The sequence below is a fragment of the Pipistrellus kuhlii genome, unplaced genomic scaffold, assembly GCF_014108245.1.
Source record: "Pipistrellus kuhlii isolate mPipKuh1 unplaced genomic scaffold, mPipKuh1.p scaffold_m20_p_16, whole genome shotgun sequence".
In the NCBI taxonomy this organism is placed as follows: Eukaryota; Metazoa; Chordata; class Mammalia; order Chiroptera; family Vespertilionidae; genus Pipistrellus; species Pipistrellus kuhlii.
The window spans coordinates 3,600,128-3,805,616 of NW_023425471.1; the positions used below are offsets into that span (position 1 = coordinate 3,600,128).

A 205,489-nucleotide genomic window follows, 5' to 3' on the forward strand; every position below is an offset into this window, starting at 1 on the left:
TCCGTAGTTCCTGCTTCAGAGGATGGGGGGAAAAAAGAAAAAGCTGGAGAGGCTCTAGAGCACATGTGTCAAACACAAGGCCCGCGGGCCAAATCCGTCCCGCCAGGCCTTGCAATGTGGCCCGCACCGCGCTGTCATCACTGCAATCCGCTGCGTTTCCATCACAATGACAGTTTATGACTGTGGCCCGCGATTTAGGCTGGATTTTAGATTTTGGCCCCTTCTCTGATTGAGTTCGACACCCCTACTCTAGAGTCTGGGAAGTCAAACTAGAAACACTGCCCCCAGAGGCTAATCCACAAATTGACGCTAGTGTAATAAAAACAAAGCAAAACCTACCTAAAAATCAGGACTGGATCATAACAATAGAGGAAGCAAATGACCTTCATTACTGCAAATTTTATTTAAATTTTTGGGGAGAAAAAATTTTAATTTTTAAATTTTTGTTTTTTATTTTTGTTTTCATTATTTGCAACGTTTACTAAGAAACTATTTTTTTCTTTTTCCTCACTTGATTTTATCTTTATAATTATTACATTGTATATGTAATCAACATTATTACTACTACTAATTTACCTTTTTCAAGTTATTTTCTTTTGTTTATTTTTATTATTTTTACTTCATTTGATTATATATATATATATATATATATATATATTTTTTTTTTTTAACTTCAGGATTACTGTTCTACAGTCTTTATCTATCTTTCCTTCTCCAACGCTTTATTCTATCTCAACCCTACCTTTATGCCTTCACCTTCTTTCCAATCTTTTCCTTTGGTACCCCGTTTATCTTAACCCTTTCCTGCTCTAGATTTTCCCCATTCCTTCTGTCTACCCCCTCCTAAAATTTCACCCTACTTGTATATATCTAATTTCCAACTACCTGCTCCAAACCCATTCACACGTCCCTCGCAATTGTCCTAAAAACAAAACAAAACAAAACAAAAAACAGTCTTTCTCTCTAACTCTTTGAAGTTGTATGTTGAATGTTAACTATACTGAAGTTGTATGCTTTTTGTTATAAGATTGATTTGCCTATGCTTTTTGTTTGATTGTATGTCTTTGTTATTCTGGGTTCTAGTCAAAACAACCACCCTTATTGGTGGTTATTAATATCGCAAACACATTTCTATTCAGTGCCTTGTGTGTTGTACCTGGTTGTGTTGTATTTTGTGCCTTTAAATCAAAGCAGGAGAGAGAGAACTACACAACCAGACATCCTAGATCATGGGGAGACCAAAAAACACCCCACATATGAAAGAAAAGCAGGCTTCACCAGAAAAGGAAGTAAACGAGATAGAGGCAAGCAACCTACCTGAGCAAGAATTCAGAATAATGATCATAAGATGGCTAAAAAGAATGGAAGACAAATTTGACAATATGGGTAAGAACCAAGAGGAAATGAAGAAAAACCAAGAAGAAATGAAAAATGACATTGCTACTGTAAAGAACTCAATAGAAAGCATCAAGAGTAGATTAGAAGAAGCAGAGGACCGCATCAGCGAGCTAGAAGACAAGATGGAAAAAAATACCCAATTAGAACAACTTCTGGAAAAAAAAATTAAAAAACAGGAGGAAAGTCTAAGGGAACTTTGGGAAAATACAAAACAAAACAATATTAGAATAATAGGGGTTCCAGAAGGAAAGGGAATTGAGGAAGACATGGAAAACGTATTTCAAGAAATAATGACAGAAAACTTTCCTGAGATAGAGAAGAAAAAACCCATACAAATCCAAGATGCTTGCAGAGTCCCAAGCAAAATGAACCCCAGAAAACCAACCCCTAGGCACATTATAATTAAGCTGGTAAACACCAACGACAAAAAAAGAATTTTAAAAGCAGCCAGAGAGAGACAGAAAGTTACATATAAAGGAACCCCCATCAGACTAGCAACTGATTTCTCCACAGAAACTTATCAGGCCAGAAGGGAATGGGATGAAATATACAAAGTCATGCAAAGGAAGGGTCTGAATCCAAGAATACTATACCCAGCAAGGCTATCAATCAACCTAAAGTGAAGGTGAAATCAGGAGCTTCACAGACAAAAACAGACTAAGGGAATTTATCTCCACCAAACCAGCAATGCAAGAAATGCTAAAGGGTCTACTGTAAAATTAAAGAAATAGAAAGCAAAGAAGGAACACAGGGGTATAGAATAAAAATGGCGTCAAATAAGTATCCATTAATAATAACTTTAAATGTAAATGGACTAAATGCTCCAATCAAAAGGCATAGGGTATCGGATTGGATAAGAAAACAAGACCCATATATCTGTTGTCTACAAGAAACCCACCTCAGAAAGAAAGATGCACACAGACTGAGGGTGAAGGGATGGAAAAAGGTTTCCCAGGCGAATGGAAATGAAAAAAAAGCTGGGGTAGCAATACTTATATCTGACAAATTAGATCTCAGAGTGAAGGACATAACAAGAGACAATGAAGGCCACTTCATAATACTAAAGGGAGCAATCCAACAAGAAGAAATAACCCTGGTAAATATATATGCACCCAACATGGGAGCACCCCAATATATAAAAAAACTGCTGGAGGACATTAAGGGAGAGATTAATAGCAATACAATTATAGTAGGAGATTTTAATACCCCACTATCACCCTTTTGACAAATCATCTAAACAAAAAATCAGCAAAGAAATATCAATCCTAAATGACTCGCTAGACCAGTTGGAATTAATCGACATCTTCAGAACATTCCACCCCAAAGCCACAGAATATACATTCTTCTCAAATGCACATGGGACATTCTCAAAGATAGACCACATTTTGGGACATAGGCAAAGGCTCTTCAAATTCAAGAAGATAGAAATCATATCAAGCATTTTCTCAGATCATAGTGGCATAAAACTGGAAATTAACTACAATGAAAAAAATCCAAAGAAATCAAACACATGGAGACTAAACAGCATGCTATTAAACAAGGACTGGGTTACCAAAGAAATCAAGGAAGAAATTAAAAACATCCTGGAAACAAATGACAATGAAAACACAACTATCCAAAATCTATGGGACACAGCAAAAGCAGTTTTGAGAGGGAAGTTCATATCCCTACAAGCCTATTGCAAAAAACTAGAAAAAAGTGTAACAAATGATCTAACTCTACAACTCAAAGAGTTAGAAAAAGAGCAACAAGAAAAGCCCAGTGTAAGCAGAAGGAAGGAAATAACAAAAATCAGAGCACAGATAAACGACATAGAGACCAAAAAAACAATACATAAGATAACAAAACCAAGAGCTGGTTCTTTGAAAGGATAAACAAGATAGATGGACCTCTAGCCAGACTAACCAAGAAACAAAGAGAGAGGACCCAAATAAACAAAATCAGAAATGAAAGAGGTGAAATAACAACAGATCCCGCTGAAATACAAAGGATTGTTACAAAATACTACAAACAACTCTATTTCAACAAACAGAACAACCTGGAGGAAATGGACATATTCCTAGAAAAATACAAACTTCCAAAACTCAATCAGGAAGAATCTAAAAATCTCAATAGAGCAGTGACTTGGGAAGAAATTGAAACAGTCATCAAAAAGCTTCCAGCAAACAAAAGCCCAGGGCCAGATGGCTTCACAGGAGAGTTTTACCAAACATTCAAGGAAGAACTAAAAACTATCCTCCTCAGACTATTCCAAAAATCCAAGAGGAAGGAACACTTCCAAACTACTTCTATGAAGCCAGCATCACTCTAATACCAAAACCTGATAAAGACAACTCAATGAAAGAGAATTACAGGCCAATATCCCTCATGAACATAGATGCCAAAATCCTCAACAAAATTCTAGCAAATCGGCTCCAGCAGAGCATCACAAAGATCATACACCATGACCAAGTAGGATTTATTCCAGGAATGCAAGGTTGGTACAATATCTGCAAATCAATAAACGTGATACATCACATAAACAAATTGAAGGATAAAAATCATATAGTCATATCAATTGATGCAGAAAAAGCATTTGATAAAATCCAACACCCTTTCCTGATAAAAACTCTCAACAAGGTGGGAGTACAAGGATCATACCTCAATATAATAAAAGCTATATATGATAAACCCACAGCCAACATCATACTCAATGGGCAAAAACTAAAACCATTCCCTCTAAGAACAGGAACAAGACAGGGATGCCCACTCTCGCCACTCCTGTTTGACATAGTACTGGAAGTACTAGCCATTGCAATCAGACAAGAGGAGGAAATAAAAGGCATCCAAATTGGAAAAGAAGAAGTAAAGTTATCCTTATTTGCAGACGACATGATATTGTATATAAAAAAACCAAAAGACTCCATTAAAAAACTAATTGACTTAATAAATGAATTTGGCAATGTAGCAGGATACAAAATTAACGCCAAGAAATCTATGGCATTTCTATACACCAACAGCAAATTTATAGAAACAGAGACTAAAAAAGCAATTCCATTTACCATCGCACCAAAAAAATTAAGATACCTAGGAATAAACTTAACTAAGGAAGTAAAGGACCTATACGTGGAAAACTACACGACACTGAAAAAAGAGATAGAGGAAGATGTAAACAGATGGAAGAACATACCATGTTCATGGATTGGTAGAATCAACATCATCAAAATGTCCATTCTTCCTAAAGCAATCTATAGGTTTAATGCACTCCCTATTAAAATACCAATGGCATATTTCACTGACCTAGAAAGAACTCTCCAAAAGTTCATTTGGAACAATAAAAGACCCCGAATAGCCACAGCAATCCTGAGAAAGAAGAATAAGGTAGGAGGGATCTCAATACCAGACTTCAAACTGTATTACAAAGCCACTGTTCTCAAAACAGCCTGGTACTGGCACAAAAACAGACATATAGATCAATGGAATTGAATCGAGAACCCAGATATCAATCCAAATCACTATGCTCAATTAATATTTGACAAAGGAGGCACGAATATACAATGGAATCAAGACAGTCTCTTCAATAAATGGTGTTGGGAAAATTGGTCAGACACATGCAAAAGAATGAAACTAGAGCACCAACTTACACTATGCACAAAAATAAACTCAAAATGGATACAGGACTTAAACATCAGACGGGAAACCATAAAAATACTAGAAGCATCCACAGGCAACAAAATCTCAGACGTATGCCAAAAGAACTTCTTCACTAATACTGCCCCTAGGGCAATGGAAGCTAAAGAGAAAATAAACAAATGGGACTACATAAAAATAAAAAGCTTTTTTACAGCAAAAGAAACCATCAACAAAACAACAAGAAAGCCCACAGTGTGATAGAACATATTTGCAAATGTTACCACTGATAAAGGTTTAATCTCCAACATCTACAAACAGCTTATACAACTAAATAAAAGGAAGATGAATGATCCAATTAAAAAATGGGCAATGGATCTAAATAGAATATTTTCAAAAGAAGACAGAAGGAAAGCCAAAAGGCACATGAAAACATGCTCAAGGTCACTAATTATCCGAGAGATGCAAATCAAAACAACAATGTGGTACCATCTCACACCTGTCAGAATGGCCAACATCAACAAATCAACAAACGACAAGTATTGGCGAGGTTGTGGAGAAAAAGGAACCCTCGTGCACTGCTGGTGGGAATGCAGACTGGTGCAACCATTGTGGAGAACAGTGTGGAGTTTCCTCAAAAAACTGAAAATGGAACTCCCATTTGACCCAGTAATCCCACTCCTAGGAATATATCCCAAGAAACTAAAAACACCAATCAGAAAGGATATATGCACCCCTATGTTCATAGCAGCACAATCTACAATAGCTAGAATCTGGAAACAGCCTAGGTGCCCGTCAGCAGATGATTGGATCAAAAAACTATGGTACATCTACACAATGGAATACTATGCTGCCATAAAAAAGAAGGAATTCTCATCATTTGCAGCAACCTGGATAGAACTAGAGAACATTATGCTGAGTGAAATAAGCCAGTCAATAAAAGAGAAATACCACATGGCCTCACTCATTTATGGACATTAAAAAACATTATAAACTGACAAACCAAAAGATAGATATAAAGACAGTAAAGCAACAAGCAGACTGTAAAATTACACCAGGGAGAGTAGGGAGATCTGGGGGAGATAAGAGATCAACCGAAGGACTTGTATACATGCATATAAGTACAACTAATGGACACAAAACTCTGGGGAGGGAGGGTATGTGGGGGGGGGCAATGTTAAAATATGTACACAGATAATAATTTAATAAATAAAAAAATTACAAAAAAAAAACAATTGTCATATACATGAGATTATTGACCAGAATGAGTGTGCATTTTGTAAGTGTTTACTTATATTTCCTATCTGAGCAATCCCACATACTGTGTGCAGCCACACTTCCTACTCCATTCTCTGAACCTGACAGCTACTAAAACCTAAAATTGACAGACCAGGAGATGACATTTGGCTCAGATGGACTAGAAAGTCCCAAACAAGAAAGTGGCCCCAGCCTCATTTCATGGAACAGCCAGCGGTCATCCTATCCAGTTCAATGGGAAGCTACCACACCAATGGCGAGACAGCAGGCCGACAATATCAACTGTGGCTTACAGCTCACAGTCTCAATGGCCAGCACTAATCAGGTTGAAGGACAAAGAACTCCATCTAATCAAACTAGAATACCTACATCCCACCAAGCTCCACCCTTTGCAGTTTTGGCACATAAAAGTCAACCCCAAGGACAGCAGAGGCTGAATCTTAAACTTCCTTGTTTGGCTCCATTCCCCCAATCCCTATAATAAACTTCCCTCCTCCTTGTCGCTGCATCCACCTAATTCCTTGAGCAACTCCAATCTTACAAAGATTATAATATATGCTAGTGGCCCAGTGCACGGAATCGTGCACTTTGAAAGGAAATTAATTAGAAGAAATATTTTAATATCACTATTCAGCCGAAGCCAGTTTGGCTCAGTGGTGGAGCGTCAGCCTGCGGACTGAAAGGTCCCAGGTTCGATTCCGGTCAAGGGCATGTACCTGAGTTGCGGGCACATCCCCGGTAGGGGGTGTGCAAGAGGCAGCTGGTCGATGCTTCTCTCTCATCGATGTTTCTAGCTCTCTATATCTCTCCCTTCCTCTGTAAAAAATCAATAAAATATATTTAAAATATATATATATATATATATATATATATCACTATTCACCCTTTGTCTTGTATAGAAGTATCAACCAAACTCACAATCAACCATGATAGATCAACACATGTGTGCAACTGGTGCCAGCAAGAGCTTTATATGTGTCACGTGTGTGCAAGTCAACATTTATTTTTAAATTGCCAGGGTGTGTCATATGTACCAGATGGTCTGTCTGTCAGATGGTAGTACGGACAGCCAGATGGTTGCTTAGCCTCTTATATATATACATAATACATAATATTTGATACACAATGTTTACTATTTCATATATACCATGTTATATGATAGATAAACTATATCTGTAAGACAGATATTGTTGCTGTCACACTGTCTTTTGGGAGTTTTTGGATCCCACCCAACAGGTGTTTCTAAAGCTTATTATCAACAAGATTGTAAGATTGGAGTTGCTCAAGGAATTAGGTGGATAAAGCAAGCCTTGGGAAGTGACCCTGAAAATAAGTGTTTTTGCTGAATCTTTAGGCATGAAAAATATATGGAAAGCCCTGGTCAGGTAACTCAGTTGATTGGAGTGTCATCCTGATACGCCAAGGTGCTAGATTTAATTCCTGGCCAGGGCACATACAGGAATCAACCAATAAATGCATCGATAAGCAGGACAACAAATCTATGTGGGGTTGTTTTTTTTCTCTCTCTTCCTCCCTCTCTGTTCCAATAAATAATCTATATATATAATACCCCAATATGCAAATAGACCAAACGGCAGAACAACCAAACAACCATTTGCTATGTCATGTACTGACCACCAGGGGGCACACACAGAACATGGCAGGCATCAGCAGCAGGTGGCAAAGCATGGAACCTGGCAGGTATCAACCTCAGTGGGATGGTAGAGCAGGTGAGCAGGGATGCCAAACCAAGGCAAGGCACCGGTTGCTGTCATTGGGGTGAGCCTCTGGTAGTTACTGAAAATTCTTTGCTCCCATGCACCGAGGTCCTGCTGGTATGCTCTCACCTGCTGCTGGCACCAACCACTCTTGCACCTGTTGTCAGTAACTGAGCTGCCACTTGCACCCACTGCCCGCACCCATCACCAGTCCCGATCACTCTATGCCATCTGCATATGTGCCATCAGGGCTGCTCCACCTCCCCCTGCTCCTGAGGGGCAATTGGGAACAACAGCCATCTCTCCCACCCACGGCTGGCTAAAGCCCTGCTCACACCTGCTGCTGGAGCCCAGCACCATCCCTAATCACTCAGCAGGTGTGAGTGGCAGCTGCTGGCCCTGATCACCCCTGAGGGATTCTCCACTTCCCCCTGCTCCTGAGGGGCAATTGAGGCAGCAGCCACAGCTGACACCCACTGCTGGTGCCAGCCCCAATTGCTCTGCACCATCAGCAGGTGTGAGTGGAGCTGACGCCATCAGCACGTGGGAGCCGTGGCAGTGGGAGCAGGGCTGCTGGCAGACAGGAGGCTGAGGGTCATGGTGGGAGCGGCTGATGGGGCATGGAAGATGGGCCGAGACCCACCCCTTTGCCTACCAAAGCCTCACGGCCCACAGTTCCTTTCAAGGTGCACGAATTCATGCACTGGGCCCCTAGTAATAATAATAAAAACATATTTGAAAAGACACTTGTAAGAATATCCACCCTACCTGACTTTCCCTAGATTGTTCCCATATTGCACAGTAATCTGAATCTCTAATATCATTCAGCATGATCTGCCTGAGCATTTATAATTACTTGTAATTATTACACATGCACTTCCACCCCAGGTGAATTAAAATTAGTGATATTTTTCTCTTTCGCCTACAGAGTTAAAGCGGGCTTTCTTACAGACTTGTGTTCCATGGGCCGTTAATAAATCCTAGAAATTGCCACAGCTAGAGAAACAGCATCATGCATGGGCCTGCTTCAATCACACACTCGCTCTGGTTCGAATAGCTTGTGGGTTCAGAGGACACAGCACTGAGCTGGGCTGCTGGCAGTCCTCAGAAATTAAGTGTGTAATCAAGCCTCCTGCATGAAAATCACTTTCGTTTCAGTCAATAAGCCTCTGAAGAAAATAAAATCATTAACCGGAATAGGAAAATCTAAGCAAGCATTTTAATGCATTTACTGTATGCTTTCACCACTAGAAAATTCTTTGATTGAGGAAAAGAAAATCGCTGAGAAGTTACAAAGGCTAAATGATCTTCAGAGCTATTCAACCTTTTATTCTAGTCCTGCTTCCTGGCTCCTCGCATTGTAACCGTCTACATCATTGCTAATTTCTGGAAATCTACTTTAAGCCATCACAAAGGGCTGCTGTGCTTTCGGTGTTGAATGTGGCTTTCGTAATCTAATTGCTTTCAAAAGCAATCTAGCCATGGTGGATTTGTGGTATACTTCTCTCAGCCAGAATGTTTCATTAACCAGGAGACCCCATTTTCACATGTAGTCTAACACAGGTTAGCACATTAAGTCACAGAAAAAGAACTGTTCTGATTCCATCCCTGAGCAGGGGAGATCAGACCTTATTTTTCATCTATCAGAATGTTCCATGTCCCAGCTAATAATTGTAGAGAGGGGGTTTGAACCCAGCCCATCACCTCTGAGCAGGGAGATGAAGTGGGGTTTTTTTCCCTCTCAGAGTGCCCACATCTCAGATAAAGATTCTCAGGATGATTTGACACTGATCGGACTTGCTCTAAAGCCCACATTATCTACACTTCACAATAATACTGTATATTGTGTTTTAAATGTCCCAAGACTGCTTGCTAATTAAAATAAGGCTAGCTTAAATATTTTAATAAGGCAATTAGTGGCCTAATATTCTCTGTTGGTAAAATCCAAAATTAAACACAGTCATATATGACGTAGCAATTCCACTCCTAGATTTATACCCAAAAAGTGAAAACATATGTTCACACCAAAAATTGCAATGTGAGTATACATTGCATTATTATTCACAATAGTCAAACAATGAAAACAATCCAAAAGCCCAACAAGTGTTGCATGGATAAAGAAAATATGGCATTTTCAAGCAATAGAATGTTATTCACCCATAAAAAGCAATGAAAGTCCGATGCATGATACAATATGAACCATGAAAATGCGGACTGAGGCAAAAGTAGGTTTACAGTTTATCCACTCTTGAATACAATAACAAACAAATAAATAATAATACAAGAATGAACTGTGCTTCGCATACTCACAACTATAGACCTAATTGTGAAACACAGAATTTATTCTTTTTTTAAAATTGAATTTATTAGGGTGACATCAGTTAATACAATCACATAGGTTTCAGGTGTACAATCCTATAATACATCACCTGTATGTTGTATTGTGTATTTACCACCCCAAGTAAGTCTCCTTCCATCACCATTTATCCCCCTTTTACCCTCATCTACCTCCCCCACCCTCTTTTCCCCCTAATAATCACCATACTGTTGACTGTGTCTATGGGTGGTTTTGTGTGTTTTTTTTAATCCCTTCACCTTTTTCACCCATGAGAGTTTATTCTTGTATTATTGTTTATTAATTATTGTATTCAAAAGTGTATGCAACTGTAGCCATGGCTGGATGGTTCAGTTGGTTGGAGTGTCATCCCTTAAATCAAAAGGTTCTGATTTTGATTACCGGTCAGGGTACATAGCTAGGTTTTGGGTTCCATCCCCAGTCAGAGTACATATGGGAGACAACCTGTTAATGTTTCTCTCTCACATCGATTTCTTTCTCTCCACCCATTCCTCTCTCTCTAAAATCAATAAACATATTTTTAAAAAGTGGATACAACTGTAAACCTATTTTTGCCCACCTTGATTATGCTAAATGGAAGAAGCTTGATCCAAAAGACCACATACATATGATTATTTGAAATATTCAGAAAATGTAGATATATAGATGTCAAAAGCATATTAGTGGCTATCAGGAGCTGGGGTGGTGAGGGGGGGGAATGGGGAGCGACTGCTAATGGGTATAGACTTTTTTTCTCGGGTGATGAAATCTTCTGGGTTAGACTGTAGTAATGATACCGTGTTTCCCCGAAAATAAGACATCCTCCGAAAATAAGACCTACTTACAGGTTTCCTTCTGAGTGAAATATAAGGCATCCCCCTGAAAATAAGGCCCCCCCCCAAAGCTAAACATGAGAGATTTGGTCCACTGATTCTGAAAGAAATGGAGTCACAGGAAATTCACCATAAAATTTAGGAGTTGAATTGTTATGATGATGTTCCAGAAGATGATGACATGATTGTCATTAAATAAATAAGTAAATTCTTGATACTGTAGGATTCACAGTTTGTCTGGTCTGTGTTGACAACTACCGTACTACCGTACCGTATACAGGTAATAAATTTCCTTTATTTTCATTTAACAATAAATGTGTACCGTATTCTTCTTCATGGAAAAATAAGACATCCCCTGAAAATAAGACCTAGCGCATCTTTGGGAGCAAAAATTAATATAAGACACTGTCTTATTTTCGGGGAAACAGGGTAGTTGCATAACTTTGTGAATATACTGAAAACCAATGAATTGTAAATTATGAAAAAGATTTATTTTATGGTATATGAATTATAACTCAAATTTAATAAGGGAGGGAGGAAGGAATGGAGGGAAGGAAGGAAGGAAGGAAGGAAGGAAGGAAGGAAGGAAGGAAGGAAGGAAGGAAAGAAGGAAGGAAGGAAGGAAAGAAGGAAGGAAAGAAGGGAGAAAGGAAACCCTAGGTCTAAGAGAGAATACCCAAACTTGGAATAAGGTTGGGGGAGAGGGCTCTCCAATGCTGGAATTCAGCTCTCACTGGAGAGGGTGTGGCTACGGGCCATTCATTGACTGAGGAGTTTGCCAGGTTGCCATGGGCCGGACGTGGTCTCTGAAACAAGCCAAAAGGCATGGCCAGGAGCTATGGGCCAGAGTTAGCAAGCTGGGGGCCAGCAAATGATAGGAAGAAACTGTCCATCGAGGGCTATTGATGAAATTGGTCAGAAATCTGCTCTTAGAGGTGCTGTTGAATTTTCTGGGTAGCTGTCAAGGGCCCTGGCCAGTCTCCACAAGGGTGCTTCTGAACTCACGGGGAAGCCAGGGGGGCATCTATAGAGGGTTATCTATGAACCCACCACAGCTGGGGCACCTGCAAAACTTGCCATGAAGCTGCCTGAAGTGGTGCCGGGACACTGGTGGGGTGAGCTCCACTCAGTCTCATAAACAAGTCCAATACCACAGGAGCAAAAAGAAGCAGAACGCACCAAAACCAGGAAGAGAAGCACCTTCCTTCTCCAGTCTCCCCAGCACCCTCCACTGATAAAGCTTAACCTTGTGGCAGCTGGCAATGGAGAGACATTCCAATATCACAACCAGGGCCACAAAGAATGGATTCGAGCTGAGAGACTAGCAGCTCTTTTTCATATAAAAAATGTTGTGTTCAAATAAGTTTGGAAAACACTACTTAACACACCACCTGGATAACACACATTACTGTTTCCGTAGAGCTAAGACATCCTATGCAAAAGAACCCCATTGAGCTCTGCTCAAGTAGCAATCCAAAACCCACTTGATCACAGAGCTCTGTTTCTCCTGATAATTAACACCCCACAGGATACTCTCTGTGGGATGGTGAGGCTCATGAAATAACTGAATAGGAGAGAAGAAATGGTGGTGGGGAGCAATTTGTATGTCTTCACTGAATCCCATGGAGCCCGTCTGCTGTTTCAGAGACTCCTCTGGAAGCAAACGCACACAAATGGAGTCATCTGGCGGGGCTCCTTCGTGGCATTTCCATCACTTTATTTACTGCACACAAACCATAAGCTCTGTAGACACCATGGAAATACAGTTTATTTAGGTAACTAAAAATATCCCCCAAATGGCAGTTGGCCATTGCTGCATTTCCCAATTCCTCCTACTTGCCCAGTCTTTGCTTTAAATTTCTCTTTGATAGTACAATGGAAGGAGGATGGGCCTGGTCGGCGAGTCTCAGTGGTTGAGCATAGACCTATGAACCAGAAGGTCACAGTTCAATTCCTGGTCAGGGCGCATGCTGGGGTTGCAGGCTTGATCCCCAGTGTAGGGTGTGCTGGAGGCAGTCTATCAAAGATTCTCTCTCATCATTGATGTTTCTATCTCTCTCTCCCTCTCCCTCCCTTTATATTATATATAAAATATATTTTATAAAAGAAAGAGGGTGGGACTTAAAAGCTAGAATTTATGGTATTTGGGTCAGGGGCTTTGGAATGCCATAATCCTGTCTGGCCACTCATCCATTTCCTTTTGGGAGTTCCTGAGGAAAGTAGAAGCACAAAAAATAATGGATAAGACTCAAAACAAAAAGAGATAAACCAAAGAACTTATATGCTTATATGCATAGCCTATAGACACGGGCAATAGGGTAGTAAAGATCAGGAGGATTAAGATCTCTAAAATCTATTCTGTTGCAACTATACTGTTTGCATTTACTCCCATATTCATTCAGTCAACATACATTATCAAGCACTTACTATGTACCAGGCAATGTTCTAGATCCTGAAGATATAGCAGCAAGACAGACGAAAACCTCTGCCCTCGTGGGACTTTCGTACTAGTGAAGGAGCAACAAACAGCAATGCATAGAATGTTAGGTACTAATAAGAGCTAAGGAGGTCAAGAAAGCAGTCACTTAGATCAATCAGACTTCACTTCTGGCTCTCAAAACAGCGCTGGTCAGTCTCCTTCCATGTGGTGATTCTGAGATAAGTTCCTTCCATCTCCCGGCTCCACCTTCCCAGGGTGGCAGAGTTCTCTGAGGATGCCCAGCAGATGTGTAGAGTGAGGATGCCCAGCAGATGTGTGAAGACAGCACACCTGCTTCTCAATCACATCCACCCAAAAGTAGCACACATCCTTCCCATTCACAAACAGTGACAATAAAATGTTGCATGGCTCCACCGTGTCGCAAAGCAATCTGGGAAATATAACCCCAACAGTAGCTCTATGCTACAAAGGGGAGCAGAACCTTTGGGAGGCAGCATTTTTTTCTCTCTGCTACAGTCGCACTGATCTATCCCAGCTTTCCGCCTCTCTGCTTCTGGGGCCAGACTTCAGCCCAGGTGCAGTCACTCTAAGGGGGGGAAATGTCTCCCAATCACATCTCAAGAAATTCAATCCTTTATCAAAGCCATTTCCCTATTTCTTAACACCTTGCCAAAAGGGCATTCACCTGCGGTGGTGACATATGGAGTTCTCCCTCAATCCCTAGAGAAGCTTATCAGATTTCCTTTTTCATCCCATGAGACAGAAATACCAGCCTAGCTAGTAACTCTCTGCGTCTTAATCAGAGGAAGGAAAGAAGGCAGGCTTCGCATGTGCCAATAACCATTCACAGCTTTGCTGAGAGTAAGTGCCTGGGTTCTCCATCACAAACCGTAAATTATCCAGGCATCGTCCCAACTGTTTATCCACAGCTCCTCTCCCCAAGTCAAGGGAACACTTTACAAATGCATATTAGATGCACACAGTCCTCCAAGAGAAAAGCACAGCCCCAGTTAACTGCGCGAGCAGTTAATGTCAGGAATAATCACTGAGACGAGAGTGGCTCATTAAAGCAAGTCAGGGAGAAGGGAGTCTATTTAAAAAGCTAAATGGGGTTCTGAAAGGCAGGCCCTGAAAAGAATGATTTCTGGGCTGATTTTCTTTTCATGCAAAGATCTACTCTTTCTTTCCACTCCCCATGATTATTTTCTACAAATTGCATTACATGGGTCCCTTGGGAAACCCAGGTACAAGCTTTATTTTCACTTCCTGTGAAAATGACTTCCAAGGGGCTGAATTATAAATTTTTTTAACATTCTTTAAACATTCATATGTTCTGGAGGCAATAGATGCAAATGCAGAGACACGTTGGGTTGGCTGACAGTTTCAGAGTGTCTGACAGCAACCTGTAACCTTTCATGTTAAAGAAATGTGTTCACCCCGAACCATTTACCAACTTCCCCTTGGAAAGGCAAGTCATCCACCTATGTCCATGAAAGGGAATTAATTTGTTAACCCAGAAGAATGAATAAAAACACCCTAGGTTTTTATTAGCGATTGCATCTGCTCCCATTCTGCCTCTGAAAGCAAACGTGTAAAATGTCATTACGCAGACAGAATGCTACAGCCATTTTAACTCAGGAGACACTAAAATGCATGCTGGTCTTGGCGTGTCTGTCTCTGACATTAAAACCAAACACTGCGTGAGCACAATACTCTCATCCCAACTTCTTGAAGTCATTTGAGGGCTCCTTGTTGGAGACCAGCCTGCAGCTTGGTCAGTGTTATCATTGGCAAAAGCTTCAAGAGAGGGTATCTCTAAACAATGAGGCTGGTTTCTTTAGGTGGCTCTGATAGGGGCAGAAATAGGATATTGGAAAGCAACTGTAAGAAATATTCATCATGCTCTGTTTACCGTGATTGATTTGTTCTGATTAAAGAAGGCACATGAAAATACACACTTGGTGTCAAAACAAGCCAGAGGAAAATCATTGGGGATGGGGGGGGGGGGGGGGGATGAAAAAGGATCCCAAGTCAAATTTCTAGAAAATATCCCTTTATTAACTTTTGGTAGAGAATATGTTTGTATATTTTCAGAAAACAACTCCAAGACCATCTGGATTCCTGTAACAGAGAGGAATAGACAGTAGTGCTCCAGCCATGAAGAGAAACAGTTCAGAGATGGAAGACGCTGAGAACACCTCACCATACCAGCAGACAGCAGCTGCGTGTCACTGAAGGATGCCCAGGACCAAACCAGAGACGGTCGGACATACATCACCACCATTTGTCAACCAACCAGATATGAAATATCATGGCTGTTATGTACACATAAGGAACTGTTTGACATTGAAATTGGGACTCAAAAGAACTGTTGGCCCAGAAAGGAACTCACTACAGACTGATTCATTTGCCTCTCAGCATAACCATTATGGCTTGTCTCAGTTTAGGTGCTTACAAGGATATTTCTTGGATCACATGATCTCACACATCTAGAGGAAATAATGAACAACATAAACTGATGAACAAAAACAGGCCCAGAGAAAGAGAAGCAGCGATCAGACTCTCAAACCTCAGAGGGAAAGTAGGGGAGGGTGGGGGTAAGGGGGAGAGATCAACCAAAGGACTTATGTGCATGTATATGGGCCTAGCCAGTGGCCATGGACAACAGGGAGGTGGGGGCAAATGTGGGAAGGGACTTGGGATGAGAATGGGGGGATGAGGACAATTATGTGATACCACAATCAATAAAATTTAAATAAAGAAAAAGAAAAAAAAGAAAGCAAAAATAAATGAATAAATAAATAAAATAAAAAAATAAAGAAGGCACATGCTAACCTGGCTGGCAGTTACACACACAGGACCTGGGAGCTCACCTGGAAATGCAGCCCATTCTCCCCATTTGGAGCTGCCTAATATCATGGAAAGATGAACCAAAACCAGAATTGCCAGCCCTTTGAAGACCCCAGCCCTTTTGCATGTCACTAAGCCCTTTGAAGATCCTCAGCCCTCTGCTTACCTGGTAACTGCCCATTTGGCATACTCTTTGGCTTCTTCCCCATGTAATCTTCGTCCTTCTGCCCAGCTGACTTATTGTGGGGTGCAGAGCAGATTTTTGTGGATGACCTGCTGCTCTCCAGTACTACTGGCAGTGTTGGAATAAATGCTCATATATGATTCAATCCTGTCTCTGCTTAATTGGCTCAAGTAGTGACAGAAAGTCCGGTTACAGCTCCAGAACCAACTTTGAAAGTGGACTCATTTTCTAGGGCTGCTATAGCTAAGTACCACCAACTTGATGGCTTTAAACAACAAAAAATGTATTCACGTGACAGTGACAGCCAAGAGCAGAAGAGCCACCCAGTTGGCCAGCCCAGTGTGAGCTATAGATTAGATTGTTGTCTAAAACCAAGCTTCGTGCCTGTTTGTCATGCAGCACTCTTGGGGCAAGAGATAGCTGATACAAAGTCCTAGCTTTTGTTTCTGTTCTTATCCGGGGAATATTCAGAAAGCCAAAGACAGCTTCTTCTTGTAGTGTTTTCTCTATATCCCTGAAAGGATTCGAATGTGTGGGTAAACTTCCTTGGCATCTTTCATTATTAGACCACCTGAATCATGAATATATCAAAAGACTGAGGAAAGTGTATGCCTGTTAAAGATATTTCCTGGTAGCATAGCATGGTTTTATTTATGAAAAAAAAAATAATAACAAAATATGCACGAAAAAGAACCTCAAAGGTTACATACTAAAACTCCAAAAAGGTTATTTTTTTCCCCTAAGAAACTATGTGGGATTATAGGTTAATGGTCTTCTTTTGCTAGTCCATATCTGGTTTCCTGAAATGAACATGAATTTGTAATTTTAAAAATAGAGAAGTAGAAACTAAAAAAAAATACTACAAAATATTAAAAGAAAAAAGCAAATACATTTATTTTCAGAGGTTGAGCAGGTTATTTATTATCATTTGTGGTTTAAGTCAATTATGCAAACTATTGGGTAAAATTAATTAACTAAAATTTAAAAAGCAAAGATCAAGGAAATTTTTTTTAAAATAGACAAAATTACTTGCAGATATATAAATAGTTGCCAGATGCACCTAAATTAGTAATGCTAAAAAAAAAAAAAAAAAAAAAAAAAAGGACTGGGTTTGAGCATTTTCTAGTCAATTGTTGCCTAGAGCACAGTCAATGAATGTTTTCTATACAAGGCCTGGTAGTAAATATTTGAGGCTTTTTGAGCCAGACTGTCTATTATCGATACAAATACTCTGCCACTGTAGCACAAAAGTGGCCATAGACTATATATACATGAGTGGGCAGGAGTGTGTTCCAATAAAACTTTATTTATAAAAGCATATAGCAAGCCAGATTTGGCCCATAGTCATAGTTTGCCTACTTCTGATTTAGACAAATTGCTACCATAGCAATAATAGCTAACGGTCATGTTGACAATAACTTATTTATATCAGAGTGATGTACAATTCTCTGCACCAGGCAAGCCATGTCCACTTTGCCTGCTGTTAAATATTTTTTTCTCCTCTACCAGTATGTCTCAGCTTCCTCTTCTAAGGAACCTGAGACTGCTTACCTTAGAAGGACATTCTAATCACCTGTTTACTCATCTTTCTCCTCCATTATGCTAAGAGCAAGATTATCTTTTCATCTTGTGGAGAACCTGATCGTAATAGATGCTCAATAAATAAATGTGAAGTGACTATTCAGCAAAACACAATAATGTAAGAGAATAAGAATACAAGTCATAGACTTGGTGAAAATAGTTGCAAAGATTTATCTGATAAAGGACTGTTATTCTAAATATACAAAAAAAAAAAAAACTCCTTAAAATGATTAACATGCCCAAACCGGTTTGGCTCAGTGGATAGAGCGTCAGTCTGAGAACTGAAGGGTCCCAGGTTCGATTCCGGTCAAGGGCTTGTATATTGATTCTGGGCACATCCCCAGTGGGGGGGGTGTAGGAGGCAGCTGGTCAATGTTTCTCTCTCATCGATGTTTCTAGCTCTCTATCCCTCTCTGTAACAAATTAATAAAAATATTTTTTAAAATAATAATAAAATAAAAAATAAAATGAATAACACTGTGAGAATAAACATGTCATCTTTTCTGTCAAGAACAGTTTAGACAGCTGCCATTTTGGACTGTGTGATTTGGCAGCTGCCATGTGGGCCACATGGCTTGCAGCTCCCCTGGGGACCACCATCTTGAAACAGCAAAGGCCAACCCCTCCCTTTGAATTAGCCAATCACGAAAGACTGTGTGCCTGAGCTCCAATCAAGAGTGAGGACAGGTCATGTGCGTATAAGGGGTTATAAACCTAAGCAGCCCTGCTGCTTGGTGTGCACACGGTTCCAGATCATGTCTGTGCACCCTTCTACTAGAAGTAAATATGTTTGCCTGGCAGTCTGGCTCCTGAGTGTTTTGTATTCTACCAGAACCCCTGACTTGGGGCCTCACCTTATGGCCTTATTTCTAACAACACGATTAAAAATTATGCAAAAAAATCTGAAGAGACACCTTACCAAAGAAGATAAACAGATGGCAAATAAGCATATGAAAAAGATGCTCCGTATCATTTGTGATCAGGAAAATGCAAATTAAAATAACAATGAAGTACCATCACATACTTATTAGAAAGGCCAATTTCCAAAACACCTACAATACCAAATGCTGATGAGGATGTGAAGCAATAGGAACTCTCATTCATTGCTGGTGGGAATGCAAGATGGTACAGTCACTTTGGAAGACAGTTCGGCAGTTTCTTACAAAACTAGACTTAATCTCCATACAATCTGGATGTACCACAGTTTATCATTCACTTACTGAAGGACATCTTAGTTGCTTCTAAGTTTTGGCAACTATGAATAAGACTTCTATAAATATTTGTATGCAGGTTTGTGTGTAGACATAAGTTTTCAAGTACATTAGGTAGATTCCAAGGAGTGCAATTTCTGGATTGTATGGAGAATATACAAAGATGCTCTTGGGAAAAATTGTCAAAAACTTGTAAGGGGACATAGATTACTGAATGTCACCCTGGCCAGTGTGGTTCAACAGGTTGGAGTGTTGTTCCAGTGTACTCAAGTACAGGACCCAAACAATTGATATTCTCTCTCACACTGATGTTTCCTCTCTCTCTCTCTCTCTCTCTCTCTCTCTCTCTCTCTCTCTCTCTCTCTCTCTCTCTCTCTCTCTCTTTCTTTCTACCTTCCCATCAAATCAATGAACTGATCCTTGGGTGAGAGTTAAAAAAAAAAATTTACTGAATGTCTTTCCAGTAGAGTGCTGGGTATTTTCCAATGGAATCTTCCAGGTGTTATGCCCAGATTTTGTGACCCCCGAAGACCACCAGGGAGCCGAGTCCAATGCAAAAACAAAAGAGTCTTTTTATTTCGAGCTAGCCCGAGCTCACCCCCCACATACTGTCACAGCAGCAAAGTGGAGAAAGAGAGCGGGTTTCTCTGGAACAAAGGATTTATAGGGGTGGTGAGGTCACTGCTTTGGCTGACCCTGATTGGTTGGGTGAAGGCTAGGGTCCAGTTACATAGTGACATAGTGATAAAAAATAGAGGACACAGTACAAAATGGAGTCAGGAGTTAACCCTGTCCTACCCTCTCACAGGATTATCTAATTTTATAAGGGTACATGCACCTTTGTCATTTCACCATTAGGCTGTTTTACAACTCTATAAATGTAGCCCGTTAAGTTGTAGAAAACTGTCAGAAGTGCAAATAATTGCTACCAATTGAAATGCAAATTAATTTTACCTGGTAGAAACATAAATTTTTGCCCTGTAGAAAGGATGACCTCAAACATTACATTTTATTGCCATATAGGTCAGCACTGTCATATATACATATATCAAGCCACATATATAATTTTACATTTTCTAATAGCATATTAAAAAAGGCAAAAAGTTTAACAGATTAAATTCATTTTAATAATATATTTTATTTAACTCGATATACCCAAAATATCATATTAATAAGTAACCAATTTTTAAAATTTTACTTTTATTCTTTTTTTGTATACTAAGTTTTCAAAATCTAGTATTTTACATTTGCAACACGTCTCATACTAGCCATATTTCAGGTGCTCAATGACCACAAATGGTTAATGGCTACCATATTAGATGGTGCAGCTATGGTTTTTTTCTCTCTGCACAGGTCTGGATGGTTCCACTATGGTCCCCATGCCACTCTGTGCTAAATCTCTTATGGCATTAACCCTAGATATTTCTTCAGCACCCATTTTGTGCCTGGAGAGGAAGCTTGCTACTTACTAGAGCAGGTATAAAAACTGTGTAATGAACCCTGGTCAGTGTGGCTCAGTTGGTTGGACATCCTTCCATTCACCAAAATGTTGCCAGTTTGATTCCCAGTAAGAGCATATGCCCGGATTGTGGGTTCAATCCCCAGCAGGGGGACTGCAGGAGGCAGCTGATACATGATTTGCTCTCACATTGATGTTTCTTTCTCGCCTTCCTTCCTCTCTCTAAAATAAAAAATAAAAAAATAAAATCAATAAACTATTCTTTAAAATAAATAAATAAATAACGCAGTCATATTTGTAAATAAATAATAAATTAAAATTAAAACTGTGTAATGAATGTCCCTTACCCTCAAACAGTGAGATCAGACATATGATCATTAAAAAATTAAGAAAGAAGACATTGTATAAATGAATTCTTCAACTTAGTAATAACAGAGAAACAAAATAAGTCAATATAGATAGGCATAGTCAAGGAGGAGGATACTTGGTAGGGAAGAAAGGAGTCAAGGATATTCAAGGCTTAATAAACAGGATGAGAAAGGAAAGTGGTAAATTAGCACTTAGACAAATTAGACAAACAGGAAGTTACTCTCCTGATGTTATCAAAGACTATTGGGTTCAAATCATTGTTTTCATAATGTCTGGATGCTCTTTGTTGGAAAATTAAAATGACTTTAGAATGAAAGTAGATCTTATATGTTACACGTTGTATTCTCTCAACTCTATTTTAAAAATGCATTAAAATATAGGAAGGATTATTTTTTTATTGTAGTTAATTTCCAGTTTTATACCACTATGATCTGAGAAGATGCTTGATATGATTTCTATCTTCTTGAATTTGAAGAGACTTTGCTTATGTCCCAAAATGTGGTCTATCTTTGAGAATGTCCCATGTGCACTTGAGAAGAATGTATATTCTGTGGCTTTGGAGTGGAATGTTCTGAAGATGTCAATTAATTCCATCTGGTCTAGCGAGTCATTTAGGATTGATATTTCTTTGCTGATTTTTTGTTTAGATGATTTGTCAAAGGGTGACAGTGGGGTATTAAAATCTCCTACTATGATTGTATTGCTATTAATCTCTCCCTTAATGTCCTCCAGCACAAGCAGACTGTCAAATTACAGCCGGGAGGGTAGGGAGATCTGGGGGAGATAGGAGATCAACCGAAGGACTTGTATACATGCATATAAGTACAACCAATGGACACAAAACTCTGGGGAGGGAAAGTATGTAAGGGAGGGGGGCAATGTTAAAATATGTCCACAGATAATAATTTAATAAAAAATATTATTAAAAAAAAAAGCATCGATGAGCTGCCTCCTGCACACCCCCTACTGCGGATGTGCCCGCAACCAAGGTACATGCCCTTGACAAGAATCGAACCTGGGACCCTTCATTCCGCAGGCAGATGCTCTCTTCATTGAGCCAAACTGGTTAGGGCTCTCTGTAATTTTTTTTTTTAATGGGAGGCAACAATCATGTATTTGAGATCAATAATGGCTATTCTGGAAGAACTGATTCAGACACTAGCCCAAATAATGCTCCTATTAGAAGGCAAAAACAATGGGTGGGTATTTATGATAAAGAAAAAACACACACAACTAAATCAATGGAAGGAAGGCCTTTTTATTGGAACAAATAACATAACATAGTGATGCTAATTCTAAAGACTATTTCATTTTTAGTTTGGTTGCCAGTCCAGTAGTCACAATTCCACTTGCATGTTACCTTTGCAAACACATCTTGTGTGGAGGCTGGGGTGTCCAATGATGCTTTGGGCCAAGTCCAAACGTTGTTACAACTTGTTTTAACATTACAAGGCAGTAATGTTAAGGCAGTTCCTCTGTCATGGCAGCTCTGGTTCCATTTTATTTCATTTTATTTTTATATAAACAGTTCATTTGTTCAAAACAGCAACACAGACAAAACGCCATATAAACACTAAGGAAGTGATGCGAAAACAAGAGGCTGGCTGACTTTGGATCTGAGGCTTATAGCAACACAACCCGGGTTCTGCGGAGAGAAGGACAGAGGCCAAGGGAAGGGGACAGGCTGATGGCCTGTTCTTCCAGCCGCCGGAGGGGAGTGCGGCTCTGACAGGGGAAGCACGCCGCACCTGCGAGCAAAGGGAACTAGCTCCTCAGGGGCTCAGTGAAGTATAACAGTTTATCAGTTTACAGCAGTTGGAATACTGACATTAAATATTAAATATTAAATATTAAAATGAAATAAATATCAATAGTTAAAATACAACATTAAAATAACAGCAAGTTTTACATAACAACATAGAAAAGATGGAAGGAAGAGACCCTGTATGAAACACTGGGCATCAGCAGGTGGAGAAGTTGGAAACTAGTCCTTGCCAAACGATCCCTTCCTTTCGATGTTGCCGCGGGTCGCTGCTTATGAGATTGCAAACTCCTTGGCTTGTGCTCGAACCCTTCTCTCATATTCCGCTCTGTTCTCGTCGTAAAGTATGGAGGCCTCTGCTTGAGCCGGATCTTCAGTGTTTGGTTCATCCAGAAGGAGCTGTATTCCCAGTAAGATCTGCCTGATGCTGATGCCCGGCCGCCAGTCCTGGAGTTCGTTGAGGATGGACAGGCACACGACGCCCGAAAGGTGCACGTTGGGGTGGAAGAGCGGCGGCACAAACTGGCACTGGGGCGGCGAGAACGGGTAGCCCTCCCGGAAGCGCATGCGCAGTTTGTACAGGCCTCCCTCCCAGGGGGTCCCGCTCTTCCCCGGGATGGCGCACTCCCACTCCATGAGGTTCAGCGTACCGTCCGGGTTTTTGGTGGGGACGGCGACAAAACCAAATGGGCGGTTTCTTCTCCAAGCTTTCCTCTCCAGGGCGAGTCTGGTGAGGGCGGCCCGCGACATAGTTCAAGTCCTCGGGCGGCCGCGGCCTGGCGAGCGAGGGTGACCAAGCAACAACGGCGATGGACGCGGCGGTCACTTCTGGTCACTTCCGGTCACTTCCGGTCACTTCCGGCCACTTCCGGCTTCACTTCCTTTGTCTCGGGACTTCCCTCCCGAGCCCGCTCCGGGCAGCCCCAGCGCTCCAAGAGCTCTGGTTCCATTTTAATGTGGCTTTATTCATTTATTATTTACATATACAAGAGAAAACTTATCCCCAGGTTTTTTACTTGAGTGAATAAACTATGTTTACACTTCTATATAATAATCTTATGTAATAAAGAGTTAATATCCAAATATAAAAAAAAAAATACAGGAAGGAAACCCTCAGAAATGGCTCCCAGGTAACTGGATTCATTACAGTGGGGTCATCCTGCTTTTTTGAATTTTGTAAAAAAAACAACAATCATTTAATACATTTATAAGTTAAAAATATACATACTGTTTTTAATACATAAAGAAGTTGGATTTGTCTGATGGCTCCAAGAAATGCTGAAATGAGATTGGACAAATATATATGTCTAACCACTCCAGTATGATCTCTTGATGTTTTAACAACTAGAACAAAAGTCTGGGGCTTTTCACGTATACCAGAACTATGGGCTATTGGACTGGTAAACTATGGAATAAGCTTTCATTCATTTTCCATGAATTTTGTCTTGCAACTATGAGAAGAGGTAAGTATTGCTCGAGTTAATCAGTGGCCACCTAGGGTTGATTTTAATTTTGGGAAAGCAGCTTCTAAAGATGACTGCCTCGTTATTAAATAAAGTTCACAGCTTAAGGTTTTGACAAGTAAAATTAATCAACTGCCCAAGGCGGTTCTTTTGATCACTCATCCTCTGCTGGCCACGCAGCTGTTGGGAACTTGAAACGCAGCTTTCATCTTTGACCTTTGTCTTTATGATTTAGTTCATAGAGCAAACTGTTGTCATATTTTCCAGTTAACTTGACCAAGCAGCCCTTGAGGGAGGATTGGATCCTTTACTTTCGCTTTGACCACCCTACCTCTAGCACAATCATTAAGCATGTCTTATCCTTATTTGCTTTTGATATTTACTAATTACTGTTAACCGTTGCCCTTTGTCTACTTCATCCTCTCATTCTGACTCTTTCCACTTACTCAGCTATTTCTCGTCCTTCCCGCTCATTGTCCTGGTTCAGCCCATTAGTTTCAAGTTTGACTTCTTGCAATAAGCCTGGCATATTTTCAAAATACTAGAACATTCAGAAGACTTTAATGAGATGTCTGTTTAAGTATGATAACTCCTTATCAATCAGTGAAGTTGGCAATTTTTACTGATCAACCACTGTATTTATGAATTTATGAGGCTATAGGGTTTGGTTTGTGTTTTTTTTTTAAGCAAGTGTGGACCTAAAGAAATCCTGAATAGCTTGCTTGTACTCGTGGAGCCAAGCAGTGGGGGAATTGGGGGGTGAGACAAGAAAAATGAGCTGTAGAAAATAATATACAAAGGTATATGAATTCACTATAGTGTCTTTACGCAAGTGAAAACACTGGAAACAACCTAAATATCTAATAGGGGAATGATAGGGGAAATTATATTTATATCTAAGCAGTGAAATATACAACTATTTGAATACTGATTATGATATCATTTGAGCAAAGAGCAGAGATGGTGCCTTGTTTATCTATGTCTGCAAAAATAGTGCCAAGTACTGACTATATGATATGCTCAAAAATTACTTGATATATGAATTACGGTATGGCAAGCCATTGAAAATATAGTTGTAAAGTCAAAGAACTGTGTGTGTGTGTGTGTGTGTGTGTGTGTGTGTGTGTGAGAGAGAGAGGGGGGGGAGAGAGAGAGAGAGAGAGAGAGAGAGAGAGAGAGAGAGAGAGAGAGAAGCCCAAATTTATTTCTATTTTAAAATGCTCAAGAGACTTTAAAAAGGCCCAAAGGCATCCAGGTTTAATTTAAGATCATCCTAAGGTGGTATCTGTTGATTTCTTCTTCTTTTTTCTGGGGTATCAATTTGATCCTTGTTAATGAAACAAACACCCCGACAATTCCAGTTGGATCTTGGCAATTTTCTATGACTCCCAGTATCTTTCATAAATGGCCATGAGGTTATAAAAGATGAAAAACCAGAAATAATCACGAAATGTCTGCAGATTCTACTTGAATATCCTTTCTGCATTATTCTTCACAACCAGGCCCAATGATTATCAATTTGAGTAGTGAAGATCATGATGCATGTACCTGTAAAGACTGGTATTAAATGCAGCTCTTTCAGAACAGAAACCAGCAAACACCCTTCAAGATGAAACACCCTCAAAGAACTTCTGTAGCATCCAGTGATGTTAATGATTGAAGTGATGCCTTGGAGATGTACCATATTGCACCATATGGAGACATTAAGACAAGGTGCCTTAGGACATGCAGTATTTTCTACAAAACTTATCAATGCCATAGAAGTAAAAGGAAAGCCAAATCTGTAGTGCAGTATAATTACTATAGATATAGTCCACAACAGTTTTTGAAATGAACTTTCCCAAGGTTGTTAAGACCAACAATCACTTTCAAGTTTGTAGTGATAAATCAGTTGGTAGCCACATGGCCAATTTGCACATTTCCTTCATGAAAAAAACTTCAGAAATGAAAAAGAGATTTCAGGAGCCATTGGGGGGGGGGTGTTTATATCACTGAGAATTTGTGCCCAAAGCATTGATGTTACTAGATTAATTCGAATATAGGGAGTTATCGGCAGGTTTCCATAGAAACAATGTTTATTTTTCTGTATCCATGGCCTCCTCTTCTTACTGCTGGCCCCACTTAACTCCCATTCAGACACAAGGTCCAGTCATTGTGGCTACAGAATTTATGAAAGGCTCCATGAAAAAGGAAGGGCCTGATTGGGATTTTGAAGAATGGGAAAACCTTTGGTAGGTAGGTATGGAGAAGAGGAAAGCACATTAGTGCTAAGCCATGGGGCTAAAGAGAGTAAGTAAGGTTCCCTGAGGGTCAGAAAACTCTGACCTGGTCACAGTAATGTGTTTACTTAGGTGGCAGTGAGTTACGGTCATATAACATGGTCGACAAACTCATTAATCAACAGGGCCAAATATCAACAGTACGACGATTGAAATTTCTTTTGAGAGTTAAATTTTTTAAACTTACATTTCTTCTAATGCCACTTCTTCAAAATAGACTCACCCAGGACGTCATATTTTGTGGTGGAGCCACACTCAAGGGGCCAAAGAGCTGCATGTGGCTCACGAGCCACAGTTTGCCGACCATGGGTCTAGTTCATGAGTGTTTGAAGCATGAGTTGAAACATTATTCTGTAGTAGCTGGTGGAGAATCCATGGTGCAATCCTCCACAGTAAGGTATGAGGGAAGAGGCAGGGAACAGAATATCAGCATCACACATGGAACACCTCCAAACTACACAGATCTCCCCTACCCCACTTGAAAACCAATGCTGAAAGAAAACAGCACTCGGATAAAACCTTCAAAGGCAGAGAAAAGCTCTTGTCTGGGATTTCATAGCAGCAAAGTGATAACTGTGCTAAGAAACCAACCCTCCTACCCCTGAGCTTTGCAGTCAGTTTTCTGTTCCCTGTACTTTCCCCCAAGGAACCCTTCTCCCTCCACTCTTTATCTGAACAACTCAGAGAAAATCTTTTCCTCTATGTTTCCATGGCAGAGTGGAAACAATGACATTTTCCAAAATTACATTACAAACCATTAAGATAAGAAACCACGGGAAGATAAGAAGAGCACAAAAAGAGTCAATTTTTCCAAGAAAAGATTTGGAGTTCAAACTTTTGTAAGATAGGTAATGCCATGGAAGCACCTAAGAGGAACGCCAGTCCCTGAATAAGGGGCTCCAACTACATAGAACACCCAACTCTTACTAAAGCCCCCTTTCCTCTCCAATTTTTAGGCATACCATCTTTCAATATCTCCGCGCCCCGCTCCCCCGCCCGGCTCTTCTTTCTTTCCTAAACTAAGACCTTTTCTAAAAACTTTTGCAGGCAGGAAAATGCCCAACTCTATGAATGCCTAAATGTCATCATTTCATTCAGAGGCCATTCTTCTCAATTCCTCACCTAAGTTATGTGAGCACCAAGCCCTGCCTGTTCTTTAGGATATCAATGTTTACAAATCCCATCTTATTCTTTTTGTAAATCTCTCTTATTTGCTTGAGACCTATTGCTAAGCCCCAGGTTCCTGATGGAGGTACATACCTAACTTCCCATCCAAAGAAGTATGGAAAAACCTTCGGTAGGTAGGTATGAAGCACCCTTGAACACCCAATGAATGACATAGATCAAATTCCCAAAACTATCTGCCCTGCCACCCTTGAAATAATTGCCTGAACAGATTTCTCCTCCTATTGTCTCAGCACTTCCCCTCCCCCATACTCCTATACATGTAACTGCAGAAGGTGTTCTCATAAATATAAAAATATAACAATGTTTTAACTTTATTAGAATACTAAGATAGATTCTGAAAGAAAGCTGGCAGACACTAAGAAGAAGGAAAAGGATAGAAACTTAGGCAACAACTTATAACAAAGGTCTGTTTTGAGAAAGCCCTAAACATGTTTTTGAGGTTTTTGGATGGCAACTGGCAAGAAGGCAGGGAGGGAGAATAGCTGAGAAACTGAGGGAGCGATAGAGGAGTGTGTGGACCTGTGTGGCGTGTGTGTGTGTGTGTGTGTGTGTGTGTGTGTGTGTGTGTGATATATTCATGCACTGGACCTCTAATATAGAGAGAGAGGCCCAGTGCATGAATTCGTGCATGGGTGGGATCCGGCCAGCCTGACCAGGGGGAGGAGACATGAGCGGTTGGCCAGCCTGCCTGCTGGTCAAACTCCTGGTCAAGGGTACAATTTGCATATTAGCCTTTTATTATATAGGATATACACTGATAATATAGCATTGTAAAATTAAAACACACATGCAATTGGCACCAGCAAGAGCTTTATATGTATTGTGCATGCATGAGTCAATGTTTATTTTTAAATTGCCAGTGTGCATCATATATACCAGCCAGTGGGTCGGTTGGACAGTTGGATGGACCTACAGTCAGTCTCTTAGCCTTATATATATATATATATATATATATATATATATATATATATATATATATATATATATAGATGTTCTCTTATGTTGGAGTCTTGGCCCTGAATTCTTTCCTAGCCAGAACTCAAGTACCGAGGTTGCTTAACCCTGCCTTGGTCTGACCCCACGATCTAACACTTGGTATAGTTAATATAGTTAATGCTTCAACTTTGTCTTTGATTCTAAAGATACTTTGGATTTTATTATTGGCCTAAATTTTAAACTTTACTTTTGAAATGTCCTCTGTATTCATTGTGATATTTCCTTTAATGTGTTTTCCAAGTTTATTCATGCTTTTCAAATGTAAATTAAATTATGTGAGAGTAATGCACGTTCAGACAAGAGCATTCATCAGATGTCACCAGTGAAATGGAAGGATTCTCCAGGGATTCAGCTCTAAGCCTTCTCTCTTCCTTATTCTATAAAATCTGTGTGACTTTATCAATGTCAGTGACTTCAATTAGCATCTGAAAATGATGACTCACAAATCTAGACTTCACATTTGAACTTCTTTCCTGAGATTTATATATGGTTCTTTCATTGTTGATGTTTCTACCTCTCTCTCTCTCTTTCTCCCTTCCTCTCTGAAATCAATAAAAATATTTTTAAATACATATATTTTTTAAATAGAGAAAACACTAAATTGATATACATTCTAGCACAAGTTCTTTTACTCATCACAAAATATGACCGATTATTTATAGAATGGCACCAATCCTGGTGACCCAAGGCCTTTCTCAAAATGACTCCTCTCAGAACTGCCAGGGCCAAGACTAGTTCCAGTCTCAATACTACCACCCTTCACCTCGCCAGCACATAAGGCAATGAAGGCCTTCACATAAACCCCCTGGGCACATTCTTTCTTCTGCAAACAGATAAAAAGCGTGATTTCACTGCCTTGATATAAGCATCCTATTTTTTCCTGAGTCGCCTTCTCTTCACAGTTGCCTCCTCGAGAGGGTTAATACAAGCCTTTGTACTTAATAGATTCTTTTCTTCCTACTCATTTTATGGGGTGGTTATGAGGATTAAATTTTAAAATGTATGTAAAAGGACTTTGTAATCATGTATAGCACAATCATGTAAAGTGTCATTGTGATAATTACCACTTATTCAGAAGCCAACAATAGCAGTGCCCCTTCTTCCTCACTTCTCCTGTTCTTCCCCCCTTTTCCCTTCCCCTCCCTCCATCCTAAGTCATTTCAAGCAAAAAAGCAATAATCCATCGAATCAATAAACAATAGAGACACCACAAGACACCAAATACCAGGAATATAAAAGACCACAGTCTCCTGAGGCAATAAATTGCTCTGTGATTGGCCTGAATTCAGAGCAAAGCCATGACTATGGTTTTGTAAAGATGAGTCTCCATTTTTTGCCCCATTTCTATTTGTGGGCTAAGCTAAGTAATGAAACACAACAAAACAAATGCGATACGCTTAGATATTAATGAAGTATGTTTTGCATTGTTCCACTAAATATCAAAATTTAAATATAATCAAATTAAATAATATTGAATATTAGAAAATAATAAAATACATAGTTTTCTTTTAGAAGACAAATTCAGCCTTTATTTGCACATCTCAGCTTTTGGGGGTTGCAGGAAGATAGGTTCTCCTATTTTTTTATCCTTTTCCAAAGGAGAAATAGGGAGGGCCATAGAAAGAATTAGCCTTTCCTAAGGACAGGGTATGAGGTGCTTTTTCATATGTTGGCTCATTCCTCAACATACACAACAGTCCTAAAAATATATTAACCTCACCTTAGACACTAGCAAAAGTGAGACTCGGAAAAGGAAGTAACTTTCTACAGGCTTCTGATGCCAAATGGTGATAAACAGAGTGAAATGGAAAGACAAATAGGAAGGACCACACAGAACAAAAGTGGGAACAGAAGAGTCAGTGAAGTTTTGAGGTCAGTGTAGAAATCCATTACATGACCAAACCAATGTCAAACAATAGAACTAACAAGCCAGAAGGTCTTCCATGTCAAAGTAGTAGCAGGTGCTGTCTGCACCCAAACAGCATCCCCACTCTTACCATTTCCGTGCACCAATCAGTCTCCAGGTGCCTGTACCTGCCATTATCTGGGGCCAGAGCAGCTATCTTGTGGAAATGCTGGGGGAATAGCATCCCCCAGGGAATAACCCTCCCCAATGACTGACAAGAGTAGGTGAATAAATACCCCAGCTCCTTTACCTCTCAGGAGGGTTGACTCTGAAGTATATGTTCTACTTAGTTTCCCAGGGCTTCCCCAGTGAGATTGCACTCTGGTTGCCCACAGTAGTAACTGGCTTAATAATACACACTTTATTGGCTGCCTTCTTTTTCCATCACATTTCCACTTCCTGCCAGTGATTCTTAGAACTAACTCACCAGTTAACTGTTTGCATAAAATCTTTGTCTCAAGGTCTTCTTGAGGGAGCCCATTCTCAGAAAACAGCCTATTCTATGAAGTTGGCACAGTGGCAAACTTGAATTGCATTCCTAACTCCAATAAATTCAAGAAGTAGTCTGTAAAAGATAAGCTACTACATCTCTCATCCCTGGCTGCAATAGCGAGTGGGTACTCTGCAGAGGGTGAGCCACGCCTCACTCTCTCCTCAGGCTCTCTGAGTTAATTTCAGAAATCCCTGAACATGTTTCACATATGTTGCAAACGAGGCAGTTAGGTTCCTGCGACTTCTGCACCGTGTCCACTGCCCCCAGAGAAGGTCACCATCCCTTCCCTGGGTTTCTCACCACTCGAAGGGGAAAGAGAGTCCTTTTCCCTGCCTTTGTCACTGGTATTGTTTGTGTTCCAGAGTCACATCTACCCCTTGTGGAAAAGCTCCTCTGGTATCTGCTGTCTGCAGTCTCTCCAAACACAGATATCAGCCATGAACTCATGGGGCCATTTTGGAGAGCATCTCCAAGATGGCACCCTGCTGTCTTTACCAAAATCACTTCCCGTAATCATCCCTAAGCTCCCTTGATAGTATTCCTCCCCAAACCCTCTTGCTGAGAGAACTTTGATGCACCATTATTGTCTTTTCCATGAGTATGTGAATTGCAGGACCAATCAGTACACATTATGTGCCAAGAGGGACCCTCGCTTCACCTATTATCAAACGGAGACCATACACATCATCCACACTCCCTATCTTTACTAAATTGACCTCAAAAATCAGAGCTAAAGTGATTTTGGATACAGTGATGAATCGGTCTGATAATTCCTATCATTAAATCAACTCAGTAACTTTCATTTGGTTCTGTCTGAAACCCTATAATCTTCTCTAAAAATCACAATGTACCTCTCCTTTGCCCTGGAAAGTTTGCAGGAGGCATTGGTCCAAAGTCATAAACTTCTGACCTTATTAGACTTGGGTAGCCAATGGGAGAAATCAGAGGTCCAAGAGTTTTGAAGTGTTTCAAGCAGCATATAATTGGAGTATTCAGAAAATAATCAAGATGTAATCAATTGAACGTAGAAGCACAAGAAACCAGAAAGATATATCTCAATGGTTCAAAGGCCACATCCTCTTTAAATCCCATTCTGTTCCCTGTGCATATTCACATACATACACACAGAGTCATGCATGTGCACTGGTGATTACTTACTCATTTGAATAGGCACATAGCACTTAGCTTAACAGGGTAGCATGCCAATTCTAGAACTGGACTCTGGGATTAAACTCCACATCTGCCACTTACTACTTTAGTAACTTGGACAAATTACTTAACCTCTATGTGCCTTGGTTTCCCCATATGAAAATGAAGAGAATAATTAACTCTTTTAAAGTGCTTAAAAGAGACTCACAAAATAAGCACATTATATAATGGTATGTATTTTACCATCTTTTCCCTTTTTTAGTCACCTGTGCGTTTTGTCTTACCCTTTCAATTACATTTTAGACATGAGAAGACAGGGATCCATCTTTATACTGATATTTCTCCTGCAGGGCCTCACATTTGCAAGATGCTTAACAATAAATGCCTACATAGTTTCATGTAATTTAGTATCCATCCAAACTGAGGCCTCATCCAGCCCCACAGGGAATATTTTTACCATGGCATGAAGCCACAAAGATGAAAATAATTCAGTAAAATAAAAGTAGATAAAAAAGGAATTTGAAATAATATGTAAATGTACAACTCAGATGAGGGATCTTCTGAGACTAGACAGAAGTAATGGCAGGGACCACGTCTGATGCCACAAATACCACCCACTATATACCAACAATGCTTGAGGAGATCCTGTTTTCTTATATTTCTCACAAGATCAATTGAAATTGAATACTCATTACAAAAATAAGAATAAAGAATTCTAAAGCATAAGAGACATGTACGTTTTATTTTATTTTATTTTATTTTATTTTATTTTATTTTATTTTATTTTAGTTAGCGGAAGCAAAGTTTATTGAGAGATAGACAGACTCCCAGCAGGAGGCAGGGAGGTGGTCCAAAGTGAGTTGCTCCATGTACATTTCACATGTACCAGGTAGAATATTAATAGACTCATCCACATTTATCAAAAGTTCTATCTCATATACACAACAATGAATAAAATATATTCATTAATTCCTAGTGCTGTACCAGCCCCAATAATAATAGCTACAATTTATTGTGTTCCTCTTCTGGGCCAGATACTTTGAATATATCATGGTACTTTCTAAGTTAAAATGACAGATTAAAAATACATCTGACTTTGTTCCTTCCCCAGCCAAACTACACTAAAACTATCAAGGCAGGGTTTTTAAAGTGGAGAGAAAGGAGAGGAGAAAACAACATAAAAATTGTGGAAGTTGGGGAAAATACTAATCAAGGTACTGAGACACTCTCTGAAAAGAATAGTATTTTTGTTGTTAATCCTCACCGGAGGATATTCTCTCTATTGATTTTTAGAAATAGTGGAAGGGAGGAGGGGGAGAGAGAGAGAGAGAGACAGACAGACAGACAGACAGACATAGATTGAGAGAGATACATCAATTGGTTGTCTCCCCCTTGCACCTGGACCAGGGCTGAGGATTGAACCTGCAACTGAGGCACGTGCCCTTAACCAGATTTGAACCCACGACCCTTTAGTCCACTGAACCAAACCAGCCAGGATGAAAATAATATTATTAATACCATGTTTCCCCGAAAATAAGACATCCTCCGAAAATAAGACCTAGCACATGGAAAGATAAGACATCCCCTGAAAATAAGACCTAGCGCATCTTTGGGAGCAAAAATTAATTTATTGTTAAGCATCGGGGAAACGGGGTAGTGAATTTTAGTGAGTAAGTTAGGTAACCTAATCTTTTACATTTCAGATTTCACTTGTAATGAAATGGTCTGTGGAGTGGAACAGTCTTCAATACCTGAACAGAGAAGTAATATTTGTGTTTTATTAGAAATGTTAATCTAATTATAAATGAAAATAATCAGCATTCGTGTGCCATTCAAAATATCTGCAGACATCTGTGAATTGCGTAAGAAAGGTTCACAGCTTAGGGAACTATTTGTAAAATCTCCTTGGCCAAGGATCTAATCTATTATGGTCAGCAAGTTTAAATGATCATAAAAATTAGAACGAAACCCCTAAATGTATTTACTAATAATAAAATACAATTTTTTAAAGAGCATAACAAATTATATGATCCTTTTAGGTTTAAAACTCACATACAAGATACTATTTATTCAATATATGTGTGTTGTATTAGGACATTTCTGGTTGCAAGTGATCATAAAACCAACTCAAGCTCATTTATATTATTTTTTAATACGGTATATTATTGTATTTTTATTGATGTCAGAGGAAAGGGGGAGGGAGAGAGAGATAGAAACATCAATGATGAGAGAGAATCATTGATTGGCCGCCTCCTGCACCACCCGCACTGAGATCCAGCATTCAACCCAAGTGGGTGCCCTTGACAGGCCCTGGATCCCTCAGTCTGCAGGTCAACACTCTATCCACTGAGCCAAGCCAGCTAGCTCCTCAATTATATTAAAAAGAGAAATTTTCATCTCAGTTAATTGAAAAGTAGAAGTGATAGGGGCAGAAATAGGATATTGGGGACCAACTCTAATTGTAAGAAATATCCATCATGCTCTGTTAACCGTGGTTGTCTTGTTCTGATTAAAGAAGGCACATGCTAACTGGCTGGGAGCTCACCTGGACATGCGGCCCCTCCTCCCCACCAGGGAGCTGCCTGTTACCATGGAAAGATTGACAACCTTGTGGCAGAAACCAGAGCCTCCAGCCCTTTGAAGACCCCGCCCCCAGCCCTTTGCATATCACAGGCCCTTTGAAGACCCCCAGCCTTTGCATACCCACAGGCCTTTGCAAATCTCCAGCCTGCATTACCTGTGAACTGCCCATTTGGCATACCCTTTGCCTACTTCCCCTTGTAACTTTTGTCCTTCTACTCCATATAAGCAGCTGGCTTATGGGGGGGAGAGGAGGGCAGAGCAGATTTTTGTGGATGATCTGCTGCTCCCCCATGCTGCTGGCAGGGTTGGAATAAACACTCATATGATTCAACCCTGTCTCTGTTTAATTGGCTCAAGTAGTGACAGGCAGTATGGACACACTGCTTGTCTGGTTACAGAAGGGAGGAATTCTCCTTTCAGCAACAGTTATATCAAACAGTGGCATCAGGACTCTCTACAGTCCACACCTTGACTTTTTTTTTTTTTAACCCTCAATAAGGGTAAAAAAATAAGGATATTTTTCCATTGATTTTTAAGGAGTGGAATAGCGAGAGAAAGATAGAGAGACACATCGATGTGAGAGAAACACATCAACTGATTGCCTCCTGCATGAACCCCAACCAGATTCTGGGCTGGGGAAGAGCCTGCAACCAATGTATGTGCCCTTGACCAGAATCAAACCTGGGACCTTTTGGCCCACAGGCCTACACTCTATCCACTGAGCAAAACCAGGTAGGGCACCTTGACTTCTTAACATCTATGCATATTTCTTTTCAAACATACTGTTTTAAAAATGTATTCTCCCAACAGTATGCAATTATTCTATGTACCACCAAATTGCATTCACCCGCTTCCAAAAGGATGTGCCCCAATGCCAAGTCTCATCACGTTATTATACTCAAGATCTCTGAGTGATATCGCCCAGACAAGTCTAATGCTGTTGTCTGAAAGTCTATGGGTAGATTATTTAACCACCTCCAACAGACCCAGCACACAAAGCTAGGGGACAGGTGAGTGGAAAACAGGACCACTGTTATTAAAACAACTCTCATTTTGAAAGTAGGGAAAGGAGGGAAAGACCACAAAGATCATGAGCAATAGATCCTAATTGGTTTTGCTCTCTGGGAGAAGCCGACTCATTCTTGTCCTCCATATCTGCATCTGCGATGGGCATTGGTGGAAGAGTCTCCTCTTAGCACTTAATCCCCATTATTGCAAGTTATAGGGAGCCTGGAAATCACAGACCTTTGCTCACTGAACTTAGGGCTTCTCCTGCAATACAACCTTCTTAAAAGCTTGAGACATTTTTGCTTGTATTCATTCAGCTAATTCTCTGAGCTAGGAACTGAAGAAATCTTGTCAAGTCATAGCCCATGAATTTGGACTTGAACCTAAGAATTACCATCTTTCAGTAACAAATCTCAGTGCTCTGCCTAGCCTCCAGCCTTCAGCTTAATGGCCTTCATCTTGACATCTGATTCAGAGAAATGAAAAACAGGAGCAGAAGTAGGGAGGCACAGCTCCTCTGTGTCCTCAGGCTGCATGTTCTAAGACTTTATCAGGAAGGAAGCATGCTGCAGAAGATGCCCAGGAGGGGCAAGAATATGGAGTGTTTCCCAGGCTCCAATTTTATTACCTACTGTTTCCTGCCTTTCTCTCTTTTCACTTTAGCTTCTTACAGAGAATTCACCTTTTCCAATTCTGCCTGGGTCATGATGTTCTTACTCTCAGACATCTTCAATGCTGGCTGCAGGCAGAAAGACCTCGAATAGTCAAGTTGAAATAGCTTCAAGTTGAGATGCTTTTCTCTTTCTTGTAAGAACTATTGGGAACCAAACATAATCATTAACATATCCTAATATCCTGACTTATTTTCCTACCAATTCCTCAAAAATTTCAGCCTCAGTTCATGTGAGTCCCAAGATGCCATGGCAATAATTTAACCAACTTCTTTGCTAGCACAAAATAGAAACTGCCAACTTTCCAGCCAGGGTTAGAGAATCCTCATAGCTCCATACCCATCTTGATAAACCATCTTGATTCCACCTTTTGGTTCTGTCTGGCCCATCTTGCTCAGTCCTAATCTGCTGGACCCCAGCAGCAAGCTCACCTACTGGTCAGAGCGTCTGCCCCTGGTGGTCAGTGCAGATCATAGCAAGTGGTCAACTAGTTGACTGCTTGCCCCCTGGTGACCAGTATACATCATAGTGAGCCGTTGAATGGCTTTAGCATATCATTAGCATACTAAAAGCTCAATGCATAAAGATTCGTGCAAGAATGGGTCTTCCTTTCCCTGACTGCAGGTACCGCCTTTCCACTCTGGCCCCGGAGCTGCCTCTCTCAGCTCTGGCCCCACCTTCCCATGCTGCCCAGAGGCCCCCAGCCACTTGGTGCCTGTGTATGCAAATTAACCTGCCATATATGTTAGGTTAATTTGCATACTCAGTCCTGATTGGCTGGTGGGCATTGTGAAGGTATGATCAATTTGCATCTTTCTCTTTTATTCGTGTAGATTATGCTTTGATTGGTTGGACAGCCAACTGGCCAAACAGACACTTAGCATATTAGGCTTTTATTATATAGGATATAGGATAGCTGCTGTGTGACCAGATCTAATCGACTACTCAGCAAACCCTAAATAGTACTTTCCTTTCTAAGATATGAATAGGTAAAGAGGGGTTAAATATATGTCAAAATAGCAATGATTATCTATGGGTTTCAGGATAAAGATAATTTTTATTTTCTTTTTTCTGATTCCAAATATTTTCTAAATTGTTTAAAATAATTTTGTCTTGTTTTTGTAAAAAAATGAAAAAAGATACAAAAATATTTTTAATTCAGTTAGCACAGGAGATCTTGGAGCCATGGAAATGTTCTATAACTGGATTGTACTGATGGTTCCACAAATCTAAATTTACTGAAAACCATTGAACTATGTACTTAAAGGATGAATTTTATGGCCTATAAATCATACCTCAATAAAGCTGTTAAAAGAAAATTTACATTTCACTAAATTTAAAGGACAGTAATTCCATCAGAATAACCATATAATAACCTTATAAAATGTTAGGAGAAAATAACAGAAGAGGTGAGATGAGAAAATGATGTGGACAATTAAAAGAAGAAAGTCAGAGGGATCCAAGATGGCTGCGCCCAGGTGAACACCTAGCCGCAGCCGCACACAACAATTTCAATAAAATACAACTAAAATATAAAACGGACATTGCCCAGAACTAGAGGAAGGTTGACTGACTGGAAATTCTACAGCGAGAAGCAAGGAGAAAACCAGAAGGAGGTGCGGAGGAGCTGGAAAAGCCCAAGGTACGGAGACGCAGCGCGTGGAGAGGACGGAGCCGGAGAGGAGGGAGGCCAAGTGCCTGGCGGGCGTTCCCTAGCGGAAAGGAGATAAAACTCCGACTGTGCTGGGCCCCCAACTGCTCTGATCCCCAGTTTTAAGCCAGACCCCGGGGACTCAGGCTCAGCCATAGGGAGCCGGGCTGTAAGGCGGAACCCCGGGGAAGTGGTGAAAGGAAGTCCCGGCAATGCGCACACTGCGCACAGAGAAGGGACAGTCGGCTGTGCCGCGGGATTGCCCTGATGGGAAGGAGACTGGGGCTCCAGACTGCTCTGAACGCCACCTCCAACTCCACTTCCAACGGAACTGAACCCCAATACCGAGCTCATTGGGGGAGAGCATAGACTGTTTGGCAGCAGGCGAAAATCGAGGGCACCTTTCTCTCAGAGGCGCCAGCAGGGAGCACTGACGGACCCACATAGGGCGGGGCTGACGGAAGCCAAAGCTGCAGGCTCCACCCTGAAACCCCGTCCCATCTGTAACTGCGAAATGCGACAACAAAATAGATCACAAACGAAAGAAATGGAGGACAAAAAGCGTCTGGATATAGAGTTCAAATCTACGCTTATAAGGTTTTTCAAGAATTTCCTAGAAAAGATGGATAAGGCCTATGAGGATATGAAAAGAGATCAACTAGAATTAATAAGGAGTCATCGAGAAATGATAAGGGATCAACAAGAAATAAAGAATACATTGTCTGAAATAAAAAATATTTTACAGAGTCCTAAAAACAGAAGGGAAGATCACAAGAATCAAGTCAAAGATTTGGAACATAAAGAGCCAGAAGACACTCCTCCACAGAAGCTAGAAGGCAAAAGAATCCAGAAAATTGAAGATAATGTAAGAAACCTCTGGGACAACTTCAAGCGAACCAACATCAGAATTATTGGGGTCCCAGAAGATGAGAGAGAGCAAGATATCAAAAACATACTGAAAGAAATAGTGACAGAAAACTTCCCCCACCTGGTGAAAGAATTAGACTTACAAGTCCAGGAAGCGCATAAAACCCCAAACAAAAGGAATCCAAAGAGGACCACACCGAGACACATCATTATTAAAATTCCAAGAGCAAAAGACAAAGAGAGAATATTAAAAGAAGCAAGAGCAAAGAAGGTAGTAATCTATAAAGGAGCACCTATACGATTGTCAGCTGACTTCTCAACAGAAACCATGCAGGCCAGACGGGAATGGCAAGAAATATTCAAGGTGATGAATAGTAAGAACCTACAGCCAAAGATAATCTATCCAGCAAAGCTATCACTCAGAATCGAAGGTCAGATAAAGAGCTTCACTAATAAAAAAAAGCTAAAGGAGTTCATCACTGCCAAACCAGAATTATATGAATTGCTGAAGGGGGTTCTTTCAGAAGAGAAAGTAAACGAAGATAAAAATTATGAACAACAAATACGTAACTATCAACAAGTGAATCTAAAAACCAAGGAAATTAAAAAAATCTGATGAACAATATTAACTATTGAATATAATAGAATCAGAGGTATGGAAGGGGAGTGAACTGACGATTCTTGGGGAAAAGGGGAGAGAGGGGCGTGGGAAGAGACTGAACATAAACTGTGCACCTATGGATGAGGACAATGGGGAGAGGGGAAAGGGCAGAGGGTGGGGTGGGAACCTGGTGGAGGAGAGCAATGGTGGGGGGGGAAAGGAACATTTGTAATAATATGAACAATAAAAACTTATAAAAAAAAAAGAATATTAACATAAAAAAAAAAAAAAAAAAAGAAGAAAGTCAGGAAGGCAGGAGAGAGAGAGAGAGAGAGAGAGAGAGAGAGAGAGAGAGAGAGAGAGAGAGAGAGAAAGAGAGAGAAGGGAGGCAGAGAGGGATGGAAGGAAGGAAGGAAGGAAGGAAGGAAGGAAGGAAGGAAGGAAGGAAGGAAGGGGAAGAAAGGAGGTGGGAAGGATAAAAGAGCTCAAAAATTAAACAGATGTCCCATAGCATAGTAAAGACTACCTAGCTGTACAGCTCCATCATTTCCACTTTGTCGGATATATGTGGTCCATCAACATATTGGCCTTCCAACACAGCAACAGAAGGCTGGTGCTTTGAAGGTGTTGATATCATTTGGGAAATCTATCACCAATTCTGCCAGGGTGCCCTACCTATATTACTGGAAAGGAGGCCTGGCCCTGAGCAGATCTGCCTAGGACCGCTGCTGGTGTGTAGGTTTTTGACTTTGTGCAGGAAAAATTTCACAACATGAGTCTAGGTGAATTTCAGAGGGCATTTATTAAAGCTGGAGACAGTGAGACAAGGAAGGGCCTAGAAGCAACAGGAGAGAGATTAGGCAGGGAAATGGGCCTAGGCTGGGCTGCTTTAGCTCATTAGAAGTCAGAGAAAAGGGGGTTAGCCCGGGACAAGCTGCTGCAGCCCATTGCTCCCTGGTTGCAAGTCTCTGTGGGGTCCTTTAGCGTTTAGGAGATACATAGCTGTGGACGAAGAAGAGGGGGAAGTGTGTGCTCCTGGAAGGCAGAACAAGTGCTGGGACCTTTGTCTTGATGGTTTTTAAAGGCTGGGAGTTGAGGGGATGTCTTAGGGGAGGATCTCAATAGAATATTCATCAATTTTATGCTGATGTTCCAAAATGAGATTTATTCCCTTAACTTCATCTGTCCTTGCGTGTAGTTGGCAAATTGCACTAATTGGATTTCTGCTCTCTATCTTCCTGAGTAGAGTGATTTAAGCTATTTACCCTCTGGTTGGGGAGAAGTGTAAACCATTTATTCTTAAGTGTCCTTGGTTATAGAAGATAGATTTTACTATTTCCTAGGTGGCTGTAAACTGCTTGGCCATTTAACTATCTGTCTCAGTTCCCCTATCCCCCTTGTCCTGGCTTAGTAACCCTGTGTCACCCCACACATAGCAATTTTGGCATTGTATCTTTGAAAAATTGGACTAGTATACAACAAATAAAATGCTATCATGGTGCCCTAGCTGGTTTGGCTCAGTGGATACAACATTGGCCTGCAGACTGAAGGGCCCTAGGTTTGATTCTGGTCAAGGGCGCATGCCCAGGTTGCAGGCTCAATTCCCTAGTAGGGGGTGTGCAGGAAGCAGCCGAACAATGGTTCTCTCTCATCATTGATGTTTCTATCTCTCTCCCCTCTCCCTTCCTCTATATATATGCTATTGTAGTGTTGGTGTACCAATAGACACAAACAACTCAAAGTATTTGTTTTGCCTAAATGGAGAAATGCTATCTTCATATAATTTAACTTGACATTTGCTGAACATCTGTTGAATACAGTGAATTCCACTTCCTATTTTGAGGGATATAGAGATGAACAAGGTATGTTTCCTGTCCTCTAGGAATTTACAATCAAATCGTATAGGTACATCCTATTTTAGGGGAGCTGCCATACTTTATGAAAGAGGTAAGACTGGAATTTTGCAGAAAATTTGGAAATCGTGAGATAAAGGAGCACCCTTCAGCCTGGGAAACAGCATTGATGAAGGTACAGAGGATGGTAGGTTTAGAGTGTGGTTAGGAAATGGTGAATCATTTGGTATATGTGCTGCTGAAGCAAGCACTGAAACATTTGCTTTGAGTGGTAAGCAAAGTGGTAGAAAAATATGTAATGGGGAATTTGAGCCCTCTGTATGTGTAATGTGAAGTCAGTGAAAATATTCTGATCCCAATTTCTGTGAAGTGTAAGATGGTGTGGTTTGAAGGGTATGTTCACAAATTCTTTGATATGGATTGTGTATGTGAGAGGAAGATAAATTATTTGTGGTCAGAGGACAAATTGTGATGACTTTAGTTTTTTTGTTTTTAGTTTTTGTTAATCTTAATGGATATATTTCCATTGTTTTTTAGAGAGAGTGGAAGGGAGAGGGAGAGACATAGAGAGAGAAACATCGATGTGAGAAAGACACATTGATTACTTGTCACCCACAAGCGCCCCAATCAGGGTACGGGTAGGGGAGGAGCCTGCAACCAACATACATGCCCTTGACCAAAATCAAACCCAGGACCCTTCAGTCCAAGGGCCAATGCTCTACCCAGGGAGACAAGCCTGCTAGGGCAATTGTGGTGACTGTAAAGATACATCCATAATGATATTCCTTTCCTCAGGAGATGGAATTTAATTCTACTCCCTTTGACTGTAGGTCATACTTAGGGACTCTCCTCTAACAAATAAAATGCGGCAGAAGTGATAAATGTCACTTTCAAAGTTAGGTTATGAAAAGAGTTCAATTTCCACTGGGGGACGTTGCTCACACTCTTGGATCACTCTCTATGGGAAAAGCTGCTCTCTAAGGCAGCCTGGTGGAAAGGCTCATGTGGTGAGAAAGTGAGCCCTGCTAAAAATCCTCTGAGTGAGCTTAGAAACAGATCTTTCTCCAACCAAGCCTAACATGACTGCAGCCCAGGATAGCACCTTGATTGCAGCCTCGGGAGAGCTCCTAATGCAGAACCACTGAACTAAGCTGCTTCCTGGCTTCTGATCTGTAGAAATTGGAGTTTGTCATTTTAAGAGGTTAGGTTTTGAGGTAATTTGTCACGCAGCAGTAATAGATAATACCAATGGCTTAGAGAGACTGGAAAAGGCAAAGAGATAAATTAGGAGAGTTGGCAGTAGGCAAGGCAAGAGACAATGAAAATGTAAATCAAAATGGTAATGATGAGTACAGAAGAGGGGATCTGTGCCCAGAGCATGATGGAAATTTGGGGGGTTTTTTTTAATGTATTTTTATTGATTTCAGAGCGGAAGAGAGAGGAAGGGAGAGATAGAAACATCAATGATGAGGGAGAATCATTGATTGGCTGCCTCCTGCATGACCCACACTAGGGATCGAGTCTGAAACCCAGGCATGTGCTCTGACTGGGAATCGAACTGTGACCTGGTTCATAGGTCAATGCTCAACCATTGAGCCACATCAGCTGGGCCATGATGGAAATTTAATTTATAGGCTTAATGGGCTGATTAATTGGGGTGGGAGTGAGGGTAGTACTGAGAGAGAAAGAGATATTATAAGGCTCTATCCATGTCCAATTGAGATGACCAGGGAAATGGTAATGTCATTCATGAAAAATGAAATACAGAAGAGAAACCACATGAAGGAGGCAATGGTGAGTTGAGTGTGTGCTGCCATGTCTGTGTGTGTCTGAGTTTTAAGCATGTTGACTTTCATATACTAGATGATGTCCACACAGAGATACTCAAAAAGCTATTGCAAAATCATACTTGGCACACTAGGACACAGATTGAGACTAGAGATGAGACTCAAAGTTAACAGAGATGGGTAAAATGATCCCTACTTTGAAGACCCAGGCTGTGAAGCACCTTCCAGACTTTCAATTCTGTCATTGTCTGAAAATAAGAGAAGGTTGTTCACCTATATCCTATCTAATAAAAGAATAATATGCAAATTGACTGTCACTCCAACACACAATATGGCTGCCCCCATGTGGACACAATATGGCCACCACAAGATGGCCAGCAGGGGAGGGCAGTTAGGGGTGACCAGAATGACCAGAGACCAGAACACCATGGCCCCTCACTCAGGCTGGCCCCACCTCCCCAGCAGGGACCCCCCCCCACCCCAACTGAGGGCTTGGCTGGCCTGCAAACCACCCATGGCCCCTCACCCCAGCCAGTCCTGGCCCCCAGCAAGGACCTCCCCACGTGGATCTGGGGCCCCCATTAGGGCAAGCCAACTGGCCCCCACCTGTGCACCAGGCCTCTATTTATATTGTAAAAGGCCAGTGGCCATAATGACCAAACAACGGGTCACCAGGAGGTGCATTGATGGGCCTTGTGGAGCAGCAGGTCTGGGTCTCACATGATTTCACGCGCTGGGCCTCTAGTCTATATAATAAAAGCCTAAGTGACTATTACAATGTAATGACCAGTCGGTATGATGCGCACTGACCAACAGGGGGCAGATTGTCAATGCAGGAACTACCCCCTGGTGTTCAGTGCGCTCCCACAGAGGGAGTGCTGCTCAGCCAGAAGCCAGGTTCACATCTGGTGAGCACAGCGGCAGTGGCAGGAGCCTCTCCCGCCTCCACGGCAGCACTAAGGAGCAGTGAGCAAAGCCAGCAGGCAGACTTCCCCCAAGAGGTCCCAGACTGCAAAGAAGGTGCAAGCCGGGCTATGGGAACCCGCCCCCCTCCTCAGTGCATGAATTTCGTGCACCAGGCCTCTAATAGTATAATAAACTTCAGGGAGTCCTGTGGAAGGGGATTTGGAAAGCAAATGATTAAGATGGGTAGAATGAAAGTATAGAAGATCCCTTGTCATTGGGACAATTGAGGCTAGAAAAATTCTTCTTATATACAGTATACATCAACAGGGTTTTTCGTTTTGTTTGTTTGTGACGCAGGGAATCAGGAAAATAAGGGGGGAAATGCATTGGGACATTTAGTCCCACTCCTAACAAAGTAATGGTATAAATAAATGATTTAACATTAACCTAGTCAAGAAGCCAGAATTCAGAAAGTAAATAAGCATGCATGCCCTGGCCAGTGTGCTCAGTAGTTAGAACATCAGCCTGCATACTGAAGGGTCACAGGTTCAATTCCTGGTCAGGGCACATGTGGGAGGCAACCAACTGATGTGTCTCTCCCACATCCATGTTTCTCTCTCTCTCTCTGTCTCTCTCTCTCTCTCTCTCCTCTCTCTCTCTCTCTCTCTCTCTCTCTTCCCCACCTGCCTTCCCTTCCACTCTCTCTAAAAATCCAGGAAAAAATATCCTTGGGTGAGGATTAACCAAAAAAATTAAAATTTAAGTTTAAAAAATGCATGCCTTTTTTATGACACCTGCTATCGTGAGCAGCTTCCTATGGAAGTTTGTTTCACTTGCATGAAAATATGCATTTACATCAAACAGGCTACATTCAGACAACGAATGTATTCGTTTAAATAAAGTAATAACCTGTGACGCTTAAGCCAATATTTGAAAACACATCAAAGATTCAAAGTTAATATAGAGGACTCCGAGGAGAGAATTAAAAGCCTCCAGGAAAATCATGCTGCCAGAACGGGAACGACAATGATCTGAAATTTCATATTTTGTTCTTGCATTAGTTAATATATTTGGGCAGAGATATGGCTCAGAATAAATTTATTTCAGCGCTTCTAGGAGCCTAATGTCTTTCTCAGCCTCTGCCCAAAGCAAAATCACTACTCCCTCAAGTGCCCTCCCTTAGATCAAATAATCCTACACGTTTGCCTTCTCAGCAGGAGGATTTTTATTTCTCTGCTTGCTCTGTCTGCACTCAGGAGTGTGCATACCATCCTGGGAACCTGGTGCATCAGACCACTGCTGCTTCAACAGCCATGAGTCCCTCGGCCAGATGCAGGGAGCTGGGTAATTATGGCTCTTCCCCACGTTCAAGGCTACTGTTCATTGGACAATTTAAATAGGAAACAGGTGTGGATCTCAGCTAGCAAACTTAATTGCGCAAGAAAAGGCCACATTTCTTTGTTGTCTTTAAGTTACCCTACATTGGACTGAGCCTTCGTTTTCCTGGCTAGCAGGAAATCCAGTCTTCATCGTTTGTGCCCACCTCCCTTCCCATCCCCCTGGGCTTTAAAATATGACATCACCCAGTCAGTCATCAACCATTAGTCTGCAATGGTTCCAGCTGAAGAGTCCAGTGATTTGTGAGTTACAATGACCCTACTTTCTGCCTCCTGGATCCATGTATTCATCCATGAGTAACTGCCAGAGAAAACTTCCTCGGCCCCAGAAGCTGACTCAGTGACAGTGCCACATTCTTATTCTAATGCATCTGTTACGTTTCAGACCTCTGCCTGCCTGACTCCACACTTTCTCCTGGGAAAATACCCAGATTCCCAAACCCTTGTAAGCCATGATGAAGAATGTAGAGCCGAAACCGGTTTGGCTCAGTGGATAGAGTATCACCCTGCAGACTGAAAGGTCCCAGGTTTGATTCCGGTCAAGGGCATGTACCTTAGTTGCGGGTACATCCCCACTAGGGGGTGTGCAGGAGGCAGCTGATCAATGATTCTCTCTCATCGATGTTTCTAACTCTGTCCCTCTCTCTTCCTCTCTGTGAAAAATCAATAAAATATGTTTTAAAAAGAATGTAGACAATCCTAGGTTAGGCCCATGGGAGCCAAGGCAAGACCGAGTAGCCGTAAAGGACAGAGTTAAGGAACCAGCTAGACCTATACAAGGCCCTGAAGTTGATAATCAAAGTGTAAGTAGGGGTCTTGGGGTAAATGAACAATCCAGGGGTAGCAGGCAGAGGACTGGGAAGTATCCATTGGATTAAGCAGTTAAAAAGGTCATTTGGTCACTTTGACAATTTCAGAGCAGTCATGGAAAGGCAAATCTGATGGAAATACCCTTAAGAGTTTTTAAGAAGTGGGAAATGGCTACGGCAAGTATGGTCTATTCTTGTGAAAATGTGATACCTAGAGATGGTTTGGAAGGTCTGCCAAGGCTTGCTGTAGTTTTAACATAATAGCAACTTGAATATCTTTAAAAGCTACAGTGAAGGAGTCAGCTTGACCATATAAAACAAAGAAATAGCAGAGGGAGCCATACCTTATTCTAGTGGAGAGGTGAGGGAAGGGACTCAACGGAGATGGGGGGGAAGGGAGATAGAGAAAAGGGGTGTTTTTTTTTGTAAAAAGAGAAAGGAAATGGATGCCTCCTACGAATATAGGGAAGGAGGAGAGGGTGGTGGCTGCATTGGGTAAGTTTGAGGTCATGAGGTCAGGAAGCTGAGAGAGCTCCAAGCTCAGAGCCTCATTTTTCTCTGTGTAGTCTGTGTTAGACAAGGCCAGCTGCCAAGTGATGGTGTTCACAGTGGGATTGAAGCATTAGACAAAGATTTTAGTTTTGTTTACTTTTTATTTTGCAAATATATGCACAGCGATCTCGTTAAATCCACTTATTAATTTGAATAGTTGGAGGATTATTCTATATTTTCTAGATACACAATCATGGAACCTGCCAGTGATGAATTTATTTTTTTCCTTTATAAAACTTGTGCCTCTTATTTCTTTTTAATATATATTTATTTATTTTTTTATTGATCTCAGAGAGGAAGAGAGAGGGAGAGAGAAACGTCAATAATGAGAGAGCATCATTGATTGGCTGCCTCCTGCAGTCCCCATGCTGGGGATCAAGCCTACAACCTGGGCATGCGCCCTGACCAGGAATCGAACCCTGACCAGGCATGCCTCTTATTTCTTTTTCTTGCTTTATAGCATTGGCAACAGCTGGGCTTGCATTAATTCTTTGGCCTAGGATTCCCACACCACACCTTTATGATGCAGGTTTGGGGTTTTAGTTTCTTCAGGAGACTTATTTTTCCTCACCCCAACCACACCTGGAACAAGATTGCTTCTTTCCTAGACCCCATGACAGAGGCTTCTAGTTACCCTTACACAGAGAGGTAGCCTTTCCTGGGGGCAGTTTTAGTCTGGGATTCCAATTTCAGCTCCTCATCTGACATGGAGCCAAGGACACCTCTCTTGGATAGACAGTCCTTGCCTCCCAAAGCCCTCCTATGGTCCTAGCCTAGAATTGTCTACATTCCTTGTGATGACAACAGGGCGTAGGTACCTGGATATTTTTCCAGGCTGCGGATTTGAAACTTTAGCCTCTATAGCTGGGTTTGCATCCAGTCTTTTGGGCCTACGGATCATCAGCTGGGGTACTATGAGTTCTCTCTTTCATTCCTCTTTCTGTCACCTGATGGCCTCCCTTTGTTATTTCCAGTTCAGCCTTGCTACTGGTGCTCTAGTGGTCTTTTCATGGTGTAAATGTGTAGAGTTAACTGTTTGGTTTGTTTGATTTCAGGAGCCCTCAACAATCCAGATAAAAGATGGAGAGAGCAAGGGTTGCATTCATCCTCATCTGAGCTTTGTAGGACAAGCAAGACAAAAGCACAGGATAACTGGCAGGAAAATGTTGAAGTCTACACTGGAGAGGAAAGGAAGTGAGTCCAGAAGGGGCAGGGTAAAGGGATTGGGTCAATGAGATCTGTTCTAGGAATAAAGGAGTGTGAGAACAGGCAAGCCAGGAGAACGTGCTCAGAGGAGGGATAATGGAGCTTAAGCCGTAAAAACAAGATTGTTTTCAAGTGTCAAGAATGGCTTACTGAAGTGGAAAATGGGAAAAGCCTGCTAGAATTTGATCCTGTTAGTGATGCTTCAGCTTTCCCTACCAACCATTCTGTCTTCCAGGCTCAGGTCAGCCATTTCCAACCCTCCTAATCATCGCTGTAAATTCTACTTAAGCTGGTGGTTACCAAAGTGTGGTGTAGGAGCCTCCGGGGGTAATGTTTGGAAGTTAGGAAAATGAGTCAGACTGCCTGAGAGTCCATGCATCCTTTCCTGCGAGGTTTTCCTAGGACAAGTTATTTAGCACCTCTGAACCTGAAATGGGGATATTGAATCAAATCAACAATTTGGAATATGAGGAAGCAGAAAACACCCAATCAAAACAGCAAAATCCAAAACACTGTGGCTACTGTAAGAAGCCTTTGCAACAACTTCAAGCATGCCAACATTCACATCATGGGGGTGCCAGAGGAAGAGAGAGAGCAAGAAAAAAAAATACTTTCAACAATAAAGATAAATGTTTTAAAAAGGAAAATTACTAAAAAGAAATAGATAGATGATAGATAGATAGATAGATAGATAGATAGATAGATAGATAGATAGAAAGAAAGAAAGAATGTGTTTTGGAACAAATAATTCTATATAAAAAAGAAAAGAAAGAAGGAAGGAAGGAAAGAAAGAAGGAAGGAAGGAAGGAAGGAAGGAAGGAAGGAAGAAAGGAAGGAAGGAAGGAAGGAAGGAAGGAAGGAAGGAAGGCAGGCACTTTGAGAGCTCAAATCCAAATTCATTCTATCATATAAATTAACCGATTTCACAGTGTACAATAAGAAATACTATTTGCCATGGGCTGTTGGAGACTAGAAACTAATTTGTGACAGTAATTTTTTGGGGGAGCAAAACATCTTTTACTGAGCACTTATGGGATCATAATCTCATTTTCCAAAGTGCTATCTCTGAAAACATAATCAAAAGGAAATTTATCCCTTTACATAAATTAATGCTGCCGACAATTTTTCATGAACACCTTTATTGAAGGCTACCACTAAATGAGATATACTTATGCTTGCAACCACAATTTATCTTGGTTAGAAGACATTTTTGCTCCCTGGGAAGGAATTTTAATCTTCTCTGAGAGCAAAACCAATTGGAAATGAGGAGGTATGTCAAAATGTCAAAAAAGAAATGAAAAAAAAAAAGAAGAAGAAGAAGCAACAACAACAAAGAAATCAATGTAAACTAATTCAAGGACAGAGGCACTGGGGTGCCTGGCTGGTGTGGCTCAGTGGTTAAGCATTGACTTATGAACCAGGAGGTCACAGTTCAATTCCCAGTTGGGGCACATGCCCAGGTTATTGGCTTGATCCCAGGGTGGGGCATGCAGGAAGCAGCCAATCAATGATTCTCTCTCATCATTGATGTTTCTATCTCTCTTTCCCTCTCCCTTCCCCTCTGAAATCAATAAAAATCTTTTTATTAAAATAAATAAATAAATAACTTTTAAAAACACTAGGTAAATTGCCATATGCAGGAAATTTGGGGAGGGCTGTACCTCGATAATTAACTCTATGTATTGTCCACTGACCTATGATCCCCTTGCCCTCTTATTTATTAATTTATTTGCTCATGTTCTAATTGATATCTTACAGTGATCAGGAATCCCACCAAACATCCAATTTTACTAGAAAAAGCTCAAAACTAGGTTGTTTACATTCAGAAATGCTCCCAAGCTAACTGGTAAATAGCTGCTGCCTTACGCCCCTTGAGTCCTCCCTCCCACACTGATGTAACCACTGGAGGTCTGAAGAGCCCCAAGCAGGTGTTCCTGGGTACATGGTGCCCAGTGGCCTTCCAACTAGCCCACCACAACTCCCATGCACCAGCTTCCACCTTGATACGTCCTCCCAGCCAGAGAAGACTCGGTCTTCAGCTGGGAAGATGTCATTTCAGTGAAAAGTGTTGGCACTCAGTGGACAAATACCCAGTGCCCATATGATTCTCAAGGTTGTGACCCATCATTGCAGACTTGTGCTCCCTTGGAATTGCCCTTACATGGCAACCTGTGGGAACTACATCTTCCTCAAGGTACCAAAAAGTTTATTAGATATTTTGAATACTACCTCTGGTTGAAACCATGCTCATTATTTCATTTATGCCACGATGTTTCCTTTTTATTGAATACAACATCATTCTGTTTTCCTCAAGCAAACATACATCTTCAGTCTCTCATCCCAATATGAAAGTCCACATGAACATTATGCAATAGTGGACTTCACAGAAGAATCTTAAATTCCTTCCAAACTTTCTGAAGTTCTTCCCTGTGCTTGCATTTCAAATAAGATGAACTTGAGCATGTGCCCCTATCAAAGAAGAATAAGGAAGAGGAAGAGGAGGAGGAGGAGGAGGAAGAGGAGGAGGAGGAGGAGGAGGAGGAGGAGGAGGAGGAGGAGGAGGAAGAGGAACGGGAAGAGGAGGAGAGATGCATATTACAATTTTAGTTGTCAATGATACTGCAATAAAGCTGAAAAATATATATACAGTCACAATGAGGGACAAAGGTGTATAAGTAATTTGGTTCTCTGAGTTCTCTTCTTTTTTCCTCCCATCCCCCATTGGCTGCAATGCTGTGAAGAAAAAGTTTATTTTATTAAATATACTTACAGAGGAAAGTGGAATGGTATAAACAATAAGCCATCCAATATTTAATTAAGATCAAGCTAGTATTATTAAAGATAATGTGCCACACATATTTAAGCAATTATATGTTTATGTGATTCTTTTGCCTCTCTCCATAATTCTCTCTCTGGTTGAGTATTATTGGCTATCATAGATTATGGCTAAATGTTATAATCTTTCCCAAACCTTTTCCCCCTTAAGCTACCTTATTTTTAATATCTGGCTTCATTGACTGAAAGTTATTTCAAGAACAGATGTTATATTGTGGCAGAAACACCATTAGTTAGATTGATTTTTAGCCTGTTATTTTGTGCTTTCTATTCCATGCTATTTCTACAGTTTGCTCTTTTTAAATTATTTATTTCTTCTTTTGTCTTGATTAAGGTGTTCTTATTTTCATTTTACTGGTTGGGAAGCTATAAAGTCTATTCTTGTCAGTGATTTTTCCCTTAAAATTTTAAATTACTATCCTGCTTAACAAAGTTAAAATAAATTAAATATCTCTATTCTAGAGCAATACAAGGACCATAGATGGATTCTTTTATGCTCATCTCCACTCTTCCTTTACATTGCTTTGGATCAATATTTTAGTTTTGCCTTGTTTTTTGTAGTTCTTTCACAATATCAATATTTTAGATGTGTCCATCTGTTTATAAAATTTTTAACCATCACTCCTTCTTGCATTTTATTCAATTCTGGATTCAATTTACTTCTTTTTTTTTCATTTATTTTTATTTATTTATTTATTTATTTATTTATTTATTTTAATATATTTTATTGATTTTTTTTTGCCCCCTCCCTCCCTCCCACACATCCCCTCCCTCCCCAGAGTTTTGTGTCCATTGGTTGTACTTATATGCATGTATAAAAGTCCTTCGGTTGATCTATTATCTCCCCCAGATCTTCCTCCCCTCCCCGCTGTAATTTGACAGTCTACTTGTTGATATACTGTCTCTATATCTATCTTTTGGTTCGTCAGTTTATAATGCTCTTTATTATCCACAAATGAGTGAGGTCATGTGGTGTTTCTCTTTCATTGATTGGCTTATTTCACTCAGCATGATGTTCTCCAATTCCATCCAGGTTGCTGCAAATGATGAGAATTCCTTCTTTTTTATAGCAGCATAGTATTCCATTGTGTAGATGTAGCATAGTTTTTGGATCCAATCATCTGCTGACGGGCACCTAGGCTGTTTCCAAATTCTGGCTATTGTAGATTGTGCTGCTATGAACATAGGGGTGCATATATCCTTTCTGATTGGTGTTTCTAGTTTCTTGGGATATATTCCTAGAAGTGGGATTACTGGGTCAAATGGGAGTTCCATTTTCAGTTTTTTGAGGAAACTCCACACTGTTCTCCACAGTGGTTGCACCAGTCTGCATTCCCACCAGCAGTGCACGAGGGTTCCTTTTTCTCCACAACCTCGCCAACACTTGTCCTTTGTTGATTTGTTGATGTTGGCCATTCTGACAGGTGTGAGATGGTACCGCATTGTTGTTTTGATTTGCATCTCTCCGATAATTAGTGACTTTGAGCATGTTTTCATGTGCCTTTTGGCCTTCCTTCTGTCTTCGTTTGAAAATGTTCTATTTAGGTCCATTGCCCATTTTTTAATTAGATTATTTATCTTCCTTTTATTTAGTTGTATAAGCTGTTTGTAGATGTTGGAGATTAAACCTTTATCAGTGGTATCATTTGTAAATATGTTCTCCCACACTGTGGGCTTTCTTGTTGTTTTGTTGATGGTTTCTTTTGCTGTAAAAAAGCTTTTTATTTTGATGTAGTCCCATTTGTTTATTTTCTCTTTAGCTTCCATTGCCCTAGGGAAAGTATCAGTGAAGAAGTTCTTTTGGCATACGTCTGAGATTTTGTTGCCTGTGGATGCTTCTAGTATTTTTATGGTTTCCCGTCTGATGTTTAAGTCCTGTATCCATTTTGAGTTTATTTTTGTGAATGGTGTAAGTTGGTGATCTAGTTTCATTCTTTTGCATGTGTCTGTCCAATTTTCCCAACACCATTTATTGAAGAAACTGTCTTGACTCCATTGTATATTCGTGCCTCCTTTGTCAAATATTAATTGAGCATAGTGATTTGGGTTGATATCTGGGTTCTCGATTCAATTCCATTGATCTATATGTCTGTTCTTGTGCCAGTACCAGGCTGTTTTGAGAACAGTGGCTTTATAATACAGTTTGAAGTCTGGTATTGAGATCCCTCCTACTTTACTCTTCTTTCTCAGGATTGCTGTGGCTATTTGGGGTCTTTTATTGTTCCAAATGAACTTTTGGAGAGTTCTTTCTAGGTCGGTGAAATATGTCGTTGGTATTTTAATGGGGAGTGCATTGAACCTCTAGATTGCTTTAGGAAGTATGGACATTTTGATGATGTTGATCCTACCAATCCATGAACATGGTATGTTCTTCCATCTCCTTACATCTTCCTCTATCTCTTTTTTCAGTGTCGTGTAGTTTTCCGCATATAGGTCCTTTACTTCCTTAGTTAAATTTATTCCTAGGTATCTTAATTTTTTTGGTGCGATGGTAAATGGAATTGCTTTTTTAGTCTCTGTTTCTGCAGTTTCTCTGTTGGTGTATAGAAAAGCCATGGATTTCTTGGCATTAATTTTGTATCCTGCTACATTGCCAAATTCATTTATTAAGTCAATTAGTTTTTTAATGGAGTCTTTTGGGTTTTTTATGTACAATATCATGTCATCTGCAAATAAGGATAACTTTACTTCTTCTTTTCCAATTTGGATGCCTTTTATTTCCTCCTCTTGTCTAATTGCAATGGCTAGTACTTCCAGTACTATGTCAAACAGGAGTGGCGAGAGTGGGCATCCCTGTCTTGTTCCTGTTCTTAGAGGGAATGGTTTTAGTTTTTGCCCATTGAGTATAATGTTGGCTGTGGGTTTATCATATATAGCTTTTATTATGTTGAGGTATGATCCTTGTACTCCCACCTTGTTAAGAGTTTTTATCAGAAAAGGGTGTTGGATTTTATCAAATGCTTTTTCTGCATCAATTGATATGACTATATGATTTTTATCTTTCAATTTGTTTATGTGATGTATCATGTTTATTGATTTGCGGATATTGTACCATCCTTGCATTCCTGGAATAAATCCTACTTGGTCGTGGTGTATGATCTTTGTGATGTTCTTCTGGAGTCGATTTGCTAGAATTTTGTTGAGGATTTTGGCATCTATGTTCATGAGGGATATTGGCCTGTAATTCTCTTTCATTGAGTTGTCTTTATCTGGTTTTGGTATTAGGGTGATGCTGGCTTCATAGAAGGAATTTGGAAGTGTTCCTTCCTCTTGGATTTTTGGAATAGTCTGAGGAGGATAGTTTTTAGTTCTTCCTTGAATGTTTGGTAAAACTCTCCTGTGAAGCCATCTGGCCCTGGGCTTTTGTTTGCTGGAAGCTTTTTGATGACTGTTTCAATTTCTTCCCAAGTCACTGGTTTATTGAGATTTTTAGATTCTTCCTGATTGAGTTTTGGAAGTTTGTATTTTTCTAGGAATATGTCCATTTCCTCCAGGTTGTTCAGTTTGTTGGAGCAGAGTTGTTCATAGTATTTTGTAACAATCCGTTGTATTTTGGTGGGGTCTGTTGTTATTTCACCTCTTTCATTTCTGATTTTGTTTATTTGGGTCCTCTCTCTTTGTTTCTTGGTTAGCCTGGCTAGAGGTCCATCTATCTTGTTTATCCTTTCAAAGAACCAGCTCTTGGTTTTGTTGATCTTATGTATTGTTTCTTTGGTCTCTATGTCGTTTATCTGTGCTCTGATTTTTGTTATTTCCTTCCTTCTACTTACACTGGGCTTTTCTTGTTGCTCTTTTTCTAACTCTTTGAGTTGTAGAGTTAGATCATTTGTTACACTTTTTTCTAGTTTTTTGCAATAGACTTGTAAGGATATGAACTTCCCTCTCAAAACTGCTTTTGCTGTGTCCCATAGATTTTGGATTGTTGTGTTTTCATTGTCATTTGTTTCCAGGATGTTTTTAATTTCTTCCTTGATTTCTCTGGTAACCCAGACCTTGTTTAATAGCATGCTGTTTAGTCTCCATGTGTTTGATTTCTTTGGATTATTTTTATTGTAGTTAATTTCCAGTTTTATGCCATTATGGTCTGAGAAGATGCTTGATATGATTTCTATCTTTTTGAATTTGAAGAGACTTTGCCTATGTCCCAAAATGTGGTCTATCTTTGAGAATGTCCCATGTGCATTTGAGAAGAATGTATATTCTGTGGCTTTGGGTTGGAATGTTCTGAAGATGTCAATTAATTCCATCTGGTCTAGCGAGTCATTTAGGATTGATATTTCTTTGCTGATTTTTTGTTTAGATGATTTGTCAAAGGGTGACAGTGGGGTATTAAAATCTCCTACTATGATTGTATTGCTGTTAATCTCTCCCTTAATGTCCTCCAGCAGTGTTTCTTATGTATTTGGGTGCTCCTGTATTGGGTGCATATATATTTACCAGGGTTATTTCTTCTTGTTTGATTGCTCCCTTTAGTATTATGAAGTGGCCTTCATTGTCTCTTGTTGTGTCCTTCACTCTGAGATCTAATTTGTCAGATATAAGTATTGCTACCCCAGCTTTCTTTTCATTTCCTTTTGCCTGGAAAACCTTTTTCCATCCCTTCACCCTCAGTCTGTGTGCATCTCTTTTTCTGAGGTGGGTTTCTTGTAGACAACAGATGTATGGGTCTTGTTTTCTTATCCAATCTGTTACCCTATGTCTTTTGATTGGAGCATTTAAACCATTTACATTTAATGTTATTAATGATAGGTACTCATTTGATGCCATTTTTATTCTATACCCCTGTGTTCCTTCTTCGCTTCCTATTTCTTTGTTTTTACAGTAGACCCTTTAGCATTTCTTGCATTGCTGGTTTGGTGGAGATAAATTCCTTTAGTCTTTTTTTGTCTGTGAAGCTCCTGATTTCCCCTTCAATTTTCATTGATAGTCTTGCTGGGTACAGTATTCTTGGATTCAGACCCTTTCTTTGCATGACTTTGTATATTTCATCCCATTCCCTTCTGGCCTGATAAGTTTCTGTTGAGAAATCAGTTGTTAGTCTGATGGGGGTTCCTTTATATGTAACTTTCTCTCTCTGGCTGCTTTTAAGATTCTAACTTTGTCATTGGTGTTTGCCAATTTAATTATAATATGTCTTGGCGTTGGTCTTCTGGGATCCATTTTGCTTGGGACTCTGCGAGCATCTTGGATTTGTGTGGGTTTTTCTTCTCTATCTCAGGAAAATTTTCTGTCATTATTTCTTGAAATACGTTTTCCATATCTACCTCGGTTTTCTTTCCTTCCAGAACCCCTATTATTCTAATATTGTTTTGTTTTGCATTGTCCCAAAGCTCCCATAGGCTCTCCTCCTGCTTTTTAATTTTTTTTTTTCTAGAAGCTGCTCTAATTGGGTATTTTTTTCCATCTTGTCTTCTAGCTCACTGATGCGATCCTCTGCTTCTTCTAGTCTGCTCTTGATGCTTTCTATTGAATTCTTCATAGTAGCGATGTCATTTTTCATTTCATCTTGAGTCATCTTCATTTCCTCTTGGGTTTTTTTCATTTCCTCTTGGTTCTTACTCATATTGTCAAATTTGTCTTCCATTCTTTTTAGCCATCTTAAGATCGTTACTCTGAATTCTTGCTCTGGTAGGTTGCTTGCCTCTATATCGTTTACTTCCTTTTCTGGTGAAGCCTGCTTTTCTTTCATATGCTGGCTGTTTTTTGGTCTCCCCATGATCTAGGATGTCTGGTTGTGTAGTTCTCTCTCTCCTGCTTTGATTTAAAGGCACAAAATACAACACAACCAGGTACAACACACAAGGCACTGAATAGAAATGTGTTTGTGATATTAATAACCACCAATAAGGGTGACTAGAACTCAGCTAACAAAAACATGCAATCAAACAAAAAGCATAGGCAAATCAATCTTATAAAAGAAAAGCATACAACTTCAGTAAAGTTAACATTCAACATACAACTTCAAAGAGTTAGAGAGAAAGACTGTTTTGTTTTTTTGTTTTGTTTTGTTTTTAGGACAACTGCGAGGGAGGTATGAATGGGTTTGGAGCAGGTAGTTGGAAATTAGATATATACAAGTTGGGTGAAATTTTAGGAGGGGGTAGACAGAAGGAATGGGGGAAATCTAGAGCAGGAAAGGGTTAAGATAAACAGGGTATCAAAGGAAAAGATTAGAAAGAGGGTGAAGGCATAAAGGTAGGGTTCAGATAGAACAAAGCGTTGGAGAAAGAAGGATAGATAAAGACTGTAGAACAGTAATCCTGAAATTAAATATATATATATATATATATATATATATATATATATTCAAATGAAATAAAAATAATAAGAATAAACAAAAGAAAATAAGATGAAAAAGGTAAATTAGTAGTAGTAATAATGTTGATTACATATACAATGTAATAATTATCAAGATAAAATCAAGTGAGGAAAAAGAAAAAAAAATAGTTTCTTGAGTAAACGTTGCAAATAATGAAAACAAAAATAAAAAACAAAAATTTAAAAATTAAAAAAAATAATAATAAAATTTAAAAAATTTAATTAAAATTTGCATTAATGAAGATCATTCGCTTCCTCTATTGTTATGATCCAGTCCTGATTTTTAGGCAGGTTTTGCTTTGTTTTTATTACACTAAAGTCAATTTGTGAATTAGCCTCTGGGGGCAGTGTTTCTAGGTTGACTTCCAGACTCTAGAGCACATGTGTCAAACACAAGGCCCGCGGGCCAAATCCGTCCCACCAGGCCTTGCAATGTGGCCCGCACCGCGCTGTCATCACTGCACTCCGCTGCGTTTTCATCACAATGATAGTTTATGACTGTTCAGTAAACCATTCGGCCCGCGATTTAGGCTGGATTTTAGATTTTGGCCCCTTCTCTGATTGAGTTCGACACCCCTACTCTAGAGTCTAGACTCTTCAAACTACGACCCGCGGGCCACATGCGGCCTGCAGAGGAGTCTGATCCGGCCCGCCAGGTTTTTTGGGCAGTGAGCGCAGCCGAGGTGTTACAGTAGGAATTAGTAGTTCATATAGTCCGGCCTTCCAGCTCTCTGAGGGACCGTGATCTGGCCCCCACTTTAAAAAGTTTGAGGACCCCTGCTAGAGCCTCTCCAACTTTTTTTTTTTTTTTTCGTCCTCTCTGAAGCTGGAACTACGGAGCGGGGGAGGGGGCAGGTCCGAGCAACCGGAATCTCCCGAAACTCTCCGATATCCCTCCGAGCCGGATCCAAATGTGTTGCTCTTTAGATATCTCCCCTGTTAGGAGCCCCGTCCACTTTCAAGGGTGACAACAGCCCAACAGTGGGGGCTTCTACTTGTAATCACCGCCCTTGTCCTCCAGCTTCCACGAGCGTGCTCTGTGCCCGCAGGCTTTTTGTTTTCGCCTCGAGCGCTCTCCACCCTCTCCCCGAGAAATCTGACCTTTCGCTGAGCAGTGGGGCAATCCTGTGAGGGCAGGTGTTCACGCCGCCTGGGATCCGCGTTCTGGGGGTCACAGATGCTTGGTGGTCACTGCGGCTGTGGATATTCAGGCCTCTGACACGATCCTATCTTCCTCTCAAGATGGCGAGGTTTCCCCATCCAACTCAATTTACTTCTTATTGAATTATATACTTTATAACCTTTTCAGTGAGGATGTGTGAAGAGTAGATTTAACTTGTTTCTCTGAAAGCATCTTTCTTTGACCCTCATTCTTCAGTGATAGCTTAGCTGAGTATAACATTCTGGATTAATCATAGTTTTATTTCAGCATGACAAAGGTTCCACTGTACTCTGGCTTCTTTTGTTGCAGTTAAGACATCTGCTATCAATCTGTTTTTCTTTCATGAGTAATCTGTTTTTTTTCCCTCTCAGATTCCTTTTAAGCTTTTATTTGATTTTCCATTTGATCACTATGTGTTCCTGTGTGGGTTTACTTTTTTAATTATTTTACACAGATTCAATTCTGGAAAATTTTTGGCCTTTATTACTTTGAATAGTCATCTTCCACATTCTCTCTTTCTTATCCATTTCTAGTTCTGGAACTTGTCAAGATATACATTTTAGAAGTCCTCATTTACTTCCTTTCTTTCATATTTTCCATCTCTACCTCTCTGTACTACTTTCTGAGAAATTTATTAAAATCTATATTCTAGTTTACTGTTTCTCTCTTGAGCAGTGTCTAATATGCTGTTAAAGTTGTCCAATAAGACTTTAATTTCAACAAATATATATTTCAATTCTAGAAGTTCTATATCTTTTTCTAAAGCTGCCAAATTATCATATATAGGAATTGATTCTCTCCTTATGTTTTCAATTATTTCTTTATCTCATAGATTATTTTAACAACACTTATTTTACAATGTTTATCTGATAATTCTAGGATTCTAGTTTTGCTATTTGTGGTATCTGCTGAATTTTGCTCTTAATGGATTTCTACAAATTTTTTAAATTTTTAATTATGAGTTCACATTCAGTGGAATTTCATCTGTGAGAATTACATGCTGCTTGAGTTGATATCTCCAGAGAGTTTTTATCAGGAACTCCAAGATATTATCAGCCTAGACAATATTTCTTATCAATTTCTTAAATTGAGGATTCCCTTTTCATATAGGTAATATAAATTCAAGATCCAAGTAACAAGAATGTGCACCCATAGTTACAAGTTCTCAAGAGAATTTGTTTCTCCAAGAAACAAAAACAAGATAGACAAATATTATTTCTTTGTGACAGTTGATAATGACAGATTATTTTTGAGTAAAACTTTCATTGAGTTTATCTAGAGTTTCAGCTTATGATTATCTCAGTTCCATCTCTCTACCTTGAATAGACCCAAGACCTCCTTTCCTGTTCTTACATGGCCTTTAAAACCCAATTTCCATAGTTATTGGGACTGGCAATCCCCCTTTCATCTTCCAGAGACTGTCAGATTTGGGTTGAGGGTGGGTTAGTTTCTCTTTATTTTTACTCGCTAAGAAATTCCTTCACTTTCCTGTGAACACAGCTATATATTTAAAATTAAGTTAGTTATATATTTTCCAGTATTTCATGTATTTTGAACTGGGAGTGTTATGTAATTATTTAGTTTTCCATAATGTCCTTAGTAGGTTTTTATGCTCATAAGTTCATAATTAGGTTTCAATTATAATTGTTTGAAGAATAAAACAAAATTTACTTGCATTGGGTTTGGTCCAAACAATATTTTTCTATCTTCAAAAGAGCTTTGCATCTAAGGGAAAGTCAAGAGTAGATACTAAGTTGTACATTTAGTCAAGTATATGAAAACTAGCAATCTTAAAAATTCATTAAACCATCACATTAATCTGGTACAACTATAACTTCAGGTCTTCTGGTTATTTTAACTCAATATATTACATACTTTATAAATGTAAGTTTTTGACACTCAAATATTATCATAATTATCTTTAAAAAAAAAACACAAATTTTATTGCTGAGGAGTTTTTATATAGTGCAATTCCCAAACTATTATTTCTCCTAGACAATAATTTTACAGTTACTTCTATGTGTTCTTTATCAACAGTTAATAGGTAAAATAGTGTTTCAGAAATGGAGCTACTTGTTGCAATCATTTCCCAAACATTTATTAACTTCCTGACACTGTATTCATACACAGGGTATAAAGATCAAAAAAGCCAAATAGCCTCTGCCTCCAGGAACACTGATAGGTAATAATAACAAAAGCAGAAATATTGATAAGCAAAATAAAAACTTTCTTATACATTGAGCTCCACACTACTTTGTTGCAACATTATTCCTACCCATATATATGTAGAAATGTTCCCCAAATTCTGCTATATATATATATATATATATATATATATATATATATATATTTCAGTTTAAATTAAATATTTATATGTTTATATAAAACATGCAGAATTTGGGGAACATTTTATAGACTGAATAAGATTCGAAGTTTCATGGTTTCCAGGCTCTATGCTCAGACACAACAGTGACAAACTCAAATAATGGTCAAATACTTGGTCAAATACAAAAAACATCAATAATATTTTAATAGCTACCATCTGTTGGGTGTAATGTTAAAGACTTGCCTCATTTAATCCTCACACAATTTTATGCTTAGACTAGTGTCCCGGTGCATGAAATTTGTTCACATTAAAAGGAAATTAGTTAGAGGAAATATTTTAATATTGCTATTTGCCCTTTCTCTGTACTAGAAGTGTCAGAGATGAAAGAAAATTAGTAAAATGGATATGAAAATCTTCCTCCTGTCAGAGTCTCAGGCACACCACAGAAACCAAAGTCAAGTCCCTGCCCACCCACATGCACCTTGAAATTGCATGAGACCCAGACCCTGCCAGCTCCACCCACATTGGGCTAAATCCAGCCCTGGCTGGCCCCACCCCTATCAAGCCCCCCCCCCAAGGTGGGGGCCATGGCCTCAGGTCGCCTTGCCCGACACTGGGGCAAGGGGCACAGCCTGAGGTCCCCCAGCCTGGCACCAGGGCAGGGGGTGCAGCCTGAGGTCCCCTGTCAAGCCCCTCCAGGCAGGGAGTGTGGCCTCGGGTTCCATAGCCCAGCACCAGGGCATGGGGTACAGCCTCAGGTCCCCTGGCCCAGTGCCTGGGCGGAGGGTGCAGCCTGAAGTCCTCCATCAAGCTCTGCCAGGCAGGGGATGCGGCCTGAGGTCTCCTATCAAGCCCCACCAAGTGGGGGGGTGCAGCCTCAGGACCCTTGACCCAGCCCAGCACCATGCAGCCTCAGGTCCCTGCTGATTGCTCATTAAGGCTCATTACAAGAACTCGGCCTCCACTGTGGGAGCAGCCATTTTGTTTTGGCATGATGGTCAATTTGCATATTCCCTCTTTTTTTTGTAGGAAGGTATTCCCTTTACACAGTGAGGAAAGGGGATCAGAAAGGTCAGCTAACTTGTCCAATCACTGTGCTGCTTCAAGTTTGTCTGACTCCTAATTATTCTGCCATGGGGGCTTGTGCCCTGGCCCTGTTCAGACATCTGACACCAATGACAAAAGGAACTAAGATTGAAATTTGACCTTGATGAGGGTACCAGAAAAAAAGATCCAGTCTTGCTCTCAAAAAACAAAAACAAAAACAAAAACAAAAACAAAACAAAACAAAACAAAACAAAAAAAAAATATATATATATATATATATATATATATATATATATATATATATATGGCAAATAAATACTCTCATTCACTCAACAAATATTCATTGAATATTTATTGTGTGCCTGACTTTTTTCTGGGAGCTGGTTATTGACTTAAAACTGAAATGGTTGCTACTGTCGGGATGATGTACTACTTTACTAAGGAAGATAAAAAGAGGGAAAATGTAATTTAGAATTTATATACTCCTGAAGTATAACAAGGAGCTCAGCTTGAATCTAAATTTTATTCACCATAGAAATCAGGTATACTTAGAGACTTGAGAGATAAAATTGGGGATCCTTAAGCATTTATGATAATGTGCCTCTAAAAGAAACTCATTCTAGCCCTAGCTGGTTTGGCTCAGTAGATAGAGTGTCGGCCTGCAGACTGAAGAGTCCCGGGTTTGATTCTGGTCAAGGGCACATGCCAGAGTTGCGGGCTTGATCCACAGTAGGGGGCGTGCAGGAGGCAGCAGGTCAATGATTCTCTCTCATCAATGATGTTTCTATTTCTCTCCCTCTCTCTTCCTCTCTGAAATCAATTAAAATATTTTTTTTTAAAAAAAAAGGAAACTCACTCTAAGGGAAGAGAATCATAAAGAACAACTTGGACATTAGGACAGTGTACAGGATCAAAGAATGAGGTAGGTCCTCAGACCGTCTGAGTTGATGCACTCTCAGAACCAGGGGTGTAAAGTACAGAGAAAGTAAAACTCATAAGAGCTGAGCAACCAGGTGTCTATTCATGGGCAACAGAACCTACTGCCCATGGCTTTTCCATGGCAAAGGGAGACTGTGCCTTTAAGGCAGGCATCAGTGCCCTCCACATGAGACTTGTGCAGTTCTGGCCTCATCTTTGGAAACCACCAACTGTGGCTGCTGTCTTAAGCATTAGCAGTATAAAAAGCTTTTCCCATGGAAGTCTGGAGCAGGAGAAGAGATAAACAGGGGTGCCATAGGATGGCCACGGAAGCTAGCTTCTGGAGCCTTAAGGAGACACCTTCTGGAAGGAATGGGGAGACAAGAGTTCCAACAGAGTGCTGGGAGTGGAGCTGAGCCTGAGAATTTAAGTGTGCTCCTTTTCTGCCAATTTGTATCAAGCAGATTTGTAATGTTTCAGTGGGAGATCTCGCTTTATGTGTGAAATGTCAAATAAATGACAATTTTTTAAATTCAAGAATCTCATCATTCCAAAGTTTCATGGCCAAATAAATTTCTTACTAAATGTCATATTGAGTTGATCCTATTGTCCTATAGCACAGCCACATGAGCTATTAAGCAGAAATAATATTCCTAATATAATAGTTACCTGAATGATGTGGGTTGTGAGTTATACACGATGTATGAGCTTTGTCACTGTGGCTTTGACCTATTCAAACTGTAGGCTGGTGTGGCTGGGGTGTTTGGGTTATATAAACAGCAGAGACAGTTCTAGCCATCCTAATCCATGACAAAAGTGCCTTTTCCTTTTATTCTAATAAATTAACACCTCCTTTCTCACACCATGGCATTTTCTCAGAAGACTAATGAAAATAAGTTAAGTAGGAATTGCATTTTGCAGAGGTTTATCACATAACTATTATACTGAAGTTGCTGTAATATTTTTATTTTTTAATTTATTAGTGATTACATCAATCTATTTTTTATCTCTCTGTGGGCTTAGTTTTGTCCTCCAACTCAGAAATCACCCATGGCTATAAGTAGTTCATGAACCTTTTGTAAAGACAGTCTTCTGAAATAAAGAGACTGTGTATGTTATTTTGGATTTTTGTTTTTATTTTTTATGGTAACGGTAAATGTAATCATGGAGATAAGCAGACTCTTAGAGGAAGTTCTGTTTGTTTGTTTGTTTGTTTGTTTGTTTGTTTGTTTGTTTGTTTTAAAGGTTTGGGGATTATTTTAGTAATCACAAACTATAAAGAGGTCCAGATTTCTCCAGAATATTTCTGAATATTCACGGGGAGAGTGTAAATGTCCTGTTATTATTAAATGAAAGAAATATTATTTTGGTATGAAGACTGCATCTACTCAGACAGTCTGAAGACCTACCTCATTCTTTGATCCTGTACACTGTCCTAATGTCCAAGTTGTTCTTTCTGATTCTCTTCTCTAAGAATGAGTTACCTTTTTAAAAAAAAAATATTTTAATTGATTTCAGAGAGAAAGAGAGAGGGAGAGAAATAGAAACATCATTTATGAGAGAGAATCATGGATCTGCTGCCTCCTGCATGCCCCCTACTCTCACTCTGAACTGACTTTATGAAAAACAATTATTTTTTGGTGTGGAAGAATTTTTTCTGCGCCTAGAAGTACTAACACAACATCCTTTATTTCATTCTGAAAATTTGACTCAACTTCTCATAGGAAAGAAGGACCTATGCATCATGCAAGGACATTCGTAGGTTGGGGAGGCGAGTTCATCCCATATGCCAATACTCTAGAGTTATCTAGATGGGTTTTTTTCACATTCTTCTCTCTGGCTTTTTCATTATAATTTTTGATACCTGGGTAATTGTAGCAGCAGTTGAAAGTGACAAGAATGAAGCCAATGTAATAAGTTGTTAAAATGTTTTAAATAGTAAGTAATTTAAAAAATTATTATTATTTAAAATTATTAAAAATAATAATAATAGCCCTAACTGGTTTGGCTCAGTGGAGAGAGCATTGGCCTGCCAACTGAAGAGTCCCAGGTACAATTCTGGTCAAGGGCATGTACCTTGGTTGAGGGCACTTCCCCAATGGGGGAGGGGGTGCAGGAGGCAGCTGATCGATGTTTCTATCGATGTTTCTAACTCTCTATCCCTCTCCCTTCCTATCTGTAAAAAATCAATAAAATATATTTAAAATAATAATAATAATAATAATAATAAAGGGTAATCAGAAGCATGAGTTTAATCCTGGCTTTATCTGCACATTATTAAGCAAGAACTCATTTGGAGAGGTCTACAAGGCAATAGAAATATCCGTAAGTTCCTGTACCCTATGAATGAACAATTGAATGAATCCCAAAAGGTTTAATGACCTTTGTATTCCAATATAAATTATAATCTTTTTTTAAATATATATTTTATTGATTTTTACAGAGAGGAAGGGAAAGGGATAGAGATTTTAGAAACATTGATGAGAGAAAAACATCAATCAGCTGCCTCCTGCACACTCCCTACCGGGGATATGCCTGCAGCCAATGTACATGCCCTTGAGCGGAATTGAACCGGGACCCTTCAGTCCGCAGACCGATGCTCGATCCACTGAGCCAAACCGGTTTCAGCTAAATTATAATCTTAAGGCTGAAATGAGACCCAAAGACTTTTTTTCCTGAAACAACTAAAATGGTTATGTATGTTTTAGGAAGGAAAGAAGACCCAAAAATGACTTCTTGATATTTCCTTTTGTGGAAATCACTTATAACAGCAGCAGGAATGCATAACTCTACAATCTGAAGGCTGATTATGCTATGTCAGACTTTCTCAAGTTATATTTTGTAAGGCCAAAATATGACTTCAAATAATGACAAATGTGAGGGAACGACATTTTTCTTCACTTGAAAGAAATAGTATTTTGGTATGAAAAGGCCAATTCAGAAGGAAAAAAATAACCCCACGAATTTAACTGGCAGGACACAGGTTTTTGTTCAGCAAGGTAAGTTAAAAAAGATGTTTATTACTTTCTACTGACACATCATTTTGCAATCCCCCGCCAAATCTTGCTGTGATTTTGTTTCACACAATTATTTAAAAATCTGGTTCTTAGACCCTTAGGAACTTCCCCCAAATAGTGTCCTCCATGTTGGCTGCACATTCGAATCACCCCAGACCAACAGAGTACTTTTGCAGTTTGGCCTGAGGCATTAGCATTTTCCACATCACCCCAAGTTGACACCCACTGTCACAAAGGAGCCCCACTCTCCCTGCGTTACTCACATCTAGCTGAGCCAACTCGCATCTCTTATATACTAATATACTGAAAATTGCTTTTCTTCTGTGCAGTTGCGGAGGTCGGGAGGTTTCTGGATGCAGTCCACCAACACCTGGATTTGCAGGCAGAGAGTACACAGCTGGGGCCCATACTGAGCTGGTGATTGTTGTTACAAGCTGTCTGCTTCACCCAGATGGGAATTCGGTTTTCTTTTGTGCATATCAAACCTGAAACCCAGTTATGTCACCTGTCCAGGAATAGAACCAGCAACCTTTTGGTGCCCAGGATGATGCTCAACCAATTGAGCCACTCTGGCTGGGCTATATATTTCTTTATATATCTACTAGAGCCCCTTGCAGGAAGATTCCTACAGTAGGGCTTCCTGCTGAAGTCTCCAATGCCCCGCCTGCTTCCCTTCCTTCTCTGCCGCCCGCTTGCTTGCTTCTCCGCAGCTTCACTCCCTTCTGCAGTGCTTGGCTTCTTTCTACGCTGTCTTCAGTCTTCACTCTGGCCTGGATATGCAAATTGTCCGCCATTTTGATTGGGTTAATTTACATAGTCATCCTGATTGGCTGGTGGGCTTGGCTTGTGGGTGTAGCGAAGGTAAGGTCCATTTGCATGTTTCTCTTTTTTTAGAGGGAGATATATATACAGACAAATGCTTGCAATTTGATCTGAAAGAATCTCAGACAAAGAAATGTGAAATAAGGTGACTTTGCTATATCTAATGGTATGAATATATACAATGTGATAGTGTAGAGTTGTATGTATGTGTATTTATCATTTGGAAAATTAAAAACAACTTGCAGAAAGAAAGGATATAAATACTTAGTTGAAGAAAAGAGCATAGAGAAAAAGATTAAAGGATGGCAGGGCTGTGGAGAAAATATTTTTGTATGATTAAGGCTTTCTGAACAAATAAATCTGGAATCTACATTAACAAGGCTTGGAAATTAAAAGATGACTGGGCTGAAATTTGCTCTCCCCTGGATGTTGCAGGCAGTGAGAATGGCACCAGGTATTAAACTAGTAGGGTCAGACTTGACCTGGGTTGAGCAACCTTGGTACTTGAGTCTAGCTAGGAAAGAATTCAGAGCCAAGACTCAAACCACAAAATTACATTTATTTGGAAAATCACTGAGGTAGAAGTAATTTCTAGAAGAAATGGGCTTAGGAAACAAGTTATAGAGATAAAGGAAGGGCCCTTGGAGCTTGGGAGAGAGGAAGGCAAAGGTGACATATCAGGGAGGATGAGGGTGGGGAGGAGAGAGCCCACTGAGTCCTCAGTCCTAAGGGCTTTAAGGGTGGACATTTTAGGGGAGGTCCCAGGGGAAGATCTCAGTAGAATAGTCGGCAGCTCTCCAGGTGTGTCCTTTCAAGGTCTAATTCTCCACTGATGGATTGGCTGGCACCTTGGCAGGGGGTCATTGTCCAATGCAGCTGGTTCGAAGGGCAGCCTTGACTGTGAAGTTGCGTGTCTGGTTTTGCTACTTTTCTGGGCCTGAAGCTGAAATGAACCTGAGGCCTAGATGTTATCTCTGGGGAGGAAAGGTCAGGGGGTCCAAACTGAATGACTGGCCATATGGTAGGGGAGGGAAGATCACCCTGGGAACAAGGATTCACCTAAGTACCCAGGGCTTTCTGCTCTGGTGACCTTGTGTACCTGGCCCATTGTCCTTGCTCTGCTCATAGCTGTCTGTCTGGCAGAAGTATGTGTTTACATTTTAAAGGAGAATAAAATCTGAAATATAAGAAATTTCCCTGGGTCTGCGAAGCTGGAGGCATTTGGGCTACCCCCTACCCCCAATTCGTTATATTCCAAAGGAAAAGAATATTGAAATTTTCTTTTATTTTTCATTTATAGCTGGTTTAGGAGATTAAGTTTATCTTTCTTTCTCAAGACCAAGGTAAATAAACTCTCATATTCATGTTTCGTGGTTCCTCTTCTGTAATACAAAAACACTTGCAGGTTTGTCATCTGGTTCTTAACAGGGTGCTCGGAAGGAGGGAGGGGAGATGAGGCTAAAGAACAAAGGGAATGCCAAAACCTGTTTGGCTCAGTGGATAGAGTGTTGGCCTGCAGACTGAAAGGTCCCGGGTTTGATTCCAGTCAAGGGCAAGTACCTTGGTTGCAGGCATATCCCCGGTAGGGAGCGTGCAGGAGGCAGCTGATTGATGTTTTTCTCTCATCAATGTTTCTAAAATCTCTATCCCTTTCCCTTCCTCTCTGTAAAAATCAATAAAATATATATATTTTTTAAAATAAACATACCACTGTACCAATGTTCTATTCCATTGGGACTAATAATACTTTTGTGCTGTCAAAGTAAGAAGCACCCAAATCTGTAGAGAATTGTTACAAGTTTATTTGAGCCAAAATGACAATTTCCTGGAAGCAAAATTTCAATGGATTGAGAAGAAATTATATGAAATTCCTCGGAGATAAATTAGGGAGGGTGGGGGACCTATGTTATTGGATAAAAAGGAAAACAGACATACTTCTTTTACGTGGGTGGGTATAGGATAGTTAACATTTGATAACGCAATATAAAAAGTAATGAGATGGTCTGTGGTCGCCAGCTCTGGTGAGAAATTGTGCCCTGAGAGGTCTGGAAAAAGGATTATTGTAGATGCAAAAAGACAATGGACAGGCTGAGTTAAGGTAAAGATTGACATTTGTCAAGAAAAATACCAACCTATGACAGGACTGCCCACCATGACTCACTTTTAGCTAGAAAGTTTTAATTTCAGATCATTCTATATAGTTATTTTAGGTCTCTGAGTTTGTAAGGCTCGCATGCAGGCCTTGCCTGAGCTTGTCAAGTTTAGTATATGGCCTGCTTGTCCACACTTCTTCCTTTTGGGCATAAATCCATCCAAAGGATGCACTGATGACCAGCCTTTTAGTTGGATAATGTGGTGCCATGGTATAAGGCTCATTTCTAGGAAGTTTTACTGTCAGCATTTGTCTTACTGAATGATGAACTATTGCAGATGAGGCAAGATCGTAACCTTGGATGAAAGTCAAGGCTGAATCTTTCTGAAAAGTGAAAATCAAGTAAATGGGAGTCAGTCAGGTCTATGGACCTTCATTAACAAAAACACTCTGGATCATTTCTAATCTATAAGCTATCAGATTCAGGTTTTGCTAACTGTCTCACTTCTCTACATTTTGTGTCTAATATAATATTTGCTTATAGTTTGAGGTCATACCATACACCTCTTCAGTTTTCATAATATGATCATGAAATGAGTTCCCATTTACTATGTCCTATCTACTTCCCACTACAAGCACTCAAGTGCCATTTATTATTAATCTGATTCCCACTATTTATGCAATTGGAAGCTATAAGTGTAATTTTATTCAGAGACATGGCTATAAGAACACAATGCTATAAATTACAATTATCATCTAAAAATTTCAGAGGCCAGGAGGACAGCAAGAGTTTCATAGGTAAATATGCTGTGCCTCAGCAGTAGTTATAGATGCCATAATTTTATAAACACTTCAACTTCCATTTGAATATAGTTAGCAGTCCTTGTTGGGATAAGGGGCAAGCACATTCCCAGGATTGGTTTCTAACATTTATACATAAAATTTCCTTCTCAATATTTATGACCTTCTATAACTTTTTAAATTTTCCTTAGTTTATCTTTTTTTACTCATTCAGAAATAACCAAGATTTAGGACAAACGACTTACTTTTAACTTCTCTTACAAACACACATTTCTTTCCTTCCTTTGCAAAAGCATTTCTTCTAAAGTTCAAAAGCTAAGCCATTAAGAGTATTATTGATAATATAAAAGTATCTTATACTAGAGGCCCAGTGCACAAATTTGTGCACCAGTGGGGTCCCTCAGCCTGGCCTGCGGGATCAGGCTGAAACCAGTTCTCCAACATCCCCAGATTGGAGGGATCCCAGATTGCAAGAGGGCACAGGTCAGGCCAACGGACCCCACCGGTGCATGATCAGGGCTGGGGAGGGATGCAGGAGGTTGGCCAGCCAAAGAAGAACTATGGGAGGACAGGGCATTTCCAGCCCATCTCACTCACTCCTGATCAGCTGGACCACAGAAACAAGCTAACCTAACCTAAGCAGGGAGCGTCTGCCCCCTAGTAATCAGTGCATGTCACAGTTGACTGTCTGTCCCATGATGGTCAGTGCACATCATAGTGAGTGGTTGAACAGCCTTAGCATATCATTAGCATATTGTGCTTTGATTGGTTGAATGGATGACCAGACAACTGGACACTTAGCATATTAAGATTTTATTATATAGGATACCTTCAGCAATTATTAACAGTTGGGCTATATATCTAATGTTTGAGAAAAGCCCAAAGAATAAGTACAATTATTATTATGGCTAAGATTATTAGCAGACAGATAACAAAGTTCAATGTTAATGTACAAATATATAAATTGTAGACTTTGTTGATGTCACTGTAACTCAGAGAAAATTCCCTAATTGGGAATTAAGTTTTCTAAATAACAATTTAGAAAACAACAGAGCATTAAGTCTGTTGCTCTCCTCCAAGGGAATGCCTCAATCCAGTAAAACACATACACACACACACACACACACACACACACACACGCACACATGATACAAATCATAACTAACACATATTTGTATTCTTGAGATGGTGGCATTTAGATAAAATCTAATTGCCATATCTCAAATAGATATAAAGAAAGTGGAAAATGTCCTTGGGACACTTGGGATGATTTTAGGGTTATATTTGTATAAATAGAGCATCTGCTACACACACTTTATGAGCTACAGTAGAAGTTTTCCAGAAATATTGTTTACTCTATGAAATCATTTTTAGGACCCCAATGTATAAGCTCATGTGCATGTTTGGGGTTTTTTTGTGTTTTCTAAATATATTTTGATTTTTTTACAGAGAGGTAGGGAGAGGGATAGAGAATTAGAAACATCGATGAAACATTGATCAGCTCCTCCTGCACACCCCCTGCTAGGGATGTGCCTGCAACCAAGGTACATGCCCTTGACCGGAATAAAACCTGGGACCCTTGGACCAGGGCATCATGTGCATGTTAAAGTATAGGTAATTGAGTCCCTATAGGGAACCATATCTGCTTGTCTGTGTCAAAATTTCTCCCTTTTTGTTGCTATATCCTCTTTTATTCTTATGCAGCCATCCATTGAAACTGTAAGAGAAAGTTTTTATTGATTTAATAGGAAGTATGATGCATTCTAAGGTTTAGATAATTTGGCTGCTTAATGCTGCCTGTCTAGCTATAGCATCAGCTAAATGATTTCCTGTTGCTTTCATTGTGGAAGCTTTAGAATGATCTGGAATTTTGATAATTGCCAGTTGTTTCAATTCTGTATGGCATCTAATAATTCTTCAACCTATTTTCTATTCTTCCCTGAGAAAGTTAAGAAGCCTCACATTTTAGAGTTGTGAGCTACACCAAGGGTATAGCAACTATTAGTGCAAACATTGACTATTTGATCTTTGGCCAATTTACAAGCCCAAGTTAGAACAATTAATTCAGCTTATTGGCCAGACCTTATTAAGGTAAATAAGAGCATTCAATTATGTCTACCATGGAAGCTATTGCATACCCAGCTTAGTAGCATCTCTGTTTGTCGTTCAAAGATCTATGTGTAAACCAAATTAAGTCAGCCTTTTCAATAGGAGTTTCCTGTAAATTATTCTTAGGAACAAGATTATGGTCACTAAGCAAGACACAATCATGGATGTCTTTATTCTGTAAAGAAAGTAGCAAAGTTGCTGGGTTAAGACAGTTACATCAAGTTAGTAGGTGCAAAAATCAAGAGTCAGTTGACTGTTACGTGTGATAAAAATTCAGTGAATATTCAACTGAACAAGTAACAAAGGAGAACCTATAACTATCTTTTTTGTTTATTTGCATAATATATCTATAGCAGAGATGGCTGTCATACAGAGAAGTTTTCTAGCGACTGATTTTAACTGCTGATCATAATGTTTTATAGGTCTGTGACAATCTCACCATTTTTGAGTTCTAAAGTATTCGCTTTATTTCCATGTATAGAAAGTTAGAAAGTTTATAATTAAGGTATCCTAGACAAGTCTTTACAGCTTGTTTCCCTTCTTGGTACCACTGAATTGGATCAGGTCGTTTTTGGTTTTTTTAATATTTCTTATTGATTTTTTACAGATAGGAAGAGAGAGGGATAGAGAGTTAGAAACATCGATGAGAGAGAATCATCGATCAGCTGCCTCTTGCACACCCCCTACTGGGGATGTGCCCGCAACCCAGGTACATGCCCTTGACCGGAATCAAACCCGGGACCTTTCAGTCCGCAGGCAGATGCTCTACCACTGAGCCAAACCGGTTTCGGCAGGTCGTTTTGATTTTAATAAGACAGATAGAGGCTGGGCCACTAATAAAGATGTGTATTCAAGTAAATAAAAGCTAACAGGGCCTGGGCCCAAGTGGAGCCTCTTCATTAGAGAGGTTTCCGACTGGCTCCTCCATGCCTTCTAAATTTATATTTCTTGCCTAATATTACCCATTTGTGTGTCAGCTCCTTCTCCAGACCTTGAACCCTAGCTGCAAATGGATGCAGAGTTCACACACTGATGGGGGTCTCTCGGCCTCACCTGTGCCCTCTCGCAATCTGGGACCCCACAGGGGATGTCATATGCCTGTTTTGGCATGATCCCTGCAGGCCAGGCCAAGGGACCCCACCAGTGCATGAATCCATGCACCAGGTCTCTAGTAAACAAATAAATAGAAACAAATAAATTGTGTACTGACTGACATGACAGCTATGGATTAAGCAAAAAAATAATTTTTAAAATATTTTTTAAAGAGGAGGACTTACACAAAAAGGCCTTTATTATTTTAAAAACCAAAATGACATGGACCTAGCCAGTCTTCCAATGGTGACATCAACACTGGAAATATTCACCAGAGGTATCTAGAGAAATCATGATTCTAAAAAAAGTTTTTTCTGGAAGCTGCCACCTGAACTCAGACCATGTTCTCTGGAATCAACAATGGGTTGGGTTCATGGCCTAAATAGGGTAAATGAAATGCAGATATCCTAAGGGCTCAGGTTACTAATTTCCTCCAACTAATAAGAGAACAAAGTCAGCTTCCCTGAGGACACTAGGATGGTGACTGATGAACACTGTGGGGACTTGCCCATCATTGGTGCAGGTGAAATGAATTCTGTCACAGAATTCTGCACTAAGCCTTGGGCAGGTTAGAAAGTATAGCATAAGTACACATGCTTCCCACATAACTAAAATTATGGAAAATCTCCCTACTGTTGAGGATGGGGTTTATGACATGAAAGTCAGACAACTGAAGCCCGAGTTTCCTCCAGTGTTAACACTAAAATAAGAAACTACATTTTCTACACATCTAAACACTTCTAATGTGTACTCTCATGTGTCCAGAGGTTAGAATTTTCACTAAAAGATTACCCACACTCACAGAACTCAAAAAGCCATTCTCCTTTGTGAATTTTGATGAGTATGAAGATGAGAGCTCTTGATAAAAGATTTTCCACAATCAGTGCACTCTAAGGCTTTTCTCCAGTGTGAACTCTCTGGTGTGAAATGAGGTTGGAACTGTGACTAAAGGATTTCCCACATTCACCACACTCATATGGCTTTTTCCAGTGTGACCTCTCTGGTGTCAAATGAGGTTGGAACTGTGGCTAAAGGATTTCCCACATTCACCACACTCATATGGCTTTTCTCCAGTGTGAACTCTCTGGTGTGTAATGAGGTTGGAACTTCGACTAAAGGATTTCAGATAGTCAGCACACTCATAAGTGAACTTGACAGTGCTGAATAAGGAAGCACTGATATTTAAAAATTTCCCACACTCACTGCACTCATATGGCTTTTCCCCCAATGAGTGAACTTTCTGATAACGAAAGTCAGAGATTCCTTTAAAACATTTTTTAGCTGAAACTGGCTTGGCTCAGTGGATAGAGCATCAGCCTATGGACTGAAAGGTCCCAGGTTCGATTCCAGTCAAGGGCATGTACCTTGGTTGCGGGCACATCCCCAGTGGGGGGGGTGCAGGAGGCAGCTGATCGATGTTTCTAACTCTCTATCCCTCTCTCTTCCTCTCTGTGAAAAATCAATAAAATATATATTTTTAAAAAACATTTTATACTTTCAGGGCCCACAAAACACTGCCTTCCAATATGACAGCTTGGTCTGGAACAAGCGTGTCATTGCAGCCAATGGCTTTTTTACAGTCTTTCTTGGTATAGCAATTTTTTTCTGTTTTGAAATGTCACCCCAGACATCGAGATTTCACTTGGTTTGTCCTTGATATGAGTAGCCTGTTGCTGAAGTTGTCTTGAAGCAATAAGGATGCCGAGACCAACCTTCTGATCTCCAACCTTCTGACCCATAAAAAGCTTCTGGAACACACTGAATTTGCAGCTCTTCACAAGTGAGGCCCTGCCCAAACCTCTTATGAAACACTTTACTCTCATGTGCTGGTCCTGGTGCTGGTGATGCTTTGCACTGAAATAAAATGGTTTTGTACATGCCACACACCCCAACAGTTGTAGGCTGTGCTGTGTTCCCTGCTGCTCAACCAACTGGAAAATGTCCCTCAAGACTGCACCACAACTCTCACGGGGGTGGCTCTTCTGGGAAGACAAAGGTAATTTGTCATTCTCTGCCTGTGATTCTCTTACAGAAACGTTCTGTTCAATGGATGCCTCCAGATCCTGTGTTCCACAGCAGCAACCCAGTGAGGATATAAGAGCAAAATTATTCAGCATCACATCAAGGTACAGGTGTCTCTGAGCCTCATTAAGGAGGTGACATTCTGTTATGGAGAAGTACAGTGACATCCTCAAAGGTCACACCAACATCAGTTGGGCACCTCAGCACAACTGCTGCCATCAGACTCTCTGGGCAGAGTGGGTGGAGGTGGCGGGCAAGGATGGGATCCTGTATGGCACTGAAGAAGGTCACTTGGGGGTCAACAAACTTCATACTGGCGTGGTCTGTGGTGAGGACCAGTAGACTTTGAGCCTTCTCCTCTGGGTATCTCCACCACGAGCCACTGCTCACATTGCTCTGACCCAGTCAGGTGACCATGAGAGAGAAAAAATATTTTTTTTGAAAGGAACTAAGACTGAGACTCAGGAGGAACTTAAGAAATCACAGCATGTGAAATTCCTTAAATAAAAATGTATTAACTTTAAATAATTGTGCCTATGTTACACATAATTTTTATTTTAAAAAAAACAACCATTACACTTTTTGTAGAAAGTCAGCATATATTTTTGGCTTGAAGTTTGTTTAGTTTTTGGGGGAGAGAATAAAAATAAAATTTAGCAGTTTCAGTTGTGCCCTGTCTTTGACATGAAAAATGGGAGGGCACCTGCTCACCTTATGAAATTCTTTTGTCCTTGCTCTGCTTGGGGCATAAGTATCTTCCTTTGCTTTCTCTTCCTTTTGTTGTTTCACTTCAGCTAACTGATTGTATAGTCTGCAAGAAGTTTATATGGAATTAAAGACAAATACTTCAGAAAAAAATATGTATACTGAAGAAAAAAATTATATATATATATACACACATACACACTGCATTTCTTCCCCCAAACATACCACATTTAGACCTTCCCCTCACATCATGCCTATTTCATTTTAGATAAAGGTATCAAGAAAAATAATATCCCAAAGTAGTTCCCTTTCATGGTGTTTTTAGCTTTTGGTTCAGCCCCAGTCTTCTTTAAATAAAATTAGATTTGTCCTTGCCAGGAAAAAGGAGAGGTTAAGACAAAGTAAAGGATCAGCTGATTCTTGACCCAGAACAGAGACAGAGAGAACTCTCTCCTCTACATCCCACAGTCCATCTGCAGACACCCTGTCTCAGGTAAGGGTACAAGCATGTTGGTGTTTCCAGGACCATTTCTGTAGGGAAACCCAAGTAATAAATAAAGGTTGCCCCTTTCATTTTACTCTGCAAGACCAAAACCTCACTAAAACATAAAAGAAAAATAGCTGCTAATGTTGATAACCTCTTTTGATCATTCCCACTCACTGGGGAGTCTTGCTATTGAAAGTAGTCTCTTTCTACAGATGAGGTATTATAGAATTGTATCCCTGAAACCTATAACATTTTATTAACCAATGTTACCCCAATAAATTCAATTCAATTAAATACATAAAATAAAAAGCATCTAAGCATCAAGGTACTGGGTATGGGGAAGTAGAAGATGTTAAAAATGTCCAACAGCTTCATTAATGATTGCTGAGTAGTTCTAGATAAATTTCTAATCCTGATCCACCTAGACATTATGAAGTTAATTTGATATATCTACTAAGTCTGCCTTCTCATGTCTTTGCTACATAAAAAAAAAAAAAATCAAAACCTGTAAGAGACAAAGTTTCGCCCTGGCTGGTAGCTCAGTTGGTTGGAGTGTCTTCTCAATACTCCAATGAATGAATGCATAAATAAGTGAAAGAACAAATCAATGTTTCTCTCTCTAAAATCAATTATTAAAAAAGGCAATGTTGCATAGCAAATTAAAAAGTTATACATGATTGTTATGTAAAATTAATTAAGCTAATTTTAATACTTTTCCTTCTCTCCAACTTAATCATGAATCAAGGTTTTCAGTAGTTCTTAGAACAAGAAGAATCTTCATATTCAAAATCACATGTTCAAAATGTTGGAAATGTTTAGACTATTAAGTGGTTAACTAAATGAGCACTATTTGCCTGTTAAATTACTTAATGTAAAATGAATATTACTTTCAGATATTCAAATAAAATACATAAAACATTGAACATTATTGCAGTCAACTTTTGATTATCTGTACTCATGGAAAAGAAAAGGTGACCTGATTAAATGGAAAGTTAGAACATTTTTCTGGAGGGGAAGACAAATGTCATTTAGAAAAAAAGTAATATAAATATAAATATCATTCCACTCACTATAAAAATGGCACTTTTTAAATGAGTGAAATGATTTAAAAGTACACCTAGAAGAATAAATGTAAGAAAAATAAAGCTAATAAAAATAAAGAAAAATAGTGAGGGTGTTACAGAATTTACCAGGCAACCGAGAAATATGCAGGAGTACCGGAGGCACAGGAAAAACCCATTTATTTTCAGATGTTCCACATGTTACCGGTACAGAACTCAGGGACACAGTTTCTCTCCAAATCCTGAGCAAACCAATATGGAGGAATCTTTCCCTTCATACCCTCTGGCTTCTTTGTACCCCAAATATGGATCATACTCCTGGACTTTTTGCGGACTTGCTGATTACTCTGTCTGGGGGTTGTGTATTGTTCATGGTTTATGGCCTCTCTGAAATGGGAGTAATATTTAGGTAAACAAGTCTTGCAGGACCAGATTGTTAAAGAAGGGGCAGTGACCAGACTATAGGCTAACAAGAATGTGCATTAGGTTACTGGCACAGATTCAGATGGCTAGCCCCCCAAAAATGTCTCATTTTCCCCATCAAGGGGAGTAATTTCTCTTTCTAGATATTAAAACTTACTGTGTAATCTATTGTATAACATTACCCTTTCCTGCAGCTATAGCTATTCTCTCTGGGTTCTCCCTCCTCTTGTCCATCCAAGTCTAGAGTACTTCACTGTACCTAGTCTTCTTTGACCCATACTAGTTTTTCATTTTGAGCATACCACCTGTTCCCCACTGGGCCCCTGACTGATTCTCTTATTTGTGAATATTAGTAGCTATAGTTTACATTTCTAGCATATAATAAATTGTGTGAACTTATTGGTAAAAAGCCTTTTTAAACACAAGGCCATCATGGGCCTGCTGAGTGATTCAGAAGTCCTTTACTGCACAGTTTCTTTCTCTCTCCCAGGCCTTCCTTCCAGTCTAAACTTATAGATGAAACTAAGGGCTGGGGGGATGAGGATAAATATGTACTACCTTAATCAATAAAGAAATTTAAAAAAAGAAAGAAAGAAACTAAGGGCAAAGGGACTAGCAGAAACCTCCAAAGCTAATACTTCAGCAACATTTACTGTCCATGATATCTGGCCTGGGATCTTTGAATTTCAGTCTTTCCTCATCATCTCCTCCGGGACACAGCTAGCCACAGGCAGACAGTCCAACACAACATTTAAAATTCAAATGTGAAACACAGAATAATGAAGCCATCTGGTCCATATTGTGTTATCCAACAATTATAAGTAATGCGAACTATAAATACAATAAGCAAAAGGAAGCAAACAAGAGACCATTAATCAATCCAGACAATTTGCACAAGATGTGATGACTCAAGTGTATTTACACAAATACAGAAAACGCTTTTTCAGAAGAATCTTTAGAAATGATGGACGAAAGCAGATCTGGATTTAAAATATAACCTGGCAGTGCCCTTCAGTCATACTTCTCTGAAGTAATAAAAATCTGTATGGGCTTAGCAGGCATGGCTCAGTGGTTGAGTGTTGACCTGTGAACCAAGAGGTCACAGTTCGATACTGGGTCGGGACACATGCCCTGGTTGCAGGCTCAGTCCTCAGTGTGGGGCATGCAGGAGGCAGCTGATCAATGATTCTCTCTCATCATTGATGTTTCTCTCTCTCTCCCTCTCCCTTCCTCTCTGAAATCAATAAAAATATATACATTTTTTTAAAAAAGAAACTAGTAATACTCATCATTAGCCCCACTCGAAAAACCTGTAGGAGCTTGAGTGGGACATAATCAAAATGATTTGGCTCTGGGTATTTACAGCCAACAGTCTCCTCATCTGTCTGACTATCCCATAATCACCGCAAAGTCAATATATCTGAAATTGAACAAATGCTCCTCCCTTTCCCATCTGTTTCTTTGCTTATATCTCAGGCTTCTAATATGAGCAACTGAAGAGATGATGCAAGTGCAGAGAGAGGAAACATTTAAATTGCTTAGTTATCAGTTCCCTCCCCCGCTCCTTTACCAGGGTTCACTGTAGGCAGAGAATTACTCCCAACCCTCGGTGACTTGGTTTGGCTTACCTCTTTTGCACTTCCACCATTGGCCATGAGAAGAGCATGCCCTGAATAGCCGGCGGTGATACGTGTGGTAGACCAGAAACCTACCTGCAGCCAGAAACCAGGCTCTACAAATCCACAACCACTTGCTTGCTTTTGTAAGCCATTGGGATTTGGAAGGTTAGCTGTGATGTATTGATAGTATCTCCTGTCAGAAATCACAGCACTCTCCTCCACTGGGGCTGGGCATGCCTCTCCTCCCTACAACTCCAGACCCAGGTGGAGGCAGGCCTGAATGGCCCCTCAGGGTCCTTCCCACAGCAGTGGTGCTGCCTCCACAACCGAATATTAGAAGTGAATTTGAGTTGCGCTTTACCTTTAGTTCTGCACTATCCTCCATCTTGCATCTGTCAGCACAAGTGCACTGAACCTCGCTGGGGGTCGCAGCTAAACCCACCCTCCTAGCTCACCTGGCCCCATCCCTCCACCGCCCAGCCTCCACCCCACTCCAGGAGATTGGAGCCCTGCCCTGAGTACATTCAGCTGTGAAACGGTCACATACAATTTAAAGCTGGCACCAAGGGGGAGATTTGACTTACCACCTCCCTAAAGCCCCCCTTAGTGACCCCAGCCAGTGCCTCTAAGGACGACCACAATTACAGGGCCGCTGGCCAGAGCCCGCCCCTCTGAGGCCTGCAGAACCCTCTGCAAAGCTTCCATAGCTACAGTCCCAGGAAACAACCATGCCCTCCGCCCCTAATCAGCACCTGCTACCCGCCAGGGTACCCGTGGTTTTAAAAATAACAATCCCACCCTAACCAGTTTGGCTCAGTGGATAGAGCATCGGCCTGCACACCGAAGGGCCCCAGGTTCGATTCTGGTCAAGGGCATGCACCTTGGTTGCGGGTACATCCCCAGCAGGAGGTGTGCAGGAGGCAACTGATCAATGTTTCTCCCTCATCGATGTTTCTCTCTCTCCCTCTCCCTTCCTCTCTGTAAAAAAAAAAAAAAATCATCACCGACCCATTGGTTGTCCAGTTTCACCACCAGACACTGCCCTGCCGGTCTGGGAAAACATATCCCCACTGTCTTCGTACTGTGTGACAACAGGCACAAATTTGGGTAAAATGTTTACCAGATTCATAACTTTCCATGTGTTCATGTCCCACAGCTGCTCTACCATCCTAAGCAGCCATGCTACTACCATTTGCTGCTTCACTGGATTCCAAGTTCAAGGGTAGCTCCAAAAGAGAAGTCTTCTGTAGCAACAACAAGGAGGAGGCTGGCTTATTTTTTCTTAAGTGCCCTTCCTTCTGGTCCTATTTACATGCATCATTAGCCCAGCAGTGGAAGCACTCTGTTATAAGTGACTTTAGAAATCATAATCATTACAATTAAAAACTTCCATTTAAACCACAATACCCCTTTGTTATGCTAAAGTTGCCCTCTCCGCTTACAGCTCTCTCTCTCTGAGGCCTATTTGGACTTTTAACCTATCTGCAGGCTTTTTATTTTGGAACCTTTTGTGATCTTGAAGTTGTAATTTTCACAAGTGGAGCCCTAAAGCTCTAAGATTTTTATCAGAATTATCATTTCATTTCTGCATGTGTTTCGTAGGTGAGTTTTCCGTAGCATTACAAAACAATGCTGTAACACTTTACAGCATTAAAAGATAAAAGTTGAAAGCCCCCAAAGCACCACAAAGAAATTAACTGCGCAGTGTAAATGTTTAAATCAGTATCAGAAAGCTCAAATGTAGGCAGCAATGAAGTCAGCGCAAGCACACTGAACTGGGAAAATCAAGAAGCATAATGGTTGATGCCAGTGCTTGAGCATGGATCTATGAACTGGGAGGTCAAAGTTTGATTCCCAGTCAAGGTTGGGCACATGCCCGGGTTTTGAGCTCAATCTTCAGAGGGGAAGGGAAGCGTGCAGGCGGCAGCCAATCTCTCTCATCGTTGATATTTCTCTCTCTCTCTTCCTCTCCCTTTCTCTCTGAAATCAATTAAAATATATTCAAGAAGCATAGTGGTTGAGAATGTTGTATAACAGGGCCAGGTCTGGGGGAGGTAAGGGAGGTGCAGAGCTGGATTCTGTCTATATTTTTAAATTCCATATTTTGTTCATCGTGAAATTTTAAAATTAATTTTGATATAAAAAATTGCATTAAAATATAACAGCTGCTTCCTCAAAAAGTTAAACAGAATTACCATATATCCCAGCAATTCCACTCCTTGGTATATACACAGAAGAATTAAAAACAGGTACTCAAATATTTGCACATAAATGTTCTTAAGAGCACTATTCATCACAGCTAAAAGGTGGAAACAACTCAAATGCCCATCAACAGATGAAGACATAAACAAATTGTGGTAGATACAATGGAATTTTATTCGGCTATAAAAAGGAATAAAGCATTGATACACAGGATGAACCTTAAAAAACATGACACTACACTATTACACTACACTATTAAGCGAAATAAGCCAGAAAGAGAAAGACAAGTATCACATGATCTCACGTGAAATCTAATGAAAATTAACTGATGAACAAAATAGATCCAGACACAGAAGCATGGAACAGACTGTGAAATCTCAGAAGGAAGAGGAAGAGGGGAAGAGATCAACCAAAGAGCATGTTTGCATATATGCATACCATAACCCATGGACTCACAATAGGGTGGAGAAAGCCTGGGAGGAGTAGGTGAGAGGGGAGGGGGTCAATGGGAAAAAACAAAGGGAACATCTGTAATATCTTCAACAAAAAAAGATAAATTTTTTTTAAATGATGCTAAATGAAAGACGCTAGATACAAAAAGCTATATATTGTATCATGTCATCTACATGGAATATCCAGAATTGGAAAATCATAGAAATAGAAAGATTAGCGTTGCTAGGGGCTGGGAGGAGGTAGGAATGGGGATTATTCTGGAGTGTTGGAAATGTTTCAGAAGTAGATAACGGTGGTGGCCGCATAACATTGTGAATGTACCAAATGCTACTGCAATGTTCACTTTAAAATGGTTAATTCTATGTTATGTGAATTTCATCTCAATTAAAAAATATACAGGGTGTCCCCAAAAATGTATATACACTTTGAATAAAGCGTTTATTAAAATACGTTTCATTTCTGCCCTTGCTGGTTTTGCTCAGTGGTTGGAGCATCAGCCCTGTGGACTGAAGTGGACTGAAGGTTCCCGGGTTCGATTCCAGTCAAGGGCATGTACCTCTGTTGCAGGCTCAATCCCTGGTCCTACTCAGCGAGTGTGGGAGGCAACCAATCAATGTCTCTCTCTCACATTGATGTTTCTCTCTTTGTGTCTCTCCCCTTCCCTTCCACTCTTTCTAAAATAAACTCAGGTGAGGGTTAATAAACAATACACACACAACCATTTCATTTTCAAAATGTAATAGAATCTTCAGCTATCAGCTGTTAAAGTGCGTATACATTTTGGGGGGACATGGTGTATATGAACTGATCTTGATTCCTGAGATTTTTTAGGACCCCTTCAATTCTGTGCCTGAGCACAGGCCTTACTTGCCACCCCCATCCTTGGACCTATTTAAATTCCCTTTTAACTAGAAATAAAGTGGGCAAGACATTGAAATAAGCTTGGGCTGCACCGAGATTGGTGGTGGAGTTCCAAGTCAAAGAATGGCTCATTTTTCACTCAAAATTCATTTTATTGCATGTGCCCTGCCACCCTTCCCATACAGCCCAGTGAAGGCTCAGGTCCTGTATCGTTGCTCAGCACCTGTCATCACGGTATACCAGACAAGATAAAGACACACTTTCTCCCCCAGTCAGGTTGGTGGGAAATGTTTAATCGGCTAGGGAAATCTGGGAGACCCAAGGGCCGCCTCTGGAGGGAAAAGGAAAGTGCCCCTTTGGTTCTGGTGCGTGAAAGTACATATCATTTGATTCCCTTTGAGGCTTTCGTCCCACGTTGCGTGATTCTTTAAGAATGTGGTGATTTCTTCAGGTAGTTGCTTTATCTTGGCTTCAATTACTTCAGAGCCTTAAAAAAAATAAAAAAAATAAAAGGAATATGTGTATTAGCAACATCAGAACCTGAATAATACAAGTCTTTAAAATACTCCCAGGTAATTTTTGCATCATTTGGTTTGCTCCTAAAGCTCTCCATTGAGGCAAACCTAAATAATACGAATGTGCTTTCCATGGAGAACATGAATATTCAGTCCCTAAGTGAAATACAAAGAGAGCTGACACTGGAGCAATGAACTCTACAAATATCCCCAAGCTGCTGTCCCTGCTAAAGAGAGCAGGTCAACCCAGGCCTCCGAGCTAGGGTATGATCAAGTTAGCCAGGCTGCTGTCACTCTAATAAAGCCTAATAGAGCAGCGTGGAAAATATTATAGGCTGCCCTCAGCAGCCATGCCAGTCTCTGCCATCGCCCTACAAAGAGATAAAATACTGTTATTTTACACACACCCAAGGAAACCTGCTGTCCACAGCGACCTAGACTAGGGGCCAGCAAACTGTTTTCACAAACGGGTTTACTGGGCCGCAGCCCTGCCCATTTAGCTGAGTGTGGTCCCTGGCTGCTTTTCCTCTACAGTGGCAAAGTGGAGTAGCTGTGACAGAGGCCGCATGGCCTGCAAAGCCTAAAGTATTTACTATCTGGCCCTTTACAGAAGAAGGTTGCTGATCCCTGACCTAAACTATTAGAAATCTACCCACTTCGGCCTCCAGGTGTATTGTATATATATGCATCAAATAAATAGATGATAGATATAGATAGATAGATAGATAGATAGATAGATAGATAGAAAAATCTATATCTATCTATCTATCTATCTATCTATCTATCTATCTATTTACTAGAGGCCCAGTGCATGAAATTCATGCAGGGGGTGGGGGAAGACATCTCTCAGCCCAGCCTGTACCCTCTTGAAAACTGGGACCCTTCGGGGGATGTCCAACTGCTGGTTTAGGCCCGATCCTGCAGAAATCCCTGTGGATTGGGCCTAAACTGGCAATTAGACATCCCTCTCACAATCTAGGACCACTAGCCCCTAACCATTTGCCTGCCTGCCTGATCTCCCCTAACTGCCTATGCCTGCCTGATCTCCCCTAACTGCCTATGCCTGCCTGATCTCCCCTAACCACCTCTGCCTGCCTGATTGTCCCTAATCACTCTGCCTGCCTCCCTGATGGCCCCTAACTACTCACCTGCCTGCCTGATCGCCCCTAACCGCCTGCTGTGGGGTGACCAGCCAGAGTGAGGGGCCGTGATCATTCTGGTCTCTGCTCATTCTGGTCATTCCACCATTTCAATCACTGGGCTTTTATGATATAGGATTCCTGGCCTCAAATGCATTCCATTCTCCCCATGCTAACTGCTAGCTTTCTCAGGTACATTCCAGTTTACCAAAGGTGTAGTGGGCTGTGAGGTCTGTCTGTCTACCTCTGCCAGGCAAATAGGATCCTGTAGACAAATCCTATAGTGCTTGCTCCCTTCTACACCAAGACAGCAGCTTGTCTGTAAAACAAACAAGAACTCAGAGATTCCTTCTTACCCTCTCAGGTAGCGCCTGTCATTCCAAGTCATGTATTAGCTTATTTCCAACTCAGCTATCCTTGGCTCTGAAAAGCTGTCATCACTGGCATCGCTGTATCTATCACTAGATCAAAAGAGGAATTAATTTAGCAAGGTATTAAAAAAAACAGACAATGATCCAAAACACTTTCCATAATTAACTCCCACTCAGAGACAATCCTAAGAAATACTCTATTATCACTTCCTCCTCACATACCACAGTCTCCTTTTGTCAGAGGAACTGATCACTTGCTTTCATCTTAAATTGGAAGTAACTTATTCAGAAAATTTATAAAAGCATTTCAATTTAGATTAAATTTATAATCTTATAAAGACCACTAATCATTTCTAAACTTCAAAAAAAGCCTTAAAAGCACACCGCTCCTGACTCTCTTACCTACGGTCTGCTTTCTACTAGAGGTATTATGTAAACAAATTAAGTTAAAATGAAAGCCTGAGCTGATAGACCCATTTATTTCCTATGAATCTACTATTGCCTGAATCGCAGTCCTTTTGAGATTAAGCATCATTCAGTCCTATTCCTGCTGATCTCAATTTGTTCTCAAGTGCAATAAATAGCATAGCATCAAATAGTACTTGAACGCTCACAGATTTTTTTTCATTTTCCACCCTTCTGATGACAACGGTTTCCTTTTTTTTTATTGTTTTTTATACATTTTTTATTAAATTATTATCTGTGTACATATTTTAACATTGCCGCCCCCCTCCACAACTGTTTCCTTTATCAATATGAAAGGACTACAGAACAGCTGTACATCCCTTGATTACATTAGCCAAACACTCTTCATTTTACTCAGTGGTAGGTTGGGCTTTATCTCTGAGCCTGAGGACCACAAGAGCTCCCTAGATAGCTTCAATGTGGAGGAGCCAGTCATCCAGTCAGCAAACTCCATGGGGATATTGATCTTGGTGGTCAATAGAACTAAGACATGCATGTTAACTCAAGACCCATGTCCAGCCAGCAAGACTTAGTGGTTGAGCATCGACCTATGAACCAGGAGGTTAAGGTTCAATTCCCAGTGAGGGCACAAGCCCGGGTTGTGGGATCAATACCCAGTGTGGGGCATGCAGGAGGCAGCCAATCAATGATTCTCTCTCATTGTTGATGTTTCTATCTCTCTCTCCCTCTCCCTTCACCTTTGAAATCAATAAAAATATATTTTTTTTTAAATACCCAGGAAAAACCCAGTAGTGCACATAAAAAACATTCGTACTTGGTAAACTCACCTTGAAATCCTACCTACTTCAGACCCATTTTTGCTATGATTTAGGGGTCAGCAGCATGAAAGTTTCCCAACCCAACAAACATTCTCATAGGTTCAAGGATTTTAGAAGTAATTTTCACAAATACGCTATTTTCAAAATAGAAACTTCATGAGATGCTCCAACTACCTCGAGTCACATGGAATATTAAAAACAGGACCAATTATTGACATAGATATTGCCATGTTTGGGTTCCTGAGAAATACACCTTCTCCATGAGATAGCCCTGCAAGTGTACTTTTGCTCCGAGCTGTGCTCAGTTTAGGGTTCCTCTTGCTCGATTCCAAATAAGTCAGCAGGTTGATCAATTCCACAAGAGTTCTACTGATCTATGGAGATGGCATTGCCAGGAATTGTTTCATGAATTCCATAATAGGTGAAAATCTACTCCTTTTTCTTTTTGTTAAGGGAAGAGAAGGAACAATTAGGAAAATCCTATGCTCATAGATTAGAAAACAAAGATTTCCTCTAAATATATTGAGCACATATCAATAAATACATAAACAAAATCATAAAAGCCAACCTCACTCTCCTCCCTGACTTTTGGACAAAATCACAAAGGGTAAGCATGAGGGGTGGCCTAGAGTATGGAGAGGATACTTATACATTCTTAGAAGAAGATTAAGAATTGCCAGAAAATAAGTGAAATAAGTCAGTCAGAGAAAGGCAAGTATCACATGATCTCACTCATATGTGGAATCTAATGAACAAAATAAACTGATGAATAGAGTGGATCCAGAGACATGGAAGCATGGAAGAGAGTATAGAATCTCTGAGGGAAGAGGGGGGGGGGGGGGGTAATCAACCAAAGACATTATATGCATAACCCATGGACATAGACAATAGGTGGTAAAGGCCTTGGGGGGGGGGGGGGAGCTGGCTGCAGGGGGTCAATGCGTGGGGAGGGGGGGCCATATGTAATACTTTCAACAATAAAGATTTATTTTAAAAAAAAGAATTGGCAGAAAAAACAAAGTATGTTAGATAAACATATAAATCAACATATCCTTAAAAGCATTCAAGTAGAACAGTGGTCAGCAAACTCATTAGTCAACAGAGCCAAATATCAATAATACAATTGAAATTTCTTTGGAGAGCCAAATTTCTTAAACTTAAACTTATAATGACATTTCTTCAAAATATTATAGACTCGCCCAGACTGTGGTATTTTGTGGAAGAGCCACATTCAAGGGGCCAAAAAGCCGCATGTGTCTCGCGAGCCACGGTTTGCTGACCACTGATGAGCAAGACACATCTTATTAGATTTTGGTTCAGGAAAATCAATTCACTATTGCAAAAGAGTTTTCAATAAAGAAAACACAGGAATAACTGAGGAATGTTTTTGTTTTTATTTAAATGGCCTCAAAAGTTGACATGTCCTTTCCCATGTACTCCCACTGCTACACAAATGCCGAATCTCTCCTGATTCTATGCAACATCACCTGTCATAGAACTGGCAAAGAAAGGGGATTTGGAAGTTGTACTCAATACCCTGAGAAGAAATGAAGGTCAAGGGTGTTCAAGTGATTCACTGAGCACAGAGCTCATTTGAGGTGGGGCCAGAATCCCCATCATGCTAACCCAGCCCACAAGCTCAAGTTCACTAGTAAGCTGTGTTGCAGTGGGCCAGCATGGCCTCTCAGGGCATGTTGCCCAATACCACAGGTGAGAAGGCCCAAACCAATCTCCTCAGTTATCAGATTTTTAAATATATATATTTTATTGCTTTTTTACAGAGCGGAAGGGAGAGGGATAGAGAGTTAGAAACATCAGTCAGCTGCCTCCTGCACACCACCCACTGGGGATGTGCCCGAAACCAAGGAACACGCCCCTGACCGGAATCGAACCTGGGGCCTTTCAGTCCGCAAGCCGACACTCTATCCACTGAGCCAAACTAGTCAGGACAGTTATCAATTTTATACCTGCTTCCTTCTCTAATCTCAGGCTGGGGAAGAGTAGGATGGGCCCACACCTTCCTGTCACTCCTTGGTTGTACTGTTTATTGGCCATCATGTATGCACTGGTCACCTAACTCCTGAGAGTCTAGAAATAGTGGAATTAATACCTAAAACCTCATCAAAATGTTATGAGGGCCAAAGGGTATCTATAAGTATGCTCTTGAAAACTATACAAAAATATAAGCTGTCACTATTCATGGGGGCTACATATCCTATATAATAAAGCCCTATTATGCAAATTGACCAAACGGCAGAATGACTGGTTGCTATGACACGCACTGACCACTAGGGCGGCAGATGCTCAATGTAAGAGTTTCCCCCTGGTGGTCAGTGCACTCCCACAGGGGGAGCGCTGCTCATCCAGAAGCCAGGCTCACGGCTGGCGAGCGCAGGAGTGGTGGCTGGTGCCTCTCCTGTCTCCAAGGCAATCGGACATCCCCAGAGGGCGCAGGCAGGGCTGAGGGACCCCCTAAGCCAAGTGCATGAATTTTGTGCACTGGTCCTCTAGTTTGTAATATGGTCTCTCTCAAAAAGTCCTAGAAATATAAAGACGTCATGAAAACTGCCAAGTGCGTGATGTTCAGCATTGTTTCCTGGACCAACAGAATTCCCTACCCATGTTAGCAAGTGAACTTGGGTGGGTGTGTGTCTCACTTAATGGCTCTTATTTCCTGTCTAATGGCTGTCTGCACCACACTGCCCACACCCCAAAATAGCACAGGCTGAGTCTAGCAAAGTGTGGCTCGGTTTGGGTTTACTCATCTCCAAGGTATAATAAATGACAGGGTTCACTAACTTTCTTTCCTATGTGTCAGGGGCCAAGGTAAAACAATCAAGTAAACCACTACACTCAAGAACAGAATTATCAAAAGAGGCATCTAATAAACTTGCTGGTTTTATGGCAATCACGTGTCAGCAAAAAAATCAACTGCTAGAAGTCAAATAGGGATGGATCATCACCCACAAGCAGAATAGCGGGGCTCCTGCACATTCAATCAAATGTGGGTGCTACTCTGAGATGCGTGTGACTTAGGGTTCACTTGTGTTTCACAAAGAACAGAATTAAAGAAGTCCAGCTGAAACTGGTTTTGGCTCAGTGGATAGAGAGTCGGCCTTCGGACTGAAAGGTCCCAGGTTCGATTCCGGTCAAGGGCATGTACAATACTTTGGTTGCAGGCACATCCCCAGTAGGGGGTATGCAAGAGGCAGCTGATCAATGATTCTATCTCATCGATGTTTCTAACTCTCTATCCCTCTTCCTTCCTCGCTGTAAAAACAATCAATAAAAAATATTTTTTTTAGAAGAAGAAGAAGAAGAAGAAGAAGAAGAAGAAGAAGAAGAAGAAGAAGAAGAAGAAGTCGTCCTAAGATATACTTACCTGGGTATATTTTCACTTAATTCAAAACATCTCAGCTCTTTCTGAAGCCTAACCTGTCTTTAAAAATAATATCTGTGTACACACACACACACACACACACACACACACACACACACACTTCTCAGTGGGCAGTGTTATTAGATATTAGGGTCTTTCATGTTAAATTTTATGAAATGCCACAGAATACAAACCCATTCGTGCATGTCTGATGACTTTTAAGGAGGGGATAGTTTTAAACCTACAATGTCCAGTGTGGTAGCCACAAGCCACAGTAGCTATCTAAATTTACATCAAATAACAGTTAAAGTTCCCCTTCTCGAACCCACTGAGCCATATTTAAGAGCTCAGTGGCCACATGTGCCTGGTGACTGTCATACTTGGATGGTGCAGATTATAGAACACTTCTACAATATCATGGCAGACAGTTTTACTGGATAATGCTGATTTAAAAACAAATGAATAATGATCTTAAAAAAAAAAAAAAAAAAGCAAACTATAATCACCATGCAATGGTCCTCCTCTCCCTCAAAAAGGTTTTTGGAAAGGTCTGGCTATCCACGGTTAAGTAAAATCACAGCAAATCTCTCTGAGGCATGCATGTGCCTCCCAAATAATGGAAGCATTCTTTTCAGAAAGCTGTTTCACTGTACCATTTCGTACAAGACAGAATCAAAATCACTAGCTGCAAGGCATGGGAACTGCTCTCCTTACAACCCTGGCTTGATTTACAAGACTTGACAGCATCGGCCTATGCATGGTTCTTGGGCAAACAAAAGGCTGGTCACGGCCAAGTTTGTGTGTGAAAGATTCCTGGTGCCTAATAAACTCCCAATATAAGAATACATATATTCCACGGTGCTAGGGCAAGGATACAGTAACGCCTCATAGAGTCCACCTTTTATGCTATCCCGGGGGCAGCCATTACCCATTTCTTCTTCATCGACAGGAAGAGGTGGTTGGAATTAAAACAGTTCAATGGCATACTTAAGATTCCCAACATGCATGCGTCCCTGCAATACTTCATATCAAAATCCATTTGGTGTGGGAAGAGCATATTTTAAAACAGGTTCCCATGCACACAGTTTTCCCCAAAGCACTATCCTGACTTCCTTCTCAAAGAGCCCCTGGAAGCCATAAAATAGAAGAGGAACGAAATAAAAACTTAGTGTGCTCTGAATGAGTTTTACATTGAATAACAGATGCAGAATGCAAGCCCTGCAGGGAACAAAGGACATAGCAGTGTTTGTTGTTTGTCGCCATGAACTCCCTTCCTGGCTGCCCCCACATCATCAGCCCGCAGTGGCCCACGATCAGGAAAGAGCACCTTAAGCCAACACTTCATCCCCGAGGGAAGGTACGCTTAAATGTGATTGATTAGCAGTTCTTCGACCAGAAAGTCTCCAGGTATGGAGTCGGAGTCAAACAATGACAGAAGGGGAGCTATTGTAAAAGATGTTTAAAAAGACTGTTAAAGAAAGAACGTGAGGAAGAAACATTTCCCGGTTCACTTTTGCTTGAAGTGTAACAAAGGGGGGAAAGCAGTATTTTCATATCCATTTAAAGTTGACAAAGCACCATCACAACGGTTCCTCGCAGCAACCCTACAGGATGAAGATCCTGAGGGGAGATCAGGGGACTGAGGACTGTACTGTATGGATTTGTGTGCATTTTATCCTGTAGTCAAGGAAGCCACTGAGAATTCTTTTTTTTTTTAAATATATTTTATTGATTTTTTACAGAGAGGAAGGGAGAGGGATAGAGAGCTAGAAACATCGATAAGAGAGAAACATCGACCAGCTGCATCCTGCACACCCCCTACCGGGGATGTGCCCGCAACCAAGGTACATGCCCTTGCCCATAATTGAGCCTGGGACCTTTCAGTCCCCAGACCAACGCTCTATCCACTGAGCCAAACCGGTTTTGGCAGCCACTGAGAGTTCTAAGCTCCAAGATATAATGTAGTAAGACCATTCTGCTGGCAGAAGACAGTTTGAGAGGAGGAAAACTGGAGGCATAGACACCAGGTAGACTTTGCAGTAGGCAAGAGATGAAGGAGACCAGAACGAAGGTCATGTTAATAATAAGAGCATCATCATCATCATATTTCCCATTTAATTTCCCACCATAGACCAGGCACTGTGCTGAGTGCTTTACATTTAGTACAAAGCAATTTTCATTAGTCCCGTATCAAGGGTATACTATTACCATCCCCTTTTTTATTTACTTATTTTTATTTTTAGACTAGAGGCCCAGTGCGTGGATTCGTGCACCGGTGGGGTCCCTCAGCCTGACCCTCCCACAATCCAGGACCCCTTGGGGGATGTTGGAGAGCTGGTTTCAGCTCAATCCCTGCAGGCCAGGCCAAGGGACCCCACCAGTGCACAAATCTGTGCACTGGGCCTCTAGTATGCATATAAGATCTTTGGTTAATCTCTTCCCGCCCTATTATGATTGCAACCATTAAAAGAATAATATGTGGATATACAATAAAGACTAGAAATACTAAAAAATGAATACAGCCCTAGCCAGTTTGGCTCAGTGGATAGAACGTCAGCCTGTGGACTGAAGGGTTCCAGGTTTGATTCTGGTCAAGGGCATGTACCTTGGTTGCGGGCACATCCCCAGTAAGGGGTATGCAAGAGGCAGCTGATCGATATTTCTTTCTCATCGATGTTTCTAACTCTCTTTCCCTCTCCCTACCTCTCTGTAAAAAATCAATAAAATATATATATTTTTAAAATAAATACAGTCACTATGTTAAGCTGGTGGGTTTATTAGTCCTTTTTTTATTTTCCAAATTTTCTGTAAGGTTACATCTAGAAGTCAACAAAAAACAAAGTCTTCCCAGGTGGAAGCCAGCATGTCACTTAAAAGGAAAACCCATACAGTCACCAAAGAGGCGCCAGACACAATGGTGAATGACATGGGGGCCTCTCCCCCTGACTGCTGCCAGGATTCAAAGTTAACCCTTTGCACTCCGAACCATTCTGGACATTGGCTACCAGCTACTCAACGCTGCTTTGCGGCGGAAACTCAATTCCACGTAATCACTAATAAACTGCAATCTCCCCTGAGAGCGGACATCTGAATGATATGCTAGAATTCCGATGTCCCCTGAGAGGGGACAGCGGAGTGCAAAGGGTTAAAAGTAGAAAGGGAAGGGTAAGCACTAAGGAGAGAATGAACTTAGACCCTACAAGTACGCAAGAGATCGGGAAATGGAACTAGCTCCACGTATGTACTTCCTTTGAGGACTCTCTGGCTATAAAGTAGTTTCAACTTTTGAGTTTGGTCTGAAATATTTAAGCAAATACAGCGCATCACTAAGTAACCTCCCTCCTCTTGTTTCTGTACCAGCCTGCCTCCTGATTCGCCACAAAAAGATTTCTCTGCACAAGAGAGAGTGTAGGTTAGGTGGAGACATGGAGTCCAAGATCCTAAGATATAGGATAAAATGCTACTCAGATGTCTTAAGATTTCAATTTGATACTTGAAAAACATTTCCCCAAGGAGCTGTGTTTCTGTGAACTGCAGACTGAATCCCATGTAGATTCTTGCTTTCCAACATGGAATGAGTACCATCGAAGCAAGAGAGTTTTACTCAGACCACGCATGGGCATGATAAACGCCAGCATTATAGAACTTGGAAGTTATTCCTAACTTGGTGTGTTGTGATTGTGTGTAAGAGCCTCGCAGCGCAGCCCCAGAGAACACATGTGCTCAAAAACAACCTATGCACTTTAACCTCTGATCCCTCTTCTGTTACTTAAAATGGAATTCTTGACAGAGATTGAGTTCTCATTTCTAGATACTACAAAACGCACAATTATAAGCATCTTTGTATATTACATTGGTGGGGCAAAAGTAAGCTTACCATTGTTCATATGGAAAACAATACAATCTGTAATAATAAAAGGGTAATATGCAAATCAACCAAACGGTGGAATGGCCGGTCACTATGACGTGCACTGACCACCAGAGGGAAGACACTCAATGCAGGAGCTGCCCCCTGGTGTCAGTGTGCTCCCACAGGGGGAGCGCCACTCAGCCAGAAGCCCAGCAAGCACAGCGATGGTGGCAGGAGCTCTCTTGAGGCAGCGCTAAGGAGTAGCGAGCCGAGCCGTAAGAAGCAGCGAGCAGGCGGGCTGTAAGGAGCGAGGGCTCCTGAACTGCAAGAGGGCACAGGCCGGGCTGAGAGACAAACCCCCCCCCAACAAGTGCACAAATTTTCATGCACCAGGCCTCTAGTAATTAATAAATAATACAAGCATAAACTGTTTCACATACAACTGTAAACCTATTTTTGCCATAACCTGTACATTTAATGTCTCCTAAAATTGTTTTCTTTCAATTATATGAAACTAGAGGCCCATTGCACAGGACTGGGGGGGGGGGGGAGCGGTCCCTCATCCCAGCCTGCACCCTCTCCAATCTGGGACCCCTCAAGGGATGTCCGACTGCCGGTTTAGGCCCAATCCCACAGGGAGTTGGACATCCCTCTCACAATCCAAGACTGCTGGCTCCCAACTGCTCGCCTGCCTGCCAGCCTGATCACCCCCTAACCACTCTCATGCCAGCCTGATTGATGTCTAACTGTTCCCCTGCCAGCCTGTTTGCCCCCAACTTCCATCCTCTGGCTGGTCACCCCTAACTGCCCTCCCCTGCCGGCTTAATGATCTCAATTCCCAGTGTGTGGCTTGCAGGATGTAGCCGATCAATGATTCTCTCTTATCATTGATGTTTCTATCTCTCTCTCCCTCTCCCTACCTCTCTGAAATCAATAAAGATATATTAAAAAAAAAAAAAACAATTACATGAAATAGTCTCATTCCAGTACATCATACGCCAGCAAGACCATGAAAACTTGTGGTTATATTTCACACATGGGACAAATTGTTTCAACACCAGGGGAGGGATATCAGCAAAGAATTATAAAGATTTCTTTAATGGACCATAATTTCCCATTAGATTTATTTATTCTAAAAATGGTTTATTAGATTTGTGCAAAGGAGTTAACACAGCAGGCCCGAGGCTGCTGTCTCTAGAAGGGTCTGCCTGCAGGGGAACTTGGAAAATTGTTTTCTCCATTACCAATTAATAAGGTCATTTTACTGGGCCTACGCTGTCTATATAAACAATGTGATTTACGGTAAATATTTGCTTTCCTTTTCAGAGTCTGGAATTTGAGCGGTTGCTAGAAAGACAAAGCCTGTGTAACCAGCCCCCAACAAAAACCCTAAACTCTGAGTCTCAAATGGGCTTCCCTGGGCATACACACCACACACGTTGCTGCCTTTTTATTGCCAGAGGGAGAGGGAGTTCAGTGTGACTTCTCACAGAAGGGAGAGAGCACAGAAAACCTGCAAACAGCCTTAGCCCGTTTGGCTCAGTGGATAGAGCATCGATCTGCGGACTGAAGGATCCCAGGTTCGATTCCAGTCAAGGGCACATACCTCAGTTGCAGGCTCCCAGCTCTGGTGGGGGGGGGGGGGGGCATGCGGGAGGCAACCAATTGATGTCTCTCACATTGGTGTTTCTCTGTCTCTCCCTCTCCCTTCCATTCTCTCTAAAAATTAATGGAAAAAATATCCTCAGGTGAGGATTTAAAAAAAAGAAAAAGAAAAAGAAAAAAAACTACAGATTTCTCCAGACTTCACTTATACTTTTTTCTTTTACTGATCCAACTGTGTATGCTTATTCCGTCACTGTAATAAATTTTAGCTGTGGGTACAACTACCAATATATTCTGATTGCTTCTAGTGAATCATCCAATGTATGGGTGGTCTTGGGGGACCCCGAAAAACAAGACCCTCAGTTTTATTTTTCATATTAAGTTTTGTTTAGCTTTAAAAAGCCTAAAAAATACTATCCTAGAACTGTTGTGCATCTTGAACATACCACTAAAGTCTAAAACAAGGTGGAATAGTCTTCATAATTGCTATCATTCTATCGATAGTGGAGCAACTGAGAATTTAGCTCACCAGCTCTAGATCCCAAAATTATATTCTTTTTTAAATATTGGTTTCAGAGAGGAAGAGAGGGATACTAGTAGAAACATCGATAAGAGAGAATCATTGATCAGCTGCCTCCTGCATGCCCCCTCCCCCACTAGAATCAAGCCCACAACCCGGGCATGCGCCCTTGACCAAAATCAAACGTGGGACCCTTCAGTCTGCAGGCCAACGCTCTATCCATGAGCCAAACCGGCTAGGGCCCAAAATGATATTCTTACTGCAACTTACTAGGCACTAAAAGGTAAATATTCTCTACAAGGCAAAATGCTGGGGTAACAGCTCAGGTGAAATTGCTCAAAACCAAAGGTTTTCTCATTCTGTGTTTGAAAGCTGTGGGCTGCACAGGTGTCATACAGTTAAATATCAGGAGCCAATGTCTGGGAAAGGAAGTCATTATTCTAAGTTCATATTCCTTGTCACATTTGTTTGGGATTGATAACCGACAGCAATCTTGTTTGACAAAAATATAGTCTCAATTCAGCTCACATTAGAACTTGGCCATCAAAGCCATCCTTTGCTTTTCAATGCTCACTCATGCCATGGAGGTGGGCAGAGAGGAGCTGGAGTGCAAGGTTCCTCTGGAATCCTGGCATCTGTCACTGGATTAATTCACCATTCTTAGTTGGAACCTCCCTGCAAGGTGTTAAGATTAGAACAGACTATATCCATTCTCCCTGCTATCACATTTATTAGTTTAATGGGTAATAAAAACAAACAAATCTGTGTGCCAGGGAGCCGGGGAGACAGAGATAAATAAGCTGCTGGCTGTTCTTAAGGAAGCACCAGTGTGTGGCTAATACATAGGAATTCTCTGCCAAGCATGGAAGTCTGTTAGTCTGTTGTAATACCAATATCAGCATCAGAGTTTTGGTAGGAGGATTTTCCTTTTCTCTGAGACGTACTGTGTCTTGCTTAGGAGTCACTAGAAGTAGTCACTTTTTTCAGAAACTACCAGTAAACTTTACCCAGAAACCACCATCCCCATGAGAGAATCAGCGGGCCATCCAGCATACATGTGGGTAGGCCACATACCCAGATACCATTTGCATATTAGTTGATGTTTGCAAACAACCAGATAGTTATGTTGAGTTATGTGTGAGTTCTCCCAGCCATCTAATTTGCTCCACTGTCACCCTCCTTTCATATATGATCACTGAAGTAACCTATTTTGTGTGTGTATATATATATATATAGAAGCCCAATATGCAAATTGTCCCCTCGGGAGTTTGATCAGGAGTTCAGTCACTTGCTATGACATGTGCTGACCACCAGGGGGTGGCACGGAATGAAGGAAAGCCTGGGAAGGGAGACCCTGGCCGGCAGCTGGAAGGTCCCAATCGGCCCTGATTGCCGGCCAGGCCCAGGGACCCTACATGCACCAGGCCTCTAGCGGAGACAATAAAGTAGCTGAGAAGGGTCACAGCACACATCCAACATGGGAACACACTGAAATCTCCAAACTGCTGCATAAGCCATGCAGCCTCAGAACACAGGAAGTTCATCTTTGCGTGAAATCTTATGCGGAACCACGCTACATGAGCCAGATAAAGTGGAGCTGCTTGGCTGGAGCAAGGAAGAGCCTGGAGCCCCTCAGCCTGCTCTTCACAGCTGGCCAGACTCCAGCTCCATAAGGCACAGCGTGAAAATGAGTGCACTGGTTCAAAAACGCAAGGAGTGATCATTAATTCAGTAAGACGCCTGACATAGAAAATATATAAAGCCTGCTCTCATATGAACTCCCAGTTAAAGGGCATGTTATGGAACTGTGAGCATCCCCTAGCACCGTGGTTGGCAAACTGTGGCTCACGAGCCACATGCGGCTCTTTGGCCCCTTGAGTGTGGCTCTTCCACAAAATACTACGGCCTGGGCAAGTCTATTTTGAAGAAGTGGCGTTAGAAGAAGTTTAAGTTTAAAAAATGTTGTTCTCCAAAGAAATTTCAATTGTTGTACTGTTGATATATGGCTCTGTTGACTAATGAGTGTGCCGACCACTGCCCTAGCAGGTAATGTGGCAAATAAGCAGCTTTCATAACACAAGCACACGCTTACACACCATGCACCAATCCCAGCAGTCCTCAATTGCAATATCACAAGGGTTGTTTGCTAGAATGAGGGTCAGCACTGGTAATCTTCTAAATAATACATATCCAATTATTATGGTGCTAATCCTAGGTAGGGTGCTAACTTAGATATAGTCTATAATTGTGGCTAGTTCCTTCCACTTTTAAAGTTATTATATACTAGAGGCCCACTGCACAAAATTCATGCATGATGGTGGGAGGGGGTCCCCTCAGCCCAGCCTGCACTCTCTCCAATCTGGGACCCCTCAGGGGATGTCTGGCTGCTGGTTTAGGCCCGATCCCACAGTCGGACATCCCTCTCAAACTCCGGGACCACTGGCTCCTAACCACTCACCTGCCTGCCTGATCGCCCCTAACCACCTTCACCTACCAACCTGATTGCCCCAACCGCCTTCACCTGCTGTCCTGTTCATCCCCAACTACCCTCCCCTGCCTGCCTGATCTTGCCCCCAACTGTCATCCTTTGCCAGCCTGATACCCCTAATTTCTCCCCTGATGGCCTGATGGTTCCCAACTGCCTCTGCCTCAGCCCCGCCACCATGGCTTTGTCCAGAAGGTCTCCAGAAGATCTCCTGGTCTAATTGGCATATTACTCTTTTATTAATATAGATAATATTCTTGGATGAGAAAATGTAAAATATGAATTCCCACCAAATTAATATTTAAATGTAAAGAAATTTTGATGAAAATCTATAATGGATTACTTTACTCAAACCTAATTTCAAAAATCATTCTACAGTTAATCTGGAAGAGCAGCAAAATACCTTTTTAAAAATGTTAAACAATAATGGGAATAGACTTGATTTACAATAATGCTATGATGAAAAGCGTTGTACGGGTTCAGAAATAAGAGGTAAAATCATTAACAGAACAAAACAAAAATTCCTGAAACAAATTTAAATTACTCAACTTACTAACAATTGAGGTTAGGGGTTTGGAGAGAGCAGATCCCTACCTCACACACTATACCAAATATAAAGTTCATATAAATTAGAGATTTAAGCTTCATTTAAAATAAAAACCATAGAAGTGCTAGTGTAAAAAATAGGATATTATTTATATAATCTTTTGATAAGAAAAGACTTTACACACTTACACAAAAAACATAATTCATAGAAGATTTGACTATATAAATAAGAAATATATGCATAAATAAGAGCTTATTTAAATAAATTCCTTATTTAAAACTCTTTAAGGAAAATATAAAAACTACCATTGACAACTCAGAAGAAAACAAAATCATTTTGAAAAAGTATTTGCAACCTAACAAAGGATTAATGTCCTTTATATATAAAGAGCTTGCCAATCATTAAGAAAAAAGATATAATAGCAAAAGAAAAAGTAGGGGAAAGGATATGAACAGATCGTTTATAAAACAAGAGCCAATAACATACTTATATATATTAATTAATCAGAATCCACAAAAGAAAACCCTATTTTTCACTTATCAAAATGACAAAAATTTCTAAAATAATGCCCCAGAATTAGCATAATTTGGAAAACTGTTAGGTTACTATTGTAGATACGATTAGATCATTTTTATTGAGAAAAAGTCACAATTATTAAGAAGGAAAAAACAATTCTTCACTTTATTTTTTTTTAACGTTTTTATTGATTTTTAAAAGAGAGAGAGGGAGAGAGAGAGAGAAATATCAGTGCTGAGAGAGAATCACTGATCGGCTGCCTCCTGTACATCTCCCACTGGAGATGGAGAATCGAGCCCACCACCCGGGCATGTGCCCTGATCAGAATCGAACCTGCGACATCTTGGTTCCTTCACTTCAAAAAGAAATCAGCCCAGCAGGTGTAAGTTCAGGTGTCAAGCATCGCGACCCATGAACCCAGAGGTCGCCAGTTCAATTCCCAGTCAGGGCACATGCTCACGCTGCAGCTCACTCCCCGTTGGGGGGAGGAGGGGTGCAGGAGACAGCCAATCAATGTATCTCTTTCATGAATGTTTCTCTCTTTCTCTCTCCCTCTCCCTTCCTCTCTTTGAAATCAATAAAAGCATATTTTTTTAAGTTTATGAGAAACCTAGAGTGTTGATAACGGCATCTTGGGTCATTGTTAAGCTGGTTACCTGGAGGACAGTTTGCATCCCTGTTGCAGGTAGGCATTCAGGTTCCCAGTTGCTGCAAGTAATAGTCCCAGGTATGGAGGGGAAGGCTTCATCGGCCTAGAAGAAAACTCGGGATGGAATTGGACACCAACAAAATAGGGGTGATCTGAAATGAGAACAATGATGATGTGATTGAAGCAAACAGGAGAAATACTTTGAAGGTCTTATCTTTGAATCAGAAACTCATTCCACAATGAGATAACTATTTAACTTATCATCATAGCCAGCTATTTTCACAGTCCATCTTCCCAGTAGAATTTCAAATTACAAAACACATCTCCCGCGATAATAATCCAACATTTTATTTGTAGAAGGTGGTATTAGAATAAGCAATGTTAAGCAAAAATTTTTCAGTGGCGAGATAAATTCTGCTTTCCCAAAATCTGCCTGCTTTTTAAAAATATATATAAATGTTTATTGATTTCAGAGAGAGAGAGGGAGAGGGAGAGGAAGAGGGAGAGGAGGGAGAGGGAGAGAAGGGACAGGGAGAGGGAGAGGGAGAAGGAGAGGGAGAGGGAGAGGGAGAGGGAGAGGGAGACCGAGGAGAGGGAGAGGGAGAGGGAGAGACCTCAATGATGAGAGAGAATCATTGATCAATAGCCACACTGGGGATCATCAAGCCTATAACCCAGGCATGTGCCCTGACCGGGAATCAAACCATGACCTTCTGATTGAACCGCTGAGCCACGCCAGCTGGGCATCTGCCTGCTTTGATGGTCCTTCATAGACTTACACTGTGCTCATTTCCATGGTACCCTTCACCCTTTAGGCTAACTGTAGGTAGAACATTCTTTCTCTTAGATGGCTTCAGGCCATTTTCTATAAGATCTCCTTCACCAAGATAAGGGTCCCTTGGGAATGCAGCAAGTACAACTGCTTTTCTAGTTGCAGCTCTGAGTTGGGTATTAATCACAGACAGCACCATGAAACTGAACTCATATTTCATTCTATGCCAACTTATCCCTTGTGATGAATGGTCTTTGAGTGATAAAAGGATGGCCTCTCAAACATGTTAATGGTGGTTATGGCTCAAGGTGACAAAAGTTTAAGATTTTTTTTTTCTTCTTGATACTTTTCTGTATCGTGTGAAGCTTTACAATAAGTATCTATCACTTACATTACCTGGGTAGGAAATGAAGTGATTTTCATATTGAGGATTGTAAGAAGCCCCTAGATGAGCAATTTAAGTTCTCCTAGATGTAGTAAGAATAGAAAAGTAGCTTTCCGCCCACTACTTTCAACAGGAATCCCATTTTTATAATAAGAATTAAACAGGCAACATTTCCAAATCTGGGTAGAAATTTTATAGGATTAAAAATTCCTCTTTCCGCCAAAACTGGTTTGGCTCAGTGGATAGAGCGACGGCCTGCGGACTAAAAGGTCCTGAGTTCGATTCCGGTCAAGGGCATGTACCATGGTTGTGGGCACATCCCCAGTGGGGGGTGTGCAAGAGGCAGCTGATCAATGATTCTCTCTCATCGATGTTTCTAACTATCCCTCTCTCTTCCTCTCTGTAAAAAAATCAATTAAAAAAAATTATATATGTATATAATTCCTCTTTCCAATTGGAACTCTCAAAAAACTATGTTTTTCCCATATTAGGGATAAACTCCTAATTAGAGATTCAGCTACTCTTTAATCCCCTAATTATTATAGTATAGAGCATGGTCAGTGTGCTCTATTCCTTACTTTAAAAATAATTTAAATTGATATTGAGTTACATATCTCTATATATCTATATCTATCTATGATAAAACCAGTTTTATAGGGAAAAGTAAATACAACGTTAAAGCTTTCAGAGAGATGTTTTATCAAATGATCTAAAAGTCAAGTATGTAATTCAAAATCACAAATCCCCATCATTTGCCATTAGAGTCCCAAAGCTACTGTAGAGTAGCGAGGACATGATGATGGATCACAAATGTCCACTCTTCTAAGGTTATTTAAAGCTTTGCTCTACAAAATGGTAGCCTCTAGCCACACACAGCTATTTTAATCTATTCAAATTAATTGAGCATGTTTCAATACTCAATAGCTACATATGGCTACCACACTGAATAGGGCAGAACACTGTATCACTGCAGCAAGTTCTATTGCACAGCTCTGAGTGTACAAAAATCCAGTGAAATCCTCTACATCAAGCATGTCAAACTCACGGCCTGCGGGCCACATGTGGCCCACAACACATATTTTTGCAGCCCAGCCAATATAACGGTACGTAAGAAACGTTTTAATAAAAATTTAGTCAATTTTTACAATATCCTGTTATACATAATTATTAATAACAAACTACATTTGCTGATGACTGATTACTAGAATCGTGCTGCGTTCCTTTCCCTTACACACAAGCACACTATTTCTCTCCACTAATACCAGTAGTATTTTAGCAGCCAATGGCCACGTCATTAGTCTTGGACTGACTTGGTGTGCAGAACAGAAAATATTTTGCTTTCAGAAAACAAGAAAAATAGGTTCATTTGCATTACGCTTATTAATTTGTGCAGTTTTTCAGTGTCTGGTAAGTTACTGTTCAAAAAAAATACTATTTTTATTAAAATGTTCTATTATTTTATGTTAACGATGACATTTCAGACCTTTGTATTCAGCATGACTCTATTGAAATAAACCTACGTTTCTGTGAAAATTGAAGCTTTTGTTTTGTTTTCTTTTCTTTTTTAATATATTTTATTGATTTTTTACAGAGGAAAGGCAAGGGATAGAGAGTTAGAAATATCGATGAGAGAGAAACATTGATTCAGCTGATTCCTGCATAATCCTCACTGGGGATGTGCCTGCAACAAAGGTACATGCTCTTGAAAGGAATCGAACCTGGGACCCTTCAGTCCCCAGGCTGACGCTCTATCCACTGAGCCAAACTGACTAGGGTGAAGCTTTTGTTTTCTTGCTGCTCATGTAAATTTAAACCTTGTTTATTTGGCCCGTGTTAGCCTTTGAGTTTGACATGCTTGCTCTATATCACATCTAAGAAGAAACCTCCTTAAATTAGAGGGACACTCAGGAATGAAAGTTTGGTGAGGGGAATGCCACCTTCTCTCAGGAATGTATCCCCTCGAGAAAAGTAGAAGAGAAATCATCCACACTTAGAAAAGAAACTAAGCAATGTAGCTTTAAATTTAAGATGCGATAAATCTTACAGCACAGCATCCAGTGATATCGTTGAAAGAAGCAGACAGTAATTGTGTTTTTGTACCATTACAGACAGAAGCTGAATAATGGATCATGTCAGAGTCAGGGACAGAATATTTAAATGAATGGATCATTGCTCTGAATCACTTTATCCCAAAAATTCCCTATGCTAATATGAGGAAGGAGACTATAAAATTTTTATTTTGGTGATGTTCTAGCAGTCAAAGTATCTTTTAAATAATTCTCTTAATTGCTTTGAACCAAATTCTGACATTGTACTGATCTCAAGCTTTGTTGTTCCTTTTAGAATTGCTTTAGTAATACAGAGATTCGTGGGTATGCTTCTAAGAGGGAGCCAAGATCCAAATATTCTGGAGAATTCTCCATAATAAAATCAATTCCCTGTGGTCAGCTTTTCAAAGTCGCAAGGTTATACAGCAACTCTCATTCCCCTTACAACCCACAGGAAATTTGCAAGTGTCAATGGAAATCTAAAACTTTGCGGTTGAAAGCGACTTCTAATATTTGCTGAAAATAATGAGAACCAGGAGAATTAACAGAGAATAAATATTTGAACCACGGAAACAAATAGTAATGTTTAAGAATGCCTCTGACCTCTCACACGCACGCCAGCGATCCACGCTATATAAATTCTAAATGACGGGCATTCCCCTTAGGAAGACTATGGGAAATAAATTCTCATATTCTAAATCAAAACGTGGATTGATAATCTTAAATGGAATGTCCAATGAAAACGAAGGAACAATAAAATCCCACAGGAGTGGTGGCAGAAGGAATCAATAACCTGGCCAGCTGCTAGCTGGATGGCCTGGGCAGTTTACTTCACTTCTTTGCATAGAGTCTCCTTCTCTGGGAGGTGGGAATTACATCATCACATCATTAGCCTTGTAATTTGCATAAGGCATTCAGAGTCCTTGGGGGGAGGGGCTAGTGAGAAGCATCTAGGGTGCACACTTAATGTCCATTGCTTTCCTTCTTTCAGGATAAGGCAACATATTATCAAGTACAAAAATGCCTTTTCCAACTTCAACTCTCCCACCTCCTGGGGATTCCTGAAGTACCTTACAGATTACAGACAGAAAAGGAAAGGGACAAAGGAATTTGAAACGAAGGATGGTGACACAGGCTAAGGTAGAAAAAGAAGTAGGAAAGTTAGAAGTGTAAGTAAGTTATCCAGAGCCTAAAGGATATAGGTGAAAAGGGTGATTCTAGACAATTATGCTACTATTTTTTTAGAGTATCCTGTACATACTAAGTACTCAATAAGTGAGAGTGGTTTAGACAACAAACTGGTGTCACATAGATTGCACAGTCAGAGCTCTGTCCTTGCTGGAGTCATCACAACCTAGGACTAGGGTGGTAGGGATGAGAATAAAATGGCAACCAAGAGAGACCTTTCCAGCTGAAACTGGTTTGGCTCAGTGGATAGAGCATCGGCCTGAGGACTGAAAGGTCCTGGGTTGGATTCCGGTCAAGGGCATGTACCTTGGTTGTGGGCACATCCCCAGTAGGGGCATGCAAGAGGCAGCTGATCTATGTTTCTAACTCTCTATCCCTCTCTTCCTCTCTATAAAAAAAAAATCAATAAAATATATTTTTTTAAAAAAGAGAGATCTTTCCAGAGATGGAATCTACAGGACTTGAGAACCGATAACAAGTTGGGGGTATGAAGAGGCAAGGGAGCTAAATAAATCCAATTTCAAACCTGACGATCCAAAACTGGGTTCCCAACCAAGTTTTTTAGTGTCGAAGCTTGGAGGGTGGGGCAGGTAGTGCTACTGGCATCCAGTGGGTAGAGACCAGGGATGCTGTCAAATACCCAGCATCAGCCCCCACCACAAAGAATGATCCTGTTCCACATGTCAGTGGCGGTGAGGGTGAGAAACCCTGGCACTATTGAAAAGTGTAAAAGCCATTCTTAGAGCATGAAACTGAACAAAAAGAGTCAGCAGACTGAATCTGGCCCACCAGCCGAAGTCTGGCCAGCCCTGGGCTAGAAAAGCAAGAGAGAGAGCTGGGACCAGCTGTATGCATGAGCGTACCCTGCCTTTGCAGCTTTGAATGAAAACACTGTCCTCTGTCAATAACACACGTATGCTCTGTGCCTGCGCTGCTGAAGAGTGCCCTTGCCCAGCCACACAACTTCTTCAGTGATCTTCCTCAACAGAAGTCAAATTCCCTTGTGAATGTTTGATCTCACTGAGAAGTCTGAATGCAGTCCTGCCCGAGTAGTTCAGTTGGTTAGAGCATCTTCCCAATATGCCAAAGTTGTGGGTTCGATTCCCCAGTGAGGGCACATACAAGAACCATTTTTAAAAATTAGTCTGAGGCCCTGATAGATGTGGCTCAGTGGATAGAGCATCAGCCTGTGGACTGAAGGGTCCCAGGTTCGATTCCGATCAAGGACATGAACCTTGGTTGCGGGCACATCCCCAGTGGGGTGTGTGCAGGAGGCAGCTGATCAATGTTTCTCTCTCATCGATGTTTCTAACTCTCTATCCCTCTCCCTTCCTCTCTGTAAAAAATCAATAAAATATATATTTTTTTAAATTAGTCTGAGTGCAGCAACTGGCCCACACTTGACCATGGAGCATGAGCAATAGAGAAAGGCAGACACCAGGTGAAATGAGGGGCCAGGTCCCACACACAACAGATGTCAATACCAGTCACCAATAGTGAGACAGCACTGGCCATTCTTCCAAAGTAAAGAAAGTAAAGAAAAATACTACTCAACAATGGGCTGCCTGCCTTTCCCAGGGTGCCTGACCTAGATGCTGAAAACAAGCGAAGGAGGTAAGGATGGTAAGGAAGCATACTGCTGATAGAACGTGTAGGACAATGCATCATTGTATGGCACATTCAGAGTAAAAAGCCCCGAATGATCAGGATTACAAGCGGTCTTTTCTTTTTCTTTTTCTTTTTTTTCACATACTATATGCTTACCTGCATACTTTCTATTTAGTTGCAAATTTATTTCAAAGGAGAGAGGGGGAAAAAAAGACCAAATAACACAGGTACCAAGTTACAGCTTCATATGTCTATGGGCAAAGAAAAAGATCAGCTCAACACAAAAATTCAAAAGTGAAAAGCCCACTTACTTGCCAGTTCAATGATTTCCATCCTCTCCCCATCAACATCCTGTCCTACAAAATGTAAGTCACTCTGCCCAAATTGGTTGACCAAGGAAGGGTTCACCTGGAAAAAAAAAAAAAAAAAGAAATTAAATGTCTTTGGGCAGCAGAGCAATACAGACATATCAGCTTATTAAAAGGGCTTACCTCAACTGGGTGGGTTTTTCCATTTCCGTGATGTTCTAACCAGTAGTTAATTTCTATATTCAACCTATTTTTAAACTCATGGTGAACCTGAGAAGCAGCCTAATCACAGACCTTAACTTTGGGAGGCCCGTGTTCTCTCGCCCAAAGATGAGATTCAGAAAGCAGGACTATGAAACAGACATTTTTTATTGGAGACCTTGAGACCAGCTATTTATAGCCATCCCCGTATTTGCTTCTTGTCATGAATTATGTGCAAATGTAACTCTCTCTCTCCAAATCACAAATCTGCTTGAGGACTGAAACCATCTTATTTACCCTGTGACTAACACCAATGCTTTATTTATATTTAGTTACATAAAAGTTCTAAAAATAAGCTTGGCGCAAGTTTTCTACTAAAATACTGGTTAGAGATGACAGCTTGATGACCTCGTTCACAGCCCCTTCCCTCGCTCATCTCATCAGAGCTTTTCCCCAAGCATTTCAACCTCTCCTTCACAAAAAGCACTTCCTCATCCAAAACCAGAGTGGGGTCCCACCTCTCCTCATCTTAATCACACATGCATTTATTTTGTTTTTTTCACATTGGGCTAGTTCTCAGAATTTGTCAACTTTTCTTCCTTTTTAACTGCTCTATTGAGATATAATTCATATACCTTACAATTCACCCATTAAAAGTGTACAACTTGCCAAAACCGGTTTGGCTCAGTGGATAGAGTGTTGGCCTATGGACTGAAAGGTCCCGGGTTCGATTCCAGTCAAGGGCATGTACCTTGGTTGCAGGGCACATCCCCAGTAGGGGGTGTGCAAGAGGCAGCTGATCAATGTTTCTCTCTCATCAATGTTTCTAACTCTCTATCCCTCTCTTTTCCTCTCTGTAAAAAAATCAATAAATTTTTTTTTTAAGTGTACAACTTGCCCATATGGCATGGCTCAGGAGTTGAGCATCAATAATGAACCAAGAGGTCACAGTTCAATTCCCTGTCAGGGCACATGCCCAAGTTGTGGGCTGGATCCCCAGTGTGGGGTGTGCAAGAGGCAGCTGATCAATGATTCTCTCTCATCAGTGATGTTTCTATTTCTCTCTCCCTCTCCCTTCCTCTCTCAAATCAATAAAATTATATTAAATTTTTAAAAGTGTACAACTCAATGGTATATAGTATATAGGTTTCCACCAACACCACAATCAATCCAAAAATATACCATGCACCCTCTTACCATCACCCCTCAAACCCTCCTCATCACCCTCACCACTCAGCAAATTATTTTCCACTATTGGTAGCCTACTCAGCATCCATTCCCACCAGTCCTCCCTCAAAACAGAGCCACGGGCTTGTTCTGGTATCTCCTCTACCCACACATGCCCATGGACTCCATCTCCCTGATCCTGTTTCAGAGGCCCACTTGTAATCTCTGGGGTTCCCCGCACTAAGCATCTATATTCCACAGTAATTCAGTGTGAAAGCGTACCTCATACCGATGTCTGTGTCTTTCTTCTATAAAAGGAACATCACCATAAAGCTTCCCTGGAACAATACGAAAGTGAAATTAATATTGGAGTCATCAGCTTGGGAGCCACACCCATGGCATAGGTGTGGGGGAAGTCTCTTTAATCTCTATCAGAGGCCTAAAAAAGAACTAGATTTCAGATAGCAATCTAGATGTTCTTCCCTTATAATACAGGACAGCAATCACTTCTTTGAAACCCGGAAGCAATTCTCAAGTAAGCCATCAAACTGCATAAGGGGAAGCCTGCTGCTCCGCCAGTCCCCTGCGGACTCCAGCAGATGCTCCTCCTTTCATGCACTTACCTGCAAGATTGCAAGACCAAGTAACATCCACACGATCGCTTCTGTGCAGATTCATAACGGGGATCATTTCACAAAAGAAGAAAATGAAACCAAAGGAAGAGAAACCAAACCAAAAAACTTGCCCAAAGCTCTCCTTTGCTGGCAGCACAGTGCGGCCTCAACCCCAGGCCTCCTCCCCCTGGCCCAATACTTTCTCACTACACTTTTTCACACAGTACTAGCGACGACAATGCTTTCCATCCCTCCTTAAAAATATGCCTGTCCTGCCGAAACCGTTTTTGGCTCAGTGGATAGAGCGTCAGCCTGCAGACTGAAGGGTCCCAGGTTCGATTCCGGTCAAGGGCATGTACCTTGGTTGCGGGCACATCACCGGTGGGGGCGGGGGGAGGTGTTGCAGGAGGCAGCTGATCGATGATTTTCTCTCATCGATGTTTCTGACTCTCTATCCCTCTCCCTCCCTCTCTGTAAAAAATCAATAAAATATATTTTAAAAAATTGAAAAAAAAATATGCTTGTCCTTTGAGTCTAAAATTTGACCTCTAAGGATTTATCCCAGAAAATAGAAATGAGAACAGAGACTTATCCATGAATATGCTCACTCCTGTTATTTAACAAAGAACAACTGGAAACAAGCTGAGCATCAGGAATAGAGAGGACTGCTGGATTAAACGAGCATGTCTATACCAAAGTGTTGTTTTTTTAAATATGTTTATTGACTTGAGAGAGGAAACGACAGGGAGATAGAAACACCAATGATGAGAGAGAATCATCGATGGGCTGCCTCCTACAAGCTCCCCATTGGGGATGGAGACTGCAACTGGGACATACACCCTGAACAGGAATCGAACTGTGACCTCTTGGTTCATAGGTCAATGCTCAATCACTGTGATCTGGCCAGGCTATATCAAGGTTCTTAATCAGGAGTGTGTGGCTGACAATCACATGTGGAGCTTCTTATTAAACACTAGAGGCCCAGTGCACAAAATTCATGCATGGGGGAGGGGTGTGCCTCAGCCCAGCCTACACCCTCTACAATCTTGGACCCCTCGAGGTTATGTCCGACTGCCCATTTCAGTATATGCTAAATCTGATTCGCACCGGCATCGGGCCTAAATGGGCAGTCGGACATCTTTCTCACAATCCAGGACTGCTGACTCCCAACTGCTAGCCTGCCTGCCTTCCTGATTGCCCCTAACTGCCCTCCCATGCCAGCCTGGTCGCTCCTAACTGCCCTCCCCTGCTGACCTGATCGCCCACAACTGCCATCCCCTTCCGGCCATCTTGTGGTGGCCATCTTGTGTCCACATGGGAGTAGTCAACTTTGAGCACATGGAGGTGACCATCTTGTGTGCTGGAGTGATGGTCAATTTGCATATTACGCTTAGATAGGATGCCACTGTCACTGCAAGTGCTGCAGCCCAGGGCAGCATCTTGGGCACGACCTATTTGGCAATGGGCATGATGATCAGTGGGATGGCCAGTGTCAGGTGGATAGGAGGGGGGTCCATCACCAGACACCTCTCAGTAACAGACCCCACTGGGCAGGCGGAGAAGCAGGATGGCCCAAGCACCAAGTGGGTTATAGTCGGAGGTGCTAACGACGATTCCCTATGTGCCAACCCTCATGATGCAGGCCCCAGGCACACAGCCAAGAGATGCGAGGGCCTGCCAACGGTGCTGGAACGCATCACCAAAGCCCAGCAGACCTGGGAGCAGCGCTCAGTTAAACAGGCAGGGGATCATCACACTCTCCCCGATGTCACGAAGTGTGGCCCAGGAAGTGTGCCATTTCCACTCGGCTGAAGAAAATGCAAATTGGTTGCCTTCTCATCCCACTCCGTCTGATCAGTCACTGTGACTGAACTTCTATTTGCAATTCTATCCATATACACTGAACTCTCTGGTGATGATGTTAATGGCAGTGAGTATTTAGGTATAGATTTTAGAAAGAAAAAAAAAAAACAGGAATAGAGAGGCAGGGAGCTCCTTTGAAAGAACTACAACGTGCCATGGAAAGGGGGAAAGGGTCGTTCAAGATAGAGCCTTGGTCCTTGAACTATCAGTTCATAAAAATTAAAGGAAAACTGGAAAATAATAGCACAGCAATGCCCAGCTGGAAAAATGAAAGCATATCTGCCATTGTGAAGTTACAGGAAAAAGCAGCTGAAAGATTTGAACCTAACTTCTTTTTAATTTTTTAAATATTTTATTGATTCTTTACAGAGAGGAAGAGAGAGGGATAGAGAGTTAGAAACATCGATGAGAGAGAAACATCGATCAGCTGCCTCTTGCACACCCCCTACTGGAGATGTGCCTGCAACCAAGGTACATGCCCTTGACCGGAATCAAACCTGGGACCTTTTAGTCCACAGGCCGACACTCTGTCCACTGAGCCAAACCGGTTTCGGCTTGGACCTAATTTTGAGAGAATTCCTTATGACCTCTGACTTTGTGATTGACCTTTTCCTCCTATCGCTCAAAATCTCTTCCCGGTCTCCTTCATTACAACTTATGACTTAGCAAATTCAATGGCAGAGCCTACCAATCTCAACAGAGACGGGGAAGAATATGGCAAAAATCTACAAATTAAGATACAAGGAATTACACGTCAAGTCATTGGGACCAGGAGGCTATCACGTGGACTTTGAAACTGGCCTACGCCTGCTCCCGGGCGTAAGGGACACTTTGTGTTTGCTAATCTATCTCAGGTAACAGGAAGAGGGAGGTGGGAGGGTGGCTCTGGAGCCAGACTGCCGGGCTTTACATTCCACTACACCGTTTAGTGGCTGTGTGACTTGGCCAAATTGACTTCGCCTCTCTGCCTCAGCTTCCTCAGCTGTAAAATGGGGACTATAATAGTCTCTGATTTACAAGGCCGTAGGAAGGATTAAATAAATCAAAGTATGTGAATTGCTAGGACAGTAAGTGAACCATGAGATTGCTATTGTTATCTCTAGACTATGGAATCAAACAGAAGCTAGACCAGAAGCTTTACAAGATAACAGATGAGATATGAAACATATTTTCAAAACTTTGGAAATGTTACTTTCTGCATTCAAAATCTTTTTTTTTTTTAATATATTTTATTGATTTTTTTTTACAGAGAGGAAGGGAGAGAGATAGAGAGCTAGAAACATCGATGAGAGAAACATCGACCAGCTGCCTCCAACCAACGTACATGCCCCTGACCGGAATCAAACCCGGGACCAACGCTCTACCACTCAGCCAAACCGGTTTTGGCTCAAAATCTATCTTGATCACTTACAAATCTGTGAAGAATGAATTTATAAAATTAATCCATTGCCATATCCACGAAAAAGTTACTCCTTTGATGTGTCAAGTGCATGTCATTTTGCCTCAGTCCCTACCATTCTCTGTTGCCTCTTTCTCTTTTTTAAAAAAATACTTTTATTGATTATTTTTTAGAGAGGGAGATAGAAACATGGATGAGAATCATCCATCAGCTGCCTCCTGCACGCCCCCTACTGGGGATCGAGCCTGCAACCAAGGTACATGCCCTTGTTTGGAATCAAACCCAGGACCCTTCAGTCTGCAGGCCAACGCTCTATCCACTGAGCCGTACCAGTTAGGGCCCTGTTTCCTTTCTAACCCTGAGGCCCACTGCAGCTGCCACTGATTGTTGAGCTTAGGCTGTGGCATTTCTCATACCTGGATGTTGGACACGTTTACATTCCCTACCTGGTCCTACTGGTCCAGCTGCCCAGTACAATGTTGATTCAGTGCTTGTATCTTGCCTCAAGCCAAAAACATGGTTTCAGAATGCCTTTCAGAAGCCAGGGATGGGGTCTTCGCTTTCTGCACCCCGGCTCTCCTCCCACAAGACACTTCTCTTGAAACCTGAGAAACTGTCTCAGGGCTCTCACAAGGAAGCTTTGAGCACTGGAAGCTGTTTGGTCTTTGCCATTTCCCTCTTGGACTAAGGTCCAGCCGCTTGGTATAGAGAAGCGGTCAAGAATGCAGGCTCTGCCGAAACCGGTTTGGCTCAGTGGATAGAGCGTCAGCCTGCGGACTGAAGTGTCCCAGGTTCGATTCCGGTCAAGGGCATGTACATTGGTTGCAGGCACATCCCCTGTAGGGGGTGTGCAAGAGGCAGCTGATCGGTGATTCTCTCTCATTGATGTTTCTAGCTCTTTGTCCCTCTCTCTTCCTCTCTGTAAAAAATCAAATATATATATATATATATATATATATATATATATATATATATATATATATATATATAATGCAGGCTCTGAAATAAGCTCAGGGCTAGCATTCTAGCAAGTGAACTTAACCTTCCTAAGATCCCCTTCTCTCGTGCGAAATGAAGCTAGGTCCTAGGGGCATTGACAGGAACAACTGAAATGATGTAAATAATACCTTAATTCAAAATATATATATATTTCTTATTGATTTCAGAGAGGAAGGGAGAGAGAAAGAGAGATAGGAACATCAATGATGAGAGAGACTCATTGATCAGCTGCCTCCTGCACACCCCACACAGGATCGAGCCCAGGCATGTGCCCTGACCGGGAATGGAACTGTGACCGGCTGATTCATAGGTTGACGCTCAACCACTGAGCCATGCCAGCCAGGCTACCTAATACCTTAATTACTGGTGCTTAGAAAGTGAGTAAGGCCAGCCACAATGTTTCTTCTTCACTTATTACTTTTGGATTTTAGTTTATCATTCCTTTAAATTGTATAAAACATCTCATTTCAAATACCCAAACTCCTCCCCTTTCCCTAATTTTATTTTTCATAACCTGCTCTTCTGTCAGTTTTCTAGTATCAAAATGCTCATTTTCAACTTTAAAAATGCTAGTCCTTGCCTTTAGCTCTACATCGAAAAGTTAGCCTCTTTTTCATTGTTTGCATCTCTTTTTCCCCCTATTTAGTATGGTTATCCCAGTTTTAACATCTCTTTTCTTACATTTTCTCAATTCTTCTGTTACTCCATATGAGCAGGTGGGGAGCAGGGAAAAGGGCTGTCTGCTCCCCCTCTCCTCAGGCTCATCACTTCTCCCTTCCTACGGCCCTAGCGGGACCCCACTTTCAATGCTAGGTCACTAACTGAAGTTTACCCTGAGCTTTGGGACAATCACAGGTCAATACAATAAACCCCTCACATTTATGATCCTAACAGCCACACTTGAATAGTGCTTTTTCTGTGCCAAGCGCTGTTCTAAAGACCCACATATATGACCGATTTAATTCTCATGTGAAACCTACGAGGCAGGTGTTATCCTTTTTTTAAAATATATTTTATTGATTTTTTTTTTTTTTTTTACAGAGAGGAAGGAAGAGGGATAGAGTTAGAAATATCCATCAGCTGCCTCCTGCACACTCCCCACTGGGGATGTGCCCACAACCAAGGTACATGCCCTTGACCGGAATCAAACCTGGGACCCTTCAATCCGCAGGCCGACGCTCTATCCACTGAGCCACACCGGTCAGGGCAAGGCAGGTGTTATTCGTATGTCTGTTTTACAGATATGGAAACTGAGGCGTAGCAGCTAAGGCCTCTGATGGGGCAGTGTGGTCCCAGGGCTAGGCTGCTAACCACTCCACTAACTCCCCTGAGTGAAGTACGCAGGACAGCGTTAGTCCAGTGAGGGGAACATAAATGCTATCTTGTTATGACTAAAGGAGCTATGTCTCAGACCTATGCTCTCCCATATTAACAACCACACATTTGCCCAGCCGGGTGTGGCTCAGCGGTTACAGTTCAATTCCCAGTCAGGGCACAGGCCCGAGTTGTGAGTTCAATCCCCAGTGGGGGGCATGCAGGAGACAGCCAATCCATGTTTCTCTCATCATTGATGTTTCTATCTCTCTCTCCCTCTCCCTTCTTCTCTGAAACCAATAAAAATATATATTTTAAAAAACACCAAATACAGCCGAAACCGGTTTGGCTCAGTGGATAGAGCGTCGGCTTGGGGACTGAAGGGTCCCAGGTTTGATTCCGGTCAAGGGCATGTACCTTGGTTGCAGGCACATCCCCAGTAGGGGGTGTGCAAGAGGCAGCTGATCAATGTTTCTCTCTCATCGATATTTCTAACTCTCTATCCCTCTCTCTTCCTCTCTGTAAAAAAATCAATAAAATATGGGTTTTTTAAATAAATAACTAAATAAATGAAAATAAAAACACCAAATACACACTAGCAAATGGTTTTCCCAGCAAAAGGTAGGACGAGGCCAGGGAAAGAGCCACTCTGCAGTGCGGCCCGTCCACAGGGAAGCAGCAGGCTCGATCCTTTCGAATTTGTGTCTCAGCGAGACAAACTGCCATGGCACAGACCTTCGGCACCCCTGAGTCCCTGGTGACCTCTTTTAAACTGTTTTGTAAATCACCTCATTAACCCAGCCAAGACATTTTGCAAGGTATGTAGTTTTTTCCCCCTTAAGCTTCCCAAGATTCTAATTACACCAGGAACTAGCAACTGGTTTTCTCTATCAATGCTTTGATAAGAGATAAGAAAGCAAAAACGATTTTTCCAGCCCATGAAAATTTGTCTCCCCATATCCCTACTTCTTTCGGTTCTTTCAAATGTGAGATTGAACCACTCGGAATTTCCAATAGCATGAATTTTACCCAGCTCCTTAACACTGGGATGCACTCAGTACCCTCCTAGTTGGCCTCTTTGCCTCTGTGTTCTCAGAACAAAAACCTTGTTCTTTTACAGTAAAGTAGAACCTAGAGTTTAGTCCTCTTCCTTCTTTTTCTAAAATATATTTTGACTAATTTCAGAGAGGAAGGGAGAGGGAGAGAGAGATAGAAACATCAATGATGAGAGAGAATCATCGATCAAATGCCTCCTTCACGCCCCATACTGGAGATCGAGCCTGCAATCCTGGCATCGAACCATGACCTCCTGGTTCATAGGTTGACATTCAATCACTGAATCACACTGGCCGGGCAAGTCCTTCTCTTTCTTGTAAGGAAACTAGAGGCCCGGTGCACGAAATTCGTGCAAGAGTAGGCCTTCCTTCCCCCGGCTTCCCTCTGGCACCTGGGACCTGGGCTTCCCTCTCAGCCCTGGCTTCGTCTGGAAGGTCATCTGGAAGGATGTTCAGGCTAATTAACATATTACGCTTTTATTATTATAGATGCAAGGAAGATCCCCAAAAGGAATGAAGTCTTGTTCTAAAACATTCCATTTCTACCTTCTGAGTCCAGCTGGCTGTGCTGGCCTTCTGCACCCTAGACTTCGGCATCACCCAGAGGAACGCTCCCAGCATCCTCTGACAGGTGGCATCTGCCAGTGCCAAGTCAATTCTCACTGTTCTCGTTGTCACCTGTCCTGAGGATGAGGGTTATTATCTCAGAAGTAGAGGCCTGGTGCACGAAATTCGTGTTGTGTCCGGTGCCTGCAGGGGGCTCCCGGCTCCTTCCAGTATGTCCTGGTGTTATATCCTCCACACGTCTGAGTAACCCTAAAGGGCAAATGGCATCGCTTTTAATGATGCCCCTCCCACCCAGCTCAGCAGAGGGCTCAGGGGCTGGCCCATTCCCTTCTATGCCTCCTCTGCACCCTTCCACCCCTGGCATTCCTCTGTTTCTGAAGGCAAGGGCTCCCTAACCATTTGGAGGGCAGAGTTATACAAATTGCATGTGGAATTCAGACGGCTTTAAACTGAGTTTACTCTAGCCAAGACTGGTTTGGCTCAGTGGTAGAGCGTCTGTCTGCGGACTGAAAGGTCCCGGGTTCGATTCTGGTCAAGGGCATGTACATTGGTTGCGGGCACATCCCCAGTGGGGATTGTGCAGGAGGCGGCTGGTCGATGAGTCTCTCTCATCGATGTTTCTAACTCTCTGTCCCTCTCTCTTCTTCTCTGTAAAAAATCAATAAAATATATATTTTTTAAAAACAAAATAAAACTAAGTTTACTCTAGCATTTCTACCAGCGTACATACATCAGAGTGTGCTGTATTCAAACACGTTACCTGACTCAAATTATCAGGCTGATCCAAAAAAAACATGTTCTTTCTGGTAGATGGCGCTTTGGTTTGAAAACCACACTCGGCACAGATAAAGACTGGCTTCCATTCCAGGGCAAGTTGTGATAACATGTCTGAACTGACCGAAAAAACGTAAGCCTGGTGCCTGTAACACTTAGGATACACATCAAACAAGTTGTCAGCTGTCCCCGGAATGAGCTCTGAACCTTGTCTGAATTGCTTTGTACTCTCTTATCTTCCCATCTCATGCTCAGCTGAGCCACAGGCAAAACGATCAAGTTTACTTTTGGAATCTGAAACCCTCCCATAAAAATGTTCCCCAGTGCCCTCTCTCCCCTCTCACCTGAGCCTGACCCCCTCCAGCTCTAGCCACACCTCATTCTAGATTTCTCACTCTTCAAGGTACCCTTACTTTTTTAAAATGTGTTCTCATTGATTTTACAGAGAGGAAGGGAGAGCGATAGAGTAGAAACATTGATGAGAGAGAAACATCAATCACCCGCCTCCTACACACACCCTACTGGGGATTGTGTTCACATGTCCTTGACCGGAGATCATAGGCCTCACAGCCATATGAACCAAGGACCCTTCAGTCTGAGGGTGGATGCGCTATCCACTGAGCCAAACTGGTTAGGGCTCAAATTACCCCTACTTTTTTTTTTAATATATTTTATTAATTTTTTACAGAGAGGAAGAGAGAGGGACAGAGAGCCAAAAACATCAATGAGAGAGAATCATCAATCAGCTGCCTCCTGCACACCCCCTACTGGGGATGTGCCCGCAACCAAGGCACATGCCCTTGACCGGAATCGAACCTGGGACATTTCTGTCCGCAAGCCGATGCTCTATCCTAGGGGTGTCGAACTCAATCAGAGAAGGAGCCAAAATCTAAAATCCAGCCTAAATCGCGGGCCGAATGGTTTACTGAACAGTCATAAACTGTCATTGTGATGGAAACGCAGCGGAGTGCAGTGATGACAGCGCGGTGCGGGCCACATTGCAAGGCCTGGCGGGACGGATTTGGCCCGCGGGCCTTGAGTTTGACACATGTGCGAGTCTATCCACTGAGCCAAACCGGTTTCGGCTACCCCTACTTTTCAAAAGTCATCTAGTGAGTTAATCAACCAAATAAAGGTGTCACAATAAGGGGATAAGTCCTACCATCTACGTTCGCATTTAAAATATGGGTTGTTTTTATTTTTCAAATTGAAATGTAATTTATGTGCAATAAAATATACATATCTGAAAGTTAAAGCATTGGACAAATTGAGGTGTAATTTACATGCAATATACATATCTGAAAGGTAAAGCATTTAACAATTGTAAAATGTGTGTTTTGAGAGTTCCATTTTAGAGAGTGAACGTAATGGTGGGCTGTGGAGCCAGGGCCGTGTGTTCCAGTAGAGACTAGAAACTATGTGAGAAGGTAGTGAGCAGGCCTGCTCTGAGCACCCATCAACTAACTGTGAGCCCTTCATGGCCCTCCACTCCTCAGCTGAAAAATAAAGGTTGGCTCAAATGACTTCTGAAAGCCCTCTTGGCCTTATTCTGTCACTAAATAGGATATTTAGGCAGCCAGTGGACAAGTGGGAGGTGTCCTTGAACCCTGTGAAAAACAAGGGAAATGGACATTCCTTTTAGGAAAATAATGAGGAGGTTCAGGCCCCCTTGTCCTTCCTCAGAAAGCTTAGGTCTACAGCCCATGGCCCCATCTTCTTTTTTTAATATATTTTATTGATTTTTCACAGAAAGGAAGGGAGAGGGATAGAGAGCTAGAAACATCGATGAGAGAAAAACACGGATCAGCTGCCTCCTACACACCTCTCACTGGGGATGTGCCCGCAACCAAGGTACATGCCCTTGACTGGAATCGAACCTGGGACCTTTCAGTCCGCAGGCTGACGGCTCTATCCACTGAGCCAAACCGGTTTTGGCGGCCCCATCTATGTAAGGTCTGGGTCCTCCCACTGGAACTCTAACAACACTGTAGGCAAGACTCTTCAAGTTTGAGCATCTAGGCTTTCTGAAGATACCGGTGAGGAACAAGAAGTCACATACAACTCATCATCTGATTCTCAGGACTCCCCCCACACACACACAATGCCATCCCCTCAGAAAGACAAGACAGGCTAGTTTGGGAGTGAGCTGATCTCTGGAGTCTCTCCCACAATATCCTCCTTCCCCATTCAGCTCTACACCTCCGTTTCAACAATTCCACCCATGCACATAATGGGGACATTATTGTGTGGCCGGGAGCTCACCAAATCTTTTGCCGAAGACTAGCTAGAGAGGAGCCTTATAACCAAGGACTTACAGAAGTAGCCACATGGAAACTAGATCCATCACGGTGTTGGATCATGAATGGAAGAGAAGAGCATCTTATATTTCCAAAGAGTTTTAAAAAAGAATCAACCAAAGGACTTGTATACATGCATATAAGTACAACCAATGGACATAAAACTCTGGGGAGGGAGGGTATATATGTGAGGGAGGGAGGGGGGCAAAAAAAAATCAATAAAATATATTAAAAAATAAATTAATTAATTAAATTAAAAGATTTCACAGAAAACAAAACAAAACAAAACACAGTTGTCTTGGTTTCCTGTGTTTTCCCAACTGCACCAGTTTGATTCTGAGTGAGAGATCATGAAAAATTAAAACTCCAGAAATTCTCAATTCAGGGGATTAGAAATGTGCCGCAAGCTTATATTGAACACTATCTGTGTGCCAAGGGCTACAAATAAAAATCGCATGGAAACAAATTACATTGGATTATAAATATGAAAGTGGCTCTGTCTTTGGAGGAGCCACTGGGAACTGTCTTTGGCATCAGCACCCCTGTGTCCCAAGCTGTGCACACAGGAGCCTGGGGGGGTCACTCTTCTGATGGATTCCCATGCTCTCCGAGGTAATTGGAGACTTAACCAGGTTGTATGTACATAAATACTAAAAATAGTGAATATTACTACAGGCAAGTGCTTTGCCTGAATTAACTTATTTAATCCTCATGATAGATAAAGCATGATAGATGAAGTTTGGAAAAGACCGTGACTAGGCAATTAATACTTAACAATCATAACAGCATAAGTAGGTCTATTATTTTACTTAATGTTTTATTATTATTTAAAAGCTAACATGTAATATCCTTCAAAAGCCCTCCCTCGTACAATCCCTCATCTATAAGGGATACTTATGCTGTTTGTCAGCTTCTGAGCTGTGTTGTGATTTACTTATGATCCTAAGTAAATATTCACTTTAGCACCTAAAAAAGAGGGGAGGCTGTTTTGTTCTTGCTAATACAGCAAGAAGAAAAACCATAAATATACTAGCAAAAAGAATAAGACTAGAGAAAGCAAGAACATTAGGGTACAGTTCATTATGAACTGGTTCACCTCTTCTTTCAAACCATCCGGCAGAAGTATTAGTCATAAAAGTGTTCATACCCTTTGACCTAACAGTCTGACTCCAAGAAATCTATCCCAAGGAAATAAAAAAATTACATAAACTCTGTGTCAAGATATTCCTTCCCATCAGTGTTTTTCTAACAAAATGCAGAAAACAACCTGAAATTTTTAACAATAGGAAATCAATCAGTAGGTTGCAGTTCCTTAACTCAATTAAAATTTATATGCCCAGGCTAGCCGGCATGGTTCAGTGGTTGAGCGTCAACCTATGAACCTGGAAGACATAGTTCGATTCCCGGTCAGGACACGTGCCCAGGTTGTGGGCTTGATCCCCAGTGTGGGCGTGCAGGAGGCAGCCGATCCATTATTCTCTCTCATCACTGATGTTTCTGTCTCTCTCTTCCTCTCCCTTCCTCTCTGAAATCAATAAAAACATTTTTTTCAAAAAGAAGAAAAATCAAATCTAGAGTTTTCATAACCCTTAAGGAACTAACAGGTGAGCAAGAAGAAAAGAGGAATTGTTCTTCTTGAATATAAAAGTGGAATCACTCTAGTAATCCAGCCATTGTGTCTATAAATATTTATACGCTTTGATCCTATTTTAAAATATTCTCTTTTACTAAAACAACAAAATAAAACAAAACAAAAGGACCTCTTTACTTTCCTGTTTTCCCCTTTAATCCAGAGCATTGCAAGCCTGGCCTATAATCAAATAAAAATAAAGAATGAAGAGCATCAAAATGCTTTTCATCAAAACAATAAGTCATCGTCACAGGCAATGTGGCCAAATGTATTTTGTTCCTACCATCCTTGCAGAAATGTGCTGAGTAGGAAAAAAAAAAAAGTCTACAAAATAAATGAGCTGACTAGAGAAAAACAAATCCTACAAAAGAAATGTGCCAGCTTGTGAAAAATATAAACTCCTACAAAAGAAATATGATGACTAGCAGGGGGGAAAAAACCCACAAAACACTAAGGTTGCTATATATGCTTTTATAGGTTTATGACACTCAGTAGACACAACCTTTTGGGGAGACCTGTGGAAGACCCCACACAGGTGGGAGGGCAAAGCTTTATGCCTGCTGGGGACTCCAGGTTCATATGCTTATGAAGCATAATCTCAATGTTAAGGCAGGCCTGGGAAGGACCAAAATATCAAACAACTGATGAATGAATAAACAGAATGCTGTATGTCCATACAATGGACTATTATTTAGACCTAAAAGGGAATGAAGTACATGCTACAATGTGGATGTACTTTGAAAATATTACACTAGTCCAGCCGGCGTGCCTTAATGGTTGAGTGTCAACCTATGAACCAGGAAGTCACAATTCGATTCCTGGACAGGGCACATGCCCGGATTGCTGGCTCCATATCTAGTGTGGGGCATGCAGGAGGCAGCCAATCAATGGTTCTCTCTCATCACTGAGGTTTCTGTCTCTCTCTCCCTCTCTCTTCCTCTCTGAAATCAATTAAAATATTTTTTAAAAAGAAAATATTGCCGAAACCGGTTTGGCTCAGGGGCTAGAGTGTCAGTCTGCGGACTGAAAGGTCCCAGGTTCGATTCGTCAAGGGCATGTATCTTGGTTGCGGGCACATCCCTGGTAGGGGGGGTGCGGCAGGCAGCTGGTCGATGTTTCTCTCTCATCGACGTTTCTAGCTTTCTATTTCTCTCCTTTCCTCTTTGTAAAAAAATCAATAAAATATATATATATATATTATGCTAAATAAAAGAAGCTCAGCAAAATACCACATGTCCTATGGTTCCATTTATATGAAATGCCCAGAATAGGCAACTATAGAGACAGTTAGTAGACTGATGGCTGCTTAGGACTGGAGGGATGGTGGTGATAGCTAAAAAGAACAAGGTTTTCTTTTTGAGGTGATAAAAATGTTCAAAAATTGACTGTGTTGAGAGCTGTACAACTCTGTGAAATCAATAAAAAACAGTAAATTGTACATTTTTCACAGATGCATTGCATAGTGTGTAAATTAAGTATCAATGAAGCTATTTAAAATATTTTTCCAGGCAGGCAAAAGACATTAAGCAACCGGTTTTGGTGTTGTGTTTAAAATTAATAAAATCATCAACATTATGTAAAGAATAACAAATCCTAAATCAGTCTTATTTCTATCAGGACAGATAAAATATTTAAATATACTGAACAAATGCTCCTTTTAAAAGCTCAATACAATTATCACTGAATCTTTTACAGAGGCAATTTAAAACCATTAAATGTCTAACGATTTTTGGTCACTTAGGCAAACACTTGAACAAAGCAGTGTCAAACGTTTAAAAACATCTGAAAGTCAAAGTTGTTACTAATAGCCACAAAGAGGAAAAATTCTTATATTCTTAAAGAAAAAGTCACTTAGGGAACAATGGTTTCTTATCCAGAGAAAGCAGGGAGAATGTGTACCCTTTAAAACTTTTCCTTTTTCAATTTTATCTTTGCTAAGAAGCTTTCTATGCCTTAGAAGCTAGTTATTATCCTTAAAGAAGAAACATGTTTCTGATCTGATTCTTCTTTGAGTTAAGAAGGCATTTTCCTCAGACATTCTTCAAACTTCACAGGAATGATGCTGGATACCCCAGATACTGGCCTCCCTCCTCTGTAGATAGCCCTGTTAGGACCTTGCATACTATGCCTTTCATCACACTTTCTCCCCTTGTTCTGAGGCCCAGGAGGCCAGGACTGCTATCTGTCCTGGTCCTACCATTATCTGGGGAATCTAGCATGGTATGCAAGTTATTCAAAATATATTAAATTGAATTAAGTGCTTTCGGGGGGTTTTTGACCTTAAGTTATTCTCATAGAAATATGTTCATCTACAGGCATACTTGCACAGACATTAGAGTAATCTTATCAGGAGTGGGAGATTAGCAAATATCAGTAGATCAGCAAACGTGGCATCATATTTTCCTCTCCCCATGCTGGAGCCACTTTGGGAAAGGAGAAAGTGACTGCTGAGGCATAGCTGCTATCATTCTCAAGAAGTTCCTAAATTAGTGGCTCAAGCCAGTTGGACATGAAACAAGTAAACAGGGGGTGGGATCCAACATAATGGAGAGATTCAAAAGAACCGAGTTGGAATCAGGGCTCTCCCAGCAAAAGATCGTGTCCAGGAACATGGGGAAATCACAAACAGCCCGCTGGACAGGGTGTCATGGAGATCAATGGGAAGGGGCATCCACGTGTGTCCCACCAGCCCCTCCAGGGAAAGGAACTAGGGAGCAGGAGTTTAGGGGGAGACAGGTGAGAGGAAGTCTGGAAGGAAAGCGGGGGGGAGATGGAAGGGGCAAGGCGAATGACACCCCATGTCTTAAAGCAAACCATCTGAGAAACTTACTTAATATTGAATTTTCCGTTTTGAAAACAGTTCTTCTTATTCCCAGCCTCATCGTTCCTCCCAAGTTGCCAGGGTTGTGTTCCGGCATGTCAATCACCTTAGAAAACAAAACAAGTCTGGTTTTGGCATCTCATACAAATGTCATTTCCAAATTTCAAGTTTCACTTCTAGAGTCATGATCATTGGGTAAGGATCTTCCCTAAACAGGAAAGTCTGATATACCTTCCAATTCTCTTATTCAAATCCATCCCTACTTTATACAGGCCTTTACAGTATGTTTCCTTCCCGTGTCTGCTTCTCATCTTTCATTCAAATCACTAGTAAAAAAATTTATAAGGGCCATCTTTATGACCTTCCTCCCATCATTACTAGACCTGTCAGCTCTGGGGAATGTTCATACTCCAAGTTCTGGATGTCTGGGGCCTCATAATATGGTATTCACTCCCTCCCATAATAACCTCCGTCTCCCACTGCGCACTCAAGATGTTCCATAAGCAAATCTGTCAATCTTTGTGGAAATGTATACTTAAAGTATTTATTTGTGGAAACCATTAGAAGGAGGTCATTCTGGCACACTGTCTAGGTCAGACACCTAAGTGCCACCCTGGAGGTCTCCCTCTTCCTCATCCCTCATATCCTAGCTGTCCAATCCTTTCAATTTCCCCCTCCAGACTTCCTGCATTCATTCACAGCTCCGACCATCACTCAAACCACTGCCCCTCACCCAAGCTACAGCCAGAGCTGACAGACTGGCTGCCGCATATGCACGTGGTCCTCATCCTCCCTGTACACCGCAGGCAGAGTAGATGTGGTTCTGCTCCTGCTTGAAATCCTTGGCTGCATGGTATCAGCCCAGCCTAGTCCTCCAGCCTCACCTCCAGTGACCTTCCACACACAGCCTGAGCTCTGGTCACTATGGCCTTCTTTCAGGTCCTCCTATTTCCTATGCCCAGAACATCTTCTCCCACTCCTGTACCCTTTTTTCCTAAATCACACCACCCTCAACCTTGAAATGTTAGCTCAGCTAGACAATACTACTGCCCCAATGCACGAATTAGTGCACAGTGAAAGGAAATTAATTAGAAGGTGGCCAGCAGAGCAGGACTGGGCAAGATGGGCCAGACACACCCTGGAACCAACCTCCCATGGTCCCTCCCCGACCAGCCACACCTGTGGTACTGTGGCTCAAAAGTAGTCTGCAGAATGAGTGCGGTCCCTCAGGTAGGTGGGTTCCCTCAGCCTGGCCTTTGGGAATTGGGCCGAAACCGGCACTCGACATCCCCCAAAGGGTCCCGGATTGCGAGAGGGCGATCCTCAGGTGACACAACCCGAAATTGGTCTCTCTCCTCTCTGGTTCAGGGGTGCGTCACCCGAGAACCGCTGCTGCCAAGTCACAGGAGCTCAGCAGCTCCTGCATTGAGCCTCTGCCCCCAGTGGTCAGTGTGCATCATAGCTACCGGTCGGACGGTCGGACAGTCGCTTAGCCTTTTGTGTATATATAGTTGAGCTTCTACAGGCAGTGATATTCCTGGACACCACAGTCTAGTCAGGGTCCTCTCTCTATACCTGCCCTGTCACTACACATCCGTCAGCTGAGGTCTATAGAGCACTCTGTGTGCTTCACTGTAAATCCTTGAGAGTTGCAGCATGCTGCTTTACTTACCATTGTGTTCCTAGACCCTGGTATATACGGAACTGGTATAGGGTATGCACGAAGTGAATGAACGAACAAACTCAAACTAAAGCACTTCAGATGTAGTTTTACGATTACTTCACAGAAATTCAGAAACACATGATTTTTATGACAACCCTGTTCTCATTATCATTGCTGTTTTCTCAGTTCTGTTCACTGCAATCTCATGGTTTTTGTTTCATCCATTTTTTCTACGTTGTTAGATTATAGTTGGGCGAGTTAACTTGTTCTAATGAAATTGTTCAGGCTTGCCGAAGCCGGTTTGGCTCAGTGGTAGAGCGTCGGTCTGCGGACTGAAAGGTCCCAGGTTCGATTCCGGTCAAGGGCATGTGCATTGGTTGCGGGCACATCCCCAGTAGGGGGTGTGCAAGAGGCAGCTGGTTGATGTTTCTCACTCATCGACGTTTCTAGCTCTCTATCTCTCTCCCTTCCTCTCTGTAAAAAATCAATAAAAATATATTTAAAAAAAAAGAAGAAATTGTTCAGGCTTCCCTCTCATAAAAAAACCTTTCTTCCTGGTGTTTTCTCCCCCATACCCTAGCTACCACATACTGCTCTACAGAAAGCACTGGCAACTGGAATTGCTGAGATAAAAAGTTTCCAAGAACTTGTCTGATCTTATCAATGCCCCAGAAGAATTTTCCGAACCCTGTGTCCCAAGTATGCTCTAAAAGTCACAGAGGAGAAGGGGTGGAGAAAAAAACTTGATTACACACACACACACACACACACACACACACACACCCCCTGCTGAATGGAGTGCTCAGCTCTGAAGTGCTCTTGGCCTTGGCATCTCTGTCCTGCCCTCTCTGGTTGATTAATTATGCCTAGATTAAGTATTACTGAAGTGAGGTGACAGAGGGCATGAGCTTCCAGTTTGCAAATGCCTGGCCCCTTGTGTGTTTTCTAGAAAAGGGCAGATAAGACTGCCACACACTTGTAAGAAGTCCTAAACTTATCCACAGTCCCGATTTCCACTCATGTTGGAGACAACATGAACCAGCTAGGAAGACCTCAGCAATAAGCTCCTCCTAGTTTCTTCTTTTGAGTGTACTGTGATTTTCTCAGTTCACTCTTACTTACTGCATTAGGCCCATCTACTCAGAAAGAGTCTTTTGATGTAGTTTGCTCACTTATTGGCACAATTAGCATTCAAGAAATGTTCTGATGTGAACCACTGAGAATAGACTCAAATGACTCAGGAAGCCTGACTTACTTCTTACTCAGGATGAGCTTGACAAGCACCTCAAGACCAGAAACCATTTCCAAAATAAAAGTGGGGGAGGGGAATGCAGTGGGCACCGGGGCTGTCCAAGGATGTTAAATACTCCTCCAACACAGGGGAAAGTCTGGAAATTTCTAACAGCAATATGAGAATATTATTTAGAAACATTGAGGTAGGTATCAAAAGAAACAGCTGGAAAAGTTGAGGGTGGTAGAGAGGAGGTGAGGATTGCTGAATTTTCCATTAAAAGGCCTTTTGGAACTGTTGGCTTTTAATGAAAATACAAATGGAAGGCCCAAATAGTGAAATGTATTATTTAGGCCTCCCACTGGGGTACTAGTTCACATGATCCCTGCTGTTTTCAGAAGCAAGAAATACAAACTTCTCCTGAGATGATAGCACAGAAAGAAATCCTAAGGTGTAACAGCTGCAGAGAGCCTTCGGTTAAAACATGTTAGCATAGGCCAAAACCGGTTTGGCTCAGTGGTAGAGCGTCGGTCTGCGGACTGAAAGGTCCCGGGTTCGATTCCAGTCAAGGGCATGTACATTGGTTGCGGGCACATTCCCGGTAGGGGGTGTGCAGGAGGCAGCTGGTCGATGTTTCTCTCTCATTGACGTTTCTAACTCTCTATCTCTCTCCCTTCCTCTTCTCTGTAAAATATCAATAAAATATATATATTAAAAAAAAAACAAAAAAAACATGTTAGCATAGAATCCAGTGAAAAAGACGAAGACAATGTTAGAGAAATGCCCTAGCAGGTTTGGCTCAGTGGGTAAAGCGCCGGCCTGCAGACTGAGGGGTCCCAGGTTCGATTCCGGTCAAGGGCATGTACCTTGGTTGCAGGCACATACCCATGGGGGGGGGGGGGTGCAGGAGGCAGCTGATCGATGCTTCTATGTCATCTATGTTTCTAACTCTCTATCCCTCTCTCTTCCTCTCTGTAAAAAATCAATAATTAAAAAAAAAAGAAAAGAAAAGAAAAGAAAGAAAATGTTAGAGAAAAGATGGGGAAGTAGCATTCCAACTCTAATGATGCCTTGAATGTCAATGAAAGGAGAGAAGCAGAGCGAAAACTGACAGGAGAGTTGCCCTCTGGCCTGGCTTAGGAGGCCTCGTCCAGGGCAGCCCATCACATAGTCAGTCAAAGAACATCCAAGCACAAGCTGGTGGAATCCAAACCTTCAGGAAAAGTGAAGTTCAAGAAGATAAGAGAACACAGTGCATTTCTGGCCAAGCCTGCCCCAACCAGCCACCCTGCAGAATAAGCAGGCAATCCTGAAAGCTCTGAAGATGATAATATGACGGCCTCGTAGGGTATAAGCAACCTGACTAAACATCAAAATGAAGGAAAACATCTTTGCCCCTTCCACCAAAAGCCTGAAAGACCGGAGATTATCACAGTTTCAAAACACTGTTATCATTCCTGAGGTGGTGAAAAGAACCTCAAACATGCTTTAGGTTTAATCCCAACATTTCCATTATTCCCTAGATCTTGCATCTAAGAAAAAAAAAAAAAAAAAAAGCCTCTTCCATTGATAAAGGAGAGCCTCAGCCTGCCTGAATAAACACAGGCCGTCCTATGATCCCCACCACAGACCTGTGCTTTCTTGGAACCGAGTTATATAGCATAAGAAAAAATAAAAGAGGATCAATAAGTAACGAATATTGGCGGTGATAAAGGAGATGTGAAAGCACCACATAAGGATAAATAAGCACTCATTAACCTTTACCAAAGTTTCTGCAGCCCATAATAAAAGTGTAATGGGTTCAAGACGTCACAAGTCCTTGGCGCCTTAACAGTCTAGGAAAGTTAGGTTCGCTTATCAGAGAAGACATTCCTCCACCGCGGTAGGTGAAGGAGCATAACCCTTCTGACAGAGCCCTGGCGAGGCTGACTGCCCTCATATCCCTTGACATTTCATTTGGGGGCACTGGGGGGAGCCTACCCCCCAAAACCATTTCCAACCTCTTACACAACACATACCGTGATTCTTTCAAAATTTCTAGTATATTCCTTTACAAAGATTCCCCGAATCTTTTTTTTCCCTCTGCACCCCAGGGGAAAATTTGTATTTAAAACTGCTTTTGTGTGTGTGTGAAACTGTAAGTTTACAAGTGAGACCTGCCCAAACCCATGCCTGTGCCTCCCGCCCCTCACCCATCAGTCCCAACGGCCCACAGTCTTGCCGGATCTTTGACGGGAGGGGTTCCCCATGGTGAGAGTCTGTGAAATCCTGATGCTGTTGGAGGGGTTCAGGGCTAAGGATGGGGCAGCGGTGACTTGACTTCCCTCCGTACCTGGCTTTTTGCAGCCTCTCTCCTCTCCCCACCCTCAGGATTTTGGACTGAGAAACAAAGATAACTCGTTCCTGGGAAAATTGAAGGAGATAACATGCACAAGCATCCCAACCCATACTTATTTCACCATCACCCTTCCCCCTTCTTCCCTCCAACCTGCATAGTTTAACAAAAAGACATGTCACAGGGGAAGTGATGGCACCGCCTCCAATGGCTGTGCCCAGCCCTGCCCAAGGGTTGAGAGAGGAGGGAGAACAGGCCAGCTTGTCCCCCTTTCTCTTATCATGACCCCTTCTGCTGTCTCCCCTAATATGGGAAAGCCAGTAACTAAGGTAAAAAAAGAAATCAACATATAAAAGCATCTACTTCCCAAACTCAATTAAAAATTAAGAACCAACACCAACAAAATACAGATGGATCCCAGAGATTTTTTTCTTCCCTAAAAAAAAGGTTCAACCCCCACACCCAGTTAACAATTCCCAGTTCCCTAAAGTAGCAGGAACTCCCCCCTAGGTGGATATCTGAGGCAGACACTCGTTCACCAAGCAACTCTATTGGTTTAAGATGAGCTGCATAGGAGGTAATAAGCCATGGGGGGGGGGGGGGGCGCCAAGGCCAGGTCATCTGCCCAGAAGTTGTGTCCCCATTTTTGGCATCTCTGGTAGGTAGGGAAAGGCTGGCATCTCCACAGATCCCAGAGCAGATGAAGGGTAGGGGAGAATAGGTGAAGAGAGAGAGAGAAGAGAGAGAGAAGAGAGAGAGAAGAGAAGAGAAGAGAAGAGAGAGAGAGAGAGAGAGAGAGAGAGAGAGAGAGAGAGAGAGAAACAATAGTCGTGTATGTGTCTAAGAGAGGGGATCTGAAAGATAGGATTCTGGGTGTGTCTCTGTGTAAGAAATGGAGAGAGAAAAAGATGGAAAAGAAGGGGAGACAGACCTCACTTTCCCCTTAGGGGACCCCCTTCTCCTTGCCATGTTGTCAGCAACCCCAGCACTTAGTCGGCTGGGGTAGAGCAACCCCATTTGCCCTTCTCCGTCTTATGCTTCTCCTATTCTGGGGCTTGTCCTCTCATCAAGAGTCACCTCGTGACCCTCCCCCACCCTGTGGCCTGAGAGGTAAGAACAGTTGGAAGTGTCAGAATGAATGCTCCCTGGTCCCTCTGTTGGGGACGTCACATGTCTGTCACATGTCTCTGGATCCTGAGAGACTGAAAGAGCCACTGGCCAGAGCCTGCGGAGGAAGGGGGTGTCGGGGAGCTGTGGCCCCCCTGGGTGACAGACACAGCGGTCTTGACGGCATAGATGTTTGCCTCCTAAAACTTTGATATTTTTCTTCTTTTTTTTTAATCATTATTATAACTTCATTTCACATGTTCAAGAAGCTAGAGGAAATACTTCACATGTTAAATGGAGACATGGCATATTCAGAAAAAACTCAAGTTGAACTTAAAGAAATAAAAACTCTACTATATGAGATTAAAAAACACTGGATGAGATTAACCACAATCAGACACTGCCGAAGAAAAGATGAGTGAATTTGAAGACATTAGAAACTACCCAGAATAACAGAGGGAAATTACTGGGGGGGGGGGGGACTGAACAACATATTGGGGACTTGTAGGACAAATCCAAGCTGTGTAACAAGAATTCTAAAATAAAAGAGAGAGCAAAAGAGGGACAGAAAATAATGACTAATGTTTGACCAAATTTGATTAATTTAATAAACTCACAAATCCGATACTTTTCTCATAGTGGATCCACTTGTTGCCAAACCAGTTGGAGACCTGAGAGACGGTGATGCCACACTTCTCCCCAACCTTTCTCAGGCCCAGCCACACCTCCTTTTCCCCTCCCCCAGGTTTGTTTGTTTTTTTTCTTAAGGTATCACATTATTTGTCCTCATCCCCCGATCCCCATCCCAAACCCCTCCCCACATATGTGCCGGCCCCCACTCCCTGTTGTCCATGGCCACTGGCTAGGCCCATATGCATGCACACAAGTCCTTTGGTTGATCTCTCCCCCTTATCCCCACCCTCCCCTACCTTCCCTCTGAGGTTTGACAGTCTGATCGAAGCTTCCCTGTCTCCGGTCTGTTCTTGTTCATCAGTTTATGTTCATTATTTCCCCTAGATGAGTGAGATCATGTGATATTAGAAATACACTTATAAGAACCAAAAATGAGACAAGCCATAATGGTTATGCTGAGAGGCAAATGAATCAGTCTGTAGTGAGTTCCATTCTGGGCCAACAGTTCTTTTGAAGCCCAATTTCTATGTCAAACAGTTCCTTATGTGTACATGTCAGCCATGATATTTCAGATCTGGTTGGTGGACAAATGGTGGTGATGCAAGTCCGACCCTCTCTAGCTTGGTCCTGGGCATCCTGCAGCGATGCACAGCTGCTGACTTAGTATGGCGAGGCGTTGTCAGCGTCTTCCGTCTCTGGACTGTTTCTCTTCTGTCTTCATCCCAGCCATACCTTCTGCCAGAAGCATGTTGTCCAAGGGCATAAACTCGGGGTCCACTGGCTCCTCCTCCTAGGAGCTTCAGATGCTGAGGCTGGTCTCCTGGATCTCACCCAGGACGTTAAAGAGCGCTGGCTGCGCTCGGTGGCCGTTTAGGGCGTGTTTCTTGGCCTGGGCCTCGTTCAGGCTCTGGTCCATGATGGTCATTATCTGCTGCAGAATGTTCCCGATGTCTTGCTTCTCTCGGCCTCCCTGGAGCCCCACCATCCCCACCAGGGTCTCTGCCACCAGGAGGCTCGCCAGGGCCCCCAAGTTCCCCACCCAGCATCCTTAGGCCCCCTCAGCCCCCACCTTGAGGAAGAAGCCCCAGCAGTCGCTCATCCATAGTTCGAGGGGGCCCTGAGGCCCCGTCCCTGTTCTACCCCTCCCCTGCCTGGTTACTTCCCCGCAAACTCACTGGGGCCATTGTTCCCTCCACCCCGACCCCCACCCGTCTCCCCATCTCCTGGATCCCCTTGGGGTACCGGCCAGGTCCCCCACAGGAAACCCTGGCCCCACCCCCCACCCCGACAGCGGAGAAAATGGAGCTGGAGAGAGAGGAGATCCATTAGTTTTTCTGTCCATTTTTTACACCTGCTTCTAATTTTGATTCTCTGAGTCACAGTCCAGTTGAGCATAAAGTGTAAACCAATTTTATATCAATGTTATGTTAAGTACCCTGTTTCCCCGAAAATAAGACAGTGTCTTATATTAATTTTTGCTCCCAAAGTTGCGCTAGGTCTTATTTTCAGGGGACGTCTTATCTTTCCATGCGCTAGGTTTTATTTTCGGAGGATGTCTTATTTTTGGGGAAAGACGGTAATACTCTGTTGCATTGCTGCAAATTAAATCGAAACTCTCCAATGGGGCACTCAGATTCCACCTCATTCAGAAACTAGTTCTGCTCTCCTCATACATTCTCTCTCTTTTAAAAAAATTTTTCAATTACACTCAGTATTATTTTGTATTAGTTGCAGGTGTAGAGTATAGTGGTCAGACAATCATATCCTTTATACAGTGTTCCCCCTGATATCTCCAGTGCCCACCTAGTGGTCCCCACCTATTCTAACCTGTGGTGTCTACCTCAGGCAACCAAGGCCATTGCCGATGGCCCCTCTGCTCCCCTCCCCACAACCCCACTACATACATATCACCTCTCCACTACTTTCCCTAAGATGTCTTTTCCCTACCATCGTACAAGGGCTCATGCATCAGGGACACCCTCTAGTTCTTATTGCCCCACAAGTAATACCATTGTTATGCTCACTCTACCAAATAAATAAGCTATAGACTTCATTCATCTGCAATCAGCCGTTCTGGTAGGTTGAATAATGGGCTCCCAAAGATGTCCAACTCCTAGTCCTAAGGACCTGTGAATGTGTTACTTTACGTGGCAAAGGGGACTTTGCAGATATGATTAAACTAAGGCTCTTGAGATGAGGATTACCCTGGATTTTCCGGATGGTCTCAGTGTCACCACAGGGTCTTTATAAGAGTGAGGCAAGAGGGTCAGAGTCGGAAATGAAGATGCGACAATAAAGTAGAGGTGTGTGAGAGATGCAAATCAAAATGACAATGCGGTACCATCTCACACCTGTCAGAATGGCTATCATCAACAAATCAGCAAACGACAAGTGCTGGCAAGGATGCGAAGAAAAAGGAACCCTCGTGCACTGCTGGTGAGAATGCAGACTGGTGCAACCACTGTGGAGAACAGTATGGAGTGTCCTCAAAAAACTGAAAATGGAACTCCCATTTGACCCAGTAATCCCACGTCTAGGAATATATCCCAAGAAACTAGAAACACCCATCACAAAGGATATATTCACCCCTATGTTCATAGCAGCACAATCTACAATAGCTAGGATTTGGAAACAGCCTAGGTGCCTGTCAGCAGATGATTGGATCAAAAAACTATGGTACATCTACACTATGGAATACTATGCTGCCATAAAAAAGGAATTCTTATCATTCGCAGTGACCTGGATGGAATTGGAGAACATTATGCTGAGTGAAATAAGCCAGTCAATGAAAGAGAAACACCACATGATCTCACTCATTTATGGATAATAAGGAACATTATAAACTGATGAACAAAAAGATAGATACAGAGACAGTAAAAGAAACTGACTGTCAAATTACAGCAGGGAGGGTAGGGAGATATCAACCAAAGGACCTGTATGCATGCATATAAGCATAACCAACGGACGCAAAACTCTGGGGAGGGAGGGCATGTAGGGGAGTGGGGGTGGGGTGGGAATTGGTAAGGTATGTACACATATAATACCTTAATAAAAAATGAGAAAAAATAAAAAAATAAAAAAATAAAGTAGAGGTGTGTGTGTGTGTGTGTGTGTGTGTGTGTGTGTGTGAGAGAGAGAGAGAGAGAGAGAGAGAGAGATTGGAAGAGGCCACCCTGCTGGCTTTGAAGATGGAGGAAGGGGCCACAAGCCAAAGAATGCAGGCAGCCTCCAGAAGCTGAAAAAGGCAAAGAAACAGGTTCTCCCCTAGAGCCTCCAGAAGGAACAACTTTATGTTTCTGAGCTCTAGGACTTTAAGAAAATGTGCCTTGTGTTAAGCCACTAAGTTTGTAGTCATTTGTCACAGCAGCGATAGGAAATGGATACAGTCCTTTATATACAACTTTAACCTCCTTCATTCTTTCATTTATGTACCTCCTCTCACTTTATGAGAGGAGGTACATAAGCTATGTCTCCAACAAAGTTCAGCACATAAGCTATGTCTCCAACAAAGTACATAAGCTATGTCTCCAACAAAGTTCAGCACAGTCTCAGATCTGGATCAAGTGCTCCATAAGGAGCTCTCCCTGGATTTTCATCTAAAATGGGGCAACTGAGGCACTGGTCAGTGGGCCTAAGAGCTGCGGAAGGTCTCTGAGACACTGTGCATTATCCCAAGAGGCAGGTGGTCACTTCAGTCCCAGGCACCTCATCCAAGCCCACCGCCCACCTGATGCGGGACGTTACTTCCCTGTCTTCCCAGCCTGCAGCATCGAGGAGCAGCGTGAGGATGGAATCTACAATGGTGAAAGTACGAAGCGAGCTATAAATGTGTATATATTTTACGGCCGTTTAAACTTCCTTTTTCCACCAATAAAAGAAAGGTCTAGTTTACTTCCATCAGGAAGAGAATGTGCTTATAGCTTCAGGTGTGACCATACATGTAAGTTTAAGTCCTACATCTGGGCCTCATGCTAACACTGACCTGCTCTGCTCACAGAAGTCCTCCCCCAGGGAGAGGCAGTTGGAATGGTGGCTGAGGGTGAAGGTCAGGCCTGGACTTGAATCCAAGACCTACCAATCCCCAGTGATGTGACCTTGAAGAGGTCTGTGAATGGCTCCGCAGAGGGGTGCTTTGAGGATTTCTCAAGCTAATAAGTCAGATATTGGAGCAGTACACACTCCATGGTAAAAATCAGACCTCAGCCCCGCCAGTGTGGCTCAGTGGTTGAGTGCCGGCCTATGAACAAAGAGGTCATAGTTCCATTCCCAGCAGGGTGCATGTCTGGGTTGTGGGCTCAATCCCTGGTGGGGGACATACGGGATGCGGCCAATCAAATATTCTCTCTCATTATTGATGTTTCTGTCTCTCTCCCTCTCCCTTCTTCTCTGAAATCAATAACTATATATCTTTAAAAAATCAGACCTCAGTAAGTACGGGCTATGACAGTGGTCGGCGAACTTATTAGTCAACAGAGCCAAATATCAACAGTACAACGATTGAAATTTCTTTGGAGAGCCACATTTTCTAAACTTAAACTCTTCTAACGCCACTTCTTCAACACAGACTCGCCCAAGCCGTGGTATTTTGTGGAAGAGCCACACTTAAGGGGCCAAAGAGCCACATGTGGCTCGCGAGCCGAGGTTTGTTGATCACGGAGCTATGATGAAGAGGCTTCTGAGAGCTCATGCCCCCAAATCATTGAGCCTCACAGCCCAGGCAAAGGCTGGACATGGGAAAGAAGGTAAGCTCTGTCGTGGGGTACAGGGAAGGCAGGCAAAGGGAAGGGTGCTCCCCTTTAGGGACAGCTGCATTTCAGTCAGGGTCTTTCTTAAACCTCCAGATCAAAGACAACACGAACCCACAGACAGCATTTCCCACCCATTAGTTTTGCAGGGCCCAGATACTGACTCTGTACCATCTTCCCAAAGGTGCATCTCCAGGCACTGCCTACTATGGACTTGGAGTTGAATAACATATCTGTGACAGCCAAAAATACTCTATCCAGCAAAGCTATCACTCAGAATGGAAGGCCAGATAAAGAGCTTCACCAATAAAAAAAAAAAGCTAAAGTTCATCACCGCCAAACCAGAATTATATGAATTGCTGAAGGGGGTTCTTTAGGAAGAGGAAGAAGATAAAGATAAAACTTATGAACAACAAATACGTTAACTATCAACAAGTGAATCTAAAAACCAAGGGGAAAAAAAATCTGATGAACAATATTAACTGTTGAATATAATAGAATCAGAGGTATGGAAGGGGAGTGAACTGACGATTCTCAGGGAAAAGGGGAGTGGTGGATGCGGGAAGAGACTGAACATAAACTGTGCACCTATGGATGAGGACAATGGGGAGTGGGGAAAGGGCAGAGGGTGGGGTGGGAACCTGGTGGAGGGGAGCAAAGGTGAGGGGGAAAAAGAGGAACATTTGTAATAATCTGAACAATAAAGATTTATTAAAAAAAAAAAAAAGAATAACATATCTGTGGAGGCCTGTGGTACCAGGAGCTTTTAAAATAAGTTACTCTTGACTTTCCCAGGAAAAACTTAAGTCTGTCCAAAGATCAAGCAGTTGAGCAGTGAGGTGTTAAATAACCTTTGCCTCTCCATTTTTCCATGACCAATCTTGTACCTGTCACTTTTTCCCCTGCTCTGGTTTCAAAATGCCCTCTTTTGAACACACCCTGTGTTTATCGCCCGTCCCCATATATTTTTAGTTAATGTTTCATGACAATATCTAATGGTGGATTTTGTTTCCCAATGCAGATTTACCCTCACACCTGCATCTACAGGGAAAAGGGAAAATAAGAGATGAGAGATGTGACTGGCAGAAGGAAGCAAGTGAAAATTTAAGAAGACTCTTGGATTGTTTTCCAAGTTCTATTAGCATTCACTACAAGCCTAAGTTCTGACAACAAGCAGCCAGAGGCCTGTTTTAATTAGAGGTCTTCCCTTAAAATGAGAGCTTTGTATCCTAAAACACTATTTTTTTAAAAAATATATTTTATTGATTTTTTACAGAGAGAAAAGGAAAGGGATAGAGAGCTAGAAACATCGATGAGAGGGAAACATCGACCAACTGCCTCCTGCACACCCCCCACCAGGGATGTGCCCGCAACCAAGGTACATGCCCTTGACTGGAATCGAACCTGGGACCCTTCAGTCCGCAGACTGACGCTCTATCCACTGAGCCAAACCGGTTTCGGCAAACACTATTACCCAATACTGTTCTAAATGTTTTCTTAGAGTTAATTTCATATGTACACACGACCTCATATAATATGTGCCATGTGTTTTATACATAACATGTTATCAACCATGTAACATATAGTTATTAAAACCATAGTTACATATAATATAGTTATTAAGATCACATATAGTTATTAAAGTCATTTCTTCAATACAGACTCAAGAAATATAACAACTGCCATATTGATTTTAGCTCACAAGTGGTAATTTGAGAGAACAGATCATATAAGATGCTATTTCCACAACTGAGGTATTAAAATATGGACTGTAATAATGGCATTGTGCTTGTGTAGGACAATGCCCTTGTCTTAGAAGATGCTCAGGCATTTCAGTTAGGTTCAAGAAGTGGGGGAGAATATACACAATATACACATTCTGAGGAGGGTCAGAATGTCTGTACGGTAACTAATTCTCAAATGGTTCCAGGTTGGGGGAAATGCGCATCCATAGACAGAAAAAGCAAATGTGGAAATGTTAGTGATTAGTACATCTGGGTGAAAGGTAGGTTGATGTTCATTGACTACTTTTGCAACTTTTCTACAGATTTTAATTTTTGTAAAGGTCTTAGAGCAGTGGTTCTAAACCTTTCTAATGCCGCGACCCTTTAATACAGTTCTTCATGTTGTGGTGACCCCAACCATAAAATTATTTTCGTTGCTACTTCATAACTGTCATTTTGTTTCTGTTATGAATCATAATGTAAATAGCTGTGTTTTCTGATGGTCTCAGGTGACCCTGCTAGCGGTTCCTGTAGCTCGTGACACACAGGTTGATAAGCGCAGCTATAGAGCCTAAGACCATTGGAAAACACAGATATTTACATAACCATTCATAACAGTAAGAAAATTAGTTATGAAGTAGCAACGAAAATAATTTTATGGTTGGGGGTCACCACAACATGAGGAACTGTATAAAGGGCTGAGGCATTAGGAAGGTTGAGAACCACTGTCTTAGAGGAAAAGGATATTTCTTGTTATGATTATTCAACAAAAGCCTACTTCCTCCCAGGTAAGACAAAGCATAAATCTAAAAAACACCAAAAATTCTCTACTATCTTGATTAAAATACATTAACAAAATCAGGATATTTTTGTGTAAAATTTTACAACTAAAAACAAAATGCTGCGAAACCGGTTTGGCTCAGTGGATAGAGTGTAGGCCTGCGGACTCAAGGGTCCCAGGTTCGATTCCGGTCAAGGGCATGTACCTTGGTTGCGGGCACATCTCCAGTAGGGAGTATGCAGGAGGCGGCTGATCGATGTTTCTCTCTCATCGACGTTTCTAACTCTCTATCCCTCTCTCTTCCTCTCTGTAAAAAATCAATAAAACATATATTTTTTAAAAGTTTATTTAAGAAAATGCCTATCTGTAACCAAAGAAGAATATTAATACATGGTCAGTACTATTGCATACCAAAGTCAAATAATCTGTAATGAAAGCAAGAATAACACATACAAGACAGCAAAGGTACATGGAATGGTAAATACACAGGACTGGCAGAAAACTTTTAAGGAACTCAGTAAGATTTCACATTTGTTCTCCAAGGTAAATAAGTTCCTAGAATCTTGGAACTAAAGAGCATCAAGAGAAATGCAGTTCAATAGTTCAAGCCTCAATTCATAGGTAACATAATAAAGGATCAGAGAAAATTACATAAATGTGTAAGTAGTGAGTCAAGTGTTTTCACAAGTTTCTGGAATGATTAACAAAATATGTTTGGTGAGAAAAAAGGTCATAAATAAAAAGCACATATGGGAATAACAAATTAAAAAGTTGAAAAATGACCATGTCACTTGGTAATCTTGCTTTGAAAATAAAACAACCAATTATTGTGTATATTCTCCCCCACTTCTTGAACCTAAAGGCATCAGAGCAGGTGAGCAACTGGCGCCACCAAAGCCCATGGGCTGACTGCGGGCTTCTCCTGGAATTGAGCTTCCGCTTTTTGCATTTTGAAGCTCTCAGTCAAGGCTTTATTCGAAAACTGTTTAAAGTGTCTTTTTTTTTTTTTTTTTTTTTTTGCCTAACTGGTTTGGCTCAGTGGATAGAGCGTCTGTCTGTGGACTGAAAGATCCCAGGTTTGATTCCGGTCAAGGGAATGAACCTTGGATGCAGGCACATCCCCAGTGGGGGGGGATGCAGGAGGCAGCTGATCAATGTTTCTCCCTCATCGATGTTTCTAACTCTCTATCCCTCTCCCTTCCTCTCTGTAAAAAAAATCAATAAAATATTTTTTTAAATAAAGTGTCTTTTTTTAAATATGTTTTTATTTATTTCAGGGAGGAAGGGAAAGGGAGATAGAAACATCAATAATGAGAGTTAATCATGGATCCGCTGCCTCCTGCACGCCCCCTACTGGGGATCAAGCCTGCAACCCAGGCATGTGCCCCTGACCGGAATCGAACCCGGGACCCTTCAGTCCGAAGGCTGATGTTCTATCCACTGAGCCAAACCAGCTAGGGCTTTAAAGCTCGTTTGTCCGCTGTTGTTTGTCTGTGAGTACCCGAGATGGCCGGGCAGTCTGATTTCTCCTTCAGGGTCAGGTTATCTTTGGAGACCAGCTGGCTTGGGTTCAATCTCCTTTGAAACAGGCTATTTCTACTGAAATTAGCTTCTGGCTGAGTATTAGACCAGACTGTCTCATTAAAAAAGTGCCGCTCAGCTTACATATAGCCAGGATCTCCAGAAAGCAGGCTGTTTCCCAGAAGTGCATTTTTAAACTTCAGGCCTGATCCTTCTATGATCAGAATGTTCTAGAGCGAGGCTGGCTGATTTCCACCGTGCAGGGAATTTGAGCTGTTGTAACCTGCTTTGGGACCCTTGCTCTAGAGAAAAGTCTCTGAAAAATGGGGTCTCAGTTATTTAATATTTAAGACGATCCCTCCTGCAGGGACTCGAACACTTTTTATGCACATATTTAACTAATGGACAGATGTGGCCATCGGTAATTCAGAAAATCAGTGGCCACTGTGGGGAATTGCTGAGATTCCCAAACTTCATTTTCTTAAAAGCGAATTGGACAATAGCAGCACTGAAACTGGCAAAGCTAAAGGGAATGCCTATTTTGAATGGTGTGTGGAGACTTCCAAATGAGATCAAGAATCTGAAGTTGCCTCTTTGCAAAATAAAGTGTTCAAATTAACAGAGACAACTGAATTTTGAAAGAGAGAAAAATGGCTTCCCACATGCTCTTCATCTACGTGGCTGCCTTGCCATTCCCCTCGACTCCACTGTCTCAGGATCCACCTCCAGGTACCCTATTTCCTCTTTTATTTTTTAATAAAAATTCTCCAATTTGGTTTTTGTGTGGATATATATATATATTCTTATTGATTTCAGAGAGGAATGAAGAGGGAGAGAGAGATAGAAACATCAATGATGAAAGAGAAACATTGATTGGCTGCCTCCTGCACTGCCCCTACCGGCGATCAAGCCCGAAACCCAGGCATGTGCCCTGACCAGGACTCGAACCCAGGACCCTTCAGTCCACAGGTTTGACGCTCTATCCACTGATATCCACTGACCCGACAGGCTAAGGCCTATGAATATTTTGCCATAGGCTTCTTCTCCAGTATCCTCAAGGTCTTTTTCTCCAAATCCTTATTTCAAGCTCCACCTCTATACCATGCTGCCTTATCCCCAGTTCCCCTCTGGCGCCTTCTTCCCCTGAATTCGCTCCCACTCCTTCCTTCTCAACTCATCAGGACCTTTTTGTTTAAAGTTAAGAGCTCTCGGGATCATAACGAACCTCGTTTCCTATGTTCCCTGGAGAAAAGAATTTCCTAAGGACCCTCACAAGTTTGCTGAGGAATCTGATTAGTATTCAGACCTATCAGTCCGGGTTTTCTGACTTAGACAAGCTAATTTGTGTTCGTTGGGGAAGATCCGGCTCAACATTGAATGGGAATTGCCCAACGGGATCATCCTGAAACAGATTTAGAAAAACAAGTCTCTAATTGTGAGGGAAGAAATTAGAGAACTTGCTAGAGAACTATATGGAGCAATTTCCCAAAGCCTGCTGAACTGCAGCAAAATTCAGACTTGCTCACAGAATCCATTCATGGCTATTATAATCAACAAAAGGTCACTAAAGGAGAATTCCGGCCTTCCTTCAGATGTGCATTTCTTTTTTTGTACTCTTTTTTTTTAATATATAATTTATTAATTTTTTACAAAGAGGAAGGGAGAGGGATAGAGAGTTAGAAACATCGATGAGAGAGAGACAAAGACCAGCTGCCTCCTGCACACCACCGACAGGAGATGTGCCGCAACCCAGGTACATGCCCTTGACTGGAATCGAACCTGGGACCTTTCAGTCTGCAGGCCAATGCTCTATCCACTGAGCCAAACCGGGGTTTCAGCATTGCTTGTACTCTCGATGAGCCACCTAGAAGTAAGACTGCCATGATTTTTCATTTTCAGCCTTGGCAAAGGGAAGCCCCAATGGGAAACCAAAAGCTCCAAGTTTCTGCTCATTTTTGCAAAGAGCCAGGATGTTGGGAAAGGGATTGTCAAAAGTTTAAATGCTGCGGGCACCCTCAGCCTTGTAATTAGCCTTCGAACCGGCCTTCTCAAGGTCCTTCTGCTCCTCAAAGAGGAGTCTCTGAGGAGCTTCAGGGCTTTTTCTAATCCTTAATCGGCTCCGATCAGCTTGGAGAAACTTTTCTTCAAGCTGATAAGGAATCTCTCTTATGATAAAACTTCTGCATGCTTTACTGAAGAATGACTGTCCTGCCAAAACCGGTTTGGCTCAGTGGATAGAGCGTTGGCCTGTGGACTGAAAGGTCCCAGGTTCGATTCAGGTCAAGGGCATGTACCTTGGTTGCGGGCACATCTCCGGTGGGGGGTGTGCAGGAAGCAGCTGGTCAATGTTTCTCTCTCATCGTGTTTCTAGCTCTCTATCCCTCTCCCTTTCTCTCTGTTAAAAAAAAAAAAAATCAATAAAATATTTTTTTTTTTTTTTTTTTAAAGAAGAATGACTGTTCTGACCGGATGGTATGGGGAGAATGGGAGGACACAGCCTTTAAAGACTTAAAGAAGGGTTTAATAAACCCACTGCTCTTGTACATCCCAAAGATCAGATCCCTTTTTCCTTTTTTTTTTTTTTAATCCTCACACGAGGATATTTTCCATTGATTTTTAGAGAGTGGAAGGGAGGGAGGAGGGGGAGAGAGAGAGAGAGAGAAACATCAATGTGAGGAAGACACATTGATTGGTTGCCTCCCACACACACCCTGACCTGGGCCAGGGATCCAGCCTGCAACCGGGGTGCATGCCCTTGACTGGGAATTGAAACTGTGACCCTTTAGTCTATAGGCCGACACTCTAACCACTGAGCAAACCAGCTAGGGCCCCCTTTTCCCTTTTGTATATGAAAAGAAAGGGCATGCCCTTGGCAGGAGAGGGTGGGGGCTAAAGAGCAACCAAAGGACTTGCATGCATGCATATTAGCATGACCAATGGACACAGACACTGGGAAGGTGGGGGCTTGCCCGGGGTGGGAATGGCTAGAGGGGGAAGCGGTCACAAGCCAGGGGGAAAAGGAGACATATGTGAAACTTTAGATAATAAATAAATAAAAATAAAAAATAAAATGTCATTTTTTAAAAAGGGGGGGAATGCACTTGGGATATTCTATTCACCCACAAACCATGGGGACCACGATAGATCCCTGGGATACTACAGTCAGCAACTGGACTCAGCATCCCCTCCCCCTTGCCTTAGAGCCACTGCCCTCTGGATTGAGGCCACTAAGAACAATGTGGCAAGATCCCCTTGAACCATCTCTGTACCCCACTCAGCAGACGCCCTCCTGAATCCTCCTTATACCCAGCGTCTTTCCGTTAGCTGCCTTCTTTCTGATGAAATCCTTCTGCTAATTGCTCCTCACACAACTCTCTGGCATTGCAATAACCTCAACCCAAGGATTCTTCGCCCTTCAAGACCCATAAGGCCCCTCCTGACTGTCTGACACTGACAGACCGCCTCCTGAGACCTCCCCTTGACTTGCCGGAGGCCCCTGTGGGTAAAGCTGTTTTCCCACGCGTTACTGATGGCTCATGTTTTAGAAATGAAAATGGAAAAGTGCCGTGCTGATTATGCAATGGAAGTAATTGAGGCATTTTTACCTGTGGCTCCCTCAGCTCAGCAGGCTGAATTGTATGCTTTTCACTCTGGCTTATGTTTTAGCCCAGGGCAAAACTCCCAGCGTTTATACTGTAGTCCATAAGCCTGTGGAGCAGCTCATGACTTTGTAATGTTACGGAAACAATGTGGCTTCCTCACTTCCAGGGGAAATAAAACTAATGGCCCATATGTTCGGGAATTATTGTTTGCTATACTTTCACCTGATGCGTTAGCTAGTTAGCATTAAGATCCCGGGGCATTCTAAACTTGACTCTCTGGAAGCTCAAGGAAATCACCTCGCTGAACTTCTGCAAGGAATGCAACCCTTCAAGAAATCAGCAGGTGAAACCCCTGTCAGGGTCCAAAGGGATAATTCCCCAGCTGGTAATTTAGAAAAACTGGCTAGAGAAGCCCAACAATTAGCTTTAAAAAAAAAGAAGAAGAAGAAAAAACACCCCACAAGATTAGAAATCTAAAAATTGCTAGTTTGATAAAAGAGAAAGGTCTGGTTCAGACCAAATAACCCAGTCATCCCAGAGACTATGAAGTTTCCACTCTTTACTGTGCATGCATTTGGTCCACAGACAAAATGATAGCATTTATGAATCAATATTGCTGGGGAAATATTAATAAGGCTGTGAAGCCCAGCTGGTGTGGTTCAGTGGTTAAGTGTCAACCTATGAACCAGGAGGTCATGGTGCATTTCCCTGTCAGGGCACATACCCAGGTGGTGGGCTCGATCCCCATGTGGGGTGTGCAGGAAGCAGCTGATCAATGATTCTCTCTCATCATTGATGTTTCTCTCTCTCTCTCTCTCTCTCTCTCTCTCTCTCTCTCTCTCCCTTCCTCTCTGAAATCAGTAAAAATATACTTAAAAAATAAAAGCAAAATAAAATACATAAGGCCTTGAAAAGTGCCTATCTTACTTGTCCTACCTGTCAAAAACACAACCCGGGAAAACCTGTCTGCACTGCCCCTGGACATTTTATTTTATTTTTAAAAATATATTTTATTGATTTTTTACAGAGAGGAAGACAGAGGGATACAGAGTTAGAAACATCGACGATGAGTTAGAAACATCGATGAGGGAGAAACATTGATCAGCTGCCTCTTGCACACAACCAAGGTACATGCCCTTGACCGGAATCGAACCTGGGACCCTTCAGTCCGCAGGCCGATGCTCCATCCACTGAGCCAAACATTTTAAATTGCCTAACGGACCGTTTGAGGTGTGGCACACAGATTTCATACAGCTTCCCCTGCCTCATGGATAGAAATATGTTTTAGTCATGGTCTGTGTTTTCTTACTGGGCTGAAGCTTTCCCTTGTAGCCAGGGTACTGCCTCCTGGTGGCTAAAGTCCTGCCGGAGATGACTGCCCTTACCTGAGAGACTCCTCTTTGAACTGTTCCTCTTGACCTCGATAAACCTAGGAGCCCATTCTACGGGTCAGGTGCTTTAACAAGTCTGTGCCGGTTGGCCAATTTTACAACACCCTTAATTATAAGGTGCATGCAGTCTTAAGATTGGATTTCAAAAACCATTAATAATTACCTCTAAATGGCAAACGAAAGGAAAATTTCATCATCAGGGCGGTGTGTCCGTCTGCACAGGCTATAAAAGCCAGCTGACCTGCTCCTCTCTCCATACTCCCGTCTTTTCTCCTAGCTGCCTTGCTGCTCAGCGACCAGGTGAGTGTGCTTGCTTTTAGTTCTACCTGGAGCTCTTCCTGCCTCCTTTCAGAATGGTGTGAGAGATAATGGTCTGAGGAGAAAGTAGGTTTGTGCTCTAACGAGATTACCAGTCATTTAAAGGCTAGAAGCTGTTTTGGGGTTTCTGCAAGACCCCAGCCTACGGAGGGCAGCCAGGTATGGAAAAAGGGAAGAATGTCATAATTACTAATTAAAGTGTTTGGCTTCAGGGACTATCTCTTAACAGATGTCCTCTAAGGATAGGCGTTTAACAGACTGTCTACAATGATTATTTTTAAAATATGTTTGCAGTCCCCTGGTGCGTTTCCCACAATTTCCCTTCCTCCCCCTGGCCCCTCACTCCGGTCCCCAGCCTTTTCTTTACTGTCCCCCATCTGTGCCAAGGAAATAGCCCGATGGCCAGGAACTCCTGCCGGCGATCATTAGTCTAAAACTCCACATTTGAGCTTTTTGGTAAGTTCGTGTCTTTCCCGATTTACAGGACACCAAGATGAGTGCAAAAATGTCTCCCAACGAACTGAAGAGCATTTTTGAAAAATACGCAGCTAAAGAAGGCGATCCAAATCAGCTGTCGATGGAGGAGCTGAGACAACTGATCCAGACTGAATTCCCCAGTTTGCTAAAAGTAAGTGCCTGAACGGGCCTCTGATGGCGGGAGGGGAGAGAAAGAGAGCCGGGGAGAGGCTGAGGTCTGAGATATGGATCAGAGTTCCACCTGGGGAAGAGGACACAGCAGCAAAACACAGGCATCACAGAGGGAGTGCACGTCACGTGTGGTCTCCTCCGCTGGTAGCAGACCACCATAGCCTTAGCACAGAACTCCCTGGACCAGCCATAGTAATGAAAGCAGTGATGGCACTTCTGCCAAGCTGGAAGATGCACAGGTTGCCACGCAAACACACAAAGACCTTCAGCCTGCATTCAGCCCATCCGTGCCAGGCTTTGGGAAAACAGAAGCCAGTAAATTAGTATTACTTGGCCTTGGACGCGTTTCACCATTATACATAGGATCTCTCAACAAGACCAACGCTTACGGGGCAGTCTGTTAAGAGATTTGATTTCAGAGAGGAAGGGAGAGGGCGAGATAGAAACATCCACAATGAGAGAGGTTTCTTCCCCTGACAAATTATTTTCTGTAGAACCCCATTTATATTTCAAAACGCATTTAAATTGCTGGTCATTTGTGTTAAGCGACTAAATTTGTGTTAGTGAGCCAACTATGCATTTCTCAATGGGAAAGGATGCAATTTCTTTAGCCATAAGAACCATCCCGGAATTGTCTAAATCAAATCGCATCTAGAAGCAAAAAGAGACGGGGAAAGGTGGATTGTCTGTCTGCCTCCCATGTGCTTTCTCCCCTTCGCCACTGAAAGCCAGCTTCCAAACGGAAGGGCTGTAGTTGCTGTATCCCACTTGGTCACTTGTCTGCTGTAACTTCAGAAGAAAGCATTTGCTTCCCAGATTTTAACCAGAGAAGTCCCTCCTGCCAATATGACATAGGAAAAGGTTTTTGGTTTTAGTTGGTGAGAAGGTTTCTATTATTACCACGAAGAATAGTGGCTGAGTTCAGTGACCTGATAAGCCATTATCTTCTCATTTCTTACGGTTAAAATCTGTATTTACTAAGGTTAGAAAGCCCATCTCGTGATTCTGATGCATGTCCAAGAGTGAGAACCACTGATCCAAAGTCATCTTGCCCAGCATGGAGGTGGGCTGTGGCCCAGGGTTTGGAAAAAACTACGGTAGTTGCTGGTTAAGGGTCTGGGGTCTGGAATCAATGTTTGGACTCCAAGGCCCCTACTTACCAGCTGTGGATCCTGGAGTGAGTCAACAGCTGTTTCAGATTCTCCGTTTCCTCATCTGTAAAGATTGCCCCCTCAGGGCGGTTGAGAGGATTGCACAAGCTACCGAAAGCCCTGGACACAGTACCAGCCAGCAATAAGCCATGGGCAATGCCTTGATTATATGCCAGCCCAGCCCTACAGGCAGGCACAAATCAGCTTCCAGGGGGCAGGGGTCCTCAACTATTTGTGGGTGTGGGCCCCTCAGAAGTCCAGTGAAGCACTTGGGCTCCATCTCAAAAAAATGGGTTTTGCCCTAGCTTGTTTGGCTCAGTAGGTAGAACGTCAGCCTGCTGACTGAAGGGTACCGGGTTCAGTTCCGGTCAAGGGCACGTGCCGAGGTTGCAGGCTCGATCCCCAGTGGGGGCTGTGCAGGAGGCAGCCGATCCATGATTCTCTCTCATCATTGATGTTTCTATCTCTCTCCCTCTCCCTTCCTCTCTGAAATCAATTAAAAAAATATTTTTAAATGCTTTTAGAAGCATAAAGGAAAATACTGAAGATTGCATAGAAAACAAATCCTATTAACATACACATTATCAATAGTAAAATAATAAACGTATACTAAAGAAATGAAAAAGGGTGGCCTGTTCTGTGACATAGAGCAATTAGAGCTCAAGTTGGTTTTGCCACCACTATCATGTGACCAAAAGCTCCGCTGCCTTCTTGGAATGCAGGCTAATTTTGGAGAATGTGTAGCAGCACATAACTGATTCATTTTCTCTCCTCTCCTCATCCCTTCCTCTTTGCCTAACACCAGGGTCCAAACTCCCTGGAGGATCTTTTTAAAGAACTGGACAAGAATGGAGATGGAGAAGTTAGCTTCGAAGAGTTCCAGGGGTTAGTGAACAAGTTATCCCAGTGAAGAAACAAGCAAAATGATCCCATCCTGCTCACCACAGGAAGAGCTCCTGGAAAGAGTCATATTCTCCACAGTGTTCCCAATGTCTCTATTAAATTCTTTCCAATTATAATGATCTTGTAGTGATAGCCAATTACTGCCAATAAAGAAATTCTTAAGACATGCCTCACCTTGTCAATTACTGACCTCCATAGTTTAATAAATTTGAAAGTAACCTTAGTCTGATTCATCAATATAATTTTATAGATTTTTTTATTAAAAAAAAAAAAGGTCCAGAATAGTTCCATGGTCTTGACCAAGACTACAGAGGTGGTATCAGAGACATGGAAAGAATCCTGCTATGATCTCACTCATTTGTGGGATATAATGAACAACATAAACTGATGAACAAAAATAGATTCAGAGACAGAGAAGCATCAGACCATCAAACCTCAACGGGAAGGCAGATCAACCAAAGGACTGATATGCATGCGTGTAAGGATAATCAATGGACACGGACAGTAGGGAGGTGAGGGCCTGTGCTGGGGGGGGGGGGGGGAAGGAGCGGGCTGGGAGAGGTCACTGGGGGTAATATTTTCAACAATATAGAATTTAAAAAAAAAAAAAAAAGAATTCTGCTGTGCTAAACCAACTCCCTCACTCCACTCTTCCACCAGTATAACCCTGTTCTTGCTCTTCCCTTCCATCACCAGTGCTCACAGCAGTTCCAATTTCAACTCTAGTCAACAGCCAGTGAGAAACAGACTTCAGAGAACAGACACTTGTCTTTCAAGTCATCTTCCCAGCACTCGCTGTGCTTTTTGAATCACTGACCCTCTCAGAGTCGGAGCACAGGGCCGACTGTCAGTTCTGTTCCATCACCCAAGGGGGTGGCCTTGGTCCTGGTATGTGATGTGTAAAATAAAAGGGACAGGAAGACATAGTCCCTTCCCAGCGCTGGCATGCTGTGCTGCTGGGACACTGCGTACTGAGAAACAGCTCAGGCTGCCCTTGCTGAGTCCAGCGGGAGGGGAGGGGAATTTAACCAAAAAGAAAGAAAACTGACTTCTACCTCTTCCACCTAGAAGCAAAGGAGATTTGTATACATAGCGAGGGGATGTTTAAATACAATTTGGGTCATTCTAATTCAACACACACATTCTCATGGCATAGAAAGTCTTAAACATTTCTAATGACCAATTACAGTCTACTGTAGGGATAGCCCATAATAGTCTTAACTATTTCTCCATTGTGGGGCATTTAGATTATTGCCATTTCTGATTTTTCTAAATAATGTCATAATGAGTAACTGTTTATATCTCCCTGTCAACATATTGAATTTCCTTAGGAGGATTTCTGGGAAGTGCATGTCTGAGTCAGAGGGTATGAATATTTTTATGGTTTGTGAAATAGACCACCTAACTGATTTTCCAAAAGCTTGTATTGATTCTTGTTTTTATACACAGGCAGGAGAGGGACAGCTTCACTCCCCAGACAGCATTAGTCGGTCTCATTTTAACAACTTTATTAGTCACAATAGTGCACATCTTTTATTCATTTCTGGTTTTAATAGCAACCTCCTATTTTCCCATGAGTTTCCTGCTGGATATTTCTTTATAAAAGATAGTCTTTCTCTTATTTGAGTATCCTTTTCCTCCTAGTTCGTTATGAAATTGTGAGCACCCAAGTTTAGATACTATAGACTGCCTATTGAGCATCTGTGGCCATATGAGGGTTCTCCCTTTTTTTTCAAATTTTATTGATTTTTCACAGAGAGGGAGAGGGATAGAGAGCTAGAAACATCGATGAGAGAGAAACATCGACCAGCTGCCTCCTGCACATCCCCCACCGGGGATGTGCCTGCAACCAATGTACATGCCCTTGACCGGAATCGAACCCAGGACCCTTCAGTCCGCAGAACGACACTCTATCCACTGAGCCAAACCAGTTTCGGCGAGGGTTCTCCCTTTTGTTTGATAAATATGATACATTAATCAACTTAACTCCTGAGACAAACTATCCAGTTATGACTGGTTTTAAATTAGACCACTCTAATATTTAATTTAAGATGTTCACAGCTTCATTAATAACCAGCATCAGTCTATTGTTGGGGTTTTTTGTTGCATGTGTTTTGTTGAGTTCTAATATTTAGGTCATGCTAACTTCCCATTTTAGCTGATGTTCTAATCTCAATCAGTCACTCTCAGAGTAATATACATTCTCTTTTTCAATTACAACATATAGAAAGCACCTACATGGCCAAAGCATTATATAAGACCTAGTGCATGGATTCAGGCACCAGTGGCGTCCCTCACAATGGTGCACAACCACAGGAGGGCTCCAGGGCATGTCCAGCCCGTCTTGCCCAGTCCCCAGCAGTCGGAGCGTCTGCCCCTGGTGGTCAGTATGCATCACAGCGACTGGTCAAACAGTCAAACAAACAGTTGGACACTTAGCATATTAGGCTTCTATTATATAGGATTATACTCAGATCCTAAGTCAGTAAGCCTGGGATCAGGCCATGGAAAGACTTAATCGAAGAAATAGTATTTCGCCAAAACCGGGTTGGCTCAATAGATAGAGCGTCGGCTTGGGGACTGAAAGGTCCCGGGTTCGATTCCAGTCAAGGGCATGTACCTTGGTTGCGGGCATATCCCCAGTAAGGGGTGTGCAAGAGGCAGCTGATCAATGACTCTCTCTCATTGATGTTTCTAACTATCTCTCTCCCTTCCTCACCGTACAAAATCAATAAAATATATATATATTTTTAAAAAGAAATAGTATTTCAACTGGGATTTGTAGGAAGAGCCTTGAGGGGACCCTGCAGGGAAGGGGGAGCCTGGGCATTCAAAAGGAGAGAAAACACCCCAAATACGCACATATTCGCACATCATGTTCAAGCACAAGGCAGTTCAGGGAACGTACACACTGCATTTTGGTTGTAAAGCTGGCTCTGATAAATAAAGAGGGCACGCCGGCTTTAGATCATGGAAGTCCTTGGTGCCATGCTAAACGAAGGTCTACTGTGCTGTGCAGTACCCTGGCCACTATAACAGGTGGTTACTGATATTTAAATTAACTAAAATGTAAAATTCCGTTCCTCGGCTACATTTCAAGTGCTCCATAGCCCCATGTGACTGATGACTCCCATATTGGATGACACAGATATAGACCAGCCTACCATGACAGAAGTGTTACTTGACCATGCTGGTAGCATTAATAAGGGCGTATCCACACGCTGCCCATATTTCAGTTATATATTTCACCAGTCTATGTTGTGTGTCAACTGAAAGCAGGGCTGTGGAAACACTTTGTAATACACTATGTTTAGGGCTGCACTTAAGTGGATGAGCTGCAAACGCACAGTGACTCTTTCCTCTTCAATAATCTCTTTCCGCTAGCATCCAGTTATTTTTAGTGCAAAGAAAATCTTTTAAAAGGTTGCAATACCTATTTCTAAGGCATTTCCTATTGAGCTCCAGGTATAAAAAGCTTTAAAATACATTAGGCTTTGAAGTACTCATTTAGTCATTCATTTATTGTTAAAATTATAGACTGCCCTGTGATTCAATAATGGGGCTTATTCCTAGCCGTGCTGTCTCTCTCCAAAAAGTAGACTCAGGCAAGGGGGGAGGTCCAGTGGAAAAGATGCCCTAGTCATTAGACAGCGGCCATCATGCCTGAAAGAATTTTTCTTTCTCCAAATAGAGAGCAGTTACTACGGCCAACAGCCTGATATCAATTCTGAACCTATCATCCACACAGAGACAGAAATAAATGACTATCAGTCTCCCACACTAGTCCATAAAAGGCTATTTTACCCATGGTATAGCTTTCTTCTTGACAGCTGCTTTTATAGGTAAAGTTCCTTAGCCCACACGAAGCTCCAAATGACTTCTCTAGGTCGTTTTGTTAGTTGGGAGATGTTTACTGGTACCACAATGTTCTAAATGCAAAGCAGTCTTCAAGGTAAAAAAAAAAACAAACAAAAAAAAAACACTTCTTAATTTGCTTTCCATGTAAAGCTGATGAAAAAATAACATGGAAAAAGAAAAGATTTCAAATAGGGCTCCAGCTAAAGGTAGGGAAATGTTATGCATTAATTATGCTTAATGAATAACATAAATTACCCTTCACCTGAGTTGACTTTTAATTATTTGTGACTATCTCACAAATCCACTGAGTGAGATGTAAAATTACTTTTGACTCTGAAAATCCCTGGATCAAAAAAGTGTAAAAGAAGTAATATGTATGATAAATAACTAAAGGTGAAATAATATTAAATACCGCAACCTCAAATTTCCATTGACATCTACTGAAAATTCTTCAAATGTATCACTTTTCCTTACCAGTACCACCATCCAAGTGTGCATGTGTGTATTGATGTGTCTGAAGGTAGAACATGGGTTCCATTTTCAGGATATTCTGTTTTAGGTAAATTCAGATCTTTAAAGTTACTGTTTCCAATAAACAAAAAAAAATGCTAAAAATTAAGCATATCCACATACCTAAATATTGGATTGAGATCCTTTTCCTATATATGTCTCAAAAGCCAAAGATATACTCTAATTAATAAAGTCCACAATGCTGTGAACTATCCTCTACCTGAACTGGAGAGGTCTAAAGCCAAATTCAAAGTCAAGCGTGTCAGCAGCAGCAATGTGATTGATACAGTCAGAATGCAAGCTATAGCTGTAAGCATCATCTAGAAGGGAGGGAAAGCTACTTTGAAGCAGGCCAAATATCAGATTTGCTGTAGAACCCTATATGTCCGCAAAAGCTTTCTATTTCACTATGTGGATTAAGCAGAGAAATGGCACAATAAAATGAATTTTACTCACTCTCTCCTACCGTGTTTCCCCGAAAATAAGACATCCTCCAAAAATAAGACCTAGCACATGGAAAGATAAGACATCCCCTGAAAATAAGACCTCGCGCAACTTTGGGAGAAAAAATTAATATAAGGCACTGTCTTATTTTCGGGGAAACAAGGTAGTATTCACAGACTCAGAAAGAGTTTACCCTCATTCTTTTAAAAAAATCTATTCTTTTATGTGTATACTAGAGGCCTGGTGCACGGAATTCGTGAACTCACGGGAGTGGGGGAGGTTTTCTCAGCCTGGATTGCAAGAGAGCACAGGCCAAGCCAAGGGACCCCATCAGTGCACAGTGGGGGCCGGGGAAGGACGCAGGAGGTTGGCAAGCCAAGGATGGACCGAGGGAGGGCTCCAGGGCGTGTCCAGCTCATCTCGCTCGGTTCCAATTGGCCAGACCCCAACAGCAAGCTAACCTACTGGTCAGGACATCTGCCCCCTGGTGGTCAGTGCACATCATTGCAACTGGTCAACCAATCAACTGTCTGCCCCCTGGTGGTCAGTGTATGCCATAGCAAGCGATTAAGCAGCCTTAGCATATCATTAGCATATTACTCTTCGATTGGTTGAACGGACGACCGAACGACCAGACACTTAGCATATTAGGCTTTTATTATGTAGTCTGAGACAACTCCTCTTAGATATCTGTCCTGGATGCCAGTGTCTCTAATGATTTCATAAGCAACCATAAGACTAACCATGCATGCCAAAGGTAGGTCATAATAGCTCATGAAGATCAGAATTTAACACCCCAGAATACGTCTCTTTGATGTTGGGATTCATTTGAGCTGATTATTTTTAAGAAACAGCAGACAGGGAAGCTCTGAAAAATTGAATAAGTTACCCTTTCATAAGGGAATCTCCATAAACCTTCCCATCTGAACCAGAAAGAGGAGGTGATTCTACTAGTAAATCTCTAGAAACTCTGATCAAAGGAGAAGGTGGAGGATTTATATCTGCATAACAACTTTATCCTTGTTTTCATCTTCTCCTGATCACCTCCCATCTTTGGATCCCCTCACAACTGACATCTTCTTTTGTCTCTAGCTGGAGATGGTATTGAAGGTGATAGCTTGGGCCATTTCAGGGAATTATACCATTTTCCTGGGTCTCTCCCATGTACACAGGAGGTACATGTTATTAAACTTTGTGTGTTTTTTCTGTTAATCTGACTTTGATTACAGAGGAGGATTTCAGCCAAGAGCATAAAAGGGTGGCAGAAAAATGATTTTAGTGGCAAAAACACCTACAGGAGGCTCCTGCTTTCCAAATTATTTGCTTTTTTAGCTAGAAGGGCCAGAATGGCCATTACTCATTATAAGTCATTGTTATTTGCTCAAATTTAAGTGATTCCCTCGGCTTCCTAGTGTTTGCTGCCTGATGATTCTATTAGCTTGGTCTTTTTCTTTAATAAGACTTCTCACCATCATCACAAATGCTGGCCCTTAAGGCTATTTTTCTCCAACAAACTGATTGCAGGCCACAAAGATATTCAGTAGCAATTAGGTTTTATTGTTCTCAGCTCACTTATGAGTATATGCTTTCAAAATGTAAAACTCACTTAGCCTCTGATTTAGCAAATTCCCCCTAGGAATTCATCCCATAGAAGTATGTGTGGGTACAAGGACATATGACTATAGATATTAATTTGCAGTATTATTTAAAGTAGCAAAATAATGGACACAATCTAAATATTCATCAGCATGAGACAGGTTAAAGAATGATGCAGACAACAGGGCAAGCATATGGCAGATTCAATGTGTGGATGTGAAGTGATCAGTGCAAAAAGCTAGAGGAAACAGTGTCTCAAGCATACTATCATATGTGTTTGTTAGAAAGGAAACACAGCCCTGAGCGTTGGCCTGGGCACCAGGGGGTCTCAGGTTCAATTCCAGTCAAGGGCACATACCTGCAGGTTTGGTCCTTGCCCCCAGTTGGAGAGTTTGTGGGAGGCACATCTCACATTGATTTTTTTTTTTTCTCTCTCTCTCTCCTATCTCCCTTCCTCCTCCCTTCCACTCTTTCTAAAAATCAATGGAGAAAATATCCTCACTCCTCAGGTGAGGATTAAAAAAAAGGAAACACATACCCATATGTGTGTGGGTACACCTATGTACCCACACACACAACCAGTTAAAGGACAGTCATCCAAGAGCGTTGTCAAAGCTGTGTAATAGTGGCACCTACTGGTAAGATAATTTTCTAACCCAAAGTATTCTCTTAAAAAAGTAAACCCATGTTGCCTATACAGTCATTTCAGCCATTAGTGAGGAAATATGTTTAAAGCCTCATAAGGAACTCTTGGAAGTTATGGTTCATTGTGGTCTAAAATGCAAGCTATAAAAGTTGTAAAGAGTATCTCAATATCCTTCCATGGAGTGATCTCCAGCATACAGTGTTAAGTGAAAGAAAAAAAAAAAGGTAGAAAAAAATGAAAAATTTTGCAGAGTATGCTACCACTTATCGAAGAAGGGGAAAAGATTACAAATAGACAAACAGGTTTACTTATGTTTTAAAAATGAAAAGATAGCCCCCCAAAATAAGAACTAATGGCTGTCATAAGGGAAGGGGGGGAATAGTTTGGAGGGAGGAGAATTATAAGTGGATGTCTCTAAATCAATGCTTCTCAATGGGGGGAAGGGGGAGAGATATTCTGCCTGTGCCCCAGGGGATGTTTGGTGTCACAATTTTTTAGTGTCACAATTAGGGGTTGGGAGATCTGTACTATTAACATTTAGTAAGAATAAGCCAAGGAGGCTCCTCAACATCCTCCATGCACAGGACAGTCTCCACTACAAAGAATTACCCAGTCCAAAATGTCAATAGTCCAAATTATCTATGCACACTGAGTGGCCAGATTATTATGTGTTCAGCGATCATAATAATCTGGCCACTCGTTGTATATATAAAAGCCTAAGCAACATTTATGCCGAAGCCGGTTTGGCTCAGTGGTAGAGCGTCGGTCTGCGGACTGAAGGGTCCCAGGTTCGATTCCAGTCAAGGGCATGTACCTTGGTTGCGGGCACATCCCCGGTAGGGGGTGTGCAGGAGGCAACTGGTCGATGTTTCTCTCTTATCGACGTTTCTATCTCTCTATCTCTCTCCCTTCCTCTCTGTAAAAATCAATAAAAAATATATTAAAAATAAATAAAATAAAAAGACTAAGCAACATTTAAGATGGAATGACTGGAACAACTGGTTGTTATGACGAGCACTGACCACCAGGGGGAAAACGCTCAATGCAGGAGCTGCCTCCAGCCCACAGGCCCTGATCACTGGATGGGGCCCACCAGCCAACCTCCTGGTCTCTCCCCAAGGCCAGCAGGCCCCCATTGGCAATCCAGGCCCCGGGCTGGGATGAGAAACCAGGGGTGAGTGGTGGCAGACGCAGCCCGGTTGGCCCTTCTCCCCCCACACCCTCCACCCCAATCAGGTGATCAGGGCCTGCTGGCCAACCTTCTGGTCCCTCCCCCGAGGCAGCAGGCCCTGATCACCCAATTGGGGCCAGGCCCCAGGCCGGGGACGGGGATCTGGGGATGAGTGGCAGTGACCAACCTCCTGTGGTGCCCAGGCAGGGGGCTGCGACCCCTCGCTGGCTACCTGGGGGTGGGGATAACAGGGATGGAGGTGCGGTGAGAATGCAGGATGTCTGCCGAGCTTGCTCTCACTTTCTCTGCTACCCTTCCCTGGGATACCAGGCTTGTGCACCAGGGAAGTCCCTGCACTCAGGTGCCTGTGAGGAGCCCGTCCCGCACCCACACAGCCTCTTCCAGGTGAGCCAGGCCACAGCGCCTGGAATCACAGGGGCCAATTGGGCCCCCATGGGTTTGCACAGGAGCCGGTCTGTGAGGCCAGCCAGGAGAAAGCGCGCTGCCCACCCGGCTTCCATGCAATGCTGCTAGGCAGCCCAGAGGCCCACACTGCACCCTGGCCCACAGCGTCTGGCTGCGCTCACCACATCTCCACGTGGGGACTCGGGTACTGTGATTCAGGCAGACAGGGCGCACCGAGGCCCAGCGGCCTAGGTGCTACCCAGGGTCGGAGGTCAGCTGGGACCTGCCCTTCCACGCCAGACACTAGCACTTCGATCACCAGCCAGGCCTAGGGACCACACCTGTGCATGAATTTCATGCACCAGGCCTCTAATATGTCTAATAAGAAACTTGTATCTAGAATAGGGGCGTCGAACTCAATCAGAGAAGGGGCCAAAATCTAAAATCCAGCCTAAATCGCTGGCCGAATGGTTTACTGAACAGTCATAAACTGTCATTGTGATGGAAACGCAGCGGAGTGCAGTGATGACAGCGCGGTGCGGGCCACATTGCAAGGCCTGGCAGGACGGATTTGGCCCGCGGGCCTTGTGTTTGACACATGTGATCTAGAACATGCAAAAAACACTTATAATTTAAGACAAATAACCCAATTTAAAAATGGGCAAGGAATCTGGATAGACATTTCTCCAAAGATGATATACAAGTGGTAAGTACATGAAAAGATGCTCAATATCTAAACCATCAAGGAAAAGCAAATCAAAGCTACAATGAGATACAACTTAATGCCCACTAGAATGGCTATAATAAAAAAGACAGGCAATGACAAGTGTTAAGGATGCAGAGAAATTGAAGCCCTCATACACTGCTGGTGGGAATGTAAAATGTCGCAGTCATTTTGAAAACAGTCTGGCAATTACGCGAAAGGTTAAACATATAGTCACTATATGATCCATAATTCCACTCCTAGGTGTATATACCCATGTAAAATGAAACTATAATATATGTTCATCCAACAACTTGTTCACAATGTTCATAGCAGTATAATAGTAAAAAAGTGGAAATAATCCAAGTGTCCATCAATGGACGAATTTATTAATAAAATGTAGTATGTCTATATAACGGAATATTATTCAGCAATAAAAAGAAACAAAGAACTGATAGATGCTATAACATAGGCAGATGCAGACATCATTATGCTAAGTAAAGCCATAAGGTATCTTACTTCATCCTTAGCTCAGAATGCCACATATATCTCATTTCCCTTCCCTGTCTCTGAATCTCTCGTACATGTCAGGATTCTTACTCTCTCATATATGTGGGGTTCCCATACATACATATGTAATTAAATTTCGTTATTTTTCTCGTTACTCTGTCTCATGCAACTTAATTATTAGACCAGCTGAACAAACTTAAAGTGTAGAGGAAAAGTTCATCCTGCCCCACAGCACAGAAACTGAGAAAAAAGGAGGCCAGGAAAGGCTTCGCAGGAGGAATAGTAAGTTGTGGGTCATCGGGTGCCAGAAACCAATCACTGTTTCACTAATAGATGTGGACAGGAGGCCGGGAAGGCTGGTCAACAACCTTAATTCTCTAACCACTCACCAGTTGAGGCATTGGGAGCTGAAGCAGCCTCCACCTCTGTTTGTCTTATGTATATTTCTGTTATTTCCTGCCTAAGGGCTATGGGTGTATTCTAGGGGTGTCGAACTCAATCAGAGAAGGGGCCAAAATCTAAAATCCAGCCTAAATCGCGGGCCGAATGGTTTACTGAACAGTCATAAACTGTCATTGTGATGGAAACGCAGCGGAGTGCAGTGATGACAGCGCGGTGCGGGCCACATTGCAAGGCCTGGCGGGACGGATTTGGCCCGCGGGCCTTGTGTTTGACACATGTGGACTGTATCCCATAGCCCCAATAAAAGGGATAGCAAGGCCAGAGCAGTGGGTAGTCCTCCCCCTAGAGGTGGGCTCCTGCCTGGCCCCCAGTATCGCCAAATTAATACATTTTCTACTCTCTTTTCATTTGTGTGCAGCCTTCTCCAGAACCCAAACCCTGAACCAGAATCCTGAACCACGCGGGACGTGAAAGGGGAATCCCACAATTGGGCATGGTTTTTTTTGTTTTGTTTTGTTTTTTTGTGTGTGTGTGTTTTTAAATGAAATTCTTCATTGGTTTCATTGAGATTCCAGGGGAAGGGAGATTGTGGGAGGGGAACATCTTGGGTATAGGGAATCTCAAGCTACATCAAAAAAATGGTTCAGATTGCCCAAACATAAATCCCAAGTGCGGAAAGGAGGGGATGTCATGGGTTGAATTAGCAAAGCAGCAGGTGACAGCGCATAATAGCCATCACTCCCAGCCAAGAGCCTTGAAGTGAATATTTTACAGGAAAGGGAATTAGTGGAAAATGAGGAGCAGCGGAAGAACAGCTGTCACTTTTGTTTTAGAAAGACAGATGACCACCAGTGTGGAAACTAGACAGACAGGGATGAGTCTAGGGACAGGCCAACCCATTTATTTATATTAGCTGTTATAAATTGTTGTCACAGTCAATTTAATCCTTTCCTAAACATTAAGCTTGAACTGCTGCAAAGATAAATCAGCCCAGGATGGTGTCTTTTTTCAACACATAGCTGGCAAAATGGACTCTTGAAAACAAAGCAGTTGTATGTAAAAATAAATAAATAAATAAATAAATAAAATCAGATAAAATTTTAAATGTCCTGAGAGCATAATAAAAAAATAATAGCAGTAATAATGTTATCACATATAATTGTTTTAATCCTCACCTGAGGATAGTTTTTCCATTGATTTTTTTTAATAAGAGTGGAGTGGAGGGAGGAGAGGGAGAGAGAGAGAAGCATTGATGTGAGACATCTATTGGTTGCCTCCTGTTTTCACCCCAACCAGGGCCAGGGTTCGAACATGCAACTCAGGTGCGTGTCCTTGACCAGGAATAGAACACGCGACCCTTCAGTCCTCTGGCCGATGCTCTAACCACTGAGAAACAGCCAGGGCTCACATAATTGTAAATGTCCTGATAGTGTAATGAAAAAAATAATAGCCCTTCCGAGTTTAGGCAAAAGCCAGAAACCAAATGACAATAATCCAACCCAGAGAGATAAACAAGCCACTTACCACAGGCACAGGGGCACTTGGCTCAAATTCTGTGGAATTGGCATCTGAAGATTAAGAAATGAATTCAAGAATTAACCGATATTGCTGAAAAAATATTTTAAGTGAAAAGAATCATTTTAAATGGAAAGTTAGTAGCTAAATCTTAGACTTACCTTTCAAGTTAAGGCAGTTCCTTGCAAACTCTATCACTGCTAGCTGCATCCCAAGGCAAACTCCTATTTTAAAGAGCACATAAAGCAAATGAACGTATTTTGTATTTCTTCCCATTTTCTATTCATTTGTTTGCTGTCTTCCTCTTCCATCTATTGATAGAATGCAGACCCCGAGAGAGGAATACTCTGGCTGTTGGGTTCACAGCCGTGCTCTGTGCACTCAGACGTCTATGGCAGAGGCAGGGAAGGGGGTTAGAGGACTTGAATTTGAGGAGGAAAGAATTCAAGGTCAGAAAACAGCAGGAAAGGCCAGGGCAAGTTCCAAAGGTCAAATCTACCTCCCTCCAAATTTATCTCTATATCAAGGTACATGTGTGGGCTACAGGGCTACCCCAGAGCACCCGAATCCTTCAGAGAATATCTAACAACACCCAATCAAGAGGGGGTCTCCACCACCCCCCTTCCCAGCTTCCCAGCCTTCATTATGAGGGCAGCTTCAGGCTGGCCAGTGGAACCAACAAGTGGGCAGGAGAACCCAGAACATTCCTATAACCTCACTGTAGGAAGAAGGCACCTACATTCCGGGCTTGAGTGTGGTTGAGAGAAGGGCAGGAAGACATAAAATGGAACTGAACAGAGAGCTCAATAAGAAGGAAGAGACCCCAGAAAACAACTCCGAGACCATCTGGATTCTTCTAACAGAGAGGAACAGACAGAAGTGCTCCAGCCATGAAGACAGAAGATAAACAGTTCAGAGATGGAAGACGCTGACAACGCCTCGCCATACCGGCAGACAGCAGCTGCGTGTCGCTGAAGGATGCCCAGGACCAAACCAGAGATGGTCGGACCTGCACACCACCATTTGTCCACCAACCAGATCTGAAATAGCATGGCTGACATGTACACATAAGGAACTGTTTGACATTGAAATTGGGACTCAAAAGAACTGTTGGCCCAGAAAGGAACTCACTATAGACTGATTCATTTGCCTCTCAGCATAACCATTATGGCTTGTCTCAGTTTCTGTTCTTACAAGGGTATTTCTTGGATCACATGATCTCACACATCTACAGGAAATAATGAACAGCATAGACTGATGAACAAAAACAGACCCAGAGAAAGAGAAGCAGCGATCAGACTCTCAAACCTCAGAGGGAAGGTAGGGGAGGGTGTGGGTAAGGGGAAGAGATCAACCAAAGGACTTGTGTGCATGCATATGGGCCTAGCCAGTGGCCACGGACAACAGGGGGGTGGGGGCATATGTGGGGAGGGGTTTGGGATGGGAATGGGAGGGGTTGAGGACAATTATGTGATACCATAATCAATAATAATAATAATAATAATAATAATGAAAATAAATAAATTAAATTAATTAAAAATAAAAATAAAATAAAAAAAGGAAGAGACCTGTGTAGTCCCAGGCCTGTTGCCCTTCTCTCATCTCCACATTCACTGCAGCCCACCAATCTCTCTCCACTAAACAAATGCCTAATGCTCTTAGAGACATAGCCAAGGAACACAAGAGATCTGAAGGAGAGAGCAACCAATATACTAAATCAGAACAAAGTTGGGAACCGTGCAAGTTCCACACGGCTAGGACATAAAGAGGCCCTGTGTTAAAGAGAAAGCTACAGAGTTTCCAACTGTTCTCTACCGTGATAATTATCTGAAGAACATGAACCACGTGTAGACAGAAACCAAACAAGCTTACTTCAAAAGAAATCAATGGCCCAGAAGAGCTTAGAAGGGTAAAACAAAACAAGGTATCAAGGCAACTACTCCTGGCTTCCCTTTTGAAAATGGGTCCCAGTGGAGAGCTTCTAAGAAGCTAATCAAAGAGCAGGCAATGGGGAAAATGAATAGGCTGCTGATAGGAAAAGGTACCCAAGCCTGTCCACTCGGTCTGCAAGCCCAATACATGCAAGCACAGCGTGAGACACAGCCTCTCTCCACTCCCTCTCCTGCCTGAATCCCCACATGCAGGGCTGCCTTTATCCCCGCAAGGATCCATTTCATCTGGTCTCACTGGCACAGAAGCCATGCTTTGCAATTTGCACAAAAGCATTAAAAAGACCCAGCTGTACCAAATGTTAACACAGCTGTTCCCGCAAAGTTGGATGGGCTTTCTGAACTATGTTTTCGAGGAGTCAATTTCAACTTCAACATTTTTCATTCTGGTAAGAAAGAACATTGTGGCGTTCTGTTGAATGGTTCTCCACTTTAAGTGGTGAAAAGATGGATCTGGATGAGAATCAAAGGTCAGGGCAGGTAGAGACAGCAATTTCTCCCAGTCTCTTGCTACCAGCCAGAGCAATGATAAATTCTCCAAACTCTCTAAAAGGCAGGACAGTGAAGATTTTAGGCTTTGAATGCTGTAGAGCCTCAAACCCTGACACTGTGCCACAAAAGGTGCCATAGACAATATATAATCAAACTCGTGGCCTGGTGCACAAATTCGTGCACATTGAAAGGAAATTAATTAGAAGAAATATTTTAATACCACTATTCGCCCTTTCTCTATAATAGAAGTGTCAACCAAATTCACGGTCAACAATGACAGAAACACACACGTGCGATTGGCACCAGCGAGAGCTTTATATGTACTGCACATGCATGAGTCAATTTAGCTTCTTATATATATATAGAATAAACTTGCTTAATTAGACCTGCTTTCTGATTTAACTAAACTTTTTCCAGCCCAGTAAAGCACCCCAACTTCTCTTTCAGGTCATTGTCAGCAACACAGCAGTAAATATCAACACGAAGCATAGTATTATTGTAGATCATGCATGGAGAACAAATATATTTTTAATTTTAGTAATAGTCAAACACTGCTGTAGTTAAATATATGTTCTGTGCAGTGGGAAAACCTGAAGTCATTTTCAAGGTCCACCGTTTCTTACTTCTTTTCAGTCAGATCAAGTTTCTAAGCTTTCTAAATCTCCATTTTCCAGCTAATGAAAAGAAAATAAGATTTGACTGAGTCTCCTATCTACCTACTTCTGTGAGGATCAAATGAGATGAGGCATGGGAAAATGCTTCACAGACATTTGGTTAAAGTGTAAAATGTTTGCACCTGGCTATAAAGCAAGTTGTGTTCCTGGGCTGAAGAAACTCCAGGGAGACTAGTTGTTAGAGAGGGGAAGCTGGGCATTGCTACATGATGTCATTACCCAGTGCCCACAGCGACTGTTTCCAGGCTGGGCTGGACTGTGGGCCGCATTTTGTGCCACGGGATTTTAGCAGAGTTGGCTGTGATTTGGTGGGCTATCTCTCCAGGGTGGTGGCAGGGCCTGTGCCCCACTTAGGGGAAGCTGAGTGTTTCTTTGTCGATGCCAGGTCCACGGTGCCATTTCTCTGTAAATGGCCAGTGCGAGTCACCGCAGCTCCTGTATTTAGTATCTGCCCCCTGGTGGTCAGTACGCATCATAGTGACCGGTCAGACAGTCAGAAGGGACACTTAGCATATCAGCCTTTTATATATAGATTAGTGTGGCTATGTGCTAATAAAACTTTATTTACAAAACAGGCCTTGAAGATACAGTTTGCTGACCCCTGCAGCAGACTAGTTGGTGCCTGAATACTCAAACATGAGTTCACACCTTTCACATTAAAAAACCCTATTAAGTGTTACCCCCACTAGGTGTCAAAAATCAATTCAAGTCATAGTTAGGATCATAAACATGAATCTTACCAAGAAAAGGAATCTTCTTTGCCCTTGCCCAAGAAATCGCCTGGAGTTTGCCCAATGTTCCTCTGATCCCAAAGCCTCCTGGCACCAGAACACCACTGCAATCAACACACAAGATGGGAGTGAATTTGACATTCTTTTTATTTTTTAAATTCTTATTTTCAGCCTTTCCTGCTTACTCATCCCAATCCAACAATAGAGCATACACTGAGGTCTGTATTCAGAATTGATTACATGATCTGACATCCTGAACTTTCTTCTTGAAATCTTCCCAATGTATAAAGAAGTTGCAACAATTTCTCACAACTGACCCCAATATATATTTGTCTGATAGGTCCTTGTAGCATAAGCATAGTGACTGAGAACTCAGTTCAATTTAAAATGTCACTGGTTTAGCCCAGCGGGCATGGCTCGGTGGTTGAGCATCAATCTATTATTCAGAAGATCACAGTTCGATTCCAAGTCAGCGCACATGCCCAGCTTGCGGGCTCGTTCCCCAGTATGGGGTGTGCAAGAGGCAGCCGATCAATGATTCTTTCTCATAGTTGATGTTTCTCTCTTTCTCTCCCCCTCTCCCTTCTTCTCTCCAAAATCAATAAAAATATATTTTAAAATAAATAAGAAGCCACTGGTTTATCTGAATAAAAATAGGTTAGGATTTTTTTTTAAAACACTTTATAAAAATGTTAAGATCTTACATAATCAGAAGGAGTTAATCTGGTAAAATCAGCCTAAGATTCCAATTGCTAATTAAGTAGGGCACATAAAATTTTCTGTTAGAAGACACTTTAGATACCTTCTAGACAAACCCAAGACTTCAAGAAAAAATCCAGGAAGGTCGTGCTACCCTCACAATATAATGCTACCCCCAAGAGTTCTGTCAATTACTTTTATAATAAAAATGCAAATAAAATGATGCAGAAAAGAAAATATAACCAAGAGAGAAGGGTTGTCAAGCTTGCACTTGAACTTTGTGTGCAATCCATCTCTGCATCTTTCATACAATCAGCACGCTCTCTCTAATACAGGATGCCAGTTCTCCCCGAACAAAACCACTTCCATTGCAAGTGCCACTAACATTAACACAGCACATTGAAACATAAATGCGACAGTCAGAGAAGATAACTATCACATGATCTCACTCATATGTGGGATATAATGATCAACATACTCTGATGAACAAGAACAGTTTGGCTCAGTGGATAGAGTGTCTGCCTGCAAACTCAAGAGTCCCAGGTTCGATTCCGGTCAAGGGCATGTACTTTGGTTGCGGGCACATCCCTAGTAGGGGGTGTGCAGGAGGCAGCTGATGGATGTTTCTCTCTCCTTGATGTTTCTAACTCTCTATCTCTCTCTCTTCCTCTCTGTAAAAAAATCAATAAAATATATTTTACCCAAAAAAAAGAATAGATTTAGAAACAAATGATGAGGTGTGGGGGCGGGGGGGAGTGGCTAGAGAGCAAGGACTTGTATGCATGCATATTAACATAACCAATGGACACAGACACTGGGATGGTGGGAGCTTGGCCGGGGTGGGAATGGCTGGGGGGTGGTCAGTTGGGGAAAAAGGAGACATATGTAAAACTTCAGACAATAAAAAAAAAAGTAAATGCGATGTGAATGTCTCACAACCACCCATAATGACCACAAATACACCAGGCTACCTTTCAAAATGCAAAACTTAATAACTGGGTCAGTCCAATCCTTCCAGAAAAAAGCACCGTGTCATTCTCCCAACTAGGGTGAAGGGTCCCCAGGACTCACTCGGCTTTGCATAGCTTCTGCCATGCCTCGTGGAATTTCACAGGGTCCTCGGTTTCGGTGGTGTGCTCCAGATCAATGGAGTCTATGTACTACAAACATCCAACAGATTAAAGGAACATTTCAGAAAAATACATACTCAGAAACACAAGAACGATCTAACACTACGACAACATTATTCAACAACTACTTGTTATGCAAACACTGGACTGGACACTTTGGGTAGAAAAGCATGATCCACTATCAGTGGAAAGGCCTGCTTACAAGGCTGGCCCTTGGCTGGCATCTGGAAACTTGGACTTGAGGATCCTTCAACACAATCTACCTCTGTGATGAGATCAGTGTGTTCGGGGTGATTTGGCCATACGCACAACCTACCTCTCTGAAGCGCAAGCTGTATCAGAGGGAATGATTGAAATACCCGGATGACTGGGCCGGGACTCACCATCAGATTCAACTTGTGGTTGATGGCCAAGGCGGAATGTTCCAGAGCTTTAAACACAGAGGCATAGCAGTCCCGCAGCTTGGTGTATTTGCCGACCAGAGCGATGGAGCACGTTTTCTGCAGCCTTTCGTACCTGGGAGAGAGGACAAGCTGAAGGTCATATGCATGTATCTTATCTCCATCCCCCTTTGCAAATGCAGACCTTTACTTCTCCCGTTTATGTTTTTTTGCCACAGAGCATCCTGATTTATGCCGAGAGTTAGTTTCTGAATTGCAGTAGCTATTGTCTTCTTCTATCTTCTGTAATGTGTTTGCCTCCTCTAACCTTTATGTGATATTTAAAAAATGGAATGCTTCACAAATTTGCATGTCATCCTTGCACAGGGGCCACGCTAATAGTCACTGTATCACTCCCTTTTTTTTTTTTTTTTTTTTAGTATGAATACCGCCAAAGAGAGCACTCAAGGCGCTTTTCAAAACCTGAGAAGCAGCCAAAACCGCTTCAAGAGCGTCGGCCTGGGGACTAAAGGGTCCCAGGTTCGATTCTGGTCAAGGGCATGTACCCTGATTTCGGGCACATCCCCAGTAGGGGTCGTGCAAAAGGCAGCTGATTGATGTTTTTCTCTCATAGATGTTTCTAACTATCCCTCTCTCTTCCTCTCTGTAAAAAAAACAATAAAATATTAAAAAAAAAAAAGAAAAAAAAAACTAAAAAAAAAACTAAGAAGTAGACAGGCCTTGAACTTGATGTACTTGATTCAAAGCTCCACCCCCATCCCCAAAGAACTCAAACCTGCAGGCAGACACATTTCAAAATCCTAAGAAATTTCCACTATTGCTTCACACAAGCAAGCACAGATAGAAATCAGAGAAAAAGTTAAAAGCATTAAAAATATAAAAAGGCTGTCCCCATCTTATAAACATGAGCTGTCCTTGAATTCATTTACAAGGAGACATTGTACTAAAAAATGCATTCTGTGTCAACAAGAAACATTCCAGTATCAACTTTGTAAGGTGACATTATATAAGAAAACACATTCAAAGCGTCTACATTAAAAATGGCTACACCTGTATAATTTTATTAACCAATGTCACCCCAATAAATTCGATAAAAACTTTTTTTAAAGTGCTACATTCCCCGCTGGCCCACAAAAGCCAGGTTATTCATGGCATGCCTGAAAAAAAATGGTGCTAAGAGAACTATTTAAAATGTTACAAGGCGTTTCGATCAATTTTATGAGGAAATTCCATTCTACAGAAGATGCTTAATCACATTTTGCCATTAGAGACACAATCTTTACTGTTGCTTTTGTCAGGAAATCTGTCCGGAGAACATGAGAAATGTCTGGTCTGACATGAAGTAGGTGGAAATGTCATCTTGGGGCTGAAGATATTTTAGGGCTGGGAAGCACACCCTCTAACAAAAATGTTATGTGATGAGGAATATTCCTCATGCAGATTAACATCTTCAAGGAGTACAAGAGCAACATGATGGGGAAAAAGGCTAGGAGGAGAAAAATACACAGGAAGCAAAGAAGTCAAAACTGACAGGAAAGGTGACTTTCTAGGAAGGCGATTTAGATGTAATTGACATGTATCATATCAGCTTTCCAGGTACAACATAACTCAATATATGTAGATATTGCTACATGAGAACCACAATAAATCTAGTTAGCATCCATCACCACATATCATCAGAAATATTTTTTTCTTGTGATGAGAACTTTGTTTTTATTTTGGAGAGAGGAAGAGAGAAGAGAGAGAAATATATCTGAGGGAAACTGATAGGTTGCCTCCTACACATGCCCTGACCGGAGATCAAACCCCAAACCTCACCCTAGCCAGTTTGGTTCAGTGGATAGAGCATTAGCCCTCGGATTGAAGGGTTCTGGGGTTCAATTCCGATCAAGGGCACGTATCTCGGTTGCAGACTCAATCCCTGGGTCGGGTTGGGGGGGGGGTGTGGGAGCCAACCAATCCATGTGTCTCTTTCATATTGCTGTTTCTGTCTGTGTGTCTCTCCCCCTCCCTTCCACTCTCGGAAAAAAAAAAAAAATCAACGAAAAATATCCTAGGGTGATGATTAATAACAACAAAAAATAATGATGCTGATAGTTAATAAATGTGAAGTGGAACAATAACAAATAACCAAAACTTCCCATTTAAAAGGATTTTTCTTGCCCTAGCTGGTTTGGCTCAGTGGATAAAGTGTTGGCCTGCAGACTGAAAGGTCCCAGGTTTGTTTTTTTGGTTTTTTTTAAATATATCTTATTGATTTTTGTACAGAGAGGAAGGGAGAGAGATAGAGAGTTAGAAACATCAATGAGAGAGAGTCATCGATCAGCTGCCTCTTGCACACCCCCTACTGGGGATATGCCCGCAACCAAGGTACATGCCCTTGACCGGAATCGAACCCGGGGCCCTTCAGTCCCCAAGCCGACGCTCTATCCATTGAGCCAAACCAGTCTCGGCTGGTCCCAGGTTTGATTCCAGTCAAGGGCACATGCCCGGGTTGCAGGCTTGATCCCCAGTCCAGGAGGCAGCCAATCAATGGTTCTCTCTCATCATTGATGTTTCTATCTCTCTCTCTCTCCCTTCCTCTCTGAAGTCAATAAAAATATATTTAAAAGCAAAAAAAGGATTTTCTTTAAGAAATTAATCAAATCTTAAAAACAAGCAAAGCAAAACAAGAAACAGAAAGTTTAAAACTATTTACAATATCCAGAAACTAAGAAATAAACTAATAAATAAATTAAAATGTTCAAAGGTCCCAGAAATCTTCAAAGAATACAGTAAAACATCCTAACAATGTGCTAGAGCTTTAAACACATCCATACAAAACATACACATACATACAAAAAGCCAAATGCAACATAGGTACCTTTTAAGGTACATGCCAGTCCTACTCCCAAACCCAAGAATTATTGAAGATTACATTAGTAATTCCTTTTACATACCTGTCAGCCATATTTTTCCACTTGAAAAGCAAATTATTTGCAGAGTCACCAATGGGCAAATTCAATCTCTCTTTAAAATATTTAACGATGCCTTGTTCCTCCAAAAGCACGGGCACTCGGTATGTGGAAGAAACATCATGGATACATATGACCTGGTGGGTGACAAAACACCGTATGTAAGTGGAATGACTCAAATATGCCACAGAATGAGTTCAAGAGTAAGCCAGAACTCAAGAGTCTGGCAGCTCATTTATACTCATGGAAGAAAACCAAGAGCAGATGTGTGCTGAGCATTGACTCTTTGCCCAGGTGTCCAGAAGTGGGTTTTGATATGTAAATCCAGTCAAGCACCAGGAATGCAAGAATGCAAATAATCTCCCTTGTCTTGACTTTTGGTGAAAACTTCCTGGTATTTTGGGGAATAAAATAAACACGCTTCAAGGCTCTGGGTCACTGTCTCTCCATCAGAAGAGGGTAGTGGTCCCACCTGGCCCCAGCTTTTTCCTTCTATTTCTGTGTCTATCTTTTTCTTTCGTTTTCTAAATCCCCAGCGGCCCCTACTCAGGAACCAGACTGCTCTCTAGCCCAGCTGGAGGTGGAAAGGAGAGAGATATTTACACCAGCCACCTAAACCAGAGGCAGAATGCAGGCAAGGTTCGTTTGATCAAATTACAGAATGCTTTGAAGTCATTATTCTACCCCTAGAACCATGGATACTGTGGAAGAATAAAAAATATATAAATAGCAGAAACCGGTTTGGCTCAATGGATAGAGTAGGTCTGAGGACTGAAAGGTCCCAGGTTCAATTCCCGTCAAGGGCATATACATTGGTTGTGGGCACATCCCCGGTCGGGGGTGTGCAGGAGGCAGCTGGTCGATGTTCCTCTCTCATCAATGTTTCTAGCTCTCTGTCCCTCTCCCTTCCTCTCTGTAAAAATCAATAAAATACATTAAAAATTATACACACACACACACACACACACACACAGTATATGGTCTTTGTTCTCATTTCCTGAAAGAACTTCAAAAACCTTTGGAATTTTCTGAGTGACAGTGGTATCTTTGTTATGCTAATGATGTGACGCGGGGTGGTCCCTAGAAGGCTTGAGGATGGAAGTTAGACACCAGAAAAACAAACCAAGTCATTAGAAGGCTGGAACTTTCAGCCACTGAACTCCAGAGAGGGGATGTCAGGGGGAAAAAGGAGGGTGTCTAGAGAATGAATTCAATCATGTGACCAGTAATGAACTCCCAATATCAAGACGACTGGGGAGCATCCTGGTTGGTGAATACGCAGCTGCGCGGGAGGGTGGCTCACTTTCCTGATTCTGTGAGTCACTCTAGCCTAGGGGTGTCAAACTCAATCAGAGAAGGGGCCAAAATCTAAAATCCAGCCTAAATCGCGGGCCGAATGGTTTACTGAACAGTCATAAACTGTCATTGTGATGGAAACGCAGCGGAGTGCAGTGATGACAGCGCGGTGCGGGCCACATTGCAAGGCCTGGCGGGACGGATTTGGCCCACGGGCCTTGTGTTTGACACATGTGCTCTAGAGAATTCTCTAACCTGAAAGGGCTGTAGTCAGCCAGGCAGAATTGTGGGAGGCTTGGGGACACCGGAAACTTATGGCTGGTGTCTGAAGCAAGGGCAGTCTTAGAAAGGACCAAGCCCATAAACCTATGGAGTCTGACTCTCACTGGGGTACTTAGTGTCAGGGTTGAATTGCAGGACCCCGAGCTGATGTCAGAGAATGGTGTTGGAACATGGATGCTTCTTTATATGTCAAGACCCACGGCCCAAGGCACCATGTTCTAAGTCTGGGTTAAAGCAGTAGCAATAAATACATACACCTTAGCTCCTAAATGGGGGTATGTGATTTGTTGGATGGTTCATTCGTTGCTGCTGGCGCTGCTATAGTTGCTTTTGTCCGCTCCCTTCTTGTGGGTAAATTTACAAAGCCACATCGAACACAGTCACATTAATTACCCCTGTTAGGAGAGAACGGCTCCTTTGCCAGGTGGTGTGGCTGTTTTTCACATTTACCCTAACAAGCTCTCACCGCCCTCTCAAGTACATCCAAGAAGCTACTGGCAGGCACTTAAGGATCTGCCACATCCTAAATAAATGCTAAGAAATGTTCTGCCAACGGTATGTGTGCAGTCTTCCTAAACCCGTCACTCTCCAACCAGGGATTCCTAAGCTGTTTGAACATCATCAACCTGACACTTAAGACTAGTGTGCCTCATTCGTGCATTTACCAACACAACTGGAAGTGCCGAGATGTCACTGATCTGAGCCTTTGTCACAATTACTGTGTAAAACCAAATCTCTGGCCCTAGATCATTGGCTCAGTGGGTAAAGCATCGGCCTGCGGACTGAAAGGTCCCGGGTTCGATTCCGGTCAAGGGCACATGCCCGGGTTGTGAGCTCAATCCCAATAGGGGGTGTGCAGGAAACAAGCAAGATCAATGATTCTCTCTCATCATTGATGTTTCTATCTCTCTCTCCCTCTCCCTTCCTCTCTGAAATCAATCAAAATAAAACAAACAAACAAACAAAAGCCAACCTAAATCTCTGGACAACCACAACTGCTCATCCTCCTTGCCAGAGAGATATTTTTTCAGATGTCATACATAGTAATGGGCCGCATCCACAGAGAAACCTCCAATTCTCCATCGGGTCCTCAGCAACCCCAATGAGGAGAGTTTTAAATGCAAATTCACCAGCGACTATGAAATGGGAGCATTGACTCATATCGCGAGAACGATGTGCTGAAAACAGCTCATAAACTGGCCTGTGCACTGATGGGACAGAGCATTCTTCCGAATCTCCAGTTACAGAAAACAGACTATATGGTCGAAAGTTTGGTCTAAATCTGTTCTCAGAGCTGAGCACAAAAAAGAGGCTCTAAATCTAACAAGCTGTGACCGAAAGTAACCTCACAGGGTGATCTGATCACAACTTCCTAACATTCCAGGCCCATTAATTTCCCTATTGAAAGGTTTATCTGTGCCTTAAGCAAGCCCTGACCGTTGTTCCGGGTTAACACACCTTGGAAATGCCAGAATAATCCTTTTTTGGACTCGTCAGAGGTATAACCACCCTCAAGGGAGCACGTAAAGACCACATTAACTGTCCTATAGTCCAATCCCCACCTAGCTTTCTCCCACCCCCATGTAATCCTCCTTCCATTCCCTCCTTAAGCCCAGCCGACATGGCTCAATGGTTGAGTATCAACCTATGAACCAGTAGGTCACGGTCCAGTTCAATTCCCAGTCAGGACACATGCCCGGGTTGTGGGCTTGATCCCCAGCGTGGGGCATGCAGGAGGCAGCCGATCCACGATTCTTTCTCATCAATGATGTTTCTCTCTCTCTCTCCCCCTCCTTTTCTCTACCTGAAATTAATAAAAACATATTGAAAACAAACAAACAACAAAAAACCTGTCCTCCAGAGTATTTGAGATCTTGCTTCCTGGCACTTGTCAATTTGGCTCAAAAAAAACAACAACTCACACTTAGATGTCCTTACATTCTCCTTCTGTTTAGGAAACCAGGTTATATGTGTTTAACACACACACACAAAATACTACTGACCAATAGGAAAATACAAAAAACAAGCTGAACAAAATCAAAATGGCTTGACGACATTAAAAACACAGGGGGCCCACCAAACCTGCCAGCACATTTTCAGAGCAGTACCAACTTATGCACGGACCCTAAGTAAGCATTGAACAGTGGGTTCTTCATCAAACTGCCCCCTGAGATACAGAAATCTGATTAGGTGGCTTTCAGGCTGCAGAGAACTCAGAGCTTATCTGAAGCAAACAAAAGGTTTCTGCTAAACCTCTCTCTTCCTGAGCACTGAGTATTATCACTTTTTCAATTATAGCCCACTCTGGTCCCTTGTGCCTGAGCCTTACTGCAAACAAGAGACAGATAAGAAAATGAAAGAAAAAAAAAGCTAACTCTCAGATCCCAAGGTGGGAAGTCTGGCAGGACAAAGGACCTAAACCCAAATCCTGGTACAGCTTCCATAGCAATGAACTGAACTGAGGCCGCTGATATAATCAGAAGTGATAGGATGAGTGTCAACATGTGTGCTTTGCAGTGAGTTAAGTTGTAGCAGATACAAGAAGAAATCGAGTGAAAGCAGTGAGTGTCCTAGACCAATGGTCGGCAAACTGTGGCTCGCGAGCCACTTGCAGCTCTATGGCCCCTTGAGTGTGGCTCTTCCACAAAATACCATGTGTGGGCGCACACCTAAAGTGCCATTGGAACTTCGTGGCCCATGTGCAGAAGTCGGTTTCAGGCTCTCAAAAGAAATTTCAATCATTCTACTGCTGATATTTGGCTCTGCTGACCAAAGAGTTTGCCAACCACTGTCCTAGAAAGACAAGGGAAAGAGATGATAACAGCCGTAACCGGTTTGGCTCAGTGGATAGAGCGTCAACCTGCAGACTCAAGGGTCCCAGGTTCGATTCCGGTCAAGGGCATGTACCTTGGTTGCAGGCACATCCCCAGTAGGGGGTGCGCAGGAGACAGTTGATGGATGTTTCTCTCTCATCAATGTTTCTAACTCTCTATTCCTCTCCCTTCCTCTCTGTAAAAAAAATCAATAAAATATATTTTTAAAAAGAGATATAAGTAGGCGTGGTTCTCTCTCTAGAGATTTGACTTCGAGTTAAAAAGCCCAGCTGAGCCGGGACCGGTTTGGCTCAATGGATAGAGCGTCGGCTTGGGGACTGACGGGTCCCGGGTTCGATTCCGGTCAAGGGCATGTACCTTGGTTGCGGGCATGTCCCCAGTGGGGGGTGTGCAGGAGGCAGCTGATCGATGGCTCTCTCTCATCGATGTTTCTAGTTCTCTCTCTCTCTCCCTTCCTCTCTGTACAAAATCAATAAAATATATTTATAAATAAATAAATAAATAAATAATAAAAAGCCCAGCTGATTTTGTACCTACAACTTGAGGAGCAATTATGCAAAGAAACATGCACGCTATCTAAGGAATCACGAGTCTCAAGATTGTTCACTTAAAGGCCAGGGAGCCGTGGCTGGATATGAGTTTTCATAAATGCTGTGAAAAGTAATATGATGATTTAAGAGGCATAAAACGTTGGCATCAGCAGAAGTACCTGCGAGGCAATAAAATCTAAAGAACAGCACTAACCTGTTCAGGGTTCACATGACAAAACATGGAAATCTTTTCCTTCACAGCCATTTCGATGGGCTTGGAGCTCCGGCAGACGATCTGTCAAAGTCAGTTATGCACAGGTCAGCAAGCAGGAACTGGCTAGCCACCCCGCCATTCGTTTTCAGAAGGACACAGATAAACTGCTTTCTGCTACAACAGACTTGCCTAGGTCTGTACATGTTCATTTTGGGCATTCCACTGGCCTTTTAGAAACTCGCCTGAGCACTAATATAAGTAACTATAGTCCAACCCAACACAACTCTACCAGTGAGAACTCAAAATGTGAATGTGTCTCTCATAAGGAGAACCAAGGCTCACCAAGGTTACTCCTTTAAAAATACAGCTCGGCCAGTGTGGCTCAGTGGTTGAGCATCAACCTATGAACCAGGAGGCCACAGTTCAATTCCCGGTCAGGGCACATGCCCGGGTTGTGGGCTCAGTTCCCAGTGTGGGGTGTGCAGGAAGCAGCTGATCAATGATTCCCTCTCATCATTGATGTTTCTCTCTCTCTCTCTCTCTCTCTCTCTCTCTCTCTCTCTCTCTCTTTCTCCTTTCCTCTCTAAAACCAATAAAAATATATATTTTAAAAAACATAAAAAATACAAGAACAGCCAAAACCGGTTTGGCTCAGTGGATAGAGCGTCAGCCTGCGGACTGGAAGGTCCCAGGTTCGATTCCGGTCAAGGGCATGTACCTTGGTTGCAGGCACATCCCAGTAAGGGGTGTGCAAGAGGCAGCTGACGGATGTCTCTTTCTCATCGATGTTTCTAACTCTCTATCCCTCTTCCTTCCTCTCGGTAAAAAATAATCAATAAAATATTTTTTTTTAAATACAAGAACAGAGCTAGCCCAGGGTTGGCAAACTTTTCCTCTAAAGGGTCAGCTGGTAAATAGTTTAGGTTTTGCAGGCCATGCAGTCACTGTCCTGACTATTCAGTTGTGCTAATGTGGTGCAAAGGCAGATATAGACAAATGTAAATAATGGATGGTATCGTGTTCCAATAAAACTTTATTTACAATTTTAAAAGTCTTAAAATTTTCTTTCCATGCCCTAACCGGTTTGGCTCAGTGGATAGAGCGTTGGCCTGTGGACTGAAAGGTCCCAGGTTCAATTCCGGTCAAGGGCATGTACCTTGGTTGCGGGCATATCCCCAACAGGAGGTGTGCAGGAGGCAGCTGATCGATGTTTCTCTCTCATCGATGTTTCTAACTCTATCCCTCTCTCTTCCTCTCTATAAAAAAAAAAAAAAAAATCAATAAAATATATATATATATATATTTTTTTTTTTTTTAATTTCTTTCCAGGAAACAGGCCTACAGGTCCTTACTTGCTGACCCCTGATCTAGACTACTGGTAATAACTGGATTACCTACTATAAATAAGAGCAGTGATAGCCCATCCTAGTAGGGTCACGGGAAAACCTCCAAGGTCCTACACCTCACTCTCAAGGACGCAGGGACCATACAAAATGGCAGGACATTGCACTTGACCAGGTGTCATGTGGCCAATCAGAGGAGGGCCTGAGAAGAACCGATGGCCAATCCAGAAATGTGTGCAGTGACCCTAGGGATGAGGAAATACCCTTCGCTGGACCCCAGATACAAAAAGGCCAATGTCATAGGAAGCACTTGGGAGCTAGAAAGGACTTGGATGATGTTATAGATTAAGAAATGGAGGTGCTATTGCCAAGAAATTTCCCTACTCTCTGTAACTCACCAGATCAGGAGATAGGCCCAAGCCCCTCAGCGCACGAACACTGTTTTGTGTGGGTTTGGTTTTTTGTTCTCCGGTAGCACTGGGCTGAAAAGAAACGGGTCACTGTTAGTACGTTGGGCATTTCGCTCTCCTGCATAGCGTATGGATCCCCAACTAAAATACAGAATAAGCCAAAACCGGTTTGGCTCAGTGGATAGAGCGTCACCCTGCAGACTGAAAGGTCCCAGGTTCGATTCCAATCAAGGGCATGTACCTTGGTTGCGGGCACATCCCCAGTAGGGGTTGTGCAGGAGGCAGCTGATTGATGTTTCTAACTCTCTATTCCCCTCCCTTCCTCTCTGTAAAAATCAATAAAATATATATTTTTTTAAATAAAATAAAATACGGAATAAACAGAATGTCATACGAAGACGTAGAGAAGTTGCTCTCTATACTTATCTGGAAAGCTCACCTGTGGGACAAGGCTAACATGGATGTTGCAGAAATTCTCTCTTTTGGCTTTAAACTGAAATTGTCTGAATGCTTCCACAAACGGCATTCCTTCAATGTCTCCGATGGTGCCACCCAACTGGAAATGGAAAAAAAGACACAAGTGATCTTCCACGTTACACAGACTAATAGAAAACGTCTTAATAAGCTAAGCAGAAATCTAGGGTGACACAAGAACAGACGTTTGTAAATACAGTGGAACCTCATTTCTCAAACTTCGTTCCAGATGGCTGTTTGAAAACCGAATTGTTTTTTCCAATTAGAAATAATGTAAATTGGTCCAGCCACTGTGGTTCAGTAGTTGAGCATCGACCTATGAGCCAGGTCACGGTTCAATTCCTGGTCAGGGCACATGCCCGGGTTGTGGGCTCGATTCTCAGTGTGGGGCATGCAGGAAGCAGCCAATCCATGATTCTCTCTCATTATTGATGTTTCTCTCTCTCTCTCCCTCTCCCTTCCTCTCTGAAGTCAAAAAAAATATTTGTTTAAATAAAATAAAGGGAGATGAAGCAAAAGGAAGAGAAAATGGAGACTGGAAAATAAGAAGGGATATGCAGGTGGGCAAAGGGGGAAATGAGGACATCTATAATAGTGTCAACAATAAAGTTTAAAAAAAAAATAGGTGCTGTAGTCTGGAATTGCAGAGAGAGGAGTGTGTCGGTGCTAAGGATTAACAATGGACACCCAAAGGACGTCCAATTCCTAAAGCAGCAGCCAATGAATGTCACGCAGAAAAATGAAATAAAATCCAGGGATCCGATCAGATGCAGATACAGAATAACATACAAGAAGAGAACTAAAAGATTGGTGGTTTTTTATGCTCAATGAAACAGAATTCAGAATATCTTTGTTTGCATTTGGATTAGCTGTCAATGTTGTATAACTTTTGATTAATACACTTATCTTTATAAATACAAGTATAGACACATGATTTCATTTTAAAAGCCATATTGTATGTAGGTATCTATTAACAGTGTATATAAAGATTATTTTTTGTTCCAAAAAAAAAAAAGAATAGATGGAGTGTAACAGAGTCAGGTAAACAGCTTCAAGAAAGGGGTAAGAAAGCAAGGGTGAGGAGGGCTTTCAGGATGGTCTAATCCGTGTTTATAAGATATCTCTCTGCCTGAAGATATGGATAACATTAAGTAAACGAGTCATGCTATCATTGATTCACTTGGATTATACAGACCAGTCAATTACCACACACACACTCCAAAAAAGGGGGGGATCATTATAAAGCTGTTAACCTTTCATGTCATCAAGACTGGAAATGTTGCTGAAACCGGTTTGGCTCAGTGGACAGAGAGTCGGCCTGTGGACTGAAAGGTCCCGGGTTCGATTCTGGTGAAGGGCATGTACCTTGGTTGCGGGCACAACCCTAGTAGGGGGTGTGCAGGAGGCAGCTGATCCATGTTTCTCTCTCATCGATGTTTCTAACTCTCTCTCCGTCTCTCTTCCTCTCTGTAAAAAAATCAATATATATATATAAAAGACTGGAAATATTAAAATAAAATGGAGGGCTTTAAGAAAAGAGAAGGCAATTCATTAGCAGACAGAAAGTTCCAGAATATAGAGCCACCTGGCTCTTCCTGGTGTGAAATAGTGAGCATTCTCTGTGTCACTCTAACTCTCTGTGTGTCTCATTCTGTCTCTCTCTCCATGAAGGAACACACACACACACACACACACACACAGACACACACAACTGCATGCATCTGAACAGTCTGCTTATAATGGTAGTATGGTTAGAATTAAACATGCTGGTTTTCTAAAACAAGCAGTACAAAAAGCCCTGAGAATATTCCTGTTAATATAATCCTTTGATAAATGTTAACTTAATATATAATGTGCTTTCAATAGTTACTTAAGCATTTTACTTTAGACTGGGATCAAAGTCATCTTAACCCCTTCATCCTCACCATATTTAAATACTAAAAGACTCACATGGATTTTAAAATTAATTCTCTAGCATTTGAGCACCTACTACATAGTCAACACTATAAATGAGGTGCTGGAAGACTTTAAGACATGTTCCTAAGGAGCTCAGAAGTTAGGAAGGGGAAATACGACAGAACTAAAGAACAATAATCAGTAATAAAACTTAAACACTAAGTGGAAGGATCTGGGTGTTGCAGCCAGCTTTGGCATCTCGGATTGATCAATAATGACCCAGCCCTAACTGGTTTGGCTCAGTGGATAGAGCGTCGGCCTGCGGACTCAAGGGTCCCAGGTTCGATTCCAATCAAGGGCATGTTCCTTGGTTGGGGGCACATCCCCAGTAGGAGGTGTGCAGGAGGCAACTGATTGATGTTTCTCTCTCATTGATGTTTCAAACTCTCTATTCCTCTCCCTTCCTCTCTGTAAAAAATAAATAAATAAATAAATAAATAAATAAATAAAATATATTTTAAAAATAAAAATAATAATAATTACCCAAACTTACCACATCCCAAACTGAACCCCGGGTCCATCACCTCTGGGCTTGTTTTGCTGGGTGCTTTTTCATCTCAGCAAATAGCATCTCTCCCCACTCACTGGTTCAAGCTAGGATTACTGCATCTTTCACCAGGATTACTGCAATAATCTAAACCAGAGGGTGGCAAACCATGGCCTACTGCCTGGTTTTATATATAAAATTTTATTGGCACACAGCTATGCCCATTCATTTACATACTGCCTATAGCTGCCTTCACACGACAAGGGCAGGCTTAAGTAGCTGTTGACATTGAAAAGGACTCTCCCTGCCAAAACCGGTTTGGCTCAGTGGATAGAGCGTCGGCCTGTGGACTGAAAGGTCCCGGGTTCGATTCCGGTCCAAAGGCATGTACCTTGGTTGCGGGCACATCCCCAGTAGGGGGCGTGCAAGAGGCAGTTGGTCGATGATTCTCTCTCATCGATGTTTCTAACTCTATCCCTCTCTCTTCCTCTTTGTAAAAAAATCAATAAAATATATATTTAAAAAAAAAGAAAAGAAACTGTAAAAGACTCTCCCACTGGCAAAGCTAAACGTATTTTTTTATCTGGCCCTTTACAAAAAGAGGTGGCCGTGGAAACTGGTTTGGCTCACTAGATAGAGTGTCGGCCTGGGGACTGAAAGGTCCCAGGTTCGATTCCGGTCAAGGGCATCTACCTTGGTTGCGGGCACATCCTCAGTTGGGGGTGTGCAGGAGGTGGCTGATCGATGTTTCTCTCTCATCGATGTTTCTAACTATCTATCCCTCTCTCTTCCTCTCTGTAAAAAAATCAATAAAATATATATTTTTTTAAAAAGAGGTGGCAGACCCGCAATCTTAAGGGCCCACAGCTTCTACTCTCTCCTGTCCTACAATCAAACCATGTGTCACACACCAGCAGAATGACCTTTAAAAAACTCAAAATATGGCCCCCTTGCTTAGAGTAACACACTGCTTCACTAAAAATAAAGCCTAGCCGAAACCGGTTTGGCTCAGTGGATAGAGTGTCGGCCTGCAGACTGAAAGGTCCCAGGTTCAATTCTGGTCAAGGGCATGTGCCTTGGTTGTGGGCACATCCCCAGTAGGGGGCATGCAAGAGGCAGCTGATCAATGTTTCTCTCTCATCCATGTTTTTAACTCTCTATCCCTCTCCCTTCCTCTGTAAAAAAATCAATAAAATATATTTTTAAATAAATAAATAAAAATAAAGCCTAAACTCTTATATAGCCAACAAAAGCACTTCTTCTTTTTCCTTTTCTTTTTTTTTTAAATATATTTTATTAATTTTTTACAGAAAGGAAGGGAGAGGGATTGAGAGTTAGAAACATCAATCAGCTGCCTCCTGCACACTCCCCACTGGGAGTGTGCAAACAACCAAGGTACATGCCCTTGACCGGAATCGAACCTGGGACCCTTCAGTCCACAGGCCGACGTTCTATCCACTGAGCCAAACCAGTCAGGGCTAAAGGCAACTTCTTGATCTGGCCCTTGCACAGATCTCCATCTCATGCCCACCTCCCTACTCCCCCGCCCCAACCTCTCACTCTGTACTTCCGCCCCACTGGCCTCTCAGATGGGTTCACTCTCCTTCTACCCCTTCTTCATCTAGCTCCCTTTTATGCTGCAACCCAGGGAGCTATGTCCTCCTCAGAAAGCCAGACCCTAACCACCCACCTAAGGCAGCCACACTCTCGATGCTCCCTGTCACAGTACCCTGCCTGTGCCCTTCCTGATAACTCAGTACAAGGGACCATTGTTTCCTGTCTCTCTACCCAGCAAACTGCAAGCCCATGAGGGCAGGAGCGTGCCTGCCTTATCTCCAGCACAAATCCAGCACATACATGCCGCACTGGGAGCTTAGGTTAGTGGTCAGGACAGGTCAGAGGGTCTCAAAATTCAATGTAAGCCCTAGGTAACAGCATTCTAGTACCTGTTTTCATAATTACAACGGAATCAAACTGAGAAGTTTCAGGATTTCTTTGCTACAAAAGAAATTCTTCTTTAACTCAGATAACAAAAACATAATTAAAATTCAAGTTTCCTGGGTATGGAACAGACAGAATGATATGGTAATTCTATAAAAGAATGACAATCTTGCCAAAACTGGTTTGGCTCAATGAATAGAGCGTCGGCTTGGGAATTGAGGGGTCCCTGGTTCGATTCCGGTCGGGGGCATGTGCCTTGGTTGCGGGCATATCCCCAGTAGGGGGTGTGCAAGAGGCAGCTGATCGATGACTCTCATCGATATTTCTAACTCTCTATCTCCTTTCCTCTCTGTAAAAAATCAATAAAATATATTTAAAAAAAAAAAAAAAAAAGAATGACAATCTTAATTATGAACATCCAAGAAAGATCACATGCAATCAGGAAACTGGCAGGAGGTGAAGGGTGTTAAGTGCTCATTAACAACAATGCAGCAGAATCTAATGGGGGAGAAAAAGAATTAGGGGGAAAAAAAGAGGTCTGCATTAAAGGAAACCTTAAGGCGACATCTCCCTTTTTTGATGGGGGCGGACTGGGAGTCAACAGGAAATCCGGAAAGGGAAGCAAAACTTGAAATATTATCTGATTCTGCCCTCAGGTGGCAAGCAGCGGTACTGCACTCTCTCCATCTATTTGGAGGGTCCCATTTACCACTTCTCTGGCTCGCCATTATCATATTAGTAGAACAGTACTAAGTTAATTATTCCCCCACACAATAGGGGGAATAGCACCCATAACAATAGTTTAAAATCTATGCAAAGCTTCAATTGAAGCAACAGCAAATTTATGAGATGTGTAATATCCATTTTGCCTTTAAGGAAAGGAGTCTTCTTTTTTGGAAAGGAAGGAAGGAGAAAGATGGAGGGAGGAAGGAAGGAGGGGAAGAACCTTTATTCCTTTAAGCCATGCATAAATTATTTCAGGTTCATGCTTAGACAACCTGCACTAACATGAACACAGCCTGTCAGCTCCACAGGTCTAAGAAATTGAGACCTCAGTGCAAAAATGCTTCTATACCCTTAAAACTAAAACTTAGCTTTGGCGGTTCTTTGAAAGCTTAAATCATACATGCACACAAATGTTGTGCACAACTTAAACCCAAAAGTATGTCTGACCTAGTGTCCAATAAGCAAATATAATCATCAGGGTTATATGGAAAAGAAGGAGTTTTTCCAGGGACAAGTTGGCACAGTTTATCTGTTTCCATGAAATTAAAAATTGAGACATTAAGTCCTGGAAGCAGAAGTCATCGTTTCATCATATTCACAGCTATCATGGAGCTCGTACATATTGACGTGCTTAATTTATGTTTATTAAGCCAAAGAAATCAATCCTCAAGAGCAGTTGTTTAAAAATTGAGAATACGGATATGGAAAACATTGAACATCATGCAGGTACAGGCCTAATATGTTTGCTGGTTGTTTTTTGAGATGGAAACTTTGGTTTAATTTGATATATCACTGAAAATTTTTTATTTCAAGTGGAATCTAACAATTAGAGTCTGACTCTATAGCATGCAACTTGTAAAATAATGAGTCAGGTGTGTCAGCCACAGAATCTATATATATAAAAGGCTAATATGCAAAGTGTCCCCTTGGGAATTTGACCAGGAGACCAGGAGTTCAATCATTTGCTATGACGTGTGCTGACCACCAGTGGGTGGTGCAGAACATGGCGGGCAACCAGTGGCGGCTGTGAGGTACTGAGGGAATGAGGAAAGGAGGCAGTGTGCAGGTAGCAAGGGAAGGAGGAGGTGGGGAAACAGGAACCTGATTCGCCATGATCACCGGTCAGGCCTAGGGACCCTACCCGTGCACAAATTTCATGCACCGGGCCTCTAGTGAAATATAAAAGCTTTGTTCACAGATGATTCTAAAAAAACAATGGCTCGAAAAGCTGAGATAAAAAAGAAGTGTTAAGAAGGCTCATCCCTCCCAGCCAGTGTGGCTCAGGGATTGAGCAATGACCTATGAACGAGGAGATCATGGTTTGATTCCCTGTCAGGGCATATACCTGGGCTGCAAGCTCGATCCCCAAAGCAAGGAGGCAACTGATCAGTGATTCTCTCTCATCATTGATGTTTCTATCTCTCTCTTCCCTTCCTCTCTAAAATTAAACACACACACACACACACACACACACACACACAAAATAAACCCAACTATTTTTTTTTTTAAAAAAAGGCTCAGTCCCAAGGTCAAATCGAGCTTATATTTTAATGAAGTTTGGGGGCATTCAATTACATTAAAAAATTATTTCCCCTTCTCTTTCTTGTGGTTATTATTTTAAACGTAGGTTTTTTTAATGTATAAATACCTGAAAAAATGTGCAAATCTAAGTGTACAACTTGAAGAAATTTCTCAGTTTAGCCATCACCAAAGTCAAAAAATAGAATTACATTATAAGCATCCCAGAAACCCTCCTTCTGCCCCCTCCCAATCCCTACCTCCCTCCCCTCCAAAGGTCACCACTATCCTGACTTCTAATACCGTATGTTACTTTTACATACTCATGTATATCATTATAAATGAAGATTTTTTAAAAAGAGCAGAATAAGAAAATAAAAAGACAAAAACATTCATACACATGACCATTTGGAACTTTTTTTGTGATTAAGTTAATAATCTTTAGAAAATTCTATTCTTTCACCTATAAAAACTAAAAGGATTGGTCAATGAATGAATGGATCTACAGGCACAGTGGAATACTACTCAGCTATTAAAAAAGAATAAAATCTTGCTATTTGTGATAAGATGGATGGACCTTGAGGGTATTACGCTAAGTGAAATAAGGCAAAAGGGAAAAGGCAAATACCTCACTCATATGAAAAAAACTCACATATAAAAAAATAAAACAAAAACAAACCTATAAAGACAGAAAATAGACCAGTGGTTATCAGAGGACAAGGGGGCATGGAGTGAACAAAGGGGTGAAGGGGTGATGGATAGTAACTAGACTTCAGGAGTAATCACTTTGTAGTGTATACAGATGTTAAATTATGTTACACACACAATTAGGTATAGTACAAAATACTTGATAATGGTAATAACAAACTATGTCATTGGTTTATGTATTTAGTACACTAGAGTTTATATTGTTATTTTCGAGTCTACACTTTCTTATAAAAAATGTTTGCTGTGCCCTAACTGGTCGACATGCAGACTGAAAGGTCCCGGGTTCGATTCCGGCCAAGGGCATGTACCTTGGTTGTAGGCACATCCCCAGTAGGGAGTGTGCAGGAGGCAGCTGATCGTGTTTCTCTCTCAATGATGTTTCTCTCTCTCCCTTCCTCTCTGTAAAAAAAAAAAAAAAATCAATAAAGTATATATATTTTTTAAAGTGTTTGCTATAAAACACAATGTTGTGTTATGTCAACAGCAGCCTCATACATTTTGTGTTTACTGGGTTTCTTGATTGCATCATTTTTTCTTGTCCTTGATGTAATCTCGTGTTGTTTCATAGTTACAGGCTGTGCAGGCCTGTAGCTAGAGCAATAGGCTGTGCCACAGGTGTGTAGTCGGCTGTACCATCTATGTGTGTGCACGTGCACTCCATGGTATTCGCGCAACAAACAAATTGCCTGACGACGAATGTCTCAGAACGTACAGAATGCATCCCCGTCATTGAGCAGGGCCTGACCATAGTAACAGTATCTGTGGCTGCATCACAGCGTAAACTTGGGTTCTTATCTCCCTCCTTCCCCTCTAGCCTCTCTACATCATGAATCGTTTTTTGAAAGCTGATGACATTTATATCCCTGCTTTTAAGGCTTCTCTAATGCATCCTGGGATTGACTCAGAAAACTGAAAATCAATAAACAGAGTGACCGCGTAAGTCTCCTTTACTGTCAAGTCCCGCTACGCCCTGGTGACAGCTGTTTTCATAGCAGATGGTGTCTTCCTGGAGCTTTTACCTGCCTTTTTCTTAAACTGTTTGTCTTTATTGTTGCCCCATTTGTTTGCAAACTACTCACTGTATTAGATTTTAAATATTTTTATTTTTTTAATACATTTTATTGATTTTTTACAGAGAGGAAGAGAGAGGAATAGAGAGTTGGAAACATCGATGAAGGAGAAACATCAATCAACTGCCTCTTGCACAGCCCTTACTGGGGATGTGCCCGCAACCAACATACATGCCCTTGACCGGAATCGAACCTGGGACCTTTCAGTCCCCAGGCCAACGCTCTATCCACTGAGCCAAACAGGTTTCAGCAGATTTTAAATATTTTTAAAGAAAGTAAGCCTAATTATGCAGGTTTGTTTAGTTTGTGAAACTTCAGCAAGCTATACATCTATATGCACACTTCTCTGTGTTTAAGTTATACTCCAATTTTTTAATATATTTTTATTGATTTCAGAGAGGAAGGGATAGGGAAAGAGAAACATCAATGATGAGAGAGAATTATTGATCAGCTGCCTCCTGCACGCCCCTCACTGGGGATGGAGCCCACAACCCAGGCATGTGCCCTGACCAGGAATCAAACCCGGCACCTCCTGGTTCATAGGTCGATGCTCAACCACTGAGCCAAGCCGGCCAAGCTCTACTGCAATTTTTAAAAATTATAAAGAATTACATCTTTCCTCATAAATTGTAAAGTAAGAAATATCAAGGGAGAAATAACTTTGTAGAGCATACTTATGCATTTATATTGTTTATAGCCATACTATTAAGTAGTACACTATCCTATATAATAAAAGCCTAATATGCAAATTGTCCCCTCGGGCAGTCCTTCCACCAGTTCAACTGCTCGCTATGATGTGTGCTGACCACCAGGGGGCAGTGTGGAACATGGCGGGCTTCTGCAACACAGCACTGGCATCGGGCGTTCAGGTGCTGGGCACCCACAAGGAGCCCACCCCACACCCGCATGGCCTCTTCTGGGTGAGCCGGGCGATAGCCACTGGGACCACAGGGGCCAGTCGGACTCTGCATGAGTCCGCTCAGGAGTTGGTCTGTGAGGCCAGCTGGGAGAGAGTGCACTGCCCACCAAGCTTCCATACGGCACTGCTGGGCTGCCCAGAGGCCCAGGCTGTGCCCCGGCCCACAGCATCTGGTCGTGCTCACTGCATCTCTGCATGGGGACCCAGACACCATGACTCAGGTGGAGGGGGTGGAGGGGGTGTACAGGGGCCCAGGGGCCCAGGTGCTGCCCAGGGCCCAGAGGTCAGCTGGGACATGCCCTTCCACACCAGACACTCATGCTTCAATCACAGGCCAGGCCTAGGGACAGCATCTGTGCACAAATTTCGTGCACCAGGCCTCTAGTAGTTACATATATGATAGTATAGCACATTATGTTACATTTATCACCTCTACTATTAACAAAATTGATCTTGTTGATTGCATATCTACCTGCTAACAATGACAATAATAGCTAATATATGTTTATTAAGCACTTCCTAAATGCCAGACATTGCCAAATGCTTTATATTATCCCATTTAGTCCTCACAACAACCCGTTATTATTACAATATTACATTATCATATTGTTATAGATGACTACACTGAATTTTTTAGAAGTAATTTGCCAAATGTCACACAGGCACCTTAATAATGGCTAATAATTTTTGAGCACATACTATTAGTATAGATCAACAGTATTCTAAGCACTAAGTATACTGACTTATTTAATCCTCAAAACAATGAGTTAAGTAGTGTCATTATCCTCATTTAGCAGATAAGTTAATTGAGGCACAGAGAAGATAAGCAAACTTGTCAAAGGTCACCCTGCTGGTAAGTGACCTAACTGGTATATGAAAGCAAGAAGTATGGCTCCTGACTCTAACTATTGAACTATATACCAGTCAGGGGTCACTACAGAAATTTGAACTTGAGCAGTCTGGCTCTAGGAACTATGCTATTCATTATTCTATTCTCCTGCCTGTCAATCAGATCAACTGACATTTAGATAAGGGTGCCTGAACATCATTCTCAACCTGCACACTGATAGGAAGGGAAACATGAACAACTGGCAAGTTCAAATACAGGGTGGAGCATAAGTAGCTTTACAGTTGTTTGCAAGGAAAATAATATAAAAACAAATAATACAAGAATAAACTGTATTTCATATACTCACAACTGTATATCTATTTTTGCCCCACCTTGTATTATATTCTTTTTTATTTTAAATTTTATTTATTTTAGCTAATTAAAATTTAAAATACTCAATTCAGCTGATAACGGTTTGGCTCAGTGGATAGAGTGTCGGTCTGCAGACTGAAAGGTCCTGGGTTCGATTCCGGTCAAGGGCATGTACATTGGTTGCGGGCACATCTCCAGTAGGGGGTGTGCAAGAGGCAGCTGGTCGATGTTTCTCTCTCATAAATTTTTCTAACTCTCTATCCCTCTCCCTTCCTCTCTATAAAAAAATCAATAAAATATATTTAAAAACAAGAAATGACCCCCTTTTTTAAAAAAATAAATAAAAATAAAAAATAAAACACTCAATTCAGTTATTGGAAAACTTCTGAAGTATGTTTGGAAGAACTTGTAACTATTAATCTATTTTCAATTAAATTTTCTGAACTCTAAATACAAATCATTTTTTTTTTGTAGAAAATATCTTTATTCTTTTTTTCTTTACTGAATTGTCCGTATATGGTATCATTTTTTATTTAAATTCTTTATTGTTTTAAGTATTACATACGTCTCCTTTTTCCCCCATTGACCTCTCCCCAGCCACTTCCACCCCAAGCACACGCCCTCACCCCCAATGTCTGTGTCCATTAGTTATGCTTACATGCATGCATACAAGTCCTTTGGTTGATCTCTTACTCCACTCCCACCCCCAATGTTCTTTCTTTAAACAGCTAATACTCACCTCCAAATCACCTCTACCATTAAACTTCCATAAGTCTCTCTCTACTCCCAATGCATTTTACAAACACTTCTCACATAACACTCACTAGAATGCATTTTCTTTTTCTTTTTTTTAAATATATTTTATTGATTTTTTACAGAGAGGAAGGGAAAGGGATAGAGAGTTAGAAACATCGATGAGAGAGAATCATCAATCAGCTGCCTCTTGCTCACCCCCTACTGGGGATGTGCCCACAACCAAGGTACATGCCCTTGACCGGAATCGAACCTAGGACCCTTCAGTCCGCAGGCCGATGCTCTATCCACTGAACTAAACCAGTTTCGGCTAGAACACATTCTGTTGTGTGAAAACAGGGAGGTCTGCAGGCTCTTCAAGGCCAGAGACTGCCCATCCCAGGCGTGGCACACAGGAGGCCCTAACACTGACTTTATATGCAACTGATGTCTCCGCATGCAGGTTGCGGCACACCCACCCCAGGAGTACTCACCTGTTTAATGCCAACCTTGCCCACTGACATGGGACCACAAGGGCAGGAACTAGCTATTCCTAGCCCATGCCTGGCACACGGGATATCCTCTTTATAAACTTGTTGAATGAATAGAGATCAGATGATTTAAAACCCAGAAGAACATCTATATTATAAAAGGTCTATGGTCCTACGCCTTAACAACCAAAGCCCAGCGCAGGTGGGCGGGGCTGCACAATTTTGTGTGCTGGGCTTCTAGTAAACTTACAAAGAAATGCCCCATGCTTACCTCAATAACGCAGATTTGAGGCTCCTCCTTGTGACCATCCACTGGCACCATGGCTTGAGTCATAACCCACTCCTGGACAGCATCAGTAATGTGAGGGACAACTGCAGAAAGAATTAGTACAAAAGCTTATTTCATGGTCAGGAAAAGGCAATGTATCTGATCTTTAGATCTCGCAAATAACCGACAGCTACCTGGCAAATCAGACAAGCTGCGGTCCTAATGCTATCATCTTCCTTCACTGAAATTAATACTCCAGGGGCAGTTTAGGTTCACGCATTTAAATGTTATGCCTTTTCTCTTGAAACCGACCAACCCCAGAGAATGAGAAACAGAAAGCAGAAATGCCATCTTCGATGCAAGTAGAGAACTCCTATAATGCCAAAGAGGGCTGCCCAGGATGCTGAATGCTAGGCTCCACAGGCAAGAAGGATGGAGAGTGGCCAGACCACCAGCCAATGGGGAGGGGACACTGAAGAGATTATAGATGCCTGCTGACCAGGTGCCAGTGAATGCTAACGTCAGCTGAAGAAGAAAAAGGTGGCATTTCCACAAGCATGTGAGGCCAAGGAGTCCCTTGGGTGGTGAGCAGGCCTGAAGTTGGCAATCTCAACTGAAGAGAAATCCACATGGGTGTGTGGGGATTCAGCCCAGCCACCTAACCTAATGTGATGGCAGGAAGTAGGAACGGTGGCATTCAGGAAGCTGAGGCAAAGTTGCATCCGTCACCTGCTCCACCTTACACCCGAAGAGTCTGCGGGCAAGAGGAAGCTGGCTTTGACTGGTGCGTTTGGAAGAACCAGATGGCATGCCTGGCCCACCCCTTTCTGGAAGGATGAGGTTGGCCGGGTTCTGCCTCCATGCCAGCAGCATAGGGATCAGGGTTCAGGATCCAGGGCTGGGCCTTGCCCTCTCCTCCATCACTGGGACATGGCAGATATGAGGCAGTGACTCTCCCTCCCTCGGGTTTTCCCAACACCTACACTCAGGAAAAACTATTTGAAAACACAGTTGAGCCGAAACCGGTTTGGCTCAATGGATAGTGTTGGTCTGCGGACTGAAAGGTCCCAGGTTCAATTCCAGTCAAGGGCATGTACATTGGTTGCGGGCACATCCCCAGTAGGGGGTGTGCAGGAGGCAGCTGGTCAATGTTTCTCTCACATCGATGTTTCTAGCTCTCTATCCCTCTCCCTTCTTCTCTGTGAAAAATCAATAACATATATTTAAAAAAAAAAAAAAGAAAGAAAGAAAGAAAGAAAGAAAGAAAGAAAGAAAGAAAGAAAGAAAGAAAGAAAACAGTTGAACTGGAGATCTGTGTCACAACGTCTAATTTTGGCAATAATATAGTTGCTCTTCTGATCTCCATCTGTCCTATTCCTACATCTGTTTCTCAATGGGTGAAAGAAAGAAAGAAAGAAAGAAAGAAAGAAAGAAAGAAAGAAAGAAAGAAAGAAAGAAAGAAAGAAAGAAAACAGTTGAACTGGAGATCTGTGTCACAACGTCTAATTTTGGCAATAATATAGTTGCTCTTCTGATCTCCATCTGTCCTATTCCTACATCTGTTTCTCAATGGGTTCCAATATGAAAGTGATTTAAGGGGATGGGGAATTATCACCTTTACCCTCTCATGTAGGAACATATGAATACAAAACTTCAGAGTTCCAGGAGGGGATCTCTTCTAAGACAAAAGAGAACCATACCATCTAGGGAAAGGGCTGGTGAAAAAAGGTCAGACTATGCTACTTGCTATTCCAGTTCAATCCACCAGTCCCTCTCTGCAGGAAACCCATCAGTGTCACTAAAAGGGAAATGTGAAAAGGGAATCCGGAAGGCTGATCAACCTTAATTGCTCTGAATGGTTGGAGCTAATCACTCATTGTTTAGTTGAGACCTTGGTAGTTAAAGCAGCCTCCACCGTTAGTCTTATGTAAATTACTGCCATTGTCTATTATTGGAATTTCCTGCCTAAAGGATATGGGTGTATCTCATAACCTTAATAAAAGAGATAGCAAGGCCAGAGCGGTGGTAGTCCTCCGCCTAGAGGTGGGCTCCCGCCTGGCCCCCCATTTTCCCGAATTAATACTTTTCTAGACTCTTTAATTTGTGGGCGGCCTTCTCCAGAACCCGAACCCTGAACCACACCTCTCCAAGGCTGTCCTCCTTCAAGGGGAAACAATCACCATGCATGCAAAGACACAAGAGCAAAGAACACAAACAATAACAGATAGACAAAAAACAAACCAAAAAAATACACCCTAATCATGTAACAAAAAAGATGAATAGATGGTTCGCCATAGATTTTATAAATGAATGAATGAGAGAGACAGAGGGGGGGAGAGACTGACTAAGGGAAACCATGGCATTAGTAAAAAAGAGAAAAGACTGATGAAAATAAATGAGGAACTCGGAGGATGAACTTGACATCTGTAAGGAAAATGAAAAAGAAAAGAACACAGGATTTCAGGAGCATTAGAACTGGCAGAGTGCAGGGACCTGGTGTGTGCCATGCAATACCTTGTACAGTTTTCCCCAGGTAGTCACCACGCCTCTCTTTATTGATCACATGCTGATATATCTTCCCAGTGGTGATGTTGTTGTCTTTATAAAGATTGATATCCAAGAACCTTTCGTAATTTCCAAGGTCTAAGTCAACTTCTCCACCATCGTTTAAGACAAACACTTCTCCTAGAATAAAAAGGCAAAGTAAAATTGTCAAATTTGCTTCCAGTGGATTGTTTTTCAAAGATGAGCACATTTTATTAAAATACTGCTAAGAGACTTATTTATAAACTACATGCTATCACCATTTCATTTTTTGTATCCTTACTTGAGGATGTTTATTGATTTTTAGAGAGGAAGAGAGGAAGGGGGAGAGAGATGTGAGAGAAACATCAATTGTTTGCCTCCAGGGGGTGGAACCCAAAACCTAGGTAGGTGCCTTCACTGGAAATCTAATCGGCAATCTTTTTATTTTTATTTTAACTAATTAATTTATTTGTTTGTTTATTTATTTATTGGTGTATGGGAAGATGCTCCAACCATTTCATTATTTTGATGAGAAAACTTAACAATTCAATTATAGCCTTTACAATGCATCAAAAAATTCCAGTATCTTATTGTGTTTTTTTTCATACTTAACTAAAATTCTGTCTTCAAGAGTTAGCTTTCCAAAATCATCATGTATCATTTGAAAAGGGGGCTTTAAAACAGCAATTTTAAAAACTAATAGCAATTTACTTCAAAGCATCCAGATCCTGTACTTTGGAATTGGCATAAAAAAGGCTTAATTGATTGCCATCTTGGTGACAGTGACAGGTAAAGAGATGAGAGATGAAAAGCAGGGCCCCAGCGAGCCCACGGGCAACTTGGTGAAAGAAGAGCCAGATTGTGCAATCAGCCACCTACACAGCAGCACCAAGAAAAAGGATATAGATGCAGACTTAATCACATGAAATACCTGCTTTAATCATTTGCCATGTCTCTGGGTCTCCAGTGCCACTTGGGGACATTGATTGGGAGTCCAGTGTCCTAAAGCCACCTGGTAAGACTTGAACTCCCCCTAATTAAGAAAAGTCTATCATTTATGCCTATGGCAGAAAGTTCACAGAAAAAAGAAGGTTGACTAGCTTACAAACCTTATCAGAAACCTTTTATTTTATTTTATTTTATTTTTTCATATATTTTATGGATTCTTTCCAGAGAGGAAAAGAGAGGAATAGAGAGTCAGAAACATCAATGAGAGAGAAACATCGATCAACTGCCTCCTGCACACCCCCAACTGGGGATGTGTCTAAAACCTTGACCGGAATCAAACCTGGGACCTTTCAGTCTGCAGGCCAACGCTCTATCCACTGAGCCAAACCAGCTAGGGCTAACATATCTTTATTGATTTCAGAGAGGAAGGGAGAGGGAAAGAAAGAAACATCAATGATGAGAGAGAATCATTGATTGGCTGCCTGCTGCACATCCCCCAATGGGAATCAAGCCCGTAACTCAGGCATGTGCTTTTGGCCAGAATCGAACCCAGGACCTTTCAGTCTGCAGGCTGATGCTCTATCCACTGTGCCAAACCAGCCAGGGCACTGTGCAACTTTTAAGAGTATAGAATATATTAAAATGTCCACAGTATATTAAGTTTTACAATTAGATTAAAGTCCAGCTGGCATGGCTCAGCAGTTGAGCATTGACCTATGAACCAGGAGGTCACGATTTGATTCCCAGTCAGGGCACACGCCTGGGTTGTGAGCTTGATCCCCAGTGTGGAGCATGCAGGAGGCAGCCGGTCAATGATTCTCTTTTATCTTTGATGTTTCTCTCTCTCTCCTCCTCTCCTTTCCTCTCTGAAATCAATAAAAATAAATATATTTAAAAAGAAAATGAGATTAAAAATAATGTGACTGTGAGATTCAATTCACTTAAAGTTCAAAAACTAGCCTGACCAGTGTGATTCAGTGGTTGAGCATAGACCCATGAATCAGGAGGTAATGGTTTGATTTCCGGTCAGGGCACATGCCCAAGTTTTGGGCTCGATCCCCAGTAGGTGGCTTGCAGGAGGCAGCCAATCAGTGATTCTCATCATTGCTCTTTCTATCTCTCTTTCCCTCTCCCTTCCTCTGAAATAAAAAACAACAGCAAACAAACAACAAGCAACTCTAACCTATGGTGTTAAAAGACAGGATAGTGGTTACCCTGGTGGTTTGGAGGCAAATGGATATTCTGTATATTGATCTAGGGGCTGATCACACAGTATAATCATTTCATCAAATGGTACATTTATGATTTATGCATTTTCCTGCTTGTATGTAAAATTTTTAAAAAGAAAGTATTTAAGGGTTAATGCTTATTTTTAATTGATTTTTCACAGAAAGGAGGGGAGGATAGAGAATTAGAAACATCACAGAGAGAAACATCGATCAGCTGCCCGCAACCAAGGTACATGCCCTTGACCGGAATTGAACCTGCGACCCTTGAATCTGCAGGCCAAACTGGTCAGGACAGGGCTAATGCTTTAAAAAATAATAATTACTATATACATTATAATGTCCACATTGATAATAGTCTCTCCAAGAAGTGGGAAATTTCCTTCATGTCATTCTATATTGTCAATATATACCATATTGTTTAACATTTTTCTTGACGATAAGATGTTAAGAGAAATCTATTACCTTTGTGACTAAACAAAACATAATCCATACTGCAAAAGCTACAATGAAAATGGTGTCCTTGCTGACAGCATTTGGCTCAGTGGATAGAGTGTCGGCCTGTGGACTGAAAGGTCCCAGGTTCGATTCCGGTCCAAGGGCATGTACCTTGGTTGTGGGCACATCCCTAGTAGGGTTGTGCAGGAGGCAGCTGATCAATGTTTCTCTCTCATCAATGTTTCTAACTCTCTGTCCCTCTCTCTTCCTTTCTGTAAAAAAAAAAAAAAAAAAAAAAATCAATAAAATATATTTTTTTAATTGTTTTTTAAAAAAAATAAAAGAAAATGGTGTCCTCACACAGTTTTCCAAAAAGGGTGGACTGATTTCAGAGCCATCAGCAATCTGAACAATGCATCAATGACCATGAGAACATTCACACATTCATAGCATAAAATCCAGCAACTCTACTTCTGGAACTCTATCCTAAAGAAATTAACCAACATATAAGAAGGAACTGCAATTTAACTCAGCACTTTCTAAGGGAGGAAGTGTTTCTCTTTCATACCGTGCTCATAAGGCGAAAAAGTGCCTGCATCAATGTTGATATAGGGGTCGATTTTGATGGCGGTGACTCGGAGTCCCCATGACTTTAGAATCGTCCCAATGCTGCTCGCGATGATCCCTTTCCCAATGCTGGAGATCACCCCACCGGTGACTAGGATGTACTTCATTGGCAGAGGAGTGGCTGGGTGGCAGCACCCAGACAGAATCTGAAAGGCAATGAAATGAAGGATCAGGGGAGAGAAACATTTTCTCAAACCAGTAAAGCAGAGTGTGTGTTAAACCAGAATGTCAAAAGCACACAGCATTTTCCTATCTAAATAGTTGAAACTTTAAAAAAAAAATTTTAGCCGAGACCGGTTTGGCTCAATGGATAGAGCGTCGGCTTGGGGACTGAAAGGCCCCAGGTTCGATTCTGGTCAAGGGCATGTACCTTGGTTGCGGGCATATCCCCAGTAGGGGGTGTGCAAGAGGCAGCTGATTGATGACTCTCTCATCGATGTTTCTAACTCTCTATCTCTCTCCCTTCCTCTCTGTACAAAATCAATAAAATATATATTTTTAAAAAGTCTATGAATTTTCCAGATAAGATATGCTTATGTTATATGAACAGAGTAGGATATAGTATCATCTCACCTATGTTTGTTTTTAATATATTTTATTGAATTTTTACAGAGAGAAAGGGAGAGGGATAGAGAGCCAGAAACATCGATGAGAGAGACCATCGATCAGCTGCCTCATGCATACCCCCCACCGGGGATGTGCCCGCAACCAAGGTACATGCTCTTGACTGGAATCGAACCCGAGACCCTTCAGTCTGCAGACCAATGCTCTATCCACTGAGCTAAACCGGCCTCGGCTGTTTGTTTACTTTTTAATTAAAGACTGGTCAAAAGCGCACTAAAATGCTGAATTTTAATATATTTAGGCGGTTGGGCTGTAGGCTAGTTTTCAATATTTTCAGAAGCACAAGATCCCTTTTCAAAACACATTCGACATTTTACCAAGTCTTTGAAAAGGTCGCTTAATGCCAAAGACATGTCCAGTCCTTTTTACCTCTTTTTAGTAAACAAGCCTGAAGCAAAGTTTTAAAGCGGCAGGAAAAGGCAGGCTCTTGAGGCTACTTCCTTGAAATCCAGATGTTTTCTGTCCTGCGTGAAGACACGTTTTCCTACTCTCTCCCAGGCAGGGAGCGGAACCAATGGTCTGCGAAATGGAATGTGTAGGCTGCCCTGTGTGCTGTCCAATAAAAACACATTTACATGAGGCCTCTGCGTGATTTGGAATTCTCTAGTAGCCATGTTCAAAAAGAAACAGATGGAGTTCATTTTAACCATCTTACGGAACCCAGTGTACCTACCCAAAGAACGTTCATTTTATCTCGTAATCAGTGTAAGAATTCATTAGTGAGATCTTCTACATTCATATTCATTCTCTCTACATTCATATTCATTCTCTCTCTCTCTCTCTCTCTCTCTCTCTCTCTCTCTCTCTCTCTCTCTCTCTCTCTCTCTCTCTCTGTCCCTCGATCTCTCTGTTACTAAGTCTTCGGAGATTAGGTGTGTCTACTCACAGCACATCTCAAGAGCCTCTTGATGGCCCGTGCCTGCCCAGCAGTGCGGGCCTAAAGCAGCTGAAAACCTCAGAAAGCACCAGAGACGCTTGGCCAACAACGACCGTTTGAAACGTATTATTAGAACCAGGAGTGCTTACTGAAGGCTCCCATTTTCTGAAGTTCTCCAACAGGCAAAACTAATGTAGCACATTAACCTTCCTAAGCTGTGCTCGAGATCCAGGGAGGGGGAGGGGGAGGGGGGACCCCGAAGGAACTTTCTGGAGTGATGACAACGGTCCCACGGGGGTTGGCTCGGTCAGCCCCCGATCTGCACATTTCACCAGGGACAGGGTACGACATGGGAATATCAGCCATCAAACCTGCGAAAAGCGCTGCAGAAAGAACGCTATCTGGTCTCAGCGGCCGCTCCGGCCCGGGGCGCCCGGAGGAGCTGATGGGGGGGGGGGGGGGGGGGGGGAGGCGGTTGTAGAGCGAGCGAGCGAGCGCGCCAGGCGCGGGGCCAGAGAGGCCCTTTCCCTCCGCGCTGGGCTCCACTTCCGCCAACGCCATCGCGGGGCTCCCGGGGCTCCCAGGGCTCTCGGGGTTCCCCAGGCCAGGGAGAGCCGGGCCGGGGAGACACGCACCCCGGGGACGCGACACCACCCACCCCGATCGCGGGCTCCGACGGCGCAGGCCCCCGCGGCGGCCGAGCCCCGCACCCCTCGGGGCTGCGTGCGCGGGGCGCGGGGTGCGGGGATGGGCCGGGCGACAGCGCCATCGGGGAGGGGACAAAGGCTCCCGGCCCCGCGCGTGCTCGCGGGCTCGGGGCCGCGGGGGGGAAGGCCCCGGGGACGTGAGGCGGCGCGGGCCCGGAGGCGGGGGGGGGGGGGGCGGCGGCCGGCCGGCCCGGGGTTACCTGCGCGGCGGTGGCGGTGGCAGCGCCGGAGGGTGATGGGGAGGAGGGGGAGGACAGCGGGCTCCCGCGCTCACCTGTGGGGCTGGGTCGGGGGCCGCCCTCGGGGTGTCCTTCCCTCCTCCGGTGCAGGCCTCGGGGTGCGCGCCGATCTCTGCGCCCACCTTCCCTCTCCCGCCGCCGGGCCCGCTGACTCACGCTGTGAGCTCGGGTTGGCTCCAGGTTTGAGCAATGCAAAGAAAGCGGCGCCGAAAAAGTGACTCCTCCGGCACAGGCGGCCTCCCGTCCCTCCGCCCCGGAGGCTCTTGGCCCCAGGCCTCGCTCTGCCCCAGGACTGCTCCTCCCCTCCGCGGCTCACTTAGCGGAGGCCCTCGGGGGGGCCCAGGTGAACGCTGGGGGCCTCCCGTGATGGGGGCCTCCCGCCCGGCTCTCAGCCCTGGAAGGAGCCTCACCTGGTCACAGGCAATCGTGGGTGCCCTGCTGCGCTCCAGGAACTGCAGAAGCGCTGGGGAGAGGACCAAAAGCGAACGGGGTTCCCTCTCATCATTGATGTTTCTCTCTCTCTCCCTCTCCCTTCCTCTCTGAAATCAAGAAAAAATAATAATAATAAACAATACCCGTGTAGAAAAATGGGGGGTGTTGGTGGGAGGCAATCAGGACTTCCTAAGTGAAGGGACTGTTTTTGGAAGATGGTTGGTCCTGAGAAGAACAGGGCAGGTTGTTAAGGTGAAGGGAAGAACATACCCAAACCACCGAAGGAGAGAGGATGTAACTATGGACAAGGAAGGGTATGGAGTGAAATGAAAGGGTTAGGAAAGGAGTGAGAATTTTGAATAACCAGTGTCAGTCACTGGAGTGCCAGGATAGGCAACACCTGGTGAAGTTTAGAAGCCATAATTATGTAATAATGCCCGGATATAATTTTATTTTTTTAAAATATATTTTTACTAGTGGTCCAGTGCACAAGTTCATGCACATTGAAAGGAAATTAATTAGGAGAAATATTTTAACATCGCTATTCCCTCTATAATAGAAGTGTCAACCAAATTCACAATCAACAATGGCAGATTGAAACACACACGTGCAATTGGCACCAGCGAGAGCTTTATATGTATTGCACATGTGTGAGTCAACTTACCCTTTTTTTTTTTTTAATATATCAATATTTTATCGATTTTTTTACAGAGAGGAGGAGAGAGGGATAGAGAGCTAGAAATGTTGATGAGAGAGAAACATCGACCAGCTGCCCCCTGCACACCCCACACCGGGGACGTGCCCGCAATCATTGTACATGCCCTTGACTGGAATCGAACCCGGGATCAACTTAGCCTTTTATAGATATAGAATAAACTTGTTTAATTAGACCTGCTTTTGATGTAGCTAAATTTTTACCAGCCCAGTGAAGCACCCCAACTTCTCTTTCAGGTAATTGTTAGCAACACAGCAGTAAATATCAACATGAAACAGATTATTATTGTAGATCACAAAGGGTAAAATATTTAACTGCAGCAGTGTTTGACTAGATTCTGCACAACGAGAAAACCTGAAGTCATTTTCAAGGTTCAGCATTTCTTACTTCTTTTCAGTTGGGTAAAATTTCTAAGCTTTCCAAATCTGTGTTTTCTGGCTAATGAAAATAGGATTCCACTGAGTTTCCTATCTACCTACACCAGGACTCCTGTAAGGATCAAATGAGATGAGGCACAGGAAAATGCTTCACAGACATTTGATTACAGTGTAAAATGTTTGCACCTGGCTATAAAGCAAGTTGTGTTTCTGGACGGAAGAAACTCCATCCTTGGACTAGTCGCTAGGGAGAGGAAGCTGGGCATTGCTATGTGACATCATTACCCAGTGCCCACAGCCACCGTTTCAGGGCTGAACTGGGCTGTGGACTATGTTTTACACCATGGGGTCTTGGCAGCGTTGGCTCCAATTTGGTGGGCTGTCACTCCAGGGCGGTGGCGCGGCCTGTATCCCACTTGGGGGAAGCTGAGTGTTGCTTTGTCAGCACCAGATCCACAGTGCCATTTCTCTATCAATGGCCATTGTGCATCACAGCAGCTCCTGCATTGAGCGTCTGCCTCCTGGTGGTCAGTGCACGTCATATTGACCAGACAGTTGAATATTTAGCATATTAGCCTTTTATATATATAGGTTGATTTCAGAGAGGAAGGGAAAGTATGAAAAAGAAACATCAATGGTGAGCCCTAGCCAGTTTGGCTCAGTGGATAAAGCGTCTGCCTGAAGACTGAAAGGTCCCAGTCTTCAGGGCATAAGTCTGGGATTGCAGGCTCCATCCCCAGTAGGGGGCATGCAGGAGGCAACCAATCAATGATTTTCTCTCATCTTTGATGTTTCTCTCTCTCCCTGTCTGAAATCAATAAAAATATTTTTTTTTTTTTTTTAAATATATTTTATTGATTTTTGTACAGAGGAAGGGAGAGAGATAGAGAGCTAGAAACATCAATGAGAGAGAGTCATCGATCAGCCGCCTCCCACACACCCCCCACAGGGGATATGCCCGCAACCACGGCACATGCCCCCGACCGGAATCGAACCCGGGGCCCTTCAGTCCCCAAGCCGACGCTCTATCCATTGAGCCAAACCGGTCCCGGCTCAATAAAAATATTTTTAAAAAATAAAATTTATTAAAATCAATAAAAATATTTAAAAAAAAAAAAAAAAAAAAAGGAAAACATCAATGATGTTGGCTGCCTCCTGCACACCCCACAACCTAGGCATGTGTCCTGACCAGGAATGGAACCGTGGCCTCCTGGTTCATAGGTCAATGCTCAACCACTGAGCCATGCCAGCTGGGACAGATATAATTTTATATAGGATAGCAACAGGTAGGTATGTAAATGTGGATGCTTATGACAAAACCAGAGTCTGAGTGGAGTAGAAAGACGAGAGTGAGGAAATTGAGAACAATGAAAGAATGTGATTACATTAATCCACCAGGGCTCTAGTTCACAGAGGAAAGAAATGGAGAGCAGCAGGAAGCTGATAGACTGGGAGAAAAAGACCAATGACAAGAACCCATTGAAATGAGGGAACTTGCCCTGGCTGGTTTTGCTCAGTGGACAGAGCATTGGCTTGCAGACTGAAGGGTTGTAGGATTGATCCCTAGGGTTGGGCGTGCAGGAGGCAGCCAATTGATGATTTTCTCTTATCATTGATGTTTCTATCTCTCTCTCCCTCTCCTTTCCTCTCTGAAATCAATAAAAATATATTTTTTTATTTTTTTAATTAAATTATTGTTGGGAGCCAGCAGAGTTGAGGCAAGCAACTCAGTCTTAAGGAAATAGAATTAAGTTCCTTCTAGCAGAAGTTATGAGGTGCCCTGAGGGCTTGGCCAGAAGATAAGATTAACCTGGGGCTTAGCATCTCCTGTCTTCCTGCCTCTGCCCCTTCCTGATCCTCCCCCCTAGATAGCCCAGCCTTGGAATATTGCACCTTGGAATGTTAACATCTTTGCAACTTCCCCTTCCTGATCCTCCCCCATGGACACTGCCAGGGACCCCTCTGCATGGGCGGCCCTGCCCCCCTTTGTCTCTGCTGTATAAATACAGCCATTTCACAGAATAAAATCGAGGCTTGATCAGAACCTTGTCTTGCCTCCATTCTTTCGAGTTCCTTGTTTGTTTCATTCTCTTAGGTGGTTCCTGCGTGCCCCCGTTGTTGTCCTGCGGGTCGGGACAAATTATTATCTGTGTACATATACCGTCCCCCCTCCCATACATGCCCTCCCTCCCCAGAGTTTTGTGTCCATTGGTTGTACTTATATGCATGTATACAAGTCCTTTGGTTGATCTCTTATCTTCCTTGGATCTCCCTACCCTCCCTGCTGTAATTTGACAGTCTGCTTGTTGCTTTACTGTCTCTGTATCTATCTTTTGGTTCATCAGTTTATAATGTTCTTTATTATCCATAAATGAGTGAGGTCATGTGGTGTTTCTCTTTCATTGACTGGTTTATTTCACTCAGCATGATGTTCTCCAATTCCATCCAGGTTGCTACAAATGATGAGAATTCCTTCTTTTTTATGGCAACATAGTATTCCATTGTGTAGATGTACCATGCTTTAAAAACATATTTTTAAAAAGAAAGAAGGAAAAGAGGGAACTGACAAATTGTCACCACAAAGTGGTATTGGTGTTGAAGTCATCAAAGAGGACGCACTTCAGAGGGAGTGTAGGGGAAGGTGGGGGTAAGGGGAAGAGATCAACCAAAGGACTTGTGTGCATGCATATGAGCCTAACCAGTGGTCAGGAACACAGGGGGGGGGGGGGCATACATGGGGAGGGGTGTGGGATGGGAATGGGGGGGATGAGGACAAATATGTGATACCTTAATAAAGAAATAAAAAATAATAATAAAATAAAACAAAAGGGAGTTTCTCCCCACTAAGAATGACAGAGCAGCGTTGTAGAAGAAGTAGTAAGGATCCAGGGTTACTGATGTCAATTTCTGGGGAAATGGGCAGAGGCTCCACTCAATAGGAACCAGAGGGGAGACCCAAGCCTCCTCAAAGGCAAAGAATAAATAAATAAATAAATAAATTTATTTTTTAATATATTTTATTGATTTTTTTCAGAGAGAAAGGGAGAGAGATAGAGAGCTAGAAACATCAATGAGAGAGAATCATTGATCAGCTGCCTCTTGCACACCCCCTACTGGGGATGTGCCTGCAACCAAGGTACATGTCTTTGACTGGAATCGAACCTGGGACCTTTCAGTCCACAGGCCGACGCTCTACCCACTGAGCCCAACCGGTTTCGGCTAAATAAATAAAAATTTTAAAGGAGGAAGCACCATGTAAAAAAGGCCGGAGACACAGAAGAGATTGCTATGAAACAAGTCTTCCAGAATCCAGAGGACCCTGTAGAAAGGCTGCTGGTGAAATGGGTTGAAATGACGGTAATAGTTAACACCTGCCATGTATGCATGGTTTCCTTCCACAACTCAGTACTTCCTTTCCTTTTTACAACCAGAACAGTAATTATGGTATCTTTTTTTTATAATAAAGGACCTGAAGCTTAAAGATGTGGAGTGCCCTGACTATACTGTACATTAGTTAATATAAATAACAAAACCAGGACACTGTGGGGAGGAAAAATAATTTTCCTCCTAGTCTTTTTTTTTTAATTTTTAAAAATATATTTTATTGATTTTTTACATAGAGGAAGGGAGAGAGATAGAGAGCTAGAAACGTCGATGAGAGAGAAACATTGACCAGCTGCCTCCTGCACACCCCCTACCGGGGATGTGCCCGCAACCAACGTACATACCCCTGACCGAATCGAACCTGGGACCCTCCAGTCCGCAGACTGATGCTCTACCACTGAGCCAAACTGGTTTCGGCTCCTCCTATCCTTTTAAGTTCTTCTGGCTGGACTGATCAAATTAACACAAGCTAGATTAACAGGAATAGATGACCCAATTTATTACTTATGTGCATGCAGAGGTTTCATAAGAATATATAAAGTACTCAGCTTGTGTGGCTCAGTGCTTGAGCATCGACCTATGAACCAGGAAGTCACGGTTCAGTTCCTGGTCAGCACGCGTGCCTGGGTTTCACGCTCCATCCCAAGCTGTGGGTGTGCCAATCAATGATTCTCTCTCCTCATTAATGTTTCTATCTCTCCCTCTCCCTTCCTCTCTGAAATCAATAAAAATATGTATATTTTTAATACTGCCCCCAAAAGAGACTATTAAATTTGAGGGCAAATGGGGCAAAAGGCTTATGAGCTAAGGCGGGGTGGTGTTTGGGGGACTCCCAGGGCTTTCACGGAAGGCGAGTCAGGTGGAGATGGAAAAGCAAACGTTTGGTAACTATATGTTTGCTGGGCCATCTTAAACAGTGTGATACAGAGAGGACTTTGATCAAGGAAGCCATGCTAGGCTCCTCCCGGTCTGTCACACACTGGTTTATATTAAACTAGTTATCTGATTATTTCTCCCTTCCTGGAGGAGGTCCCTTATCTAAATTCTTTTAGCAGTTGGGGGGGCGGGGGGGGGGGGTAGCTGTCAAAGGTTCTTCCTGAGGCTTTTGTTTCTTGAAAATAACCAGCTTAGCCTAAACCAGTTTGGCTCAGTGGTGGACTGAAAGGTCCCAGGTTCGATTCCAGTCAAGGGCATGTACCTTGGTTGCGGGCACATCCTCGGTGGGGGGTGTGCAGGAGGCGGCTGGTTGATGTTTCTCTCTCATCGACGTTTCTGGCTCTCTATATCTCTCCTTTCCTCTCTGTAAAAAATCAATAAAAAAAATATTTAAAAAAAAAGAAAATAGCCAAAACCGGTTTGGCTCAGTGGTAGAGCGTCGGTCTGCGGACTGAAAGGTCCCAGGTTCAATTCCGGTCAAGGGCATGTATCTGGGTTGCGGGCACATCCGCAGTAGGGGGTGTGCAAGAGGCAGCTGGTCAATGTTTCTCTCTCATCGACATATCTATCTCTCTATATCTCTCCCTTCCTCTCTGTGAAAAATCAATAAAATATATTAAAAAAAAAAAAAAAAAAAAAAAAAGAAGAAAGAAAATAACCAGCTTAGCCCTAGCCAGGTTTTTTTTTTTTTTTTTTTTTTTTTTTTTTTTTTTTTTTTTTTTTTTAAGATATTTTATTTTATTGCTTTTTTACAGAGAGAAAGACAGGGATAGTTAGGAACATCGATCAGCTGCCTCTTGCACACCCCCCACTGGGGATTGCCTGCAATCAAGGTGCAAGCCCTTGACCAGAATCGAACCTGGGACCTTTCAGTCCTCAGGCCGATGCTCTAACCCACATGTGTCAAACACAAGGCCCGCGGGCCAAATCCGTCCCGCCAGGCCTTGCAATGTGGCCCGCACCGCGCTGTCATCACTGCACTCCGCTGCGTTTCCATCACAATGACAGTTTATGACTGTTCAGTAAACCATTCGGCCCGCGATTTAGGCTGGATTTTAGATTTTGGCCCCTTCTCTGATTGAGTTCAACACCCCTACCTAGTCTATGGCATAGAGTCTATGCACTGAGCCAAACCGGTTTTAGCTAGCCCTAGCCAGTTTTGCTCGGTGGAGAGAGCGTCAGCCTGTGAACCAAAGGATGGTGGGTTCAATTCCGGTCAAGGGCATGTACCTTGGTTACAAGGTCCTCCGCGGCCCGGGCCCTGGTCAGGGCTCCTGTAGGAGGCAACCAATTGATGTGTTTCTCTCACATCGATTTTTCTCTCTGTTTTTCCCTCTCACTAACTCTCTAAAAAGCAATGGAAAAAAAATATTTTCATGTGAAGATAAAAAACAAATAAATTAATTAAATTAAAAAAGAAATAACCAGCTTAAAATAATCGATACCCCAAAAGGCATATTTTGGGGTGTCAAACTCTGCTTTCCTTTGATATCAATAGAAAACATCTGTTTCCAAAGTCACACTCTTTACCATGGAGTGTAGAGCCTCATCTTTTTATTCTATTTATCCATGAGGCTAATGGAGGAAAGATATTTTGTGAATACGCAGGGGTTCTTACGATCACTTTTGTAATATTAATTCAAGTGGAAAATAAAGCGAGCTGGAAAACAAATCTGACAAGAGGGTTGAGATTGACTAACCTGTGAGGGATATGGGTGTGTCTTCATTCACCAAGGGTTCTTTCACAGCCTACTACCCTCATAGAGCTGAGGATAAGAAAGAAATGGAGCCGAAATCAGTTTGGCTCAGTGGATAGAGCGTTGGTCTGCGGACTGAAAGACCCCAGGTTTGATTCCAGCCAGGGGCATGTACCTTGGTTGCGGGCACATCCCCAGGAGGGGGTGTGCAAGAGGCAGCAGATCAATGATTCTCTCTCATCGATGTTTCTAACTCTCTATCCCTCTCTTTTCCTCTCTGTAAAAAATCAATAAAATATATTTTTTAGAAAAAACAACAACAAAAGAAAGAAATGGAAAAGAAACCCACCATTAAGTTGATTTGTTTTTTTTATCTTTTATTTTGAAGAAGCCCACCTTTGAGAACATTGTAAAACTGTCTGTCCCTGGGGATCACAACACTCCCCACTGTTCTGCGTGCTCCCGGAGAGAAAGCAAAAGTAAGGCTGTCTGGGCTGGGCCCCACCTCTGCTATTTGTTGTCAGAACTATATTCCTTTTGGAGGTGGAGAAACTTGAAGAGTAAGAAGTCAAAGGTATTCACCCATTTTATGTATATATTAATTGATTTTAGAGAGAGGAAGGGAGAGAGAAACATCATGCTTGGTTACCTTCTGAACCTGCGAACTCAAGGGTCCAAGGTTCGATTCTGATTAAGGGCATGTACCTTGGTTGTGGGCATGTCCCCGGTGAGGGTGTGCAGGAAGCACCTGATGGATGTTTCTCTCTCATCGATGTTTCTGACTCTCTATCCCTCTCCCTTTCTCTCTGTAAAAAAATCAATGCAATATACTTTTTTTAAAATGGTTAAAATGAGCCCTGGCTGGTTTGGCTCAGTAGATTGAGCATCGGCCTTGGGACTGAAGGGTCCCAGGTTCGATTCTGGTCAAGGGCACATGCGTGGATTATGGGCTCGATCTCCAGTGGGGGATATGCAGGAGGCAGCTGATCAATGATTCTCTCTCATCATTGATGTCTGTCTGTCTCTCCCTCTCCCTTCTCTAGAATCAATTAAAAATATGTATTTTTAAAAAATGGTTAAAATGAGCACTAACCAGTTTGGCTCAGTGGATAGGGCAATAGGCTGGGGACTCAGGGGCCCCGGGTTCAATTCTGGTCAAGGGCATATGCCTGGGTTGTGGGCTCAGTCCAACGTGCAGGAGGCAACCAATCAATGATTCCCTCTCATCGTTGATGTTTCTATCTCTCTCTTCATCTCCTTTCCTCTCTGAAATCAATAAAAATATATATTTTAAAAAATAGTTAAAATGATAAATTTTATGATATATATAATTTACTGTAATTTAAAAAATTGATAGTGTAATATACCAAAAAACATTGAATTATACACTTTAAATTTTTTTAAATTGATTTTTCACAGAGAGGAAGAGAGAGGGATAGAGAGTTAGAAACATCGATGAGAGAGAATCATCAATCAGCTGCCTCTTGCAAACCCCCCACCGGGGATGTGCCCGCAACCAAGGTACATGCCCTTGACCGGAATCGAACCTGGGACCCTTCAGTCCGCAGGCCGACGCTCTATCCACTGAACCAAACTGGTCCCGGCTGAATTACACACTTTAAACTGGTGAGTTGTATGATACGTGAATAAAGCTGTTTGGGGGGCGGGGGAGAGAAACAGTAATGGGTTGGACTTATTAAACTAAAGTTGTGGACCTGGATTGTAAATATACCTCAGGCTGGAGAACTGGAGAACAGGAAAAATCAGAATTGTGATCCATCCCCCATGTATTTCCTGGAACTAAGCTACTCTTCTGAAAGTGCTGGAAGGAGGAGGAATAATGAGTGTCCTTTGCCAACAGATTGCTTGAGTCTGTGCTTGGGAAATACGTTCATGAAGTCCCTGTTCTCAAGGAGTAGTTGTTTGCTTGGGTAGTTTTTTGTTGTTGTTGTTGTTTTGTTTTGTTTTTGTTTTTGTTTTTAATATATTTTATTGATTTTTTTTACAGAGAGGAAGGGAGAGGGATAGAAACATCGATCAGCTGCCTCCTGCACACCCCCACCAGGGATGCACCCTCAACCAAGGTACATGCCCTTGACGGGAATCGAACCTGGGACCTTTCAGTCCGCAGACCCACGCTCCACTGCTGAGCCAAACAGGTTTCGGCTGGGCAGTTTTTTTATTTGTTTGCTTGCATGTTATTATGGGAAAAGTAAAATGCTGTATATAGAAAAAACAGACAATAGTATAACCACCAACTTCAACAGTTATCAACCTGTGGCCAGGTTTGCTTCATGTACATCGCTACTCATTTCCCCCATCCTGTATTTATTTATTTTTAAATATATTTTTATTGATTTCAGAGAGGAAGGGAGAGGGAGAGAGAGATAGAAACATCAATGATGAGAGAGAATCATTGATTGGCTGCCTCCTGCACACCCTCCACTGAGAATCGAGCTCACAGCCTGGGCATGTGCCCTGATGGGGAATCGAACCAGTGACCTCTTGGTTCCTGGGTCGACGCTCAACTGCTGAGCTACACCCAGCTGGGCTCCTATCCTGTATTAATTTGAGGCAGGATGGCTGGCACCTTATCATTTCATTGGTAAATATTTCAGTATGACTAAAAGATAAGAACACATTAAAACACACACACACACACACACACACACACACACACACATGCACGCACCACAGTTTAAAATGTAATAATTCCTATGTCTATGGACAGATGAATGGATAAGCAAAATGTGGTATTATGTACAATGGAATGTTATTCAACCTTTTTTTTAAATAGACACTTTAAAAAATATTTTTTCATATATTTTATTGATTTTTTACAGAGAGGAAGAGAAAGGGATAGAGAGTTAGAAACATTAATCAGCTGCCTCTTGCACACCCCCTACTGGGGGATGGGAATCAAACCCGGGACTCTTCAGTCCCCAGGCCAACGCTCTGTCCACTGAGCCAAACCGGTTTCGGCTATTCAGCCTTTTTAAAGGAGCCTTTCTTGCCTGGCCAGTGTGGCTCAGTGGTTGAGCATCAACCCATGCCCCAAGAGGGCACATGTTCCATTCAGGCCAGGGCGCACGCCAAGGTTACTGGCTTGATCCCAAGTAGGGATGTGCAGGAGACAACTGATAGATGCTGATGTTTCTCATGGATGTTTCTATCACTCCCTCTTTCTAAAATCAATCAAAACATATTTTAAAAATAATAA

At 42.1% G+C, this 205,489-nt stretch overlaps 3 protein-coding genes, 1 long non-coding RNA gene and 1 other non-coding gene across 8 annotated transcripts; 1 reads left to right on the plus strand and 4 right to left on the minus strand.

Annotated features, from left to right (window-relative positions):
* Positions 1–23,279: 23,279 nt before the first annotated feature.
* On the minus strand, positions 23,280–23,756 carry LOC118719852 (SUMO-conjugating enzyme UBC9-like). The gene has a single exon (XM_036439688.1). The coding sequence runs from the start codon at positions 23,754–23,756 to the stop codon at positions 23,280–23,282; it is 477 nt and encodes a 158-aa protein (XP_036295581.1).
* A 59,124-nt stretch (positions 23,757–82,880) lies between these two features.
* Positions 82,881–194,995, minus strand: CTPS2 (CTP synthase 2). 4 transcript variants are annotated; one of them, XM_036439702.2, is made up of 19 exons: positions 194,764–194,995; positions 192,223–192,427; positions 189,031–189,201; positions 186,520–186,620; positions 174,465–174,581; positions 174,014–174,097; positions 172,273–172,353; positions 167,102–167,253; positions 164,145–164,277; positions 163,703–163,791; positions 161,942–162,036; positions 158,248–158,310; positions 158,096–158,139; positions 122,583–122,679; positions 107,523–107,578; positions 105,876–105,972; positions 99,571–99,715; positions 84,754–84,858; positions 82,881–83,230 (listed from the first exon to the last, which is right to left on the minus strand). In XM_036439702.2, the coding sequence occupies exons 2-18, from the start codon at positions 192,386–192,388 to the stop codon at positions 84,789–84,791; spliced, it is 1,761 nt and encodes a 586-aa protein (XP_036295595.1). In that variant the 5' UTR covers positions 192,389–192,427; positions 194,764–194,995; the 3' UTR covers positions 82,881–83,230; positions 84,754–84,788. The 4 variants fall into 4 exon arrangements, with proteins under 4 accessions (XP_036295595.1, XP_036295596.1, XP_045438248.1 ...); XM_036439703.2 differs by having other exon boundaries at positions 194,690–194,995; XM_045582292.1 differs by having other exon boundaries at positions 194,885–194,981.
* Positions 127,596–140,031, minus strand: LOC118719864. Its single transcript, XR_004988292.1, has 4 exons — positions 140,021–140,031; positions 138,138–138,142; positions 128,342–128,348; positions 127,596–128,062 (listed from the first exon to the last, which is right to left on the minus strand). It is a non-coding gene; the product is annotated as an uncharacterized LOC118719864 (long non-coding RNA).
* Positions 143,461–146,334, plus strand: S100G (S100 calcium binding protein G). Its single transcript, XM_036439705.2, has 3 exons — positions 143,461–143,606; positions 144,109–144,252; positions 146,229–146,334. Exons 2-3 carry the CDS (start codon positions 144,118–144,120, stop codon positions 146,331–146,333), a joined length of 240 nt encoding a protein of 79 aa, XP_036295598.1. The 5' UTR covers positions 143,461–143,606; positions 144,109–144,117; the 3' UTR covers position 146,334.
* LOC118720311 lies at positions 164,484–164,587 on the minus strand. The gene has a single exon (XR_004988406.1). It is a non-coding gene; the product is annotated as a U6 spliceosomal RNA (small nuclear RNA).
* Positions 194,996–205,489: the final 10,494 nt, after the last annotated feature.

Bases quoted from the DNA above. Each gene is read 5' to 3' on its own strand.
- LOC118719852 (XM_036439688.1), bottom strand. From the start codon at position 23,756: ATGTCGCGGGCCGCCCTCACCAGACTCGCCCTGGAGAGGAAAGCTTGG.
- S100G (XM_036439705.2), top strand. From the start codon at position 144,118: ATGAGTGCAAAAATGTCTCCCAACGAACTGAAGAGCATTTTTGAAAAA. The intron at 144,253-146,228 runs GTAAGTGCCTGA...GCCTAACACCAG, and splicing joins AATTCCCCAGTTTGCTAAAA to GGTCCAAACTCCCTGGAGGA.
- CTPS2 (XM_036439702.2), bottom strand. From the start codon at position 192,388: ATGAAGTACATCCTAGTCACCGGTGGGGTGATCTCCAGCATTGGGAAA. The intron at 162,037-163,702 runs GTGAGTCCTGGG...TGTTGATTGCAG, and splicing joins CAGAAGCTATGCAAAGCCGA to TGGTGTTCTGGTGCCAGGAG. The intron at 122,680-158,095 runs GTAAGTGGCTTG...TTGTTTTCTAAG, and splicing joins CAAGTGCCCCTGTGCCTGTG to GTGATTGACATGCCGGAACA.